The sequence below is a fragment of the Marmota monax genome, unplaced genomic scaffold (assembly GCF_021218885.2).
Source record: "Marmota monax isolate L192 unplaced genomic scaffold, Marmota_monax_Labrador192_F-V1.1 WCK01_AAM20220418_F8-fsc00008, whole genome shotgun sequence".
Lineage (NCBI taxonomy): Eukaryota > Metazoa > Chordata > Mammalia > Rodentia > Sciuridae > Marmota > Marmota monax.
The window spans coordinates 18,903,936-19,192,293 of NW_026694432.1; the positions used below are offsets into that span (position 1 = coordinate 18,903,936).

Here is a 288,358-nt window from a genome sequence, read left to right on the forward strand (position 1 = left end):
AGTGTCAACAAGTATTAAGACCCATTTTCAGAGTTCTCTTAGTACAGATGTTTTTAAACAAACTACCTCTCCAAAATTAAACTTGTGTGTGTGTGTGTGTGTGTGTGTGTGTTGGGGATCAAACCCAGGGTTCAGATATGCCAGCAAGTGCTCTCCTCTTGAGCCACATTCCCAACCCCTGAATTGGGACATATTAAGAGCTAAAAAATCTTTAAGGCACAGAAGCCCTTCAAATCTAGGTGAAAAAACAAGAATGAATTAAGTGTTGTATGGTTATAAGTCACTCCAAAGACTTGGGTTCACTGGAATTTCATTTTTTTAGGACACGAATCCATGTGGAATACTGTCTAAATAAAACATACTTTGGTTTTGTTTTGCCCCCAGAGATGCTCTACCACTGAGTTATATCCCCAGTCCTATTTATTCATTCATTTATTTAAGTACTGGGGATTGAACTCAGGGCACTTTACCCCTCAGCTACATCTCTAGCCCTTTCAAGAAATGTCTCCATAAGTCTCTAAGACTGACTCAAACTTGAACTTGTGACCCTCCTCCTCAGAATCCCAAGTTACTGCAATTACAGGCATGCACCACCAAGCAATAACCCATATTTCAGATTAAACACTTATATCCTTGGATACTGGGTGCTACCACCTCCCCTACTATCACTGGCCAGAGTTTTGTGGAGTTAGTAGTGCCTGGCACCTAATAAACACAGTTATCTGTTGAATGAATGATTTACCAGTGGCTCTATCTTCTCTGGAAAGTATCCAGAAATAAAGCATTATGAATATTGACCCACCTTGCTTTGCAGGGGTCATGGTTATACAGCCCTAGGTACAAAGCAAACCTGAACTATTTCCTCTCAACACAAACTTTCTAAATTAGTTGCTATCTTGCCTCTTAGAACTCTTTATACTCTAAATCTTTCACAACATATAGCAGATTCAAATAATACTAAATGGTACTAAAAGTGATGCTCAACAGGATCTCACGTTTATTGAGAAGTGATTAATGGTAAAAAGAAAGGCAATGCCCTTTCCTCATTGGCTGAACAAGAAACTGAAGAAACATTCACTACACGTTTTACAATATTTTTCTCTTCCAAAATGCATTTCTGAAAACGAGTTTTTACCACTGTTCTTAGCTTTGAAATCAAATTAATCCTGACTTAATCAGTATAATGTACAAGAACAGAACATTTCTTAGGACTCCTAGTACTTTACTTTGAGTAACAAAGGGTCAGAGAAAATGAACCACCCTTAAAGACACAACCTTGGGTAACACTGTTAAATTTCTCCTAGACAAAAATTCTTCATAAAAAATGTTCTTCCAGTTCGGAAGGGAAAAATCAAATTCCCACTTTCTGGGGTGGACACCCAACCTTTGCAACTCAAGTGTTCTCCAAGTGCAAATGTCAAAATGGGAGGAGGAAAGGGTTTAAAAATTAGAGAAAACTGTATGCACTTACGGACTTAAAAATCCGAAAAACATAGTAAAAGACAAAAAAACCAAAGCATTATGCTCTGAAATCACAACCGAAGCCAAAATAAAAGGGACATTTTTCACCTAAACTACCTAGAGGAATTTTTTGTTTACTTTTTTTCTGTTTTTTTCTTTTTTTTTTTTTTCATTTTCCAGTTAAGTCCTATGTCTTTTGTGAAATTCCAATACTTAAACTGCAAGTCTGCAATCGTCTCTGAAGTCAATGAAATTAAGAAAAAAGTCCTAATTCTCTTGAAGGTCAATTTTCCTCTTAGGATATGCAGATGCAACCGTTGCTGCAGTCTGTTCAGAACTGCTTTCTATTTTCCACGACCTTGACGTTCCTATGAAAAAAAGAATGAAATGATTAGTTAAAACTTATCTGAACATACTAAAGTTTAAGTTATTTATGCTAAATAGAATATTTCCACAAATAAACTGGCTTTTATTTCTTTTCTGTACAAAGAATTGAACCCAGGGCACTTAAACCACTGAGCCACATCCCCAACCCTTTTTGAGACAGGGTCTCCCTAAGTTGCCTAGGCTGTCCTTGAATTTGTGATCCTCCTGCCTCAGCCTCCAGAGATGCTGGGATTACAGAGGCATGTGTTACCACATCCAGCAAACTGACTTATATTTCTTCGATTTTAAACAGCTAGCAACACCCAAGCATCCCAATTAATAAAAATTACTTTTGACTTTTAAAGTCCATTTTTAAAAAATTCTTTTGTTGTTGTTGGACACAATACCTTTATTTTACTTATTTATTTTTAAGTGGTGCTGAGGATTGAACCCAGGGCCTCCAAATGCTAGGCGAGCGCTCTACCACTGAGCCAAAACCCCAGCCCGTTAAAGTCCTATTTTATGACTAAACAGATTCACTTTATTATTATACTTATTTTAGGCTAATTATTAGCCTAACTTCATTCTAATGTAACTTCATCCTAATGGAAGTAACTTCAAACATACATCAGTGGTCTGAAAAGGGAAGCACAAAAATGACACACAAAATTCTATGCGTACTAGAGTCAGATCAACCTACATGGAAATCCTACACTAATCCCAGGGACCTGAACATATTCATGGACTACGAATTTCTTTTCTATAATATAAAGATAAATACCTCATAGGGTTGTGAAACATTGATGAACAGACTATAGAAAGATCTAACTCCATGGTAGGACAAGAAAACCACCCACATTCCCCCAGGGAGAGCTTAAATAAATTCACTTAGGGATGGATTATTTGAGTTTTCCTTGAAAAAAACTAAAGGCTTATTTTATTACTCAGTCTTTATGAGTCCTTCATAAATTTAATCTAAAAGCCATCTATTGTACACATGAAATCATAATACACTTTTTAAAAAATGAATGGGGCTGGGATTGTAGTTCAGTGGTAGAGCACTTGCCTAGCATGTGTGAGGCACTGGGTTAAAAAATAAAGGAATTGTGTCCATCTACAACAATAGCAACAACAAAAATGAATGGGGAAAAAAAGCCCAAAAGTGGAAAATAGGAGTTCACAGACCTTAATTTATACATTTGCTCCCATTTACCCACAGGTAACTATGATTTGACTGTCAGTTGCTATTCTTTTTTGGTAGAAATCATACTATCACTTAAGTTTCCAAGATCTAGGCACTGTACATATATATTACAGCAATCTTCATAATGACCCTACTTGGACTGTTATTTTTCCTGTTTATTTTTAGCGTGTGCAGGAGCAATGCTAGGGAATAAACCCAGGAGTACCTTACCGCTGAGCTATATCCCCAGTCCTTTCCTTTTTTTGTTGTTTTGGTACTAGGAATTTAACCCAGGAGTAATCAACCACTAAACCACAACGCCAGCTGTTTTTTACGTTTTATTTTGAGGCAGGATCTCACTAAATTGCTTAGGGCCTCGCTAAGTCATTAAGGCTGGCCTTGAATTTGCAATCCTCCATCCTTAGTTTCCTGAGTTGCCGGGTGGTGTGTAGAGGCCAACAAACTTAACACTTTTACCTTTTTTTTTTTTTTTTTTTTTGGGGGGGGGGGGGCACGGTTGTAGATGGACGCAATACCTTAGTGGTGCTGAGGATCAAACCCAGTGCTTCACATATGCTAGGCAAGCGCTCTACCACTGAGCCACAACTGCAGCCCACTTTTCATTTTTTGAGAGAGGAAGGGTCTTGCTAAAATTGATGGGGCTGATTTCAATCTTGTAATCTTCCTGCCTCACTCTTCCAAACCCTTGGGATAATAGGCCTGTGCCACCACACCCTGCTTATTTTTTATTTCAGAGACAAGAAAATCTAAAACTCAAAGAAATTACTTGCCCAAGGATAAAAAGGAACCAAAATCCATAACCAGGACTACAAGGCTACCAAATCCATGATCTTTCTACATTGTTATTACAAATATTTACACAAAAATTAACAAAGAATGAGTCTGTAATGAACTGACTACTACTCTTATTCTATGAATGTTAAAAGGGGGGAAAAGCAAATTGCTTATTCAGAAAAATATGTTTTTGTGATGTCCCACACTTCACATATCCAGATTTCAGAGAAACCAAGATCAGGGATATTATTTTTAAAAGAAATTGCTTTGAAAATATTAATAATTCACTCATATACTCCAGTCTGTGGGAATCAATTATCATTCAAGTAAGAAAATTAATTCAGGGGCTAGGGATGTGGCTCAAGCGGTAGCGCGCTCGCCTGGCATGCGTGTGGCCCGGGTTCGATCCTCAGTACCACATACAAACAAAGATGTTGTGTCCGCCAAATACTAAAAAATAAATATTAAAATTCTCTCTCTCTCTCCCCCTCTCTCTAAAAAAGAAAATTAATTCAGTCCAACCTAAAAGAATTGAAAAGTTTTGATGTTCCTGGGCAGGAGTATTCATTTTTTCCCCCTTTCCTTCCCATATATTCCCCAAGTTTCAATAAAGGATATATTATTTATAATAGGAAAATCTGTTATAAAACAATCTTTGGAATTGGTCAAACTTTCAACAGCACTTTACTTAAAACAATCAAATTCATCTACCTAGTTTCATCTTTCATAAACTACAAAGACCTACCACTTACCTAGCCTCTTCTATTACTGCCAACATCTATACACCTTAGGCTTCAAGTATGTTTCTTCATTAAGTCACATCATTATATTTTATTTTGGGGGACTGGGAATTGAACCCCAGGTACTCTTAACCACTGAGCCACATCCCCAGCCCTTTTTATTTTTTGAGACAGGGTCTCACTAAGCTTAGCTTAGGGCCTTACTAAATTGCTGAGGCTGGCTTTGAACTTGCAATCCTCCTGCCTCAGCCTCCTGGGTTTACTGGCATGTGCCATCACATCCAGCTCATTCCTATTGCTTTTTAAAAATGTGGTGATAATGGCCCCATAATGGTTATGGCTCAGCGGTAGAACGCTCACCTAGCATGTGCAACATCCTGGGTTCAATCCTCAGAACCACAAAAAATAAAAATAAAGCTATTGTGTCCAACTACAACTAAAAAATAAATATTAAAAAAAAACGTGGTGATACTGCAGATTGACCCCAAGGCCTTGAACATGATAGGAAAGTGCCCTAGCCTTGAATTTGTGATTCTCCTGCCTCAGCTTCCAGAGTAGCTGAGATTGCAGGCATTGAACATCTGACAATTCCTCAATTCTTACTGCTTTTATTTTCTTTAAGCAAAGACTGTCTTGCTTCTCTCCTTATGTTCTTCAAGGTAAAGTTTCAATCTCTTTTCCCTTTTTTTGAGACTTCTTTAAACACTGCAGCTTTCAACATCCTCCTAAATCTGCACCCCCAACTGAAACTGAAATTGCACTGCCATGTTTCATGGGAGGTAGCAACAACTACATCAAAAGCTCCCAGGAAGGGGCCAAGGGTTTAGTTCAGTGGTACCACTTGCCTACCATGTATAAAGTCATAAATTCAATCCTTGGCACCACAAAAAAGCCTCCTAGAAAGCAAAAACCTGGTCTACAAGAAAACCTCACTAACTACTTTTAAGTTTAGCAGAAGATTTAACTGTTAAATAAAATTGTGCCTTGTGCTAGGGGTGTGGCTCAGTGGTAAAACATTTGCCTGGCATGCATGAGGCCCTGGGTTTGATCCCTAGAATAATGAAAAACAAAATTCAGAGCAGTAACTCAGTGGGCAGAGCACTTACCTATAGCATGTAAGGCCGAGTTCAATTCTCAGCACTGCCCCCCCTACACACACACACCTTGAAGTTGTGCCTTTTTTAAATTTTTTTATTTTTTATTGGGTCTTTCTTCTTTATTCTTTTTGGTACCTTTATTTTTTTTTAATGTGGTGCTGAGGTTTGAACTCAGTGCCTCACACATGCAAGGCAAGCACTCTACCACTGAGCCACAACCCCAGTCCCGAAATTGTGCCTTCTTAATTCAATCTCAAAAATACAGATTAAATTTGCCCCAAATTTTAATGCTAAATTAGAAAACATAAAACTTTATAATACTGTCTTACCAAGTCCTAAGAAATACATTAAGTTCACCAGTATGCTTTTAATAACAGCATTTAAAATACTTAGTCTCAAGACAGGCTTATTGGCACATGTCTATAATCCCAAACTACTCTGGAGGCTGAGGAAAGAGGATCACAAATTTGAGATCACACTAGGCAACTTAGAAAGACCATCTCAAAATAAAAAATAAAAGGGGCTGGGAATGTAGCTCAGTGATAGTCCCCTAGGTTCAATCCCCAGTACTGCAAAAATATAAAAAGCAAAGTAATTAACATTCATCTCCTTGAAGAATGTAAGGATAGTTAAACATTCACATCAAATCATCTTGAAAAGTAAATGAATTTAGAATCAGTAAAATAATATCTTGTGAAAAGTTTACAGTTAAGAATGAAATAAGATTTTTTTTATTTTTTTTTTTAATATTTATTTTTTAGTTTTCGGTGGATATAACATCTTTGTTTGTATGTGGTGCTGAGGATCGAACCAGGGCCACACGCATGCCAGGCGAGCGCGCTACTGCTTGAGCCACATCCCCAGCCCCAAGATTTTTTTAAATATTGTTTTTATTTTTAAGAAAAGCAGATTGAGGGGCTGGGATTGTAACTCAGCTGTACAATACTTGACTAGCATGTGCAAGGCACCACATAAAAATAAATAAAATATAAATATTGTGTTCATCTACAACTAAAAAAACAATATTAAAAAAAAGCAAACTGAAAAGAGCAAGAATCAATAGGATCCTATTCGAGGGGCCTTCCACTGGCTAAATCTATAATGTAAGTAAACACTTATCACAGTATTATCTGAATCAGTCAAGAATTATCAATAAATGCTAAAACAAAAGGGTGAAACTTTAAGGAGATACATTTATACAGTCTCAAAATATTTTCCCATCTATTAAAGGAAAAAATAGTAAAAACTACAGTGGAGAGTTCTATGGATGATACACAAATGATCAAAGTTAACATTAACAATAATGACATAAACAGACATTTTGTACTTCTTAACTGATCTAAGGACAACGTCTCTTGAAGTCACTGAAGACTAAAAGACTGAAGAGACATGAAATAAAATGATTCTAAACTAAAATGTATATTACAAAAAAAAAAAAAAAAAAAAACGGGCTGGGATTGTGGCTCAGAGGTAGAGACCTTGCCCAACACACATGAGGCACTGGGTTCAATCCTCAGCACCACATAAAAATAAAGTTATTATGTCCACCTATTCCTAAAAATGTTATTAAAAAAAAAAAAAAAGCCGGGAGTGGTGGCGCACGTCTGTGATCCCAGTGGCTCAGTAGGCTGAGACAGGAAGATTCAAGGCCAGGTTCAGCAACACTGAGGCACTAAGCAACTCAGTGATACCCTGTCTCTAAATAAAAATAGAAAATAGGGCTGGGGATGTGGCTCAGTGGTTGAGTACTCCCAAGTTCAATTTCTGGTACAAAAAAAAAAAAACCTCAATAAAACTGGAAGCCATATGCCTTAGCGAATTAGCATTCCAGTGAATTAGCAATCCAGCTACTCAGGAAGCAGAGGCAGAAGGGTTGCTTGAGACCATGAGCTCCAAGCAAGACCAGCTCAAAAGAACAAAACATGCACAAACACAACACCACAACTGGAAAAAGTGCTAAGAAGCCAGTCATGAGTGTGCACGCCTGTAATCCCAGCAATTTAGGAGGCTGAGACAGGAGGATCACCAGTTCAAAGCCAGCCCCTGCAACTTAGGGAGGCCCTAAGCAACCTCATATGGTTGTCCATTTTTTTTTCCCCTAATTTTTTCTAGTTGTAGATGAGCACAATACCTTTATTTTGTTGCTTATTTTTATATGGTGCCAGGGATGGAATCCAGTGCCTCACTCATGCTAGGCAAGGGGCCTAGTTGTCCTTTTCATGGAGAGAACATATCATACACAAAATAAAAATATCATACAACGTATCATCATTAGTCACTATGCAGAAGAGCTGTGTTAAACTTATTCCTCCAGTCTATCTGTAAGTATGTATCCTTTGATCAATTTCTCTATCCAATTTTTTGGGGGATTACTGGAGACTGAATCTAGGGGTGCTTTACCACTGAACTATGTCCCCAGCCAGTTTTTTTTTTTTTTTTTTTTTTTTGATAGAGTCTCTCCAACTCTCCTAAGCCTCAAACTTTAAATTCTCCTGCCTCAGCTTCCTGTATTGCTGGGATTACAGGCATGTGCCACCATGCCCGCCCCAATCTTTAAATAAAGATAAATTTAAAGACATTGTAGAGCGCTTGCCTAACTTAATGTGTGGCCCTAGGTTCAATCCCCAGTATCCCTAAGAGGGAGGGGCGTTTAAACAAGGAAAATACATTTCTAACTCTCAACCTCTGTGCCTATGGCTTAAATAACAAGTAATGCCTACTCCTCAAACTACTCACTCCACCTCAGCCCCTTCTTATTTTAAGCCTGATCATAGGGCTGGGGATATGGTTCAATGGTGCCTGCTTAGCATACACAAGGCCTTAGGTTTAATCTTCAGCATTCCCCTGCCTTCCTACCCCAAGAAAAACAAACTTGGTCTCTAGAGAAAATACCGTAAAAACCACAAAGTGGTAATGTTACTTCAAATTTATACATATAAAAAGGTGATGCCCTTCATTCTAAGTGCATACCTTCCAAGCCCTTCAGTGGATCCCTGAAATGATAGTACTGAGCCCTGTATATAATGTATTTTTCCCTACACATACAAACCTATGAGAAAGTTTAATTTCTAAATTAGGCACAGTAATAGGCATGAAAATAACTAAAAATAATCATAATAATTCAATATAACAGAAGCTATGTGAATGTGTTCTCTCTAGGATTTTCCTTTTAATGCTTTAAGAACACAGTTGATAACTAATTAGACAAATTAAAAAATAAAGTAAAAAAAAAAAAAGAGCACAGGTAAATGAACTGCAGAAAGCAGATAAGTCACAGATAAGGGAGGAACACAAGAACCTCTTAGAAATCTGAAAGCTGCCCCCCTCCACCACCAAAGTACTAGGGACTGAACCCAGGGGCACTCTATCATTGAGTTCCATCACAAGCTCTTTTTTCGGAGAGACAGGGTCTTGCTAAATTGCTTAGGGTGGCCTCAAATTTACAATCCTCCTGCAGTCTCCACAATAGCTAGAATTACAGGAATTCACCAGTGCCTGACTGAAACTTGAAAGGTTTTAATGTCAATGTATTAAGTTTATATATTTGGTTTTCCTCTATTTAGTCTAATATCCTTTCTTATTTCTCCTACAATCCCTCTTCCTCCACTTTTTCCCTTTGCAGTGCTGGAACCCAGGGCATTGAGCATGCTAGGCAAGCACTCTACCAGTAAATTATACCCCCACTCTTCCTTCCATTTTTAAATGGACAGTAAAACTGAAGCATATTAATTTATTTCATTTTCTTTTGGGGAGTACTGGGGATTGAACCCAGGATTTCCCACATGTGAGGTAGTGGGAAAAGTGCTCTGCCAATGAATTACAGCTCTAATCCTATTTACCTGCCGATCTATTTATCTATTGGTACTAGGGATTGAACCCAGGGACGCTTAGCCACTGAGGCACATCCCCAGTCTTTTTTATTTTATGGCTGGGTTTAAGTTCCTTAGGGTCTCACTACACTGTTGAGGCTGGCCTTGAAATTGCAACCCTCCTGCCTCAGCCTCCCAAATCACTGGGATTACAAGCACATGTCACTGCACCCAGCTCCCTATTCCTTTTTAAAAATACTTTTGGTTACAAGGTCTATTCTTTCATCCCCTCCTCAGTTTTTCTAGGTGCAGACCAGACGTTCTGTTGGACTTAAGTTCTTGAAACTGAAGCAGAAGCAACAGGATGATGTATACACATTAATTAATAACGTTCCCTACCATCTAATTCTTTTCCAAGATTGTTCATTCGTAGCTCAAATCCAATATACATTTCACTGAAAGGGAAATAAAGGCTGAAAATATTCAGTACCTGAATAAACCTGGCAAGTAATTTCTAAAATGAGAATAAAGGACAAGTTAGGATTTTGTTTTGTTTTGTTTTAGTATAACTAAAAACTAAAATTTGAAAACACTTATTTCCAAACCAAATGAAATTGTCTGCTAGGCTCTCCACTAAGAGCTGCATTTGAACTGAAACTAATTTCACAACAAAATAATTTCTCAAAACAGTTTGGAAATACTGACTTTGACTTGTACTATGACTGTATTAGACAATTGTTTTTAATGGTATGTCAAACCCCAACCCACCCCCAGCCCAAGGATACTCTGTAGTTGATAGGTAAATTTACAAAAATGAAGCAATCATTAGAATATACTTTCCACATACGTGAAAATGTTTTTCACTTCAACTCCACTTCTGAATTTTTTCAATCTCACCATCCACAATAATTTCATTAATTACTTCTCAGCTGAACATCGTGAACTTTGCCACATACTTTCTCTGTGCACTCTCCAGTCCTAATATTCCCAGTAGCACTATTAATATCATGTAAAAGTTATTAAAGAAACTGATGACTGGGCTGGGGCTCAGAGGTAGAGTACTCGCCTACCATGTGTGAAGCACTGAGTTCGATCCTCAGCACCACATCAAAATAAAGATATTGCATCCACCTATAACTTAAAAAAAAAAAGAAACTGATGATTAATCCAAAGATGTAGAGGGGCATGTGTATGCCCAAATCCTTCATAAAAAGACCTATGTGCAAATACATCTACATTTAACCCTCCTAACAATCCAATCCTACCCACTCCACACTTTTTTTTTTTTTTTTGGTGGCAGGGGTGGTGGTGGTACTGAGGATTGAACCCGGGGCACTTAATCACTGAGATACATCCCTAGTACCCCTCCCCCTTTGGAGATAATGTCTAAATTGCCAAGGCTGACCTCGAATTTTACAATCCTCCTGTTTCATTGTCCAAATCACTGGTATTACATGTGTACCACAATACCCAGGCTATAATCTTTTTTAAAAGGACCCATCATACATAATATACTTAAAGGGTCCTCTCGCCACATTCCAAAATCGACCACCTTCTTAAAGCCCCCCCCGACCTTTTTTTTTTTTTTTTCAGTACGGGAGATTGAACTCAGGGGCACTCAACCACTGAGCTATACACATTCCCAGCCCTATTTTGTATTTTACTTAGAGAGAGGGTCTCACTGAGTACCTCGATTTCGCTGAGGCTGGCTTTGAACTCACAATCCTCTTGCCTTAGCCTCTCAAACCACTGGGATTACAGGCATGCATCACAAGGCCCACCAGGCCCAGCTAAAAGCCTTTTTCCCCCCTTTTTTCTTTTTAAAAGTACTGGGAATTGAACCCAGGGGGGCTAAGTTGCTTTAGGCCTCACTAAATGGCTGAAGCTTGCCTTAAATTTAAGATTCTTCTTGCCTCAGCCTCCAAAATTCTTGAGATTACAGGTGTGCACCACCATGCCCAGCTTAAAAATCAGCTGTTAATATAACAGTTTGAGCAATTTCAGAATGGCTAGTGACTGCTAAATCTTCTAGTTTAAAATCATCTGACAACTCTAAAAATAATTAACATGTTTAGCTGAATATTCTAGCACATACCTGTAATCCCAGCTATTCAGGAGGTTAGGGCAGGAAGTCTGAAAGTTCTAGACCAGGAAGTCTGAAAGTTCTAGACCAGCCTGAACAACTTAGTGAGACACTGCTTCAAAATAATAAATAAAAAGGGTCAAGGATATAGCTCTGTGGTAGAGAACCAAACGAGTTCAATCCCCAATACTGCAGGAAAAAAAAAAAAAAAAGATCCTCCTGCCTCAGCCTTCTGAGGAGCAAGGACTGTAGGTGACCAGCTTTAATAATAATTGCTAATCCTATAAGAAATATGCAGGATGCTTACTAGGTAAAATGTAAAATAGTAATTTATTAACTCTTAATGTAAGGCCTGTTTTGTTTTCTTTCCATGTCAGGAATGGAATGAAGACCTCAGACACACTAGGGAAGTGCTCTACTAGTGAGTTATACCCCCAGCCTGGTATCAATATATTTTTTTCTTTTTTTTTTTTAATATTTATTTTTTAGTTTTAGGTGGACACAATATTTTTTTTTTTTGAGAGAGAGAGAGAGAGAGAATTTTTTTTTCATATTTATTTTTTAGTTTTCGGCAGACACAACATCTTTGTTTGTATGTGGTGCTGAGGATCGAACCCAGGCCGCACGCATGCCAGGCAAGGGTGCTACCGCTTGAGCCACATCCCCAGCCCCAATATATTTTTTTCAAACTTTACATACAGCTCAAAAGTTATCTTGAATCTCTAATATTTTTTGAAGTTAGTACTCCAAAGCTCTCCTCCAGGTCCATCCTGCTCCCTTCCTCATCCCTTTCTGGGGTCCACTGACCCCCAAACAAATTAACTTTTGCCATATATCACTTTGAATTACCCAAGAACTTGTCTGGACGTCAATGCTAGCTATGCCATTAAAGGGAAGTAACCTTGCAGCTTGTGTACAAAATTGAATAAACTTTCCAATTCGATTTTACAGCCTCTCAATGTACATTATCCAGACCATTTGAATTCTTGACGCCTGTAATTAACCACAACCTTTACAACTTTCAGCAAATGGTCATGAAAGTTATAAACAATAGATCCAATTTGCTCCATTTGGATTCTTGTGATGGGAGATTAAAGTGCTTCAATAAAGGTTCAAGTTTCAATTAATTATGTTCTCATATGACCACAAAGATCAGACTGGCTTTAGGTACAGAAGATAAGAACCACTGTTTTGTTTGTTTTCTTTTTTTAACCCTATCCTTTGTGATACTAGGGACTGAACCCAAAAGACACTACCACCAGGCTGTATCACCAGTCCTTTATTATTTATTTAGAGACAGGGTCTCACTAAATTGCTCATATTGGCATCAAACTCGTCATCCTCCAGCTTTAGCCTCCCAAGTAGCTGGGATTACAGGCAAATATGGCCACCATGCCTGGGTCCATTAGCTATTTTAAGTGGTAAATGTAAAGGAGCATGACAAAAGAGCAAACAGCTTTGGAGCAAAAAATTTCAACCCTACTTGCTAGGAAAGAATCATGAGAAAGTTATTCTTTTTTTAATCTTAGTTTCCTAATTAGACAATTTTTTTCTTTCTTTTTTTTTGATGACATCGCAATTGAACACATACTCCAGAGCATGCTGGGCAAACATTCTACCACTGAACTATAATTTGACCTGTTTTACAGGATAATTACAAGAAAATGAAGATATACGAAAAGGGCCTTTATACTGATACCCAACAAATATCTAAATAAGGGTAAATACTTCAAGTGTAAAGAGGGAAAAGGCAAGGTAAATACTACATAAAGTATTATATATTAAAAAGACTATATCATAATCAACTGTTTAGGTAAAGATGAGATTTAAAAAAATACCAAAACAATGAGTGGTTTATCAGAAGTGTTGTGCCTTTTTTACTTTTTATAATTGGCAATATTTTATAATGACAAATAAAATTTACAATTAATATAATCTTTATATAATAAAAGTTCTAAGGGGCCAAGTGCAGTGGTGCACATCCAAAATCTCAGCTACTCTGGAGGCTGACAGGATTATAAATTATTGAAGATCTGCCTCAATAACAGTGAAAACCTGTCTCAAACTTAAGAATTAAAAGGGCTCTGAATGTAGCTCATTGATAGGGCATCCCCAGCACTCCAAAACAAAAGTTCTATCTGCTATCCACACCTTACCAAAAAAATTCACATAGGGTCAAAATGTTGCATTAGCATATTTTTCCTGAATAACAGGGCTAAAATCTGCATTTGCAGATGGCCCACTACTATCTCTTCAAGAAGCACCCATAATTATCTTAAATACAGCTGGCACCAGTATCAATGGAGGATTGGTTGCAGAACTCTCCACATGTAACAAAATCCAAGGATGCTCAAGTCCTTTATAGAAAATGGTGCAGTATTTGTAAACAACCTATGCAATCCTCTCATATGGTCAAGTATTATGGTGCATGCCTAGTAATCCCAGGGACTAGGAAGGCTGAGGCATGAGGAGTTCAAGGAAAACTTTAGCAAATTAGCAAGTTCCTATCTCAAAATTAAAAATAAAAACGGGGCTAGTTCAAAGCCAGCCTTGGCAATTTAATAAAGCCCTAAGCAATTTAGGGAAACCCTGTCTCAAGTTAAAAATAAAAAGGGCTAGAGATAAGGCTCAGGGGGTCAAGTGCCCCCACGTTCAACCCCTGGTACCAAAAAATAAAATAAAATGGTGCTGGGGATGTGGCTCAGTAGTTAAGCACCTCTGGGTTAAATCCCCTCCAACAACAACAAAAAAACTCACATATGGTGCCCCTGACCACAAGGCCTGGCACATGCTAGGCAAGCACTACCATTACCCAAGCCCCCCTCCATAATACTTATTGTTTAAGAAAATGACAAAAAAAAAAAAAAAAAAAATCTAGTACGTATTTAGTACAGAAGATTTCCTTCACCCCATCTCCATTACTGGGGACTGAAACAAAGGTGAACTCCATCCCTAGGGTGTTGTTTTTTTTTTGAGATAGGGTCTTGCTAAGTTGTCAGAGCTAGCTTTGAACTTGTAATCCTCCTGCTTCAGCCTCCCAAGTAACTGGAATTGCAGGTGTGTGCTGGTGGACCCAGCTCCCATACATCTCTGATCCAGAGTTGGTCAAAATTACTGAAGCAGAATCCTCGGATACAGCAAGCCTGTAAGTGTAAGTGCAAATGAGTTGGAAAGATGAGCAACTGCCTGTATTTTCCTTCATCTTTCCACTCTTTCCCTACCCATTCTTCCAGACCCAATTCAATTAAGTCTTCCATAAAAAATTCCTAATGATTGTAGCCCTAACTGGTCTTGCTATTCTCTTCTGCTCTCAGTCTCATATTATAAATTAGCACTTTAATATACATGGTTTCATTTGGTATGTCATGATTCCTTGCTATCTTCTATAACTAACTCTACTTGAATCAGTTCAACTAGCAACTATTTATTTAACAAGAATGAAAAACATTAGAGTGCTATTTGAACTAGTTTTGCTTGCACTGGAATTGTGTCCAGTAGGTGGTGGCGGTATACAAATTTAAACCGCTACCTACTTCAAACGAGAAAGCCGGAAAAGATTATCTGAGCTGCCACACTCAACCTTTCTCCTTGCTCATTTACAAACTTACAGAATTCAATAGTGAATTTACAAAAGCAGAAAAGAGATCACCTTTGTTTGCCCTAATTCAGGAACAGAACTTTTTCTTCTATATGTGAAATTTTTCAAGAGCTACAAGAAAGTAAATTTATCTCACTGTCCCTTACACTACAGCATTCATTCAAACTGCTGAAGCCTTTCTCTTCTTCTCTTCTAGCAGTAAATCTTCACCCCTAACACATCCTTGCCCCAACTAAACATCACAACATACCTTGAAGAGATGCTGAACTTGCAGAATCCTCACTTGATTTCAAAACAAACTCCCCACCTCTCAGATCAACTTCCAGGCACCATTCCTCCCACCCCAAACTTCATGTCATCTAGTGTTTTTTTAAACTATGCTTCATGGAGGAGATGATTCAAGAATCAAGCTGTGCATGTAAAATTCGTCCTTGTAAGTACTGTTGGGGTGGGAGAAATCCATTACTAATCCAAGACTAGAAAGTTTTAAAACTGATATGAAAATAGGCCAGGCATGGTGAACAACACTTATAATCTCAATTGGGGAGGCTGAAGCAAAAGGACCTCAAGTTCAAGCAACTTAATGAGACCCTGTATCAAAATTTTAAAAAGGGCTGGGATATATATAGCTCAGTGAGTTCAAAACCCAGTACAACAAAAACAACGCAGTACCAAAAAAAAAAAAAAAAAAAGCAAAACAAAAACTGCTAACAGGAATAAAGTTACTTTTGACAAAAGTAGAATGTTTCATATCTAAGTGGTTCTTAGTTCAATGTATTCTGAGTACAGGTTAAATTATTCTAGCATTGCCAATTAGCCCTTGCCCTACAAATGTTAAGTTTAGAAAAATAGTTCTTTCTGGATCAATCTTTAGCCTTTTCAAGCTTATAATTCAGTGGTAGAACACTTGCCTAGCATTCTAAAGGTCCTGGGTTTGATCCCCAGCATTGGAAAACAAAGCAAAGGAATATATATCAGTTGTACCTGAAACATTGTTACATAGACCAAATTATGCAAATTGTCCATACTAGTGAAACAAAAAGTAGTCTTACTTCTCTCATTAAGGTTTCAAACAGATAGGTGGAAAGATCCAGCACATAGGGAAGAGTTGGAAGGATACACAAACAACAAATGCTACTGAATGAAGTGTAGAGATCAAACCTTCACATCCCTAACAGGAAAACAATCTTACCTTGGCATCTGTAACCTCTGTGTAGTCTTCTGAATACGCTGAGTATACCTCCATGTTCTTTTTTAAGTTCAGACTACTCCCTCTCATTTCTTTCATTTGTTTCCTCTTTAACCTATCCTTTGAATTTTATTTCTGGGGAGTCTCTCTATCACCTCATGGTGACTCTGGAACCATTCTATATATTTAAAACACCAACTCTGCTTTCTTCCTTCTTTTTTTCTTTCTTTTCCTTCTAGTGCTGAAGTTCAAACCTAGAGCCTCCAAAATGACAGGCAAGCATTCTACCACTGAGCCACATCCCAGCCCTAACAGCTCTGCTTTCTGAATTTGTGCGACTTTATATCTACATGAACTATTCAGTATTGTTACTCATCATTTTCAATATCAGTTTTCTTTTTTTAGAGAAAGAGAGAGAATTTAATATTTATTTTTTAGTTTTTCAGCAGACACAAGATCTTTGTTTGTATGTGGTGCTGAGGATTGAACCCGGGCCGCACACATGCCAGGTGAGCATGCTACCGCTTGAGCCACATCCCCAGCCCCCATTATCAATATTCTTGAATCATCATGGAATAAAATGTTCTATGCCTTTTCCTACACAGCCAAAAACTCCCAAATTCCCATCAGCAGATCTCTCTCTTCCAAGCTCCAGATCCCCATCCTTAACATATATATCGTTACTGTTCCTGTCCCACAGGCAACCAATACTTCTTTCAAGAAGTCAATACAAAGGCTGGGAATGGTGGCACAGCCAATAATCCCAGCAACAGGTAGCTAAGAAAAGAATTCCCAAGTTTGAGGCCAGCCTCAGCAACTTAGTAAGACCCTGTCCGAAAATAAAAAATGCAATGATTCAATCCCAGGTACCAGTAATAAAAACAAGTAAACAAACAAGGCTGGAATGTAGGTCAGTAATAAAGCATTTGTCTAGCATGTGCAAGGCCCTGGGTTCAATCCCTACTGGGGGTGGGGGGTGCCACAATATTTCCAAATCCTAACCCTAAACTGCTGCTTCTCCCATATTTAAAAAAAAAAAAAAAAAAAACTAGTCAGGAAATATGTCTAATCACATTCTTCAAATCTTCTCATTCCCATTATCTTGCTTCAGGTTTTTGCCTTTTTTCCTCACAGAACATTATTAATGTGTCTTAGTTACTCTGAACCACCTATTTACCTCTCTTCATTTTATGTATTATAGTAAGTTTCAACAAGCTGCTAACTTGAATTTCAACTTCCTTATCTATAAGTAAGTGATACTGCCTCCAAGGGGTGGAGGATTAAACAAAAACAATGAAAGTGCCTAGCAGGATGCCAAAGTCAATGTACAAGAAGTATTTCAATCTTCCCAGCTTCCAAACTGTCACTCCCTAATTAACTACCTCCTTTACAATCCAATTAAAACAAAAGCATATGAAAAAAATCCAAACCTTTCATATACTGGGCCTAAGAAACCTCTCCCATTTTAAATTTTAACACTTATCATTCTACGTTAATATTAAACTTATCATTCCAAACATATCACAAGTATTTATAAGACTATCTATAAGGTATTTATAAGACTATTTTTTTTTCTTTTTTGGGTACTGATGGAACCCAGAGGTACTCTACCACTGAGCAACATTCCAAGCCACCCCCACCCCCGTTTTTCTTTTGGTACCAGAGATTGAACTCAGAAGCACTGAACCACTGAACTACACATATCCCCAGCCCTATTTTGTATTTTATTTAGAGACAGGGTCTCACTGAGTTGCTTAGCACCTTGCTTTTGCTGAGGCTGGCTTTGAAGTCACAATCCTCCTGCTTCAGCCTCCCCAGCTGCTGGGATTACACCGTGTGCACCACCACACTCGGCTCTTAATTCAATCTTTTGAGTACCTTCTATTAAAATGGAAAATGATTTCCCAAATGCTGTAAGAGTAGTTCCTCAAATTACTATTATTATATATATATTTTTAGTACCAGGGATTAAATCTGGGACGCTTAACCACAGTGCCACATCCCCAGCCATTTTTTTTAAATATATTTTTCTTAGTTATAATTTGACAAAATACCTTTTTATTTTATTTACTATTATGTGGTGCTGAGGATCAAACCTGGCACCTCACATGGGCTAGGCTGAGGATCAAACCCAGCACCTACATGGGCTAGGTGAGGTTTCTACCACTGAGCCACAACCCCAGCCACCACACACCCCCCCCTTTTTTTTTTTAACACTTTAGGGCCTCGCTAATCTGCTGCTGTGTCTGACTTTAAACTCTCAATCCTCCTGTCTCAGCCTCCAAAGCCACTGTGATTACAGATACACTTACACCTGACCATTACTTTTTTTTTTTTTTTAAGAAGACAGGCCTTCTCAGGTATTGTGTCACACACACCCCTATAATCCCAGAAGACTGAGATAGGAAGATCACAAATTCAAAGCCAGCCTCAGCAATTTAGCAAGACCCTATCTCAAAATTGAGGGGGGAGGGGCAAGAAGACCATGGATATAACTCTAGCTCAGTAGTAAAGCACTTGCCTAGCAAATTTTTGTTCAGAAAAAATGTAATAATTACAGACTTAAATAATCTGCATTAACATTTTCTCCATCCTGCACTCCACCTTTTTTTTTTTGGGGGGGGGGGGGCGGAATGTGCAGTACTGGGGATTGAACTCAAGGCCTCATAGGTAAGCACTTTACAACTGAGTTACATCCCGATATTCCCAGTCCTTTTCATTTTATTTGAGACAGGGTCTTGCAAAGCTACCCAAACTGGTCTCCAACTTGCCCTTCTCCTGCCTAAGCCTGCCTTTACTGGGATCACCCCCCACCTTGGTGAATATTTTTTCCTTTCTAATGCAATGATACTTAATTTTATGTAATTTAACTGTGAACTGAATATTACAAACTTATAATGTAATTTAACATACAGAAATGTATTAAATTCCTTTCAATACAATGTACTTAATTATAACTTATTTACTTATGACTATACTTTGAACCAGCTCCTAAGTTTTTTTTTTTTAAAGAGAGAGAGAGAGAGAGAGAGAGAGAATTTTTTTTTAATATTTATTTTTTTTTAGTTTTCGGCGGACACAACATCTTTGTATGTGGTGCTGAGGATCGAACCCGGGCCGCCCGCATGCCAGGTGAGCGCGCTACCACTTGAGCCACATCCCCAGCCCTCCTAAAATTCTTGAAAGCTAAACAGCTAGCTTGCAACCATCCAATTCTAAAACATCACTGAAAACTTAGTCTAGCTAGCTATGAGATATTAAATAAATAACTTCTGATTCTCCTTCATCAGAAATCAGAGAATGATAGTATTAGATTAAAAAAAAAACTAAATTTCTGGTTCCGGTTTACTTAGTGTCAGGAATTAAATCAAGTGCCTTGTGCCATGTACTCTACCAGAACTACACCCCTAGTCCCAAAATAACTTTTGTGTGCACAATGTGCCCAGCACTGTGCTACTACCTGAGTGCTTTTTACTCTTATTATTACTTATTCTGCATGACCTCCTCTGTAAATCTTAACTTCCCCCCAAATTTATCACTCTCCTCCACAAAGTCAAAAATCTCTTCATTCTCCTATTACAGCTCTTATGTCATATTTTATCCATTTCATTGGTCTTAATATTTGCCTGCTCCTAAGGCAAAGAGGATGCCTTGTTTATCTCTTCTATCCTAGCAATTAATACAAACACTTGTGGAAAGATGGATACAAAGGGCATGGTTCTACAAGATTCAAATTCAACATCATCTATTGTCTTGTAGTCTTTATTTAAGGAGGCTGCAGAGAAAACCATTTTATCCATCAAAAAAGAAAGATGATGAGGAAATCAAAGAATTTCCTCAACCCTTTTATCAGGGACACAAGTTTATCTACAAACCAGCAGCAGAGCCTCAGAATTTTACAAAAAATGCTCAGTTTACCATTCTAATTAAAACAGAAGCCCCCATAAGTATGTATAATTGCTACATATCATTTAAAAACAAAAATACAGAGCTGGGGTATGGTTCAGTGGTAGGACTCATGCTCATGTTTTTTTTTTTTTTTTTTTTTTTTTTTTTAAGAGAGAGTGAGAGAGAGGTAGAGAGAGAGAATTTCAACATTTATTTTTTAGTATTTGGCGGACACAACATCTTTGTTTGTATGTGGTGCTGAGAATCGAACCCGGGCCGCACGCATGCCAGGTGAGCGTGCTACTGCTTGAGCCACATCCCCAGCCCTCATGCTCATGTTTGATCCCTAACAGTGTAAAAAACAAAAACACCAAATGAACAAACTATAAACACATGAAAAGAACAGGATGCCTACTCAAGTTCTCAAGAGGCAATTTAAAACAGTGCTGGGATGTAATTCAGCGGTAAAGCATTCCTGGGTTAAATCCCCAAGCGCACAAATTAATTAATTAATTAATAAAACAGTGGCGGGGCTAGGAGTGGTGGCACACACCTGCAATCCTAGAATAGTTGGGAGGCTGAGGCAGGAGGATTGCAAGCTCGAGGTCAGCCTAAGCACTTAGTGAGGCCCTGTTTCAATAAATAAATAAAGGCTAAGGCTGTAGCTTAGTGGAAGAATGCCACTGGGTTCATTCCCCAGTGTTTGCAGAGAAAAAGTTTCTAGTAGAGACTAAAAAAGTTTCAATAGTTATGCTACAGAGGGGATTCATACATGAGGCAGTCCAGATCAGAAACCAAGAATGAACAAAGCTTAGCTGACTCAAGATGACAGGAAATTCATTAAGAGGAAAGGACAGTATTAAAAAGATATTTTTAATCTTATTTTTTTTATACCAGAGCCTAAAAACCCTGGAGCACTTAACCACTGAGCTGTGTCCCCAGGCTTTTTTTTTTTTTTTTTTTGGTATCAGAGATTAAACTCAGGGGGCACTCAACCACTAAGCCACATCCCCAGCCCCTTTTAATATTTTATGAGAGAGTCTCACTGAGTTATTTATTGCCTCATCATTGCTGAGGCTGGCTTTGAACTCCTAATCCTCCTGTCACAGCTTCCTGAGCCACTGGGATTACAGTTATGCGCCAATAGCACCCCACTGTCCCCAGGCCTTTTTGAGACAGTGTCTGAGTCCCTAAGGACCTTGCTAAATTGCTGAGGATGGCTTCAAACTTGTTATCTTCCTGCCTCAGATTTCGAGGCCTCTGGGATTACAGGCATGCGCCACCACACCAAGCTAAACAGGTCTTTTAAGAAGTTATCATTTCCACTGGGTGCAATGGCACATGCCTGTAATCCCAGTGGCTGGGAGGCTGAGGCAGGACGATCGCTTTCAAAGTCAGCCTTATCAAAAGTGAGGCACTAAGCAACTCAGTGAAATCCTGTCTCTAAATAAAATACAAAATAGGGCTGGGGATATGGCTCAGTAGTCAAGTACCCACACCCACCCCAAAAAAGTTATTGGTTCCTTTCTATAATTTCTGACCTAAGTAGGTATATTAAATATAGTAAAGAAATAAGGGCCTGAGGGTTTAGTTCAAAGTTAGAGTGCTTGCCTACCATGTGTGAGGGCCCAGGGTTCAATCCCCAGCAGAACATGATGAAAGAAAAGATCAGTTGATGCCCAGTGAATTCAACTACAGATTTGGCATGTGCGTAATTTTTTAAGGCGTTCACTATACAATTATTAATTAAAAAATGGTCATCTAAATTGCACTAAAGACTTGCTTATTAGAAAAATTTAAAGAGTAGGGTGTGGTGACCCACATACCTTAGGAGTTTGAGCTCAGTCAGTCTCCAGTGCTAGGGTGTAGCTCAGTGGTAAGAGTACGTGCCTAGTATGCAGGGGGCCCTGGGTTCAATCCCCAATATTGCAAAAACAAATATCTATCCTATTCCCATCATATCTTTTTTAACCAAAAACCCGGCCCTTCATAAGACATATTATTATGAGAAACAGACATTTATAAAACAATGTGGTAAGAAGTGTGTTGTGTATTCACTGAAGTTATTATTATATATTTATATATTCATGTTGGTTCACCTCTACTTCTACAAGCTTTCCTTGCCTTCCTTCCTTTAAAGGTTACATCTAGAAATTCCTCCATCCTGACTCAAATTATACTTTACTCCTGTCCTTCCCCCTCTAGCTTTTTCGTTAATTTTTTTAAAAAAATATTGTTTTAGTTGGTAGTTGGACCCAATATCTTTATTTTATTTTTATGTGGTGCTGAGGATCGAACCCAGCACCCCACACGTGCTAGGTTAGCGCTCTACTGCTGAGCCACAACCCCAGCCCCATAGTTTTTTAAAAACCAACTTTGTACCTATCGACAGATTTCAGTATCAAACTAGCTGCACGAATATTTCATTCACCATCTTTTTTTCCTAATCTGACCTCCAAACTTTCCTTTGGTATACCCATTCCACAATGCCACTATTAAACTTGTTCTTAAACTATAAACTATTTTCTGTTCCAAGTATCATCTGTACACTGTTACAGATTTGGGTTGTTCCGCACCCATATTCACTCTTTACAAAATACCTGTAGCTATCAATAGTTGACACATTCTGAGGCCACTTCTAAGATTGTTCTATGACTAATTTACCTATACTCCATTCTGGGTTAGGCAACCAACCTCCTTCAAGCTTCCATACTGGCACTTCAGGTAAAATCTTAAAAAAAAAAAAAAACAACTTTATATTTTGTACTATTATCCACCACTAATAACATAAGGTTCCCTGACAATACATTCTTCATTTCTCTGCAGTATCTAGGTCCCAGCAAAGATGTTCAAAGAAAAGTTAAATAGCTCCATCTTGCGTTTTATTAGACTGTTTAAGAATTAAATATATTTGAAATCACTCCCAAGTCACCATTTTTAGGTCTTGAAAATAGGAATAATTCTAGGTCTTAAGGAAATTCTTCCATTTCCACTTAATAAAACATGACATTTTAAATACTATAAACTTCAAGCTGTTGCTGTCATAACCAAATTGCTTTTTCAGTCATTCAAAAAATAACTTATATACCTAAGTCTAACGTTATGCTAGGAGGCTTTAACAGAAGTAGTCTCTACTACCTCCCTCTACTAGAGTACTTCCCTTATTCTTAACCTGTAGAGGGCTAGAAATATAAAACGTAAATTAAATCAACTTCTGATGTTTCTAAAAAGCCATCACTAATGGACAGAATAAGTCTCTCTTGCTGGCAGACTATCCCAAAGTTAGTCAAAAGAGCAGAGTGCGGTGGTCCACACCTATAATCCCAGTGGCTTGGGAGACTAAGGCAGGAGGATTACAAGTTCAAAGACAGCCTCAGCAACTTAGCGAGACCCTGTCTCTAATAAAATATTTTTAAAAAAGGTCCAGGGATGTGGCTCAGTAGTTAAGCACCTCTGGGTTCAATCTCCAGTACCCAAAAAAAAAAAAAAAAAAGAAGAAAAAAAGAATAGTCAAAAGAGAAGGTTTTGTACCAGAGATTTAAGCCAGGGGTGCTTAATCACTGAGTGACATAACCAGCCCTTTTTATTTTAAGACAGGGTCTTAACTTAGAGGTTTGCTAAATTGCTGATTGGTCTCCAAATTGTAATCCTCCTCTCTCAGCCTCCCAAATCACTGCATGACACGCAAAACATTCTTACTATTGTCTTCTGGATAATAGCTTCCCACCAATTTCCTCAACAACAACAACAAATTTGGTAAGAACAAAAAGACCCATATACCAATATATGACAGCCAAGACCTCCAAAAAGCATACACCCTTGGACCTAGCCTAAAAAAAAAATAATTTTAACACAGAAAGATACTCACTGTATTATTTTATCTGGAAAAGGTTATAAAGAAAAGCCCTGCACAGTGTATACCTGCAACTCCGGAAGTTGAGACAGGAGGATCAGGAGTTGAAAGCCAGCCTCAGCAATTTAGCAAGGCTCTGAACAACTTAGTGAGACCACGTATCAAAACAAAAAAAGAGCTGGTGATGCGGCTAAGGGGTTAAGTGCACCAAGGTTCAACCCCTCGTACCAAAAAAAAGTTATAAAAATTACAAAATATGAATTACTGGCATTCAACTATAGGGACCGGTAAATTACAGCAAATCTATGACAGGACACTATGAGGTCATCAAAAGTGATGTCACAAAATCATATTTAACAATTAAGAGAGGCTAGCGTTGCTTAAAGTATGAGGCACTGGGTTTATTCTCAGCACAGCATATAAATAAGAGAACAAAGGTCCATCAATAACGTAAGAAAAAAAATTAGGAAAATGTTCTTTAAAAATACAGAAAGCAGGTTACAAAACAGTTTCTGTGGTATACAATACCAAATAAATAACTATCAAAAATGTCACTGAAATTCACTGGAAATATCAAGCCAGACAGATCCAATGCTTGAAGCCTCTATACCACTGAATTAGATTATATGACAAAATAAGTCAGTAATAATAGATTAAAATGGCTGTGGTTCTGACTGCTTCAGTTTGTTTTGGCAAAACACCAGTCCAATCATAGAATTAGTCCAGCCTAAGCAATTCAATCACAGAATTTTAGACAACTGTGACATCATCATCAGGATCAAGTTTAATTTCTTCACTACTTATGGTTGAGCTACTGTTCCTATTTGTCATGAATACCTTTTTTGCACACTTGTAAATAATACAAAGGTGTACATACAAACACCCTATCTATGAGTTTAATGCCTCATTAAGCTAAGTTCCATTCTTATGAAATTTGTTCTTAGAAGCCTAATTAAAGAATCTAAGAACAGCTATGTAAGAATGTTAAGGATACTAGTAACCAATAAGAGAAGTAAGGCAATACTGAATGAAATGGTAACTGGGCTTAGAAGCAATCATAAGCACCTTCCTGAAACCCCAGCAGCTCTTCTTACAGAAAGTAAACTAAAACATAATCTGACATGAGTATAAAAAATTTAATTTTTTGTTTGGTGGTTTATTTACCAGCCCAAGAGCAATTGAGATATTCAATGATCAACAGTCTTTATTAAATGTTTTTGAAGAACTATTAATAACAGACCCATAAAAAAAACACCCCCAACACACCCCAAAAGTTCTTTTTTCCCCCTTGAACCCAGGCAGGGCACATGCTAAGGCAAACACTACCCCTGAACTACATCCCCAGGTCTAAGAATTAGTTATCTTTTAATAAAGACCTTAAACTTTTATTATTACAACTCTTCCAGAAAAACATAAAAAAGCTGGTCAATTCTAACACATGTCTACTTTTGGGGGGAGGGGGAGTGGGAGGTAAATGAAGATTGGATTCAGGAGTACTCTACTACTGAGTTTCATTCCCAGCACTTATTTTTTGAGTCAGGGCCTCACCAAGTTGCCCAGGCTAGCTTTGAACTTAGGATCCTCCTGCTTCAGCCTCCCAAACAGATGGGAACACAGGCATGTAACACTGAACTTGGTTGGCCCCATGCCTGTTTACAAAGTTCAATTATCATTCACTGAATCACTCTAGAGAATTTAATCCAAACACATCCTTATATCAACTAAGTAGACCTGACATATAGTCGATGTTTTACACCAAGAAACTGGAAATAATGTAATTTCAAGTTGAAAACAGAACTGAAATGCCTAAATACCATGATAGAATCCTATAAAAAGTTATAGCTTCAGAAGAGAAACCTGAAAGGCTCTTTTAAATATGACACCACTTATTGAATCAGGTTCCAACTTTGTTTGCAGCTCTGAAAATGACAGTTAAATAAAGTAAAATGATATTAAAAAATATATATATATCAACTAAGTAGCAAGGTCCAGGTACTCAGAAAGCTGAGGCAACCGCAAGTTTGAGGCCAGCCTGGGCAACTTAGCTGAACCATTTCAAGATAAAAAAGTGCTGGGGATGCATCTCAGTGTAGGGTTCCCCCCCAAGTTCAATCTCCAGTACCACAAAGTTAAAAAAAAATATATGGATTGGGGTTGCAGTTCAGTTGTAGAGTACTTGTGGTCCCTAAATCCAATTCCTAGTGCTGCAAAATTTTTAAATAAGAGTCAACATTAATTAACAGTACCCAAGTTTGTTTTTGGTGCCCCCCCAAACTTCATTTTGAAACCCAGGTTTCCCCTTTGGGTCATAACACACAGAACTTACCTTTAACATCTATACTATGCATTCCTTTAAAAACAAATAAATAACACTTTCCTCTTTGCCTTCCTGCTTTTAATAAGAGGTAGGACAAACCAAGCACAGTGGCACACTCCTGCATCCAGCGACTTGGGAGGCTGAGGCAGGAGTAATCATAAGTTTGAGGCCAGCCTAAGCAACTCAAGGAGACCCTGTCTCAAAATAGAAAATAAAGAGAGCTAGGGATGTAACTCAGTGGTAAAGCACCCCTGGGTTTAATCCAAAGAAGAAAAAAAAAAAAAAAATAGTAAGACAGAACTCTGCCAACAAGAAGTAAAGATTCCTAATATGAAATGGTATAATTTTCTTTTTTTTTTTTAAATTTAATTTTTTTTTTTTTTAAGTTTTAAGTGGATACAATCTCTTTATTTTTTTTAATGTGGTGTTGAGGATCAAACCCAGTGCCTCATGCATACTAGGTGTGCACTCTACCACTGAGCCACATCCCAAGCCCCTGAAATGGTATAATTTTCAAGTGGTTAAACCAAGCATCTAAAAGGCTCTCATAGATGTTCATAATAATCTGCTATGCCACTACATGATACCTATGAAAATCATGACCTTCTATCTTCTTATCCTGTAGAAACAGGAGCCTGAGAAGATATCTTTAAAATCCTTCAGAATCAGTAAACTATCATTTTCTACAAGATTATATTTTTTTATGAGCTTTATAGTTATACATAGCAGATTTATCCTAACAAACCCATACTCGCATGGAATTCAATTTCAGTTCATGATTCCCACCTTACATTAACTTCTAAACTATTAAAACTTTGGGGTAAGAGCCAGGCACAGTAGTGCACACCTATAATCCCAGCAATTCAGGAGGCTAAAGCAGAATCTTCCAAGTTCAAGGGCAGCCTCAGCAACTCAACAAGATACTTTTTAATACTTATAGTGAGACCCTGTCTCAAAATAAAAAACCACTTTGGGGTAAGAGAGGACTTCAAAGGACTATCAGACAATGTTTTTGCTATCAACTTTTCAATAACCTGGCACTCCATTACCAATGCTTTTAGTGTCATAACAAGTGTATCTCCATTTCTTATTCATCTGTTTATACTAGAAAGCAAGATGGCAACTATCCTTACTTTAGTTGAAAATTATGCACCTCCAAATAATATCTACCAAAGAGCCCTTCACCCATTGCTCAAGGGAATTATAATCTTGAGGCATGAGGCCTCAGATCCTATACCTTATACAAGATCCGTATGAATTCATACAAATTTAAGGAAAATACTTTTACATGAGCTTAGTAAATTTTTTTTTTTAATATCTAAAGTTAACCAACCCAGGACTCTAGAAGAAAAATGTTCTCTTTTGTCCATAATCTTTTCATCTATTTTCTTCCATTTAAGAGTATCTATGTGGGGGCTGGGATTGTGGCTTAGTGGTAGAGCACTGAGCCTAGCATGTGCTAGGCCCTGGGTTCGATCCTCGGCACCACATAAAAATAAATAAATAAAATAAAGATACTGTTTCCAACTACAACTAAAAAATACATATTAAAAAAAAAAAGTAATCTATGTCGGTCATGGTGGCTCACAACTATAATCCTAGGGACTAGTGAGTCTGAGGCAGGAGGATCACAAATTCAAGGACAGCCTCAGCAATTTAGTGAGATACTGTCTCAAAAATAAATGAGAAATGGCTGGGGATACGGCTCAGTGGTTAAGTGCCCCTGGGTTCAATCCCTGATTACCACCTCCTCCCCATGCAAAAAGGCTAAGTACTAGATAATATCCAATCTGCCCAACCAGTATTTTTTTGTTTAATCATGGTCCCAAAAGTTTACATGTACTCAGTAATACCCATAAAACAAGCATTACCAACTCTCTCAAATAAACACTTCAGTTTGGATTCATTCTCTATTCTGCCCAAGATTCCCACGTTACAGAGGAATCAGTAAAAAGTGATTCTTGAGATACAAAAAAAAGTCAGAAACAGGAGATGAGATTTTTCTGAATATCTATTTACCAAGTTTTATATAACAAAAAGTAGTTTCTATGGCTGCAGATGTGGCTCAGTGGTTGAGTACTTGCCTAGCACACGAAGCCCTGGGTTTGATCCCCAGCACTCTGGAGAGCAGAGATTACACTGAAGATCACAAAGAACAGAACAAGAAAGTTCTGAAAAACACTGCCAACAGTCACAGGAAAGCCAAAAGATTTCAGGGGTTGGTAACACACCAATTCTTAAAAATAACCACAAAACCCCACCAAGCCAAAAAATAATTCCAATGGAGAACTTCCATATTTTTCTCTCCCATATTACAACCTTAATCTTTCTACTTTAATTTCCATCATTCTATCATTTCAATTATTCCCTTTGCATTTCACCTTTCTGCATCAAACAAGTACAATTTCTTGGCAGTTTAAGTCCATATTTGTCTCCCATGAATGTTCTCACCTTCCTTCACACTAAGATTCAAATATTAAGACCAATTATACTTCCATAAAGCCTTGAACTGTTAAGTGATGTTATTTACAGAGCTTTTATTAGCATTCACTATAATACCTCTCCCGTTCTCTCTAGTCCCTCCTCCTTCCTTAAAAATCTTAAGAATGGTAAGCTGGTTACCTTTTTAACACTTTCTTCTTCCTCTTGGCGTTTCTCATAGTGTGAGAAGTCATCGAAAATGGAAGTGGTGTGCTTGTAGCTGGCTATGATTTTCAACACCTGCTTTGCCTTTTCCAGAGGCACTTCCTGAGTGTCTCTAGAGTTGGTCACTGGTTTATTCTCGTTGTTCTCTAGACGAATGTGTCGCAGTTGACTATTGGGAACGTCCTTCACAAAAATCCATCTGACATCAAAACGACCCTTCCATTTGTCCTGGGACCACACGCCTGCACATGTGTTGTAGTCCACAGCAGATTTCATTTCTGCAACGCCACAGAAGTGTCCACTGCCGTTGACACTGAAAAGTAAGTAAACGGGGCCTTTCCCGTTCATGGAACGATAAGCAGCATCCAGTCTCTTGTTACCATGCTCTGTGCTGCACCAGATATTATACTTAATGGAACGGTGGATATCGTCCTCAGAGTAGCTTTTAATGATGAAAACCCGGCCATGTTTCAGATTCCAGTCAAAATCCTTGGGGTTATAATTATTAATGGACCGCAGCTTCTCCAACACTGGGTGAGGTTCGGAAGGAGTAGATCCAGAGCCAGTCTGAGACTGTCCTACTCCATTACCATCCACCCCATTATGACCAAACCCTGTGCCACGGTTCCGAGGTGCTACCCAGCGGGTTGGCTGAGCTGCCTGTTGCTGGACTGAGATTTGGGCAGGCTGTGGTGGAGGTGGAGGCAATGGCTGTGTCTGTTGCCCTACTGATGCCTGAGCCACTGGTGGGCTATTGTTAGCCTGCTGACCTACAGGCTGGGGAGACCCCTGGGTTGGCTGACCTATATTCTGAACCAAAGCCTGTGAGGGGGCTTTTGCCACAGGACCCTTGTTATCCCAAGTTCCAATATCCATGTTATGCTTTATTGGGGGTGGTGGAAGACTTGACCCTGCAATACCATTCTTGGTCTTCAGCTTGGGTTGTTGTTTTGCAGGCTTGCTAGCAATATCAGCCCAAGATGCTGGTTTTGGAGGAGCAATGGTAGCCGGAGGCAAACTATTGGAAGCCACGATGTTACTAGTAATTGACCCACTACCAACAGCAGAACCTACAACTTTTGGAACACTGCTTGCAACTTCTGTGCTACCCAGCTTCAGAGCTGCCATCCCTTGGTCTATAGTATTCATGCCAGGAGCCTTATTGAGGGTCTCATTGGCAAAAGCTGACTGTCCATCAATCATGGCTCCACCTAAGGAGCTAGGTGCATAAGCATAATTGCTACTATATCCAGAGCTCTGAGTAGACTGTCCCTGAGAACTGTTATTTCCCCATGCTGAGAAGTCGATCCCACTAGGAAAAAAATTAAAACCATGCTGACCAAGAAATGGAGTGCTACCTAGGGCTCCTGGCTGCCCAAACATTGCATCTGGTAGGAAGTGGGGCTCTCCGTTGCTCAGCTGTCCATAAGAAGTTAGATAGGGCATGGCTGTGTCACCCCCCGTAGACCAAGCAGCTTCACCCAAAGAATAGGAGAAGCCAATGGAGGGGCTGTAGTAACTGGGTAAGTAGGAGTCTGACATAGCAGTATATGCATTATTCTGTGGAAGAAAGAAAGAGGCAAATCAATCAAAAAAATAACAGAACATTTTCTCCCCCATTAATCAAGTATTTCAGCCAAATCTACCATTAAAAAACAGGAGAACAGCACATTCAATAATCTCTTTCTGTAAACTCACTGGTGTCCTTGTATTCTAAGGAATTTTGGTACGTTAAGTGAAATGTTTAAGCATTATGATTAAGCTGATATGTAAAATAAATATGAACCTTAACTTTAATACATTCAGGAAAAAAACACCTAGTTCATCAAAAGTATGTCTTGCTCTATGTTAAGCGTTGGACTGAAACTTTTATTAAAATCAATTATCAATTTAGAAAGAGAAAAAAAACTATCAGAGGGAGGGAGGAGAAGAACCACTGAGGAGTAAAATAAAACAAATTATATTCCATGCATATATGATTATGTCAAAACAAACTCCTCTATTCCGTATAACTATAATGCATTAACAAGACAATTAAAAAATAATAATTATCTTTGGATTTAAGGAGTGGGACTTTTGGAAAAGCAGGAGTATTTATGTTTCCTACCAAAACCAGATTAATAGGTCCATGTGCAGGGGGTGGGGGGACTGGGAATTTTAAGATCTAACACAAGCATCAATCATAAAATTTTGTGCTATCCTCTTGGAAAACCATCTAGGAATGTCAAAAAATGCCACTATTATTATAACCTGGAAAGAAAATGTTCAGTGGCTTCCAGAGGACTTAAAATGAGAAAACTTTTATTTCACCTATAAAATCAAAGATCTGTAACTTGAGATGCACAATTTTCTATTAGAAATAGGAAAAGTAAAATTAAAGACACCATACATCCACACTCCTTTAAAAAAAAAAAGTAGTCAAAATATGAATTCATGTACAATTAATCTTCATATTAGGATATAAATTTTATTACAAAACCCTCAATCACTAGATCTTTAGTTTGTGCCTAACAGAATTTTTAAATAAATCTTAAGAGCTTACAGAACACCCCTTAAGTGAAAAGCCAGAAGTATGTATACCTTGACATAGATAAAAATCACCTAACTCCAATAGTTCTGATAATTTAAGGATTCATTAACTAGTCAATTGAATCTTATAAATTAAGAGTCTAAGATAAACGTATCTACCTAAGCTTGTATTACCAAGGTCAATAATACTCTTTAGCCATAAAAAACGCATCTCTTCAATATTAAAAATTTTCAGGGCTAGGGTTGTGGCTCAGTGGCAGAGCACTTGCATCGCACATGAGACACGGGGTCTGATCCTCAGCACCACATAAAAATAAACAAAATAGGGGCTGGGGATGTGGCTCAAGTAGTAGCCATTCGCCTAGCACGCATGAGACCCTGGGTTCGATTCTCAGCACCACATAAAAATATTGCGTCCACCTAAAACTAAAAAAATAAATATTTAAATAAATAAATAAATAAATAAAATAAAGATACTGTGTCCATGTATAACTAATGTTTTTTAAAAAATTCAACTAATGGGATATGATAAAATGGCTGCATTTTCCTTGGCCAATTAAATTTGTCATTAAAGACAAAGTTAAAACTTTCCACACATTTCCTCTCAAATTTAAAAATTCTCCAAGACAGTGTTAAAATTTTAACACAGACTCAAATCCATTACGTATAAGAAACTTAGTACTCAGGAGGCTGAGGCAAGAGAATTCCAAGTTCAAGGCCCACCTAGGCAATTTAGCAAGACTGTCTCAAAATAAAAAATAAAAGGGGCAGGACATAAAAAATAAATAAAGTTGTAAATGAATTAACATGTGTGAAGCCCTGGGTTTCAGCCCCATGCCAAAAGAAGTACACAAAATTATTCTTGATAAACTACCAAAAAAAAAAAATCTTTCTTCATCTACTTATTCAACATTTCTTCCCCCCCCCCTTTTTTAAAAAATGGGCATTTAAGCTTTGACTTTAAGAAAACTTAAATGTGCTTAATATCAGAGATTATGCCAAACTATAGCTGAATGCCTACACCTGAATTGGCAGGTTCCTATGTGCCCCTGAGCTCAAAAAATCTGAATTATGCAATGTTTTACAAGAATTACCTCAAATTATGTTTCTAAATGTTCCCACTCTCCCTGTTATAATGATTATATAAGTAAACTACTTCAATATCAGGAATCTATTAGTTCATTCCTCTACTTCCTTCCCTATTTTTCCTGATTAACTGGATGCCTTTTCTGAAATTTTTTCCAATCACTTAGGTGGTTTTATTTTGTTGCAACACTAGGGATCAAACCCAAGGTCTCATGCATGCCAGCCACTGAACCAGTTTCCTAGCCCTACTTAGGTGACTTCTATACTTCCAATGCAAAAAATCTTCGAGGAAATCTAAAAGCTTTATGTATGTAACTATCAGGTCCAAATATGGCTCCGCACTAACACGTCAAATTATTGAACACTACCAACTGCATTTCATACAGCATATGTTCAGAATTTATACAAATGTTCCATGAACTTCTTGATCTTTTACAATCTTAGAAGAGATCTTGACTTTTCTCCTTTTGATCTATTAATCTGAAGTTATATTAGCTAAAATTTTCTGAGTCCCTCTGGGACCTGAAATAGTAATACAAAAGAACTATTGAATCAAACAAGTTTCTACATGCACAGGTCATATTAACAGTATGTGAATAGACATGCAACTAATCTTCGCATTACAAGGCTTTACACTGCAAAAACTTAAATCATTTTTGGGGAATGGGGGTTGTGGTGGTACAGAGGATAATATAGGCATAATTCTATTTTTTATTTTTTTCGTAGTTGTAGATGGACAGCATGCCTTTATTTTACTTGTTTATTATGTGGTGTTAAGGATCGAACTTGAGCCTCACAAATGCTAAACAAGTGCTCTGCCACTGAGCTACAGCCCCAGCCCCAGGCACAACTCTTGCACAAGCCCTCTACAACTGAGCTAGCTCTTTACTCAATCATTCTTAGTCTGACGTTAGTTTATGCTAAGCAGCACTTTATTTCATAAATCCTACAGCTCCCTTCAGTGAGAAATGAAAGGTACACAAAGTCTGTCTCTGTAGATGTTAAGTATATCTCAAAATACCAAGTATCTGCAAATGCAGCTCAGTGGTAGAGCACTCGCTGAGCATATGCAAGGCCCTGAGTTCCTCAGTACCCCATGCCCACCCCAAAAAAATAAGTATTAAAATCCAAAATAGTTCTGATAAACTAAGAGCCCATTAACTAGAACTATAGAGAAAGAAAGCAGCCAGCTCTAAATGAAGTTGAGGTGATTTTGTTAGAATTATTCCCATGGGTAGAGGCAGTAGGTACCCAAGTTCAAGGCCAGCCTCAGAAACTTGGTGAGACCCTGTCTCAAAATAAAAAGGCCAGAGAATGTACCTCAGTAGAAAAGGGCCCCTGGGTTCAATTCCTAGTACCAAAAAAAAAAAAAAAAAAATTCTAACACCATTATTAACCCAATTTTCCTAAAACAGTTTTCTGGAATTTTTCCAGAAAATTTAGCACTGACAAGTAGTCTCATGCTTTGCACTGGAAGACCAATTACTCTAACAGGTATTGCAGTTAGTATACAGTAAAATGTTACCAAAGTACTACAGTCTCAGTACATTGTCTGCTGACAATACAGAGCTAGGAAACTTACAGACTAACATTTGTAACAACTGTTTTATAACACTAATAAGTATTAAGAAAGTGACTCTCCCCTCAAAATGATTGACAGGACAGAGAAAGACCAACATTATGCTACACCCTTTGATCAAATATGTAAATGGTCAATTACTCACGGGCCTTGCCTGTGGACTCAAGTAAGGTTCAAAATCATCATCATTTAATCCATCCTTTTGATGTACAGATCCATTTTGTACTAAAGAAAAAAACTGCAAATTAACAAGTGTAGCAATTCTACAATCTCCCTCCCAAGTCAGTCAAATATATCCTAGCCAGAGAAAAACATAACTAGTTCAGAGAGCAAATAAGTTTGAACTTCAAAAGGATAAATATGAGAGGGCCCAGGCAAGATTCCTGAGTGAAAACGCCTCCCTCCACCCAGCACAAGTTGATCTAAAAAGGTCATTTTATTGGCTCTTCTAGATTACAATTCCTTCCCGCTTCCCCTCCCCCATCACGTGTGAGTTACTTCCAGAAAGTGATCCACGAGGATGAAAAACAAAGGCCTTCTAAGATCTACAGGAAACTAAGGACCTGGGGCATTTCAAAACCAAATCCACCCCCACCCTGAATGAATTACTCCTTGTTAGCGAAAAAGCTGTTCGCCAGCTGCAAGAACCCTCGGAAAGGGTCAAAACACTTAAGCGGGAGGCACCTGTGAACTAAGCGGCTTCCGAGAGGTCCCCTCCCTGGGGCGCTGTCCCGAGACCCCGCCCCCACCGCGGCGTCCCCCTCCCAGCCCGGGGCCACCGGCGGAGCGGGGCTTACCTTTGTTTCCTTGACCTTTGGGTCTCTGCGGACGAAGGGGACCGTCGCGGAGCAGCAAGTTGTCCGGGAAAAAAAACGGAAAGGGAAAGACAAATGAAAGCAGGGCCCGAGAAGGGAATAAAGAAGCAGGCCTGAGGGGAGGCGTCAGGAATGGTGGTGAGGGGGAGGCTGAAAGCGGGAGGCGGGGAAAAGCGCTAGGCCGGCGCGGCCGCGGGAGAAAAAGCGGGGGACGCGCCAGCTGCGACGCGAGGGAGCCAGGGCTTCAAGGAAGGGGAAGGAAACGAGGAAGGAAAACCAGGCCCGATGAGGGGAGGGAGCGCGGCGCGGCCGGTGGGTTCCGTGGCCCGGGGAGAAGCGGGAAGAGCGGACCAGGCGCGAGACGCTGGGCGCGGCCGGCCCGAGAGGCCCGAAACCCAGTCCGCGAGAAGCGCCGGCGCGGCTGGGCCAGACCGGGGGCGGCGGGCCCGGGCCTAGTCGGGCTCCGTCTCGCCTCACACAATGGCCGAGGCATGCGGGCTGGGCCTGTACCTGCTCCAAGAGGCTGCTGGCCGACATGGCTCTCGGATCCTCACGGGTGGCGAAGGCAGCGGACTCTCCTCAGGGCGGCAGCAGCGGCGGATGAGCCCTGGCGGCGGGAGCAGGCGGCGCGGCGGCGGCTTTTGTCCCTGACACTCGGGAGCCTCGGCGGACGCAGCGGAGACACAGCGCGCGGCTCGGGCTCCGGCTCCGACTCGGCGACGCTCTAGCCCGAGAACTCAACGCCCGTCTCTATGCTTTTACGCGCGCGCCCGCCCCTCACAGCCGGAATAAGGGCGCCGAGCGGCGGAGGCGGGCGGCGCGCGCGGCGCGAGCGCTGACTCTCACATTCACTCACCCACGCGGAAGGGCCCGGCGCGAAGCACCCCGGGAAGGAAGAGTCTGGGCCGCAGCGCCCTCTGGTGGACTGGAGGAGCGGAAGCGGCCTCCCCACCCCCACCACCTCGGGACTGGGCCTAGGAGGATGCGGGCAACCCGGGTAGCGCCACGAGGTTTTGACTAACACCTGAAGAGAGGACCTTTAGCTTGAGGAAACCCACAATGGCCGGTTTCTCAATAAAAGGGCGGCAGTTGAAGCCCTCGAGACCTTAAATAAACCCGCTTCCCAACTACAAATGAAACCCCGCCCCCATTTTGGAGGGAACCTGAGAGCCCTCCTCATTGAACGCGCCCCCCCCCGCCGCCGCCGCCCCAGGGAAACTTAATGGAACCTGGCTTGGAGGGACATCAAGCACCCATCTCTCTCAGGAATATGTCATCCCCTGTTAGACTGCAAAAAAAGTACCCAAGAGAGCGATACAGCCCCCCCCACACACACACACACACAAAAAAACAACCCTGCTCCCTCACCCCCCCACAAAATAGAGTAGTCACATCTTGGCATTAGGGGATTCCCTTTTCAGAGAAATCGCTGACCCCCAAAATGTGTTAAGTTTATTTCCAGGAAAAAATACACCTCACACATCACATTTTATAAGTACTTCGAATAAGTCCAGAGAACCTATAAATCCATGGACCTTGAGAAGGAACTCAAAGCCAGGCGAGGTGGTGCACGCCTGTAATCCCAACGGACTCAGCGGCTCGGGAGGTGGAGGCAAGAGGATCGCGAGTTCAAAGCCAACTTCAGCAATTTAGCGAGGCCCTAAGCAACTCGGAAAGACCTTGTCTCTAAATGAAATATTTAAAAGGGCTGGGGATGTGGCTCAGTGGTTAAGCACCCCTGAGTTCAATTCCCAGTTCCCCAGTACCAAAAAAAAAAGAACATTCCCCCGGGTGGAGTGGGCACCGCCTGTGAATCCCAGCAACTCAACTGGCTAAGGCAGGAGGGTCCCAAGTTCGAGGCCAGCTTCAACACTTCAAGCCCAAGAAAATTTATTGAAGGGCTGGAGCGCCCCGGTGCACACCTCTCCCCCCCCCCCCCTTTCAAAGCAAAGAACGCCTTTGACCTGGGGCAGGAAGAAAATTAACACCATGCGAACCCTGCTATGGACCACACTTTGTCAGTAAAGGCTCTCAGAAACACATTAAAGCCTTTCAACAACAAAATAGCTATCAGTCTCTCCATTTTACAACTGGGAAAACAGATTAATCTGCCCAAGGTTACAAAGCTATTTAATAGACAGTGCATTTGATAAAGAAATCTTGTAATCAGGACCCAGAATCCAGAGGAGATTCGAAGAATCTAAGAAGAATTGGCAGAAGCATTTTTAGTCAACTCATGCAGGGATAGTTGATACTAGGAAGACTCAATACCTGCTTTTGTTACTGTAAATAGTAGTAAACATATAAGTAATGCACTATTAGTTGTCAACCTAACATAATTCTCTCGCTCAATACGGAAGACTGGTGGACTAAGGAATAAAATAAATGGCATCTTGGATTTTACATTATTATTTTGCTCAAAGTGCTCAATGCATTTTCCTTCCCACAATCACACTTATGGTTGGAATGATGAGGTCAAGCACTAAAGGAGGAAGACTTTTAGTGGAGATGGTAAAATGTCAAGTCTCCAAGGTTAGATCCCACCAAGGGAATAAAATGAACCTACTAAGACTTTTTATTAAAGATAATCAGCCAGTTAACCCCATGGCCCAGATTTATATATGAACTGTGTAAGCTGTTGCCTACACTTACCCTTGGAAGCAACATGGGGTTGTAAAAAGAGGATTAGACTGGGAGTCATATACTACATAGGAAGAGTCTAAACACTGGCTTCCCCATCAGATGTTCAACATTAGGAAAATTACTAAACCCTTCTCAGACTCTCACAATTAAAAAAAAAAAAGAGTTAATAATACCTACCTAACAGGTTTGTTGCAAAGATAAATTTTTTTAAAAAGGCAACTCTTCATATTTTTCCTATGATCTCATTAAGAGAGAGAAGTAAAAACTCCTTACTTCCAATAACATCTTCATGATACAAGAAATTTTGATTAGTTCCTTAGGGATTGCCTTTTCTCCAGTAGTCCCCAGTTAAAATGCAAATATCCTTGGGGAAAGGGCAATCTCTAAACCTGAATTCGTTTACCACATTGGCTTTAACAGGCTCCTGTAGAAACAGAATACACAAGACTGATACATTTAATGATTAGGAAGAAGGAAGGGAAGTATGGAATGTGTGATATCATGTTATGGCTAGGAAAATATAATACTGTACTGGGAATTGGTTTATTTTCTAGTTTTGGCTCTGCCACTGGGTGGATGAAGCATTCCATATCTTTTATCCCCCCCTTGGTTCTAGGGATTGAATAAGTGTGCAAACACTAAGCATACTGCAAACATTGCTATGGAAACACTGAGCCCCAGCAACTTTGGAGGCTGAGGCAGGAGGATCACAGGTTCAAAGCCAGCCTCAGCAATATAGCGAGGCCCTAAACAATTTAGCAAGACCCTGTCTCAAAATAAAAAATAAAAAGGGCTGGGGTGTAGCCCAGAAGCTAAGCACCCTTGGTGTAACAGGGGTTCACTTGATGCTTTGATAATATCCCTTGTGACTATGCGATTTACATGTTTTTTTTTCTTTTTCCCCAATTTTCTTTTCTCTAGCCTTCTCCTTCCTGATCTCCTCCTTGATCTTCTCTCATATTCTTTTCCCTAAACTTCTCCTCCTTGATCTTCTCCTTCCTGATCTCTCCCCAATCTCATTTTCTCTGAATCACCTCTATAAAATCCCCGTTCCTGCTGAGGAGCAGAATCACAGCCTTTGGGACAGGAATCCCTTGTGTACCTCCTTTGCTAGCAAAGCAATAAACCTTCCTTTTCCTTTTTCTCAAAACTGTGTCCTTCTTATTGGATTGGCATCAGGGATAAGGACCAAGCCTTCAGCAACACTGGGTTCAATATTAGTACCAAAAATATATATAAATTTAAAAAAATAAGAATTTCTGTTGGTTCTCTGTACTCCACACCATATACAAACCAAGCCACCCTTGTATATTTCTCAAGTTCAACTGCCACATCTCCCCCATTCTATGTCCCACTGAACTTGTTGCCAAATATGCATTTTTTTCTAGAGCCTATGAGTTTGTACATGCAGTTCTTTTATTTATTTATGCATTGACTTACCCATTTTGGTGCTAGAGATGGAACCCAGGGTCCCACGTATGATAGGCAGGGCTCTACCATTAAGATATACCCCCAGGCACCCCCAGCCTCTTCATACCATACACTGTTCTTTCTGCCTGGAGTGACCTTGTCATCTTTCCTACCCATCTGCTACCGGTCCTTCAATATCATGATGGACGAAGCCCATTTCTTCCTCCAAGCAAAAAGAAGATGCTCTGTTCTATTGAACCCACAAGTACTCTACCACTGAGCTACATGGAGCTTGAGGTGTACATTGGCATATGTGAGGAGGCTCTGGGTTCCATCTTCTGCACCATCAAAAAGTGAAAACAAAGCATCTCTGTTCAGAATGAATATGTTAGTTTCTTCATTGTAAAATGAAGCCAATAATACCATCTATCACATAGGATAGCTGTGAGGATCAAACATATGTTGAGATTAAAAAAAAAATTTTTAAACAACAACAAACACGTTGGGCCTGGGAGAATAGACCAGTGGCAGAACACTTGGCTAGCATGTGTGAAGTTCTGAGTTCCAACCGTGGCACAGCACAAAAAAAAAAAAAAAAGAAAGAAAGAAAGGTGTTACAGTTTAAATATGAGGTGTCTCCCAAGAGCTCATGTGTGAGGCAATGCAAAAAAAAAAAAAGTTTAGAGGTGAAATGATTGGGTTTTGAGAGCCTTAACCTAATCAATGCATAAATCCACTTGAATGAATTAACTGATGGTGACTGTAGGCAGGTAGGACATGCCTTTAGGATTTATATTTTGTCCCTGGTAAGCGAAAGCTCTCTCTCTGCTTCCTGATTGACATGTTCTGAGCTGCTTTCCACCATGATGTTCTGCCTCGCCTCAGGCCCAGGGCAAGGGAGTTGGCAATGGAGTTGGGTCCTCTGAAACTATGAGCCCCAAATAAACTTTTCCTTCTCTACATTGTTCTTATCAGGTCTTTTGGTCACAGCAGAGAAAAAGCTCACTAAGAAAAAGCATGTGTAAAGTGCTTAGAACAATTCGTGGTACATAGTCACCTTCAATGAATACTGTCTATAATTATTATTATTTGTTTACTTTTTGCAGTGCTGGGGATCAGAACCCAGGGGCTCATGTATCCCAGGTAAGCACTCTATCATTGAACCCCATCTCTAGCCCTTAATATAATTATTCATGCATCAAATATTTATCAGGCTTCCACTACATGTCTGGCACTGTTCCAGTTGTGGAAACTACATATTTAGACAAGAAAGTTTCTTGCTCAAGGAGCTTCTATTCTAGAGGGGAGAAAATAAATGTGTCAGATAAGTAAAATAAAGAAAAAGAAAGGAGAGTAGAAGAATATAGGAAGCATAGCACAGGGGGAAATTGCCATTTTTTTAATAGGGTGTGTAGTTAGGAAAGTCCTCCCTGATAAGGTGGCATGTGAACAGAGGCTAGAAGGAAGTGAGGAAATAAGTTTTGTAGTTATCTGGGGGAAGGATATTCTAAGCAGCTGGGTGGGGTGTGGTGGTGCATGCCAATAATCTCAGCACCTTGGGAGGCTGAGGCAGGAGGCTTGTAAATTCAGAGCTGGCCTCAGCATTTTAGTGGTGAGGCTGTCTCAAAACTAAAAAACACAAAAGGGGCTGAGGATGTTGCTCAGTGGTTAAGCCCACCCAAGGGATTTAAATCTCTGGTACCAAAAAAAAAAAAAAAAAAAAAAGACAACAACAAACACAACTATTTAAGTCAGTCAGTCAATCTGGGATTGTCATAGGGAGTTTGTGGGGTTGATGAAGAAGCCATACTGAAGATATGCCTCAGTTCCAGTCAAGAGTTATTATAAGGAAATGTGAACCAACTTTTGTAAGAAAACTACTGATGTTGTTGGGTTTGTTTTGGTTTAATAAAAACTGTATCTTGGGGCTGGGGTTGTGGCTCAATGTTAGAGCACCTAGCATGTGTAAGGCACTGGGTTCTATTCTCAGCACCGCATATAAATAAGTATAAATAAGTAAAATAAAGGCCCATTAATGACTAAAAAATATTTTAAAAGAAAAACTGTATCTTGTCTTTTTTTCATATGAACCATCCTAATGTTTGAAACTCGACATATATATGTACCTGATGTACTAGGGATTTGAACCCAGGGATGTTCTGCCACCACTGAACTATATCTCCAACCCTTTTTATTTTCATTAAGATACACTCTCCCTAAATTGCCCAGGATGGCCTTGAACTTGCAATTCTCCTGCCTCAGCCTGTAACAGGGGTTCACTTGATGCTTTGACTATATCCCTGTGGCTTTGTTCTTTTTCTCAATCTTTTTTCCCTAAATATTCTCCTCTCTGATTTTCTTTTGCCTAAACTTCTTCCTGATCTCTCCTCTCTAATCTCATTTTCTTTGAATCACCTCTATAAAAGCCCCCTGTTCCTGCTGATGAGCAGAATCATACAGCCTTTGGGACAGGAATCCCCTGCATTTCTCCTTTGCTAGCAAAGCAATAAACCTTCTTTTTCCTTTTTCTCAAAACAGTTTCCTGATTATTGGATTGACATCCAGACAAGGACTGAGCTTTTGGCAATAAGCCTGCTGAGTTGCTGGGATTATAGGTATATGCCTCCATGACCGACTGCATATTTATATTTCTCAAAAGACACGTATAAAAAGGTTGGGGCTGGGGATATAGTCAGTAACAGAACATTTTCCCAGCATACTTAAGGCCTGGGTTCCATTCCCAGCACTGAGGGGGGAAAAAAAAAAAGTTCACAGAGGAATGATTTATAATCATTCCAAGGTGGAAGTTACCCAAGTGCTCATTATTGGTCAAATGCTTCAGTTCTGGCATAGCTAGTTTCTATAGAGCAATGAGAAAAAACTAACAACTTCATATAATATTATGGATGAGTGGCATAAACACAATGTTGAGTGAAAAATCCACTAACAAAAAGGTTCAAAAAGAAGCAAAAATAAACTGTGTTAGAGAACTGGAGAATAGTTACCCTTGCAGGGTGAGGTGTTGGTAATGTTTGCTTTCCTCGATCTGCATGCTGGTTTCATGGGTGTGTCAATAAAATTGTCAAATTTATCAAGTTATACATCTATGATTTCCCATATGCAAATTCAATAAAACAGAAATGTGAATTGAAATAAATTTGCAGGCTGAAACATTGCTGTGAGTCTCCGGTTTGCTCTATAGTTTATAGACTTTGTTAGAGAAAACAAGTTAGAGAGAGAGAGAGAAAAAAAAAAAGCAAATAAATATATCTACATTTTGAAATGCAAGTAAACCCTTCTAGAGAAGCCCATGGGGAACCTGTGTTTGTGAGTCCTCACCAAGCCTCACATTTTCTCTTCTTTCTTTTTTCCTGTGGTGCTGGGGATGGAACCTAGGGCTTACCATATACTAGGCAAACATCTCTATCACGGGGCTATATCCTCACTCACCATACTTTTTTTTTTTTTTTTTGAGGTACTGAGGATTTAAGCCAGGGGCACTTTACCACTGAGCTACATCTCCAGCCCTTTTTATTTTGAGACAGAGTCTCACTAAATTGCTCAGGCTGCCCTTGAACTTTCAATCCTCTTGCCTCATCCTCTGGAGTGGCTGGGATTACAGACATGTGCCAACATGCCCAGTCCCACATTTACTCTATTGTAAACCAAACCGACTATTTATTCATGTTCTCAAACTACAAAGATAGATCCATATATACCAAATTCCAAGACATGACTACCAGTAGTGGTACAGAAATGGAAACCAGAGATAACATGAGGAAAGCCCAGAGCAATTTCACAATGCAGAATGCAGGGTGTGGGTTCTGTTATGTTGAAAGGCTCAGAAGACATAATACAAACTTCAGGTACTACCTAGGCAAGGTGATAGAGGCCTGTAGTCTTACTGCCTAGGAAGCATGATGCAGGAGGATCACAAGTTGGAGGGTAGCCTCAGCAACTTAATGAAACCCTGTCTTAAAATTATAATAATAATAATTAAAAAAAAGACCAGTAATTTGGCTCAGTGATAGAATGCCCCTGAATTCAATCCCTACTCCCAAAACCCTCCAGAAAAAAGTTGAAAATTGCAGGGTAAATTGGTGCACACCTGTAATCCAAACAACACTCAGGAGGCTGAGGCAGGAGGATTGCAAGTTCAAGCAACTTAGAGCCTGTCAAAAATAAGAATGGCTGAGAATGTAGTTCAATGGTAAAGCATCCTGGTTTAACTCCAGTATTGGGGAAAAAAAAAGAGTTGAAAGTTACTGCACTGACCTGGCAGAAAGGCAGAATTAATGAAACAGAAAAAGACAAGGATGAAGGAGTGTATACAGAGGGGATTAAAAATAAAGTAAGTCAAATTGCATAACTAAGGGCAAAGGTGTTCCAGTCTTGAGAAGGAAACCTGGAAAGAACTCAAATGGTACTAAAATAGAAATTCAAGGGACAGAGTCTAAATCTGGCAGAACCAATTCCTTGGGGTCCCTGACAACCATGGATCTTATGAAAGTACATTATAGACTACCCAATAATTTCCCATGGAGAGACTGGGGATGTAGCTCAACGTTGGAGCACTTGGTTAGCTTGTGCAAACCCTTGGGTTTAATTCCCAGCACTACCAAAAAAAAAAAAAAAAAAAAAAAAATTCCAGGGAGGGATCATCCTAAGTGAAAGGGATCTGTCCTACCTCCAGGGAAGTGATCAGTTGTATTACGAAAGTTGTCTGAAATGCAGGAGCTAGGCTGGTGTCCCTTTTTTGACTGAGAGAACTATTTCCTAAGTAGTATTGTCCAAGGTGAATCATAACCTTATGTCTATTTTCAGGATTCAACCTTTTTTTTTCCTTTCTAACTCTTGAGAGTTTTAAAACCTGGGTCAGTTAGAACTCAGTCAACTAGTAATTCCATATTTCATGCTTTAATCTTGCTATGGTTATAACTCTGTACTCACCACCATATACTCACCTCTACTGCCTTTTGACACAGGGTAAATGGCCACCATTAAAGAATATCAAAGCCACCTTAACTGTTAATTTCTAACACTGAATTTACACTGACCCTCCTTTCCTAATATGAACATAGGTGTGTAAAAAATGCACTCTGAAGTGATTGTGAATCTTCAATATTCATGTATATGGTCCATTTTTACTTCAGAATCACTACTTTGGGGGGCAGGTTAGATATGGAAATTAAGAAGGATATGGGAATAAGGCACGGACCAAACAGGGACATGGCCAAGACAAGACAGTTGTACAGTTGACTCAGGCCTTTGGAGAAACCACATGGCAGGGTCTGGAGCATTTCCCCTTTACCAGCTAGACTCCAGTCCTACACCAGATTCAGCCCTGGTTTCATTTGATGGAAACCTGGAGAAGCCCAGGTACACTCATTTTTCTCCAGTGAGGCACTCTCAGGAGATTGCCCATCCACTGACTCTGCCTGCCTCTGCAGGCAGAAGCAGCAAGAGATTAAAGATTTTTTCTCTTTTATGAACCCCGCCGTGAGTTAGGAGCTTGACCCTTTGCTTTCTTATCTCCAGGCCAACAACCCTGTAGCTGCACTCACCTCCATGTTTCAGAATCTCATTGGAGGTGGCTTCTCACCTTTTTGTTTCTTTGGCACAATCCTGAAATCTATAGACCAATTCTCAGAATAATGTTTTTCAATGCATAAAATAAGATACATAGGATTACAAAAGAAACCAAATATATTGGAAGATTGACAACAACTCCAGAGGTTTGGAGAAGTAACTCCTTGAATGTAGGCACTGTCTTCATCTTTGCACTTCTGGTGCCTAGCACAAAGCCTGGCACATAAGTGGTATTCATAAATGTTTATTTAATGAATGAATAGAAAGATAGATGGCTCCTATCAAATCAGCCTGAGGAGATTCATTGCAGCTGCTTGTGCACGTATCAGGGGCTTGCTGATGTCTCACCCCAGTTAAAATCACCTAGACCAGGGAGTCAGGGAACTCACACAGAGCAATGGCTACTACAGCAGCTAATAATGACAGGTCATTGGAAGACCAGCAAAACAGTAAAGCTCATGTATTTCACCAGCTGGAATATTCAGAAAGTCAACAGGTTGTGTCTTCAGGAGATCTCTTGACATTGGAAGCATGATGTTCATGCTACCTTATACACTACCAACAGCTCTGATGGGGAAAAGAAAGAAACTTGAGCTAGCTCACCAAAATCTTTAGGTTCCTCTGCTATTCTGAATTGGTCCTCTCATTTCTGGGAAAGAGAAAAGTATCCCTAAAGATCACAATAGGGATGAGATGTGCCTTTCTAGATTCAAGTAGTAGCTTCAGTCTTTAGACAGAGATTTTGTTTATGTACCAGGAGAAAAACTAAAGAAGCAGATAACAGAAGCCACTTCCCTCACTAAAGATATGTAAAAGGCCAAAGATTTTTTTCTAAACTGAATGCTAAGTCTACTAAATATTTTGAAAAGAAAAATCAAACCCTAATTTTAAAGCTGAAACCACTACTTGTACAGAGTTCAGAAGTCTCACTCTTACAACTTTTAAGATTGACCCTCCCCAGTTAGAGGGCTTCTCTGGCTATATGCAGCCATCCAAGGGATGGCAGAACACAATTTTCACTGGCTTTGATACAGTTTCCAACATCTGTTGGGAAAAAACACACCTTCAGAGAAAAGCCTTCTTTAAAAAAAAAGAAGAAAGAAAAAAGGAAAGAAACTACAGGTCAAAGATTTGCTTTTAATTAAAAAAAAAAAAATCCTCCCATTCCTAAAGTGTGTGCTTTTTTTTTTTTTTTTTTTTTACCTATTTTTTCATTAAAGTTGCCTGTAGTTTCCCTATATTATCCTGGTGCAGTAAACAATGAAGTCAAAGAAACAACAAAAAAACAGGGTCTACTCTTATCCCAAACACTGAAGAGGACCGGTCAAAGAGAAGGAATCATAGCACAAAAAAAAAAAAAAAAATTGCCAGCTCTAAATATACAAACAACATTTAGGAAAACAAAAACAAAACACGACATTACTACTGACATTCCTGGTACATTTCCTATAATATAATGTCACAGATAATGTTTCTTTCCCAGGGAGTCCAGCTCACTCAAGAGGAGACATTTAGTTGGTGCCTCAGGAAAGGCTGGGGGTGTTACCAGTTTTCCCTGCCAAGCCTAAGGCTTTTTATGAGCTCAGTATCTCACAGAAACATCTGTGGTATAAATGAATCTAAAAGGAGATGAAGGCAGGCAGGCACCTGTCACTGATCTCCAAATCAGCCAAAAAGCTGAAGAGCGTGGGATCCAGAAGACAGATGCCATTAAGAATTGAGGGTAGAGGGGAGAACAAGAGGAAGCACCAGATGAGTGACTGCTTTTGGTTCCAAAGCCAAGGAGGAGGAGGGGGAAAGGCCCCATCAAAGATGGAAGCTGGTCTGAATGAGGAACTCCCCCTGTTCCTGGAGTCATGCAATAAAAATGATGGCCTTGGAGTCCCACCCACAGGCAGCCACACTCTAAAGACCAGAGCAATTTACACCACATCACACAGTTTGCAAATGAAAGAACTGATCCTAGGTTAGGAGGGTAAGTGCTTCTACAAAGTGGGGGGCAAGGAAGCTATCACCCTGAACTTTAAAGCACAGCTGTAGTGTCCCTTGATTTCTATTTCAGCAAAGCCACAGGCCACTGTTATCACTTACTCTGTGAAAATGTACACTTCCACTTATTACTGGCCTCTTTTCAAATGGTACCCCTAGTAACAACCCTCAGAGATCTTAAGTGATATCAGTTGCACCTTTGTAGGTAAGTTAATTCCCTTGCCCCACCCTTGTGAAAGCATTTCCCTTTTTAAGCTGCAGCTAGCATGCTACCTTCCCCTCCAAGCAGAGTTCAACTTCTTTTTGTTTCAGAGTTTTGCACTGCCCTCTGAGAATCCTTTCCAAGATACAAATTAAAAAAAGCATACTTCTGCATCCACATGTGAATGGGTTGCCTTCCAGTGTCAGATCTGTGTTCCAGAGTTTGGTCAATCATCTTTACAAGAATAAAACCACATGCGTACACAGATAGACTAGTCTGGAAAGGGTTTCTGGTTATTTTGATGCCTCCCCTAAAAAAATAACTTTCATGGAGTAAGATGATTAAGACATTGAATGACCTACTCTCAACTGTGGAAGGGCAGTTTGTTTTGTCCATTTTTCAATGAGAGAGTGGGAGGAATCCAACATTTTCAGTTATAACAATGAAATTTTGTTCTAAAAAAAAAAAAAAAAAAGGAAGGATCCTATGTGGAAATGAGTGGGACAATGATAAAAATAAACAAATAATTAAAATTCCAAACCAAAACATATCTCCTGGCCCCGAGATCCCCAGTCAATCCTCTAAGACCACAATCTCCACATTGTGGACTTGGTGCTGGTGTTCTTCCATCTCAGCCACTACTTTCTCCTCAGTCCTCAACTCTGTCTCCAAGATGACTGCTTTGCCCTCAGTGTCTTCAGCTTCAGGGTCTGGGGCTGGGTCAATTTCAATGATGGTCTGCCCATCCTCTGCGGTGCTTTCAACTGCCTGGAGTGCTGAGGTCAGGCCAGACTCCATGGCTACCAGCTCCACAGGGCTCACCATGGTGGTCATGTTGCCCAGGGTGCTTCCATCCTGCATGGTAGTAGAGCTTAGCAGTGCCAAGCTAGATGAAGGGTGGATGGTCACTGTTTCTGGTGAGCTGCTCTTGGCAGAGGAGACCACTGTGGCGTATCGGAAGAGCTGAGGGCCAGAAGGCAGTGTGTGGACAGTCACAGGACTGGAGCCCTGGCTGAGGGTGGCCACTGGAATATTGCCCATGGAAAATGACTGACCCACTGGGGTGATGGTGATGGGTGAGATGACTGTGAATTGAGGTTGCTGCACAGGAGGAGAAGGGCTCAGGACGGTGGTGGAGGCTGGCCGCTGGAGCCGAGGCCTTTTTGGAGGCTTAGGAGTGCTCACAGGCATCAGTACCACATTTTGAACTGTCTGGGATTTCAGCCTATGATCCTGGGCTTGCTTCTTTTGCTCTTCCAACTGGCGTTCCAAGTCTATGGTTAAAAAACAAAAACAAAAAACTGTGTGGTGGGAAATATAATCTTCGGAACATTAAACTGGGAATCAAGAGACATGGAATCCTGCCCTGGTTTATCCACTATGTAGCCTCAGAGAAGAGACTCCACTGTTTTCAAAATGACTAGAATGGATGATTTTAAAACCCCTCCAGTAATTACATTTCTTTGTGTAATTATAGGCAGGGTAACAGTTCAGAATTTTTTCAAGCTGTGATCCTACTTTCAATTCTAAAAGCTCCTCCAGCATTTTGTCAGCTATCACCAAAATGCAAACCAAAGAAGTCTCCAGCTGGTCTTTTTTTTCTCTTTTCCTTTTCACAAGTACAAGTTTTAAATCCAAGGCTTTAGCTGGGCATAGTAATGTACACCTGTGATCCCAACAATTTGGAAGGCTAAGACAGGAAGATTGCCAAATTTGAGGCCAGCCTGGGTAATTTAGTAAGACCATATCTCAAAATTTAAAAACAAAAATGACTGGGGATGTAGCTCAAGCTTAAAGCAGCCCTGGGTTCAATGCCCAGTGCCAATAAGATAAACCCAAGGGCTCAAGCATGCTAAGCACATGCTCTAAAACTGACCTATTTCTCCAGTCTTTTTTATTGATATGTACTAATTGTACATATTTATAGGGTCCTGGTGGTATTTCAATACATGTATATAATATGCAATGATCAGATTAAATAATTGGCATATCTATCACTTCAGAGAGATATCATTTCTTTGTGTTCAAAATATTCAAAATCCTCTCTTCAATTGGGCATGGTGGGTCACGCCTGTAATCCCAGCTGCTCAGGAGGTTGAGGCAGGAGGATTGCAAGTTTAAAGCCAACTCAGCAACTTAGTAAAGTGCTAAGCAACTTAGTGAGAACCTGTCTCTAAATAAAAATAAAGGGTTGGGGACATAGCTCAGTGGTTAAGTGCCCCCATATTCAATCCTTGGTACCTCCTGCCCCCCAAAAAATTCGTCTCTTCACTATTTTGAAATTTCAATTAATGGATTTCAACCATAATGATCCTCTGTGCCAAAGAACATTAGAAGTTATTTTCCTATCCAAGTGCACCCCTGCACCCATTAACCATGTTTTCTCCAACCCTCCTTCCCTCACACCCTTCCCAGACTCTGGCAACCACTATTCTATTCTCTACTTCTCTAAGATCATCCAGTTAGTGTTCTGGCTTAAATATTCCTGCCTAGGTCTATAGATGAAATAAGAAGTATCTGCACAATACATTTGGAATCATTCTAAAAACACAATGGCTCTCAAACTGTCCTTCAAATCAAGATTACCTTGATGGAAAACTACTTTGACTGGAAAACTCCTTTGCTGGTGACCCAAATTGCCAGTCTACCATGAACCCAGAGATGTCTCAAGTGAGTTACAGAATAACTCTCTAAGAATTATAGAACTGAAAGAATTCTTATGGTGCTGGGTATTGAACCCAGGGCCTTGTGCAAGCACTCTACCAACTGAGCTATATCCCCAGTCTGAAAGAAGTCTTAACGGTTCTATCCTCCTATCTCAGCCTCCCAAATTGCTGGGATTACAGGTGTGCACTACCATGCCCAGCAAAAGCCCACATTTCTAACAAAAACCATTCCGCTGCTGGGCATGGTGGCACACCCCTGTAAACATGGCAGCTTGGGAGGCTAAGGCAAGAGGATTGTGAGTTTAAAGCCAGTCTAAGCAACAGTGAGGTGCTAAGCAACTCAGTGAGATCCTGTCTCTAAATAAAAAAATACAAAAAAAGGGCTGGGATGTGGCTCAGTGATTGAGTGCCCCTGAGTTCAATTCCTGGTACCCAAAAAAATAAAAACCCATTCTGCTGATAGATTAAAGTTTCAAGGTAAGAGAAAGTGCCAGGCTAGTAGTAAAATGACAAGAGATCTATCTACTCTAGGCTTTTCTGTCAGATCATTTATCCTCTCAATTATCTATACAGAGTCAAGAGGGAGAATGATCATCCTAGCATTCTCAGGGGGACCAAAACTCAGTGAACTGAAGTTAAAATACAAACTAGATCTGGGTGTGGCAGCACACACTTGTAATCCCAGCAATTTTGGAGATGGAGGCAGGAGAACTGCAAGTTTGAGAACAGCCTGGGCAACTTAGTGAAAAAGGACTAGGAATGTGACTCAGTGGTAAAGGACCTCTGAGTTCTATCCCCAGTACCAAATAACAACAATGACAAATATATAAACTAGATGTAAAAAAATAAGCTTGAAACAATGTTTTGTTTTTTAATTTTTTTGTAGTTGTAGATGGACAGAATGCCTTTATTTTATTTGTTTATTTTCATGTGGTGCTGAGGATTGAACCCAGTGCCTCACGCATACCAGGCAAGTGCTCTGCCACTGAGCTATAGCCCCAGCTCCATTAAGACAATGTTTTTAAAACAACAGTATTTTAACATGTCAATGTTAAAATATTTTAAGCCCCAGTACCATAAAACAAAAACAAGATCTAATTTGAAAATGATCACAAAGTCTTGATTGTAAAAAGAGTTAAATTACCTAGGTGCTTGTAATTTCTGACTACCATAAATAATGGTGAAGGTGCAAAATTTATATCTACCAAAAGAAGCAGTATCAATAATGTAAAAATGAGCTTGCTTCAATAGCACATATACTAAAATTGGAATGATATAGAGATTAGCGATTAGCATGGCCCCTGCATAAGACCACACGCAACTTTGTAAAGCATTCCATATTTTTATGAAGTTTTATTTTTATGAATGCAGTTTATTCTAAAAAAAAATAATAATGTAAAATGACGAAGATTTGGGCTGGGTTGAGGCTCAGTGGTTGAACTCTTGCCTCACCTGTGTAAGGCACTGTATTCGATTCTCAGCACCACATAAAAAAATAAATTAATACTTTTGTGGTAGTTCAGCAGTAGTCTTATTTCTGGGAAAGCTTACAAACCATACAAAGTTGGAAGCATAACTTAAATGGTGGTAAGACTCAAATGAGAAAAAGTAAAGAAAAAAAGAGAGGGGCGGGGGAGAGAGAGAAAGACAAAACAAAAAACAAACCTGTGGGAACAGCCAGGAGAGTGTAGAGGAACCATGAGAATGCCAACAATACTTAAACTCCCTTTTTTAAAAAAGGGATTTTTTTTTGGCTTAAAATATTTTACTCTAAATGAATTTATGTCAGCGGTCAATAAAAGAATGTCACTAATACACTGTGGACACCTTTTGCAATGTAAATTCATGCCCCCTCTTTTTTTTTTACATGGTGAACTTCAACCTAGCAATTATTAAAATGAAGGAAGGATCCTTCAGTTAATCTAAAATTTTGTTTTATAAAATGTCACAGATCCATTCATATTTTTGTCTTGTTCTTCCAATTGCTATATACAACTTTCAGAGCTCTTGTATTTGGAAGGCTAGAAGAGCCCAGACTTTGAAAATAGTGTCTTGGTTTCACTATTTTTGTTTCCTCTCTCTTTTTTTTTTAAACTAAAGCTATATAAAGCTTATGGATTAAGCAGAATAAATTTCTAAATATATAAATAAATAAATAAATAAATAGAGTTGTGGCTCAGCAGTGGCGCGCTCGCCTAGCACATGTAAGGCCCTGGATTTGATCTTTAGTACCACATAAAAATAAATAAATAAAATAAAAATATGTGTCCAACTACAACTAAAAAAATAAATATTTAAAAAAACCCAAGGGCTGGGATGGTGGCTCAGCGGTAGAGTGCTCCCCTAGCATGGACAGGACCCGGGTTCGATCCTCAGCACCACATAAAAAAATAAAGGCATTGTGTTGTGTCCATTTACACCTAAAAATAAATATTAAAAAAATAAATAAATAAAATAAAATAAAAAACCCCAAAGATATTGTGTCCATCTACAACTAGAAAAATGTTTCAAAAAATGACAAAGATTAATTTGTGTCTTCTGTCACCAACATTATTTGATTAATGAAGCAATCTAGCAGACATCTTACTCCTCCAAAAGATACAGAAGGATCATGGTGTTGGCTTCCCTCTTTTTTCCTTTGTTTTAATCCACCTTTCCTCAGGTGGATTGTTTGTTTTTCAAAAAGCAAAAAGCAAAATCTGATATATAAAATTAAAAAAAAAAAAAAGTCAGTCTCAACAAACATTAACAAGGAAATGGCAAGATTCAAGGACATTGGTATATGTACTAAGGAGAGAAATACACACCTGTCAGAGTATAGAGAAATTGCTCTTCTCCTTGCTCTACTTGGTTCCTTCTGTTGTCCAAAACCTTCTTAACTGTGTCCATTAGGCCAAAGGTATGTGCCACATTGTTGAGAACAGCAGCATCTATTTAAAACAAAATACATGCCTATAGAGTAAAAAACAAATGTTCTACCAGCTTCCTGTTGTGCTATTGATAAATATGAAACAATCCAGACATTATGAAATTTTCCTCATTGCATTTTAATAATTTCTATACAAAGATTTATCACATGTATAAATGCTTTTTTATTTAATTGTTACACCTATGTCTTTCCATATAAAGAAAGAAAGAAATCAGAAAAAAATATCCTCTGTCTGGTTATAAGTTTTTACTTTCAGTATAGAAAACACCGTGGCTTGCCAGGCATGATGGCACATGCCTATAATCCCAGCAGCTTGGGAAGCCGAGGCAGGAGGATTGCAAATTCAAACCCAGCCTTAGCAACTTAGACCCTATCTCAAAATAAAATACAAAAAAAGGTCTGGAGATACAGCTCAGTGGCTAAGTGCCCTGTGGTTCAATCCAAAGAAAGAAAAGAGAAGAGAAAACAAAAGAAAAGAAAAAAAAAAAAGAAAGAAAATGTTGTGGCTAGACTAGATAAGACTTAAATTTGTTTATTTTGTTTTTTTTGGTTCTGGGGATCGAACCCAGGGCCTTGCGCATGCAAGGCAAGCAGTCTACCAACTGAACTATATCCCCAGCCCCCAAGACCTAAGTTTGAAAACTAGTTTTGCTAGTTTTATGGTTGTTCTTTTGGTACTGGGAATTGAACCTAGGGCCTCACCCCTGCTAAGCACTGACTCTAGTTTTGCTACTATCTATGTGACCTACGGTAGGTCATTTCACTCCCTCAGTTTTCCCATCTGAAACAAATAGAACTGATAATACTTATTCTGTAAATACTTACTCTGTAAAATAGATATGAGGATTAGAAATATATTTTAAGTGTCACATGTGAGGACTGGTATGCAATATTATTATTATTATTATTTTTTTCGATACTAGGGATTGAACCCAGGGGCACTCAACCACTGAGTCACATTTCCAGCATTTTTGCAGGGGTGCTGGGGATCAAACCCAGGGCCTTGTGTCTGCAAGGCAAACACTCTACCAATTGAGCTATATCCTCAGCTCCCCAGCCGCTTTTTTAATATTTTATTTTGAGCCGGTCTCGCTAAGTTGCTGAGGCTGGCCTTGAACCTGTGATCCTCCTGCTTCAGCTCCCCAAGCCACTGGGATTACAGGCATGCACCACTATCTCTGGCAGGTATGCAATATTATTTTTTAAATATTTATTTATTTTTAGTTGTAGTTGGACACAATACCTTTATTTTATTTATTTATTTTTATGCGGTGCTAAGGATCAAACCCAGGGCCTCACATGTGTTAGGTGAGCACTCTACCACTGAGCCACAACCCCAGCCCCCAATATTATTATTAATAGTATTACTTCTGGGGCTGGGGATATGGTTCTGTGGTAGAGTGCTTGCCTGGCATGCTTGAGGCCCTGGGTTCATTCCCCAGAACTACCACCACCACCCCCCCACACACACACACAAAGTATTATCTCTATTCCCTTTTAGAAAAGTTTTCTTTTCTTTGAAAGGGGAAATTGAACCCATGGGTATTTTACCACTGAGATACATCACCAGTCCTTTTTGAGACAGGATCTCCCTAAGATGCTGAGGCTAGTATCAAACTTGCAATCCCCCTGTCTTAGCCTTCTGAGTCACTGTGCCTACATGTTCCATAAAAGTTCTTGAAAATTTTGTCAGTAGCTGGGTGTGGTGGCACATGCTTGCAATCCTAGCTACTTGGGAGGTTGGGGAAGGAGGACTATAAGTCCAAGGCCAGTCCAGGCAACTTATCGAGACTCTCTCAAAACAAAAAAGTAAAATGGGCTGGAAACATAGCTTATACATGTGGCCCTGGGTTCAATCCCTAATACTGCAGGGAGTAAAAAGAGTTGTTAGGCTGGGTGTGATGGTACACCTATAATCCCAGGGGCTCAGGAGGCTGAGGCAGGAGGACCACAAGTTCAAACCGGCCTCAGCAATTTAGTCAGGTCCCAAAGCAACTCAGCAAGATTCTGTGTCTGAATAAAATATAAAAAAAAATGGCTGGGGAAGTGGCTCAGTGATTAAGCAGCACTGGGTTCAATCCCTGGTACCAAAATTTTAAAAATAAATAAATAAATAAATATAAATTTAAAAATAGATCAAAATAAATACATAAAAAATATTTTATTTTATTTTTTTCAATGCTGGGGATGAACTCTGGGCCTTGCACATGCTAGGCTAGTTCTCTACCACTAAACCACATCCCCAGCCCCCCAAATTTTAAAATTTTGACAGTGTCTCCCCTAAGTTGCCAAGGTTGGCCTGGAACTTGTGATCCTCCTGCTTCAGTTTCCTGAGTTGCTAGGATTACAGTTGTGTACCACCATGCCTGGCTTCATTTCTTTTTTTAAATCCCACTGGAATTTTATTGAGATTGCACTGAATCCATAGAATTCCTCTATTCTTTTTTCTCCTCTTTTTATTTTCTGGTGCTGGGGATTGGACCCAGGACCTTGTGCATGCTAGGCAAATACTCCACCACTGAGATATAGCCCCAGTCCTCAGCTTTATTTTTTTTTAATATTTATTTTTTAGTTGTAGTTGGACACAATGGCTTTATTTTTTTTATTTATATGTGGTGCCAAAGATCGAACCCAGGACCTTGCACATGCTAGGCGAGTGCTCTATTGCTGAGCCACAACCCCAGCCCCTCAGCTTCATTTTTTTGCTTGGACTAATCTTTTAAACTCTCCCAGTTCATCTTCTTATTTCCACTTATGACCCATAAACTCTCCAGAGAGCAACCAGAGTGATCTTTTAAAAATATAAATCCTACTACTCATACTCTGACTACTTCTATTGAAGCTAAAGGATCACAAGTTGGAACTTAGTGAAACCTAGTTTAAAAAGAATTGGGGATGTAGCTCAGTGGTAAAGTACCTTTTGTTCAATACCCAGTACCAAAACTAATCATCATCATCATCTAAAACCAGATAGATTTTTCTAATTTTCAGACTTACACACCTTACACACACACACACGTATATACACACATTGCTTCTCAGCCTTTTGGCTAAGATCAAGCATACATACACACACACATTCATATATATACAATAGAGAGAGAGCGCGTGAGTTAGAGAGTGAATATGGGGCAGGGGTATGGAGAAAGTGCTTCTTTCTGGCACTATTTATAAAGGAAAAACTACATGTAGAAAAAACAGCCAGACCTGAGTTTAAAACCCAGTTATGAACTTTAAACAAGTGACTTAATTTTTATGAGCCTTATTTTCCTTTATCTGTAAAATGGAGATAATGATATTTGTACTTCAGAGTTGCTGTGAGACTAAAAGGACCTGCCCACAGTTGTTGAGTATTTGATAAATGACCACTGTTGTTAGGATCAGTGCACTCACCTGTGACCTGGAAGGGAGTCTGGATGAGCCGCTGCTGAACTCCCCTTAGGAGCTCCTCTATTTCCTTCTGTATGTTGCAGACAACCTCTTCCATCAGGCCTACATCAGCTATTCCTTTCCAAAACATCAATGTGTCCTCTGGCACAAGAGGATAAGATAGAGGGTAAACAAAGAAAGCTACCTAGGCACATCTCTACAATATTTAATTCAAAATTATTTCAATTCAAAAGGATTTCTTGTTGGGTTGTTACTGGAAAAAGGGAAAGAACTTTGGGACATTAGCTGCCTTCCTGAGTTGTTACTTAATTATTTGGCCCCTTCAGTCACTTAGGAGCTTGCCTCAATTTGTCATACCCTTATTTTGTTATGGCTCTGTCTATAAAAACAGATAATTAAATAAATTAAAAAATTAAAAAACAAAAAAGAAAAAGATATTTTCTTCTAATAGATAGCAAGCGAAATATTAAACATTAAATATTTATTATTAAGTATTAATTACATTCAAATTTAATTTTAAGTTGGATAATATTTAATATTATTAAGTTAAAATAATAAAGATATTAAACTAAATATTAATTAAAAGATATACTCTCCCTTATTGGATAGATATCACTATAAGCTCCCCGGGGGGCCTGGGGTTGTGGGCTCAGTGGTAGAGCGCTTGCCTAGCACGTGTGAGGCACTGGGTTCAATTCTCAGCACCACATAAAATAAAGGTATTGAGTTCATCTACAACTAAAAACATATTTAAAAAAAAAAAAGTTCCCTGAGGGAGGTTGCCATGTCTTTTCATTTATGCACCTAGAATCTTGCAACATAATTACCAATTAAATGTTTATTAGATGAATTAATAAATGAAGAATGATATTAAGCCTCTCTGATCCCCTCTAAGTAAATCATTAATCCCCATCCTCTGCACCACCCACTATCTAATTTTGCCTTCAGACATCCTTTTTTTTTTGTATCGGAGATTGAACCAGGGGCACTTAACCATTGAGCAATATCCCCAGCCCCACCCCACCCCATTTTTAAATTTTATTTTATTTGGAGAAAGGGTCTCACTGAGTTACTTAGGGCCTCGATAAATTGCTGAGGCTGGCTTTGAACTTGCAATCCTCCTGCCTCAAACTGCTGGGATTACAGGCATGTGCCACTGATTCCTCTGGACATCCTGAAGTTTGAAGAAATGTGCCAAAGTTGGGGGCAATTTGATAGGAGGGAAAATATAGAACACAGAGTCAAACAGCTGATTTCAGCTCTGACACCTATTGGTTGTGTGGCTCATCTTAGGCAAGCTGCTGAACCTTTCCAAATCTTCATGTGTAAAATGTGACTCTGAAGGGCAACTTCATGGATTAAAATAAGATGTTTAACTATGGTTAGTATTATTCATATTAAAAAGCCTTCTTTGTCCATAATCATAGTGATGGTAAGGGTCATAAAAACCTACAGGATACTAGCATGGTGGTGCATGCCTATAATCCTAACAACTTGGGAGGCTGAGGCAGGATGATCACAAGTTCAAGACCAGCCTCAGTAATTTAGCGAGGCCCTAAGCAATTGAGTGAGATATAGTCTCAAAATAAAAAATAAAAGGTGCTGGAGTGTAGCTCAGTGATTAAGCTCCCTTGGGTTTAATTCCCAGTAGCAAAAAAATAAAATAAAATAAAAAACAAACAAACAAAAACCCCATACAAGAATTGGAAAAGTACCTGAAATTTCCTCAGAGTCTTTTTTCACACCCTCCTCTGTGGCCATGGTGACAGCAGCAGTGAGAGCCGAGTTCCATTCCAGTCCTGCCTCTTCCATGCTCTCTTCTGAGATGGCAATCTGTGTGATGCTACCTAAAAGAAGTCCATTACATGTGAGGCCAGTGAATTTTATGCAAAAGCTATAGCTACCTTCTATCTTATACAGACACACAGCCCATGTTATTTTAACATGCTCGCTTTGTCAGGTGAGGTGGTATATGCTGAATCAGGAGCCTGAGGCAGGGGGATAGCAGGTTCAAAGCCAATCTCAGCAACTTAGCAAGAACCTAAGCAACTGAGCGAGGCCCTGTCTCAAAATAAAACATAAGGCCGGGCGCAGTGGCACACACCTATAAACCCAGTGGCTTGGGAGGCTAAGGCAAGAGGATCACAAGTTCCTCAACACAATTGCCTCATCATCACAATTGCCTCAACAATTTAGCAAGGCGCTAAGCAACTCAGTGAGATCCTGTCTCTAAATAAAATACACAATTAGGGCTGGGGATGTGGCTCAGTGGTCTAGTGCCCCCGAGTTCAATCACCAGTACAAAAAAAAAAAAAAAGGGCTGGGGATGTGGCTTATTGGTTAAACACCCAAGGGTTCAATCCCTGGTATTAAATAAACAAACAAACAAACAAACATGCTCACTTCTTGCCTGCAGGTCCATGCTTTAAGAACTAGACTCCTAGCTGAGCATAGTGGTGTACGCCTGTAATCCCAGCAGCTGGGGAAGCTGAGGCAGCCTCAGCAAAAAAGTGGGGCACTGGGCTGGGGTTGTGGCTCAGAGGTAGAGCATTCGCCTAGCATGCGTGAGGCACTGGGTTCGATCCTCAGCACCACATAAAAATAAAATGAAGATATTGTGTCTACCTAAAACTAAAGTAAATAAATAAATATTAAAAAAAAAAAAAGTGAGGCACTAAGCAATCCAGTGAGACCCTGTCTCTACATAAAATAACAAAATTTGGCTAGAGATGTGGTTCAGTAGCCAAATGCCCCCAAGTTCAACTCCCAGTACTAAAAAAAAAAAAAAAAAAAGAACTAGACTCTTAAGCAAGCTAGGATGATTATTGGATTTTCTAAATAAAACCTGCCCTGCAAAAGAAAGGCTTTTTTACTCTGAATACAAAGGGAAAGATTGCTAGGAATGTAGCTCAATTGCAGAGCACTTGCCTAGCACTAGCAGGTGTGAAGCCCTAGGTTCATTCCCCAGCACAGAAAAAGAAAAGAAAAAAGAATGGGGTAGGAGGGAAAGATAGGCAGATAACTTACAAAATCATGAAAGGAAGCTGGGAACAGTGGTGCACACCTGTAATCACAGTGGCTCAGGAGAATTATAAATTCAAATCCAGCCTCAGCAACTTAGTGAGGCCCTAAGTAACTTAGCAAGACCCTACCTCTAAACAAAATATAAAAAAGGGCTGGGGATGTGGTTCAGTGGTTAAGTGCCCCTGGGTTCAATCCCCGGTATCAAAATAATAATAATAATAGTAATAAAATGAAAAAATAAAATCACAAAAGGGCAATCTGCTTTTGAAAGAGACTGAATATAAGCATGATCACCAGGCTACCCACTTAATTGGATGAGGAGAACCTTAAATTATGTAAAAGTAGGAAGCTTTGCCTACAAACACATTTGATACTAAGCATTTAGAATATCTAAGTTTATTATTGCTTACCTATATCAGCCTGTGAAAAAGAGGCAAGAGAAATGGAGACTCAAGAAATCAGGTAAGAGATCCACCGGGTGCAGTGGTACATGCCTGTAATTTTAGTGACTTGGGAAGTTAAAGCAAGATTGCCAAATTTGAGGCCATCCTCTGCAATTAAGTGAGGCCCTAAGAATTTAAGAGAGATTCTGTCTCAAAAAATAAAAAGGGCTAAGGAATCTAACTCAGTGGTAAAATATCCCTGGGTTCAACTTCCAGTACCAATAAAAAAATAAAGAGAGAGAGAGAGAGAGAGAGAGAGAGAGAGAGATCCATGAACAACAGATTGATAGAGAAGAACAAAATACCAGCTATAAATTGCTTTAAAACAAAGAGAACGGAGAAAAATCAAATTAATCTAGCAAGCAATATAGACAAGTGTGGACTATACACACTGGAGGATATCAAAAATCAAACAAAAGAATAATGTTAATATGGATAAAGAAGTAAAGGAGTTTGGGCCAAATAAAAGGAAAACATTTCAAAGCATTTTTTGCTTTTCAAGTGAGTCACGTGTGCAAAAATACAAACTGCTAGATATTTTATATTTTTTTGAAGGGAATTTAGGTTCCAAGAGATTTGTCTTCTACTTTCCCAGTGTTTACTCATAGAATATTAGGGCTGGCCAAAACTAAAAGTAAAGAGATCATTTTTCTTTTTTTTTTTTAAATACATAAAAGGAATGGTAAATGTGAACCAACCCAAATATATATATATATATATATATATAATTTTTTTTTTTTTTAAGAGAGAGAGAGAATTTTTTTAGTTTTTAGTTTTCGGTGGACACAACATCTTTGTTTGTATGTGGTGCTGAGGATCGAACCCTGGCCGCACACATGCCAGGCGAGCACGCTACCGCTTGAGCCACATCCCAGCCCAAGAGATCATTTTTCAAAAACAGTACTTCCCTAACCTTTTAGATCCTTGAGCATTCTTGTGATTATTATCAGGCATATCTATAAGTTTATGATAGTAGTTGAGACAGATTTTATTCAACTATGGCTAAGTCTCCAGTTGGGCTGATTAAATCCTTTTGAATAATCTTTCCCATAAAGTTATATCTTTGCTGGATGGCGAGGAGCCTTAAGTCCAAATTCGAAAAGACTGAAGTGTGTGCCCATCCCATTCATCTGTGAGGAAGCCTCATGTTGGTAATCTGGAGCCCACCCAGGCAGAGCTCTCTGAGACTTATGGCAGGCTCTTCATAGTCCAGCCCAGTCAATGACACACTGATAAATCTCAGTTCAACAGTTGAAAACTATTCATCATTCTAATCTACCCTGCTGTCTTCACCTCTAATAGTGCAAAGGATTTTCAGAACAGTCTAATTTCATCCTTGATATGCCCAGAGTCACCAAAGTGAAACCACTGCATAAGTGTTAACTATTGAACCATCTTTCTAATGCTTACCATGCATTCTAAGAAGAAACAAGGAAGAAGATCTGGCCAATAAGAATTATTTAGAGGGAAAAAAAGAGATCTGTTTCCAAGACATAGAATCCCATCCAAGATTACCATACCTTAGCACAAAGCATATCAATGCTCACAAGAATTGAAATTAAGAAACACAAAGGAGAAAAGAGGGGGAAAGTACTGCTGAAAAACACAGCGGGTTTTCAGGTGGTTTCCTACCCCCTACCATCGGCCGAAGTGGGTGTCTGCACCACACTTGTCTGCTGTCCTGGCACTGGAGCTCTTGCACTGCTAATCAGAAGATCAAATTTGGTGCTTCTGCAGGTATTGGAGCAAACTTTATCATGTTGGTAAAAATCAATCTGTCCAGAGTCCATCATTTTCCTGTGGAAAGAGAAATAAGTACCAGTTTAGCCTGCACTTCATTTAAAAGAGAAAAACTGGCCAGGTATGGTGGCGCATGCCTTTAATCCCAGCAGCTCAGAGGGATAAGGCAGGAGGATCATGAGTTCAAAGCCAGCCTCAGCAATGGCGAGGCACTAAGCAACTCAGGGAGACCCTGTCTGTGGCTCTGTGGCTCTGTAGCTCTGTGGCTGTGGGGCTCAGTGGCTGTGGGGCTCAGTGGCTCTGGGGCTCTGGGGCTCAGTGGTCAAGGGCCCCAAGTGCCCCTGAGTTTAATCCCCAGTATCAAAAAAACAAAAACAAAACAAAAACCTGGGCCTTAGGGACAAATAGAGACAACACTGCTTAGCCCACTAAGTAAATTAACAAAACCTAACAGTATTAGAAATCATTAGGTTGCAAAAATTCTAATTGGGACTACAAATTTTTCATTGAGCCTGCCCATATTTATCAGCACCTTTCTTCTGAGTTTACTCATTTTGAATACTCTCTTCTATGTGCTATAATCACTAAGCTCAGGTATATACTAAGAATGTCACTGAAACCAAATCTGAAAAGGGAAAATACTATTTCAAATCTCAGCACAACTGAGAAATGCCTCAGGGATATCTGAATTTTTGGATGAGATTCTGACGTATTAGTAATCCTAGACTAGAAAAATGTGTTACTACTTTTAGAGATATAAAGTTTCGGTAAACTTCTTTCATTAAAAAAAGGGAAAAAGAACTGCGGGGAGTGGCACAATCCTGTAATCCAAGTGGCTTGGGAGGCTGAGGCAGGAGGATGGGGAGTTCAAAGCCTGTCTTAGCAATGGTGAGGTGCTAAGTGACTCAATGAGACTCTGTCTCTAAATAAAACACAAAATAGGGCTGGGGATATGGCTCAGTGGTCAAGTGCCCTTGAGTTTAATACCCAGTACCAAAAAGAAAAAAATAGGGGCTGGAGATGTAGCTCAGTGGTAGAATGCTTGCCTACTACGTGTGAAGCCCTGGGTTTGGTCCTCAGCACTGTGAAAAAAAAAATAAATCAAATTAAAAAAAAATTGACAACAACTCTCCTAGAAATAAATAAAGAGTAAAGTTGATTATGCTAAACACTCTCTGGAGAATGTCCTTATAACTGTATCCACAGACATTGTTATTATAGGCCATGAGCAAAAACCATAGGGTATTTTAATTTTAGTAAACTCTATGGTAGAATGTCACTTGGCTTTCTCTTTTTCTTCTTCTTCTTCTTCTTTTTTTTTTTTTTTTTTTGTGTGTGTGGGGTGGGGGTTACTCGGGATTAAATCCAGGGGGGATTTACCACTGAGCTATATCCCCAGACCTTTTTTTTATTGGGTACCAGGGATTGAGCTCAGGGGCACTCAGCCACTGAGCCACATCCCCAGCCCTATTTTGTATTTAGAAACAGGGTCTCACTGAGTTGCACAGTGCCTCGCTTTTTGGCTGAGGCTGGCTTTGAACTTGCGATCAAAGTTGGCCTCCTGAACCGCTGGAATTACAGGCTCTTTCAACATTTTTTTATTGGTATATTATAGTTTTACATAAAGGCAGAATTTATTGTTACATATTCATACATGCACACAATATAAAAATATAATTTGGCCAATATCACTTCCTGGTACTTCACTCCTTCCTCCCCTTCTTTCATCCTCTGAATCCTTTCCTTACTGATCTCTTTGATTTTTTTAAAAATATTTTTATTTTTTAGTTGTAGTTGGACACAATACCTTTATTTATTTATTTATTTACTTTTATGTGGTGCTAAAGATCGAACCCAGGGCCTCACCATGTGCTAGGCACACGCTTTACTGCTGAGCCACAACCCCAGCCCTCTTTGATTTTTTTTTTTTTTAGTTGTAGATGGACACAAAATCTTTATTTATTTATTTTTATGTGGTGCCAAGGATCAAACCCAGTGCCTCACATGTGCTAGGCAAGCGCTCTGCCACTGAGCTACAGCCCCAGCCCTCTCTTTGATTTCTTGAGAACCCTGCCTTCCACCTTTTTCCTCTTTAGCCTCCACACGAGAGAAAACATATGACCCTTGACCTTCTGAGTTTGGCTTATGCCTGGAATTAACTTTTTTTTTTTAATATTTATTTTTTAGTTGTAGTTGGACACAATAGCTTCATTTTATTTATTTATTTTTGTGTGGTGCTAAGGATCGAACCCAGGGCCTCAGACATGCTAGGTGAGTACTCTACTGCTGAGCCACAACTCCAGCTCCCTGGAATTAATTTTTAAAAAATGATTATGTATTTCTGAATATAAAAATAATATATGAAGAACATATATGAGCTGGGAGTGTAGCTCTGAAATAGAGCAGTTGCCTAGCATGCACATAGCCCTGGGTTTAATCCCCAGCAACACAAAGGAAAAAAAATTAATATTTTCCATGGAAAATATAGAAAACTATAAAGAAAATGACTTGCCTTTTTTTAAAAAAATACTACACAGGAAGATTGCAAGTTCGAAGCCAGCTTCAGTAATTTAGTAAGGCTCCAAGCAACTTAGTAAGATCCTGTCTCAAAAATAATAAGTAGGGCTGGGGATGTGGCTCAAGCGGTAGCGCGCTCGCCTGTCATGCGTGCGGCCCGGGTTCGATCCTCAGCACCACATACAAACAAAGATGTTGTGTCCACCGAGAACTAAAAAAATAAATAAATATTTAAAAAAAAAAAAAAAAAAAAAAAAAATAATAAGTAATCCAAGAGGATCAGGAGACTGAGGCAGGAGGATCATGAGTTCAAAGCCAGACTCAGCAAAAGGGAGGCACTAAGCAACTCTGTGAGTCTCTAAATAAAATACAAAGTAGGGCTGGGGATATGGCTCAGTGGCTGAGTGCCCCTGAGTTCAATCCCCAATACCAAAAAATAAATAAATAAATAAAATTAAATAAAAGGGGGAGGGATGTGGCTCAGTGATAATGTACCCCTGGGTTAAATTCATAAACAGACAATGTCAACATTTTTAGCGTATTTTCTTCTTTTCTTTTGGTTGGTCCTGGGAATTGAACCCAGGGGTACTTTATGACTGAGCTACATCATAGGTCCTTTTTATTTATTTGGAGACAGGGATTTGCTAACTTGCTGAGGCTGGCCTTGAGCTGGTAATTCTCCTGCCTCAGGCTCCTGAGTTGGTGAGATAACAGGCATATGCCATAGTACCTGGCCAATATCACTCCCCAGTATTTCCACATATTTTCTGCCACTAAGTTTTACTTATTTGTATGTAAATATGTGGGGGTATTATTATTATTATTATTTGCTTTTGTTTTTGCAGTGCTGGGGATTGAATCCAAGCCCTTGTGCATGCCAGGCAAGCACTCTACCACTTAACTCCACAGCTCAGTGTATTTTTTTTTTTTAATAACACCTTTATTGATTGATTGATTGATTGATTGATTTTTAATGTGGTGCTGGATATTGAATACAGTGCCTCACACATGCTAGGCAAGCGCTCTACCACTGAGCAACAGCCTCAGCCCCTGTGTATGTGTTTTAACATTGATAAGTCACATATTTAATCTTTTCTCTTTTTTTTTGGGGGGGGAGGGGTACTGGAGATTGAACTCAGGGGCACTTGACCACTGAGCCACATCCCCAGCCCTATTTTTTTTAAATATTTATTTTTTAGTTGTATTTGGACACAATACCTTTATTTTATTTATTTTTATGTGATATTGAGGATAGAACCCAGGGCTTTGCACATTCGAGGTGAGTGCTCTAGTGCTGATCCACAACTCCAGCACCCCCAGCCCTATTTTTGTATTTTATTTAGAGAAAGGGTCTCACTGAGTTGCTTAGCAATTCACTTTTGCTGAGACTGACTTTGAACTCAAAATCCACCTGTCTTAGCCTCCTGAGCTGCTGGGATTAGAGGCGTACACCACCGTGCCTGGCAATTTTCCCTATCCTTAATTAAAAAAAAGTATTTGCAATGCTGGGTATAGAACCTAGGACCTCATGTATGCTAGGCAAGTGCTCTACCACTGGGCTACACCCCATATCCTATTTAGTCAGTTTTATATTTGTCTTTTTCACATTACTTCATAAGCATTTTTCCATGTGAAACTCTTCAAATATATTTTAATGACTGAAAAACAATCCATAATATACACTCATACAGATTTCTGACAAGTCATAATTTACTTTAGAAGTCCCTTGACTATATATTAAAGCAGACTATAATTTTTACCATAAAAATGTTACAATAAAAACATTTATGCTTAAATCTCTACAAAGATTACAGATTTTCCTTAGGATAGATTTCTCTAAAAATAATTAAAAAGACAAAGGATAAGATATTTTCAAGGCTCTTGATACATGTTCTATAGATAACTTGTAATTCTTGACATTTAAAATTTTTTTATCAGCAGATTAATGTTCCAGGAATACCAACTAATGCTAATATTCAAGAGGGAAAAACTACAATGGTAAACTTTTTACAAAAAAAGGGGTGAGAGTGCAGAATATTACACATTCTGATGTTTATTTCTGGGGTACAGCGATGGTGAGGATTGCATTTGTTGTGTGTAACTGTTAATGCTCAAGCACCCTTCTACTTCACCATATTATCCCAGAATTTGTCGAACAGCCTACACTGCTGCATGGTTGTTTCACTTGCTCTTTGACTTCTCTGTTTGGTGGATTCAAACAGGACTGTCATCTACTCAGAGCTTCTCTGCCAAGAGAGTATCTGATCTATCCAACTTTTTTTTTCTTTTTTTGGTAACACTGAGGATTGAACTCAGGGACACTCTACCACTGAAATACATTCCCACCCCTTTTTATTTTATTTTGAGATAGGGTCTCACTAAGTTGCCCAGGCTGGCCTCAAACTTGTGATCCTTCTGCCTCAGCCTCCTAAAACTCTAGGATTACAGGTGTATGCCACTATGCCTGACTCTCTCAGAGATTTTAAGAACAAGTTGGGGGCTGAGAGAGTAGGTCAGTGATAGAGGGCTTGCCTGGCAAGCATGAGGATCTGGTTTGAGCCCAGCACTTCAAAAAAAAAAAAAAAAGAAGAAGAAAAGAAAAAGGATTAAGAACAACTTGATAGCCAGGCACAGTTGCAGGCCTATAATCCCAATAGTCTGGGAGGCTGATACAGGAGGATTGATAGTTAAAAGCTTGTCTCAGCAACTTGGTGAGGCTTTAAGCAACTCAGCAAGATCCTGTCTCTAAATAAAACTTAAAAAAGGGCTGGAGATGTAACTCAGTGGTTAAGTGCTCCTGGGTTCAACAGCAAAAAAAAAAAAAAAAAAAAAGAACAACTTGATGAGCTGGACATGGTATCCAATGCCTGTAATCCCAGTGACTCAGGAGGCTGAGGCAGAAGTATCACAAGTTCAAGGCCAGTGTTATCAATTTAGTGAGGCCCTAAGCAATTTAGCAAGACCCTGTCTCAAGGGCTGGGGATGTGGCTCAAGCGGTAAAGTGCTTGCCTGGCATGCGCGGGGCGCTGGGTTCGATCCTTAACACCACATAAAAATAAAATAAAAAGATGTGTGTCCACTGAAAACTAAAAAATTAAAAAAAAAAAAAAGACCCTGTCTCAAAATAAAAAATAAGAAGGTGTTGGGAGTGAGTTGTAGCTCAGTGGTAGAACCCTTGCCTAACACATGTGGGTTCTATTCTCAGCACTGCATATAAATAAATAAAATAAAGGTCCAACAACAACTAAAAAAATATTAAAAAGAAGGCCTGAAAATGTAGTTCAGTAGTAAAGTGCCCCTGAGTTCAATCCTCAGCACCCCCAAAAACACAACAAATTGACAAAGAACAAATAATGCATGGAATGTTCAAGCCAATCCTTCAGACAGAATACAAACCTCAAAGTAAAGAGAAAAAGACCTACCACAATTAAGTGCCCCAAAGTTTGTTGAAAGGTGTGTGCTAGACCTTACCTAAGCATGATTCCACCCAGACGAATGGCTCTCTTCCAGTCCTTCAGAGTGGACTTGCCAGCCAGATGAACAAAATGCTTGGGGCTGATCAACTGATCATTGAACTAAAGTTAAAAAAAAAAAAAGTCCAAAGCAGTTCAATGTCAACTTAGGTAAGTCAAGAGGGAAAAGAATGAAATGATAACTCTATTTGCTACGTACAAAACAATGCCCAGATAGAAAATGAATTGATTAGTATCTACTATCAACTTATACTTTGAATTCAGAAGTTTGTTCTAGTGTTGGAAAGGCTGAGGAAATTAACTGAAATAATCTATCCAGCCTAAAGGTCAAGATTCAGGATGGTGGAAAGAACAAGTGTGGTAGAAAACAACAGCACTGCAGAGCCTTGAAATTCTGTAATCCTAATTAATCTAGGATGATGCCATTGTGATACTGATGTAGCCACCAATCAAGAGCATAATGTGAACAGAATTGTTCATTCTGTCTTTATTGGTGGCAGACAGAATGAACAATTCTGTTCACATTATGCTCTTGTAAAGATTATTTTTATAAATAATAATTTTGAATAAACTCTTCCACAATACATACTAGTACAAGGCATTTACATATATTATCTGATTTAATCTAGCAGTTTTGCATTATAGATATTGATATGTGTAAAAATACATATATACGTGTGTGTATATATACATACATACACACACACACACACACATATGATTATTTCGATTTTAGGATGAGGCTCTGAAATATTAAAAAACTTGGTCAAAGGCTGGGGTTGTGGCTCAGAGGTAGAGCACTTGCCTATTATGTGTGAGGTACTAGGTTCGATTCTCAGCACTACATACAAATAAATGAATAAAATAAAGGTCAATCAATAATTAAAAAAAAAACTTGGTCAAGGTCATCCAGTTAGTCATTCATTGAACAAATATTTATTGATTATCTATTATACATCATGGACCATTCAAGCTAGGCATATAGCTTAGTGGTAGTTGTATGCTTATCATGCATAAGGCCCTAGGTTTGATCCCCAGATCCAAAAAGGAAGAAAAAAAAAAAAGGAACATTTTAAAGGTTGGATTTATAGTAGTGAACAAAACAGGTAAGTCTTCTACTCTCATAGGACTTATATTCCAATAGGACTTAAATACAGGTCAACCCTTATTTTTTCTACTGTGAAATGATAGAACAACAGCTATAAAATCAAAAACACTGATTAGGAGCTGGGAGTGTAGCTTAGTGGTAGAGCTTGCCTAGCATGTTCAAGGCCATGGGTTGCATCCTCAAAACTGCAGAAAAAGTAAAAAAAAAAAAAAAAAAAAAAAAAAAGATTTGGTGGAAGAGAGAGAGGAGGCACTGAAATCACAACACCCTTTGAAAAGGAAAAGTCCTGAAACATCTCAGCAAGAAGACAATTACCTTAACACATTTCACATTTATTCCTGGACATACAAACTTCTTCCAGAGGAGAATGGCTTTGCTCTCTCCACAAGTTATGGGGTAAGCAATTTCCATATCCTCATTTGCTTCTATAGTGCTTGCATCTGAAAATGGAAAAAAAGTCAGTTATTTAATAAATTTTTTTTTTTTTTTTAATTTATTTTTTAGTTTTCGGCGGACACAACATCTTTGTTTGTATGTGGTGCTGAGGATCGAACCCGGGCCGCACGCATGGCAGGCGAGCACGCTACCGCTTGAGCCACATCCCCAGCCCTAATAAACAAGTCTTTACCAAATTTTATTTTATTTTATTTTATTGTGGTGCTGGGGATTGAACCCAGGGCCTTGTACATGGCAAGGCAAGCACTTTACTAACTGAGCTGTATCTCCAGTCCTTCACCAAATTTTAAATTCCAAATTACTAGTTTCCTACTTTCCCTAAGGAACTAATACTTCATTCTTGCTAGTATTGTTTAGGAATCCTCCAGAAGAAGTTTGGCATAATAGCTATCTTCTACTATGTGCTAGACACTCTAACATATATGTGTATTGTTTGTTGGTTGGTTTGTTTTGTTTTGCAGCACTAGGGATTAAATACATGGATAATCTATCACTGAGCTATATCCTCAATCCTTTTATTTAAATTTTTAAATAGGGTCACACTAAGTTGCTTGCTGAGATGCTGAAGCTGGCCTCTAACTTGTGATCCTCTTGCCTCAGCCTCCCAAACTGCTGGGACTATAGGCATGTGCCACAATACCCTGTATTTGCTTTACATGCTTAGTATTATTTAGCTCTTATAAAATCATGTGAAGCAGTAATTATTTGCTATGTTTTTCATATAAGTTTATGGGCCTCAGAAAAATCAGTGACTTTCTAAGGACACACAGCTAAAAAGTGACAAAGTAGTACTAGACAGTGGCTCTTTGTAATCCTAGTTACTCAGGAGACTGAGACAGGAGAATCACAAATTCAAGGCCAGCCTGGCCAACTTAGTGAGACTCTGCCTCAAAATAAAATAAGAAAGGCTGCTGGAGCCAGGCATGGTGGCTCAAGCCTGTAATCCCAGCACCTCGGGAGGCTGAGGCAGGAGGATCATAAGTTGAAAGCCAGCCTTAGCAAATGCAAGGCACTAAGCAACTCAGTGAGACCCTGTTTCTAAATAAAATACAAAATAAGGCTGGGACATGGATCAGTGGTCAAGTGCCCTTGAGTTCAATCCCGAATACCAAAAAAAAATAAAAAGGCTTGCAGCATAGATGAGTAGTAGAGGTAGAACACTTGTCTAACATGTGCAAGGCCCTGGCTTTAATCCCTGATACCACCAAAAAAAAAAGTGAGAAAATAGGATTCAAACTTAAGTTTGCTTAATTTCAAAATTTCTTTCCAGTTTCTTTCTCCTGACAGCCTTTGAGTCAACACCTCATCAATCCTTATCCGCAATTTCTCTAACGACATGTATCAACTTGAGACTCTGTTCCTTTGTGCGAATTTTTTTTTTTGGATGGTAGTAGGAAATGAACCAGGGCCTGGGGTTTGCTAGACAAGCGTCTATCTTTGTGGGATTTTTATAGATGAATAATCTTTCATTTACCCTAGCATACTGATATTAAATAATCATCTGCCAGCCCTGACATCTTAGTCAGTAGGTCTTAGTCTCTAAATATGCTTCCATCAAATTGATGGCTCCAGTATTGGTAGGCACACTAGGTGTAAGGAAAACATAAGGCATGGTAGGCAAGGTATCTCAGGCTGGCAATGTAGCTTAATGAGTATCTGCCTAGCACAGGTGAAGCTATCTCTGGGTTTGACCCCCAACACACACACACACACACACACACACAAAGGCAAAACAGCTCAACCAAGGAAGCAAAGGTCAAAAGTACTAGAAAAACAAAGACTTACCAATTCCTTCTTCAATTTTGTGTATTGTGTGAGTTTCTACTGCTACAACTGCCGTGTTGTTCTCCGACCCAGCTTCATAAATCCTGTTGTAAAAGTGTCCATCGATAAACAAACTACATAAATCATGAAAAAATTAATATTCACAGCATGGGGTTAAGAAATTTGTTTTTACTCTATCTCAAAAGGAATAAAATAAATATACTTAACAATTCTATGTTAGTACTTTGACTAGTTTCCCATTGTATTTAAACTTCAAGCTGCGCAGGAGTGCTTAGCTACTACCATGGAAATAAGTCAGCAACAACTTTCCTCACTTCAAAGGAAAGTAATTCTTGCTAGTATACTCCACTTGCTATTTTATTTCACCAGCCTTTTCCCTGTATCACATCACTGTAAATGCTCATGACATAGTTTTTTTTTTTAATTAAAAAAAATTTTTTTTTAAGTTTTGCTTCAAATACAGGACGAAATCATAGAATTAACCTGAGAAGAATATAAATAATTCAAGACAGGAAGAACCATGTTGACCACAGAAATTGATGTATTTTGTTGAAATCTAGATATTTTAGCTTTTTTTTTTTTAGTAATTTAGCACTGTGTGTGTATTAGGGGTGCTGGGATTGAACCCAGGACTTCACATGTTAGGCAAGTGCTCTACCACTGAGCTACATTCCCATTCCTGCACTTTAGCATCTTTTAAGGCATCATAACCAAATTATTAACATAAACAAAAAAAATGAAAAAAAGTAAGATTAAAAAAAAAAAAAAACTATGCCCAGGCTGCGATTGTGGCTCAGCAATAGAGCATTCACCTAGCACGTGTGAGGCCTTAGGTTCGATTCTCAGCACCACATAAAAATAAAATAAAGATACTGTGTCCAACTATAACAACAATAACAAAATAAATATTAAAAAAAAAAAAACTATGCCCAAATTAACTACTAGTAACTAGAGGCACCACTTAATGGACGGTTATGTAATACAGACCAACCTAAAATGTCTCCACATTCATGGGCTCAGATAATCTAACATGATTTACCGTCATGTGTTTGCTTAATTTCTATAATAAACCTGATGCATTGATTCTTACACTTTGTTATTTGAAAGCACTGCCTGAGTAATCTTTATTTATTTATTTTTAAAATATTTATTTAGTTGTAGATAGACATAATATCTCTATTTTATTTATTTATTTTTATGTGGTGCTAAGGATTCCCAGTGCCTCATGCATAAGCCATGTGCTTTACTACTGAGCTACAACCCCAGCCCTGCCTGAGCAATCTTTACAAAGATGACTATCCAACTCCATGGTGACACCTATAGTACAGACTTCCCTTTTGAATTTCAAACCAGGAAACAGATAACTGCTAAGTAAATACATACATTTGGATCTCCCACAGGATTTTGTTGAATTTATTATGTCTAAAATAACTTCCAAGCTGGGCATGGTGGCACATGCCTATAATCCCAGAAACTCGGGAGGTTGAGGCAGGAGGATCTAAAGTTTGTGGCCAGCCTCAGCAACTTAATGAGGCCACAAGCAACTTAGGGAAACCCTATCTCAAAACGAAAAATAAAAAAGGCTAGGGATGTAGTTCAATGGTAGAATATCCCTGAGTTAAATCCCCAGTATCAAAAAAGAAAAGAAAAGAAAACAAACAAAAGCAATTCTCTGCACTATTAAAACAAAGCCTCAGCCAGGTGCAATGGCGCATGACTGTAATCCCAGTGGCTTGGGAGGCTGAGACAGGAGGATTGGGAGTTCAAGCCAGCCTCAGCAAGGGCAAGGCACAAAGCAACTCAGTGAGACCCTGCTTCTAAATAAAAAATACAAAATAGGGCTGGGGATGTGGCTCAGTGGTCACGTGCCCCTGAGTTCAATCCCCAGCGCCAAAAATAAATAAATAAATAAATAAATAAAAATAAAGTCTCAAATCCTTGGTATGAGGAAGAAAAGAAAACAAAGAGAAAAAGAAAAAGAACTTTACTTTTTTAAGTTAGAAAACTCTTAAACACTCATCTCAATATGAGATGGGTATGCAGATCAGACATAGACCATTTGCCTAGCATGTTTGAGGCCCTAGTCTTGATCCCCAACACTGAAAAAATAAATAAAAACAAACAAATAAATAGGCCAGATGCAGTGGCCCAAGCCTATAATCTCAACAACTTGGAAGGCTGAGGCAGGAGGAACACAAGTTGAAGGCCAGCCTCAGCAATTTATGAGACCCTCAACAACTTAGTGAGGTCCTATCTCAAAAACTAAGGAGTACCCTATTGTTCTGATAGAATTAATACATCTTCTTTGACTTTAAACTTTTAAAAATGTTTATTTATTTGCTTTTATTTATTTGCTTGTTTGTTTATGGTGCTAGGGATTACACCTAGGGTCCTGCACATGCTAGGCAAGTGCTCTTCCACTGAGCTACCCACTCAGTCTATGACCCTAAACTTCCTATTAGAAAGAGATACAGCATGAAAGGAAAAACAGGGCTGCTCCTCCTCAAATTGAACTATCCTACCACATTTGGACTGAATTTCTTCTACAGAAAAAATTAAAGTCAGTCAGTACATTGAATAAATTTATGGAATATTAAAACTCTGATTACCTGGGGCATGGTAGCTCATGCCTATAATCCCAGGGACTCAGGAGATGGAGGCAGGAAGATCAAAAGTTCAAGGTCAGCCTGGGGAACTTAGTGAAACCCTCAGCAATTTAGTGAGATCCAGTCTCAAAATAAAAAGGACTGGGAATGTAGTTTAGTGGTAAAGCACTTCTAGATTTAATCCCTAGTTCCACAAAAAAAACAAAACTCTAATCACACAATGTTAAAACTCGATAATCAATCCAAAGTGAACTGGAAATTCAAAAATGGTGATAAAATCCTGGTACCTTAACTTCCCCTGGAAACTTTTTGAGTATGTTATAAAAGAGATTTTAGTTGAAAAAGTTAACTACCACTAGGTGGTGGCGCCCACTTGTGATCCCAGCAGCTAGGGAGGCTTAGGCAGGAGGAAGGAGAGTTCAAAGCCAGCCTCGAAATTTAGGGAGGCACTAAGCAACTCAGTGAGATCCTGTCTCTAAATAAAACACAAAATAGGGCTGGGGATGTGGCCCAGTGGTAAAGTGCCCCTGACTTCAATCTCCAGTACCAAAAAAATTAAATTAAATTTAAAAAGTGTATATACTTTAAAGCCAACCTACTGTTAATATGAAAGTATCATCTTATACAATGTGTCAGGTTCTATGCATATATGGAGACTGCTACGAAATAGTCTACTTTTGCTAATTAATGCATTTCTGCAAATATGTATACAATGAATACCTGAAAAAGTTTAAAATGTCATATATTTAAAATCTAAATAGAGGGCTGGGGCTGTAGCTCAGTGGAGGAGCACTTGCCTAGCATGTATGAAGCACTGGGTTCGATCCTCAGCACCATATAAAAATAATAAAGTAAATGTATTGTGTCCATCTACAACTAATATATATACATATATATACATAAATATATGTGTATACATATATACATATTTTTTAAAAAGCTAAATTAACATAAGGGGAGTTCTATATATTGAAATCTAAAAATAATTATATAAAATCTGTTATTATTTTGTCTTTACACATAATCTTCACCAATATATTCTCAGAGTCTTATACACATTCTTGAGTATTTCTTTCCTTCCTACATAAACCCATGGCCAATCAGGTTAAGTGTGATTGTGGCTTAACACTGGCTCCTGATGCTATCCATCTTTATCTCATGTCATATGAGTTCTTTACATCTCACTACTGGTATCAATATTTTTAAACCACCCCCCACCTTTTTTTTTTGCCGTACTAGGGATTAAACTCCATGGGTGCTCTACAACTCAGTCCTTTTTGGGGAGGGGTTACTGGGGATTGAACTGAGGGGTATTTGACCACTGAGTCACATCCCCAGTCCTATTTTGTATTTTATTTAGAGACAGGGTCTCACTGAGTTGCTTAGCGCCTCACTTTTGCTGGGGCTGGCTTTGAAATCTTGATCCTCCTGCCTCAGCCTCCCGAGCCACTGGGATTACAGGTGTGTAGCATGGCACCCAGCCCTTGATCATTTTTATTTTTTATTTTGAGACAGGTCTCACTAAGTTGCTGAGGTCAGTCTTGAACGTACAATCCTCCTGCCTCAGACTCCTGAGTTGCTAGGATTAGAGGCATGCACTACTGCCCAGCTCCCCTTTCATTTCTTAAAAATAAGATTAAAATGCAATAAAATATTCAAATAATTAGAAAACACAAGTAGAGAAATCAACTGAATATCATCAGTTGTAGGCATGTCAAAATGTAGTATCTCAAAATGTTTACTCGCTAGTCCATATACTAAGCTCAATGTAAACAGTGGCTTAAGGAGTAAATATATGTTGTACAAAGATGACTATATCTAAAACCAGTAAGGTGAAAAAATAAATAATGAAAAAAAGAAACAACAAAAAAATGCCAAGAAAAAAGATGCCCAGGGGCTGGGGATATAGCTCAGTTGGTAGAGTGCTTGTCTTGCATGCACAAGGTCCTGGGTTCAATTCCCAGCACCAGTACCAAAAAAAAAAAAAAAAAAAAGCCCATATCTAGAAACACGGAATTTCCAAAAAAGGCAATATCATTAGGAAAATAAAAAGTAGAATTCAACTAAATTAAAAAAAAAAAATGAGCCAGGCACCATGGTGCATTGCCTATAATCCCCGCAATTTAGGAGGCGCTAAGGCAGGAGGATCACAAGTTCCAAGCCAGCCTGGGCAATTTAGCAAAAGCCTCTCAAAATAAAAACATGAAAATGGTAGGGGATGCAGTTCAATGGTATAGTGCTTGCCTATCATAAGCAAGGCCCTATGTTTAATTCCCAGTACCAAAAAAAAAGAAAAGAAAAAGGAAAAACTAAGACTAATAGTATAGATTTTTTTTTTTTTCTGTCTCTAATAAGGATAGGACAAGTGACTACTGGAACACTTTCTAAGAAAGATAGAAGAAATGAGGACTGCATGAGACAATAAAGCTGCCAAGAAGTGGGTACGGTGGTGCAAGTCTGTAATTGAGGCAGGAGAATCACAAATTAAAGGCCGGCCTAGGTAACTCAGCAAGACCCTGTGGCAAAATTAAAAATAGAAAGGACTGGGGGTGTAGCTTATGGGTAAAGCACCCCTGGGTTCAATACCCAGTACTGCCAAAGTAAAAAAAAAAAAAAAAAAAAGAATCCTTATTTTTTTAAGATACATTCAAATATCTAGATTTACTTAAAAAAAAATAAAAAAGCCGGACACAGTGGCACATGCCTATAATCCCAGCTCAGGAAGCTGAGGCAGGAGGATCATGAGTTCAAAGCCACCCCCAGCAACTTAGAAAGACCCCCCATCTCTAAATAAAATATAAAAAAGGGATAGGAATGTGGCTCACTGGGTACAGTCCCTTGTACCAAAAAAAAAAAAGTGGGATGATAAAGACATGAAATAGTCAACCATGTATTGATGAAGCTGGGGGGTTCGTTATAATGTTTTCTTTATTTGTATATATATTTGAACTTTTTTTGTTGTGCAGTACCAGGGATTAAACCCAAGAGCACTCTACCACTGAGCTATAACCCTATCCCTTTTTATCTGTTTTATTTTGGGATAGTCATGCTAAATTGCCCAGGCTGGCCTTGAACTTGACCTCTTTCTACCTCAGCCTCCTTCATCACTGGGATCACAAAGGTATACCAATGAACCTATACATTTGAAATTTGAAATATTTAAGACAAGGTACATTACTTAGATTAGAACAGGATTGGCAGAAACCTGTATGATGCAGAAGGGGCAATTAAAAAAAAAAAAAGATTAGGACTGGATTATTTGCCCAGGAACACTGCTAATCCCATGAAGGATCTTCTATACATTCTCCAAGACAGAAGAATTACCCCTCCTTCTCTGTGCAGTACTAATTCTTATTTTCCTTTAAGACCTCTTTTGAGGTGGGCACGATGGCACACGCCTATAATCCCACCAGGTTGGGAGGCTGAGACAGGAGGATCACAAATTCAAAGCCAACCTCAGCAACAGCAAGGTGCTAAGCAACTCAGTGAGACCCTGTCTCTAAATAACATACACAATAGGGCTGGGGATGTGGCTCAGTCATCGAGTGCCCTTGAGTTCAATCCCCAGTACCAAAAAAAAAAAGTTGTGTAGACATAGTGCAAAGCGCAGTGGCACATGCCTGTAATCCAGTGACTCGGAAGGCTGAGGCAGGAGGATCTCAAATTTAAGGCATCCTAGTAAGACCCTGTCTGGGGGCAGGGTGGGAGTGCTTGGAATAAATATAGCTCAGTGATAGAGCACTTGCCTAGTATGCATGAGGCCCTAGGTTCAATTCCTAGTACAAAAAAAAAAACTATTACTATATAAGATGAGGGATCCCTATAACTTATCCTTATAAATCTCTCAGCAGAGAGGAAAGAGGGATACAAGGAAATAGATAACTCTTATAATAATATTAAAATGACAAATATAGGGACTAGGGAAATAGCTCAGTCAAATGCAAGGTACTAGGTTCAATATCCAGCAGCAACAACAAAAGACAAATATAGGGCCCAGGAATATAGATCAGCGGGTAGAGTGCTTGCCTTGCATGTAGGTTCAATCCCTAGCACACACACACAAAAAAACACAATACATATCACTATGAAAACTCAGCCAGCTGACTGATGTTGAATGTTCCATTGGGCTAAACAACCATAAAGTTACAATTTTCCCACCCTTTAAACCTCCCCAAAATTTTCAGAATATCAAATTTCTAGCCACTTACCCTTGTTGCACAGGTTGTAACTGCAAGATCACTTGAGTCTTAGTGTCTTCAGGGTTCTCCCCTTCATTTCCTTCAGTGGGTACCACAACCACATCTCCCACTGGGACACTCACTTCTGCATTAGCCATCTTTCACATGAAGTCTGATAGCTGGGGCTTCTATTAGGAAACAAGAAGCACAAATTACTTCATCTGGTTTGAAAGATGGCAACCATAGGAGAGAAATGTCAAAATAATGACTACCAATTCCAAGAGCACCCTGGAGATCATTGTCCTCTGGAAAGGATGGGAATTATAGGAGGGAGCTGACAGGACTCTGATCTTTCCAGAAATGCCTCAGCACTAGCTATTGTAGATTTCCTTCCTTCCTTCCTCACACCCTTTTTTCTTCCTTCCTTTCCCTTTTTTCCTTCCCTCCCATCATTCCATCCTTTTGGTGCCGAGGACCAAATCCAGGACCTCATGAATGACAGGCCAAGTTCTCTACCACTGAGTTACATTCCCAGCCCTGTATGGTTTTTTTTCTTTTCTTTATATTTTTTAGTTGTAGGTAGACACAATACCTTTATTTTTTTTAATATATTTTTTAGTTGTAGGTGACACAATTCCTTTATTTTACTTTTATGTGGTGCTGAGGACTGAACCCAGTGCCTCACGTGTGCTAGGCAAGCACTCTGCCTCTGAGCCACAACCCCAGCCCCCTTTATTTTTATGTGGTGCTGAGGATGGAACCCAGTGCCTCTCACATGCTAGGAAAGCACTCTGCCTCTGAGCCACAACCCCAGCCCTTCTTTCTTTCTTTCATACTGGTGATTGAATCCAAAGGGCACTGAGCTACATTCCCAGTCCTTTTTTGTTTTTACTTTTTATTTTGAGACAAGGTCTTGCTAAGTTGCTGAGGTTCTCACTAAGTTGTTAAACTTTTATTCTCCTGCCTCAAGTCTACCAAATCAATGAATGGAATTATAGATGTGTTCCACCATACTCCGCTTGCAGGTTTTCTTAATATGTGTTATTCACTGATTGATGTGCTACAACCAGCTCTACCAGCACCTGAGAACCAACTATGTGTTTCTCGTCTCAACTCTGAGTAGTGACATCTCAAGTTGGCAGTAGTTTGAGATCAGCAATGTTGGGAATACAAACACCACAGAAGCTCACAAGCACTACAATTCAAGGTTTTTGGTTTTTATTCTGAAGAGCTGGTTTATTGCATACTAGTTCCATCTTAAACAGTAAGCTCCTGGAAAGTAGGTGTCCTATCTATTCTCTGTGCGACTAGCCATTACACCTCATCAAGTTCTCCATCTTTTGAAAATACTTTGTACCTGCTGACTGACTGAACTGAGTTGTATGGGAAGGGGAAGATGACTTGCGTTGAGTACTTGTATAATAAATGTTGAATTTCAATATATAATCTCTATAAACTTAAAAAAAAAGTTAACTTCTCTAAGAACTTCTGTTTTTTTGTTGTTGTTTTAATTTTTTTTAATGTTTTTTTTTAAACTTGTTTATAGACATTTATTTATTTATTTATATGTGGTGCTGAGAATCAAACCCAGTACCTCACACATGCCAGGCAAGTGTGCTACCGCTGAGCCCCAGCCCTTGTTTTGTTTTGAGCGGGGGCAGGTAACCAGGGATTGAACTCAAGGGCACTCAACTACTGAACCACATTCCCAGTTCTATTTTGTATTTTATTTAGAGACAGGATCTGAGTTGCTTAGTGCCTTGCTTTTGCTGAGGATGGCTTTGAACTCGCGATACTCCTGCCTCAGCCTCACTAGTCTCTGGGATTACAGGCATACACCAACACACCCACCTTCTGGAACTTCTAGAAAATCTATCTACCTATCCATCTAACCATCTATCTGTCTATCTACTTACCTATCTATCTAACTATTGTGGTGCTGGGGTTTGAACCCAGGTCCTTGTGCATGGAAGGCAAGCACTCTACCAACTGATCTATATCCCCAGCCCCTAGGAACTTCTTAATACCTCTTTGCCTCAAAAAGAATGGAGCTGATCTCAGCTGATATCACCCTTACAGAGCTACTGAAGAAACCAACATGCAGCATCATGTGCTCTTTAATTCTAAAATAACTCAAAGTACTGTTCCATTCTTAACAAAAACACAGACACCTGGACATTCTGCAGTTGTTAGTCTTCACAATTGAAAAGAGAGATTCACTTACAAGAACACAAGTAAGAGCTGTGTATTTACTTAAACATATGGCTATGTGAAAATGACCAGGACAGCCAGGCACAGGGGCTCATTCCTATAATCTCAGAGGCTCAGGAGGCTGAGGTAGGAGGACTGCAAGTTCAAACCTAGCCTCAGCAATTTAGCAAGGTGCTAAGCAACTCAGTGAGACCTGTCTCTAATAAAATACAAAATAGGGCTAGGGATGTGGCTCAGTGGTCGAGTGCCTAGTAACTCATCCCCCATCAAAAAAAGTTTACTTCATTGATCTCAAAATACTTCTCCAGTTTTATTTGGGTCTATCACACCCCTAGAACTTCAGCTTCACCCATACCAACCACTTACAATACTCTGAATATATTAATGCATTTTCACATTTCTGTGTCCTTGTTATGCTTTAAGCCCTTTGTCCCTCATTTCCTTTTCTATTCAAGGCCCAAATCAAAGCCTATCCTCCATGAATTAATTGTCAAACCATTTTTCTTTTCTGTATTCCCCTACCATCTGGTTTGTACACACTGTACCACTCACTGTCTTATCACCCCCACCTTTATTTATTTATTTGTTTGTTTGTTTTGCAGTACTGGAGATTGAACCCCAGAGCTCATGCATGCTAGCTAGGCAAATGTTTTACCACTGAAGTATGTGCCCAGCCCTTTCTTCTTAATTTTGAGAGTCTTGCTAAATTGCCCTGCTCATCTTAGGCAATGATATATGATGGGTCAATCAATTTCACTTGTATATGACCTAGTTAAAATTCCTCATTTTTTTTTTTCATGAATTCTATATTCCTGTATTCAACAGCCTCTACAATATTTTATAGGCACATTAAACTGAACTGATACTCTTTCTCAAACCTGCTTTTGTATTTTCTGCCTTGGTATGTGGTGCTTCCCTTCACCCATTTTCATAAGCCAGAAAATAAGAAGTTATTTTTGACTCCTCTCTTTCTTCTCTAAATCCAATCAGCCACCAAATCCTATCCATTCTACCTCCCTCTTTTAATCATCCTCCCATTCTCCATCTGTGCTGCCACCACCATATCTGGGGCACCACACTCTTGTTACCTGGGTTTTTCCAGCTGCTTCTTCTCTCTATCCTAATTTCTATCTTGGTCTCCTCCAATTCATTCTCCACACAGCAGTCAAAGTAATCCTACTAAAGGCCAGAGGCCACTTTCCCACTTAAAAATCCTTCAGTGTATTCCTGTTGCTGTTAGAATAAAGCACAACACCTTATTTGGCTTACAAAATTCTCTAAATTTGTCCTCTGCCCACCTTGCTAACATTTCTCATAGTTCTCAGAGTAGGTTCCTAAGATCAAATTTTTCCAGTTTGTCAGTTATGCCTTTTTCTTTTTCTTCATCTGAAGCTTCCCACTTATTTCCTCTACCTAGAATTCCCTTTTCTTTCCTTTTGGCTAGTCCCTGCTAGCATTTTTGTGACTTATTTAAAATACCATTTTCTTGGGGAGGTCTTCTGTGACCTCCTTGTCTAGGTTTAAACTTCTGTTCCTGCCAGGCATGGTGACACAAACCTGTAATCTTCGTGGCCTGGGAGGCTGAGACAAGAGGATCACAGGTTCAAAGCCAGCCTCAGCAACTTAGTGAGGTTGTAAGCAAACTAGTGAGACCCTGTTTCAAAATAAAAAGGCTGGGATGTGGCTCAGTGGTTAAGTGCTCTAGGGTACAATCCCTGGTACCAAAAAAAAAAAAAAAAAAAACACACACACACACACACACACAAAAAAACGGGCTGGGGATATATCTCAGTTGGTAGAGTGCTTGCCTTATATGAACAAGGCCCTGGGTTCAATCCCCAACACCATAAAAAAAATTTTAAAAAAAAGCAAAAAACCTTGTTCTTGCTCCCTCATCACCTCACTTTGTCAGCTTCTCCCCATCAAATTGTACCTCATAGGAAAGGACTGCTTTTCTTTGCTTCTCTTTTATTCTCTTTCTTTTCCTTTTCTTTTTTGGGGGCTGGGGTGTAGCTTAATGCTAGAGCACTTGTCTAGCACATACAAAGCCCTGTGTCAAATCCTCAGTCACACACACACACACACACACAGAGTCAGTCTGTTTCTTCTTTCTACTACTGAGTTACATCCCCCAGCTCTGTATTTTTATTTTGAGAAAGGGTATAGCTAAGTTGCTGAGGCTGGCTCGACCTTGCAATTCTCCTGTTTCAGACTCTCAAATCGCTAGGATTGAAGGCTCGCGCCACCTCACCAAATGTTTTGTTTGTTCCTTCCTTTTTCTTCTCTTGAGATGGGGCCTCACGTTCTATGTTGCTCAGGCTGGTCTCAAATTCCTCCTGAGTAGCTGGGACTACAGGTGTACACTGCTGTACCCAGCTAAATATTCCTTTTACTTATTCAGTGGCTCCCCTAGGCCCATCACAATACCCAAGACACAGAAGAGTAATAAATGGTTTCCAAATGTTAAACCTACAGAAGTGCAAACCTGAGCCTTTCTAAAGAAACCCAACACATAGCAAGTATACATTTTTTGTTCAATGAATGACATCTTACCCTAAAAGACTTCTAGAATTTTCTAGAAGTCTTAAGGGGATAGAAATTTGCTTAGGCAGCTAGGCTAAGTTGAATAGCTTATGGCCCATCATTATGACCAGTTCAACAAATATTTACTGAGTCTATTCCATATCATGCACAGATTTTAGCTCCCTGATATAAAAGGAGCAATACTTGCTCTTCAGGGACAAGAAAAGGAAAAGAGGTGTATGACACTGTTATATCTTAGAGGAAGAAAGGAATTTATGAGATATTATAGCACACAATCTGAACTTCTGAAAATTTACAATTCAAAACTAGAAGAAGGGGCTGGGGTTGTGGCTCAGTAGTAGAGCACTTGCCTAGCATGGTGAGGCACTAAGTTCCATCCCCAGTATCACATTAAAAATAAATAAAAACCAATCAAATAAACAAACAAACAAAACAAAAAACTAGGAAGATAAAAGCAAGAATCAAAAACTAGTTTAGCTGGATGTCTGCAACAGAACTAAACTAATTAATTCTTAAGTCTAGAAAAGGTTAAAAAGGGCTATGATGAGGCATACTGATCCTAGAATAACTGAACTTATAGATATTTTCAAAACTTGAGTCACAAAAATGTAGAACAAACTAAAACAACAGCAGGTAACATTTATAGGCCATTCATTAACTGTCAAACACTGTCATGTTATTATTATATATTTAGTTTAAATTATCTTCTCTGATAAAATCTTAGGTTAAAGAAGCAGCCAGAATATTCTTTTTGCATTATAAGGTGTAAAAGGGCTCAGGAGTAAAATATGAGTTCTTAATTGAGGAAAGTTTATTAGATCAAGACCTTAAGCTGGACCCAGTGGCTGAGAAGAGGATCATGAGTTTGAGGCCAGACTTGGTAATTTAGCAAGACTCTGTTTCAACAAAAAGAGAATTTTGTAGAAGGGACTCAATCTTAGGGTAAAAGGTTGAAATCAGAAGCATCAATTTACCTAAGCTATTATTTAAATGTAAGTGTATTTTTAGAGAAATAATTCCCATAAGCTTGCTACATGCTAAATACTAGTGGGTTTTTAAAAATCAAGTGGTAGATGGACACAAGACCTTTATTTTATTTATTTTTATGTGGTGCTTAGGATCAAACCCAGTGCCTCACACATGACAGGCAAGCGCTCTACCACTGAGCCACAACCCCAGCTCAATACTGGTGTTTTTAAAAATTAAAATTAAAATATATATGAAACTTAAATCCTGGAGATGGTCTTATAACTCAGTGGTTCAGTGCTTGCCTAATCTGTGCCAGGTCTTGAGTTTGATACCCAACACCACACACACAAAAATAAATAAAAAATAAATTCCAGGGCCGGGGATATAGCTCAGTTGATAGAGTGTTTGTGTTGTTATGACCAAAACCCTGGGTTCAATCCCCAACACCACAAAATAAATAAACATAAAAATAAAAATAAATTCCAGGTGAAATTTATCACTAGAAAAAGGTATTTAAAACTTTAAAAAATATGGGGCTAGGGATGTGGCTCAAGCGGTAGCGCGCTCGCCTGGCATGCATGCAGCCAGGGATCGATCCTCAGCACCACATACAAACAAAGATGTTGTGTCGGCCGAAAACTAAAAAATAAATATTAAAATTCTCTCTCTCTTAAAAAAAAAAAAAACTTTAAAAAAATAAATAAAATTAATACTTTAGGTAAATTGATGGGTTACAGAAGCAGAGCTAGAAGGAATCTTCTAATTTCAACCTTCTACCTGAAGGTTGAGTCCCCTCACAACATTCTGAATAAGTAGTTAACTAAGTTCTTGATTAATACCTTCCTCAACAGAACTCACATTTTACTCTACTTTTGACCCCTCTACATCCTGGAACCCAAAAGGAATGTTCTGATTCCTTCTCTAAACTTTCTGAGACTTTACCAGAGAAGATAATTATAGTCATCTACATGTTTTCAGTGTCAGTCAGACTTGGGTCTGATTCAACATACAATTCATACAGACCCGTTTTTTTCTTTCTTTTTTTTTTTTCAGTATGCAGTACTAGGGATTGGACCCAAGGGCACCAACAAGATACAATCTCAGCCCTTTTTTTGAGACAGTCTCACTAAATTGCAGAGGCTGTCCTTGAACTTGCATGAACTACTATGCCAGGTCATACATTCTTTTTTTTTAAATTTTTTTTTTAGTTGCAAATGGACACAATACCTTTACTTTTATTTATTTGTATGTGGTGCTGAGAATCGAACCCAGTGCCTCACATGGGCTAGGCGAGCCCTCTATCGCTAAGCCACAACCCCAGCTCCAGTTATACATTCTTTAGAGAAGCAAGTTTGGGATAAATATCTCTCATTACTCTAAATACCATATTTCTAGTGAGTAAACTGAAACCAGCCTACAGACTATACTGATTAAATGCAAAGTCTTCTCTTTGAGGTAAAGGTAAATGGAAAAGTATCTCTTGTTTACAGCAACAAAAACTTATAGCAAGATGAGTGTGTTGATCCTTTGTGTATTTCATGGAAAGGGCCTTAGAGTATTCCTTGTGAAAATATACACTTTCATTCTAGGGACGTGTATAGAAAACAAACATGAAATTTCCAGATTTCAGGGGTTGGGGGTGTAACTCAGGGGTAGAGTGCAGGCCTAGCATATGTGAGGCCTTGGGTTTCATTTCCAGTACCAAAAAAAAAAAAAGTATATTTCTTGGCAAGGATGGAGAAAAGGTAGTTATTTTCAAAGACAAAAAAGACACTTTGTAAGTAAGCACATGACTGCATATACTGTCACAAAATTTACTCTGGATTAAATTTATTTTAAATTAAATTTATTTTGTTACTGGGGATTGAACCTAGGGGTATGCTACCACTGAGCAATACCCCCAGTAGTTCTTACTTTTTCATACAGGGTCTTGCTAAGTTGCTGAGAGGCCTCGAACTTACAGTCCTCCTGCCTCAGCCTCCTGAGTAGCTAGGATTGTAGGTGGGTGCCACCACAACAGGCTACTGAATTAAATTCATTTTTGTGTGTCCTGAAAACCAATGTCTAAAATATGGCATGATGTAATGGTTAAAATAAGCACAAATGTTGTTGCATCATTGTAGAAAGATTGGAATTGGTGGTTGAAAAATAATAATACTCTGAAAATTTCTAACCCCAGAATATAATTTATTCCACACTTTATTGCAACTTTTAGACCATACAGTGTACTCTAAAGAAATGTCCAAGTTGAGCCAGGCTCAGTGGCATACATCTGTACCCACTGACTCAGGAGGCGGAGGCTGAGGCAGGAGACACAAATTTAAGGCTAGCCAGGGTAATTTAGGAGACCTTGTCTCAAAATAAAAAATAAAAGGGCTGGGGCATACTCAGGGCTGGGTTCAGTCCGCAGTACCACACACCAAAAATAAATAAATAAGAAGAAAATTTTAAAAGAGATTTCTAAATTGAAACTTTATTATTACTTAAGGAGGAAATCCTTTAATCCCCGCCCCCCTTCATTCTTTATTCCTTTTCCAGCCTGTAATAGATGATTTAGAGTGCAGAGTGCTACCAGATGTAATGAAGCCAACAGGCATATCACACAGAACTGTTATGAGGGAATTATCCAGAGTAAATTAAGTTCTGGATATGTCATAGATTGGAGACCATAGGTATTTAGGGAAGCAATGGAGTAAGAGTTCTTTGGCAAGTCATTCCACTACAGTCCAGGGGTTAGGGCTCAAACTAAACCAATGAAGTTGAGAAGTTAGCCATTCAATGCATTTGCTGAGGTAAAATATAAGTCATCATTTAAACCAGTAAACAGTAAATATACATAATTGGGATAAGGCTAACAGACTAATAAATACAGTCTAACCACTTAATTAAAAAGTCCCATAGGCTGGCACAGGAGCACATGCTTGTAATCACAGCAACTCAGGAGGTTGAGGCAGAAGGATCCCAAGTTCGAGGGCAGCCTCAGCAATTTAGCAAGACCCTGTGTAAAAATAAAAGGAGCACGCCTGTATCCCAGCAACTCCAGAGGCTGAGACAGGAGAATCTTGAGTTCCAAGCCAGCCTCAGGAAGGGCGAGGCACTAAGCAACTCAGTAAAACCCTGTTTTTAAATAAAATACAAAAAAAGCCTGGGGATGTGGCTCAGCAGTTGAGTACCCCTGAGCTCAATCCCTGGTACCCCCCAAAAAATAAAAAAATAAAATAAAAAAGGGCTGGGGAGGTATCCCTGGTTTCAACCAGTACATAAAGAAAGAATTCCACAAATGCACTTTGGTAATTACTAGCAGAGGCGAGGAGAGGAGGACAGGAAGAAAACTCAATTTCTTGGTTCTCCTAAAGACACCATTGGAAGCCTGCTCTGTGTTTGCTATTTCTCTTATTCTGAGATAATTCGGGGCTTCTCCTGCTTCTTGGACTACCAAGCCTTCTTCAGATCCCTAGTTCAAGTCTGGTGGATCCCTCTCCCAAGTCCTTCACATAGCCTCCTCTGCCCTCATCTATCTGGCACCTCAAGTAGATGACACTTGGTCAATTCCCAGGTCATTTCAGAAAGCAGGGGTACCCTCAGTTTTTCCTCAATTATCTTCTCCCCAGCCCTCAAACCATACATTTCCCTCTTTCCTGACAGAAGACCACCCTATTCTCTGCCTGTGCATCCGGAGACACTCCATTCCGACCCTCAGAGATGGACCCCCCTCGTTCCTACTTCAGCAGGTTTCAGGTGTCTTCCCACCGACTCTATCTGTGGGCCTGCTCTCTCCCTTGTCTCTTGCCCTTGGAAAAGGACCTGCCTCCTGTCCCTTTGGCTGCATCGCCGAGGCCTCAAACGCGCCCCTCGGATGAAGTTTGGGCCCTCCTTTCCTCAGCAGGACCCCTTCTCGGCTCTCGCTGCCACCGACGCTCCGAGGGTCTCCCGCGAGCGGCATCGGGGCTTCCCTCCCCTCTGCCTCCTCCCGGGCGGGCGCCAGGCCCCTCCCAGCTACTCATCGAAGGGCCGGAGCTCACGGACCCCGCCCGTGGAGGTACCCCGGGCACCCCCGACCCCTCGCCCGGGTCCCGGGCGCCCGGACGTCTCGGTCTGGAGTAGCTCTGGCCCTCCAGGCCCCTCGGCCGAGGACTTCCGGGCCCCTCGGTCCGGGGGCGCGGGACCCCCCACCCCGTGTCGGGCTCGCCGGCCCCGCCGGCCTGGTCCCCGGGACCCGAGCACACGCAGCGCGGCCGGCCGCGCTGGGGGTGGCCCGGCTGCTCGGGCGGACCCAGCGGCAGCGTCCCCCCACCCCCCCGCGGCGCCGCGACGTCCGCTCGCTCCCCGGCGGCGGCGGCGGCACGCACAGGGCGTGGGGAGGCGCCCGCGGAGGCAGCAGCCCCCCGCCCCCTGCGCGCCCGCCCGCCCTCGCCGGCCGCCGCGCGGCCCCCGCGCCAGCCCCCCCGCCCCCACCCCACCCCGCGCCCGCGCGCCCACCCCTCCCCCTCCTCACCGTCTCCGTCGGGCGGGCGGGCGGCGAGCGGCCAGGGCGGGCGGGCGACGGAGCATGCGCAGAGGCCGCCACGGCTGCTACCGCCACCGCCGCCGCCAGGCCGGGCTTCAACACTTCCGGCCGCCGCCGCCGGCGAGCTGGCGCCTTAAAGGGGACGCGTCCCTATTTGCCAGCCCCGCCGAGGATAAACCTCGGCCCTGGGATATGGGCTTTTCGTGAGCAGGGGGTCTTCAGCCCTTGAAAGGCAGTATTGGAAAGGTCGCTAGTGACCCCAGGAACTCTTCTCCCCCCACACACTTTGTAAGGCCTAAGTTAAAGAATAACCTCATCCACAATCAGGGACCAGCCAGGTTTCTCTACTCCTCTGGAGGACTCTATCCCGTTTACCTACCCAAATCCTATTTGATGCAGTATATAGCTTATCAGATCTTCAAGTTATCATCCAATTATCAATTTGAATCAAAAGATCCGGTGGAGGAGGGGAGAAGCATGCCTGTAATCCCCGTGACTCGAGGCTGAGACAGGAAAAGTGCAAGTTCCAGGCCATCCTGGGTAGTTTAAGACCCAAAATGAAAAGGGCTGGGATGTACCTCAGTGGCAGGGCACTTGCTCAGTGTGCGCGAGGTCTTGGGTTCAATCCCCAGCACGGCGCGGGGCGGGAATCTGGCTGAGCAAGCCCCTTACGTGTGACTCAGGCTTGTGCGCTAGGGCTTTCCTACTTGTGAGGTTCTGGTTTCAACTCCTGACTTATCTGTTGGAACTTTAACGACTCCGGAGGAGTGACTTGGCAGCTCTAAACCTGTTTTCCAAAAGGCATAATGTGTATGTAACAAATAAATGATACATCAGAAGTGCTTAGGAAAGTTTCTGGGATCAGTAATAATAACTAACAAGTATTAAAACCCCATGACCAGGCTTTGGGGGAGATGCCTTTGTTTAGTATAAGCCTCACAAAAACTGTGTTAAATAGATGAAGTTCTTTTCACTACCATTTAACAGATTAAAACGAAAGAAAAGAAAACATGAGAAGCTAAATGGGATAGCCAGGATGTAAACTTCTTTCATCAGAGTACAGGGTTATAACTACGAAGGTGGTTGCTATTATGAGTAGGAAATCTTCGTGGTGCTTTCTTGTAATCCTAGCAATTTGGGAGGTTGATGCAAGATGATCACAAATTCAAGGTCAGCTCCTCAGTGTTTAAGCAAAACCCTGTCTCAAAACAAAAATAGAGGAGGTGGCTCAGTGGTAAAGTGCCCCTGAGTTCAATTAATTAAAATTAATTAATTAATTAATAATATGTGCAAAGACAAAGAAATGAGAAATGAAGCTGAAGAGGGAAGCAATAGGGATTGAACCTAGAGTTTCCAACATAGTAAGCACACACACTGCCACAGAGCTACATCTCCAGCCCCTTGATTATTTATTTTTATTGTTGACAGGGTATTTCATTGTGTTGCCTATGCTGTCCAGGCTGGCCTCAAACTTGCCATCCTCCTGCCTCAGCCTTCCAAGTAACTAGAATTACAGGCATCTGCCACCATGCCTGGCTCATGGAATTTTGAAATCCTTTCCACCTGCACAGCCAACACCCAGCTCCAGCCCACAGAACTTTAGAAATTTTCTAGTGGTTAGCACCCCACCCACCCCATCCCCAAATGTTATTGTCCTAGGGCAAGTAATCTGTGAAGGAGATAAAAAGTCAAATTATGTTTCCTCCCAGTTAAAAACCCCTCAGGGCCTTATCACTTGCTGTTCCCTCTTCAAGGAGAGTTCCTCCCTCAGGTCTTCAGAGCTGGTTCTCATCTTTCATTCCTCTCATGCCTTCCCTGGTTCCCAGCACAGGTCAGGTCCCACCCAAATAGTTCTCTATTATTGCCATCTCTGGTTCCATCAGGACCTACTATTTCAGGGCAAAGACAGCATCTGAGAGAATTCCTTCCCCAGGTCCTAGTTATTTTCTCTCACATTTCCCTGCTTACCTATATAACAACCTTCACAATTTCTTCCCCCCCCCTTTTTTTTTTGTTTGTTTGTTTGTTTGTTTGTGGTGTTGAGGATTGAACCCAGGACTTTGAACATGCTAGGCAAGGGCTCTACCATTGAGCCACATCCCCAGATCTCCCAGGTTTTATTTTGTTTGTTTTTTTCAAATGGGGTCTTGCTATATTATCCAGGGTAGTTTACAGCTCCTGGCCTCAAGCTATTTTCCCACCTGAGCCTCCTGAATAGCTGGAATTACAGGCCTGTGACATGGCACCTGGCTAATCCTCACAATTTCAAATCCCCTAGATTATATATTTATCTATTGTACATCAATCTCTATCACCTATCCACACAATGTTTGAAACAGAGTTCATTGCATGCAGAAAAATTAAGAAAGAAAATATGAGACCTCAGGTGTAGTGGTGCATGCCTAATTCCAGCTACATGGGAAACTGTGGCAGGAGGATCACAAGTTCTAGGCCAGCCTAGGCAACTTAGTAAGACCCTGTCTCAAAATTCAATGTACACTGGGCACGGTGGCACACGCCTGTAATCCCAAGTCTCAGGAGGCTGAGGCAGGAGAATCTCAAGTTCAAAGCCAGCCTCAGCAACTTAGCAAGGCCCTAAGCAACTCAGTAAGATCCTGTCTCTAAATAAAATTTAACAAGGGCTGGGGATGTGACTCAGTGATTAAGTGCCCCTGGGTTCAATCCCTGGTACCAAAAACGTAAGTAAATGAATATTAAAAGGAGTGGGGATGTAACTCGGTGACATGATGTCCCTGGTTCAATCCCCAGTACTGAAAAAAGAAAAAGGGGGAAAATTATATTGTCTGGATGGGGTGCTGGAGGTGTAGAGTTCATGCTTAGCATGCATGGATTAAGTTCAATCCTCAGCAACAAAACAAACAAACAAACAAACCAAACAAACTGCAAAGAGGAAAGACCAGGAAAAGGAATCTGTGGGAAGACTGCTATGATCATCCAGGCAAGAAAGAGCAAGGGCCTTATGCAACACAAGGTGAGAAAGCACATCAGCAGTAAAATATCTTAAGCTAGAGTGGCAATGACAGAGGGTCCTTCATATTTGGTGCAGACATGGTTCCAAAGTTCTCCACAAGCATGATTTGGAGCTTATTACAAATCCAAACGTGGCAGTGTCAAAATGACACTGATGATTTTGCCTGCTTTGCAATAATACCCCTTGGAGATGTTACTGTCTCATGGTATTCAGCTTCCTTTTCTCTGCAGGCTTTAAAACCTGAGAAGAGTCTGGTGTGGAGGTGTACACCTACAATCCTTCCGACTCAGGAGGCTGAGGCAGGAGGTTCTCAAATTCAAAGATAGCCTCAGCAACTTAGCAGGGCCCTAAGAAACTTAGCAAGACCCTGTCTTAAAAGAAAAAAAATAAATAAACAAAACATGGGTGGTTGGGCGTGTGGCTCAGTGTTTAAGCACCCTTGGGTTCAATCCCTGGGGAAGGAAGGAAGGGAGGAAGGGAAGAAAGGAGGGTAGGAAGGGAAAAGAGGGACGGTAGGATGGGAAGGGAGGGAAGGGAGGGAGGAAGGGAGAAAGAAAAGGAAGGAGGGATGGAGAGGGGGAGGGAGGAAAGAAAGTCTAAGAAGGGGCTGGGGATGTGGCTCAAGCGGTAACGCGCTCGCCTGGCATGCATGGGGCGCTGGGTTTGATCCTCAGCACCACATAAAAATAAAATAAAGATGTTGTGTCCACCAAAATCTAAAAAATAAATATTAAAAAAAAGAAAGCCTAAGAAGAACATATCAGCAATGAGCCCATGTGCTTCAGACTTTGTTCAAAATTAGAACCATAGGCATTAGTAACAGACCAGATTTGAGGGGCAGAGGTGAGAAAGGGTCAAGAAAGACCCTAAATGAAGGAACGAAGCACAAAGAGTTGGTTTGGCGAGTTGGGGATTGAGGAAAGGTAGAAATGTGAGTCACTTCAGACTGTGGAGCCTGGGGTGCTGTTGAGACATCCAGATGAAGGTGTCCAGAGGAATTGGATTGACTGGTCTCAGGCAAGAGGCCAAGGCTGGAATTTGGGACCTGTTGTGTAGATGAGACAACCAACCTCAAGAGTGGATGAGGTCACTGAGGAGGGTGTGCAGAGAGGGTGAGGACCAGAGGCTCAAACCTAGGCAGCACCAAGACTTAGGGAACCTGCAGGACACACCCAAAAGTTGTATCCCTAGACAGAGAGGAGACAGGAAGCCCACTGGGCAGCCAGGGAGTTTCCAGAAGGAGATAACACCAATATTAGAAACTGCAGAGTGCCCTGGCAAGGAAAAGGAGTAGCCATTGGATTTGACAAATGAGAGGTCATTGCTGATCCTTCAGAGGCAGGGTCCCCTGGGGCTGAGGATATAGCTTAGTTGGTAGAGTGTATGCCTTGCATGCACTAAGGCCCTGGGTTCAATCCCCAGCACCAAAAAACAAACCAAACAGAAGTGGGGTCCCCTCTGAGGTTGAAGAGGATGCCAGAGTATAAAGGATCACGTAGGAAATAGAAAAAGTGCAGAGTGAGTGGCTATAACTCTTTAATTTTTTTTTTTTTTTTTTTTTTTTTGCTACAGTTGGGATGGTAGTGCAAGTGCAAGACTATAATCCCAGTGACACAGGAGGGTGAGGCAGGAGGATCACAAGTTCCGGGCCAGCCTTAGCAACTTAGTGAGACCCTGCATCAAAATAAAAAAGGGCTGGGGATGTGGCTCAGTGGTAAATTGCCCCTAAGTTAAATCCCCAGCACCAAGAAAATTGCAAAATACATGAAAGGATGCTATTTCATTTTAATCTTTTTTCCGTGATTTTTTTTTTGTATCGGGGATTGGACTCAGGGGCGTTCAACCACTAAGCCACTTTTGGTTTGTTTTTGGTGCTGGGGATTGAACCCAGGGCCTTGTGCATGCAAGGCAAGCACTCTGCCAACTGAGCTATATCCCCAGCCCTTTGTGTGTGTGTGTTTATTATTTAGAGACAGGGTCTCACTGAGTTACTTAGTGCTTACCTATTGCTGAGGCTGGCTTTGAACTTGTGATCCTTCTGTCTCAGCCTCCTGAGTCACTGGGATCAGAGACATGTGCCACCAGGGCTGGCCCCATTTTCCATGCAATTATTCCTTTTACCTTGATGAATTATCATAAAGACACAATTTCACATTACACTTTTTTTTCCCCTCACTAAACGCTGTTCTCTAAACATTGAACTTTCTTCTCCTTCTCTTTTTTGTTTCTTCCTTTTTCTGTTCTTTTCTTTTTTTCCCCTAGTGTTGGGGATAAAATCCAGAAGCTCAAAACTCAGGGCCTCAAGCATGCTGGGCAAGTGCCATACCACTGAGATACTCCCAGCCCTCTTCTTTTTCAATATGAAAGATGCTTGGATACTTGGGCCACCAGTCTGCTTCCTGTCCTTCAGCATTCTAGGGATAGGTCTGATCAAAGACTAATTTTGTTTAGGAGATGATTCTGTTCATTTGGGTGAATATAAAAGCCAAACAGTGGAAATACCTGTGGGGGAAGTCATCAGTGTTAGAAGAGCTCTGTGTGGGATATTGAAAGACACCCAGTTTCCTTTAGAGAGCCTGTGGGTGTAAGCTGAACATGGTCCCCCAGTGGCTGCAAGCCAGTGTGTCAACAGCAAAGAGACTGAGGGGGGTAATGTCCAGGCTTGCTGAGAGCTTGCTAGCCTCCATATACTGCCCTAAAGGCTTAGATGTCCAACCTCACAGGTCCTGTTATTAATCTGTCTTGGAGAAGTTAGGCTACATTCCCATGTTTGCACATCTAGGTAGTGGCTAGATGGGAGCTGAGCATGCCCTCCAGAGCCCATGCTCCTAATTACTCCTCAATTGGAAGTGCCTGTCCCTAGCAGTACGTAGAATCGTTTGGGAATATTGTAAAAAATACTCATATCAGGGCCCACCCTAGATGAACTCAGGTAAGATTTCTGTGGATGGGGCACAGTCGTGAAGTAAGTTATTTATTTATTTATTTTTGAGACAGGTCTCACTGTTGTCTAGGCTGGCCTTGAACTCTTGGATTCAATCTTCCTGCCTCAGCCTCCCAGATAGTTGGGACTACAGGTATGGACTACCATGCCTAGCTTATGATTTTTTTTTTTTTTTCAGTACCAGGGATGGAACCCAGGAGCACTTACGACTAAGTTGCTGAGGGTGGCCACAAATTTGTGATGCTCTTGCCTCAGCCTCCCAAGTCACTGGGGTTATAGGCAAGAGCCACCACTTTTTTTTTTGGTGGTGGTACCGGTGTAGGAACACAGGTCCTTGCATAAATTAGGTAAGTACTCTACCACTGAGCTACATTCCTATTGCCCTTCTGAGACAGGGTCTTGCTAAGTTGCCCAAACTGGCCTTATACTTGTGATCGTGGTGCCTCAGCTTCCTGAGAAGCTGGGAGTATAGGTTTGTGCTACCACACCTGGTACAGCTTATGAATATTTTTAAAATGCCCTAAGATGACTGCCATGGCCAACTAAGTTGAGAACCACAGCTCTTAAGTATGTTAATTACATGCCAAGTAATAATGAGAGCAGCAGCAATAATAATAGCCAATCCTGAGCACCAGGCCCTATTTTAAATGTTATGTGTGTGTGTGTGTATGTGTGTGTATATATATATATATTTATCCCCAGAAAGTAGGTACTAGTAGTGTCCCCACTTCACAGTCAGAAAAACTGAGTTTGCACAGTTGCTAAGTAGTAGTAAAGCCAAAATTTGGGCTCCTTGCTATAGTTCATGCTATGGCCTGACCATTCAATTTCCTGAGATCAGCTGCTCAGAGAGTTAGGAGTAAAATTAGCCAACATCACTTGAGTCATTTCTCTATGCTGGTACAATGCTAGGAAATTTCCCAGAGGTGGAATTCCAAACAGGGAATTTCCCTTCTAGGTGATTTCGAGATTGGAAATCAGCAGAGCTGCCATTCTTGCTGAGTCTATCTGGTGTCCAACTTTGGTTCTAGGTCAGCTTTTCCTCTTCTGTGGTGTTAACTCCTTCTTGCCCAGGCCAGAGGTTAAAACTCCAGCATGTCCAGGTTGGGGCCTGTGGGAGACCAATCTTGCACGTGACTGGGTCACACTCTCTGGCTGGGTGCTGAGGCTCTCAGTCACAGAAATGTGGCAGAGCTTTCCCTACCCTTCTTGGGTTTGAGGGTCAGTGTCTGGTGCATGGGTGTGTCTTGCTACAGCCCCATGGGTGAAGCTATGCTCACCTGTTCCTTAGTAATATAATCCCTTGCCCTGTTTAGGATAGAATCTTCCATGGAAGTGCCTTGCATGTGTCCCCTTCTCTTACTGTGCCCTTGGGTGTGGCCTACCCAGGTGTCAGTCAACCTTCTGACAGTGGACGTCATGAAGATACTCAGCCCCCTGAATCCTGACCCCTTGCCTCATTTGAATAGCTTCTCCTCAATAAAAGGGGTCAGTGCGTGCTCTCACTCTCTCTCTTCCTGAGGACCCTTAAGGTCAGAGGAACCCTCTCAGCGACCCCAAAGAAAAAGGTATTTGTGTCTCTTGTGTGGTTATTTTGCGCAGCCCAGTTAGCCCAGTTCAACTGGAGTTACCCCTGAGCCTTTTAGTCGTGAGAACAGAAATCTGGCAGGGGCCTTGAGTGGGATCTGTGGCAATTCTGTTGGAGTTGGGGACCAGCCAAAGTTTGGGTCATCTGGAGAGGAAGCAGCTCCTTTGCTGAATTGCTGTGTCTTTCCCATTTCTGTGCCCGTTGTGGCCAGAGTATCTTTGGAAGAGGAGGTGGAAATCTTGGATGTTATTTGGTATCTCTGAATTTATAAATGTTGATGTCCAGTTAAGACAAACAGAACAGGGGCTGGAGTTTGGCTCAGTGGTGGAGTGCTAGCCTAGCATGCATGAGGCACTGGGTTTGATCATCAGCACCACATAAAAATTAAAGATATGGTGTTCACCTAAAACTAAAAAAACAGAACAAAAAAAAAAAAAAAAAAAAAAAAACAGAACAAACATCAAGAGTCAGCTGGTGCATTGGCCTATCCCTGTAATCTCAGAGACCCTTTAGACTGAGGCAGGAGGATCATAAATTCAAGGCCAGACTCAGCAATTTAAGCAAGGCTCTAAACAACTTAGCAAGACCCTGTCTCAAAATTAAAAATTAAAAAAGATCTCAGAGTATAGTTCAGTGATAGAGTATCCCTGGGTTCAATCCTTAATACTGCAAAAAAAAAAAAAAAAAAAAAAAGTCATCGGGGTTCTCCATTACTCATCTACAAAGAGAAATGACCTGGTGTGCCCAGGTGGCAGCTTCTCTTCCCAGGTATTCACCTCTGGCCTGGAACAGTTTCCAACTGCCTGAGCTGCTGCTGACTCTCCCAACTCAACATTCCCACAGCATAATTCATCTTTCTCTTTCCCATTCTCCTTGGATGGCCCCCCAAAACCTGCTTTTCCTCCCATGTCCCCTACGTCAGAGAATAGTGCTTCCATCTCAATTACTTCTCACGGACCCCCATAATACCTCTTTTCTGAACCCCACTTAGTCTGGACCTTCCTTACCTGCCTTGGTTTCAGCCAGAGCCTCAGAATTGGTCGCCCTACTTCCTGTTCTGCGGCCTTGAATCTTCAGTGTTTAACCTTCCGCTAGCCTCCTGTCCCCTTAGAATAAAATCTGAACTCATCAGTCTACATGTCCCTACCTGACCCGGCATTGGGATATTCTCTTGACTGTGTCCCTCTGCTGTGTCCCAATTGCCTCCTCAATGTTCCTTCAACATGTGGATTCTGTGGTCCTTGCTGGAACTGTCCCCCAGGCCTGGCATACTCTTCCTCCAGACTCCAGCTGCCTCCTCCTGTCTCCCAGAACCTCCCTGTTCTCACAGTCTCAAGTTTTGCCCAGTTTCTTTCTGCATCTCTTGTAAGGCCCTCACCCATTCCTTAGCTGGCTCATTCCTGTCTGAACCAGTTCCCCCACCACCACAATGTATATTCTAAAATGGAATATCCATTAGAGCAAGGACAAAGTCATATTAGTCACAGGATAACACCTAGATCCTAGAACATTGCCTGGTACACAGAGAACACTAAAAAAAAAAAAAAAATGTTTATTTAGGACTTCCTGCGCTTTTGTGTCTGTCTCTCCACCCCCCCACAGTTTACCCTTCCCTAATGCATCATCCACATTCCCAGAAGCCAGAAACCACTAACAGATGGGGAGTGAATCAGAAAAGAAGGCAGAGGGATAAAGGGAGGAAGTTTTGGCAGTTGGTGAAAAAAAACAAAACAAAACAAAAAAACAAAAAACCCAGGTGGATCACCTCCTTCCCCATCCCAGCCCCAGCCCTACCCTGACACCCAGTCCACTACCAGGACCCAAAGCAAAAAGCCAATTTCTGGTTTGGGAGTCCTGGAGTACAAGACTCAAGTCCTGCTGGCCCTGTGACCTTGAACTAGTCTCTGCTTCTGCCTGTTTTCTTTCTTTCTTGTACTGGGGATTGACCTCAAGATCCTTTATCATTTAGCTACATTGCCAGCCCTTTCTATTTTTTGAGACAGGGTCTTGTTGAGTTGCATAAGGCCTTGCTAAGTTAAAGCTGCCCTCAAACTTGTGATCTTCCTGCTCAGCCTCCCAAATTGCTGGGATTACAGCCACCACACGTGGCTTTCAGCTTGCTTACTTTCTTTCTTTTTTCCCCCTAGTATCAGAGAATGAACCTAGAGGTACTTAATCACTGAACCACATCTCTAGCCCTTTTTATTTTCTTATTTTGAGACAGGTCTCACTAAGTTTCTTAGGACCTCACTAAATTGCTGAGGCTGGCTTTAAACTTGCAATCCTCCTCTCAGCCTTCTGAGCTCTTGGATTACAGGCATGCGCCACCGAACCCAGCCATTTAGCCATTTTTATTTATGTATTTTGCAGTGCTCAGGATCCAATCCAGGATCTTCCACATGTGGGGAAAGCACCTCGTGTATGCTAAGCAAGTACTCTACCAGTAAGATACAACCCAGCCCCTATTAGCAAATTATTATTGTTTTTTAACCTATGTATGTATATAGTAGTACTGGAAATGGAACTCTGGAGCAAATTCCACCACAGCCCTTTTCATTTTTTTTTTTAGTCATTTAAAAATATAAAATTCAAAGAAGATAAAAACAGAAAAAAAATTATATGTGTGTGTGTGTGTGTGTGTGTGTGTGTGTGTATATATATATATATATATATATATATATTTTTTTTTTTTTTTTTTTCCCCATTCAGTGGCATTAAGGACATTCATATTGTTGTGCAAAAATTATCCATCTCCATCTCCGGAACTTTTGCATCATCCCAAACAGAAATTCTGTGTATCCATTGAAGGTAGCTTCCACTCCACCTCCTCTCTCCTTTTCCCTAGAAACCATTATTATTTCTTTGAATTTGACTTTTCTAGTTACCTCATGTAAGTGGTATCATATACACTTGCCCTTCTGCGTCTGACTTGTCTCATTAAACAAGTCTTCAAGGTTCATCCAAGTTGTACCAAGTTATAAGGTGTCCGTGCTTTTATTACTTCCAGGGAAGCACTTCTACCACTAAGCTTCATCGAAAAGCCCCTTCCTGTCTCCCCCTCCTCTTTTCCCTCCCGCTTCCCCCTCCCCTCCCTTGACGGAAGGGAACTATATATACACTTCCCTCCCCTCCCTATATTCTCCTTTTTGGACAAGGTCTCAATAAATTGGTTAGGGAACTTCCTAAATTGAATGAACTCAGGATCCTCCAGCTTCAGCCTTCCGAATCCCTGGGATTAAAGGCCAGCCTTGTTTTGTTTTTTTAAAATAGTACTTCGCTAAAATGTTGAGACTACTCTCAAGTTTGGAATCCTCTCACAGGAGTCTCAGGAGTTGCGCAAAAATTATGCACCTCCGGAACTCGCCAATACGCCTGACCCAAGTACTTATTTTTAATTGCTGAAATCTTTTTTTTTTTTTTTTTTTTTTTAAATCTTTTTTTTTTTTTTTTTTTAAGAGAGACAGAGAACTTTTAATATTTACTTTTTAGTTTTCGGCGGACACAACATCTTTGTTTGTATGTGGTACTGAGGATCGAACCCGAGCCGCACGCATGCCAGGCGAGCGCGCCTACCGCTTGAGCCACATCCCCAGCCCTAATTGCTGAAATCTTGTCTAGCCAAGTGATGAGGATGACTTTGAACTCTCCGGCTTGAACGCCTAAGAGCACTCCCAAAGCACAATAACCGCAGGGACAAGAACAGGACTCTACTAAAATACTGGAACTGACTTCAACATCTACATCTATTCTTGGTTATCCTTACGCTAATTTCCTTAATTTTTTACCGTACTGCATATCCCAGACAGACTAAAACACAAAAAACTTGCCCCCACTCTCTTTCGTTGGCACAGCAGACTCAAGGGCGCCGGGACCAACGATCACCAGCTGCCCAAATACCAAAAAATTATGCTTCCGAAATCTCTTGATGTCGATTCCGCACGAAGAGCAATCGAGTTGCCCTACGTGTGCCACTCACGACAGAAGCCCTTTTTGCTTTAGAATGGTTAAACCAGAGAGCCGATGTCTTTCGATTCATCTTTTGGTAAAGGTGAAAAAAACAAGAGCGCAAATAACTTCCAATTCTACACTCCCAAAGCTAAGGAGGAAGTTCCAAAATCTTTTGAGGTGGAGGGAAATGTTCACATACAGAATCAATACTGTCCTTTCGATTTTTATTTAGAAGGAAAGGCAAGGACTTGAGTTAATATGCAAATATGAGCAGTGCTTGCTGGGAAGGTTTTGGAGGACAACCTTTCAGAAGCGAACCTGAGCTGCTGCAGGAGCAAGCGGGTTAGCGGTACCAGCAGCAATGCGCAGTGGAGTTCCTCCCTGTGGTTTTTTGCTTCTCACCTGAAGGGTCTCCCGTAGGAGGAGACGAATATCGGTGGTTATGGTTACCTAATGGGAACATACGAATCCCGACTTATCAAAATAGCAAACACGCAAACTTGGGTCACTAGTAGCCATTCACCCTAGATCTGCTTCTGCGGGAGTGCAGAGGAGGCATCACATGACTTAAGAGGGGAAAACTGGGAGCACTCTAAACTCCCAGGTGCCATCAAGTGATAAGCATAATGTCACAGTGTGCTCATATGATGGAAAGCTATTCGATGGAGTGAATTAGACATCAAAATAAGTTTGTTTTTTTTTTTTTTTTTTTTTTGGTTTTGGTTTTCTTTTTTGGTACCGAGGATTGAACTCAGAGGCACTCGACCACTGAGCCACATCCCCTGCCCCAGTTTGTATTTTATTTAGAGACAGGGTCTCACTGAGTTGCTTAGCACCTCGTTTTTGCTGAGTTTGGCTTTGAACTTGTGATCCTCCTGCTCAGTCTCCCCGGCCGCTGGGATTACAGGCACACCGGTTCCAAGCGGTAAGTTTTAATAAGGTAGAACGTGATACCGTTAATACAAAAAAATGAAGCAATATTGTACATGGAATGACTTAAGTAGATCAATGGCTAATTTTTTTAAAGTATGTAAAAATGATGTTGAAAGAGCACACAGGTTCACTAGCCCAAGCGACCCAGAAGGCTGACAGGATTTCAAGTTTGAGGTCAGCCTCAGCAACTGAGAACCTGTCTCAAAATAAAAAGGGTTGGGGATACAGCTCAGTGGTAAAGCAACCCTCCCCAGTACCAAAATATAATAAAGAGCACCCCCAGTGCAAAATCCAGTCCTAATATATTTTCTACAGCTGTATTTATATGTACAAATTTTTAAAAAAGATATGGAAGAACATAGACTGTTAGACATTTTTTTTCTTTTTTGTGGTGCTGGGGATTGAACCCAAGGCCTTGTGCAATTGAGGCAAGCATTCTACCAACTAGGTATATCCCCAGCCCTAGATATTTTACTTTTTAAAATCTATTTTAGGGGCTGGGCTATAGCTCAGTGGTAGAGCACTTGCCTAGCATGTGTGAGGCACTGGGTTCAATCCTTAGAACCACATAAAAATAAGTAAATAAAATAAAAGTATTATGTCTATCTACAATTAAAAAAATTTTTTAAAAAATCTATTTTAATAATGTATGGAGATTTCTATTCCTTAGAGTAGAAATTACAAGAGGCAACACAGAAATAGTTCTTACATTGTAATAGGAAGGAGAAGTATAGAAACTGGTGGGAAGTATACAGATGGGTGCTGTCGATTATTGGGGGTTCCTCCTATAATCTACCAGTGTTATTTTACTTTTTGGTACTGGGGATTGAACCAAAGGTTGCTTTACCACTAACTACATCTCCCTTCTTTATTATTTGAGACAGGGTCTTGGTAAGTTGCTTAGGGCCTCACTAAGTTACTGAGACTGGCCACAAACTTGCCATCCTCCTGCTTCAGCCTGCTGAATTGCTGGTATTACAAGTGTTCACCACTGCACCTGGCTACATTACTTTTTAAATGCAAATCATCACTGGGGTGTGGTGGTACACGCCTGTAATTCTAGAGGGGGGTGCTTGAGAAAGGAAGATTGTGATTCAAAGCCAGCCTCCTCAATTTGGCCAGCCCTAGGCAATTTAGCAAGACCTTGTCTCAAAACAAACAAATAAATAATAATAATAATAAAATTACAAATTCCCACTATAGTATACAGTCTGGCCTGAAATGAATTCCTGCTTACCTATTCAACCTCACTGTTTCTCCCTGTCACCTACTAAGATTTGGTCCTTGACTAAGTTATTTCCTAACCTAGAGCTTTCACTCAAGTTCCTTCATCACTAAGATAGATAAGCCTAACTTATTGTGGTTCTTTTTTACCCTTTCGTGCATTTGGCCTAGATTGTGAACTCTCCAAGGACAAGGATGTCTGTCTTAGCCACTAGTATGTATCCAGCAAAACGTTTGGCACCCAATAAGACAATAAACATTTGTTGAATGGATGCATATACATTCAAGTAAGGTATTAAAAAGACAAACAGGAGTTCGACAACAAAAGCTGACATGCCAAGAGAACAGTGGCAGGAAAATAAGGCTAGGGAAGACAGCAGGTTGGCACCTAATGGTGATGAGGCCTTGAATCTGAGAATCTGGTTCTAGTATCAGGGTAGAGGGTGGTTTGGGAACATTGTGGGGTCAAGGATGGGAAGATATAAAGACAGGGCAAGTTGCTGCACCCATTTTTTTCCCCAATTCCTGCTGGCAGCTACTGTTTCAAGCTCTGGGCTGTCACAGACCTTTATACATTGTTTGTAAGTTGTTTTCCATTTTACCGAGGATCCCGCAAATGCTGAAACCGGGTCTTGCTTACACGTCTAGAGACTAGGGCAAAAAAGAAGGAGGAAAAAAAAAAAGCAATAATTGCCACCAAGCATTTGCTGGATGAAATAACTCAAAAAGACCAGAGCTTAATGATTACAGGCCAGACTCAGGTTTGGGGTGAGAGTTCTCTATTCTAGGCTCTATACTTAACCTGGATAAATTTTTCACAAGTTTCCTTGAAAAGATTAAATGACACATCGGAAGTAAGGGATTACTGGACAGTACGCGCTCAATTGTTATTAAATGTTATTAGCTACAAATTCACAACCGGTTTCTCCCGTCATCGGGCTTTTGTGCTGCCAACTCCCCTGTTTCGGCCAAACAGGATACCATGGGGTACTGCAGTCCCAGGTGATATTCCCGTCCAGATATCACGACAAAAGCACCGACCAAAAATGGCGACTTCAAAATCATCCGAGGGCGTCATTTACCGGTCATGCTAGCGAAAGATAAGAGTCGGAAAGAAACTGCTAGGGCAGGATTCGAAACGCCGAGGTAGAAAACACAAAGTCGCCCACACCACCAGTCAGTCACAATCTGGAGAAGGGACAACCCGAAGAGGTGAGCTGCAACCCAGTACAGCAACCACGTGTCGGAGGGCGGTCTGCGTCTGCGCAAGTGAGGCGCGCGCCCGCCAGCCGGAAGAGCCGCGCGTTTCCGGGTTGGAGGCGGGTAGCGGTGCCGGAAGTACTCGGGGAGGGCCGCGCAGTCGGACCGGCTGCTGAGACGAAAGCTTCACTGGGGCAGTCTCCGCATATCATGGGGAGATAGACGCTGCTGCCTGTGAGTCTTGGGCCCTGGCAGTTGAGGAAGAAGAGTGGGAGGAGGGAGTCAGGACCCAGACCCACAGTGGGTCAGCGTTTGAAGAACCAGGTTGTGGAGAAGACTGGGCTGTGAGCAATCAGGCTCTTGGGATGGGACTTGTGGGGATCTGGCTCGGAGAAGACGCGGCTGTGGGGACCCGGGCTCCGAAGGAGACTTAGGGAACCGGGACGAATGTGAGTTCTCCGGCACATGAGGGAACGCGGTCTGAGAGGGTCAGGATTATGAGGTCCGGTACTTTTAGGAGGAGAGGGTCGGAACGAAACCGGGCGTGAAGACACGGCACCAGAGAGGTAAAAGTGGAGTAGTGAGGACTTGGGCTCCTAAGAGGCAGACGCGGGACAGCGAAGACCCCGGCTCCTAAGGATTTAGAAACAGGGCAGCGAAGACTTAGGTTCCTGAAGGGCAGAAGCAGGCGGAGAAGACTTTAGTTTGGGAGGGAACAGAAGCGTGCAGTGAAGATTAGGGCTTCTATGGGGACGGGATCGGGGCTTAGAGAGTCCCGAGTTCCTGAGGAAACGGGGCGGTGAGAACGCGGCTCCTAAAATACGGAAAATCTAAGGGGTCGGGACTGTGAGATCAGCCTCCACTGTAAGGGGAAAGGGAAAGGATTTGGAAAAGATATAGCGATCAGTTTTGTTTTTTTTTTTTTTTTCCCCTCTTAGTCTCTATGCCCAGAGTGATAAAAGATGTATTCAGGGGAAGACGACTCCTTCGCGCTTGCCTACTTGGTTTTTGGCAGGCAGGTTTTTCTTGTGTCAGATACTTAACCTAGGAAGTTCACATGCAAGAATCTTCGTTTTTTCTTCTCATTCTTGCGAATTGGATGTGAAGTTGGAAGCAGTTTGAACTCAGATATATACTTGCTAAGTGCTTTGAATCCCATTCCAATCAACCACAACTGAGCATAGATCTCCAAAGCCCAAATTTCAGAGATGGAAGGGCCCGAAAAGATCATCCATCTATTTAAAATTCCTGTTTTACATGTAAGGAGAAGAAGGACCAAAAGGGGTTTAGGATCACAGTGAGTCAAGAAGTGGTTGGATCATAAATTTGGTACAGTATCCTACTGTGTAGCATATAAGATGCTTGGTTAACATTCCTTGAATAAATGCTTCTGGAATCTTTACCTTCAAACTTAATAAGGAAATTATTTTAGAGTCTAATACTTTGAGTCTCATTACTATATTAACATAGATGATAGTGAATGTCACCAGTAAAGAAACCTTTAAGTGAAGCCAAATATAATTTTTTAAAATACACTAGAAAGTCGCAAATAGCAGGTGTGGTGGTGCACACCTGTAATCCCAGACACTCTGGAGACTGAGGCAAGAGGATTGCAAGTTCGGGCCAGCCTCTGCAGTTTAGTGAGACACTATCTCAAAATGAAAAGGGCTGGAAGGCTGGGGTTGGGGCTCAGGGGTAGAACACTGGCCTAACAAGTGCAAGGCCCTGGGCCTGGGTTAGATCCTCAGCACCACATAATAAACAAACAAATAAATAAATAAATGGTATTGTGTCTAAATACAATTAAAAAATAAATATTTTTAAAAAAAAGGGGGCTGGGGATATGGCTCAAGCGGTAGCGCGCTGGCCTGGTATGCGTGCAGCCCGGGTTCGATCCTCAGCACCACATACAAAGATGTTGTGTCCTCCGAGAACTAAAAAATAAAAAATAATAACAATAATAAATAAAAGATTTATATATTAAAAAAAAAAAAAAAGGGCTGGAGTATGTAGCTCAGTGGTAGAGTACCCTGGGTTCAATCTCTAGTACCCATCCCCCAAAAAAGTTGCAAATAAGTTGTATCCTATATTTTTGACACAAGTATTTCTATGGATGGCTGTTTTTAGATAAGGATGGAGAGACTTGGACCAGACACTTCAGACACTTCTTCACTAGTATTTTTTATTGAAAGCTACTGAGGTTAACTAGGCACAATTTAAGCACTTTTTTTCCTTCCCGCCCCTGCCTCCTTTCTGTGTACTGGGGATCCAACCCTGGGCTTTATGCATGTTAAACAAGCGCTCCACACTAAACTACACCCCTAATCTTATTTGTTTATTTATATAAGAGTCTTGCTAAGTTAACCAGACTGGTCTTGAATTTGTGATCCTCCTGCCTCAGTCTCCTGAGAGGGATTACAGGCATTCACTACCGGGCCTGGTTTAAGTACTTTGAAGTATTGTGTGGCTTAATAATTATAACAGCCCCAGGAGTTAGGTATTTTAGGTTCATTGTACAGATAAAGAAATAGGTTTAGAGAGGTTAAGTACTTTCCCTGAAATCAAGTGACCTAGCCCAGTCATTTGTGTCTCCAAAACTTTTTTTTTTCTACTTTTCTAAGTAGATTCCCTCTCCATGTCTGTCTTGTCCATCAGCAAAATATAAGTAATAGTTATACAAAGCATGTCATTGAATGAAAGCACTCCCTTCTTTATAAGATTTCTCTTAATGTCAAAGACAATAACTTGTTAGTATATTTAATGTGGTATTTGAGGAGAACTAAATTTCTATGTTTTCACAGAGCATAATTCAAGATAGACAAGAAGAAACATTTATAGTTTTCCTTACAATAGAGCCCAGCAGAGTTAGGTATATTTAATTTTAAATTTAGGAGGCCAAAGCCAGGTGTAGTGATGCATGCCTGTAATCCCAGCTGCTCGAGAGACTGAGGCAAGAGGGTCACAAGTTCAAAGCTGGCCTCAACAACCTAGTGAGACTGTCTCAAAATAAAAAATAAAAAGGCCTGGGGATGTTGCTCAGTGGTTAAGTACCCCTGGGTTCAATTCCCAGTACAAAAAATTAAGAGGTCAAGCAAGTGCAACTTGGTCCTGCCTGGGACATTTAGCAACACCCTGTCTCAAAATTTAAAAGGGTGGACATATACTTTAGTGGTAAAGCACTTGCCTAGCATGGCAGTCCTCAGAACCACAAAAGAAAATAAAAATTGGATTAACTTGTCAATTAATTGTTAACATAAACTGTATGGTTGGGGCAATTGGGCTAATTTGTTGGAAACTGCTGTTTTTCTCCCATGGCTTACCCTATACTATTTGCAAGTACCTATATACAAATAGTTAGAATTTATACACAGCAAATTATGAGAGAAAGCATGCTTGTGTCACAATTTCATTGATGATTTAGTGATAATTTATTCCTGAGTTATCATCTTTATCTACATTTGCAAAATATACTCAGTTTTACTCATTTGTAGCTGTAGCATTGGGGTGTTTAGCCCCCTCCCCACACCCTTGGCACTGGGAATTGAACCCAGGGGTGCTTTACCGTGGAGTATATCCTTAGTCCTTTTTATTTCTTATTTTGAGACAGGATTTTGCAATGCCCAAAATACCAGTACCATAAATTAATAAATATCTTTAAAAAATAAAATCTTCCTGGTCTGGCTCCTAATTATAAGTGCAAAAACTCTAGTCAAAGATGGTGCCTACTTCTCTTATTTTTACTGGAGATTGAAATTAGGGCTTCACCCATCTCTGAGCTAGATTCCTCAGCTGTGCCCACTGTTTTTTTTTTTTTAAATTTTGAGACAGGGTCCTTGTGGATCCTCCTGTCTCATCTTCCCAGGTAATTGGGATTACAGGTATGTACCACCACATCTGGTTGACACTTACTCCTCTTGACTTTGGTTTTTCACAATTTTCCATCTACTGTTCCATTTATTTGTTTTTATTTTTTGTTGTATTGGGGATTTAACCTAGGGCCACACATGTGCTAGACAAACATGCTACCACTAAACTACATCCCCAGCCCTTTTAAATTTTCGTTTGAAACATGGTCTCATCAAAGCTGCCCTTGAACTTGGGATCCTCCTGGCTTAGTCTCCTGAGTAGCTGGCATTGCCAGCATGTGCTAACTTGATTTATCTATCTAATTAATTAATTAATTAATTTTGGTGGTGCTCAAGATTGAACCCAGGACCTTGCACATGCTAGGCAAGCACTTCGCCAACTAAACTACATGCCCAGCCCCTTATTTATTCTTTAAAATGAGGGTCTTATAATGGCATCCAAGATGACCTTGAACTCTTGGGCTCAAGAGATCCTCTTGCCTCAGCCTGCCACATAGCTGTGATTAGCTGAGCATGGTGGTGCATGCCTGTGCTCCTAGTGACTTTGGAAGCTGAGGCAGGAAGATCACAGGTCTGAGACTAGTCTGGGCAAAAGACTGTCTCAAAATTAAAAATAATTAATTTCCGGAAAGGATCCCAAACTCAAGGCCAACATCAGCAATTTAGTGAGGCCCTGAGGGCTGCTGGGGATGTAGCTCAGTAGTAGAGGGCCACTGGCTTCAATCCCTAGTACTGCCCCCCCCCCCAAAAAAAAAAAAGACTCATAAACAGATTAGGTAACTGCTTAAGTACATATAGGTAAGGGGCAGCATTTGTACTTGACCTCAGAGATTCTCACCAGAGTCTATATCCTTTCCCACTGCACTGTATTGCCTTTCTCTTAAGTCAAAGACACCTACATGGGCTCACACTAGCCAAAACAAGCATTAGCTTCAGACAGGAAAAAATTCCTTGTTTCTTTTGCTTTCAAGTCTCATAGATAACAAATCATTGATTCTTTTTGGTTGATTTAGGCTGGGAAATATGAGCTGTTTTAGATAGAATTGGAAGCCAAGGAGAGAAATAGGTAGGTAAAAAATCCAGTCATGTACTACAGTCATTTTGTTTAAATAAATAAATTCCTGCCAGGCACTGTGATATGAGCCTGTAATCCCAGCAGTTCTGGAGGCTGAAGCAGGAGGATCATGAGTTCAAAGCCAGCCTCAACAACTTATTGAGGCCTCAAGCAACTTAGACCCTGTCTCAAAATGAAAAATAGAAAGACTGGGGATGTGGCTCAGTGGTTAAGTGCCTCTGGGTTCAATCCCTGGCACCATAAATAAATAAGTAAATCCTAAACATTTTAAAGGTAAACAAGTTGCAAAAACAATATGGTATTCTATTCCTCCCTCCCTCCCCCCCCCTCTCTTTTTTGGTTCTTTATATTGAACCTAGGGCACTTTACCTCCAAGTTACATCCCCAGCAGCCCTCAGGGCCTCAGTAAATTACTGATATTGACCTTGAATTTGGTCAATATCCTGCCTTAATTTCCCAAGTAACTGGGATTACAGGCTTGCACCCACCATATCTGGCTTCCCAGCCCTGAATATTTTCATTTGTAGCCCACTGAGGAATGGAATTTCTGAAGTTACATGTGAATCTCATAGCACTTAAAATTCACATAGCAGGTACCAAAAGGGGTTAGCTATTGTAATTATTTTCTCAAATATCCCACAGTTAATGCTTCTGTTTTTACCTCTTTTGGGGGGAGATAACAGGGACAATCCCTGTTTAACAACTGAGCCACATTGCCTCAGCCTTTTTATTTTTGGGGGAAAGGATCTTTTTTTTTTTTTTTTTGTCTAGCCTGAGCACACCAGACTGGAGTAACCCCACACCCCTATTTTAATGTGTATGTTCAGGAGCAGAGAGGAGGGAGGTCAGGGAAAGGATCTTGCTAAGTTGCTGAATGCCTCGCTGAATTACTAAAGGTGACCTCAAACTTGGAGTCCTTCTTCAGCCTCCCGAGTTGCTGGGTTTACAGATGTGTGCTTCCACACCTGGCTACCTATTTTTTTGGCATTTTGAGGAAGCAAGAGTTAGAAATTTGAGTAGCTGAAAAGCAATTGTTGTATATTACATAATGGCATTCAAGTTATTTACAGTCAATTCATTCCATTGGGCTTCATCAGTGTCTTCCACAATTGGGGTTGATGAAAATTATCCGTAAACAGGTAATTTGGACATGGAGTCATTGACCATACTAATCAGGTTGCGATGTTTGATTTTTAAAAAATATTTATTTATTAGTTTTAGGTGGACACAATATCTTTATTTCACATTTATGTGGTGCTGAGGATCGAACCCAGTGCCTCGTGCATGCTAGGCGAACACTCTACCACTGAGCCACAACCCCAGCCCAACGATGTTTGATTTTTAAAATTTATTTTCAAATTTACATACAAATAAAATTCTTTTGGAGTACAGTCACAACTGGGAATAAGACATACATATTGTCATATAAGTACATTAACATTGAAGATTCAGAATATTTCCACCTGTCCCCAAATTTAATCATTTTCTCCATTTGTAGTCAAACCTTACCCCACACCAGACCCCTTGGCAACCACATCTCTGTTCTCCATCCCTATAACTTTGCCTTTTTCAGAGTATCATATAAATTTATCAATTAGCCTTTCAGGTCTTGCCTTTTTCACTTGGAGAGTCATCCATTTGTTGCATGTATCAGTATTTTTTTTAAATTATTTTTTAGTTGTAGTTGGACACAATACCTTTATTTTATTTATTTTTATGTGGTGCTGAGTAACGAACCCAGGGCCTTGCAGGTGCTAGGCAAGCGCTCTACTGCTGAGCCACAACCCCAGCCCTATATCATATATAGAAGTTGCCAAACTATTTTTTCAGAAGAGTGCATCATTTTTACATTCATACCAGCAGTGTATGAGGGTTTCAGTTGCTTTGTATCCTCTCCAGCACTTGTATGTGTATGTAATTTTAGCTATTCTAAAAGGTATATCCCATTGTTTTAATTTGCATTTTCCTAATGGTTAATGATATTGAGCATCTTTTCACAGGTTTATTTGCCATCTGTTTATCTTTGGATCTATTCAGATCCTTTGCCTATTTTGTTGTGCAGCTTTTATTGCCCTTTTTTTCCGTGATGCTGGGGAATCAACCTAGAGCCTCAAACATGTTAAGCAACCACTGTCCTGCTTAGTTAGATCCTCAGCCCCCTTTTTATTTATTTGTTTATTTTTGGTACTGGGGATTGAATATAGGGATGACTACTAAAATACATCCCCAACCCAGCCCTTTTTGTTGTTGTTGTGCTGGGGATTGAACCCAGGGCCTTGTGCATGCGATCGAAGTACTCTACCAACTGAGCTATATCCCCAGCCCTAGCCCAGACCTTTTATTTTATTTAAAAAAATTTTTTTTTTAGTTGTCAATGGACTTTTATTTATTTATTTACTTATATGTGGTGCTGAGAATCAAACCCAGTACCTCACACATACTAGGCAAGTGCTTTACCTTGAGCTTCAACTCCAGCCTGAGCCCAGCCCTTTTTATTTATTTACTTTATTTTGAGATGGTCTTACTGAGTTGCTTTTATCCTCACTAAGTTGCTGAGGCTGGCTTTGAATTTGTGATCCTCCTGCCTCAGCCTCCCAAGCCACTGGTATTACAGGCTGTGCCACCTTGCCTGGCTTCCCAGCTCCTTTTTTAAAAGTTGGGTTGTTAGTTTTCTTCCTTTTCTTTTCTTTTTCTTTCTTTTTTTTTCAGTACTGGGGATTGAACCCAGGGCCTTGAGCATGCTAGGCAAGTACTCTACCATTGCTCTAAACTCCCAGCCCCTATGTGGAATTTTAATAAATGATACTAAAGTATTCTTAGTATTCTGTACCTATTACTCCACTGAATGGTGTATCTTGGAGATGATTTTATGATTGTCCTTGTTTGTTTTTTTTAACAGCTTTATTTATATATAATTCACATATCGTACAGTTCACCAATTGAAAAGTGTACAATTTAGGGCTTTTTTGGTACATTCAGTGGTGTACAAATGTTGTCATGATCTAATTCTGGATTATTTTTATCTTCCCCAAAAGAAACCCCTATGCCCAGTAGCAGTCATTTCCTATTACTCTCCCATACCTCCTAGCCATAGGTAGCCACTAGTCTACTTTACTTCACTATAGATTTGCCTGTTTTTGACATTTCTTGTAAATGGAATTGCATAATATATGGTCTTTTTTAATATTTATTTTTTAGTTGTCATTGGACACAATACCTTTATTTATTTATTTATTTGTGGTGCTGAGGATCGAACTCAGGGCTTTGAACGTGCTAGGTGAGCACTCTGTCGCTGAGCCACACCACAGCCCATATGGTCTTTTTAAAATGGTTTCTTGGGGCTGGGGATGTGACTCAAGCGGTAGCGCGCTCGCCTGGCATGCGTGCGGCCTGGATTCGATCCTCAGCCCACATACAAACAAAGATGTTGTGTCTGCTGGAAACTAAAAAAAAAAAAAAAGTTTCTTTCATGTAGCATTATACTTTCATTTGCCTTATTCTCCATCCTTAGGTCCCCCTAGTACTGAGGTGCTCTATCACTGAGCTACACCCTGAACCCTTTTTAAATTTAATTTTTAAAAATATTTATTCTTAAGTTTTAGGTGGACACAATATCTTTATTTTACATTTATATGGTGCTGAGGATCGAACCCAGCGCCTCCTGCATGCTAGGCAAGCGCTCCACCACTGAGCCACAACCCCAGCCCATTTTTTTGGTTTTTGTTTATTTTTTGTTTGGTTTGGTTTGGTAATGGGGATTGAACCCAGGTCTTGGTGCATGCTAGGTAAGTGCTCCACCATAGAGCAACATGCCCAGCCTTTCCTTTATTTTTAAAAAAATTTTATTTTTTGAGACAGGATCTGACTAAATCACCAGGGCTGGCCTTGAACTTGTGATATTTCCACCTCAGCCTCCCAGGTAGCTGTGATTACAGGTATACACCATATCTGACTATCTCATTCTTCCATTATGTAGTTATACCCTAATTTATTTAACTATATCACTTTTTTTTTTTTTTTTTTTGGTGGGATTGAATCCAGGGCCATGTGCATGCAAAGCAAGCACTCCACCATCTGAGTTATATCCCCAACCTTAACTATATCTATCACTTTGATAGATATTTTTTTTCTTTAAAAAAATTTTTGTTTGTTTGTTTATTTTTATGTGGTGCTGAGGTTTGAACCCAGTGCCTCACACATGCTAGGCAAGCGCTCTACCACTGAGCCATAACTCCAGCCCTGATAGATATTTCTTATATGTACTGTATAGTAAGTATAGTACTATTCTATTCATATACAAGTTCAATGTAATATAAATTATTAAAAATGGATCTGTGGAGTCAAAACAATATGGGGCTGGATATATAACTCAGTGGTAGATGTGTGCTTGGCATTTTCCTTCCTTCTGTCTTTGGAAATAGGGATTGAACTCAAGGGCACTTAACCACTGAGCTGTAGCCCAGCCCTTTATTTTTATTTTTTATTTTTTAGTTGTTGATAGATCTTTATTTTATTTATTGATATGAGGTGCTGAGACTCGAACCCAGTGCCTCGCATATGCCAGGCAAGTGCACAACCGCTAAGCCAAGACACAGCCCAGCCCCAGACCTTTTTAATTTTCATTTTGAGACTGGGTTTTACTAAATTGCTTAGAACATCTGTAAGTTGCTGATGAGGCTGGCTTTGAACTTGCAGTCCTCCTGCCTCAGCCTCCCAAGCTTCTGGGATTATAGGCATGCACCACCATGCCTGGTTTGCTTAGCATTTTGGAAGCCCTTAGAATAAAAAAATAACTGGTATATACTTTTCCAGTTTTCCTAGATTTTGCCTTGTAGCCCTTTATAGAGACCTCTAAATTTAACCAATGCACAGTTAGTTGCTTTTATTTAGAGTAAACCAGAAGAACATGTACAAACGTTGCTTTCTCATATTAGAAAGTTAGATAGTATGTTGGGGAGGAACTCAGCAATAAGGACAGGAGTAGAATAGACACACATTCAGGTTGCTAAGCTTTCCCAGATCCTGAAAGCTGTTACATGGTTCCTGCAGGTTCAGATCACACAATTTTGCTGCTGCTTCTTTTTTTTTTTTTTTTTAATTTTGATACTGGGGATTGAACTAGAGGTACTTTATCAGTGAGCTACATCCCTGTACCTTTATTTTTTTGTTATGAGACAGGATCTCGCTAAGTTGTTGAGGCTGGCCTCAAACTTGCAATCTTCTGCGTTGCAAGAATTACAGGCACGTATCACTGTGCCCATATTAATTTTTCAGTTTTTTTTCCTCTCTCTCTTTCTCTCTCTCTTTTTTAACATTTATTTTTTAGTTTTAGGTGGACACAATATCTTTTTTTTTTTTTTTATCTTTATGTGGTGCTGAGGATCGAACCCAGTGCCTCATGCATGCTAGGCGAGCACTCTACCACTGAGCCACAACCCCAGCCCTCTCTTTCTCTCTTTAATGGTCCTAGAGATTGAACCCAGTGGCTAAACATGTGCTCTGCCACTGAGCTACAGTCCCAGCTAGCTGCATCATTTATTCAATTATATATATATATATATATATATGTACATATATGTATATACACACCCTCACACATATGTATATATATACATATTCCCCCTCCCCACTGAGACAAAGTCTTGCTATGTTGTCCAGGCGGGTTTTGAACTCCAGACAAGTGATTCTTCCACCTCAGCTTCTAGAATGCTGGGACTACAGGTGTGTCCTACCGTGCCTGTCACCATCATTAATTTTTGTTTTTATTTTACTGTATTGGGGATTAAACTCGGGTACTCTACCACTATGCTACATCCCTCGCCTTTTTATTATTTATTATTTATTATTTGTTTAATGGCATTAGAGATTAAACCCAGGGCCTCCTACATGCTAGACAAGCATGCTGCCAACTGAGATACATCCCTGGCCCCTGTTTTATTTTATTTAGTACTGGGAAGTTGAACCCAGGGGTGCTTTACTACTAATTTCCTCTCCAGCCCTTTTTCAAATTTTCTGTTTTGAGACAGGGTCTATCTAAGTTGCTCAGACTGGCCTTGAATTTGCAATTTTCCTGCCACAGCCTCCTGAGTCCCAGATTACAGGCATGTACTCTCATTAGTTTTCAAAATATTCATTATTAATTAATTTTTAAAGTTGTTTTTGAAGGAGAGGGGGATTTTTTTCTTGCCACATAATAGGGACAAGGAGATAGTTTGCCTGGATCCTGATTGCTGAAGATGTACCAGGTCATGCTACAGTAGTGCTTCTGTGGCAAGGGTGGTGCTTGATGCTAGTTGTTCATTTACAGGTAGCTTTTGAAAATGGCTGCCTCTCATTTCACCGGGCTCACAGCTGTTGCTGATGTAATTAAAGATCTAGACACTCAGATAGCTGTAAGTAAGCTCCTTGAGGCCACTATGGGCAGAACTTGATGAATGTGCTTCTGATCCTGATGACACCAAAGCTGATGTCCACAGAGTCAACGCTATGGCTCTAAGATTTAGGAATTTTGGCTGCTTCGGGCTAGGATTTCTGCATGTACTTAGCATTGCTAACATTGAGAAAATTTGCTTTTTATGATAAAGAAGAATTTACTTTGAAAAGTTCTAAAAATTGTGTTTATTTGACATAGCCCTGAATGGGCTCAAGCATGTTTTGAAATGCCAAAAAAAAACTAATCTGTTTTCTTGAACTTGGTGACTAAGTTTTAAAAAGTATGTGATTGTGACATGACTTGTTTGAATTTAACATTATTTGATACTTAAATAATAATGCATGTAGTACTTCATCAAGTATTTTATTTGTTCAAAGTCCTCAAATGTCTTGCTTAATCTAATGTGTTTTTATATAAGATTCCTCATTTCACTTACTTTCTTCCTTATTTCAATTTTGTGGACTATTTCATTTAGCTTTTGGAGAAGAGATGGTTTCTAAATATCAGGTGAGAGCAATGAACATTCTTCATTTTCTCCATTTTAATGTGTAGGTATCAAATGGTCACCATCCCAGATATACTGAAGAGTCCTCAAAGCTTGACAGATTTCACATAATTTTACTTTCAAAACTTATTCTTTATTATAGGTGTTTCTAGCACTAATTCTCATGTTTTTCTTCTTCAGTTGATTGGCCTTGGTCCTCACAGCTCCAAAAAGAAACAGGATCTTGATAAGCTCTATGAGCTGAAGTCCAAAGCTCGGCAGATTATGAACCAGTTTGGCCCCTCAGCACTAATCAACCTCTCCAATTTCTCATCCATAAAACCGGAACCAGCCAGTACCCCTCCACAAGGCTCCATGGCTAATAGCACTACAGTGGTAAAAATTCCAGGCACTCCTGGGACAGGAGGTCGTCTTAGCCCTGAAAACAATCAGGTATCATCCCCTTACTTTTTCCTTTCTATAGTCACCTCTTTTTATTATTTGAACTAGGAATTCTTTGAGAAATGGCCATCTCAGGAGCTGCCTCTTCTTAGTTGAAAAAGAAGGTCTGTTCCTGCCTTTGGAATTCTAACATTCTTTTTTTTTTTTTTTTTAATAGTTGTAGATGGACAGAATGCCTTTTTGTTTTTATTGTTTATTTTTATGTGGTGCTAAGGATCGAACCCAGTGCCTCACACATGCTAGGCAGGTGCTCTGCCACTGAGCTACAGCTTCAGCCCCTCTAAGATTCTTTATCAAATTATCATGTTCAAGATCCTTTTTTACTGCCTCTTATATATGCTTGTGTGTATGCATGTGTACATACATACATACTCATGCATATACTAACATGACACCTTGCATATGACAGATGTTTTATATGTGTTAGTTATATAGTTGTTAAATAAAATAATAAATGTGTTTTTTACTTCTAAAATAAAAGTATTCTGTCTCCAGTCTTCCTTTTAGTTCATCCAACTGCTTCCTTTGTTAATTTCTGCAGTGATTTCAAAATCTGTTTCCCTTTCTAGCTGTGATCCTGATTCTACTATCTAGAGCCACAAGAAATAAGTATAATGCCTTGGCTTGGATCTTATAGGCTGAGCAGAATGGATGAGGAGACATTTCAAGGGAATGGGTGGAGGGACTAGTAAGGTAAATGGGGGAGAGTTAGGTAGACAATAAGGAGATAAACATGTGTTTTTGGTACTGGGGATTGAACCCAAGGTGTTTTACCACTGAGCACTTATCCCCAGTCCTTTTATTTTTTTTCATTTTGAGACAAAGTCTCTCTTAAGTTGTAAGGGCCTTGCTTAGTTGCTAAGACTGGCTTCAACTTGGGATCCTCCTGGGTCAGCCTCCTGAGTTGCTTGGATTATAGGCATGTCCCTGTTGGAGTGGTGGCTCAGTGGTAGAATGCTTGCCTAGCATGCGTGAGGCACTGTGTTCGATCCTCGGCACCATATAAAAAATAAACTAATGGGGCTGGGGATGTGGCTCAAGCGGTAGCGCGCTCGCCTGGCATGCGTGCGGCCCAGGTTCGATCCTCAGCACCACATACAAACAAAGATGTGGTGTCCACCAATAACTAAAAAAAAAGATAAATAAATAAATATTTTAAAAAAAAAATAAAAATAAAAATAAAAAATAAACTAATGTATCCACCTAAAACAAAAAAAAAAACCAAAACAAAAAACTAAAGATACAGGCATGTCCCACCATGCCTGGTGCAACAAATATGTTTTTTAAGTATATGGTCTGTTGGAAAGAGCAAGAAATAAAACTATAAAGTAGGACTACAGCAGAACATAGTAGGCCTTTTAGGTAATAGACAATCTTTGCAGATATTTAATATTTAATAGAGAGTAACATTAACATAATAGAAGTAGTATACCTTAGGAAGGATTAACTTGGCAGTAAGGAAATAAAGGGGTAGGAAAGAGGGATAAAGTGGAAAGAAGATCAATTCTAAGACTTGAAATAAATTAAGACGTGATAAAGACTTGAATTAGGGGCTGGGGTTATGGCTCAGCGGTAGAGCACTCACCTCGCGTGTGAGAGGCCCTGGGTTTGATTTTCAGCACCACATAAATAAATAAAATTAGAGATATTGTGTTCAATTACAACTAAAAAATAAATATTAAAAAAAGACTTGGGGCTGGGGATGTGGCTCAAGCGCTAACGTGCTCGCCTGGCATGCACAGGGCGTTGGGTTCGATCCTCAGCACCACATAAAATAAAATAAAGGTGTCCACTGAAAACTGAAAAATAAATATTAAAAAAAGTCTTTAAAAAAAAAGACTTGAATTAAGTAATAATGGTAAAATGGAGAAGAATGGATAAATCTGAGACAACATTAACCAGTATTTATGTATTGTTGCTGCTTCTATTATTATTATTATTACTACAGTGCTGGGGATTAAACCCACGGGCCTCACACATGCTAGTCATACATTGTACCACTGAGAGACATCCCCAGCTTCCACCTTGATCACTTTTTAATGGTGTATATATGTAATATAACACTATTTATGAAAAAGGGATGGTAGCTATACATATTTAATATATTTAGTTATAGATAATACAAGTTCTCTCCCCTCATAGAATTTTTAACCTGTTAAGTCAGATTACAGGCAAATTTATAAATATACATAAGATAGAAGGGTACACAGAGGATAGAAAAGACTACAAGTGGTTGTGCTTACCCGTGTTGTCTAGGAAAGGCATCAGAAAAGAGTCTCATTGAACTGGTGCAGTGGCTCATTCCAGTAATTCCAGTGACTCAGGAAGCTTGAGTCAGGAGGATGGAAAGCAAGGCCAGCCTTGGAAACTTGATGAGCTCCTGTCTCAAAATAAAAAATTGAAAAGAGCTGGATGTGTAGCTAAGTGGTAAAGTGCTTCTGGGTTTGATCCCACTACCAAAAAGAGAAAAAATAGAGTGCCGTGAGCTGAGCATATAGGAAAAAGGGAGGAAGAGCATGTCTAAAGGTAATGGTATAAGGGGTGCAATTTGTGGTGTTCAGAGAACTAGAAATTGCTTTAATATAGAGAGAGGTGAGGCATAATGGGAAAAGAAAAAGAGTTAAGGTTGAAATAAACTGCCTGACAATTGGATGCTGACCTCTTTTCCAAACTACTCTTTCTGTCTTTCCCTGGACTACCTCTGTCTTGGAAGTGTAGTTTGGTAGCAGTGCCACCAGTGGGCCATACTGAACTCATTGGAAAGGAAACTAAACCCAACAAACTGACAGCCTTTCTTCAGTATGGGATTACAAGTTATTTTGCTTCCTTACTCACTGAAGAATCTCCTCACAATTAACTTTAGGTATTGACCAAGAAGAAATTACAGGACTTAGTAAGAGAAGTGGATCCAAATGAGCAGTTGGATGAAGATGTGGAGGAGGTAAGGTGGGTTTGGGTTCTCCAGAGACTGTGCCCCTGAGGGCTGATATGACATAGTGATTAGAGAAACTTTAGGGTCAGATGAATCTGAATTTGAATCTTGGCTCCGCCTCTTACCAGCTGTGCAGTTATGGACAAGTTGCTTAAGCTTTTTGAGACTCAGCCCTGCTGGGAGGAGTGACACATGCTTATAATTCCAGTGATTCAGGAGGCTGAGGCAGGAGGATCACAAGTCCAAGGCCAGTCTCAGCAATTTAGCAAGACCCTGTCTCAAAAATGAAAAGGAATAGGGATGTAGCTCAGTGGTAAAGCACCACTGGGTTCAAGCTCTAGTATCAAAAAGAGAATTGAGACTCAGGGACTCCTCTTATGTTGATTGAGTGTGACAGTATTTACTTACAGGGTTATTGTTAATATCTTGCCCGGGCTTGGTGGCACACACATATAATCCCAGCGGCACAGGAAGCTGAGACAGGAGGATTTCAAGTTCAAAGCCAGCCTCAGCAAAAGCGAGGCACTAAGCAACTCAGTGAGACCCTGTTTCTAAATAAAATATGAAATAGGGCTGGGGATGTGGATCAATGGTTGAGCGCCCCTGAGTTCAGTTCCTGGTACCCGCCCCTTCCCCTCCCAAAAAAAAAAAAAAAAAAAAAAAGAAATCTTAGGCTATTTTTATTGATTGATTGATTGATTGATTGATTGTGGTGCTGGGGATTGAACTCAGGGCCTTGTGCATGCAAGGCAAGCACTCTACCAATTGAGCATTTTGATTCCAACTAGGATTTTATTTTTCTCCTGTTCTTTTTTTTGCAGGGAAGGTGTAGGTGCTGGGGATTGAACTCAGGGCCTTCCATATGCTAGGCAAGCACTCTACCACTGAACTCTACCTCCAACCTGTATTTTCACATAATGTGCCTTAGTATATACCTTCTTTCATGCACTGTGTAATATGCTGGGTTCTTAGAGCCTTCTTTTTTGTTTGTTTATTTGTTTTTTGGTGCTAGGGATTGAACCCAGGGCCTTGTGCATGTGCATGTGAGGCAAGCACTCTATCAACTGAGCTATATCCCCAGCCCCCTTAGAGCCTTCTTTTTTATTTTTTTTGTACTGGGGATTAGACCCAGAGCACATTAGCACTGAATTATATTCCCAGCCCTTTTTTTTTTTTTTTGGTTGTTGTTGTTGTGGTTTTTTGGGGGGTATCAGGGATTGAACTCAGGGGCACTCAATCACTGAGCCAAATCCCCAGCCCTATTTTGTATTTTATTTAGAGACAGGGTCTCACTGAGTTGCTTAGTGTCTGGCCTTTGCTGAGGCTAGCTTTGAATTCGTGATCCTCCTGCCTCAGCCTTCTGAGCTGCTGAGATTACAGGCATATGCCACCAGTCCTGGAGATTGAACCCAGGGGCACTTGACCACTGAGCCATATCCCCAGCCCTATTTTATATTTTATTTAGAGGGTCACTGAGTTGCTTAGTGCCTCGCTAAATTGCTGAGTCTGGCTTTGAACTGGTGATCTTCCAGCCCCAGCCTCCCAAGCCACTGGGATTACAGGTGTGCACCACTGCACCTGGCCTTATTTATTATTTTGAGACAAGATTTTGCTAATATGCTATGGCTGGACTTGAACTTGTGATCTTCCTACCTTAACCTCCTGAATTGCTGGAATTACAGGTGTACGCCATCATACGCAGCTTTCTTGGAGGCTTCTTTTATTTCTATTTATTTATTTCTTGATTCTGGAATGAAATTCCATTGTTGTTTTTATTTTTTTAAGCAGAGGCATAATATTTGCCCTGTGTGTGTGTGTGTGTGTGTGTGTGTGTGTGTGTGATGTAACAGCTTTATAGCTATATGTTTTGTTTGTTTGCTTGTTTGTTTGGTGGTTCTGGGAATAGAACCCAGGGCTCTTGCATGTTAAAAAATAATTCTACCACTGGGCTACATCCAGTCCTTGTAATGGCTTTATTGAGAAATAATCACATGGGCTGGGGTTGTGGCTCAGCGGTAGAGTGCTTGCCTGGCACATGCGAGGCACTGGGTTTGATCCTCAGCACCACATAAAAATAAGCAAATAAAATAAAGGTATTGTGCCCAACTATAACACATATATATATGAGATATAATTACATACTGAGGCTGGCTTTGAACTCAATATCCTCCTGTGTCAGCCTCCCAAGCTGCTGGGATTACAGGTGTGTGCCACCATGCCTGGCAATTTTAGAATATTTTCATCACCCCAAAAAAGATCCCATACCCATTAGTGCTCATTCCCCATAAGCAACAATTGATCTTTTCTACCTCCATGAATTTGCTTATTCTGAATATTGCAAATACATGGAAACATGATATTTGGTCTTTTATAATTTTTTTTTCATTTACTTTAATGTTTTCAAAATTTATGTGATAGCAGTACTTCGATCCCTGTTATTCCACACATATTGGTACATCCATATTATTATGGCTCAGTAATATTTCAATGTATGTCTATATCACATTCACAAAAGATCGGCCTCTGCAATTTGTAAGACCCTGTCTCAAAAAAAAAAAAGAAAAAGTAGCTGGGGATTTAGCTCAGTGGTAAAGTGTCCCTAGGTTCAATCCCCAGTACTAAAAAAAAAAAAAAAAAAAAAAAAAAACCTACATGAAATAAATGAAAAATTTATGTCTATATCAATGCCTATATCATTTTGTTAATATAGACATACAATGAAATATTATTGTATAAATATTATTCAATAGTTAATGAATTTTGGATTACTTCTACTTTTTGGCTGCTATGAATAATGTTGCTGTGTACCTTCTTTTTTTAGTTGTAGATAGACACAACAATATATTTATTCTTTTTATGTGGTGCTGAGGATCCAACCCAAGACCTCACACATGCTAGGCAAGTGCTCTACAACTGAGCCACAACCTCAGCCCCTGTGTACATTTTTGTACAAGTTTTTCCCCCCTTTTTTTAAAAAAAAATATATGTACAAGTTTTTGTGTAGATACATGTTTTCATTTCTCTTGAAAATAGCAGTAAAATAATTGGATCATGTGGTAACTCTGTGTTTAACCTTCCAGAGACTGCCACTTATTTTCCAAGTAGTACGTAATTCTACATTCCCATCGCCAGGGTAGGAAGATTACAGTTTCTTATACTACTGTTGATAATTTCCTATTTTTTTTATCTTTCTTCTGAAATAATAAGTGGTTGGATTGATCCTCTTTGGGCTTTTTTTTTTCTTCTAATTTTTCATCCCTTTATAGTTGTACTTCTACTTGCTAAGGTTTTCCTTAGATTATGTTCTAAACCTTTTAACCTCACCAAGTTACTGAGGCTGACCATGAATTTGCGATCTTCTTAGCTTCCTGAGTTGCCCGGCTTCATGTAGATTTTTTTTTTTTTTGGTACGGGAATTGAACGCTGGGGCACTTAACCACTGAGCCACATCTCCAGCCCTTTTTAATATTTTATTTAGAGACAGGGTCTTGCTGAGTTGCCTAGGTTCTCACTGACTTGCTTAGGGCCTCTCTAAGTTGCTTCATGTAGATTTTGTGTGTGTGTGTGTGTATGTGTGTGTGTGTGTTAATGGTTGATGGGCCATTATTTATTTGTTTGTTGATATACAGTACTGAGAATTAAACCCAGTACCTCACACATGCTAGGCACCACTGAGCACCCCAGCCCCTTCGTGTAAATTTTTATCTTCAGACTTCTGATTTTGCTTCCCCCATGGTCTAGGAATAATTAACAGTGAAGTAAAGTAAAAAGATCTTAGAATTTGGACTCAGAATAATGAAGTGAAATTCTGTTTCCACTGCTTTCTAGTTACATAGCCATAAGCAAGTTGGTTCTCCTGAGTCTTAACATTTTCATCTATCTTCATTTTGTCCTAACTTTTTTTTTTAATATTTATTTTTCAGTTTTCGGTGGACACAACATCTTTATTTTATTTTATTTTATTTTATTTTATGTGGTGCTGAGGATCGAACCCAGTGCCCTGTGCATGCCAGGCGAGCGCGTTACCGCTTGAGCCACATCCCCAGCCCTTGTCCTAACTTTTGATCTGGGTAATGTTTCTGTTGTCCTCCTCATTTCTTATCCCCACCTTAGCCCATATGCTGATTCCAGGCCTACTAATAGAAAGTCTATTGAAATATGTAATTCAGACTAGACACATTGGCTCATATCTGTAATCCCAGCAACTTGGGAGGCAGAGGCAGGAAGATCATAAGTTCAAGGCTACCCTTAGCACTTAGTGAGACCCTGTCTCAAAATAAAAAAGGATTGGGGATATTATTCAGTGGTAATGTGCCCCAAATTCAACTTCTAGTACCAAAAGCAAAAAAAGAAAAAGAAATATATACACATACACAAACACACACACACACACACACACGCACACATATTACGTATTTATTTATTCATTTATTTATTAGTTGTAATTGGACACAATACCTTTATTTTACTTATTTATTTTTATGGGGTACTGAGAATTGAACCCAGCACCTCATACATGCTAGGTGAACAATCTACCGCTGAGCCACAATCCCGGCCCCCATATTACGTATTATATAGGCAGATGGCTGGGGTTGTGGCTCAGTGGTAGAGCGCGAGGAACTGGGTTCAATTCTCAGCACCACATATAAATAACTGAATAAAATAAAAGTCCATCAACATCTAAAAATAATATTAGCCGGACACGTTGGCGCATGCCTGTAATCCCAGTAGCTTGGGAGGCTGAGACAGGAGGATCTAGAGTTCGAAGCCAGCCTCAGCAACAGCAAGGTGCTATTCAACTCAGTGAGACCCTGTCTCTAAATAAAATAGAAAATCGGGCTGGGAATGTGGCTCAGTGGATGAATATTCCTGAATTCAATCCCCAGTACCCCTCCCAACAACAACAAAAAATTTGGGGCTGGGGATGTGGCTCAAGTGGTAGCACGCTCGCCTGGGCATGCATGCAGCCCCGGTTTGATCCTCAGCACCACATACAAAGAAAGATGTTGTGTCCGCCAAAAACTAAAAAATAAAGATTAAAAAAATTCTCTCTCTCTCTCTCTCTCTCTCTCTCTCTCTCTCTCTCTCTAAAATAAAATAAAAAAATAAAACAAAAGCAACATCTTTAAAAAAAAATTTTTTTTTAAATGCAGGCAGAAAACTATTGTCTCAGCAACAGGAGCCTATCCTGCCAATATCACCATTACTGTCACTCACTTTGCCTTCTCCAGATGCTGCTGCAGATTGCTGATGATTTTATTGAGAGTGTGGTGACAGCAGCCTGCCAGCTTGCCCGGCATCGTAAGTCCAGCACTCTGGAGGTGAAAGATGTCCAGCTGCATCTAGGTATGTGGTCTTATTTCTCTCTGAAGTATCCACATAACTATACCTTCAGGACTGTCAGGGAAAGCGTAGTCAGAGAAACCTTTGTGCCAAGACCAGACTTTTGGGTCCTGGGACTTATATATTCATTTAATAGTAGCACTAAATAGAAAAAAGAAATCTATCCATAGGAAGGGGGTAGACATTTGATCTGAAACCAGATTTTGCCACTTCTAGCTAAATCATTTTATCATTCCTACTTGATTTCTCTTAGATAACCCCTTTTCCTTATTTGTAAAGTAGGGATCCTAATATCTTCTTTACAGGATGATTGTGAAATTATAGATTATATATATGAAGTATCTGGTATAGGATCTGGCACAAAATAAGTGCTTAGCAATTATAGTTGCCATTATATCTCTGCTATTCAAATAAACTTTACCTAAGGCTAGCATCAACAACTCAGCAAGTCCCTATCTCAAAATAAAAATAAAAAAAGGACTGAGGATATAGCTTATTAAGAAAGCATCCAGCTTCAATCTTTAGTACCAAAAAAAGACAAGTCAAAAAAAGAATATCCTTGCGGCTGCGTGCACTGGTGCATGCCTGTAATCTCAGTGGCTCAGGAGGGTGAGGTAGGAGGATCACGAGTTCAAAGCTAGCCTCAACAAAGCAAGGGGCTAAGTAACTCAGTGAGACCCTGTCTCTAAATAAAACACAAAATAGGGCTGGGGATGTGGCTCAGTGGTCAAGTGCCCCTGAGTTCAATCCCTGATACCCTTGCCCCCCCCCCCCCAAAAAAAAGAAACTATTGCTTGGCCTGGCACAGTGGAGCATGCATATCATCCCAGTGGCTCAGGAGGCTGAAGCAGGAGGATCACAAGTTCAAAGCCAGCTTAAGCAACTTAGGGAGGCCCTAAGCAATTCAGTGAGACCCTGTCTCAAAATAAAAAAGGTTGGGGATGTAGCTCAGTGGTAGAGTGCCCCTGGGTTCAATTCCCAGGACCACAGGGAAAAAAAAAAAGCTCTTGAAGGAGCCAGGTGTGATTTCCCATTTGTATTCCATAGAATAGCCTAATAGGGTTAGTGTTAGTATAGTTGATGCCAAGAGTTATCCTCCCTGATACTGGGAGGGGCATATTGAACTCCTGATGCTGCCTTCCTGGTGCCCTTAACTCTGTTGCTTCTTCTTTTCAGAACGCCAGTGGAACATGTGGATCCCAGGATTTGGTTCTGAAGAAATACGGCCCTACAAAAAAGCTTGCACCACAGAAGCTCATAAACAGGTGAGGAGCCGGGCATGGTGTCGGGCTACCTTCTAGGGGTCTCACTTCCCCCACAAAGCAGGTTTCATTCTTTGGACCAAAGGTCAGAGAGGCCCAGAGGCAGCAACAGTCAGATATTTCCTTAGCGCTGTGCTATTCCTATATGGAATCTCAATTTTTTCTCTCAACTCTGATGGGCTTCACTTCAAGCTTTTTTTTTTTTTTTTCCTCTTGGTACTGGGGAGTGAATAATCTAGGGCCACTCTACATCCCCAGCCCTTTCTTATTTTGAGACAGGATTTCACTAAGTTGGAGAGACTAGATTCGAATTTGTACTCTTCCTGTCTTAGTCTTCCAAGTAGCTGGGGTTACAGGCAGGTACCACTGTGCCTGGTTCAAGCTCACCCCCTCCAAATCTCCTTAATGAAATCTTCCTTTTCTTGCTGGTTTGAACATGCCCTTGAATAAAGAAAGGTCAGAGGAAGCAGAAGTATCCTATGCTCATGCTAAGATGGAGTATTCAGGCTGCTCTGCCAAGCATTCTGGCCCACATCCCCAGCTTAACCTTTGTTCTCTACCCCTCTTAACAAGGAACCTAGATGTTGGTGTAAGAATTAGTCGGGTCAGTCCAGTAGCAGTATTGGCCTCCAATACAGCCTCCTTTGAAAGGCTGTTATCCTTTCTGCTTTAACTGGCTACTCTGATTTGAAAAATGAGATGTTTAATGCATTCTGCTGTCATATATAACATGTTAGAATTTAAAAAAAAAAAAAGAAAGAAAGAAATGAAGAGTGAGATGTTTCCAAGTTTGATAGGCACTGGGCAGTCCTGGGTGAATGTCCCTTGCTTTTTCATCATTGGGGTCTCTGGAGTAGTTGTTTACAGAGTTCATGGAGGGAGCCCTCCCAGGAAGCCACCAATAGCCTGAATCAAAGGTCCATACATCAAAGGTCTGAAGGGAGTTCTCCAGATGGTCTCTCTGGCTCTAGATCTCTGTTTAGTTTAAAAATGACATAATAAAGGGGTAACGTCTTGGTCAAAAAGAGTGAGCAAAAGCAAGTTAATAAAAATGGAAACCCATGATCTGACTGGGTCCACAGTGGGTTGTGGTAGAAGTTGTTAGTCTTCAGTTGCCCTTCACTGCACATCATCACGGGTGAAATTTTGACTCTCTTTGTGTGGCAACAGGTTTGAAACTGAGGCCCTTTTCCTATTTTCTCCATCATTAGAGAAAGAAGACATTGGGGTGAGGGAATCCTAGAAAATATGTTTTGCTGACCTATCCCTTATGTCCCCAAAAGGCAAGAGCTGTCTCTTCTACTTTTAACCTTTTTGCCATCCTGATACCCCGAGCAGTTTGAGTCTTTTGGTGGGTAAATGGACCTGCTGGCCTATCTCAGTCCCTGTACTCTGCTGTCTGGTTAAAAGAAGGCTGCTGAGCTTCTCTGTGACTGCAAGTCCCCAAGGGCTCTAGCCTATACTGTAGACCATACTGCCTACTAACTGCATATACATATTCCTAAAGCTCCTGACTCTAATCTGTATAATTGCTTATTTCTCTCTCCTTTCAGAGAATGGCATTGATCCGGAAAACAACCAAGAAATAACACACGGAAAGGTCAGGGAATGGACAACAATGTATTTGGAGATACTTGAGCTGAGATTTCAGCCATCTCATCCTTGGAATTTTTTTTTTTAAATGCTTTACAGAGAAGCATATATTTTTTATTAACAGTGCAGCAATATCTATAATGACTGAGAGGATCTGCCAAAAGAATAAAGCCTCCTACCCTTACTTCCGGTCCCTTTTCCCTGACATCTCAAAGAGGAGCAGTGTATCTTCCAGAGAAGATTTTATTTGTGGTTTATTATATAAGTGATTGAATATGGGACAAAGCATTATGGTCTTGTTGGGTGAGACAGTATTAGCAGGATTTGTAGAGAGTTTTGTTTCCTCCTCCCTTCCCCCTTTCCCTGTACTTTGTAATGTCAGTGTTTATATGAATATGAATTTGATTTGCTTTTCCAGAATAAAGAAGTTATTAATCGAAAGCCACAAGGTTGTGTGGCTTACAAACCTTTGAAATGCCAGAGGAAGTCAGGGGGAAGAGCAGGACTGGACCAGGCTCTTAACAGCAGAGGGCAGCACTGGTGTCAGTTTCTGCATTGGAGAAATGCTCAGGGATTTTCCATTGTTTTACTCTAAGGGAGGATAGATGCCATCAGTAGTGGTTTGAATCCACTTTCTCTGCCATCAGGCATGATGAATTCTAGCAAGCCATACAATGAATAGGCATCCTGGTTTTGGCAGTGTGAATGTGCTTAAGAGCCCTTTTTGACCTGTTCTGGAACTTCTAGAGAATTATGTTCACTTGTGCCATGAGAAAGGATGGCAATAGCCTTGGGAAAATCCTGTCTGTCCTTAATTACTGGTATCCAATCTTGGGATTTTCACCATGTTGTAGAGGAAACTAGGCTCCTTCCAGACCTCAGAGTCATGTCCTCCAATGGCATCATCCTGTCCTGTGTGCCCAGTATTGCCCTTGTGGATTGTGAGAGTTCTTTGGGCTTCAGGGAAAGTGGCCATTCTGCCCAGGGTCCACCACCTTGCCCTGCTTTGGTCTTCTGTCTAGGAAACTCAACCTAAGATGGGACCCTACTCTTTACTCCTCGACACTCTGAGTTTGACCCCAGAACCCCTCTCTTCACAGCTCCTAGGTCTTTTGGGTGAGCAACTCAAAGTCCCTGCTGATATTTCTATTGCTCTTGGCGGAGGTCAAGGGGGCAGCCAGCTTTCCATCCTCCTCCAGCATTACCTGACTCTAAGCTACCAGGTTACTCTTGAGGCCAGCCACCAGGATGATGTTAAAGGGTCTTAACTTTCTCCTGAAGCTACTGGGCGGGCGACACTCTCAAAGGATGTTCTGTTGGTAATATCAAACAGCAAGAGGCCTCCAGCAAAAGTTCTGACAATAGGAGCAGCTCACTGACCTCAGCACCCAAGAAGAATCCAGCTTTAGTTTTTTAAGTCCTGTGTTGAGGACAGAAGGGGACAAGGGAATTGGGGGAGTTTAATTTGAAAGAACTGAGGTAGTCAAAAGACCTCTTTTCCTAAGTCAGCTGTGTTACAGATGAGTGGCTTCCTCTACCTCAATCTCATTGTCCTATCTGCACATCGAGGAGTTTTTTCATTCATTCAGCAAGTTTTTTTCCCTATATTTTTATTGGTGCATTATAATTTTACATAATAGTGGGATTCACTGATATGTATTTGTACATGCACATGATATAACAGTATAATTTGGTCAGTATCATTCCCCAATATTTTCCCTTTCCCTCCCCGTCTCCCTCCACCTGGCCACTTTCTCAGAAAGTGTTTATAAGCTGTGCTCATGCCTGACCTAGACAGGAGGCTACAATGATGAATAAAATACCCAGTGAACATTCCTGCCATTGGAGACAGACAAAAGCAGCAAAAGAAAGGTCTACAGGACTGGGGGAGGGGGCTGAGCAATTGGAGAGAAATATTTGAGCTGAGATTTGAGGGATCCAGGTGAAAGGGCTGGAATCTCTTCCAGGGAAATATATAAGCCCTGAGGCAGTGTAGTGAGGTAGGTTGAGCCCAGTCATGCAGTGCCTTGGAGGCCCCAGCAGGATGATATTTATACCCATGTCATAGAAGTGCATCCTTGCTGGCTGCACATGCCTCAATGGTTCAGGAGGCTGAGGCAGGAAGATCACAGGTTCAAAGCCAGCCTCAGCAACTTAGTGAGACCCTGTCTCAAAATAAAGAGGGCTGGGGATATGGTTCAGTGGTTAAATGCCCCTGGGTTCAATTCCTGGTACCAAATAAATAAAAGTATCAACGTGGCTAAAGCTCAATTTGCAAGATTTGGAGAGAGTAGCTAAAGATGAGCAGAAAGGGAGCCTTAGGGTGGACAGCCCTCAGGCTTGGTAGTGTCACTTTGTCATTAGAGAGTCAACAGAGAGATGCCTTTGGGGGTAAAGCAAAGAATATGCATTCAAGGGAGAATGCAGGCCATTGCCAAGTGAGAGATGCCTTTTGGGGGTTCTAGTCTTCTTTTAAAGGAAATTTGGCGAGGGATGGGTATAGAAAGGTATGTAGGAATGATAGCAGTCTGGTGGTTGGTCAGTTTCTAGATTTTAGGCTGATGTGGTCTTTGTTATATGTGATCGAGAGGTTCCTCGAAATCTCTTTGTTAGATCTATGTATTGGGGGCTTACTTGACAGCGTACAGACAATGTACAGATTTATCAGGAATCTGGGGAATAACAAGTCTGCAAGAGATTGGAAGTGACAGGCCTGGAAAAGCATGCAGAACTTCTGAATTAAAATCTTATTTCCTTGTCCTTCCTTTATGTCTCCTTTCTACCTATTTTTAAATTTCTTCTATCTTACCTCAGCTTCATTCCGGCTTCTCACATGTGTACCTGAAGCCCTCAGTTCAGTACCCATGCTTTAGGCTATGTGTGTGTGGCAGGGAATGGGAGAGTAGTGTGGGAGGCTCAGCAGGCCAACTCTGGACTTCCCACTCCTCTTTAGACTGAGCAACATCTTTCTTAACTGTTGGGCTCCCACAAAGATCCCATCAGACAAGAGGATTCTGATGCTTAAAACTTGCTTTTAACAGGAAGTTTGGCTGGTTGCCTTGGCACACACCTGTAATCCCAGTGGCTCAGGAGGCTGAGGCAGGAGGATCACAAATTCAAAAGCCAGCTTTAGCAAGTTAGTAAGGCCCTAAGCAACATAGCAAGACCCCATCTCAGAATGAAAAATAAAAAGGATTGGGGATATAGCTCAATGATAAAATGCCCCTGGACTCAATCCCCCGTACCAAAATGAAAAACAGTGCTAGGCAGTGGAAAGCCAGGTAAGTTTTAGCTAAGGACTGATTTTGCTGTTTGCATGGTAAACAGCTATTGGTGTGGAAAGTGGAATTGGAAGCAGGCAGGAGGGGGCCAGCCAGGAAGTTGCTGCAGTTGTTTGGACTAATGGTCAAGTAATAAGGCTTAAGGGGTCCTCCTGAGGAAGAATTAGTTCAAGGGTTGTTTTTGTTGTTTTGTTTTTGTTGTAATTGACACAATACCTTTATTTATTTTTATGTGGTGCTAAGGAGCAAACCCAATGCCTCCCACATGCTAGGCAAGCGCTCTGGCACTAAGCTGTAACCCCAGCCCAGTCAAAGGGTTTTAAGGCAGGATAAGGGCTGGCTACAACAAGGATGGGATGAGTTCTGAGACAGAAGGAGCCACCTGGGACCAGGAAGCCATCCTGGTACCTGCATGGGATGAAACTGGGAGGAGGAGGGTAGATCTGTACTAAAGGTCTTAAAATTACCTGGAGTTAGGAAAGTCCCTCAGAGGCCTTCCAATGTGGCCCCATATTTTATAAGTAAGATCACTGAGATATGGAGCAGTCAGTGGGCAGGCTAGGACTCAGACCTGTGGTGGTGGCTTAAAAGACTACAGAGGTCACAGCCCCCATATGCTAGGCTATCTCCTTCTCTGCTGGTCTGAGTCACAGCCCCAGACCTGTAGGAACAGAGGTTGAACAAGGAAAAGCTTGCCTTTCCTAACACTAGGTCTTCCAGCACAGCTGGGGTAAAGTGTCCCAGCCAGGAGCTCAAGGCAGGTTCTCCTATACCTGTCAACACAGACAGCACCTGCTCTGTGCCAGGGCTGGATCCCAGGAAGAAAATCATAAATTGGGGGGCATAATAAAATGAGATTGGCCAGGGGCTGGGGTTGTAGCTCAGTGGTAGAGCACTTGTCTAGCATGTGCCAGGCCCAGGGTTACAACCCTAACATTGCCAAAAACCAAAAATAATAAAACAATCTGGCTTCCATAGTGCATGCCTTTAATCCCAGTGACTTGGGAGACTGAGGCAGGAGAATCCCAAGTCTGAGGCCAGTCTGGGCAATTTAGGGAGACTGTGTCTCAAAAAGTGCTGGGAGGGGCTAGGGATATAGTTCAGTTGGTAGAATGCTTGCCTAATATGCACAAGTTCCTGGTTCAATAAAAAAAGTGCTGAGAATGTAAAGCACCCCTGGGTTCAGCCCCCAGAACTGCAGAACAACCTGAAAACAAGACTGGTGGGCTGGGGTTGTGGTTCCGTGGTAGAGCGCTTGCCTAGCATGCATGAGGCACTGGATTTGATCCCCAGCACCACATATAAATAAATAAAGGTATCGTGTCCATCTACAACTAAAAATATTTAAAAAAAAAAAATGAAAAACAAGACTGGCCATACCCACTGATAGTTGTTGAAGCTGAGGTATAGGTAGAAGGAAGTCTTTATTTTATACTCTGGACTATCTTTAATCTTTTATTTATTTTATTTTATTTAAAAAAATATTTAGGGCTGGGGATGTGGCTCAAGCGGTAGCGCGCTCGCCTGGCATGCGTGAGGCCCGGGTTCGATCCTCAGCACCACATACAAACAAAGATGCTGTGTCTGCCGAAAAACTAAAAATAAATAAATAAATATTTAAAAAAAAAAAAATAAATAAATAAAAAAATAAAAAAATATTTATTTAGTTATAGATTAACACACAGTAGCTTTATTTTTATCTGGTGCTGAGGATCAAACCCAGTGCCTCACACATGCAAGGCAAGCACTTTACCACGGAGCTATAGCCCCAGCTCAATCTTTATTTTTTTAAAAAATTGAAAAGCCCAGGGCTGGGGATGTGGCTCAAGCGGTAGCATGCTTGCCTGGCATGCGCGCAGCGCTGGGTTCGATCCTCAGCACCACATACAAATAAAGATGTTGTGTCTGCCGAAAACTAAAAAATATTTTAAAAATTCTCTCTCTTAAAAAAAAAAAAAAATTGAAAAGCCCAGTATTACCCTGCCCAAGGCAGCCTCTCCAAGAGAATTAAAAAAAAACAGCCCTGCCCTTGAAGAGTGACAGTCTAGCAGGGGAATGAGATACAGACATAGGAGACTGAGACAGGAAGATGGCAAATTTGAGCCCAGTCTCAGCAACTTAGATCCTGTCTCAAAAAATAAAAAGGGCTATGTATGTAGCTCAGCGGCAAAGCCCCCAGGTCAACCCCCCCAAAAAAGGAAGCAGCGCTTGGTCAGAGAGGGCTGTAGTTATTTTTCTTTTCCTCTGTTCCCATCTCTTGGCTCAGCTCCTCCTCCTGCTTAAAAAAAAATAAGATCTGACTCTGGGGATTTAAAAATCAGATCTGGTTACTCACCCCAAAAAACAAACATAAAAGGTAATGGCAAAAAGCATGAAAGGAGGGCTGGGATGTGGCTCAAGCGATAGCGCGCTCGCCTGGCATGTGTGCGGCCCGGGTTCGATCCTCAGCACCACATACAAACAAGGATGTTGTGTCTGTCAAAAAAATAAATATTAAAAAAAAAAAAAAAAAAAGCATGAAAGGAACTTTAATCAGTATAACTACATCAAAAAGACAAGAGTATACAGGACTTAGCCCTGTCAGAGACTTTGAGGTTTTATAGGGGAATAAAGACAAGGTGTGTATATGGGGTTGCATAGTCAGAGGCTTGTCACAGCTGCCAAAGCAGGTGATCTTGATTAGGTGTGATCTATCCATCATTATCTCAGGATGGGTCAGGTGGCCCTCAGATAAGAAAGTTGCCTTTGTCTAAGTATGGGAGGTAGCTTCCACTCATCACAAGATGTTTATTGAATCAGGCCTTGTTCCTACAATCCAAGATGACTCAGAACAAAGAGGATGGATGTAAGATGGAGACGGAGATGCAAAATCTTTAATCCTGCTTTTAGCTACCTGTCTGACACTTATAGGCAAAAGTGAAGAGTCTTAAAGTTTTTTGTTTTGTTTTGTTGGCACTGGGGAATTGAACTCAGGACACTCAATCACTGACCCTTTTTTGTATTTTATTTAGAGACAGGGTCTTACTGAGTTGTTTAGTGTCTTGATTTTGCTGAGGCTGGCTTTGAACTCTCTATCCTCTTGCCTCAGTCTCCCAAACCACTGGGATCAGAGGTGCGCCATTGTGCCCAGCTTAACTTTTTGTTACATCTTCACAGCACTTACAACTGGAAATCGTTTAGTTCATTATTTGTATTTTTTTTCTCTCTCTTCCACTAGAATGCCAGCCCCAAAGGGCTTTTCGGTTTTGGCCACTGCTATATCTCCAGGGATTCTGACAGAGTAGATGCTTGTTCAGAAAAATTTTGATGAAGGAATGAAAATATGCCCTAAAACAAATACTTTCCCTTTCTTGGCCCCATATGTGAAATGGGGATAATTGTACAGACCTTAGAAGGTTACTATAAGGATAAGTGAGGTTATTTTAATTATTTGTTTATTCAGCGGTACTGGGGGTAAAATCCAGGGACACTATTCTATCACTGAGCGAACACCCCTGCACCCTACCTTTTTTTTTTTTTTTTTTAGACAGAGTTTCATTAAATTACTGAGGCTGGCCTCAAACTTGCTGCTTCAGCGCCCCCCACCCCCCACCCCCCACCCCAGTAGTAGGGATTACAAACCTGTACCATTGTTCCAGCCTAGTGAGGTTCTTTTTAAAAAAGGGAGGGCCACATTCCCAGAGAGGTCAACCCTAGACCAGCCTCCATGGGAGGAAGCTAAGAAACAACCTAACTGAAAACCTCCCAAGAGGGCTGGGGCTATGGCTCTGGCTCAGTGGTAGAGCATTTGCCTCAAATGTGTGAGGCACTCAGTTCAATTTTCTCAGCACCGCATATAAATGAATAAAATAAAGGTCCATCAACAACTAAAAAATATATATAAAAAAAAAACTCCCAAGAACTCAAGGAAGGAAGGATTATCAGTCACGTGTTACTGAGGAGGAAACCGAGGCTGAGGTGAGGTAATTGGCCCAACTCACAAAATGAGTTAAGTGGTTATGGTCTTTTTACTGTGGCAATTGTCCATGCTCTGCTCATGCCCACTGGCACAGTGACATACTCTCTATGCCTGCTGAGATCTGCCCAACATAAGCACCATTCCTTCCATGAAGTCCACAATAGTCTCACCTAGCAAATTAAATTCTTCAGAAGGCAGACATTTATTATGGGGCATTCTTCAAGTCCCTACCTGGTTGGGGAAGGAAGGGAAGGAGGGAGAACTTGGCTGTGATATTGTCACAATAAGGTTCTCAATGAAGTCTTTAGATAGAGAGGGATGAATCTGGGTTTGATCTTCAGAGTTGGGAAGAGAGGGCAAGGCCTTTATCCTCCCACCCATAGGTGGAAATTGGATATGGACTGCCCTTTAGGGGTGGACAGTTCCCAGAGAGTATTTCAAATCATGTCTGTCACCTCGAAGTATTCCCAGCAGCAGGAGTAGGGTGGTAGGTGGGAGCATAGATCCCTCTGCCCTTGGTGGCTCATTGTAGTGTCCACTGTGTGCTCAGCATGCTTGCTACACATTCATGTTCAGCCCTGCCTCCCACACTCATTTAGACCCTGGGCTTGTGGGAACACTGGGCAGCAACCCTAGATTGAGGCCACATCTGATTCCATGCCCAAACTCTTTCTGGCCTGAGGACCTAAGGAGGCTCTAAAAGCCAGTCTTGTACTGGAATTCCCCACACTCATTGCCAGAGCAGCAGCGTCCAGACGCTAAGCCCAGGAATGCTTCCAGAAACAGCCTAAGCCAAGAAAGATACTGGAGGGGATGACAGCTTTTGTCATTCAGTTCTCAGAATGGCAGACTCTGAGTGAGCACACCTATAATTTCTTTCATGGTCATCTCTTATAAGCCTTATTGACAGATGAGGAAACTGAGACTTAAGGAAAGGACATTGCATAATTGGTTTAACCTTAATCTAGAAAGGGGTTGAGCTAAACCCCCAAAATACAGGAGGCATGACCTTGTTAAGATTCTGTTGAAGCCAGGCATGGTGGCGAACCGCCGTGATCCCAGTGGCTTGGGAGGCTAAGGCAAGAGGATCAGATTGCGAGTTCAAAGCCAGCCTCAGCAAAAGCAAGCCACTGAACAATTCAGTGAGACCCTGTCTCCAAATAAAATACAAAATAGGGCTGGAAATGTGGCTCAGAGGCCATACACCCCTGTGTTCAATCCTTGGTAACAACAACAACAACAAAAAAGATTCCATTGAAATTAACCCTCCTCATTTGCCCTCCAAAGATACTAACACTCTGTCCCACCAGGGAATCTGAAGTCTGCTCTACTTTAACACCTTCTTTCCCAAGTCAACACTGGCATGAGCCTGGGTGCTGTTTCCTGCTAGAGGACCTAGGGATTTGGGCCCTGTGAATGAGCCGGACACCCCCCCAGTCCTCCTCCAGTTTGATGTCCCCCTGCTGCAGGGCTTGCTGGATAGCAGTGGTAAGGACATCAAAGGCCAGAGCCACACTGCAGTTGTTTTTGACTGAAGTTTCCACAAAGGCCATACCCAGGGAGGCAGCCAGCTCCTCTGCCTCTTGGGTAGAGACACAACGAGTGCTTTGCAGGTCACTCTTGTGGCCAACCAGCAGGAAGATCACCTTGTTGGGCCCCTGAGTGGACATGACCTCCTGGTGCCAGTCTGGGATGTGTTCAAAGGACTTCCTGTTTGTCACATCAAAGACCAGCAGAACTCCCACCACATTCCTGTAGAAGGACCTGGTGATGCACCTGGGGAGGGGGAACGGTAAGTTAGGAGAGCTTGAGGACACCAAGATATCCCCAGAGATTGGACCTTCTCCCTAGGACCCACAGAATGTCTCACACCCCACTCTAGCTCATTCACAGCCCTGTGCTTCTTGACAGGTCAGCGTCTGTCTCTCTCCCAACACTCGGACACTCCCCAGTCTGGAAGCAAGTCTGAGTTACAAATCCTGGAGGAGCCTTGGTGATTCCCTGTTCTCCATTCTCTGCCGGACAAATTCCTACTCATCCTTCAGGGCCAACATAAATTCTCATATTCTCTCTCTTTTTATTTTCTGCAGTTCTGAGGATTGAACTCAGGGCCTCTCGCGTGTTATGCGATTGCTCTACCACTAAGCTATGTTCCCAGGACTTTTTATTTTGAGACAGGGTCCTGCTACACTGCCAAAGCTACAAACTTGCAATCCTCCTGCCTTGGCTTCCCCAGTAACTACGATTACAGGTCTGTGCCATCAGGCCAGGCGCCAGTCTCTCTTCCTTTGACATTCCCCTGACACCTCCCCCTTTGGCCTATGGGAATTTTGGCAACCAGGTCATACATCGAGTTGAAAGCTGGGGTGCAAATCCCCGAAAAACTGAATGTTCCTCTAGCACTGGGGGCTGGGGATGTGGCTCAGAGGTAAAGTGCTTACCTAACGACGCTGTGGGACTTGGCCCACACGCGGTATTTGTAAAATGAAGTATAGAGGGAGGAGGGGTCTGGCCAGAGCGATCTGCAGAGACCCAGGGAGGGATGAAGTCGGGGATCTGCATGGCCAGGGGCCCCTTCCCCCCTCCCCCCAAACCAGAGGCCCCTCCGTGTTGCGCCTCCCTGCCCACCGCCCCAGCGGCCGCACCTGAAGCGCTCCTGTCCCGCGGTGTCCCACAGCTGCAGCTTGACCCTCGGCCCGTCAGTCAGCTGCAGCGCGCGGCTGTAGAACTCGACGCCCACGGTGGGCTCCGGCTCGGACTCGGTCTCCAGCCCAGGCGCCCCCGCCACGTAACGTCGCAGCAGCGACGTCTTGCCCACCGCTGCCTCTCCAAGCAGCGCGATCCGAAACTGGTAGCGGCAATCCCAGGTCTCCATAGCCAAATACCGAAACGCGGTCCTCGGGGCTATTTGTCTGGCCCCGCCCCTGCCCGCCGGGTCCTCCTCCTTCAGCCGATCGCTGCTTCCCGCCCTGAGCGAAGGGTCACCAGCAGACAGAGGATGGGGGGGACCATGGGACATTTTCAACACAGAGAAGATCAGACCCCAAGGAGTTGGGATGAAGGAAGTCATTTCTTCTGTAAAAAGTTTTCCCTTCTGCAGCTGGGGTTGTGGCTCAGCGGTAGAGCGCTCGCCTAGCAGGTGCGAGGTTCTGGGTTCCACCCTCAGCACCACATAAAAATAAATAAATAAAGGCATAAAAATAAATAAATAAAGGTATTGTGTCCAACTGCAACTAAAAAATAAAAACAATTTTAAAAAAGAATTAAAAATTTTTTCACTTCTGTAAAATAGGGCTAATAATCCCTACTCCACTGGATAGAGAGATTAAGCTGGATAGTGGGGAGGAGGAATACGGAAAGCTTGGCCAAGCAAGCATTGGCCTGAGAGATCAAGGGTGCTGGAACATCCATTCATTGATCCACTCACTGGAGTGGTGTCTCTCTCCAGCCCCCTGCCCTGCTGGTTCTGGACCGAGGACATCACTGTGGTGCCCCTTTCCTGGAGCCCTATTAGACCTGCCTGGGGCATCCAGCTCAAGGTTCAGGTTCAATGTTAAACAGTTCCCCTCCTTCTACCATGCAGGTCAGTGCTGGAGAGCAGGCTCCCGGAGGGAATTTGAACAAACTCTGCCTGAAAGCAAAAGTAACCGAAACAGGGAAAGACCTTGACGAATCAATGGTGCTTTTTATTATCAAGTAGCTGAGGGACACATTTTCAGGGGAGAAAATGGCAACTGGTTATGAGAGGGGGTCTGATTTTTTTTTTTTAATAGGGTTTAAGTGAGACTTGACTCACAGCAGAGTTCCTAGGTTGGGCAGTCAGGGGGAACAGTTGTCCAAGTTCAAAACCTTTGTTGCTGGGAAATGGTGAAAGTCCAAAGCCCATTGTTTTCCTTCTGTCCCTGAACCCATTGTCCTTCTTTCTCCCTGGGGGTTGTTTTCTTTTTTCCTGGGGATTGCTGTCTTCCATATCCTTCACTGCCATCTGCAACTCTAGTGGTACAGCTGGTCCGATGACATTTATGAAGCCAGATGATCATTTCTTTGTGCTTTATGTAGTAACCCTTTGTATATGGGGATGGAAAGTGGGGATTGTACCCAGGGGCCCTCCACCACTAAGATACATCCCCAGCCTTTCTTTTTGATACATGGTTTCTCTAAATTGGTAGAGGCTGACCTTGACCTTAGGATCCTTCTGCCTCAGCCTCTGCAGCAGCTGGGATTACAGGCTTGTACCAGTGTGAGGAGTTTTACCAGTTTGTTTTTGCAAATTGGTGGTTTGAGGAACTATTGAAATCATCATGTCATTATAGTTTTTCTTTGCACAACCTGTGAATAGGTGGCACTATTCTGCTCATTGTTACAGAGGAAGAAAAAAACAGACTCAGAGAAGTTAAATATCTAATTTAGGCTCACTCAGCAAGGAAGACAGACTAGCTGCCAAGTTTACTCAAGACCAAAGCTTTGTTTACTCTTTCTGTTTCTAACTGGAGAGTTTGGGGATCTGAGAAAAGCCAGGTTTTTCCTGACTGATTCTAAACATCTCAGTGGGAAGCCATTTTATCAGTTTTCCAAGTAATTCTGGCCAGAGCAGCTGGGCAAAGGCAGAGCTGTAGGAAATTGACCTTGGAAATGCTGCTTGAACCCAGCCTCCCCGAAGCCTTTCTGGTCAGCTCATGTGACAGTGCACTCACTGTCAGCATCTTGAACTTCCTCCCTCTCCCAGACCCTCCAGCTGTGGGTTGGGGTCATGTGTCTGCCTATGATTGCACGGGCCAGCAGAATCTAGACATCAGCTAGTCTGCCCTAGAATCACTGTGTGACCCAAGAGACAAGCTATTTCCCTTCTCTGAACCCTGTTTTCTTTCTGCTAAGCAAGGCAAATCATGGACCCACCTTATAGGGTGGTTCTGGAGGCACCTTGTGTTGCAATAGCAAAAGTTCTGCACATTCTCATCAGATAGATCTGGGTTGTAGTTCTGTCCTGGAGAAGAGACATTTCCAGAGAAGAATCCAAGGAATTCCCAGAGGGGAGGGGAAATTTGACTCAGGACCAGCAGGGTTCTTGGGATATGTGAAGGAAAAGAATTTCAGCTCAAGTCAGACAAAAGCATAAACAGAGGTTTATTTAGGAAGTAGACAGGCTTTCAAGGGAGAATGCGGGTTATCCGGAGCGAGAAGACCCTCCTTAGGTTGAGATGAGTTGAATATTTATAGAAGCACTGTAGTTAGACTTTGGATTGGAGGTGGAGCTGCACAATTTTTGGCGTGTTTTCCCTGGGTTTGGGCATTTTCCTCATTTTACAAGGGCATTGACCAAGGGCGGCATGTCACTCAAAATTTATAACTGTGTTTTCTGCATCTCATGGCTTGAATGCATTTCCTTTAAGACTCATTATTTCCGCTGGGGCTCAGTGTTAGAGTATTTGCCTAGCATGTGTGAGGCTCTGGGTTTGATTCTCAGCACTGCATATAAATAAACAATAAAATAAAGAAAAATTTGTTTTAAAAAAGACTCACTATATCTCTCTTTTTATCCTAAATCCCTATCTCATTCAGCCTAGACTTTGGTCCCTTAATCTTAAGGGTTGGTGAGGGGTGAAGATCCTTCAGTGACTGCTTCAGGCTGGCAAGGGGCAATGACCCTGCCTAGTCAGGAAGCTAAAGTATCACCTGGGTGTGGTGGTGCATGCCTGAAATCCCAGAGGCTCCAGAGATTGAGGCAAGAGGATCGCAAGTTCAAAGCCAGCCTCAGCAAAATTGAGGTGCTAAGCAACTCAGTGAGACCCTGTCTCTAAATAAAATACAAAATAGGGCTGGGGATGTGGCTCTGTTGCTGAATACCCCTGAGTTCAATCCCCAGTAACCCCCCAAAATACACACACAAAAATAAAACAAAGAATACAATCAATAATAAATGCTGAAGAGGATATGGAGAAAAAAGGAACATTTTTATACTGTTGGTAGGATTGTAAATTAGTACAGCACTATGGAAATAAGTATGGAGGTTCCTCAAAAGACTAGGCATGGGCTGGGTACTGTAGTGCATGCCTGTAATCCTAGTGACTCTGGAGACTGAGGATGGAGGATGGTAAGTTCCATCCAGCCTCAGCAGTTTAGGGAGGCCCTTGGCAACTTAATGAGACCCTGTCTAAAAATAAAGAGCTGGGGATGTCAGTCATCACTGACTTACCTCCCTTCCACCATACAGAAAAATGAACTCAAAGTAGATTTTTTTTTCTTTTTTGGGGTGGTGTTGCAGGGGGTGGGGTTTGCAGAGAATTGAACCCAGGACCTCATTCATGCTAAGTACACAAACCATCACTGAGCTACACCCCCAGCCCCCCAAACTAAAAACCTTTGCTATTAACACCCTGGCTGGTGTGTTGAGACCATATGGAAGGGGTAGGGGCCAATGGTTGAATCTGAGAGACTAGTTGGGAAATTACTGCTACCACTCAGGTGAGCAGCTGAGTGACAGTGGTAGCATCTGTGGAGGCAGTAAGAAACGGTCAGATTCTTGATGCATTTTTAAGGCACAGCACATAGGATTTGCTGACGAATTGAACATGGAATATTACAAAAAGACTGGAGTAGAGGGTCTCTTCAAGGACATGCCAAAACGGGGAAGAGCAGCTGTTGTGTTCTAAGAAGACTATTAGACCTCTAGGTGATGTCAAGGAAGATTCAGAGGGTTAAGTTTGGAGCTTGGGAGAGAAGTGGAGCTGGAAATGCACATTTGAAAGTCATGAGTTTCAAATCCAATCAGAATCTGTTTTCTCCAAAAAATGAGAATACTAGTAGAACCTACTGTTTTTTTTTTTTCTTTTTCTTTTGAACTAAGCTCTTCTTCGGTTGCAGAGGTAGGTCTCCAGCTCCCCAGATAGCTGAAACTACAGGCGCAGGACCGCGCCCTGCTAACCTAGTTATTAAGGTGTACGTCAGGTAAAAAATTACCAGATTAAGTTGTTTGGCAACTACTATTGGTATTAAAAATACCAATATTTTTATGTTGACGCTTACTCATTTATTCCATGGGTAAAATATAGCACAAAAACATACTGTAGTGACTGTGTGATCTCTGGGCTTGACTTATCACTCACTAGAGAGCCATTCCTCAATTTCCTTTAGAAAATGAGCAGAACTATGATACCTACACACAGAGTTGTTACGAAAACTAGATGAGATAACCGAGCTCAGTGTTAACAGAAAGCACTCAGCAAAGTTATATGTTAGCGGATGAGACAAGCCTTAAACAATGCATTAATGTGAGTCTTCAATCGCCTCCTTTGAGAAGCACTCCCAAGACCTCCACTCCCAAACCTCACTGCTCCCTTGCGGAAACCCTTTCAGTTGCTACTCCAGGTATCCCAAGGCGCGCCGAGTCAAGCCCTTTCACAGCTCAGCGGGATAATCGAAGGTCTCTCCAGAGACTGAATTTGGAGGGCAAGACCAGTAAGCTTCAGTTGTAAGCCCAGGGCCCTGGACTGGATGTGGGCAATCCGAGGATCCGGAATCGAGCTGAAGTAACCACTCCGGCCCGGCAGAAACCACACACTGCCAGCCACGCGCGTGGGGCTGCGCCTGGGCGCGCGGACTACAGATCCCAGCAGCCCCGCGCGGCGCTCAGGAAGCGCAGGCGCAGTCGCAGACTGGGCATATATAAGCCCGCTGCCGGCGCCCGTGCGTCCTTTCTCCTGTCTCTCTTGCTGGTGATGTCTGGGCCTGGAACCACGAGGCCGGTGCCCTTAGCCGTCTTAGCTCGCTTCCATGGGCCCGCACTCGTTCGGGCTGCCTCTAGAGACTGCGGGATGTAGAGTGCCTGGCCGGGCGTCTTGGCCTGGGCTGCAGGCCACGACGGCCGCCTGCGTAGTGAGACGGGTCGGCACCCGCGGGGCGGTGTCCTCTTCCCGTCTTTGCTGGCGCAGCCGTAAGCTGGCGCCTGACCCGTGGATGAGGCAAGCGGGCGGCCGGGTGCTGTAAACGAGTTGGGTATGTAATTAGGCACTTGGGGTTGAAGTCTTGGGCCTCAGATCACCTAATTTAGGTAATAACACCAATCGGTGAGCCTGAGAACTGCTGCGTGACCTTGGACAATTGACTTTAACTATTAGGAGAATTCTAGAAGGTATCTTGGTGTGAATGTAAGGACAAGATTTTCAGGAGGAGGGTTTTGGAGTCGTTCAGACGCTCTTTTTCCTGCCCCCCCCCCCCGTGGCCCTTCCCCCCCTCTGTGGTGCTTGGGATTGAACCCACATGCTAGGCAAGCACTCTGCCACCGAGCGGCATCTCCAACCCTTTAAAATGATTCTTTGAGATTGATATAATACATACAAAAGACTGGTACACAGTACAGCCCTTAGGGCCTACAGGATGACTAGTGTCCTTTGGTAGCCAATGATGCACAGGATTTAGGTGAATTAGGAAGGATAAGTGTGGTTTGGCTTTGAGGTTCTGTGGTCTCCATTGCCCCCTGGCCCTTATCGAAGCTGCAGCTGCTTCCACATAGCTGCTGTGGTCAAAAAGGAGCCCAGAGCAGCAGTTTTCCTTGACGGTCGCCGTTCTGTTTGCTGTAACTGATCTGCAACATTTTGGGAAAAGACAACTTCATTGTTCTTGATATTTCTTAGGGTTAGCTGGAGACCTTTATTAATATTGAACGTAGAGTTATCAGGGTGAGGTGTTTTGAAAAATAACTAGTTGAGCCCAGGAACCAGAATGAAAGGGCATTTGGGAGTGTGTGGGATCCTGTCCTGGAAAGATCAGTGGCACAGAGAATGGCAGTGGTTTGGTCTCTGTCCTGAAAAGCTAAGTCATCAGTATCAGGATTAAAAGCCAGGCAGACCTTTATGATTGGATGAAGGAAATGCTAAGATCAATCAGGACAGTTGTGCTGTCTTTCATCTTAGCCATGCCAGATCAAGATGCTATGAAGATGGTGGCGAGTGAGGGTCATGGTGATGAAATGCGACAACTTCAGGACTTGGTAAGTTACTTTTGGAGCTACGTGGGGAGCTCCCTGGTGGTACAGTACAGCATGTTTCCAAGGGCTGTGGCTGGTTGTGGCCATGGGATCTCCAACTGCATGCAAGAACAACTGGAGAGACTTTGACAGCTCAGGTCAGCACAATACCTGCAGCTGCCACTCACCTTTCCTATAAAGTCATCAGGACCTGGGTTGGAAGCCTGCTACACCAGGTCCAGGTGTGTTCCATCAACTTCCATGTAGGCAGTTGTACTGGATCAACTGATTTAGAGCCTTCACAATAAGCTTTGATTCTGCAGGTTGCCCCCAGGTGTGATATTGAAGAGTGAAAAGACCAGCTTGTTTCTGGAGTTGTGCTTTAGATTAAGGTAAAGTTACCATGGTAAAGTTACATTTTGACCCTCTGGTTCCCTTTCCCATCGGATCTGAATACTGGTCTTGGTGGTCGTAAAAGGAGGAAAAGTAATACTGAAGCTGGCCTTAATGGTGTTCTAGTCTGTTTTCTAACACATGGGCTAATTTCAAACAGGAGTGAATGGAGTGAATGGAGGATAAGAGGATGGATGAGTGTGAATGGAGGATAAGAGGATGAGTGTGATGCTGTGTGCATTTGATTAGGAATTGCTGGATAATGTTGTATTTGAGGGGTGTTTTCTTCTCTCTTGATAGAGGGTGTCTTTTTTTTAAAGGTCTTTGTAACCAGAAAGTTGTCTTCATCTGTGATAATTGGCTACAGAGTTGGGTGAGTTATTTACTACCTGAAGTTTATCACACCTTCCTTCTAGCTTCAGGCAGTGCTATACTATTGCAAACCCTGTCCTTAAGCAGTGTAACAGATATTACTTAAAAAGTGTTTAAAAAAATGTTACTGTTGTCTGTATGGAAATTTTAGCATTTAAAAACCATTTAATTGTCAGTGTGATGCTGAGGATCTAACCCAGGGCCTCACATGCCCTACAAGTGCTCTACCACTGAGCCCCAGCCCCTCAAGTTATCTGTAAATTTGCCATAAGCACAGCTACTGGAAGCAGCAGAGGGAACAGCTTTGCTCCTTGGGTAAGAAGGACTGAGCTGCAAATACCCTGTAGTGACTGGAGCTTACGCCATAATTTTTTGTGTGACCTCATCTCTACCCCTGGGAGAGTGGGAGGTAGACTAATGGTTAGAAAGGAGTAGTTAAGATATTTTTAGGGTCACTCACTGGTCCAGGATGAAACCTAATCTGAGTGGACATCTATGGATGAGAAATGCGGATATGGGACTGAGACCAGCTCTTAGGAAAGTGCCTGGGTGGGAATTACCCAGGGCTGTGGTAACACATGGGCTTATGCTTCCTTTTCAGGAAAACACCATGGGAAAGAAGATGCAGACAAAAATGTGACCAGTTATTAAAGAAGAAAACGGTAGCTTTGTAAGCAGATTTTTTTCTTTGTAAATGCTGTGATATGTAGCTATTGGTAAGCAATAAAGCGCTTTGGAAATGTTTGTCCCTCAGGTTGCTGCTTATTCCTCACTTATATCCCATATATGCAACTGAATTATAATCCAATCCCTTCATAAAAGATTGATCCATTTTTTGACTGTTTTAATTTGCATTTTTTTTCTTTTGCTGGGCCTGAGACTGTTTGTTTAGATCCTTTTTGCCTAAAGCAGCAACTGTACACACCACCCCAGTTCCTCTGGTATAAAATTAATTGGAAGAGATGGAGATTTTATAAACCATAGACCTTTCTTTCAGAAGTGTCTGGTATTGGATATACTTGATAAAGGATGGGTATGAGTCTGGCATGGATTCTGGCTCACACCAAGTCACTTTAATCATATTACCTCTTGTGAACCACCATATAGAATACCTACTTAGTTTAGGCAATTAAGGCCAAGAAATGGGAAGGGGGGCTTGGGACACATGACACTGTAATGACTGAACCCAGGGGCACTGAGCAACATCTCCAGCTCTATTTTATTTAGAGATAGCACCTCACTGAGTTGTTTAGCTGTGGCTGAGGCTGGCTTGGAAATTATGATTCTTAGTCTCTCAGGCCACTGGGATTACACTGTATCTGGCTCCCTGTATTAGATTCTCTTAATCTTCTGGCCTCAGTTGATGGGATCACAGGTGTGCACCACCATACTAAGCTAGTTGATGGGATATAGGTGAGTGCCACCATGCCCAATTAGTAATGTCTTTGAACATACTTTGCTCAGGCACTTTGCCATTGAGCTATATCCCCTGCACTTTGAGACAAGTACAAACTTGATGAGGCTGGTCTTCCAACTTTTAATCCTGCCTCAGAATCCAGAGTTGTGGGAATTACAGGTGTTTGCTCCACGCCCAGCTTTATTTTTTAGGGCTAGGGTTGTAGCTCAGTGGTAGAGTGCTTGCCTTGCATGTGTGAGGCTCTATCACCCCAGTGCCCCCACCCTCTTAATTTTTTAGTATAGCAATTTTGCTTAGACTGGTTTTTAATTTACAATCCTGCCTTGGCTCTAGAGAAGCTGGGATCACTTCTACCAATAAGTTCCTCTTCAGTGAGTCACCTTTCCTAGCTTACCTGGTAGCCTTGAATATTGCTGACACAGCAGAAACTCCACAAATTCTGACCCAAGGAATTTAGATGCCTGAGAATGGCTTATAAACCAGGGTTTAGTAAATGAATCTCATGATCCACTTGTTGACCCCAAACTGCCCTTTGTCCAGGAGTTTGAGTGTAAACATACTACTTGGGCAAATGACTAGTTCAACAAAATATTTGAGCCTTGTTGAACAGTTGGTCTCTTGGTTTTCACACTCATAGTTCACTACCAAGTAAGAGGCAGCAGAGTTGCAGAAGTAGTAATAATCTTAGTAAAGTCATTAAAATCTTACAAATCATTTCCAAAAGCAAATGTTTTCACTTTTTTTAAGTCAGTCCATCCTGACTTGTCCGTTGTCCTGGTTACATCATGGCAGGGATCTCTGAAGACACTGTGTCCAGGGGCTGCCAGTGGCAGTCCATCAGTGCATCGTACAGCTCCTCACTCTGTTCCATGAACTCCTTGTTGGCCTCAGTCACATCCAGCTGTGGCATGGGGTCTGGGGGGAAAAGCAAGGATGGGGTCAGGGCAGACTAAGGCACAACTACAAGGGATCTGGACCCAGTTTCCTACTCCTAGGCCTCTTGGAGGGGCAAGATCGCCAGGATGAAAATGATAATGTTCTTAAGAGAATATAATACCTATAATGGGGTTTGTTTTTTCTTGCATATTCATTAAAAGCTACAACTAGGGGCTGGGGTTGTGGCTCAGAGGTAGAGCGCTTACCTAGCATGCATGGGGCACGGGGTTCGAACCTCAGCACCAAATAAAGTAAAATAAAGAAAGACATTGTGTCCAACTGAAAAATAAACATTTTAAAAAAATAAATGCAAATACTTAAAAAAAGATACACCTATATCTAGTAATCATGCCCTGGATTTTCTGGTCTGGTCCTCATTTCAAATTTGGGCTTGAAAAATCTGGTCAAAATCACTAATTTTGGGTTGGGGTTGTGCCTCAACCCAAAAATAAATATTAAAAATAAATAAATATTTTTAAAAATCACTGAGTTGGCCAGGCGCAGTGGTGCATGCCTGTAATCCCAGTGGCTAGGGAGGCTGAGAGGCAGGAGGATTGCGCGTTCAAAGCCAGGCTCAGCCAACAGTGAGGTATTAAGCAACTCAGTGAGACCCTGTTTCTAAAATAGGGTTGGGGAGGGCTGGGATTGTGGCTCAGTGGTAGAGCGCCTACCTAGCATGTATGAGGATCAGCAACACATAATAAATAAATGAAATAAAGGTATTGTGTCCAACTACAACTGAAAAAAAGGGGGGGGCCTGGAGATGTGGCTCAGTGGTAGAATTCAATCCCCAGTACCCACCTCAAAACAACAACAGCATTTAGTTGGGCCAAGGGTATAGCTCAGTAGTTAAGTGCTTGTCTCACAATGTGCAAAAGCCTGGGGTCTGATCCCCAGCACCACATACACAGTTGCTGTGTCCAAAGTGCCATCTCAAAGAACTGACAAATGTCTGATAAAAGAATTATGGTCTAAGGGCTGGGGCATTAGCTTAGTGGCAGAGTGCTTGCCTTGTACATATGAGGCACTGGGTTCGATCCTCAGGACCACATAAAAATAAACAAAGATATGCTGTCCATCTACAACAACAACAACAAAAAAAAATTAAAAAAAAAAAGAATTATGGTCAAGATGCATCTATAATCCCCATTACTTGGAAAGCTGAAGCAGCAGGATTGCAGGTTTGAGGCCAGCCAACCTCAGCAATTTAGGGAGTACCTGCACCCTGCCAAAAAAGGGCTGAGGATGTACCTCAGTGGTAGAGTACCCTTGAGTTTGATTCCCAATACTGTGGGGGAAAAAAGACTGTCAATAAAGTGAAAAAATAACCTATGAAATGGGAGAAAATATTTGCAAGTCATACATGTGACAAGAGAATACTATCCAGAATAAGATATAAAGACTCTAACTCTAGTAACTCAACAATAAAGACAAACCAATTAAAAAATGGGCAAAGGCTAAGTAGACATTTTTCCAAAGATAAACAAATGACCAATAAAAGCATATGAAAAGATGATCAACACTATTAGTAATCAGCAAATCAAAACCACAATGATGGGCTGGGGTTGTGGTTCAGTGGTAGAGCACTCGCCTTGTAGGTGCGAGGCCCTGGGTTCAATCCTCAGCACCACATAAAAATAAATAAATAAAATCAATGTATAAAAAAAAAATCTTAAAAAAAAAAAAAAAACACACAATGAGATACCCTGCAAACCCAGGCACTTAGAATGAAAAAGACCAAGTGCCAATGAGGATGTGGGGAAATTGGAATGTCAAACATGTTGGAAGGAATATAAAACGGGGCAGGTAATATGGAAGTTTGGCAAAATAACTGGTTAAACAGTTCACCAAATAATCTACTCCTAGATATGTACCTAAAAGAAATGAAAACTTGGCTGGAGTTGTAGCTCAGTGGTAGAGCACTTGCCTTGCAAGTGTGAGGAACTGGGTTCCATCCTAATACCACATAAAAACAAATACAGGCATTGAATCCATATACAACTAAAAATAAGTAAATAAATGAAAACTTGTCTTTATTCACACCGAAGCTCATCCATGAATATTTATAATAGCACTACTCATAACAGCCCAAGGTGAAAACAACCCAAATGACTATCAATTGATGAATGGCTAAACAAAATGCATGGAATATTATTTGGTCCCCAAAGAAATGAAGTACTGAAAGATTACAATGCAAATGACCCTTGAAAACACTATGCTAAGTGAAAGATGCTATTCAAAAGGGATCATATATTACATATGATTCTATTTATTTAAAACTCCTAGAAGCTTGATGTGGTGGTGCATACCTCTAATCCCAGCTATTCTCAAGGTTGAGGCAGGAGGACTGTAAATCCAAGGCTAGCCTCAGCAATTTAGGCCCTAACAAATTTAGCAAAATCCTGTCTCAAAAAAAGATAAATAATAAAAAGGGTTGGGATGTGGCTCAGTGGTATAGCACTTCTAGGTTCAACCCCTAGTAACCCCGCCCCAAAGAAAGTCCAGACAAAAAGTATACGAGTGGTTTTCAGGGGCTGGAAGAGGGGTATACAGAGTGACTGCTAATGGTTGCAGGGTTTCTTTTAGGGATGAGAAAATGTTCTGGAACCAGTAGTAGTGGATGCACAACTTTGTGACTATTTGAAAAACTACCGAATTGTGTGGACATTTTCCAAGGGATCTGCACTCACACCTCTGGCTTCACGCTTTGCCATTATCATGTATGTGTCTGGCTTTCTCAGAAGAATGTAAAGTCCTCCAGAGCAGACTTTACCTTGCATTCCTCAGAATCTAGCTCAAGCACAATGCCAACCATAAAGCAATCACATGATAACCCTTGACAGAGGAATGAATGAATAAACTCTTTCTTACCTTCCAATGCATCATCTCCAACTTCTTCATATGTCTGTCAAGAGACCAGAAAGGGAAGAGATGAACATGATGAAATCCTAGCCTGTGGGCATAGTGGCTTGTTTTTAATAAAAATTGGGTCACTTTAGCTTTCCCACTTTTTGTGAAAGCTAAGCCCTGTTACTAATCCCATCCTGGAGATTGACCCATTTCTAGAGGAGAAAAGTAACCCAAGAGTGGCTGCTTTACCAAATCAGTTACCTGCATGGTGCTCTGGGTGTAGCCATATTGGGGGTAACTGTAGCTGTAGCTGCCTGTGTTCTGGTCATAGCCCCACTGGGCATAGTAGTTCTGGTACTGTTGGTAATACTGGTTATAGCTGTAACTATACATCTGGCTATATTCCACTGGCTTTACACGGCTCCTTAAATGAAGAAATAAAAACAAATATAAGCAGACATTTATGTAACATTTCCTATGTGACCAGGGACTGTTCTAAATGCTTTATGCAGATTAACTCATTTAATCCTCACAATAACCCTGTGCAATTAGTATAAGTTATTCCTACTTTCAGATTAGGAACTGAGTATAGAGATTAAATAATTGGCCCATAGTCACACAGCTAGTAAGAGATTCAAATTCAGGCAGTCTGTCTCCAGAACCCATGTATTTAAGATAGTTTCTAATGGTTAGGTTTGTCTCCCTTATCAAAGTCAAGACCAATTTTTCTCTCCCTTCTCAAGATCTTGGGAGGTTATTATTATTATTATTATTTTTTCTGCCAGCTACAAAAGTCAGGTAACATGGCTAGAGAATCTGGATTTAGGATGATCTAAGAAGTATTTCAAACTACAGAGTTTTTTTTTTTAATTTTAAGACAGGGTCTCATTAGTTGTTTAGGGCCTCATTAAGTTGTTGAGGTTGGCTCTGAGCTGGAGATCCTCTTGCCTCAATCTCCTGAGCCACTGGGATTATAGGTATGTGCCACCACATTTCCCATGAAACACCAAAACAAAACAAACAGTATTCCAGTAGTCTTATCACTATGGTTCATTAGGGTGATCTTTTTTTTTTTTTTTGGTGTGTGTATGCGTGTGTGTGCTGGGGATCAAATTCAAGGCTTTGCATATGCTAAGCATGAGCTCTACAGTGAGCTACATCCACAGATACTGTGCCATCTATTTAAGTAGTTACTCTGGTTTTGTAATAATCATTGTTCATCTATGGTCACCTAATTTAAGTCTTGCACGGCCCTAAAATAGAGCTGTTATTTATTATTCCCATTATATAGATGAGGATATCAAATCTCTAAAAAGCTGAGTGATTTCTGAAGGCTATGCTTCAGTCTGGAGCCACATTTAACTCTTTAAGAGTTACACTTCTAATGTTACACCATTACAAACAGCACCTGCTCTGACAAGCTCACAACAACTTGTCTTCTACATCTTGCATTTATCAATCAGGGCTGAAGCCCAGTGTTGGTGTAAAGCTTTTTCCTTCTCAGTGCATAGTAGCCATAGTTGCTACTAACCAAAGTCAGAATGCCAAGACCACAAAGAATCTATTGCCTGCAGTGACATATAAACCATATGTGAACAGGCACATGAAAGAGGTCTGGGTTCTTACCAGTGATCCTAGGGTTCTTACCAGTGATCCTAGATGAGAAGAATCACAACAACATAACTCAAGCTCAGTATGTGGCAGTGTTTCCATTCATTGTTCTCTGAAGGGCTCCAGAGTGTCTTTTGCTTTTTTTTTTTTTAATTTTAAATTGTATATGGACTGTTTTTATGTGGTGCTAGGATCGAGCCCAGTGCCTCACACTTGGGAGGCAAGTTCACTACCACTGAGCTACAACTCCAGCCCCAGAGTGTCTTATAAGTGCCAACAAACATGAAGGAGACAGAAGCTAACCACATCATGCCACTGGTTGGTTTGTAAGGAGATTCATAAGGGTTCCATATAATGGATGTCCTCATTTTCTCTCTATAGTCAAGCTAGATGGGTAACCAAGCCATAAGCAGAAGCTGAATACTATACAAATAAATCCCTATTATAGGAACTACAAATGCTATTCCTTGCGAGTTCAATGTCTGCTTGGTCAGCAGGACTTAGCCAGAGGTGTCAGGTGGACTCCACGTCTGACTGCTTGAGACCTAGCCTGAAGCAATTCCCCTCTAGAGACATGGTTCAATGAAGTATACTGGCAGACTCCTGCTCCCTGCCCAGCATTAGGTTGGACACTCCTGCTATTCATCTCTGATTCACCTTTCATGATTTCAAGGATATCTGCCACTCTTCTGACTTGTTAAGGAAATTGAAGGTACAGTCTCCCTAGCCTGGATCTGATTTTGTCTTCATCAGACAATTAAGACATTTCTGTTCTGTTTCTTTACATACAGCTGTTATAGTCAAATTCTCAAAAAAAACTCTGGTCACCCTCATTCCCAGGGTTTTAGGGCACCTCCCCTTAGGCAGGTACCAATCACTGACAACAATATCAAACAAGTAATAGATAGAACAGATTAAAACCTCTTTGTTTCCCCTGTTTATAGCTATATCTCCAAAGTCTAGGACTGGACCTATGTAGTTGCAGGGACTCGGTAAATACTGACTGAACAAATGATAAGATATCAAACTGGTATACATCAGAAGAATTCCTGGACAGAATGTACCATGAAAAAATATTCAAAGTCTGGTGTAGAGGTGTATGCCTGTAATCCCAGCTACTTGGGAGGCTGGGCAACTTAGTGAGACCCTGTTGAAGAAAACAAACAAAAAAAGGGGATGTAACTCAGTGGTAAAGCGCTTATCTACCATGTCCAAGACCCTGGGTTCAATTACCAGTCCTGGGAGGTGAGGGGAAACATATCCTGAAGTTTAATTATTTATTTATATTTGTAGTGATAGGGATGGAACTCAGGGTCTCCTACCTGCAGGACAAGCACTCTACCACTGAGCTATATCCCCAACTCTATCCTGCATTTTATTTTAAAACATTATTGTTGGGGCTGGGGATGTGGCTCAAGCGGTAGCGCGCTCGCCCGGCATGCGTGCAGCCCGGGTTCGATCCTCAGCACCACATACAAACAGGGATGTTGTGTCCGTCGAAAATAAATATTAAAAATTCTCTCTTTAAAAAAAAAAAAAAAACTGCTTTATAGGATCATTATAAAGATCAAGCCATTTCCTTCTTAAAAAAAAAAAAAAAATTATTGTTGGGGCTGGGATTGTGGATCAGTGGTAGAACGCTCACCTAGCACAGGCGGGACCCAGGTTCAATTCTCAGCACCACATAAAAAGAAAAATAAAGGCATTGTGTTGTGTCCATCTACAAAAAAAGATATTCTCTCTCTCTCTTTCTTAAACAAAACAAAACAAACAAACAAACAAACAAAATCATTGTCTGGGGTTATTCAATACAGAGTGTGCTTAGCAATATGGGGTTCTAGGTTCAATACCCAGCACAGCTCACCACATAAATATATGATGATGATTTTACAACCATATGAAAAAGTGTATGTACTAAGTAAACTGGAAAACAAACCCAATGAACACTTTTTTTTTTCACCATTATACCTGCATCGCTCTTATAATTTAAAAAATGAAGGGTTGAGCTAGATGTAGTAGCACATACCTGTAATCCCAGCTACTCAGGAGAATAACAAGTTTAAGGTCAGTCTGTGTAATTTAGTGATATCCTTTCTCAAAATAAAAAAATAAAGGGGCTGGGTATGTGGCTCAGTAGTGGGATGCTTACCTAGCATGTGTGAGGCTCTGGGTCACAGCACCGCCAAAAAAGGAAAAAAAAGAAAATCTATGCTATGTAAACTGAGTCTTGTAAAAATCATATAAAGAAGTTTTATAGTTATTTAAAAAATTTTTTTTGTGGTACAATATCTTTATTTCGTTTATTTATTTATTTTTATGTGGTGTTGAGCTCAGCCACAACTCTATCCCGTAGCCCTCTTTTTTTGGTACTGGGGATTAAATCTGGGGTGCTTAGCGACTAGGCCACATTCCCAGCTCTTTTTATTTTGAGGGAGGGTCTTGCTAAGTTTTTCAGGACCTCGCTAAGCTGCTGAGGCTGGCTTTGAACTTGTGATCCTTCTGCCTCAGCCTCCTGAATTGCTGGGATTACAGGTGTGTACCACCGCCTTTATTTTTCATTTTGAGACAGGGTTTCATTAAGTAGCCCAGACTGATCCTGACAGACTTCTGATCTTCCTGTCTGAGGTTCCCAGGTCACTGGTATTACAGGAATGCACTACCACACCTGGCTGAAATTATAATAATTTTGGAGTAATGTAATTAAGAGGAAATTTTTCTCTTTTAAAGATTTTGCTAGCTGGTGTGGTGGCACATGCCTTTAATTCCAGCTATTTGGGAGGCCAAGATAGGAAGACCATAAGACACTTAGTAAGACCCTGACTCAAAAAAAAAAAAAAAAGGGGGGGGGTTAGGGATATAACTACATAGAGTACCCTGGGGAAATCACTCAGGTTGGGGCTGGGGCTGTAGCTCAGTGGTAGAACGCCTGCCTTGCACATGTGAGGCCCTGGGTTTGATCCTCAGCACCACATAAAAATAAATAAATAAAGATATTGTGTCCATCTACAACAACAACAAAAAAATCACTCAGGTTGATCTTCATTTAATGTATTATTATTTTTTTGGGGGGTTGAGGTACCAGGGATTGAATCCAGAGGTGCTTTACTACTGAGCCACATTCCCCAGCCCCTTTTTAAAAATATTTTACTTAGAGACAGGGTCTCATTGAGTAACTTAAGGCCTCGCTGAGTTGCTGAGGCTGCCTTTGAACTTGCGATCCTCCTATGTCAGCCTTCCAAACAAATGGGATTACAGGCATGTGCCACCATACCTGGTATCATTCAATGTATTAAACATAGTTAAAACACAAAGAATTCCCAAATCACTTTAAAAAAACAGTTATTCCCAGCAGTTTTGGAGACTGAGGCAAAAAAAATCTCAAGTTAGTTAAAGCCAGCCTCAGGGGCTGGGGTTGTAGCTCAGAGGTAGAGTGCTCACCTAGCATGTGCGGGGCCCTGGGTTGGATCCTCAGCACAACATAAAAATAAATAAATAAAATAAAGGTATTGTGTCCAACTACAATTGAAAAATAAATATTTTAAAAAATAAATAAATAAAGCCAGCCTCAGCAACTTAGCAAGGCCTTAGGCAACTCAGTTCAATCCCTACCAAAAAAATAAAAAATAAAATAATAATAACACACAGTTATTGTAGGATGTTTAGCAGCAATCCTAGCTGCTACACACTAGATGCCATTCTAATTGAGGTAACCAAAGTATCTGTATATGTTGCCAATATCCCTTTAGGGGTAAAACTGCCCCCAGTTGAGAATCGTTACCTTGGTTAAATAGTGAAAGATGCTCATCAGAGAAAGGCTGTCTTACATCTGCTCAAGCAATCTCCTTGAGCTGGGCAGTGGTGCAAGCCTGTAATCCCAATCTCTCGGGAGGCTGATGCAGGAGGATTACGAGTTCCAAGCAAACCTCAGCAAAAAGCAAGGCACTAAACAACTCAGTGAGAGACCCTGTCTCTAAATAAAATACACAATAGGGCTGGGGATGTGGCTCAGTGAGTGAGTGTCCCTGAGTTCAATCCCTAGTACCAACAAACAAATAAAAAAACTTCTGGGACTTGTTAGGAAAGGATTTTCTACCTAGAAAAGGCAGAAAAGGTTTTCTACCTACCATGACAAATCTAATAGTGACATATATAAAATTCTATAAGGGGTTTAGAATTCATTCTTAGCCATATCCACAGCAAGGGACATTCATAGGAGGTTTGCAGGTTTCATTAACATAAATATAGCTCACACTGGAAGCAACTTTTTTCCTTCTGCTCAATTCTTATAAATTCTCAATAGCAGCACCACTGATCGAAGAAAAGGAACATTGGACAAGTATAGCCAGCTTTTACAGTATTGCTACCAGAAACATCTGAATATATCTGCTTCCCCCAGTTATACCTGTCTTCAACCTCTGAAGGGTTGAGGTTATAGTAGTTCATCTCTAATACCCAGCACCCACCTGCCCAAAGGCAGATGTTTGGTAATCATGACTTAAAGTCAGCCTTCTTGCAGCCTCCAGCCCAAGTGGGAGTCCCATACCTGACTGTCGGCAAACAGATAAGGAATGTGGGAGGGATGAGTCTAGGGCCCTCAGCCCTCCCTACCGGACTCACGCTTTAGGAATTGCCACACTCAGCCGCACAGGTTTTGACCCCAGTCCTACTGCTCCCTGGCACTCCGTCAGGGCTCGTTTCTGTTCCAGTTCATCTGTGAATTTCACAAAACCATAACCCCTGCAGGGGAAAAAAACCCAATACACTCTTTAGGTCACAAATGTGATGAAGTTTTAAGAACGGAGGCATAGAAAAGAGGGAAGAGTTAGAGGTAGGCATGATTGAGGAAAAGAATTCATCAATCTGGGAAAGGACAAGTCCCAGTAGTGGAGGTATCCACAGAATAGTGCCAGATTCAAGCACTGGACAACCTTGAAATCTGCAGGAATTCCTACTTTCAGTTGACCATTGTTTTTTGTTTTTTTTTTTAATATTTATTTTTTTAGTTTTTGGCGGACACAACATCTTTGTTTGTATGTGTTACTGAGAATCGAACCTGGGCCGCACGCATGCCAGGCAAGCGCACTACCGCTTGAACCACATCCCCAGCCCATCAGTTGACCATCCTTAATACCTTCACCTGTGGGACTCCTTCCCAGATAAGAGCATCCTTCCTAATCTACTGGAAAATAATAAATTATTATCACTATAATTATAGTAGTAGCAGTAATAATAACAGTTGAGGAAGTCCACTCCACAAATATTTCCAGAGTCTTTGTATGTTTGGTATTGTGTGGATGCAGCAGTCACAGAGACTTGGTTTCTGCTCTCCTGAGCTCATGTTCTTGTTGGGGAATGAACTAGAGATAGGTAACATTTATTGATCACTAATTATTTCCCAGGCACTGTATTGAGTATTTTTCCTAAGTAATCTCATCAATCTGTCCAACAATCACATAAGATAGTATCCACCATTTTACTGAAGAGGTAGCCAAAGTTATACATAGTAGAAGCATAATTCAAATCCACATGTGTCAGACTTCCAAAGCCTGTGCTTGTAAGTACTATGCTAATCAACAATAAGCCTGTTTGGGCTGGAGTGTGGCTCAGTGGTAGACTGCTTGCCTCATATATGCAGCACTGCCATTAAAAAAAAAAAAAAAAAAAAAAAAAAAAACCTTTCTTGAAGTTTTCCCCTTTCTATTCATTTTTTACATTTTAAAATTAATTAATTATTTTTTTTGGGGGGTGGTTTCTAGAGATTTAACCCAGGGGTGCTTTACCACTGAATCATACCCCCAGTCCTTTTTATTTTTTATTTAGAACCAGATTTGCTGAGTTGCTTAGAGCCTCTCACAGTTGCTAAGGCTGGCTTTTAACTTGTGATCCTCCTGCCTCAGTCTCCTTCATTGCCAGGATTATAGGCATGTAACACTGCACCTGGCTGTTTTTCACTTTCTGAAGTGAAAACTTCTAACTACACTGAAAGGCTCAGTAAAAATAATAAATACAACAGCAAACATCTACAGAGCATTTCCTATATGACTTACTTATATCCCTTATTAGTTATCCTTATAACAATTCTATAAGAGATACTATTAGCCCCACTTTACAGACAAGAAAATAGGGGCAGAGAGGCTTGCTTTTACTTCATAGTCCCTTGCCAGTATTGGCGCTAGGATTCAAACCAATTTGGCTCCAGAGCCTCTGCTCTGAAGCAACATGCTAACACTTGCCCCAGAGGAGAATTTCAAAACAGAATCAGTTACAGATAAAGCCTTACTTAGACACGCCTGTCTGGTCCAAAACCACCTTGCCTCCCCGACAGGAGGGGTATACTTTGACGAAGAATTCATACAGCATGCCATCATCCACATCTGGGGTTAGGTCCCCCACAAAGAGGGAGTACTCAGGGCTAAGGAGAGAACAAGAATCAGTGATAAAGAGTAAAAGCCCTCCTTTGCAGAGCTCTTTTGGCACATTCCTGATAAACTTCTTCAGGGCCTCTTAGGAAACACATCTGATGGGTGGACTTAACAATGTCCCCACCCACGTTCCCCAGGACTGGGGAACAAACCCAGGGTCTCATGCATTCTAGGCTTACCCAGGTTCTAATCTTTTTCATTACAGTTCTGGCAGAAGAATTAGGGAAACAGCCCCCTGCCTTGAATTTCTCGATTACTACACAGGCCTGTCTAGTTTCAAGTTTTCAAGTACTATATACATATAGATGGAGGAATAGGTCAGAGGTACATCTCTGAAAAACTCAAAAGAGAAACTTTTTCGAAAGAAACTGGACATTCTGTGTGCATTCCACATTTTAAAATCAAATGTTAAGGAATAGAAGCCAGGGGGTAGTGGTACATACTTGTAATCCAAGCTACTGTGGGGGTGGGGATTGAGGGTCACTCTATGGTGCACACCTGTAATCTCTATGGCTTGGGAGGCTGAGGCAGGAGGATCACAAGTTCAAAGACAGCCTCAGCAAAAGCGAGGTGTTAAACAACTCGGTGAGACCCTATCTCTAAATAAAATACAAAAATAGGGCTGGGGATGTGGCTCAGTGGTTGAGTGCCCCCCTGAGTTCAATCCCCGGTACCCACACCCCCATAAAAAAAGTACAAAGAAAATAAAATCACCAATAACCCAGCCATTCAAAAGCAATCACTATGAGTGCTCTGATAAATACTTTTCTTTTTTCTATGGCTTCTTTTTTTTTTTTTTTTGTACTGGGGATTAAAACCAAGGGTCCTTTACTACTGAGCTATATCCCCAGTACTCTTTTTTTTTTCCCCCTGCATATTGGTGATTGAACCCAAGGGTGCTTAACCACTGAGCCACATCCCCATTCTTTTTATTTTGACACAGGGTATATAGGCTAAGTTGCTGGGACTGCCTTTGAACTTGTGATCCTCCTTTGTGAGATTACAGGAATTTGCGACTGTGACTGTCTCCAGCCCATTTTATTTTGAGATAGGGCCTTGATAAATTGCTTCGGGATCATAAATTGCTGAGGCTGGCCTCAAACTTGCAATCTTCCTGCTTCAGCCTCCTGAGTTGCTGGGTTTATAGGCACGTACCACCACACCGAGCCTATCCTGTTTTGTTTCTACCCCATTTAGTTTTGACATATCACCAACAACTAAGTGCAATGATATGCACTTACATCCCAAGGAACTCAGAAAGCTGAGACAGGAGATTACATGAGCCCAGAAGTTTGAGGCCAGCCTGGAAAACATGGTGAGACTCTATCTCTAAAAACAAAACAAAAATTACCAAAAACTGTGCTGGTCACGGTGGTGCACACCTGTAATCCCAGTGGCTCGGGAGGCTAAGGAAGGAGGATTGTGAATTCAAAGCCAGCCTCAGCAATGGCAAGGTGCTTAGCAACTCAGTAGACCCTGTCTCTAAATAAAATACAAAACAGGGCTGGGATATGACTCAGTGGTCAAGTGCCCCTGGTTCAATCCCCAGTACCAAGAAAACAACAACAATAGCAACAACAACAACAAAACTGCATGTATTGACAACCTCTTGATAAATCAATATTCCGCAACATGACTTTGTTTGTTTTGGTAATGGAGATTGAACCCAGGGGCACTTAATCACTTAGCCCCATCCTCAGCCCCTTTTAATATACATACATATACATATATACATATATGTATGTATATATAAATACCTTATTTATTTTTATGTGGTGCTGAGGGTTGAACCCAGTGCCTCACATGTGCTAGGCAAGTGCTCTACCACTGAGCTACAACCCCAGCCCCTCTTTTTAATTTTTTTTTTGAGAATTTTAATATTTATTTTTTAGTTTTTGGCAGACACAACACAACATCTTTGTTTGTATGTGGTGCTGAGGATCGAACCCAGGCTGCACGCATGCCAGGCAAGTGCGCTACCGCTTGAGCCACATCCCCAGCCCAGCCACATCCCCAGCCCCTCTTTTAATATTTTATTTAGGGACAAGGCCTTTCTAAGTTGCTGAGGCTGGCTTTGAACCTGTGATCCTCCTGCCTCAGCCTCCCAAACTGCTGGGATTATAGGTACGCACCATTGTACCCAGCTCAATGAACACTTTCAAGGCTACTCTTTGCACACACTCTTGGATAAACTGTGAAAAGCAGGAATACAGGATCAATGGGTACAAAGCTTTTTAAAGCTTTTAATACATTGTTTTAAAACTTTCAAATAGCAACCTGAAATGCCAATCAATTTATGTTGCTATCACAGGTGTATTCTTACTGAATAAACCTCAATAATGTGGACAGTAACAAAGTAGAAGACTGGGGAGGGACCAGATACAGAAAAACCCCCTGCCTCCTGGATCAAACCCAGGGCCTTCAGCATGTTAGGCAAGTGTTCTACCACTGCAGGGAAAAGACATGGCTGTGACAAGATGCACCCTAGGAAGGTCTACCAATGGGAAGTGGAAGTGTGTCTTCCCTCAGGAGCGGGCAAAGTGCAGGCAGCCAAATTTGGTTCCCCATCCTCCTTCTGGCAATCATTGGCACATTGCCACATCTCACCCCTGTGGTAGGCCTTGAAGCTACATTGGGATTGCTCTGTACTTACCTATTATCTGGTTGTTTCCCATAAGTGGCATAGTTCAGTTTAAAACGTTTTGCCTAGAAATTTAAAAACAAGCAAACTAAAACAAAAGAAAGGTGTTTCAACAGTCAAACAATATTTGAAAAAAACTTAAATAAGTTACCTTGGCCAAAACATCTCCCCCTCTCTAAGCCTCAGCCTTTTCTCCTGTATAAAATGAGGGGGGTTGCACGGATGACCGTTAAGGGCACTGCCAGCTCCATGGTTCTATGAGCCCAGGTGTGGCAGCTGGTGCAGCAGCTGTAAGCTAAGTAACTGTGGGAAGAGCAGAATGCAACTCTCTTGAAATGGGTTCCTGCTGCTGCCAGCCTATTCTAGTTTCTCAGGCAAAAGACCTAGAGTTTCAAGTCTTCTGTCATAGGAGGCAGTGATGCAGAGTGGAAAGGGCAAAGGTTTTGGAAGCAACCAATCTTCAGTCTGAATCCTGGCTCTGCACTCACTACCTGTGTTCCCCTGGGTATGTTATTTACTTCCCTGAGCTTCAGTTTCCTCTTATGTCAAAGATAACAATGCCTGCTACACAGGGTTGTTGTGGGATTAAATAAAACGAGGTAAGTATACAGTAGGGCTTCAATAGATGGTGGTAATCAATGACAATGAAAATGGCAATATTATCATTATCTAAATGTCCTTACAGGTGTCGCTCCTGGAAGGGGTTTCCCATTAATTTTATGCAAACACTTCTCAGCTGTGGCCAAATCTGCAAATTCTACAAAGCAGTAGCCAGCTGGGATCCTGGAAAGAAAGCAGAGAGAGAGAATGGTTAACTCATTTTATTACACTGTCCAGAAGTGGAACACCTATAAAAACTTAAATATTAGGGGCTGGAATATAGCTCAGTTGGTAGAGTGCTTGCCTTGCATGCATAAGGCCCTGAGTTCAATCCCCAGCACCACCAAAAAACAAAACAAAAACACCTTATTTTTTATATATATTAAATAAATAGTTGTTTAATAATCAGAATACAATGATTAACAATATAATAACACATAATAATCTCTATGTTATGAATTCTGACGTATTTTAATGCATGTAGGTCAATTTCATTGAAATAGTCACAGAATTGAAAACTTCGGACTTAATGGGTTCAAAATATCCATGAGTCTTAGCCTGAAGGAAAAGAGAAATGATTTTCTAATCAGAACTCAAGTATTTTGTTTTTTTTTTTTAAAGAGAGAGAGAGAGAGAGAGAGAGAGAGAGAATTATTTATTTTTTAGTTTTTGGCAGACCCAACATCTTTATTTATTTATTTATTTTTTGTATGTGGTGCTGAGGATCGAACCCAGGCCGTATGCACGCCAGGCGAGCACGATACCGCTTAAGCCACATCTCCAGACCTCAAGTTTTTTGTTTTGTTTTTTTTCTGGGTATCGGGGATTAAACTCAGGGGCACTCAACCACTGAGCCACATCTCCAGCCCTATTTTGTATTTAATTTAGAGATAGGGTCTCACTGAGTTGCTTACAGCCTCACTTTTTACTGAAGCTGGTTTTGAAATCGAGATCCTCCTGCTTCAGCCTCCCCAGCTGCTAGGATTATAGACATGCGCCACTGCGCCTGGCAGAACCCAGTTTCTGTTGTTCGCAATATTCCAGTTAGGAAATAACTTACAAACCTAAATATAAGGACTGCTAATCTGGAGAGTCCCAGACTCACTGGGTAAAGATTTATTTATATACTATATCATTGGTAAAGTACTCTTGCCAAAAATATTTAATGTAATTCAATCAAGCTTTAGATTTAACATCTAGTTTGCAAAAAATATTAAAGATAGAACTGGTAAATTACTACATAAGTAAATGAATCCAAAATGTAGAACATGATATGAGAAAACTACCCTTACTTCCTTAAAAAGTTAATGTTAACCCGGCGGCCTGGGAAGCTGAGTCAGGAGGAGCATGAGTTCATAGCCAGCTTTAGCAACTGTGAGGCGCTTAGCAACTTAGTGAGACCCTGACTGACTTTAAATAAAAAATAGGGCTGGGGATGTAGGTTGAGTGTCTCTGAATTCAATTCCCAGTACTTAAACAAACAACAAAAAAAGTAATGTTAAAGGGCCAGATGCAGTGGTACATGCCTGTAATCCCAGTGACTAGTAATTCTCAGGAAGGAGAATCAGAAGTTCAAGGCCAGCCTCAGCAATTTAGCTAGATCCTGTCTTGGAATATGGAATAAAAAGTGCTGGGGATGTAGCTCAATGGTAAAGTGTCACAAAACAAAACAAAAACACGAAAAAAACAGTAAAATTAAAGAGTGTTTGGCCAGGCACAGTATACCTGTAATCCCACTGGCTCAGGAGCCTGAAGCAGGAGGATGGAGAGTTTCATAGCCAGTCTCAGCAATTTTTCGAGGCTCTAAGCAACTCAGGGAGACCCTGTCTCTAAATAAAAAATTAAAAAGGAGTTGGGGCTAGGGCTCAGTGGAAGAGTGCTTGTCTCACATGTTTGAGTCACTGGGTTCGATTCTCAGCACAGCATATAAATAAATGAATAAAAGGTCCAGGGCTGGGGTTGTGGCTCAGTAGAGTGCTTGCCTAGCATGTGCAAGGCTCTGGGTTGGATTCTCAGCACCACATAAAAGTAAATAAATTAAATAAAGGTATTGTGTCCAACTACAACTAAAAAAATATTTAAAAAAGGATAATTAAAAATAAATAAATAAAAAGGTCCATCATGGAGCAGGGTACAGAGGCGCATGCCTGTAATCCCAGCGGCTCAGAAGCTGAGGCAGGAGGATGGGAAGTTCAAAGTCAGCCTCAGCAACTGTGAGGCCCTAAGCAACTCAGTAAGACCCTGTTTCTAAATAAAATACAAACTAGGGCTGGGGATGTGGCTTAGTGGTCAAGTGCCCCTAAATTCAATCCTGGTACCCCTAAAAAAGGTCGATCACCAACTGAAAAAAAAATAGTAAAAACATTAAACAAAATTTAAAAATGAGTCATGTATAACTAACTAGAACAAATTTTAAAAAATAAGAAAAAAAAAGAAAAACAGCTGGGGATGTGGCTCAGGAATGGTTAAGTGCCCATGGGTTTAATCCCTGGCACAAAAAAGAAAGAGTGCTTGCCTGGCTGGCACGGTGGTGTATCCTGTAATTTCAGCGCTCGGGGAGACTGAGAGAGGAGTTGAGAGTTCAAAGCCAGCCTCAGCAACAACAAAACGCTAAGCAATTCAGTGAGACCCTATCTCTAAGAAAATACAAAAATTGGGCTGGGGATGTGGTTCAGTGGTTGAGTGCCCCTGAGTTCAATTCCTGGTACCCACACCCCCCCCCAAAAAAAAAAGTACAAAGAAAATAAAATCACCAATAACCCAGCCATTCAAAGGCAATCACTGAGTGCTCTGATACATACTTTTCTTTTTTCATGGATACCTGGGCTATTTTCAGTTTTTGGCTGTTGTCACATAGCTCCTCTGAACATTCTTTTTCAAGGTCTTTTTTTGGGGGGTGGGTTGAACTCAGGGGCACTCCACCACTGAGCCATATCCCTAGCTCTATTTTGTATTTTATTTAGAGACAGGGTCTCAATGAGTTGTTTAGCACATTGCTGAGGCTGGCTTTGAACTCCAGATCCTCCTGCCTCAGACTCCCAAGCTGCTGGGATTACAGGTGTGCACCACTGCACCCAGCTCAAGGTTTTTTTTTTTTTTTTTTTTAATTGTTGGTAGACTTTTATTTTATTTATTTATATGTGGTGCTGAGAAACAAACCCAGTGCCTCACATATTCCAGGCAAGTGAACTACTGCTGAGTCCCAGCCTAGCCCCAAGGTCTATTTTTTTTGTAATAAAAATATACATGTCATCCTTTCTCTTGGGGAAATAAGTAGGCCAGGACTTGCCAGGTCTTAGGGGAAGATCTCTCTCTCTCTCTCTCTTTTTTTTTTTTTTTTTGCACTAAGGATTTAACAATTTAACCCAGGGGCACTTAACCACTGAGCCACATCCCCAGCCCTTTAAATTTTCATCTTAGAGCCTCACTATGTTGCTGAGGGCCTTGTTAAATTGCTACGGCTGGCCTTGAATTTCCCCTCTGCCTTTGAATTCTTGGATTTAAGGCCTGTGCTACTGCAGCAGCACTATGCTTTATTGCATATTGTTTTTACTTGGGTGTTACATTTTTACCTTATTTTTTCTGGTCTTCATTTTTAAAATTTACATTTATTTATTATACAGTATTTTTCTAAGCCATTTCAAAGCCTTTGTCAAGTGAGGCAGGATATAAATAAAATGTGTCCACAGGTACCACCATAAGTAACAGTTTAGCAATTACTGGTAAGAAAAGATAGTTTCAAATCTTGTGGCAAACAAAAGCTAAAATGTGAGGATCTATGAAAATTTTTTAAAAAGCAGAAAGTGTTACAGAATGAACTTTCATACCAGTAGCTGATTATCTGGGGTTTTCTGTTTATAAAATCAGGAACAGAAATGTTCAGGCCAGCATGATCTCCCAGTCAGAAAATGTGTCCTTGGGTAATGTTTTTGTTTTGTAGTACTGGGGATTGAACCCAGGAACTTTCTACCTCTGAGGTATATCCCCAATCCTTTTATTTTGAGACAGGGTCTTGCTGAATTGCAGAGGCCCTTGAATTTCTGATCCTCCTGCCTCAGCCTCCCCAGTTACTGGGATCATAGGCATGTGCCACTGTAGCTTGTGGTAACAAATTTTTTTGGTTTCCTTTTTGGCCGTGCTGGAGAATGAACCCAGGGCCTTGTGCATAGGAGGCAGGCACTCTATCAACTGAGCTATAGCCCCAGCCCTATAGTAGTATCTTTATAAATTATATATATGAGTGTGTGTGTGTGTGTATACATGGGTGGGTTTTTTTTTTTTGGGGGGGGGGGACGGGGTTTGAACCCAGAAATGCTTTACCACTAAGCCACATCCCCAGCCCTTTTTATTTTTGAGACAGGGCCTTGCTAAGTTGCTGAAGCTGGGTTTGAACTTGTGAACCTCTTGCTTTAGCCTCTAAAGTCACTGGGATTACTGTGCTTGGCTAAATGTATATTTTTAATGACTAGCATAAGAATTAAGAGACAACTGGTAAGGTGGCACATGCTTGTGATCCCAGGTATTCAGGAGGCTGTAGCAGGAAGATTGCAAGTTCAAAGCCAATCTCATCAATTTAGCAAGATCCTGTATCAAAATATAAGAAAAAAGAGCTGGGGATGTATCTCAGTGCTTGTCTAGCATGTATGAGACCCTGAGTTCAATTCTCAGTATAATAAAAACAACAAAAAGAGAGAGAGAGAGTAAAAGAAAAAAGGGGGAAAAAAAGAGTTAAGGGACACTCAAGAGTTTTGAGGACAGACTTGTATTTGAGCCCTACTTTGTCATTTAATAGCTACATTAGGGGCTGGGAGTGTAGCTCAGTGGTAGAGAGCTTGCCTAACATACCAGAGGCCCTGGGTTCCACCCCCAGTACTACATGCACAAATAAAAAAAGCTATGTCACTTTAACACAATTAATGATCTTCTTTTATAAAAGTACTCAGCTCAGAGGTATTTGTGATTTTAAACAGATAATGAATGAAAGTCTTTATTATGTAGCAAGTCATAATCCATCCATACTTACTGAGCTTATACCATAAGCCAGACATTGTTCTAAATGCGAAATATCAATTAACTAATTTAGTCCTCACCTATGAGGTAAATTCTAATATTACTCTCATATTTCACACTCAATTTCATTACCTTGTGAATGAGACATGGGAAACAAATACTTATTCAAGGTCACATGGCAGAAATAGTTTTCAAACCCAGTCTGGCATCAGCATCCTGTTCTTAAACAATATGTTATACTTCCACTCAATATGCCCCCAAATGTTAGTTTTTATAACATTGTAAACTACTATCAGAGGTGGTGACGAGCCCTTTCTGTGATGTCTACATTCCCCTGAATGACAGTTGCAAAACTAGGAAGATGAAGAGAGAAGTACCCAGTAAGGCGGTTTCGGATAATTTTGACGCTCATCACGGTCTCCCCCATGGTGGCAAAGGCTCTAGAAATGAAGTTCTCATCCATGTAGGGTTCCAGCTACATAAAAACAAGAGCGACGCTGCTCAGGCCCGGGTCCAGCTGCCCATCCCGAGGCACAGGGCCCCTACCTGCAAGCCGCAGGCTGATGCAGGGCACGGGGCCCTCCTCTGCAGGTCTCAACTCTTGACTCCTTCACTTCAAACTGCCCGAGGAGTCAGGAGCCCCATCACTGCACGCCTAGAACCAAGCTTCAACCCTTGGGTCCCGCTCCTTCTGTTCCCCCAAAGAACCTCCCTTTCCCTCCCAGGTACCCAGGAGGGGCCCCAGGACGGCTTCCCCCCTCCCCCAGGACTTAGCCCCTTCACTCTGACGCTGGAACCGGTTCGGTGTCATCAAAGGGAACCCTCCTCCCGTTCACTTCCACCATGTCAGGAACCCCTCCCCCTATATCCTCCTCCCTCGGGACACCGAGATTCCTCCTTCTCGGAGCCGGGGCGGCCGTCCTCACTCACGTCTCCCATCCACAGGCTGGCCGCCATCCCGCACCCGGGCGGGCACCTCGCGGGCCTCCGGGGCGCGCGCGGGCGCCAATCCGCGCCTCGGGGACCGCCCGGGAGCTCGCGCCTGCTGCGCCTTTCGCGCACGCGCCGCAGCTCCGGCTCGACTCGATGTTCCGTTCCGGGTTTTCCCCGCGACCCCGGCGGAGGCCGAGCTTCCGGACCGCAGCGGACGGAGCTCTGGACAGAGACTGCTGAGGAGGCGGGTGGCCAACTGGCGGCGCCGCCCGCGAGCGATGCGAGTTTGTTTTCGGTTTTGTGTAGTTAAAAAAACAAAAACAAACAAGACCACACACCTGTATAAGTGCATATATAATTTAAAAACTGGGGCTGGGGATGTGGCTCAAGTGGTAGCGCGCTCGCCTGGCATGCGTGCGGCCTGGGTTCGATCCTCAGCACCACATACAAACAAAAGATGTTGTGTCCGCTGAAAACTAAAAAATAAATATTAAAAACAACAACAATTTATTTAAAATAATAATAATAATTTAAAAACTGACCTGTGCTTGTTGTAAAATATTGCAAATATAAGCGTTTGAAAGAGTGAAAGGACCCTCTATGGGAGCCAGGTTTCGTTAAGTTTGGTTCCAAGAAGTGTGATCCTACACAAGCCGCTGCTTGGCTCCAGCCATATCCTCCCTCCAGGGTTCCTAGTCCTTGAAACGTGAGTTTCTGGTTGAAGCTCGAATAGGATTCTTCAGTCACACCCGAATTAGAGGGACAAGACTTAGAGACTAGACTGATTGAGTTGTTGAAAGGACAATTCAATCAGTCTCTAAGTCTTGTCCCTCTGCTTTCTTTTTTTTTTCCTCTAAATTTTACTTTTTTTTTTTTTTTTAATATTTATTTTTTAGTTACCGGCGGACACATCTTTTGTTTGTATGTGGTGCTGAGGTCGAACCCGGGCCGCACACATGCCAGGCGAGCGCGCTACCGCTTGAGCCACATCCCCAGCCCCTAAATTTTACTTTTTAGTTTTAGCTGGACGCAATACCTTGGTTTTATTATTTTTATGTGGTGCTGAGGATTGAACCCAGGGCCTTGCACGTTCTTGGAGAACGCTCTACCACTGAGCCACAACCCCAGCCGTGTCCTGCTTTCTTGAGGCCCACCACCCTACTCTAAAACGCCAGCGACTAATTCCTCCCAGAACAGTGACCTGCTTGGAGAAAGCCCTCAGTAAACATGGTTTAGACGACCAGATAATCTTGATAGTTTGATTTTTAAAATTATTATTATTATTCTAGGGAATAATAATAATAATATATTATTATTATTATTAATATAATAATTAAGCACTTAAGCACTAAGCCACATCCTCAGCCCTTTTTAAAAAAATTTTTTTTGAGTCTCACTAAATTGCTTAAGACCTCACTAAATTGCTAAGACTGGATTTATTTATTTATTTTTTTTTTTTACATACTTTTATTGGTGCATTATGGTTGTAAATAATGATGGGTTGCTGAGGCTGGCTTTGAATTTGAGATCCTCCAGCCTCAGCCTCCTGAGCCGCTGGGATTTCAGGCATTCCTCACTGTGCTCAGCTTGATGGTTTGATTTTCCAGAGCTCCTAGGCTGGAAGTATCCCAGGCCTCAATATCACGCAGGTTGAGAAAAGGAAGCTTCTAGGTGGAAATTGGCATCTCTCACAATGAAGCTCACCCCCTGTGTTTCAGGGACTTTTAAAGTCCTTCCTTACCGGTGTAGGTGTATACATCCCAAGCTTAGGATGTGCCCTCAAGCCAAGAACTCATCAATCTGATGACCTAAGGTCCAACTACTGAGTTTCCAAATATCCAGCCTTATTCTCCTGTCGCTGCAATACAGTGTAGTGCTTAGAAGCTTCAGGTGCATAATTTCTGGCCCACGTCTTGCTTACTTTTGGCAAGTTACTTAGTCTCTGAGCCTTGTGTGTTTAACAACAGTACTTGTCTCAACGTTGTGAGGAAAAAATGAGAATCTGTGAAAGCTATGGGTCCACTGTTTGGCATCCAGCAAATCTTTGAGAACAGCAGTTGAAGATCTTCAAATTATAACTGATATTTATTCTTTTGCACTATTTGCCAGTCACTATGATGTTCTCTTTACTTACTATTTAAAATTTTTATTTTACACATAGACGATTTTTAAATGCATATTTTTAAACTGGGGATTAAACCCAGGCACACTTCACTGCTGAGTTACATCCCCAGCCCTATTATTTATTTAAACTTTGACATAGGTTTTGCTATTTAGCTGAAGGTCTCATTAAATTGCTGAGGCTGGCCTTGAACTTGCACTCTTTTTTCCTCAGCCCCCCAGGTTGCTGGGTTTATTTTTTATAAAGGTAAGAATGTGGGCTGGGGTTGTGGTCAGTGATACAATGCTTGTGTGAGGCATTGGGTTCAATCCTCAGCATCACATAAAAATAAAATAAAGGTATTGTATCCATTTACAACTAAATGTTTTTTAAAAAAGGTTAAGAATATGAAGAGAACTCCGATCTCAAGACCCACAGGCCTTTTGTAGCTATGATGACCACTCTATGAGTGCAAGGAGCAAGCCAGCAAGAGTCTGGCCAGGTTTGGAGTGCGGCCATGCCCCTTCTGCCTGGGAGATGCTCAGGATCCTGTGTGTTTGCCCTGTGACCATGTGTACTGCCTGCCTTGCATCAAGATCTGGCTCATCTCTAGGCAGATGACCTGCCCCTACTGTTTAACTGGCCTGCCAGAGGAGTTCTCTGTGACAGTTTCCCAAGAGCACAGGGTGGCCATTGGGAAACACACCCAATTCCAGCAGATGTGCAATAGTTTCTTCATGGAACTGGTTTCTACTATGTTCTTAAAAAACAATACTTCTCCTCAGAAGAGTGTGATTGATGGGCTTCTGTCTCTACTTGTTGTGCAGAAGCTCATGAGAGATGCTCCCCACCGACACCGGAAACACATCAAGTCTCTTTCGCCATTTGATGATGCCAGGGATAACACTCCTGTCATCTGCTCTGTGGTGCTGAAGCTGCTCCTGAAGTATAGGCTGTGATAAACATCATCAAGCCTCCACTGAGTGACCCGAAAGGATTCCTGCAGCAGCACATCCAGAGAGACTTGGAGCAGTTAACAAAGATGCTGGGGAAGAGTGCTGATGAGACCACCCATGTGGTCCACCTCATGCTGTACTGCCTTTTCAAAAAGCAGCACCCACACCCTGACCAGACTAAGCAAGGGGCAAGGACTGGGCATGACTGCCAAGAGGCCAGGCTCCCCCAGCCCTTGGTGAATGGCATGATAGGAATAGGAGGAGTGCTCTTCTCTCCTTGTTGAGCTGGAGGGGATGCTGTGCTCCTCCACACACTACCCACCTAGCTGTGGCCTGCAGCCCTGACACCAGTGATACTTCACACACAGCATTAACCTGTTCCCTGGGAGCACTTGGCTCCCCAGCAGGTGATGTGTGTCCCACTTCTGCTTTCCCAGAGATGTCATACTTGTACCCGATGTAATATGTTCACATCCACAATTAAATCCAATTAAATCCCCCCCCCCCAAAAAAAAAAGTTTAAGAATATAAACTTTCTGCTGGGTGTAGTGGCACATGCCTATAATCCCAGTGGCTCAGGAGGGTACAGCAGGAGGACTGCAAGTCCAAAGCCAGCCTCAGCAACTTAGGGAGACCTTGTCTCTAAATAAAATATAAAAAGGGCTAGGGATGTGGCTCAGTGGTAGAGTGCCCCTGGGTTCAATCTTCAGTATCAAAAAAAAAAAAAAAAAAGCTTTCTGAGGCAGGACTTTGTCCGTTTTGTTTTCTAATTAATTCCTACATTATCTGGGGCATGATAAGCACTCAGAAATATTTGATGAATTTATGACCTAAGCAAAACACTACCTACCTTGCTCCCAACTTCCACTCCCTTAAAGTGACTATTTCCAAATGTTTTTCCTGAATCTATCTGCATATTTCTAAGTAACATACTATGCTACTGTCTTTTCATTTGTAGTTTGGTCCCTGTACACAATTCTCCATCTTCTAATTTTTGTTAAAGCACTATTAACATTTACATTATGACTTTGCAAATATTTCTTGTAGTTGAACAATGTTATACTATGATCACATTTGTTTTGGGGTAACCAATCCAGGTTGGAGAAAGAAAAAGTAAACAAAATTGGAAGTACTTGATGTGTTTGAATACACAAAAGCAGATGATACTTCTGGTATATTGGAACTGAACTAATGGTATTTACACAAGTAAAATAAAAATAAACACCCAGAAAACAAGCAAGACTAGGGTTGTAACTCAGTGGTAGAGTGCTTGCCTTGCATATATGTGTGAAGCCTTGGACTTGATCCTCAACACTGGGGAAAAAAGGCAATAATTACTTAGAGAACAAAAAAAAAGTACAATAATCACAATGGTTTACAGAGAAAGTATCTACTATGTGTCCGGCATGCAAAGCACTTAGAGACCTTAATTCTTGGATACAATATGAGAAAGAGAAAGAGGTTTTGGATTAGGTGGAGGTTGATTTAGAGTCCAGCCCATTCTGCACACATGGTGGCTTCTGGACCTCAAGCAAGTCATTCCAGTCAATACTTTGTGACTGTTTCCTTGAGGGCTAGCAATTCCTACCTTGAAGAGTTGTGAGGATTAAACAAACGATTTCATGTTTTTAGGAATGGGTGAAGTGATATATTCATATAATCTCAGTCACTGAGGTGAGAGGATGGCATGTTCAAAGCCAGCCTCAGACTAAGCAACTAAAAGAGACCCTGTCTCAGGAAAAAAAAAAAAGGGCAGGGGTTGCGTGGTATTTCTCCACCAATTCAGGAGGCTGAGACAGAAGGATTGCAAGTTCAAGGCCAGTCTCAGCAAATTTGGGAGGCCCTAAGTAACTCAGCAAGACCCTATCTCAAAATTTAAGAAAAGCCTGGGGATATAGCTCAGTGGTAAAGTGCTTTGGGGTTCAATCTTCAGTACCTGCCCCCTCAAAAAAAAAAAAAAAAAAGGAAATGGGGGGAATTTGAGAACATTAAGAGATATAAGCGAAACTCAGAAAGGACCCTATGTTTTCTCTCATATGTGAAAGCTAGAGAGGAAAAGATAGAAGAAAGGTATGTGTATGAGGGTGGGGGGAGAATCTCAAAAATTAAAGAGAGATCAAGAGAGGAAATGGACCAGAGGGAAGGAGGAGGGAAGGGAAAGGAGATATACTGGAGAATGATATTGGTCAAATTATATTATATGCACGTAAAAATACATAACAAATCCCACTATGTACAATTCACTAATACAAACAAGGGAAAAAAATAAAAGAATGCGGTATTGAAGCTGGGTGTGGTGGTGCACACCCATAATCCACTTACTCTGAAGGCTGAGGCAGGAAAACTGGCAAGGTCAAGTTCACTCCAGGCAACTTGGTGAGAACCTATTTCAGTGGTTGAGTGCTTGCCTAGTATGTACCCAGCTCATATTCATTTTTTTCTTTTAAAATTTGTTTTTGTAGTTATAGACAGCATGCCTTTGTTTATTTTTATGTGGTGCTGAGGATCGAACCCAGTACCCCACACGTGCAAGGCAAGCGCTCTGCCACTGAGCTATAGCCCCAGCCCTCATATTCATTTTTTTCTAAGAATCATCAATATCCAAAAATCTCGCCAAGGGCAGTGGTGCATGCCTGTAATTCCAGTGACTCAGGAAGCTGAGGCAGGAGGATCACAAGTTTAAGGCCAACCTCAGCAACTGAGCAAGTCCCTCTCAAAAAATAAAAGTATGATAGATTCTAATTGCCCCTGGCAACTGTGATCAATCCCCAGAACCAAAACTCAAAACCCAAACCAAACATCCAAGAATCTGTTTGGTAGTATAACCTTCCTAATATAGACTGTCCATAACAAGCCAGTGTCCATTGTTAACTTTCTGCCATGATAGAAATGTTCTGTTCATAATACCATAGGCGCAAGCCACATGTGATTTATCAAGTACTTGATAATCAATGGTTTGTACAACTGAAAAAACATTATTTTAAATTTTAAAAATTGATTTAAATGTAAATAGGAACACCTATATGGTGACCACTATTATTGAGGAAATCAGTTCTGATTTGGTTGCTCAAATGCTTATGAAAATTTTCTTTAATATACACAAATTATCTTAAGATACTGTACCATGTTTAAATAAATACATCAACTATTGAAAACAATACAGGTAACTCTGTAAGCATTTTGAGATGTACTATACTCAAAAGTCTTCAACATAGGCATTGCTCAGCTAAACCCAGTCCAAAATGCTCCCTTATAGTCATGTAGAATGTCTTCTTTTAACCCAGTAAAAATTTGGTGATTTGTCATATATCAAATGTTGATACCTCTGATCTTCCAGACTTCACAATATTTTAATATATTAGTTAGTAGGGGAGAAAGAACTAAACTTCATAATCATATGTAGAAGCGTTCATGAACACCAACCAGATGAACCACAGTGACTCTAAGGAGACCATGGAAGTCACACAAATAAATTCTCTGGATATCACAGACCTTGTTAGACATTTTTTCTTCAGGTTTATTTCTTAAATGTGGGCACTATGTTGTTTTTTTATCTACATCTAAAGAAGCTAAAATTAAGAGTAAAGGTGTTATATAGTCCAATTTTCCCTACCTTAAATAATGGAAATAAGTTCTTATTACTTTGTTACAGAATTACGACTACTCAGGCAAGGGTTATGGCTCAGTGGTAGAGCACTCACTTAGCACGTGTAAGGCCCTGGGTTGGATTCTCAGCACCACATAAAAATAAATAAATAAAATCAAGGTTAAAAAAAAAAAAGACATTACTCATGGAGAGTGGGAAAAATGTGTATTATTGATCTGTTAGGCTCATATAATATACAGAAAATGTTGAGGGTAAAAGAATAAACATATTTAAGGCAAAATATTCTAAAACAAAGTTCTAAATTGACTGCTATTACTGAATTAATCTCAAGTTAACATGAGATGTGGCTTACTTATGACAAAATAAATAACACTAGTCAAAAAGTAAGAAAAAAGGCTGGAGATGTGGCTCAAGCGGTAGCGCGCTCGCCTGGCATGCGTGTGGCCCGGGTTCGATCCTCAGCATCACATGCAAACAAAGATGTTGTGTCCGCCGAAAACTAAAAAATAAATATTAAAAAAAAAAATTCTCTCTAAAAAACATAGTCTCTCTCCATCCATTATATAACTTCATTTAATTAAAAAAAAAAAAAAAAGAAAAAGAAAAAAAAAAAAAGACTTGGGATTAGAGAATTCAAAGATTTATCCCATTTCTCAGTTCTGCAGCATCATAAAAAACAAAAACCAAACCAAACAAAAAACCCTCCAGTGATTCCTGAAACAAACACCCAAACAACTCTTTTCTTCTTTTTGATAGATTCTAATTGCCCCGGGCAAGCACACGGGAAACCTTGGGAGATCTTGACATCCTTTAAGCTATAACCTTGACACCAAGTTCACAGGCCTGGGCTTATTTTGCCCTTCCCAACAGTACCTGGCACATGGCAGGTAGTCCCTTAAAAGAATAGGGTGTGTATTGAAAACAAGTGACCTGTTTTATAAAACTTTAAATTTATTCAAAGTGTTACAAGATTTCCACTCTCCCCTCCAAAATATTTTATAATTAAAAAAAAAATCAAAAACTATTTTCACAGCCACTGTACAAGTTGCTGCTTCCTTTTCTGAGGACCAGCCTTTGCCCTTCCAACTCCTTCCCCTCTCTTCCTCCCAATATTGCTGTTCATAAAACCTTTCATCTACCCCATGCTTTGCCCAGCCCTGCCCAGCCCAGCCCAGCTTTCATGTCCTTGGTTGCAGGTGCGGCCCAACAAATGGGAGAATCCACAGGCAATGCCTGAGAGACAAGAGTATGCTTTGTGCTTCTGGGAGAATAGCTTTTGGCTTTTTCTTCATCAAGTGGCTCATTCGGACACCTGTTTAGAGCCAAATATTTGGCTTGGGGTTGCACACAGGTCCTGTAGCCTTGTCTTTCCTCCAAATTCCCCCAGACATGGCTCCATGACAACTGGGTATGATGAATGTACCATCTGTTTGCCTGGGGACTGTTAGAAACACAAGACCAGAATGGGGCTTGATAAAGCCCAACTTCTCAAAGTGCAGGTACCACACCTCCAGAGGAAGAAGTTTTGTTTTTTTTTTGTAGGCAAAGTCAGGGCCAGCCAGGACCACAGGAGGGTAGGGAAGTAGAAGGAAAGGTCTGACTACATAGTCTGGGATGAGCAATGTTCCTTCTGACAGACCCTCCCATCTCCCTCCCCTTTCATCCTGCAGGTCCCAGGATGATTCCAGAAAAGAGGAGGAAAGAGAGAAAAGGATTCTGCTCTGCTGATGGAAAAATGGCAGGAGACGACAGTGCTCAGGGCTGGGGAGAGGCCTGCTGGAATCTGTAGTTGTCTCTGCTTCCCTGTTCTATAAGGGAGGGCAGGGGAAGGAGCCAGGCCCTCAGAGGCTTCATCAGCTCTGCTCCTTGTCCTTGACTAACAGGACTGTATGCTGGCCTCCGCTGGACACAGACAACACCATGCGGTTCTCCAGCTGTTTGCCAGTCATCTCCACAGGGCTCCAGGCGTCCTCATCCTGCCCTGTACCCAGCTGATAGTTGGTGCCCATACCCCAGGCAAAAACACGACCTGTAGGGGGAAAGAAATGGAGGCAGCTGTCTCCAGGATTTCTGGCTACACCTTTCCACACTGCAAAACCTGGGACATGAGGGTGAATTCTGGCCTTGACCAACAGCAGCCAGATAAGGTCCAGTCTCTGGGAGTTCAGGGAAGTTGGGAGAAGTCAAGGAGATAATGTAAAGACTTCTCCCTGCTCCCAGGTCCTAAATGACTGGCTCCTTCCTAAATCCCTGCATCCACCCTTCATTCTCAGGACTAATTGTCATTGAGACTGTTATGGAAATTACCCAGCTGGGAATGCCTTCCTGTACTTTCCTTGAAGAATAAAACCTTTGGGGTACAGTGCAAGCCCTCACTTCCTCAGAGGTCTTCCCAGTCTGATCAAGCATTTCTGCTGACTTCGTTTTTCTTTTTTGGGGTATTAGGGATTGAACCCAGGGGCCCTTTACCACAGAGCCACATCCCCAGCCCTTTTTATTTTTTGAGACAAGACCCTGGCTAAATTGCTTAGGGCTACACTAATTTGCTGAGGCTGGCCTCTAACTTGTGATCCTCCTGCCTCAGCCTTTTAGGATTACAGGCGTGCACCACCACACCCGGCTTGCCAGCCAGCCTTCTAGCAGCTCTCCATTACTGTGCCCCCTCACCCCTTTAGGCTTTGGCAGTCACTTGTTGACATCCTCCTCTCCTATGCTGGCCAGGACCCTGACTACTCAGCCTGTTTTCCCCTAAGATTCTTAAGTATAACTCCCTGGGAAGCTGGGACTCTGGGTCTCAATGATATCTCCTCTTTGTTTTTCTCCTCTGCAGAACTAATCACTTCTAGCCAGCAGGTAATGTGGCATGCACATGTGCCTGAAGTTCTTGCACTCAGGAGGCTGAGGTGGGGGATCATTTGGGCCCAGGAGTTTCAGACTACCATGGGCAACACAGTCAGACCCAGTCTCAAATAATCTGTTTACTCATTTATATTTATCAAATCAGAGAGTTTCTGAGGGTCAGGAGCAAAGACCAATTTTTACATCTCAATTCCAGCATGATGGTAGACAGCCTGCTAGAGAGTATAAGAATCACAACCCACAGGCCCCAACCAGACGATGTGTGGGGAGCCCCACTCACCATCCTTGGTCACGGCATACCCCACAGAGGCCCCACAGGCCACTGAGACGACGGTGGGCAGCCTGGAGATGAGGGTGGGTATGCTCTTCTCCTCAGCACCCTCCCCAAGGCCAAGCCGCCCATATTCAGCCCGGCCCAGGCTGTATGCTTTTCCTGTGAGAAGAGGGAGAGAGATAAGCAGTAGCAGAGGACATCCTCTGGACAAAACGGGCAGCAGGCCAGGTGAGTCCTCATATCCTCAGGAGCCTGTCCCCACTCTCAGCATGGTCAGAAGGAAGTATGTAGTGTCCCCATTTTGGGTGAGTCCTAGGAGAATCTCCAAATAGGCCTCCAATGAACTTGTATTTGGAAGCACCAGGACTCTGGAGGACAAGGGTGACCTTTATGGACCCATGTCTGGCCCAAACTGTAGAACAGGCCCTGGTCTGGCTAGGCCTAGTCTGTCTCTAACATAGAGAACTTGGAGGTCCTACCTTCTGAATCCAGACAGACTGTATGGTGCTGGCCACCAGAGAAGCACACCCAGGATTTGGTGGAATTCTTGAAGCATGTCAAGTTCTGAGGTATGAAGCAAGATTCTGTGCCTGGTGTTCCTGCCATCAGGGGTAAAGGTGTTTCAGGAGATGTTTTATCAATCCCATCCCATAGCAAGGCCACCCTCACCAGGATATGAATATTCTCACTTTGCAGACATAACTGTGGCTCTGGGGAATTAAGGAACTCTACAAAGGGTGCACAGTGAATAAGTGACAGAGCCAGGACTGGAACCAGGTCATTGGGCCACCCCTATGCTATGCTGCATTCAGACTCACCAAGTTGATGGTAGTTGGAAAGACCAAAGCCATATATGTGGCCGTCTTGGGAGATGGCAAAAGTGAAATAGGCACCACAGAAGGCATCCTGGAACCTCACATGGCCCGGGGCTCCCCTAGATTTCAGCATCACACACTTGGGGACCAAGAGTCGTTCTGTAGGTAAAGCAGCCAGGGTCAGTGACAGAAGCACATGGCCTTTTTCTTCTCTGATCCTGGGCCTGTTTCTCTTATGTTTTGAAAACCGTTGGGAGGAGGCTAAGCAGGAACTCTAAACCTTATTTTACAGAAGAGGATACTAAAGCCAGTGTAAGTGCTATGCTCAGATTCCCACAGTATTAGAGGTAATGTTTATGTGGAACTTACGATGTGCCAGATATTTTTCTAATTAACTTATCTATCTTCACACAACACAATGAAGTAAGGTTAAAGACAGGTTTAGAAATAAGGAAACTATACGGCGCAGGTCCCATAGCTAGTAGATGACAGAACAGGATTCAAACTCATGGTAGCTGGGCATGGCGGCACTCACCTGTAATCTCAGCAACTCAGGAGGCTGAGGTAAGAGGCCTGCAAGTTCAAGACCAACCTGAGCAACTTACCAAGACCCTAAGCAACTTAGTGAGACCCTGTCTCAAAAATTTTACAAAAAGGGCTCGAGATGTAGCTTAGTGGTAAAGTACAAACAACCCTGGGTTCAATCCCTAGCACCAAAAACAAAAAAATCCCCCCATACCCAGGGTAGCGATCAGTCTCCAAAATTTGAACCCCACCCACCCTTTTTGGTCAATATTGGGGAATGAACCCAGGGCCTTGCACATGATAAGCAGATATGCAGGTGCTCTACCTACCACCAAACTATATACCCAACCCCATTTTTTTTAAAATATTTTTTTTAGTTGTAGATGGACACAATATCTTATTTATTTTTATGTGGTGCTGGGGATTGAACCCAGGGCCTCACGCGTGCGAGGCAAACACTCTTCCACTGAGCTACAACCCCAGCCCCTGGCCCCATTTTTTTTTTTTGTAAATATTTTTTTTAGTTGTAAATGGATCTTTCATTTTATTTATTTATTTATATGCAGTGCTGAAGATTGAACCCAGGGCCTCACACATGCCAGGCAAGTGCTCTACCATTGAGCCACAACTCCAGCCCTCAGCCCCATTTTTAAAAAAAATATTTTCTCTATTTTTAAATGGTGCTGCAGATGGAACCCAGGGCCTTGCACATGCTAGGCAAGTGCTCTACCACTGAGCCACAACGCCAGCCCCCCCCAGCCCTATTTTTTAAAAAAAACTTTGAAATAGGGTCTTGCCAAATTGCCAAGACTGGCTTTGAACTTGTGATCTTCCTGCCTCAGCCTCCAAAGTAGTTAGAAATATAGGTGTGTGCCACCACACCTCACTCAAGTTTGAGTTTTTATTATTTATTTATTTTCGGGGGGGGGGGGGTTGCACTGGAGATTGAACCCAGGGTCTATGTGTATGCAAGGCAAGTACTCTACCAACTGAGCTATATCCCCAACCCAGTTTTTAAAGTGTGAGATCTTAACACTTCAAGTCTATTTGATGCAAGTCTGAAGCTCAAGATTCCCTCCTGCTTTTAGTCACCACAGGGGTTGGTTTGCCAAGTTACCCCACTAGATGTACTGAAACTACTTACCGAGGCCCTGCCGACCACCACGGTTGGAAAATAACTCAGGTACTCGGCCTAGCTGGCCCTGCTCCCCGCAGCCCAAGGTGTAGAGGTCACCATCAGTTGTCAGCATCACCAAGTGGTCATTTCCTGAAGATGAGAGGAAGGGGGAGGATGCATGGCTTATCTGTTAGGACCAAGGCTGATCCAGCCCCAGAAGTAGGTCCTCTAGCTCCTGCCTACAGTGAGTACTCCTAGACCCACCTGAGGCTACCTTTACCACTGGTATGTCCAGCTGCACTTGCAAAGGCACCATGCTCTTCTTCATGGGCTCCAACAACCCAATCACGCCATTATTGTCCTAGAAGGGAAGAAGAGAGCACTTATCAGCTAGTCCTGCCTGCCCTGTAGCAGCCACATTCAGGCTTTTAGGAGGCCACAGAGCTATCTGGTGGAGTGTAGTAAGTAGTAGCAGAAGGGATAAAGAGGCAGACAGGAGCCAGGTCACATCCTGAAATATTTATGAATGAAATCATACATGATCTGGGATTTGCATTATAATAACGAAGGAATAGGTGAGTAGAAATAAATATGTCTGGCTAAAAAGTTGATAACTGTTGAAACTTGGTGTCAAGTAGCTGGGTGTTCAATATATAATTCTAATTACTCTTAAGAAATCCTCTATAAAAATTTTAAAATAACCTCGATGAGGAAACACTCATCGGATTCCTTATTTTTTCATGAGATTTCAAAATAAATACCAAGGTACCAATCTTAATGCTGAAACTGTTTTTTAAACTACACTTCCTTGTCTTGGAAACACTGTGATATGACAATTCCTGCCTCATTCCCCCAAAGCCTCTGGAAAGTAGGGAAGAGGGCTGGGAAGGGAAGAGAGAGGTTCAGGTAGGGGATGACAAGAGCAGTTTCCTATACCAGCTTCAACCCAAAGGCATCTTTGACCCACCCCTTTCTCAGGACATGCACTTCATAACATCAGATTCAAGGAAAGAGCTAGAACTGTGGACAGGCCCAGAAGAAGCCAGAGATTTGGATCTGGGCCCCAGCCCTGCCTTTTTCAACCCAAGTACAATGGTGGAAAGGAGGTTGGATAACTTTTTTGGTACCAGAGACTGAACCCAGGGGTGCTTAGTCACTGAGCAATATAGCCAGCCCTTTTATTTTTTGAGACAGGGTCTTGCTAAGTTGTTTAGGGACTCACTAAATTGCTGAGGCTGGCTCTGAACTTTTAATCTTCCTATCTCAGCCTTCTGAGCCTCTGGGATTATAGGCATGCACCACCACACCTAGCCAGTCTTTTTTGTTTGTTTGTTTGTTGCTGGGGATCAAACCCAGGACCTCATGCTTGCTAGATAAGCTCTCTTCCACTGAGTTATACCCTCACTTCCATGCAGTCTTCTAGACCCAGTCTTACCCGGAATGAACCCCACAGGAAAACACGGCCATCTTCGGTGAGAGCTGCTGTGTGGCTATCTCCTGCTGACACTTGTATCACCTTCTCTTGCAGGTCCACTTTCCCCGGGACCATGTCTGAGCCCTCCACAGATGTGTCCCTTCCCAGGGCACCTTCATCATTGCAGCCGAAGGAGTAGACCTATGCCCAGGAAGCCCCCATTAGTGCAAGATCTGGTCTCAATCCACTCTCATTTAGGCCATTCCTTGCTTGGCTAGCCAGCTCCATCTCCACAGTGAAATGTATATGGCTTAAAGCTCCTGTCCCAACCCTAGCCCATCCCCCGCCCAACCCCAGGCACTGCCCAACCCCCCAGCCTACCTGGCCACTTTTGCTTAGACACACGGTGTGCATGCCCCCAGCCTCAACCTGCACAACATCCTCTGGAATGGGCACCAGGGCAGGCTTCTTCCTCTCCATAACATTCTCACCTAGGCCCAGCTGGCCCACGTCGCCCTGGCCCAGTGTCAGCACCAAGCCTGGTTCTGTGTTGTGGGACCTGTGTGAGACTGAGGGGTGGAGAAGATAGCCCCTGAGTGGGCAGGATGATAGGAGAGAGGGAGGTCATTTCATGGACTCTGGCATCAGGAATCAATCTTGAACCTGGGTTTAAGCCCCTGCTCTGTAATAAGTCATTAGTATGATATTCTTGAGACTAAGTTTCCTCATCATCTCAGAGAGTTTCTGTGAAGATTAAAAGCTGAGCACATTATTAATGTGACAGTAAGGAAATAGAAACAAGGAGACCCCATTCTGTGAAATGAATCTTGGTGAGGAGGGGAAGAGGACCATGAGGACACAAGATAGTTTTCCTGATTAGCCTAGGTTGTCTGTCAGAAGTCACAGTGCTAATAGCTGGGGCTCAGATAATGTCCACCCTTTACTGACTGCTTACTCTACCTTTGACTTGCTCTGCAGATTTTCCATATTTAGGATCCTGTGTTATAGAAAAGGGAAGAGAGCAACCTAGAGGTTCAACAATCTTCCCAGGGTCATAAGGCAATTTAGCAGTCTGCACTAAAACCAAGGGAGACTACATGGATTGGAGCAGACACCAGCCTCTACCCTAACCCTCCTCCATCCCCAGGCTGTGATTTTCAACTTCTGGATATATTTTCAGAGGAAAACTGACCACTCTAACCCTATGGGGCAGCACACTGGCAGTTGAAGAGGAAGAGGCAGGCCACAGAACCATCTGCAGTGAGGTTTGTGCCCACCAGTGGGCGGCACAAGGCCCTCTGCTAGCCAATGGAGGGCTCGGCAGCCCCAGACAGCCAATAGCGTCCAGCCTCTCCTCCAGGCGCGTGGCCATGGCCCCCAGGGCCACGGGGGCTGCGCAGAGAGTGCACTGAGCAGGGAGCCACCTGGGTGGGTTTTCTGGTCAGGAGGGCTCAGCCTGTAGGCACCTTTGCAGGAGCGGGCGCTGGGACCACGGCGGGAGGCAGTGGCCCTCACTGCTTGGTTACGAGAGTCTGCAAAAGACAGACACTGTCTGAGTGTGGGTTCACATACCCTCTTCCCAGACAGGGGGTGGCTTTCTCCTGTTCCTGCCCCACTTTAGGATCTCAGAAAAAAGAAAACCAGGGATTCCTCCCTCAAATGCTGCCAGGACATTGTCTCATTTAATCATTTAATCCTCACAACAACAGCCCAGAGAGATCAGTGCTGTTCTCATCTCCATTTTATGAAGTGGGTAACCCAAGCTCAGTCAAGTTTTAACTTGCCTATGGTTACATATCTAGAAAGTGGCAGGACTTGAACCTACTATGGAAATCAGTGGTCCTAATCAAAATACATCATTGCCTGGAGCAAAATTCTAAGATTGACTGATTGATTGTGTGTGTATGTGTGTACTGAGGATTAACCCAAGGGCACTTTACCACTGAGCTATATCCCCAGTCCTTTTTATTTTTTGAGACAGGATCTTGCTAACTTGCTGAGGGTATAATAAATTGCTTTAGGTTGGCCTTAAACTTGCAATCCTCCTGCCTCAACATCCCAAATCACTGGAATCACAGGCGTGCACCACCACATTGGGCTGTCAGCCCAGTTTTTAATTCCTTGAGGATGAGATTCAATGAGCTATAGGAGACCCTCCAGCTGGGTGTGGGGTCCCTGAACATCCAAGCCTCTCATCTTTCAGGGAGGAAGGAACCCAGTCCCAGGTTCCCTGGGTTCTAAGAGGCCACCCACAAGCAGAAAGAAGAGGCCACAGCCAACTTACCCTTTACTTTCTTGCTTTTGGGGATGGCATCTTCTGGGGCTGACCTTCTCTTAGCTATGCGCTTGGGTGGCATCTTCCTATCCTGAAAAACCCAGCCAAATACTACCTGTTAGACATGGCAAACATTTTCCTGTGCTAATTATGCATTATTTATCAAAACCCCTAAGCAGCTGGGGATGTAGCTTAGTAGTAGAGCACTTCCCTAGCAGGCACAAGGCCCTGCATTCCATCCCCAGTGCCGAAGAACAAGAAGAAAAAAAAAAAGGTGGGGATATAGCTTAGTGGTAGAGTCCCCTTGGTTTCAACACCCAGTACCCCTTCCCCCACACAAAATGAAAGGGTCAACTCAAGGCAGACCATGATACAGGAAGGAGGCTAACACAGCCTGGCCAGGCCTTCTAGACTCAGGGTCTTGCTTGCTAGACTCAGGAACTGAAGAATCTCTTTGTGTGAATGTCCCCAAGAGCGAAAGGAGGAGGGCTTTCATGTAAACCAACATTTGCTGAGTTGCAATTATGCCAGGCACAGAGCTGGCACACTTCACACCAGGAATTCCTCCCCAGACCCCCAATGAGCTTGGCTAAATAGAAGGTACAGAGAGTAGAAGTCAATTGAGAAAGAGGAGGTTGAGAGCAGAGAGAAGACAATGAGGCAGCTGGAGCTTCTTTCTAGGTGGGCTGGTGACAGATCCAGACAATGGGTACAGCTCCCTGCTGTGGTAGAAAGCACACAGGCTTTAGTTTCACAGACCTGAGTTGCCTATGAGCCCCAGAGGCAGGGTTGCGGGGGAGTGGGCCCCTTCTAAAAGGTGAAGCCCTGTGCCTGTTACCTACCAGCATATCCTTAACTGTGCAAATCAGTTCTTTCTACAGATTACCTCCCTTACACTGTTCTGGGTATCTAACCCAGGCCCCTAAGCAAGTTAAGCATGAGTTTTTCTACTGAACTACACGGACAGCCCCTGAGTGTTTTCTTTTTCTGCTTCTTTTTTTCAATCTGGGGACTGAACCCAGGGGTACTATACTATTGAGCTATATCCCCCACTCCTTGTTTTATCTGATCTAAGTTGCTTAGGATCTTGCTATATTACTGATATTGGCCTCAAACTTTCAATCCTTCTGCCTCAGCCTCCTGAGTCACTGGGATTACAGTGTGTGCTACCGCACCCAGCTCTGCAAGTTTTCTTAACCTGAGTCTAGACTGGGAACAAGGATTTGTCTTTTGTCATAATGTTCACATTCCCACTTTCTATGCTCTACCTTCCATCTTCAAGTTTACAGTTAAGGAGAAGAGTGAAACACAGTCACAAATAGTTAAGTCAGATACAGAGTCAGTGTATACTAATGGGTACCTATAATGCTCCAACCTTTTCTAGAGTGCCCTGAGGTAAGAGTTATTACTCCACTATTATAGATAAAGGAGATGAGGCTCAGGGAAAGGTGCCCTAGACCACACAGAGGTAGGATGGAAATCCAGGTCTTCTGACCATTCCCCACCCAGGGCCAGAGCCTCCCCCACCTTAATTTCCTCACTTGCTGACTTAAGTGGGTAGGCACACCAGTATAGACAGTCTAGCAGGATCCTGGTGTTCCTGCTACAATTCCCACCACATCCTGGTTTCAGCAATGGAAAACCAAGCACTCTGGGACCATAGCAGCTGTCTCCTCCCTCCTCCACACCAGGAAGCAGAACTTGCCTGCCAGACTCAGGGGCTGAAGAATCTCTTTGTGTGAAAGGTCCCCAGGAGGAAAGGGAGGAGGGCTCCCATGTCAACAAACATTTGCTGAGTTGTTCTTATGCCAGGCACAGAGCTGGCATATTTCACACCAAGTTTTCCTCTCTGTGGTCCTCTTATATACAGAGCTGTGCTTGGGCCTCCCTGATCCTTTTTCCCTGGGGAAAGGGACCACAGCTTTCACCAGATGTTAGTGCCACTGTTTTATGGAAATTTTAGGACACTAGAAATCCTCATCACATACAACTTACACATTTTAGATATAAGAAACTAAGGTTCAGGGGGATTGGGTGGGTAGCCCAATGGCAACAGATTCCTGTTCTTGTGTTGTCTATAACTGAAACTTAATGATTAACTCTTAATTCATCTTTCCACTCTCATGCCCTTCTTTGGGGAAACATTCCCTGCCTCCTCTACCACAAGCAGTGTTCCTTGGTCCTGTATTCTAAGTAGTCCCACCAAGACTCTGCTGTACCAAAGCTGCTTCAGTCCTCAAATCACCTGTGGTCTTGATCACAACACTCACCCATACATTATGTCTTTGTATGTTCTGTGTACCCTGCCTGGATTCCCTGACCACACCACCTCACTTGGCCTCCACAGTTCAATTAAAACTCAGTCAAGAGTCACCTCACCTGGAAAGCTATCCCTGCCCCTCCTGAGCAGGGCTGGTGGGTCTCTCTTTGGGGTCCTGTAACACTCCATATGTTCCACTAAAGCTAGGGCACACAAGTCACACGTGGTTGAAGTTCAATTAATTTTTCTGATGAATGACTTGCCAGCAGCAGTGCTCTGGGCGCCAGGGGCATACTTTTGTGATCACACAGGACCATAACTGTGGACAATCACAAAGTCTCTCCCAGGGATGTAAAGGCCACATGGGCCTTTTCACCACTGTTGTCCAGCACTTCAAGAGAGGCATAGAATGGATGGCCAGCAAATAATTTGTTCACAGACTTAACTGATGCGGAGTTCTGGGCACACCTCTCTAACGCGCCAACAGTTGAGGAGGTGCCTGTTGACGTTGAGGTTCCTGTCCTTGCAGCGGAGCCTCACCACCCCAACCTCGGGCTTCTAAAGCAGACCCTTCCGGGGCCGAGTTCCCCCTGTAGTGCAAACCGCATTCTCCAAACGAACGCCGGACAAAATCACTCTCCCTGTAGCGGAGACGCAGCCCCAGCCCGGCGGCCACCCAGCCGCGAGGCACGCGGGTCGGCGCGTCGGGGGCCCGCGAGGTCTCAGCGGCCACGAGCAGTCTTCCGCACCCGGGCCGTTTGAATCTCCCGCCCGCTCTGGCGCCGCGGCGGAGGGGCTGCGCGGCCCCGGCTCGGGTGAGGCGGGGCCCAGTTAGCCGCCCGCGGGGCCGGAGCACGCGCGCCCACACCGCGTCTCGCTGCCACCCGCTTCGCGTGGGCCGGCATTGCGCGACTCCGACGGGCGCGAGCAAGCAACGACCCAGGTCACCGCGCTCCGCGGGGCCGCCCCACGCGCTTCCCTCCCCCGGGACTCTCCGTACGTCTCCGGGAGACCTACCTTGGTGCGGGTCGGCTACAACGAACTCCAGTGATCACCGGCCGAGCCGCGAACTGCCCCGGAGCATGCGCTCTGCAGGCCTCCGGCCCCGACCCTGGCCAGAAAGGAAAACAAAGAGCCCGGCGGCCCCTGGCGGCCACCCCAGAAAGTGCGAGTGGCTCGCTCCCTGAGTAGGGAGCTTTGACCAGGCTCCCTCACCTGGCCTAGCTATAGGGGTTGTGTATTTCGGAAGCCCCAAATTCGGACAAGTGGATTGACAACCGAGCGACCGGAGTGACTACTTGAATCCAGGTTTGTTTGGGAAAATCTGATGCGTAAGGGTCTGTACGGAGAAAAAAGTGATCTTTTGTCTCTGGGGAGGATGAGAAATCATTTTCAGTAGCCACACAGGGTTATGACAAGAGTTTGCACAGAGCCCTTTGACTCAGCAGTGGCCTTCCAAGTCTGGGAGTACAAGGCATTATGGGAGAAGCAACACTTGCAGTAACAGCCAGGAAAGCTCAGGGATGTTGTTCGAAACTGTCATATAGATGGGGGCAGTGGATGCCCTGTGGGAGTGACTGATGATGGATGGTGGGTCTTGTGTGTCTTTGTAGTAGTACAGCCTCTGTTCTGGGGCAATGGGGAACTAGGGGAGGGATCTGGGCTCCCATTGACATGAACAGTTTTGAGAACAATGTGGAAAAGAAGAGCCAAGGAAGAGGGGAGCAAGAAGAAGGAGGGAGACCAGAAAAAAAGATGGTGTGTGAAATGGGCTTGGGAGTTGAAGATGTGAAGCATCAAGCATAATATTCTTTCTTGGCAACACATCCTTTTTCTTTAGGTTGCAAACAAAGTTCTTCAGGATTTCAGGTGTGCCCTGAGGTGACCTCTCAGGCCACTTTGTGTCTTGGGATTTCTCAGGTCAGAGTATCAGAGTAAAATACTGAAGAAGAGTATTTTCTGTGTTATACATTAACTCCAAAAACTTTTTTGGGGCTACAACATGATCAACATGACTTCTCTCACAGAGCTACACCCTCATCCCCAGATGAACATTTTTTTTTTTCTTTTGGTACCAAGGATTGAACTCAAGGGCACTCGACCACTGAGCCACATCCCAATCCCAGCCCTATTTTGTATTTTGTTTAGAGACAGGGTCTCACTGAGTTGCTTAGGGCCTCACCATTGCTGAGGCTGGCTTTGAACTTGCAAGTCGCCTGTCTCAGCCTCCCAAGCTGGTGGGATTACAGGAGTGCGCCACTGCTCCTGGCCCCAGAGGGACATTTTTGATGAGTATTTTCCAACTGAATTTTTCCTACTATGCAGTGCCCACCCCAAAACACTTCCCTGCCTTCAGAGTCTCTTACCTGTTCAAGTTTACCTCTGCCTCCATCGTGAACTCCTTTTTTGGATGATATACTGTGAAATTTCTCCAAGTTTTTACCCTGGGATCTCTGATCTCTCTGTCTTCTGTCTTCAAGATCTTCTCATTCACTTAGCTTTAATTGTAAAAAGGGTTATTACCTATTTTGTAAAGCCATTTGTTAACTACAGAAACGTCCATGGGCATTGGCTCATTTGTTCCTCAAAAAACTTCATGAGTGGGGCTGGGGTTGTGGCTCGGTGGTAGAGCACTAGCCTAGCGTGTGCAAGGCCCTGGGTTCGATTCTCAGCACCACATAAAAAAATAAAGGTATTGACAACTACAACTAAAAAATAAATATTAAAAAAAAAAAAAAAAAAAAACTTCATGAGTTGGAAAATGAAATTCAAAGAGGTTAAGTAAGTTCCCTAGGGTCATCACAAAACTGGTGGAAGGAGACCTGGCTCTTAAAGATAGGCCATCACATTTTTTGTGATCCTGGGGATCAAACTCAAGGCCTTATGTGAATCAGGCAACCTCTGTACCATTGAGCTACATCCCTAGCCATGGGCTATCACCTTTTAATTGACATGTCAGCCCATTTGGGCTGGTTCTGATGTCTACCCCAAGTTACCACCCTGCATCTCTATCCAGAAGACCCAACATTTTTCTTAGTAAGTTTCTTGGGCTGCTTTAAACTTGCCATCTTCCTATCTCAGCCTCCCAAGTTACTGGGATTATAGGCATGTGTTATGCCCAGCAACTCAATGTCTTTTTTTTTTTTTTTTTGTACCAGGGCTTGAACCCAAGGGCACATTGTGACTGAGCCACATCTCCAGTTCCTCTTTTAAATTTTATTTAGAGACAGGTTCTCTTCAAGTTGCTGAGGCTGGCTTTGAATTTGTGATCCTCCTGCCTCAGCCTCTCAAGCCACTGAGACTACAGGCATGTTCCACTGTGCCCCACACAATTCAGTACTTTCCCATGGATTTAGACTCCCTCCCCCAACTTCCAATCAATATTAGGGTTCTCTGAAAAGTATAGGTTTAAACCTTGTTTTTTCTTTTCTTTCTTTCTTTTTTTTTTTTAATTCTTCCCACTCTGTATTTCCGTTTCTGCTCCTCTTGTCTAAAACTGTCCTGGCCTCTCCTCTAATTCATTGGTGCTGAGGATTGAAGTTTGAACCCAGGGCCTTGGGCATGCAAGGCAAGCACTCTACCAACTGAGCTATATCCCCAGCCCCTCAACAAGTACTTCTTTAGAGCTATGCTTGGAACACAAGGCTACAAATGCCCTGAGCTGTAAATTTCATATTTCTTTATCACCTGCTACACTACTCTGAAAGTGCCCATTATTCATTTCCACTCTCTCACCTTTATCTGGGCTATTCCCTCTACTAGGGTGCCTTTCTTCCTGCATGCATGCATATATATATTATTATTTTTTGGTACTGGGGATTGAACTCAGGGGTACTCAACCACTGAGCCACATCTGCAGCCCTATTTTTGTATTTTTGTTTAGAGACAGGGTTTCACTAAGTTGGTAAGCATCTCACCATTGCTGAGGCTGGCTTTGAACTCTGGATCCTCCTGCCTCAGCCTCCAGAGCTGCTGGGATTACAGGCGTGTACCACTGTGCTTGGCTCTGACTACCTGAATTCTTGATACAAGTATGTGTATATACACACCCGCATATATACATTTGGCCATATTGGAGATTAAACCCAGTAAGTATATATGTATGTACATATGTATATAAGCACACACATATGTATACTTACGTATATACATATAATTTTATTTATTGGTGGTACTGGGGATTGAACCCTGGGGTGTTCTAGCACTGAGTTACATCCTAAGCCTTTTTTCTTCTTTTAAATTGAGATAGGTCTCAGTAGATTGCCCAGGGTGGACTCAAACTTGCAGTCTTCTTGTCAGCTTCCAGAGCAGCTGGGATTACATGCATGTGGCGCCACTCCAGCCTGAATTCTTCATTCATATATATAATATATATGTATTTATTTTAATGTTTCATAGTTCATTTTACTATTTTTCTTTCCACATTTTTAAATTATTTTTTAATTGTAGTTGGACACAGTACCTTTATTTCACTTATTTATTTTTATATGGTGCTAAGGATCGAACCCAGTGCCTCAAGCATGCCAGGCAAGCGCGCTACCACTTGAGCCACATCCCCAGCCCTCTTTCCACATTTTTTATTGGTACATAATGAGATTTCTTGTTACTTTTTTTTTTTTGTACCAGGGATTGAACCCAGGGTCACTTAACCATTGAGCCACATCCCCAGCCCTTTAATTTTTTTTTATTTTTTGAGTGAGAGAATTTTAAATATATATACATTTATTTTTTTTAGTTTCCGGCAGACACAACATCTTTGTTTGTATGTGGTGCTGAGGATTGTACCCGGGCCACAAGCATGCCAGAGGAGCACGCTACCGCTTGAGCCACATCCCCAGCCCCTAAAAAAATTTTTTGAGACAGTCTCACTAAGTTGCTTAGGGCCTAGCTAAATTGTTGAGGCTGCCTTTGAATTTGTGATCCTCCTGCCTTAGTCTCCTACACCACTGGGATTACAGGTTTACTCCATTGTGTCTAGCAACAGAATTTTTCATCTTTTAAGGCCCAATTCAGTCATACTTCCATTAAGACTTATTGGGCCCACATAACTATCTCTGAATCAAACATCAGCTTTAATTTCTTTCACACCCTATCACTATTTTATTGAATGTGAACCATAAAAAAAACTATCCAGGGACTGGGGATGTGGCTCAAGTGGTAGCGCGCTCGCCTGGCTTGCAGGGGGCTCTGGGTTCTATCCTCAGTACCACATAAAAATAATATAAAGATGTTGTGTCCAAAGAAAAATAAAAAATAAAAAACATTAAAAACTTCAAAAAAAAAAAAAAAAAAAACTATCCATTAATTGAACCTGACCCAGAAGTGCAGAGATGATAAGAGTGATGGAATTCAAAGTTATTATGGGTTGGGGATGTAGTTCTGTGGTGGAGCACTTGCCCAGGTTATACAAGATCCTGGTTTCAAGCTGGGCATGGTGGTGTACACCTGTAATTCCAGAAGCTTGGGAAGTTGAGGCAGGAGTTCAAAACCAGCCTTGTTGGTCTGGGGATGTGGCTCAAGCGGTAGCGCGCTCGCCTGGCATGCGTGCGGCCCAGGTTCGATCCTCAGCACCACAAAGATGTTGTGTCCGCCCCAAACTGCAAAACCCCAAAATACCCCCCCCTCAATGTCACTAGGTACCAGGGATTGAACCCAGAGGTGTTTTACCACTGACCTGCATCCCACCCCTTTGTATATTTTGAGACAGGGTCTTAAGTTGTTTAGTGCCTTACCCATTGCTGAGGCTGGCCTCAAACTTGTTATCCTGCTGTTTCTCAAGCCACTGGAATTACAGGTGTTATAGCATATTAAAAACGTTGAAATGTGGGGCTGGCATGGTAGCGCATGTCTGTAATCCCAGCAACTCAGAAGATGGAGGGAAGAGGATCTCAAATTCAAGGCCAGTCTCACCTTTACAACAGTGGGGCTTAAAGAACATGGATGTCGGGCTAGGGATATGGCTCAAGCGGTAGCGCGCTCGCTTGGCATGCGTGCGGCCTGGGTACGATCCTCAGCACCACATACAAAGATGTTGTGTCCGCCGAAAACTAACTGCACCACTGAATTATGTGAAATTATCTTAATTAAGGGGGGCGGGGTAAATCACTTCTGCTATGGTAGTTCCATAACCATGTGTAACTAGCACCTACCCTCAAAGCTCTTCCCTGTGAACTCCGGGATGGCTGACAGAAACACAATTCACACAACCAAACCTGTTCCCAGTGACCTTAAATCTTACCTTCTAGATGGTTTCCCTCTGGTCCATCTGTTAGGGACTTAATCTTCCCACACTGCTGGCAACCAGTGCAGAGACTTGACCAGGCTTCCATTGTGACTTAACTTTCTAACATGATGAAGCAGGCCAACAATTTCAAGCTCTCAGGAAGGAGCATAGAGCAAGTACACTAGCTGTACACATGGACAAACCTGGGACTTGCTCTTGTGACCTTATACTACTTTTGAGTTAACCCCAGTGAAATCTAACTTAGTTAACCAGCACCATTTAATTTGGCTGAAGCCCAACAATGCTACATGAAAAAGAACCACAGAAACATGCAGTCACACTTATTTCAATTCACAAGTTTTTTTTTTATTTCAATTCACATTAACTTGCCTCAGATGTTAGATATACTACAAACAGTATAAAACGGAAATCATAATGAATTTTGCTCAAGACATATCAACATGTTCTTCTGCAGTGCATTTGTTAGAAAACATGACTGATCTTGTTTGGAATTTGGAAAATGCCAAATATTCTTAGTCACCATGACAAATTTTAACTTCACAGGCCCTCTAGAGACCCCGTGCTTTCTTAAATTCCTTAATTTCCAGGAGTACTTGGTGAACTGGGTAGCCTATGTCAGCAGTCAAGGTTTAAATCTGGGATAACAGAATTTGCATTCCTAGACAATTGTTGAGATGATTTTCAAACTCTTAATAATAATGACCATTCTTACGTCTGATTAAAGGATCCCAAATCCAGTTATCAGCTGAAGTTGAATATTGCTCTTCTTCTCCTGAATGAAAATAAACTCAAGATTAGAATCCTGAAGATCTTACTCTAATAAAAAATTTTAGTATGCTAGATATTGTTTCCTGCATGGTTTGTCTCCTCAGTCATAGTCCACAGACTCTGAGAAGTCGTAGGAATATGCAGGTGCAGACACAAAGCCCAGCTTCATCTCCAACGTTGTGGAAAGAGACTGTACATCACGGGGCAGAGCCCTATGCTCCCCTATGCCACCTGGACAGAGCCCGGGGAGAGTGACCTCCCGGGTTATCCACGTTGGAATGCTTGAGTACTGTGGAGTTTGCCAACAGTCCTAAATATCATTGATCCTCAAAACATCCTTATGTGCTTCAATTTTTCTCACCTCTGACCATACCTGTAGATAGATTGAAACTGCTTTTAGTGAATCCCAAACTAGTCTTTGAACTCCATTTTAAGTCTTTTCACTTTTAAATAGAACCCTCTCCTCAAACACATAAAATGTGATACCTTAGCAATCTTCACAAACATGAGCATACATTGTTAAAAAAATCCATCGGCTACTTACCCAAGCAAGAAGTATTTGGAATCATCAATCTGCAAAATAAAGCATTCACTTATCAATACAATAAAAGGTTAAAGCAGATCTACCATAAACAGGAGACTAATCAAAATACTTTGTTTCCTGCATGGTTTGTCTCCTCAGTCATAGTCCACAGACTCTGAGAAGTCGTAGGAATATGCAGGTGCAGACACAAAGCCCAGCTTCATCTCCAACGTTGTGGAAAGGGACTGTACATCATGGGGCAGAGCCCTATGCTCCCCTATGCCACCTGGACAGAGCCCGGGGAGAGTGACCTCCCGGGAGTATCCACGTTGGACTGTCACTGTAATTAATTTAACTTACAAAACACTGTACCAATTATTAGTTTCTAGTTGATAGCGGCACTGGGTTCAATCCCCAGCCCCACAAAGGAAAAAAAAAAAACAGTAAGTCATCTCATAATTAAGCGATCAAACACTTAATATCTCTAAACTGCCCCAATAACAAAAACAAATTGTAGCGCTATAAGAAGCCTGCATACTTCGAAACCAGGGCCTTGCATGCTAGGCGAGCGCTCTACCGCTGAGCCACAACCTTAGCCCTGAATACATTTTTTCCTTTTATGCCTTTAGTTCTCTTTTTAAAAATATGGTGCTGGGGATCGAATCCTGTGCCTCACGCATCCTAGGTAAGCGCTCCACCGTGGAGCCACAACCCCAGCCTGAAATTTGGAAAATTTTTAAAACGCGGATATGGAACGAAACGTTTATGTGCAGTTCTTTTCCGGATCATGTACCAGGCAGCAATTAACGCTGTGCCTTAGTCATCTCCGACACCCGGATAGCAGTCCTTAAAAGCTTCTGGGGCTGCGCGGCCCACATCCTTCTCAGCCCCATCGCATGCCTAAATGTAGTTTGAGTGGATGCCGCTAAAGGTAATCCCTCTAAACAACAAGATCCTCAGGGAATGTTGAACGCCTACCCAAAGTAACAGATCAGGCCGAGGAACCACGCGGGTAAAAGCACTTACCAAACACAAACAGCGTTGAACGGTGGCGTCGCTCCAAAAGACCGACTACGCCAAAGCATCTGTATTTATACCCAGGAGAGACCGGAAGTCGAGGTAGGCATATTGCGCCTGCGCAACGACTAGCATATAGAGCATTGGAAATTCGCTAAGGCTGCTGGGATCTACTGAGGTTAAACTACAGTCCTACCGGGATTTTAGGCTTCTCGCGATACTAGAGCCCTCGCGCGGGATTTTGCTGGGTAATGTAAGTTATAGAAACAAGTTTGTGCGTGTGTAGCTGGAAACTTTCATAACAAATAGAAAGTTTACTTCTCGAAAGTTTACTTCAGTTGGTTCGTTCTGTCTGTAGAGAAACTGGCACATAAACGAATAGGAACAATTATGCAAAATAGGAAAAGAAAAACACAAGAAGTCTCAAGGAATTGGATCTGTCCTTTCGCATGTGAAAGAAACATTTGATTTATACTGGAAAGAATTGCTTCTATATGAATTGGCTAAAATTAAATACTTCCTATGCACAACAGTGGGTATGTAATTAATGATAGTGAACTGAAAAACTCGTTAAAATGGAGGTTGAAGGTGTATTTCAGTGGTAGGGTAAGGGCTTGGATTTGATTCCTATTATGAGGTGGGTTGGGGGACAAAAACCCAAAGAAACAAACAACAACAAAAAAAACCCCATCTGGGGCTGGGGATGTGGCTCAAGCGGTAGCGCGCTCGCCTGGCGTGCGCGGGAGGCTGGGTTCGATCCTCAACACCACATAAAAATAAAATAAAGATATTGTGTCCACCTAAAACTAAAAAAACAAAACAAAAAAATCTGATTAATATGGTAAATTTTTTATGCATATACCACACACAAACAAAACCCTACTAATATAAAGGTGTAGACAAGTAGAGAATCCTGAAGATACATATTTACAGGGATGAGGGTGTACATCAGTGGTAGAGTGCTTTTTATGCATGAGGTCCTGGGTTTGATATCCAGCACCGCAAAAAAAAAAAAAAATGATAGAATTTTGTGTATTGTTAGATAAGTTGACAGCCATCACATCCAAGTATATTGACTAAAAAAGGTTGATGGTATTTCTTCTTTTGCTCTGAGTGCTATACATTTATTATTTTGCTATCATAACAATTCTAAAACATTAGTATGATTACCCAGATTTTAAGATGAGAGACAGGGTCAGGCATGGTAGGGCAAGCCTGTAATCCCAGTGAGCTAGACTGAGGTAGGAGGATCGCAAATTCAAGGACAGCTTCAGCAATTTAGTAAGGCCCTAAGCAATTTAATAAGACCCTGTCTCAAAATTTAAAAAAAGAACTGGAGTCATAGTTCAGCGGTAAATTGCTCCTGGGTGCAATGCTCCCTACCCCCCCCCCCCAAAAAAAAAAAGTGAGTTTCACCTTTAATTGTTCTTGATGAGAATGTAAAAATTATTTTTAATTCTCAGACATTGAATATCTATCTGTAATATTTTGTGTGACAGGTGAAAAGTAAGCATAAAACACTTCCTGCATACAAAAACTCAGTGGTTGAGCTGAGTGCAGTGGCACACACCTGTAATCCCAGCTGCTCTGGAGGCTGAGGCAGGAGGATATGGAGTTCAAAAGCCAGCCTCAGCAACAGCGAGGTGCTAAGCAACTGAGTGAGACCCTGTCTCTAAATAAAATACAAAAAAAAAAAAGGGCTGGGGATGTGGCTCAGTGGTTGAGTGCACCTGAGTTCAATCCCCAGTACCCCCTAAACAAAACAAAAGCACAGTAATTCATGCTAGAAAAAGAATTTATATGATTGAATTGTGAATTAAAATGCTACATTTTATCATGGAGTAATATTTACTTGAAAAATGGCTGACATCTTTTCCAACTACATATCTGCACTAGACTGCCTTTTCTTCCTCACTTAAACCAAAACAACATTCACAATAGGAGATCATGCATTTCTACATGAATTTTAACCAAAAAGGCAGCTGAAGCTGGTATACACCAGTAATCCCAGCTACTCAGAAGTCTGGAAAGTTTGAGTCCAGCCTTAGCAATGTAGCAAGAACTTGTCTCAAAATAAAAACAAAAAGGGCTCCTGATGTAGGTTAGTGGATTCAATCCTTAGTACAGAGGTTGGAGTTGGAGGATTGGGGGAATGTGGTCAGGGAAGAAAATGACAGGACATAGAAAGCATGATCAGAGGACAAACAAGTCAGTGTTTGACTCAGAAGCCAAGACTTGGATGTGGCTCAAGCCCTCAAATACTGCAGAGTAGACAGTAGATGAACTGAAAATAAGCTTCAGAACGTAACAGGTGACTGAGAAATCACTAGACCTTATAGAAAGGCATTCTAGTTCAGATTCTGTTTAGATTTTAATGAGTTGAACAAACATGACTTTAGATAGGGAAAGTAGTGTGTATAGACCAGAGGTCATAAATTGATGCTAAGAAACCTGTTCAGTTGATTTCTCTGTCACTTTTATTTCTTCTTTTTATGTTACAGGGGATTCAACTCAGTGGCTCTCTACCACTGAGCCCTCTAACCTCCAGCCCTATAAATTGAAACAGGGTCTAAGTGGCAGAGGCTGGCCTTAAATTTAAGAACCACCTACCTCAGCCTCCTGAGTGGGTAGAATTACAAACATGTACCTTCATACTGAATTCATCACTTTTTTTCCCCCTACTTGTCAATAATTGAGCTCAACTGCTTGTACTACATAGAAACTTAAGTTTAATGTTAGAGCAGATTATGTGAAGGGAGTGCAGGAAAAGCAGAAGATAGGGTAATAATTTAAAAAGTTTCAAAGGGTATGGGGTTGTGGCTCAGTGGTAGAGTGCTTGCTTAGCATGTATGAGGTACTGGGTTCGAGTTTCAGCACTGCATGTAAATAAATAAAAATAAAGGTCCATCAACTAGAAAAAATATTTTTTTAAAAAGTATGTGGACAGGGGCTGGGATTATGGCTCAGTGGTAGATTGCTCACCTAGCACGCGCAGGGCCCTGGGTTCTATCCTCAACACCACATAAAACTAAATGTTTGGAATAAAGGTATTGTGTCCAACTACAACCAAAGAAATATATATATATATATATATATATATATATATATATATATATATATATATATTTAAAAAGTATGTGGACAGGGGCTGGGTCTGCGGCTCAGCGGTAGAGCACTTGCCTGGCACGTGCAGGGTGCTGGGTTCAACCCTCAGCACCACATAAAAATGAATAAATAAAATAAAGGTATTGTGTTCAACTAAAAAATTTTAAAAAAAGTATGGAGACAATTCCTTAAAAAAAAAAGGAGTTTCAAGGGATTATTTTTTTGAGGGGGGTGGAGAGGATAGGAAGAAGATAAACATTAAATAAAGGGGTGTGTCCTAAGAAACAGATACAGGGAAATTTTGTTGGTTCCTGTCAGAACACTGCTTTGGGGGGCAGCATTTGGAGGAAGAAATAAGCAATATCCTCACAAGGCAATAGATGGCGCAAGAGGTCCAGGTTGTTGGTGGTTCCTGCTTTTCCCTTCATGCTTCCTGGATCTGGAATTGAATTAGAATCCTGAAGCAGTGTTTTAGGCTGTTTTGTCTTTAGGGATACACTGAAGACAAAAAGTTCTTTTATTTTTAGTACTGGAATTGAACCCAGGGTGATTTACGACTGAGCTACATTTCCAGTCTTTTTTTGTTTGTTTGTTTTTTGAGACAGGGTCTTGCAAAGCTACTGAGGTTGGACTTGACTTGCCATTCTCCTGCCACAGTTTTCTGAGTTGCTGGGATACACACATGTGCCACAGTGTCCAGCTATGCTTTCCTTTGTTGTACAGTCTTTTACAAGATTCCCTGTCCATTCAGTATCCACTAGACCTGCCCTTTCTGATTATGGTTTTCCAAAAACCCCCTCTTCTGGAGTAGTCATCTAAATCCGCAAAAACCCAAAATTCATTCTCTTTTTCTGTGACTACTGGGCAATGTACTCTTTCCAAGTAGTCTTTCAGGATGTGAAGGCGATCTGGCTGCGACATTGATCACCAGGGTTGATTTGGCTTATCTGGATGGCTAGGTGGATGTTCCATTCCACCCTCACAGCTCCATGTGTGCTGGGTGAAGGACGACTTTCCCTGATAGAGAAGGATGGTTTTTAGGTCAAGGGTAGCTGTGCTTCCCTGCTAGAACCTCCAGACAAGATCTCAAGGTCCAAATAGTCTTTTGGAGGGAGTTTAACCTCAAACATGCAGTGGCAATTCGAGGTCTCTCTTGATGGTGAATAAAAGGAAAATCTGGGAGCAGTTCTGTTTCTTTACTCCTTGATAAAGGATAATGTGCTAAACAAGGCTAGACTCTGAAGTGAGGAGTACAAAGTGAGTCATTGCTGAGGCCACCTGTATTAAACTGGGCTGTTTGCCAAGAGTACAGGAAGAACCAGTTGTCCTCTTGTGATGTCAGCTGGAGGTCCAATTATATGTGGCCCACATTTAGTAAATCCTTATGAAGGCAATCAGTTGGAATACAAGTGCTTGTCTTCAAAAATGATTACATAATTGCTTTGACCTCAGGAAGCAACTTCATCTTAGTTTTTCTTTTGGTACTAGGGATTGAACCCAGGGGCGCTTAACCAGTGAGTCAAATCCCCAGCCCTTTTTATTTTTTACATAGGGTCTTCGTAAGTTGTTAAGACTACCCTTGAACTTCTGATCCTCAAGCCTTAGCCTCCGAAATGGCTGGGATTACAGGCATGTACCATAGCATAGCTCTTGGCCATCTTTTCTTCACTGGTAAAATGAATATATCACTTACTAACTGGCTAGGGGTGGGCTACACAGGACAGATGCCTAGTGCAATGCTGTCACAATTGGCTGTTTTTTTGGATTTGTGCAGACACAAACATGACTGACTCTCACCTCTGGCTACATTTGACATCCTTATGGTTATTTCTTCCCCATCACCTACTTCTCACATAGGGTAATTAGCAATATTTTGGGTTTGCCAGGTGCGGTGGCACATGCCTGTAATCCCAGTGGCTCTAGAGGCTGAGGCAGGAGGATGAGTTTGAAGCCAACCTCAGCAATTTATAGAGGCCTTAAGTAACATAGGGAGACCTGGTCTCTAAATAAAAAAGGGCTGGAAATGTGTCTCAGTGGCTTAAGTGCCCCTAGGTTCAATCTCCAGTACTGAAAAAAAAAAAAATTTTTTTTTTTTTTTTTTTGGCTTTGTTTACCTGTTATTTTTGTGGTGCTGGGGATTGAATTCAGGGCAAACACATGCTAGGTAAGTGCTCTACCACTAAGCTATAATCCCAGCCTCTTGGATATAATTTTTAAGCAGGCTTTCATCTTTTGGAATAGAGCATAAAAAATAAATAACACATTCCAGAAGGCTTGGCATTTTAAACTTCTAACATATTTTAATAATTAATGTTGATGGTAAGACTGATATACAATGCAATTATTTATTTTACATGGAGATTCTGTACATCAGGGCAGCATCTTGAAGTACAACATACAGCTTTTATTTCTTCTTTTACATTATGATTGTGAACTTCACATTTACACAGAAAGGGAACACAAATCCATTTTTATTTACATAAAAACTAAATAAACAATTGAACACATTTTACACCCAAAGTATCTTGTTTCTAAAGAACACAAATGAGATGAAAGATCAATCAGAATCCTTGGATGGCACATAGAAGGCAGACAAGTAGCTCAGGAGTCAAATTTGTCTTAAGCTTGGCACATTAAGGGAAAGAAAGGCAGTCAAAGAAGGGTTTGAAAATGTCATTTCAAGTCAGAGAATGCAGGCACATGCCAAGCAGTTCCCAACCAACAAGACAGGACGGTTAAGAGTCAAGTTAGCAGTTTATCTGTGACCACCATATACCCAGACCTCTAACAGACTTAGTACAATTCTCATGATTTTACCTCAATTACTCCAAATGTTAATGAACTTCAAAGAGATGTAGATCTAGTATTGTTCCATAGCCTTTATAAAACCTTTGACAGTAATTGAGAACTCCAACTCCCACCCCAATCCCTACACAGAGAGAAAATACTACCTTGTAAATTCACTTTGACTTTTTTGTATTGACCTGATGGTCTCATTCTTCAGCAAATCTGATGTGAACATGAAAGAAGAAAAATCTACTCAAAAATTACATACAGAAAATGATAGATGCTGGGCATGGTATCACACACCTGTAATCCCAGTGACTCAGGAGCTTGAGACAGGAGGACTGCAGTTAATGTGGTCCTCAACAACTTTGTGAGACCCTGTCTCAAAATATAAAAAAGTGGGGCTAGGGGTATAGCTTAGTTGATAGAGTGCTTGCCTCGCATGCACAAGGCCCTGGGTTCAATCCCCAGCACCACAAAAAATAAATAAAAAATAAAAAAGGGCTGGGCATGTAGCTCAGCGGTAAAGCACTCTTGGGTTCAATCTCTAGTACACCAAAACAAAGAAACAAACGAAAAATCAAGAACAAATGACAAGAGATCAGAAAGAAACCTATAAAACAGCTACAATTTCCTAAACATTACAGTGAAGAAAAAAGTCCACATTCATCAGTTAAATAAAAACTGTCTCTTTCTTCCACTTACAGTGTGAATAGGAATAAAGAGGGAGATACTAAGTGGGATGAGGCTCAGTGGTAGAGCGCTTGCTTAGCATACAACATGAGGTCCTGGATTCAATCCCCAGTACCGCAAAAAAAAAAAAAAAAAAAGTACAGCTCAGTGGTAGAGTGCATGCCAGTCATTTGCAAGGCCCTGGTTTCAATCACCAGCACTGCAAATAAAATAAACTTGCATATGATTTCAGTGTGGTTACTGAGACTAAACTAGCCCAGTCCATTTAAATGAAATGTCCATTTAATTTAAATGAAAAAGAACCAGGCCCAGGGGTGCATACCTGTAATCCCAGCAATAGGAGGATCCCAAGTTCAAAACAAGCTTCAGCAATTTAGCAAGGGCATAAGCAACTTAGTGAAACCCTGTCTCACAATAAAAAAAAATAAAAATAAAAAGAGCTAGGGATGTAGCTCAGGGGTAAAGCACCTCTGGGTTCAATCCCGAATCCCCCCCGTCACCACCACCAAAAAAAGAGAAGGAAATAGGATAACCAAACTTTTTATTTTAAGAAATTATACTAACATATATTACAATTACAAAATGGGGTGGGACTAAGCCATTTCCTAGGCACCAAAAACGCTGGCTACAGCGTGGAAAAGGAACAGTGAGTGAAGCTGCCAGAGAATGCCAGGAGAATAGTGTTAGAGTGAAGAGGGAATGTGCAGCAAGGAGAGGGCAAAAGGCACTTAGAGAAGGGCAGTGAGCCATAACATGCCCCTCCTTTGTGGTTCTCCAAAGACATTTTCCCATGTAGCACCCCACATCCCTTAGGATCTTGCTGTGATTCTGGTTGGAAGTATGGGGGCTGAAACCAAACAAGTGCTCACCCAGCATGTCTACAACTCTGCTTTACTACTTGTTGAAGTGATTTACAGTATTTGGTACGATAAAAGTACAACAGCCTATAAAATTTAAACCACCAGTCAGCATTCTGCCAAGTTGGCATTAATGTTAAGGCCTTTTCTTGTTTTTATATACAAAAAAATATACACGCTTTCTCATTTGACCAACTTGCATTCTGGTTGCAGCTCAGACTTTAATGAACAGGAAAAACATAAGTCCCCATTACTTCTTTAAAATCATTTAAAAATAAAAATTAGGATGACAAGTGCCAAAAAGGAGGAACATGTCAGATCCTGAGCTTCCCCTCAGACGCGTGTGCCTGAAGAGAACTATATTGCTGTGTTACAAGAGGTACAGTGCAATGCTATCAATTGACATCCCAGTGTGGTATGAAGGCATCCTTTGGAAGTGGGGACCCCTTTTTCCAGAAGGCTGGGGCCTCTAGAAAATTTTCCCACAACCAATTATTTTTGAAGGCTGGAATTTAGTGCCTATACAAGTGGGTCTCACAATTAGGGCAGGGCAGGTAAGGCTAATGGTGCAAACTGTGCCTTAGCACAGGCAGTAATTTTGGGGCAAGGGTGTGGAAAAGTCAATAAAACTCAGAACCTGCCAGTGGCTCAGAAATTTGGTGGCTGGTGAGGGAAAACCCCTCAAGAATGTTGCTATATTAAAAAGTTCAAAAGTACTGATGAAGTGTTGGCTTTTCCCCCAGGGGCAGCACATGAGAATCCATTCCAGTGGAAGGCTACATTCATAGGAGTGCTGTTCACTCCAAAACCAGATCCCAGAGGATGCAATTCTGGCTATGCGGGGGAAGTGCTAAAGTTCCCTCCATAATGTCACTCTGGAAACAAGCAGCAAAGCAGTCCTGGTTTTTGGAGAAGTTGTTTAGTTCCTTTCTCAAACTTCAGCATTATGGACGATGGTAGCTAAAACAGATGATCAAAAGAAAGGTTACCAAATAATGTAGATAACTTTTCTTATATCAGTAGTAATGAAATATCATATTCTTTTTTATTTTTATTTTTTTGGTGCTGAGGATTGAACCCAGGGCCTTGGGCTTGCGAGACAAACCCTCTTACCAACTGAACTATACCCCAGCCCCTGAAATGTTACATTCTAATTAAAAAAAAAAAAATGTTTCTTAGCTGGGTGTGGTGGTGCATGCTTATAATGCAACTGGGGAGGCTGAGGCAGGAGGAGCCCAAGTTCAAGACTACCCTCAGCAACTAAGCAAGGCTCTAAGCAATTAGCAAGACTCCATCTCAAAATTAAAAATAGAAAGGGCTGGGATGTAGCTCAGTGGTAAAGACCCCTAGGTTCAATAGCCAGTAACCACCCCCCCAAAGTCTTTTTTCCACTTTTTTTAAAATGATTTTTTCTTTCTTTCTTTTTTTATTAATTTTATTATTATTATTTTTAAATATACGACAGCAGTGGAATGCATTACAATTCTTATTACACATATAGAGCATAATTTTTCATATCTCTGTTTGTATATAAAGTATGTTGATACCCAATTCAAGTCTTCATACATGTACTTTGGATGGTAGCTAAAATAGATGCTCAAAAGAAAGGTTACCAAATAATGTAGATAACTTTTCTTATCAGTAGTAATGAAATATCATATTCTTTTTTATTTTTTTGGTGCTGGGGATTGAACCCAGGGCCTTGGGCTTGTGAGACAAACCCTCTTACCAACTGAGCTATACCCCAGCCCCTGAAATGTTATATTCTTTTTAAATGTTTCTTAGCTGGGTGTGATGGTGCATGCTTATAATGCAGGAGGAGCCCAAGTTCAAGACCACCCTCAGCAACTAAGCAAGGCTCTAAGCAATTAGCAAGACCCCATCTCAAAATTAAAAATAGAAAGGGCTGAGATGTAGCTCAGTGGTAAAGACCCCTACGTTCAACAGCCAATAACCACCCCGCCCCCCCAAAAAAGTCTTTTTTCCACTTTTTTTAAAATGATTTTTTTCTTTCTTTTTTTATTGATTTCATTATTATTTTTAAATATACGACAGCAGTGGAATGCATTACAATTCTTATTACACATATAGAGCACAATTTTTCGTATCTCTGTTTGTATATAAAGTATGTTGACACCCAATTCAAGTCTTCATACATGTACTTTGTATAATGATGTCCATCATATTCCACCATGCTTGCTAATCCCCTGCCCCCTCCCTTTCCCTCTCACCCCTCTCCCCCCCCCCTTTTTTTCCACTCTTAATTCCCCTCAGTTGCATGTGACATGCGACACCCCTGCTCCCTCCACCCCCCCAGTACTGGATTAAGCCACATCCCTGGCCCTTTTTTTGTTATTTTATTTAGAGAGAGGGCCTTATAGAATTGCTTAGGGCCTTGCTAAGTTGCTGAGGCTGGCTTTGAACTCGTGATCCTCTTGCCTCAGCCTCCTGATGTTAGAATTCTCTCTCTTTTTTTTTTTGTGGTGCAGGGGATAGTGCTGGGTGTTGTGCATACTAGGCAAGCGCTCTAGCCCTGATCTACATCCTTAGTCTAGAGTTCTCCAACCTAAACAGCTCTGGTATGTTTGTTTGTTGGGGTAAATTTTACTTAGCTTATAGTTTTTTGGTCTTTTGGCTCTTACCGTGTGAAATGTTTGCTCTCTTCATGAACCTCCATCTCTGAGCTTTTAAATTCATTTAATTCTTTTCTAATAGCAGCCTGTAGGGTAGAAATAAAAAAGATTTTAGCATTTTCTGTCTGCTGTAGTACAGCACTATGATTTGCCATCTACTCCCTATTGTGCTTAACTTTGAGAGTCACTGAGTCCCTGACAGGCAACACAGAGGGAAGAAAATAAATCCAGGTCCACACATTAAGCCAAGCTCTGAACCTAACATACATCACATTAAGCCAAGCTCTGAACCTAACATACATCATTTTCTGACACAATTCATCTCACAATAAACCTAAAATGACAAGATAAATCCAAATATTGAAAACCCTGAAGAGAGATTTTAGTTTTATATTTTTCACAGCATGTAAAAATGCCTTTCCTACTGTAGAAGTTAATATGTGTGCCAGATGCAGTGGTGCAAGCCTGTAATACCAGCTACTTAGAAGGCCGAGGCAGGAAGACTAAAAGATCCAGATCAACCTGGGCAACTAAGAGATAACCTTGCGATAAATGTGTGTAATTACTGAACTATACCACTCCAAATCCATTCAACAAATGTGTTTTAATGCATCAGGCTCTGGATTCAATCACACACACACACACACACACACACACACAAATAAATAAAACAAAATTTAAAACATTTTGTTTCCTTCTAGTTTTTTTCACTTTGTGATACAGCAGGGATTTCCTCCTCTTCTATCAATGCTGGTGGTGGAGTCATTAGTATAAGATTTTGGTTGTATACCCTGTGATTTTATATCTTGATTTGAAGTTTAATATTATATCAAAACTAGAAGCTTTATGGTTCCTTATTTTATTTAGTACCTGGCATCCTTCAAGTAAAGAAAAAAGAGAGCATGCTCTCAAATATGAAAGAAAATATGTTACATGTTTTACAGTTACCTTGTCAGCAGGAGTCAGCTTGGTCCAAGGTTTGTCAGCTCGCCGGTCATAATCTTGAGCATCTGTTACTTCCACGTATTCATTAAACCTCAGAATCTTCCTGGCAAGTAGTTCAGCCACAGTTGGCCTTTGACTGAGCTGAAAGAAATGGAATCTTTTAGTTCTCTATGCCAGGAATTAGCAATCACTTATGCATTCAAATTGCCTCTAAACTTTGTTTAATACTGGAATCACCTGGGGAGCTTTCACCATTATTAATTCTTGGGTATCATCCCCAGAATTTTTTCTTTTTAAGTAATTTCATTGCACGGCTAAGATTGAGAAACACTGCTAGAATCTGTGCTTCTCAAACATCAACATACATACAAATCCCCCCAGGGATCTGGTTAAAATGTAGATTCTAGGCTGAAAGTACAGTTCAGTGGTAAAGCTTAGCATACTTGAGGCCGTGACTTCAATCCCCAATACCAAAAACATTTTAGAATAAATAAATAAATAAATAAAATGGAGTCTCTTATTAATTGAGTCTTGGGTAGAGCCTGACATTAAGCATCTCTTAGAAAACCCCAGGTGATAATAATGATGCTGGTCCACAGATCACATTTTTGTTTTTTTGGTATGGGGGTTGAACCCAAGGGCACTCAACCACTGAGCCACATCCCTAGTCTTTTTTATCTGTTTATTTATTTATTTAGTTGCAGATGGACACAATATCTTTATTTATGTATTTTTAGGTGGTGTAGGGGATTGAACCCAGTGCCCCAAGCATGCTAGGCAAGCGCTCTACCAATAAGCCACTACCCCAGCCTCCTAGCCTTTTTTATATTTATTTAGAGGCAGGTTCTCGCTGATTTGCTTAAGTCCTCACTAAGTTGCTGTGGCTGGCTTTGAACTTGTGATCCTCCTGCCTCAGCCTCCCAAGCCGCTGGGATTGTAGGTGTGTGCCACCGTGCCACACTCCATGGACCACATTTTGAGTAGCAAGGCTCTTGTGCATTTCATTTCAGCATCAACAATACACAAAGTAGAGGATTCCTTAACAAACTGATTTAAGATTGCAGGTAACCTGCTCAATCTGAAGATGGCCTCTAATTATCAAAGATAATTCCTCCATTCCAGGAGAAAGGATGAAATAGGATAATTCCAGAAATGAATATCTAGATCCCTTGCTCTTCTGGGGATTCTTACAAATTTTAAGTAGTATTTGCCAGGCATGGTGGTGCATGCCTGTTATAACAGCACCTTGGAAGTCTGAGGCAACTTTGTGAGTGAGACCCATCTTAAAATTAAAAAAAAAAAAAAAAAGTTCTGGGGAATGTGACTTAGTGGTTAATCCCTGGTACCCCAAACAAAGTTCCAGGCCACCTTGGACAATTTAGCAAGTCCTATCTCAAAATAAAATATAAAAATGGCTGGAGATGTAGCTCAGTGGTTGCGCACCCCAGGGTTCAATCTCTAGTACCACAAAAAACAAACAACAACAACAAAAAATTAGTTTGCTTTGTAAAACTGAATGCTACACTCTCCTCCTGTTATTGTCTCTACACAGCAACAAGTTTTAAGGGGTTGGGGGGTATGTACCTCAGTGTTAGAGCACTTTCGTAGCAGGTGCAACGCCCTGGGTTTTATTACCAGCATCACAAACCAAAATTCCCACACATATACAACAACAACAAAACACAAAACAAAACTGCACCACTTTTTATAGAGTATACATCAAAATCCCAAGTCCAAAAAGGTAAAAATTATCAAACTCCTCCTTGTAAAGGTCTGTTTTAAACATTAAAAATCAAAGAAAAATTATGTATTATTTTCTACATATATAGCAAATTCATTATTTCCACAAATAAGTCATTCAAATCCAAGACAAAGTCAATAGGCAGATTGAAATCAACCACACAGGAAGCTGTACCTTTCTAGTGAGCCGACGTTTAATCTCTCGTTTCTCTGCCTGACGATCAGCTTCATTTTTAGCTACATTCGACAGTCAGAAACAAAGAATGAATATTACTTCAAAATGGCAATTTGCTTATCAAACATTTTGGTAATTATACCACAGATCTATCTATCTCACTCTTTCTTTCTTGTGGTACCGAAAACCAAACCCAGAGTCTCACAAATGCTAGATAAGTGCTCTACTACTAAGCTACATCCCTAGCACTTTTCATTTTCAGATAGGGATTATAGGTGCTACCCTCTTATTTTAGCCTCCCTAGAAGTTGGGATTATAGGTGTGTGCCCCTGCACCCAACTAACCAAGACAATTTTTTTTTCTTTTATTTTGGTACCAAGGAATCCAGGGGCATTAAACCAGTGAGCCATATTCACAACCCCTTTTTACTTTTTAAATTTTGAGACAGGGCCTTGCTAAGTTGCTTAGGGCCTCAGTAAATTGCTAAGGCTGGCTTTGAACTTGCAATACTCCTGCTCAAGCTTAATCCCTGGAGAGAGGGAGGGAGAGGGGATGGGTGGGGGGGCGGGGAGAGAGAGAGAAGAGAAGAGAAGGGAAGAGAGAGAAGAGAGAAAGAGAGAAAAGTCTCTACTTTTTTTTGATCATGCTGGAATTCAAACCCAGGGCTCTGAGTTTGCTAGGCAAGCATTCTACTACTGAGCTACATCCTCAGCCCTAGTCTTCACATTTTTTAACAGTTTTATATCTACCTAAAATATTCTCCATTATTCTATGGTTTGCAAAGCCAGAATATTTACTATGCACCTAAAAAAAATGTAATTTTTTTTTTTTTAGGTGTAGATGGACACAACACAATGCCTTTATTTTTATGTGGTGCTGAGGATTGAACCTGGGTCCAGCCCATGCTAGGCAAGTGCTCTACAGCTGAGCCACAATCCCAGCCCAATTTGTATTTTTGTAGTTGTAGATGCCAGCATGCCTTTATTTTATTTGTTTATTTTTATGTGGTGCTAAGGATTGAACCCAGGGCCTCACATGTGCTAGGCAATTGCTCGGCTACTCAGCTATAGCCCCAGCCCACTAAGAGCCATTTAAAAAAAAATTTTCATATTTTTGCTCAAGAGTAACTGCTAAGAATGGACAAAAGAGATCACACCAAGTTTCAGATAATATGTTTATAAAGCCTCCCACACTTTATTTATCTATCTATCTATCTATCTATTTGTAGGTGGACACAACACCTCCATTTTATTTATTTTTATGTGGTGCTGAAGATCGAACCCAGGGCCTTGAATGTGCTAGGCGAGCACTCACTGAGCCACAACCCCAGCCCAGCCTCCCACACTTTAAATTCACTAAGTGACTAAATTGTGTATACCTAAAAAGTATTATGAGAATGATCAGACTGAGCATCCCAACAAGCAATCCTAGGGAAGCCTGAACTGCTTCAAGGCTTCAGTAATGAGATTTTTCTAAACTTTGGAAAGACAAATCACATCTGTATTAAATTAGAATGCTATTTCAGGAAGTTAATTATATACATAGACAACAAATTAAATACATGGTCTTACTTAGGGGCTATGGAGGTAAAGACAGTCTTAATGACTGAAAGCAGCAGGAAAATTGCAATTCTAGGGACTTGCATCAGATTCCAAGCCCTCTGATTCTACTAGCACAAGAACGTCTCATTCACATGCACAGTTACTACAGTAGTTCCTTCCATGAAGACAGAGAAAAGTTGGGTCACATCTCTTATACACTGTCAAATGCCCAAAGCAATTTGAGGAAAATGTAAAAACATTAAAGCAAAAATTTTTAGAGTATGATAATATACTAAACAATGCCATGTAGCTTTTTCCAAAGGAAGCTTGGGGGAACTCTGTTCCCACAGGGGAAAAATATTTTTCCCAGACTGAAACACTGTCTTCTTGGCCCTTTTAGCAAATACTTCTTTTATCTTTTATGTACATTAAAATAATAGACATATAAAAGAATATCTGCATAATTTTATTTCCATAGCTGGACTTACGTTGCAGTATATTTCGTTGTTCTAGTTCTTCTGGTGTTGGTCTTTGACTCAGTCTCCTAAAAGGGAGATAAATGGGAATACTTATTGTCTCACTTAAAGCTCTTCTTTACAATGATTTTCTGGCCATAGTTTATATTAGCCCCTAAGCAAGTTAAAAAAAAAAAAAATCAATAAATTTTCAAATGGATATATTTCATTTTCTTATCCGATTATTTATGAAACAATTTCCACATTGAAAGTACTAAGTCGGGCCCATGGCACATGCAGTGGCTCGGGCCGCTGAGACCAGATCACAAGTTCAAAACCAGCCTCAGCAAGTCAATAAGGCCCTAAGAAATCAGCAAGACCCCGACTAGGGATGTGGCTCAGTAGTTAAACACCCTTGAGTTCAATCCCTGGTACAAAAAAATAAAAAATGAAATAATAAAAATTAAAAAAAGAAAGTACTAATATAGAGCTAGAGATGTAGCTTAGTGGATAGCACTTGCCTGGTATAGGTGAGGCCCTGGGTTCAATCCCTAGCATTAAAGGGGGGGGGGGAAGAAAAGACAAACTTGAAAGTATTAATATTACAGATATCATATGACTTTTTGGGGGGGAGGGGGTAGTGCTGGGGATTGAACCCAATGCCTCACACATGCCAGGCCTGTGCTGAGCCACAACCTCAGCCTGGTAATCTTTATTATATAATATATATGTGCATGTGTATGTGTATTTGTTGTTGTTTGTTTTATTGAGATGGGATCTCATAATGTTGTCCTGGGCTCAAGTAAACCTTCTGCTTTAGCCTCTCAAGTAGCTGTACTATAAGCATGAATCACTATGACCAGCTGCTGTTTGTATTTTTAAGCAGTGGTTTAGGAGACACAGAAATTTAAGATGGTCTCCTCCTAGGTAATATTCTGTCATTATATGATTTTATTATATTTTTAGTTATGCTGGGGATTGAACTCAGGGTCTTCTGTATCCATCCCCAGCTCTCGTTAATTCTATGATTTTAATTTGTCTTCTCTGTGAAGTATTTGATAAGGTTTTTCATAGTTCTGATGATGTTACTAACCAATGACAACTTGTCATTTCTTTTTCTTTTAAATATTTTTTAGTTGTTGATAGACCTTTATTTATTTATATGCAGTGCCTCACACAAGCCAGGCGAGTGTGCTACCACAGAGCCACAGTCCCCACCCATTTCTGTCATTTCTGAATTCAGAAAGCTATTCATTTTTTAACTTTAATCTCAATATTTATCAGACAGCATTTCAGCTACTTGTTTTTTTTTTGTACCAGGGATTGAACCAGGGGCTCTTAACCAATAAATCACATCCCCAGTCCTTTTTATTTTGAGCCTTCCTAAATTGCTGAGATTGGCTTTGAACTTGAAATCCTGCCTCAACCTCTGGAGCTGCTGGGATTACAGGCATGCACCATCATGTCTGGCTCTACCTGCTAATTATTCAACTCTCCTAGACCCATTCTCTACACAATTTATATTATATATATATAAATAAAATCATTTTTTAGTACTGAGGATTAAACCCAGGGGCACTTAACCACTGAGCCATATCCCTAACCCCTTTTCTTTTTTATTTTGAGACAGGCTCTTACTAAGTTGCTTAGGGCCTCAGTAAATTGCTGAAGCTGGCTTTGAACTTGCAATCCTCCTACCTCAGCCTCCCAAAGTGCTGGGATTACAGCTGTGTGCCACGATGCCCAGCTTTTATGTTTAATTTTTAAAGAAACTGCCAAACTATTTTTCTGAAGTACTTCTACTACTTTACATTCCTACGACTAGTAGGTAAGAATTCAGTTGCTCCTTATTCTCCATAATTCTTGGTATTGCCAGTCTTTTATTGAATTGTTTAATTTTAGCAATCCTAGTGGATTTGTAGTGGTATCTCATTTTTTGTTTTTTAATTTAAATTGTTATTTTACAGTAGTATTCTCTTATCCATGCTTTTGCTTTTCAGGAATTCAGTTACCCAAGGTCAACCATGGTCCAAAAATAAATAAACATAGTTATATTTAGAAATAAACAATCAATAAATTTTAAATTGCACGCACTTTTAAAATCTTGAACTGTCCCACTCTCTCCCACCTGGAACATGAATCATGCTCTTTGTCGTGGGTATTATTCATCCATTAGTCACTTCTTAGCCATCTGGGTTATGAGACTGACTGTCATGGTGTCATGGTGCTTGTGTTAAATGAAGTAACCCTTTTTTACTTAATAATAATTATAAATATAAGAGAAGTGATGCTGGTAAGAGTGTTTAATATGTGATCCAACCCCTTAACAGAGTGGTTGCTGGTTATATTGGGGATTAAACCCCAGGAGTGCTCTAACACTGAGCTACATCCCCAGCCCTTTTTAATTTTTTTTTTCTATTTTGAGACGTGATCTCACTAAGTTGCTCATACTGGCCTGTCTCCAGAGTCAATGGGATTATAAGGATGTATTACCATCCCCATGGGGCCTCCTAAGAGACTTAAAATTATAAACACAATGTTGTTCAGTAGTTCTTTAGAGATTATTCATCATCCATAAATAAAACTTTATATTGACTAGTAACCAGCTATTTTATACACTTCCACTGAGCACCTGGCAACACTATTCTGCTCTCTGCTTCTATGACCGTTTTATTTTTTCTTCTATGACAATTTTAAATTCCGCAAAGAAGTGGGGTCATAGAACATTTCTCCTTCTGTGACTGGTTTTTTTGTCTTGCAGTGCTGGGCCTGATGCATGCTAGGCAAACCCTCTACACTGAGCCATACTTCTAACCCTATGATTGGCTTATTTTGCTGAGCATAATGTTCTCAGGGTTTATCCACGTATATCCAATGTTGTTTTCTTTCTAAGGCTGAAGAATGTTCCACTGTGTACACTATATTTTCTTACTCCATTCTCCCCCATCAGTGAACATTTAAGTTTTCTCCATATTTCAGCTATTAAGAATACTGCTACCAATAAATAAATAAACAAACAAATAAATAAGAATACTGCCACAATGAACATGGATTGCAATGCTGATTTCTCTCCAAGATCATGATTCTAATTTTTTCAAATAAATACCCAGAATATGGATTGCTGGATAATATGGAAGTTCAATTTTTAACCTTTTTTTTTGGTTGCTGGGGACTGATTCCAGGGCTTTGCATAAACTAGGCTATTTTTAATTTTTTGAGAAAACTCCATACTGTTTTCCACATGGGATGCATGAATTTGCATTCCGATCAACAGTTTATAAGGGTTCTAATTTCTCCATATCCTTGCCAACACTCGTCTTTTGTTTCTTAGAGAATAGCCAGCCTAACAGGTGAGAGGTGATCTCTCTTGTGGTTTTGATTTGCAATTCTGATGAATAGTGATGTTGAACATTTTTTCATATACCTGTTTGCCATTTGTATGTCTTATTCAGATTATGTGGTTTTAACTTGCATTTCCTTAATGAGTAATAATGTTGAGCCTCTTTTCATATGCTTATTTGCCTTCTATATATCTTCTTTGGTGATGTGTCTGTTAAAATCTTATGCCATTTTTTTTTCCAGTGTTGGGGATTGAACCCAGGACTTCAGGCATGCTGACCTGGACCTTTTTTATTGTCTTCTTATTCAGTTTTGAAAATCTTCATATTATAGATAAGAGACATTCATAAAATACATGATATGAAAAATCCTTTCCTGAACTCAGGGCATTTAACCACTGAGCCACATCTCCATCCCTATTTTGTATTTTATGTAGAGACAGGGTCTCACTGAGTTGCTTAGCACCTCACTTTTGCTGAGGCTGGCTTTAAATCTGCAATTCTCCTGCATTGCTATGATTACAAGTATGTGCTTTCACACCAAGCTTCTCTGAGTTTTTTTGTTTGTTTGTACCAGGGATATTTAACCACTGAGTCACACCCCCAGCCCTATTTTGTATTTTATTAAGAGACAGGGTCTCGGGGCTGGGGATATGGCTCAAGTGGTAGCGTGCTTGCCTGGCATGCATGCGGCCCGGATTCGATCCTCAGAACCACATACAAACAAAGATGTTGTGTCTGCCGAAAACTAAAAAAATAAATATTAACTCTCAATGTTAAAAAAAAAAAAAAAAAAAAGAGAGAGACAGGGTCTCAATGAGTTGCTTAGCATCTTGTTTTTCTTGAGGCTGGCTTTGAACTTGATCCTCCTGCCTCAGTCTGCTGGGATTATAGGCATACTCCACCATACCTGGCTTTTTAAAATATTTTTCATTGTAAATAGACACAATACTTTTATTTTTATAATGGTGCTGAGGACTGAACCCAGTGCCTGAGGACTGAACCCATGCTAGACAAGTGCTCTACCACTAAGAAACAACCCCAGTTCTATTTCTATGAACTTCTGATTAGTTATTAGTAAAAATCAAGGGATGAACTAATAAGAAATTAGTTATTTGTCACTCCTACAAAAGTTGAAGGGACATGGTATCTGGGCAGTTACCTCTTTTCTGTGGCTAGTTAGGTTAACAAGGTCCTACTGTTTAACTTATGCTATTCCAAGTGAAACAGCTTTCCATGAAAGCAGGCCCAGTCTAAAACTGGATAACAATAACAATGCCATCCTTTATATGGACAGATGAAGGCACACTAGAGATGACTTTACCAGGACTTTGCCAGATGACTTTACTATTTAGAAGGAAGGACTATATCTGTGACTGTGTATATTGACTAATTTAAGTTTTCTGACAAAAACTGAGGAGAAGCACCGGGCATGGTGGCGTACACCTGTAATCCCAGCAGCTCAGGAGGCTGAGGCAGGAGAACTGCAAGTTCAAAGGCAGCCTCAGCAACCACGAGGCACTAAGCAACTCAGTGAAACCCCAAATTCAATCCCTGGTATCCCCCTCCCCGCCAAAAATTGGAATAAAGATGCCAGCACTATAATCCAAATGATTAGTACTAGGTAGAGTAGTTAGTTCTTAAAGTGATCCCACAACCAGCCGATGACTAGACCCCATCACAAAGCAAACACCTCCAGACATTGAGCTCAAAAACTTGTTTTTTAATTTCAAGCCTACAGGTGATTCAAACCTAAAAGATGAATGCTAAAGTAGAAAACAACTGACTTAATCAGAGTCACACACACACAAAAAAAGAAAAAAATTAATGTCTAATAATAGGGTTATGGTTCAATTAATTATACTATATTGATTCAATGGACTCATATGGTGACTATTAGTAATAATTACAAAGACTATATGGAAATAGGGAAAATCTTTATAATAAAAAAGTAATAGAAGTGCCATGTAAAATATGCACACAAAAACACTAGCAAAGAGAAAGGAATGTAACTCAGTTGCAAAATGCTTGCCTAACGTGTGTGAGACCCTGATTCAATCCCTAGCACCACAAAACAAACAAAAATCACTGGGAAAGAATACAAAATATTGTAATTATTTATAGCCCCAATGGTCCAAATCCAACCTGAGATCTGCTTGTTTAGAGCCTGAACTTAAACAAACCACCACCACCACCATCATCATATCACCATCATTATCATTACTGATGCTGGGAGAGAACTCAGGGCCTTAAGCATGCTTAAGTAAGTGCTCTGCCACTGAGCTATTATCTGCCCCCCAGCCCCATTCTATTTATTTGTTTATTTTTTGGTACTAGGATTGAACCTGGGGCTATTTTACCACTGAGCTATAGCCCCAATGTTTTATTTTGAGACTGGGTCTCACTAAGCTGTTGAGGATCTCACAAAGTAGTTGAGGCTGACATTGAATTTGTGATACTCTGGCCTCAGCATCCCGAATTGCTGAAATTATAGGAATGATAGAAGGAAGACAACAATAAATAAATTAGAATAGCAGAAAATGAATAACCAGAATCTCATCATAAGGAAAAAATAAGACAAATTCAAATTTAGGGCACTCTAAAATACACAAATGAAATGGCTTAGGAATTGTTTCAGATTAAAGGACACCAAAAAGATATGACACCTAAATATAACACAATATGGTAGATTAGATAAATGCTATTAAAGCTATTAGTAGCCATGCATGGTGGCACATACCTATAATCCCAGTGGCTTCAGAGGCTGAGGCAAGAGGATTGCAAGTTCAAAGCCAGCCTCAGCAAAAGTGAGGGGCTAAGCAACTCAGTGAAACCCTGACTCTACATAAAATACAAAATAGGGCTGGGGATGTGGCTCAGTGGTGGAGTGCCCCTGAGTTCAATCCCTGGTACTGCCCCCCCACCCCCCCAAAAAGGTATTATTAGGATGATTAATGATGTACTATGAATGTATTGGTATTAAATTTTTTGAATTTAATAAGTATTCTGTGGATATATAAGACAATGTCCTTCTTCATAGGAAATAACATGCCAAAGTAAAGCATTCTGTTGTCTGCAATTTATTCTCAAATGGCTCAGGGGAAAAAAAAGAATGTTATGTGTATAAAGCAAGAGTGAGCACAATAATCAATAAGGCAAATATGGAAATGTTAACACTTCTAGGTGAAGGGCATACAACAACATTTTTGTAATTTGAATTTCTTTTTTCTTCAAAATAAAATGAATGAATAAGTACAGATATTAAATTGCTGTACCTTAAATGTAAAGGGCCAAGTCTACCATCCTTTCCCTATGAAGAATTTCTGGTACTACACCCAGAAGCCCATCTATCCAAATCACTTTCAGATTGGTGATTTGTGTTATGGACACTGTCAGAGAAAGAAAAGCTTTCTATTTCCCTTCTCTCTAATCACCCTTAATTTCTTTTGCTTAGGGCCTTATTTAGTTCCTGAGGCTGGTCTCAAACTTGCAATCCTCCTGCCTTAGCCTCCCAAGTCACTAGGATTACAGGTGTGTGCCACCACACCCAGCCTAATCACCCTTAATTTCAACAGCAGTCAGACTGGCCATTATGCTTAAAAAAATACATCTCAGAGAATGATTTCAGGATCCAAAAAAACATCTATTGGAAGACCAAGGGCCAAACTTGTCTCTAGATGAGGCACATACAGTATAATCAAGATGTTTAAGGTAGAAGAGAATACAATTTTATTAATGGATATCCTTAGCTAATTATTTTATGGAGAGAGTCCACCTTCTTATCCTCTCTCTACAGGGAGAAACATCTGTGCCAGGCAAACACCCATCTATTTGTCTGAACTCGAGTTTTGCATATGCAGGAAGCGGGTATGCATTTTGTTTTTGGTTCTAGTTGACTTAAAAAACACACTAACATTTGGAACATGTGAAATAGAAATGATGAAAAATGTGCGTGTGATTAATTAGGTTTGCATTTCATGGTTCAGCAGCTAAATAAAAAATGGAAAAAGAGTTGCTATTCTGGGAACCACTCAGACTTCTCTTAACAACTTTGGCAAAACCATATATGTTATCTCATAGTTAGTGCTATCTGGTTCCTTAAAATTTCCAAATTCTTAGAGGCTATCCAACTGTGTCTAATATGTAGATTTTGTCTTTTCCTTTTTTGTTAATATTTTAGTTATAGTTGGATACAATACCTTTATTTTATTTATTTATGTTTATGTGGTGCACATGCTAGGCAAGCACTCTACCACTGAGCCATAACCCCAGCCCTCTTTTTTATTTTTATAATTTTTTTTTTTTTTAGAGCTGGGGTTGTAGCTCAGTGGTAGAGCCCTTGCCTCCTAGCACCGCATAAAAATAAACAAACAAAAATAAGATATTATGTCCATCTACAACTAAAAAAAATTTTTTTTGAAAGGAGGCAGTTACTTGGAACATGTGAAATAGAAATTATGTAACTCCCATTTAATAATATGTATTTTTAAAATTTATATCAAAGGGGCTGGGGTTGTAGCTCGGTGGTGGAGTGCTTGCTTCACATGCATGAGCCCCTAGTTCGACCCTCAGCACCACTTAAAAATAAATAAATAAAAATAAAGATATTGTATCCATCTACAACTAAAAAAAAATTTAAAAAAATTATATCGAAGGCTGGGTGTGGTGGTGCACATCTGTAATCCCAGTGGCTCAGGAGGTTAAGGCAGGAAGATTATAAATTCAAACCTAGCCTCAGCAACTCAGCGAGGCCCTAAGCAACTCAGTGAGACCCTGTCTTTAAATAAAATATAAAAATGGCTGGGGATATGGGTCAGTGGTTAAGAGCCCTTTGATTCAATCCTCAATACAAAAAACAAAAATCCAACTAGTTTAGGCAAAGGCCTACCGGATCAGTGTGTTCCCAATCTGGTGCCGTATTTCATTCCATTCTTCCTTGCTTTTACGAGGCCAAGAATTCAAGTTCAACTCTGGTTCACTGGATCTATGGTTCAACTTCATTGCCAGTGTATCCTTCCTCTTTACTTTGTTGGCCAGAGCACCTATAAATGAGGAGATAAAAAAGTGTAGAAGTTGGGCTGGGGATGTGGCTCAAGCGGTAGCGCGCTCGCCTGGCATGCGTGCGGCCCAGGTTCGATCCTCGGCACCACATGCAAACAAAGATGTTGTGTCCGCCGAAAAACTAAAAAATAAATATTAGGATTCTCTCTCTCTCACTTTCTCTTTTAAAAAAAAAAAGCATTTTCATTCACATAAGTTGCTTTTCTTTAAAAAAAAAAAAAGTGTAGAAGCTTGAAACAAAGGTTCAATGTGGGGCTGTGGCTATGGCAGACCACTTGCCTAGTATGTGAGAGGCACTGGATTCGATCCTCAGCAGCACATAAAAATAAATAAAATGCTGTTGATCTTCAACTACCCCAAAAAAAAAAAAAGAGGCTCAACATCATGGGGATCTGGGGAGGAGTCTGAATCAATGTAACTCCCAACTTCTTACTTGGCCTCAAATGATCCAGGGAAAACACAGAGGAGAGGAAAAGTGAAGACATGCAAAAATCTTTTCAGCCAGATGGATCTAGATGGCAAAAGATACCTTGTCTCTTTTATTAGCACTATTTTTCTCCTTAATAAAAACTGCCAGAGGGGCTGGGGTTGTGGCTGTGGCTCAGGTAGAGCGCTTGCCTAGCATGTATGAGGCCCTGGATTCGATCCTCAGCACCACATAAAAATAAATAAAATATTGTGTCCAACTACAACTAAAAATGAATAAACAAACAAACAAATAAATAAAAACTGCTAGAGGAGAGGAAATCTAAGCATAGGACAGTCATTTCAATTAAAATCTCAGTGTCTTTCACACTAACACCATCCTACAATTTTTTCCCCCCAGTCCTGAAGACTGAACCTAGGACCTTGTGCATGCTAGCCAAATACTCCACCACTGAGCCATATCCCCAACCCTTTTCATTTCAAGACAAGATTTCACTAGGTTGCCCCAGCTGGCCTCGAATTTGGGATCCTTCTGCTTCAGTCTCCCACATAGCTGGAATTATAAGCATGTATCACCATGTTCAATTTTTCTTTTTTTTGAAATGAGGCTTTGCTACATTGCTCAGGCTGATCTCAAACTCTTGGGCTCAAGCAGTCTTCCCACCTCAACTTCCCAGGTAGAGGAAAACAGGTATATGCCGATGTGTCTAGCTAATTCATTTATTTATACGCTGTGCTGAGAATCGAACCCAGTGTTTCACACATGTTAGGCAAGTGTTCTACCACTGAGCCTAACTCCAGCCCCCTAGTCTGTTTTTAAAGCTGCTTTGCTAATTTTAGAAATCAGGTTTCCATATTTCACAATGATTTATAGGCATGAACACATTTTAAAATTTTTCTTTGCCCAATGACAGTAAGTTCAGTTTACTGAAGAAAACTATCTCTTCAACTGAACCCCAGGTGCCAGTTTTTCTCTATCTGGTATTTTTTATTAGTATTATCAAGTTAAATAGGCTTCTTATTGATTGATTGATTGGTGCTGAAAACTGAACCCAGGGCCTGGAGCATGCTTGCTTGTTCCCTATCACCATTCCCTAGCTCCTCCCTGGGTGAATAGTTATGGTTTTAAAATAAAAAATAAAATCAAACTAAAGCTCAAATGGCTCAATCTACTTGGCTCCCTCTCAGGCACTCTATTTTTTTTTAATATTAATTTTTTAGTTCTAGGTGGACACAATATCTTTATTTTTTTTTTTTTTATGTGGTGCTGAGAATCGAATCCAGTGCCTCACGCATGCTAGGCAAGTGCGCTACCACTTAAGCCACATCCCCAGCCCACTCTTTTGTTTTTTAGTGCTGAGGGCTTAACCCAGGAGTGCTTTACCACTGAGCTTCATCCCCAGTTTGTTTGTTTGTTTTGCTGAGGCTCAATCCTCCTGTCTCCTGAATCATTGGTTTTATAGGTATGTGTTACTATGCCTGGCTGGTAGGGCTTTTTTTTTTTTTTTTTTTTTTGGTGATTGAATCCCGTGTCTTACACATGATAGGCCAGTGCTCTAATTTACCAGGGGTTGAAACCAGGGGTGCTTAACCACCGAGCAGCATCCCCACCCCTTTATATTTTTTATTTTGCAACAGGGTCTCACTAAGTTGCTGAGGCTGGTTTTGAACATGCGATTCCCCTGAGCTGCTGGGATTATAGGTGTATGCTACTGCATCCAGCCCCAGACCTTTTTTTGTTTGGTACTGCGGATTGAACCCAGGGGTGCTCACCCACTGAGCCACATTCCCAGTCCTTCTTTATATTTAGAGACACAGTCTCGCTAAGTTGCTCAGGACCTTGCTAAGTTGCTGGCTTTGAACTCAATGGTCCTCCTGCCTCAGCGTCCCTAGATGCTGAGATTATAGGCGTGCACCACTGCACCCAGTAGCCCTAGACCCTTTAAAATTTTTTTTTTTTTTTTGAGACAGGCTCTCACTAAATTTCTGAGTCTGATCTTGAACTTGTGATCCTCCAGCTTCATTCTACTAAGTAGGAGGGTTATAGGTGTGCGTCCAGTTCATGATTAATTGTAACTGAGGAATGACAGCAAGGATGAGTCCTTTACAGTGGCTTCCAATAATAGCTAATCAGATTATTTGACAGAAAAGATACTTGTTTCCATTCATCTTATTTGCAAATAGCTTTATCCATAAAATAATTTTCTTGGGCTGGGGTTGTGGCTCCGTGGTACAGTGCTTACCTAGCATGTGTGAGGCACTGGGTTTGATTCTCAGCACCACATATAAATAAATAAAATAAAATTCCATTGACAACTAAAAAAATTAAAAAAAAAAAGAGAATTTTCTCTTTTGCTATTCCTTCCTTTCTTACTCTGATGGCTTTCATCTTCATCCTCTTCATCTCGATATTGAACAGGACCCTCTGAATCTGAGTCACTCTCCTTTTCTTCTTCCTCCTGCAGACACTGTGGTAATTTAGGAATGACTGAGGTAGATGCCACATCTTCAACAAATTCCAAAGGATAGGTTTGCTCCTCCTCTTCTTCATCGTCTGGACTAACAAATTCACATAATTATATTTTCTTTTCAGAAACAAAGATGATACTGGTTTTCAAGATAAAGAACTGAAATATCTATGGGAAAATCCATTAATGAAATAACGTATAAATCCCTCCTTTAGCTTTAACAACGATGCTAAGAAACTTTTAAACACCTATAATCTAAAGGACTCTGGGTTCAAATCCCAGCTCTACCACTTATTAGATATTGGCGCTTTCTAGAATTTGTTTAAATTTATTCTCACAGGCCTACAGAGAAGATATCATTCCCACTTATAGATAACTAAGAAACAGAAAGATCAAGTAACTTACACTTCAACACACTAGGAGTGGTAGAGCTGGGATTTGAATCCAGAGTTATCTCACTATATAAGGCAAGGCTCTTAAGTACCATGTAATATACTTCACCTTTGTATCTCATAAAAGTAGTGATTTTAATTTTCCTATATATAAACATATAATTTTTATGTCATCATGGAAATCTCTATGAAAAAAAAAGTTACAGAAATCACGGGGTAAAAAAAAGACCTTTTGGCAGAATACTCTTTGTACCTTAAATTTATTCAAATTTTCTTTTTTAAGTAATTTTGTATGGTTTTTTTTTGTGTGTGGTGCTAAGGATTGCACCCAGGGCCTTGCACGTGCAAGGCAAGCACTGTACCAACCGAGCTATATCTCCTCTTTTTAAAGTAATTTTTTCCAAGCAGGGCTAAGAGTAAAGAAGGAAAAACAAGAAGAAAGCTTTAAAGGCACTCACACTTTCAGCATTTCAATAGTGATGGGAAGTGATCTGGTCCGACCCAAGGTACTGCTGTCCTCAGAAAAGTTGTCACTGTTCTCAAAGAGCAATGAATGAGCTCTGTGAGAACCCTCTAAAGGAGTCATGGGAAGGGGACTGGTCAGGGCCTGTTGAATTCGAATATGTAGGGGGAGTGGGGGCAGCCTACAGGGTACATGGGGCTCCCCAAAGCTTTGGTCCAATATCCTCTTGGGGACTTCCTTTTTCTGATCTTCCTGCTGGGGATCCTCCTGGGCAAGATCTAAGGAAGGTGGAATCTCAACTTCTGGCACAAGTTGAAAAGTCTTAGGAGGGAATGGTGGAGACCGTGGGGGCTCTGGAGGTGTATGAGTAGGCAGCGGGGGAGATGGAGAAGGAGGTGGGATCATCAGCATTGGTTCAGAGCCCACAGAGCATGTATTCATCTCTTTTTGATCGCTTGGTGTTTTTGTGTTGATGCCAGCAGCCAACTCCGAGGTGGATACCAAGGTTGACAGAATGCCTCTCTTAGGTGGTAAGGGTGGGGATGGTTTTGATAATAATGTACCACTGTTTATTGCTTGGGACAGTTCAGCTGGAAAAGAGAAAGCAACACTTCAATTTAACATCGCTTTACAAAGCTTTGAGGGGCCAGCCCAGGTCTAAAATTAGAGCTGAGCTCAGTCTTAAATCTTTCAAGCAAATTATATAATTTGATGGCTTTGTCATTCCCTATATATCTTATTCTGAAACAAAATCTGTGTTTATTTAGGTAGAGGGCCTAATGAATATAGATATAGTAAAACTCGGCTAAGTATCTCATTTTGTTGCCATGATATGACAACTTTATAACTTGATGTTGGTATACAGTTAATATGAATAGAGACAAAAAAGGCCAATCAAAAGCTCTTTAGTACAAGAGTACTTAATTAAGAAATTTCAATATTCAATATTAATATTTGTTTAAAAAACACAATAATGATTCTTCAACTCTGTATTATGAAATTATCAATAAAGACATCTTGAATTTTTTTTTTTTTTTGAGACAGGGTTTGGTTTCATTAAGTTGCTGAGGGCACTGATAACTTGCTGAGGCATACCTCAAACTTGTGATTCTACTGTGTGGGCCTTTGGAGTCGCTGGAATTATAGGTATGCGACACATGCTCAGATGACATCTTGAATTTTTATAGCAAATGCAAAGCTCTTTAAAGAAATGTGCTTTTCTATCTTTAATGTCATATTCTCCTTGTATCACTTGAGATGATACCTGAGGTCACAGATGTTGGGTAACTACAAGCTGGCATGGACTTAGCTAGTATCCAGTCTGTGGTTACTAGACTCCTATTGTCTCTGATCTTTATTTGTGTTAGCACTTCTTGTTGTCCCTTGTCTCCCATGTTCACTTCCCCTTACACAGTGGAATCCTTGATGGGAGGGGAACCCTTATATCCACCAGCATATCCACAGGGCTGTGCACAGAGTTTGGTTCAAGTGGGTCTTCAGTATGTTTATTATATGAGATGCCCTTACTCTGTATCATGATAGTATATATCCCTATGTATCCTCCCAAAGCCCACAATGACTCAGGCACTGATCCAGCCCACTGACTCCCTTGGGAGGGCTCCATGTAACAAGTGGATCATCACATAAAAAACAAATTAACCTTGCAAAATAATTAAAGAATAACTCTCTTTTATCATCAATCTCTAATCATATCTATTGTTTCTCAAATGGTTTCATAAGTTTTCCTGAAATAAAATTTTACTGTCCTAAATCTCATTCCACTGGGGACATTCAAAGTAAAAGGCTAGTTAAAATTCTATTTTTTTGTTTGTTTATTTGATGCTACTGTGAACTGGACCCAGGGGTGCTCTACAACTGAGCTACATCCCTAGGCCTTTTTTATTTTTTATTTTGAGGTAGGGTCTCATTAATTAAGCTAGCCTCAAACTTGTAATACTCCAGCCTAGTCTATTGAGTAGCTGGGATTATAGGTTTGTGCCACCATGTCCAGCTAGCAATCTGTTTTAATAAGACTTGTAGGTGATCCTGTTGAGAGCATAAGTCTAGACAATGGTTTGAGAACACCAATGTAGAGAAGAGGTCTGGATTTGAGAGTTGAGTTTTTGTCTCTCACTAACTACAACCGTGGTGAGTTACAAAGTCTTCCTGTTCTAATTGCCCTATCTCTAGAACAGATAAAATCAGTTTACTATGGTACAAAGTGGTTTTGAAAATAGTATGAGAAAGCTCTTCAAGTTCCTCAAAGATAAGTCAATGTGGCATTACCCATCTGAGTAATGATACAATAATAATCTTCATCCTGTTTTTATCTGGCCACTCCAACCTGTCATACTCATAATATATCCAAACCTGCCTTTCAGGATTACAGTCACTCCACCCAACTTGGTAATATTAGACAGTCAATGAGCATACTTTTTATTCATCAATTCACTCAGTAACTTTAAGCAGAAATAAGCCTATTATCATTTTTCCTGAAAAACTGTATTTGCATTAGGTCTGAAGCACTTATGTTACTCCTTCCTTTCTTGAAAGTTCACTAAAGATATACATTTATGTAAAGAAAATAGACCTAAATAATACTGTAGATAAATGCAAAAATTTACTAACCCCATAAAAATTTACTGATTACCTTCCCTGCTTTCTTGACTTATTTTAACATAAGAGTAGCATTTTTTATTTTGGTACTGGTGATTAAACTGGCACTTGACCACTGAACCACATCTCCAGCCCTTTTTTGTATTTCATTTAGACATAGGTTCTCACTGAGTTGCTTAGCACTTTGCTTTTGCTGAGGTGGGGTTTGGACTTGTGATCCTCCTGCCTCAGCCTCCTGGGCCGCTGGGATTATAGGTTTGCGCCACCGCACCCAGCAAGAGTGGCATTCTTAACTTTCCCAAGATAAAACATGATTTTATCACAACAATGTAAATAATACCTTTTGCAGTTCCCATGAAGATACTCTGCCAGGCGCTGAATCACAAGTTACATAGGCATCTACAAAATCATTGTTTTTATCTACTGGACTTGCTCTTCCACTGAGTAAGCTACATCCCCAGCCCTTTTTAATTTTACTTTGAGCCAAGGTTTTGCTAAGTTGCCAAGGATGGTCTCAAACATGCAATGCCTGGTCCCAGTGTTTTGTTTTTTTTGTGTGTGTGCGTGCGTGGTGGTGGTAATGGGGATTGAACCCAGGGACAATCTACCACTGAGCTACATCCCTAACCCTTTTTCTTTTGGAGACAGGCTGTCACTAAGTTGCCCGGGCTGGCCTCAAACTTGCAATCCCTTCTGCCTCAGTCCCCAAGTTGCTTACAGGTGTGTGACCATGCCTATCAGATCCCAAGTTTTTAACTGACAAGTATGCCTTGCTTCTTGTAAGCTGTGGAATTATCCTAACTTTTTTCACTAAGTGCTACAGATAATTTAATGCAGGTTAAACCTGTTATGATCTTCACATATATGGTCCTTCAACTACATATATTGCTTTAAAATACTATTATAGGAAATAGATATTAGTCTTTCCATATATGAACTTAATTTTTTTTAAGGGCTGAAGATGGAACCCAGTGCAAGTACAACACCACTGAGCCATAACCCCAGCCCTGAACTCAGTTTTAGTGATATTTTCATCTGCCTCATTTTAAGAACTTTTCCCTATGCTGAAGACATTCACGATAATATACAAGGTAATAAACACTTTTGGTATGGATCAATATTATACCAACTATCCAATAAAATAACCATCAAAAACCAAACCAAAAATATGAAAGGCCTGAAGACTTACTTACCAATAACAGGGTTGCTATTTCTGTGAGCTGGTTTAGGGGGAGGGATAGGGGGCTGCTTGGCAGGGACCATATGAGAAAGGCTTGGGGTAGCAGTAGTGTTAGTGCTGGTAGGAGCAGCAGGCAGAGTCCTGGGTGCTGGGGAAAGGGTGACAAAGGAATTAACAGTCTTTGCTAGGTTTGTGGCAGCAGTGGTGGCAGCAGGTGCTATGTTGGTAGAAGAGGCGGAGGAGATGGACCTTGCCATGCTGCCAGAAGAAGTGACATCCTTTGCTGACCCTTCACTTGCTTCATGAGATGAGGACAATGGCCTTTTAGGGGGAAGTAAAGGCTGTTTTGGTACATTCTCAGATACAGACTCTGCTTCAGAATTAGACTGGCTTCCAATTGAGCCTGTATAATAAAAGATGTGATTACAGGGAGAAAATAACAAGAGAAAAACTGAAGAGGCAAATATATCTATGAATTTACAGTCAGCTTCATCAATTCTTCCATTTATAGATCTGTTTACAGACTATAGTTCTCTGTTTTCTACAACACTTTTCCCCTCATACTGAAAATTGAAGCCAGGGGTGCTCTAGCACTGAGTTACATATCCAGCTCTTTTTGAATTTTTTTTACTTTGGACAGGGGCTGGGTAAGTTGCCCTGGCTGGTCTTGAATTCACAACATTCCAGCATAAGCCTCCCAAATAGCTGGGATTATAGGTATGTGCCACCGTGCCCAGTAACCCTCAACACTAAGTTAGTCTCAGTGAGAGGCTCATTATGATAGGGACTCTTTACACAAAGGACCAGACTACGAGAGGAGGCACAAAAAAATTCCTTCAGTAGAAGAAGAGAAGCACGTAGCTTGAAAAAGTCCCATTGAAATCTAATATATAAAATCTTTTCTCTCCTTAAGAATCACACATTTGGGGCTGGGGTTGTAGCTCAGTGGCGGAGCGCTTGCCTAGTACATGTGAGGCACTAGGTTCGAGCCTCAGCACCACATAAAAACAAACAGGGTTGGGGCTGGAGAATTGCAACTTAGAGGCCAGCCCCTGCAACTATTGAGACTCTTATCTCAAAATTTATAAAAGGGCTGGGGATGTAGCTCAGTGATACAGTGCCCCTTGGTTCAAACCCCAGTACCATAAAAAAGAGAGAGAGAAAAAAAGAGAGTGTTACAAATTTAGGAATTTTGTGAAGAATTGGGGGTAGAGGGTTCCAATAAATGTTGTAAGTAGTTAACAAATTCATAAAGAAGAACATAATTCTCTCTGAATTTTAGTTCTTTTTTTTTTTTACTGGGAATTGAACTCAGGGCCACTTGACCACTGAGACACATCTCCAGCCCTTTTTTGTATTTCATTTAGAGACAGGGTCACACTGAGTTGTGTCACAGTGAGTTGTGTCACACTGAGTTGAGGCTGCACCTCACGATCCTCCTAACTCAGCCTCCCGAGCTACTGGGATTACAGGCGTGCGCTACCACACCCAGCTTCGTTCTTATTTTCTCACAAATTTGTGTTAAAAGAGAATGATCCATGGCTCATAAATGAAAAATCCGGTATCTTACCCAGTCGTTTCTTTGGGTCCTCTTCTGGAAAAAGACTGTTAACACTTGCTGTTCTTACTGGTTCTTCCTCTACTAGGACTGGACTAGATGATCTGGCACTCCCTATGGGGGTGGTATGGCCATTCTTTAATACAGCATGACTTAACTTTCCTGGATCCTCACCACCTGCAAGGAGGAAAGAGCCAAGTGGCAAAAGTGGCATGGTCAGACTGTGAGAACAGCTGGTGGTTTCTACCTTCTCTTATCTTCTTGTGTCCCTCTTCCTGTTTTAGCATATTATGTAGACCTAGATTACCTGTATCCTTCTAGTAATACTGGAAGTGATTTCTTTATAATAAATATCTTTTTGCCTATTATATGTGAAGTACCTTTCTATATGAATAAATGTAAGTGATTACAGTGCTGTCAAGAGCTATATTATGTGAAGGGCTATTGGGGTGGGAATGGGTTTGGGAAAGCTTGACAGAAAACAGTGTCTAACCCGAGACTCTGAAAGAGGAGAAGTCTACCACACTGATGAAAGACAGTCTATCTAGGAGGAAGGAAATGTATAAAGGTTAGAAATTATTGGACATATTTGAAGGACTGGTAAGTGATATTTCTGTATATAAGAAATGGTTATGGGTAGGACTGGATGGCCAACATAAGCAAGGCTACGAAGGATAACAAACTAATACTAGGAGATTAAACTGTCATTTTTCAGGCAGGCCCTATAAGAGGTGGGGGTTTAGAATGAACGTGGAAGAGTCTAAAGCAAATAAGTAATAAGCGAAAATGTGCTTCTAAAGATAAAGGTAGCTGGATACAGTGACCCATGCCTGTAGTCCTTGGAACTTGGGGGTGCTGAAGCAGGAGGATCACAAATTTGAGGCTAGATTGAGCAACTTAGTAAGACCCTGTCTCAAAATAAAAAATAAAAAGGACTGGGGTTGTAGCTAAATGGCAGAGTGAGCTGAGTTCTAACTCCAGTACTACAAAATAAAAAAGGGAGAGAGCAAGATAACTACTATAGTAAGTTATTGCATATGTAAAAAGAAGAGAAATAAAATACTACCTATATATGATACTATAGTTTTACATTGCTTCATAAGAAAGCTCTGACATTATTAAACTAGCAATGAGTGTTGAAATATGACAGAAAATTAGGGCAGAAACATGGGCATGGAGACAAGCTTGATCAAGAAAAGGAAGTAACAACTACTGTGGCAGTTGGCAAAAAGTTGAAGTATACAGAGACAAGGAATGCTTGCCCAAGGATCCTTCGCCAACCACTCAAGAGTTAAAAGACACTTAAAAGGAAGAGTGAATTTGTTTAAAAACTCCCACTCCACCACAAATACAGCAATCACAAAATGAAGAAAGAAAATTCAAATACCTAGTTAGACCCAATCAAAGATGGAAGTGCAGAGATAGGCATATGCTATTAATTTGAAACTCACCCTGCTCAGGGTCTTCCAACAGTACCCCTCTTTTAACCAGCTCTTCTCTTGGTTTTCGCATAGATATTTTTCGCTCTAAAACTAACATTGAATTGGAAAACGGCACTCAGAAATGTGGCAGTTGGAAAGTCAACATTACTCTTATTCTTAATCTACAGGTAAAAGAATAAAGTGGTTCAAATTTCTACTTTTTAAAAATTATATATTTTTATGTTTTTGTGGTACTTGGAATTTAATTGAGATGTACTCTAACACTGAGCTATGGCCCCAGGCTTTTTAATTTTTATACTCAGGATCTTGCTAAGTTGCTGAGGCTGGTCTTGAATTTATAAACCCTTTGCCTCGGCTTTCTGAGTAGCTTGGATTACAGGTATATGCTACTGATAATGCACCTGGCTAAATTTCTTCTATTTTTAAGAAAGAAAAGCACAGGGAAACTAACTTCAGTTTTTAAAACTTATTTCTGGGGCTGGGTCCTCTTGGAAAAAGACTGTTAACACTTGCTGTTCTTACTGGGGGTGTGTAACTCAGTGGTAGAGCACTTGCCTAGCACATGCCAGGCCCAGGGTTCAATCCTTAGCAATGCCAAAAACCAAACCAAACCAAATCCAACAATGAAACCACATTAATTTCTTTCACATCCTGTCCTACTGGGAAAGTATCATTTCCAAAAGGAAGTACTCTTACATAATTGTAGCTTAAATGAATTATAATAGTAAGGCATTTATGGATGCACTTTGTGTTGAAGGGAAGTAGGCAAAGTAAAAAAGCAGTAGCACCTTAGAACTCTATTACCACTCAATAGATTCTAATCCCATCAAAATATAAACCTGGAAATAAGAATATAAGGCTTAGTGAGTGGCCATGAGCTGTTTAAATTCTAAAAGATTTAAATCTTGCTTTCAATTAGGGCACTACAGGACCTTGGGAAGAGATAAAAAAAAAAGTTGGGTATTTGTAAAATAGGGAACTCTTTAACTCAGAACATAAATCTTAATATCTCACCTTCTGATGTCTCTTTAAATTTATCACTACTTTTTTTTTTCCTCCATTTCCAGGGCTTGAAGATTTTGCCGAAGCCAGAGAACTTGCTTTTTCTTTTGGTGGGAGGTGTTGTGTCTCCAGCTTCCACACTGTCCATGACCATGCCTGGGTCTGCAGTGGGCTGGCCTGCTTCTTCTGTTACATGAAGAAGAGAGAGAGAAGGAAGAGAATAGCCAATTGATTATTTCAGCATCTCTCTAAAATGTTCCTTCCCTCTCTTCCTGTGGTAACTGGAAAGGATTGGAGCAAAAATAAACAATCATGCAGTCAGACTCCTGACATCACATGGACACCAAACATCAAAATACATATAAGATAAATTACTAAAGGAATCAAACTAAACTGACATCTTTTTAGGGTAAAAATTCAGCAAAATAATCAGAACCAGGTCAAAATCTTTTAAAGGCACACACACACAAAATGTGGATGTCTTCCCAGTATGTATGACACATCATGTCACCGAGCAGGAAACTCCTTGGTTAGTGAGTAATTATTTTGTTAAACACTGTCCTCTCTATGTCCTTTTTAGTGTATAAGGTAACCCATCAAGTGTTAACACCTTACTTGTGTATGTTTAGCAGGCTTTTTTTCTTTACAAAAGACTCAAGGTAGTTTTGGAGAATTGGAAGGTGCTTGAGATGAGAGAAGGGTATACTAGAAAGGGTGTTTTAAAATGGAAGGAAATTTTTCAAAGAGTAGAGTGAGATTCCAGTCTGCCTATCATGGTATCACTTTAGGGACTGTCCTGTTGTTAAGGAGCTAACATGAAACGCTTTATGAAGATATATGTGCAGGATCAAAATGAAAGGCCGTGAGTCCCTCTTAAAATAAAACATGCAAGATTTAGAAATAGTTAGCTTTATGGTAGAAAAAGAAGCAGCCAAGGCAGGGCCATGAACTTTTTTTTTTTTTTAAAGCAGGAAGGCAACAAAAAAAGCAGGAAAACAACACAATACAACTTTGCACTCCACCTACTGTCCCAAGTTTCTCTGGAGAATTCTAGAGGGGGAAAAAAATCATGTGGAATAAGGGTCCTGGAATCAAAGTGGAACTATTTTATAAAAATGCATCAAGAAACACATGATGTATTTCCTATATAGTGAAGGGAAATAACACCTTTTAGGGAAGGTGAGGTGTAACACATATACTATAAAAATTATCTTCTTTTAACAATGAAGATTTTTTTCGTAAGAGGAAATATACAACAGGTAAGTATTAATGCTTTTTTAGAAATAGTTGCCAAATTTGATCTTTTTTCAGTTGATAAATAGAAGTCTAGGGAAAATGATAAAGGTCAGATTTACACAATTATCGGTAACTGCAGTGATGACTGCTCATGCATTAGTGTGCTGTCAGAAGACTTCCAGATTCTGATTACTAAAGTGCAACAGAAGGACATGACACAGGACAGTAACTCTTTTCTTCCTAGATGCATGATTTATTCAAGGTTAACACAGGTCTTAATTGCATTAATTTTTTACACAAAATGCACTAGAATCTGATGGTAACACTGGACCATATTTTAAAAAGGTAGAGTGAGCTGAGTTCCATCCCCAGAAATATTAGGAGAATTTCTGATATTTCCCCTCAGTGGTACCTTGGAACAGACCCCAAGAGTGGAAGTAGGGTGAACACTTGGTATTGCTTTTGAGAGTTGGTATTTTAGTCAAATATTATGGCCCATGCCTGTAATCCCAGTGGCTCGGGAGGCTGAGACAGGAGGATCACGAGTTCAAAGCTAGCCTCAGCAAAAGTAAGGTACTAAGCAATTCAGTGAGACCCTGTCTCTAGAGCTGGGGATGTGGCTAAGTGACCAAATGCCCCTGAGTTCAATCCCCAGTACCCCTCCATCAAAAAAAAAGTTGGTATTTTAATTAAGACAGTATTTTGTCAAATATGAAATGTCAATGAGAACTGAAGACATTTCAAGGCATTCATAATTTTTTTTTAAGTACTGGGATTGAATCAAAGAGTGCTTTACTACTACATTCCTCTCCCTTTTTATTTTTAATTTTGATGAAGTTTCACCAAGTAGCTGAGGATGGCTTTGATCCTCTGGCCTCAGTCACCCAAGTTGCTACAATTACAGGTGTGTACCACTGTGCCCAGAGAACACAGTGGTGCACACCTGTAATCATATTTTTCTCATAAATTTAAAATGAGAAAAAGGGCTGGGGATGTGGCTCAGTGGGGGAGTGCCAGCCTAGCAGGCATAACCCTTGGCTTGATCCCCAGTGCCACAAACAAAAATGCAGAATGAAATCATGAAATCCTTTTAAATCTATTTATGTCTTTCAGCATAAACTGGAAACAAATTTAGTTTGTATTAAAAAGTCCATTGTAGAGTCAGTCAGGCACAGTGGCACATTGCCAGTAATTCCGGTGATTTGGGAGGTTAAGGTACAGGAATTTCAAGTTTGAGCCAGCCTTGACAATTTAGCTAGATCCCATTTTAGTAAACAAAAATTAGCCAGGCATGACGGCACATGCCTCTAATCCCAGCAGCTAGGGAGGCTGAGGCAGGAGGATCATGAGTTCAAATCCAGCCTCAGCAAAAGCTAGGCACTGAGCAACTCAGAGAGACCCTGTCTCTAAGTAAAATATAAAAGTACAAAATAGGGCTAGGTATGTGGCTTAGTGGTTAAGCACCTTTGAGCTCAAAAATCCCCGGTACCAAAAAAAAAAAAAAAAGAGCTGGGAGATGTTGCTCAGTAGTAGAGTACCTGTGTTTCTTTTCTTTCTTTTTTTTGGTGGTGCTGGGGGTTGAACCCAGGGCCTTGTACATGCAAGGCAAGCACTCTACCAACTAAGCTGTATCCTCAGCACTGTGTTCAATTCTTAGTACCACAATAAATAAACAAAAGAAAAAGCAAATGTCCAATGTATCTGAGGATGAGTTTAGTCACATCTATCACTAAGAATAGCTCTCCTTTTTTCCCGCCCCTGGTTACTGAACTCAGGGGTACTCAACCACTGAGCCACATCCACACCTCTATTTTGTATTTTATTTAGAGACAGGGTCTCACTGAGTTGCTTAGAGCCTCGTTTTTGCTGAGGCTGGCTCTGAACTTGAGATCCTCCTGTCTCAGCCTCCTGAGCTGCTGGGATTACAGGCCTGTACCATGTCGCCAGGCAACAATAACTCACCTCTTTATGTAAAAAGGAAGTCATTGAACACATTACTGAATACAAACAAACAAAAAAAAAAAAAAAAAAAAAAAAAAAAAAAAAAAACAGTTTTTTCTTTGCTTTTGTATACAAATGTGCTTAATTTTCATGTTTATAAAACTCTTGTCTCATGCAGTGGGGTTCAACCACACCTAGTCTTTCCACAGTTATTATCCCCAACTCATTCTATTCATATTTTTATATTCTTCCTCCCTCCATACTCTCTCCACAACAAACAGAAAATTGTTTCAGTGACTCCCATATCTATCCAAATATTTGGAATCAGCCCAACTACCTTGTCAACACAGAGAATCTCCAGGAGTTAGGACCTAGGAATCTGTTTTTAAAAATCTCACCAGGGGCTAGGGACATAGTTTAATGGTAGAGCACTTGCCTAGTATACACCAGGTTCTGGGTCTCATCTCCAATATAAGCAGGTAGGGGAATCTTACAGGTGATTTTTATTTTTTATTTTTTAAAAATATTTATTTATTTATTTTTCGGCGGACACAACATCTTTGTTTGTATGTGGTGCTGAGGATCGAACCCCGGCCGCAGGCACACCAGGCGAGCGCGCTACCGCTTGAGCCACATCCCCAGCCCTTACAGGTGATTTTTTATAAAATTTTTTTAGGTATTGGGGATTGAACCTAGGGGTATTCTACCACTGAGCTCCATCCCCAGCCCTTTTATTTTTTTTTTATTCTGAAACAGGGTCTTGATAAATTGCTTAAGGCCTTGCTAAATTACTGAACTTGTGATACTCCTGCCTCAACCTCCCAAGTTACTGGGATTACAGACAGGCTTGTGCCACTGCAACTAGCTCCCGCAGGCTCTCGCATCCCCCGCCCCTCTACATATATATTTTGGAGACAGGTTCTAAAAATTGTTAAAGGCTTTGCTAAGTTGCAGGGGTGGTCTTGAACTTGTGATTCCCTTGCTTCCTGAATCACTGGGATTATAGGAGTGTACCACTGAACCTGGTATCTCCAAGTGATACTTATGGTAAACCAGGTTTGTTAATCCAATCCTAGATTATTATTAGGAAATCTCATACATGTTAAAAGATACAAAAGGAGACATCATGCTTCTTTGTTGAAGAAAAACAAATGTGAAAATTATGACATACTATAGAGTTTCCTACTCAGCAAAGTATTCCTACAGAGGAATTTGTGAGGTCTTTCTGGTGTTTCTAGTCTCAAGACAGTTCAAATGAACAAAAAAATTATTTTTCCAGATTTATATTATGTTCCATGTGTACTAATGAAGAAGTGTACTGTGCAGTTGTTGGGTGTAGTGTTCTAAATATACCAATTAGGTCAAGTGAGTTAATTGTATTAGACAAATCATTACTATTCTTTCTGATTTGCTGTCTTCTTGGTTCTATCAGTTACTGGGATATGAAATTGTTTCTTTTGTGGGGGGCGTATTGAACCTAGGGGCCCTTAACCCTAAGCCACATCCTCAGCCCTTGTTATTTTCTTTCTTACTATGCTAACATTTCTTAATATGAAAGTAGATTTCCCTTCCTTCCTCCCTTCTTTCCTACCATGTGTGTGTGTGTGTGTGTGAGAGAGAGAGAGAGAGTGTGTGTGAGACTGGGAATTGATCCCAGAGCCTCACACATTTTATGTAAGTGCTCTCTACCTCTGAGCTATACTCCCAGCCTTTTTAAATTTTTAAAAAAAATAATTTTATGGTTATTGTTTCATCTTTTCATTTTTAATTCGGTGATGGGAACTGAACCCACGGCCTCATGCATGCTAGGCAGGTGTTTTACCACTGAGCTATGTCCCCAAGCCCCAGTGTAATTTATTTTATTTTTTTTTTGTATTGAGGACTTAAACTCAGGAGCACTTGACCATTGAGCCATATCCCCAGCCCTATTTTGTATTTTATTTAGAGTCTCACTGAGTTGCTTAGTGCCTCACTAAATTGATTAGGCTGGCTTTCAACTCCAGATCCTCCTGTCTCAGCCTCCCGAGTCACTGGGATTATAGGCATGTGCCACTGTGCCCAGCTCCTCTGTTTAATGTTTTATGAGACGGGGTCTCACTAAATTGTCAAGACTGACCTTGAATTTGTGATCCTCCTTTCTCAGCCTCTTAAGTGGCTGGGATACAGACATATGCCACCAGGCCTAGTACTTTCTATACTTTAAAGCTGATATTAGGTGTATACAAATTAAGATTTACTATGTTTTCCTGCTGAACAGAGCCTTTTTTATCAATACAAAATCCGTTCTATTGTTCTAGAAACATTTTGCCTTTCGTTTTTTTTTGTCTACTTTGATAACAGAAGTGTTGAGTCCATTATATGGTCATGCAGTCAGTGGTACAAGGCTTCCCAAACATGTAAATGGTCCTGGATTTGATCCCCAGCACCACAATAAGTAGATAGATAGCTGGTAGTGTGGTACCACCTCTAATACCAGTGACTCAGAAGGCTGGGGTAGGAGGTTAAGTTAGTGGCCAGTATCAGCAATTTAGCAAGGTTCTACTTCAAAATACAAAATAAAAAGAGTTGGGGATGTAACTCACCCCTGGGTTCAATCCCCAGTACTAAAGTAAATAAATAAAATAAAAATCACAGAATTAGAATTTGGCTTGGCCAGGTGTGGTGGTACATACCTGTAATCCCAGCAATTTGGGAGTCAAAGGCAGGAGGACTGCCAGTTCGAAATCAGTTTCAGCAATTTGTTTCAGCAATTTAGCCCTAAGCAACTTAGTGAGTTCTTATCTCAAAGTAGAAAATTAAGGGGCTGGGATCATAGCTCAGTGGTAGAGTGCTTGCCTACCACATGCAAGGCACTGGGTCCATTCTCAGCACCACATATAAATAAAAGAAAATAAAGGTCCACTGACAACTAAAAAAAAGAAAGAAAGAAAATAACAAGGGCTGAGGATGTGGCTTAGGGTTAAGGGCCCCTAGGTTCAATACACCCCCCACAAAAGAAACAATTTCATATTCCAGTGTTTTCTTACTAAAGTCCTTTTTAAAACTAATTTGTATCCAGTTATAACTACTTCAAATTTCATAAGGTATTTTATAAATTCTGAGTTCACTTCCTTTGGGAGGAATTAAATTTGGACTTAAATTATATGTAGCAATGATTTAGATTGTTGTTGTATATTACTTTTACATTAGATAACTGATTCTTTTTGTTATTTATAAATCATATTCTGTATTTAGAATCTTTCTTCACTAATTGCTATGCACAATATTTCTTCAGATCTTGCTTCAAGTTGAGACAGATTCTTCATGCTACTGATAAGGCAAGTGGGAGAGAGATAGTTAGTACTCCAAAGTCAAACTAGTAAACATTTCTTGTGGAGTCTACTTTAGGAGTGGCTCTGGAAACACAACTTTTAGCTTTTCTAGATCAATACTTATAACTGTTTAAAATAAAATGTCACCCACTCTTTGCTTAGATATTTGCTGAAAGAAATAAATCTTAATTCGTAAAGGATGAAAGATATAAGAAAAACTTATAAAAGAAGATGTTGATTATAATTATTACTAGTGAAAAGGGTACATTATCTGCTTATCCTTTCCCAAATCCATTATGATAACACCAGAGGGGAATCACAAGAACTTGATTTCACCAAATGTCTTATATATGAAGGGTGGGATCTTCAAGAATTAAAGTTAGGCCCTAATCAACTAAGCAAGACCCTGTCTCAAAATAAAATATAAAAAGGGCTAGGGATGTGGCTTAGTTGTTAAGCACTCCTGGGTTCAACTCCGGTATCAAAAAAAAAAAAAAAAAGTTGGGGAGGCAGGCAGCTAAAACCAAAAACTATGTTTCTGCGGCATTTAATAATCCTAGTGTAAAAATGAAATAAATATAAATTTATATGTTATATATATATGTATATATATATATACATAATCTAAACTATGATAAAATATGCTAAAAAGAAAACCAGAAGAAACTAAAATCAAAACATTAACAGAAACAACTGGGTACAGTGGCACATGCCCGTGATACTAGCTACGCAGGAGGCTGAGGCAGGAGGATCCCAAATTCAAAGTAGATTGGGCAATTGAGCAAAACTCTATCTCAAAATAACATAATAAAAAAAATTATTTCCCACACAAAATTCTAAAAGTCTGAACTATTAAGGGAGTTAAATCAGCCAAGGGTATCAGATTACTTTGGTGTTTGGAATACTGACATATATAAAAGACAGTAGATTGCTAGTCTACAATCCAAACAATCAATGGCTGATTAGATCTAATTAAGATGTTAATCAGAGAGAAGGGAAATTGCAAGGTAATGGAAGGAGACCCTCAGGGTTATACAGTGGAGGGGGTAGAGAGAGAGGAGGGGAGGGGAGGGGAGAGGTGGGGAGGGGGGAGGGTGGATGATGGGAAAGGCAGCAGAGCACAACAGACACTAGTATGGCAATTTGTAAATCAATGGATGTGTAACTGATGTGAATCTGCAATCTGTGTATGGGGTGAAGGTGGGAGTTCATAACCCACTTGAATCAAAGTGTGGAATATGATATGTCAAGAAATTTGTAATGTTTTGAACAACCCACAATAAAAAATTTAAAAAAAAAAAAAAAGAAAAAAAAAAGATGTTAATCTCTGTAGCATTGTTAGATATATTAAAACTGCTATATTGGCTTAACCTTCTTACTATGAATCTTTGTTTGACAGGAAGAGAATTCAATTGCATCACTTGGAAAATTAAAGAGAGTGGCTAGGATTGTCGTTCATCGGTGAAGCGCTTGCTTAGCAAATTGAAGCATTGGGTTAGATTCTCAGCACCAAAATATAAACAAATAAAATAAAGGTCCATGGACAACTAAACAAAATGTTAAAAAAAAGAAAACTAAAGAAGGAAACTTATACACGAACACATTACACAACAAAAGTCTACTCGGGTACCGTAAAATTACCACTGTATTTTTGCAATGATAAAATTTGTTCTATTCATGTAAATAATGGGCCAAGAATGGTGAACTTCTCTGATTTTATGACCGCTTTCCTCCCATTTCCAATAGGACAAAAGAAATACAGGTTTGGAGTTACACTTACATATCTTACTTGTTTACTCAAACAAGTTATGGGATTTTAAATCGCCTTATGGCGATTCTTTCTACAAGCAACAAAAAAAGGTGTTTTTTTCCTTTTGTCCCAGAAAATAGAGTACACAATGTTAGTTATAGTTTTATGATTGTGTGTTCCAAAGAAAACAACTTTTCTTTTGAGTCCTGTAACTGTAGGCCACTAGGAAAGCATGTTACACAGTCGAGAATCTTGGAGGGAGCAAGGGTTGGGAGAGGAAAATATTTACTCAAATTACACTGGGAGATTCAGTAGTAGTAGTTCCTGAAACCAGGCCCGGATATTTAAACTACTTAGTTTCCTTCTTTCCTTCCTCTCTTCCCCCCTCTTTCCTGCTGTAGCTCTACCACTGAGCTACATCCCCAGCCCTATATTGTATTTTATTTAGAAATAGGGTCTCACTGAGTTGCTTAGGGCCTTGCCACTGCTGAGGCTGGCTTTAAACTTGTGATCCTCCTGCCTCAGCCTCCTGAACCACTAGGATTACAGGCCTGTGCCAGAGTGCTTGGTCCCAGCCCTTTTTCTATATTTTATTTAGAGACAGGATCTTGCTGAGTTGCTTAGGGCCTAGCTAAATCACTGAAGCTGGCTTTGAACTCGAGATCCTTCTGCTTCAGCCTCCCAAGCCACTGGGATTACAGGCATGCACCACCACTCCTGGCTTTATTTTAAGACAGGGTCTCACTGAGTTGTTTAGGGTCTTGCCGTTGCTGAGGCTGGCTTTGAACTTGTGATCCTCCTGCCTCAACATCCTGAATGGCTGGTATTACAGGTGAGAGCACTGTGTCCAGCTGTCCTTTTAATTTTTTAAAAATATATTTTTTTCAATTGTAGTTGGATACAATACCTTTATTTTACTTATTTTTATGTGGTGCTGAGGATCGAACCCAACGCCTTGCGTGTGTTAGGCGAGCATTCTACTGCTGAGCCACAACCACAGCCCCTGTCCTTTTAATTTTTTGAGACATGGTCTACCTAAATTGCCCAGGCTGGAATCAAAATTATAATCTTCCTGCCTTAGCCTCCCAAATCACTACTATTACAGGTATGTGCCACTGTGCTTGGGTACAATCAATTCTTAAGTTTGATTAAGAATCAAATCAGCCAGGTTTGGCCCAGGCAACTGAAGTCCACAGAAAACTTAAGTTTTCACTAGATTTGGTAATAAAGTGACAAATTATTGGATCTGGACAAATTCTACAGCTATTTAGGTACCTTATCAGATTCCATTTTTTAATTACTTTTAATTTTGATCAACATATACTAGGGTATACATATTAAAAGGGTTCAGTGTGATATATTGCTAGGTATTTTTATAGGATGCACTGATCAAATCCCACCTCCCTTTATTTATTCCCTTCAATGTGAAACAGAATGTAATTTTTGTGGTGCTAGGGATGAAATCCAGGGCCTCATATGTGCAAAGCAGGTGATCTACAACTGAAGTAAATCTCCAACTCTCATTTAATAAGATGTTTAGACTTAAAGTATACAAAGTTCTCTCATTTTCTCCATAAAAATATTATCAGTTATTTGTCCAGAATTTTAAAATATATAGTTCTGTTCAACAATATACACACTTTAGTATTAAGAAGTGCCAAATACACTAGGTACAATGGCACATGCCTATAATCACAGCAGCTTGGGGGGCAGAGGCAGGAGGATAGTGAGTTCAAAGCCAGGCTCAGCAAAAGTGAGGTGCTAAGCAACTCAGTGAGATCCTGTCTCTAAATAAAATAAAATACAAAATAGAGCTGGGGATATGGCTCAGTGGTCAAGAGCCCCTGAGTTCAATCCTGGGTACTGTGCCCCCACCCCGCCCTGCAAAAAGAGCCAAATATCTTTATAATCTAAGGATTTTTATCTGTTTAATATACTTTATGCCACCTACCTAGAAATAGATCTTGCTACAAAAAGCATTTTCAGAACTTTGTGAACGGAGAACATTAATTTATGGTACTTAACACTACTGTACTTACTCATTTTTGCTAAAAGGATTATTACTGGATTTACAGAATTGCTTCAAAACACTGCAATGAAATTACAGAACCTAAATCTGTCACTAATGAACAAAGAAGGCTTTATCTAGAGGAGGCCCATAATTCTCCTGGAAATCTTGCATAGCTCTTACCCTTGCAGATTACGAAGAGGGCAAAGCACTCAAGAGAAGACAGGGAAAAGGACTCTCTCTGTATTTGTAAGTACGATTAGTTCTGAGATTCCACCTCTGGAAAAATAAAGCTTGCTACCATGACTGCATCAAGAAGTGATGCTGGGTGGGGGTGCAGCTCAGTGGTGAAGCACTTCCCTGGCATGCTTGAGGCTCTGGGTCAATGCCCAGCACCACAGAAATTTTTTTTAAATGTGATCATGTGATCTGCTTTAATCTAAGCAACTTGATGTGCATACTTTTTTGATAAAAATTACAGGCAGAGGATAGTCTTTACAATAAAGGGCCAAAGTATTAGCTGTTTTCTTATGAGGTGTGGGGTGGAACACCCTTAAAATTGCCAGAGTTTACCTGCAAGTAGAAAAAAGAAACACATGGCCATGATGATAGGATACACAGAAAATCTACTGGGCAGACAGAGGGGCTATAAATTTTGGTTGTTATTCCAAATTCAACAGCAGCACATTTCCTTCCTTTCTCTTCTCTTTCTTTTTCTGTGGTACTGAGGATTGAACCCAGGGGAGACCTACCACTGAACTATACCCCCAGCCTACTTTTAATTAATTTTTAAAAAGTATTTCTTTCTTTTTTTAGTTGTAGTTGGACACAATACCTTTATTTTATTTATTTATATGTGGTGCTGAGGATTGAACCCAGGGCCTCGTACGCGCTCTACCACTAAGCCACAACCCCAGCTCTTAATTTATTAATTAATTAAGGTACCGGGGATTGAACCCAGGGCCACACTGAGCCACATCCCCAGGACCCCCCACCTTTTTTTTTTTTTCATATTTTGAGACAGGGTCTCACTAAGTTGCCCGGGCTGGCCTCAAACTGTGAACCTTCTGCCTCAGGAGCTGCAAGGATTACAGGAGTGTGCTACCTGTAAGAATAATTTTTTTCCTATGAACTCCTAAGTTTAATTGCTCATCTCTTTGAATGAACACCACAGCATAAATTCCTACTTTCTATTCAAATGCTCAATTATTCTATCAGTTGTTTAAAGATTTTAAAGTAAAAACATTCTGAATGGCTACTAATATCTCTTAAATTTGCAGTTAAGTCCTCAGGAAAAGGTTATTTGTTTGAAAATAGATTCTTCTTGATTAACAGCTCTGGGCTTTCATCATAAGCCAAGGAAATTCACTAACTTAAAAAAAGGAGAATGCTTTAATAACTCTTTTAAAACGTACAACTCTTTCAGATTTTTTTTTTCTTTTTAGTCATAGTTGGACACAATACCTTTATTTTATTTATTTATTTTAATGTGGTACTGAGGATCAAACCCAGCACCTCACTTGTCCTAGTCGAGCGCTCTACGGCTGAGCCACAACTCCACCCCAGATTTCTTTATATATTATAAATTTGTCAACTAAAAAGCAAACTTCTTTTTTTGTGTGTGGCACTGGGGATTTAAACCCAAGGCTTCATATTTGCTAGACAAACACCCTATCACCAAGCTTCATCCCCAGCCCACAAGCAAACTTCTTGGGAGCACAGACATGAATTACATCTATACAAAATCCTTTATATAATTTATAGTGACTTGAAAATAAATAGAAACTCATTCAAGATGGGTGTGCACACTGTAATCCCAGCTACTCGGAGTCTGAGGCAGGAGGATTACATGTTTGAGGCTACTCTGGGCAACTTAGCAAGACCCCATTCCAAGAGTTGGAAATGCAGGTCAGTGGTAACCCTGAGTTCAATCCTCAGTACCAGAAAACAATTTAATATATTCAAATTCATGTATTTGTATCGCTTGCCCAACCTAGTACCATTAACTTCAAAACTCAAGACTAAGTACTCTATTATAGACCCAGAACATCAAACAAAAAATTTAAGTTTTAATTTATTTTGTTTATCATTTCAAAAAACCTGGTATGACTTTCTAAACAGTTGACCTTTAAAAATTACTTTAAAAATAAACAAATAAAAAAGTCATGCTGTCCATCTGTAACTACAAAAAAAAAAAATGGAATACACCACAAATTGCAAATAATATTATAATAGAGTCAGTGCATTAAAATTGCTTATTGACGCCTACTAATTATTTAGATATAGGAAACAATTGAAAATTAAATCCAGAGAGAATACAAAAATCATAGTTGGGTTCCTAAGTGATTTTATTTCTTCCTTAGAGATCTTTTTATCAGGGCTGTTGGTAGGCAAAAAAAATTGATCAATTTGATCTTTAATCTACTCATGAAATCTTTCATATAGCATATTAAGATTAGATGGGGGGAGGGGAGGGGAGGGGGGATAGTAGAGGATAGGAAAGGCAGCAGAACACAACAGACTAGTATGGCAATATGTAAATCAATGGATGTGTAACTGATGTGATTCTGCAATCTGTATATGGGGTAAAAATGGGAGTTCATAACCCACTTGAATCAAAGTGTGAAATATGATATATCAAGAACTATGTAATGTTTTGAACAACCAACAATAAAAAATTTAAAAAAAAAAAGATTAGATGGGGGGGTCCTTATCACTTTTTATTTTATTTATTGTAATTGGTTATATATGATAGCAGAATGCAATTCAAATCATATTACACATATAGAGCACAATTTTTCATGTATCTGATTGTAAATGCTTTTTCACTTTTGTCTCATAGATAAGTGTCTAACATTATTAGAGTACTTAGAACTATTTTTTTTTTTAATATTTATTTATTTATTTTTTAGTTTTCGGCGGACACAACATCTTTGTTTGTATGTGGTGCTGAGGATCGAACTCGGGCCGCACGCATGCCAGGCGAGCGCGCTACCGATTGAGCCACATCCCCAGCCCTTAGAACTATTCTTTGACCACCCAAGAAGTTAATGGTTCAAAAGCAAGTTATTTACAAAATTATTTATCAAACAGAGGAGACTATATTGTTTTTGCTTTTTGAAATATTTCTTTTAGTTGTAGATGAACACAATACTGAGCCACAACCCCAGTCCCTCATCTCTTATGTTTTTAATTTCATTTCTTAAATCGGGAAGTGGTCCCAGAGGGTTTTTACATTTTTCTCTACATCTTTTTCTAAAGTGAGCTATTGAATTGATAAAGACCCAGTTCTGGTGATCAAAGTAAAGTGAATAAAATCCTGACCTTAGTATCAAAAATCTCTTGCTGAATAACTTACTTTGTGATCCATGTGACTCAGTTTGAGTACTACATGAAAAATAGTTTTATAGATATTTAATTGGGAAGTTCACAAGATATTATCTAATTTAGGAACTAAATATCACATCAAATTATGATAGATAGGGAATGTTACCTGTGTTCTTACACTTTTATATTTCCCTTTAGTTACAAAATATATTTCTCAGAGGAAAAAAAAGCATCATAGGACTGAACATGTTTTCTGATGCTTCATAAATCAAAATGAAGATCTAAATCTTTTTCTTGAATAATATAGTGTCCAGAAACAATTTATAGGCTTTCTCTTGCCTTCCTTATATTTAGAAATTCCTTAGTGAATATTCACTTAAAACTTTTCCCTCAGTTTATGATCATCATCTTATACATAAACCCCTACAAAGTTAGAAAAATGAACTTATAGTGACAATAGACAACCTTTTCAGCTTTGAAACTCTGAGCTACACCTGCAATGATCAACTTGGTCTCTAGCTATCCCCAAAAAGCCTGTGACTTACTTAGAAAATGTGTAACCAAGTCTAAAAAATTAACTCTATTTTTTAAAATGGTTCTGTCACACATTAACAATTGGGTGTGTATTACAAAATTTTTTACTTGTAAAATACCTCTGAATTCTAAATAAGAGTTCTGGTAGCATTTATCTTCTATATAGGCAAGAAATTAACAAGTAACTTTCTAGCAATATAATATAAAAAACTCCAATGAGATCAAGTAAAACAAAACTGTGAGTGGCAAATTAATTTAACTGAATGAAAATACTGTTTCCATTCATTCTTCACAAACTTATAAATGCTCCAAAGTTATGAACATCAAAATTCTTGCATTCAAATTCCTATGAAATATTGAACTTCATCTGTAAATCTGTCTGCCTCTGTCAAGATTTTCTGTTTTTTTGCCTTCTATTACTCACCAACTGCATCTGGATTTACCGGTCTGGAGACATCAGCTTGCCCCATGATTATACTGTTTGATGTATCTCACGACAACAAACTGTCCCGGACAAAAGTAAACTTCTTTTAAAAAGATAAATCCACAAAAGGAGACAAGCTGAAATCCTTTTCTCAGTGTCACTTGCCAAAAGTCAGGAAGTGGCATGAGGTCAATTAATCTGCTGGAGTTTCTGTTCCCTGTATTCCAGCCTGGGCACTTGTGGTTCTTACAAATATGTCTTCATGCTGGCTCTCCTCACACAGGAATGCCTGTCATTCCAGAGTGCACACTCTGAGCCGAAGTGCGGAAGGGGAGGAGACTGCCAACCACATTCAAGCTGCTGATCTACAAAGCCCAAAAGCCCACACCTCCTTTTCCTGATTTTGAATTTGGTTAGAACTCTCCAGGCTCAGAGCCATAGAAGAAAGTAAGCCTGCTCAAGAATACACAAAACATTTTTATAAATTTAATCACAAAAAAACCCATAAAGGTGATTATGAGTAAGTAGCAGGCTAATGGGAGTCCATTAGGTATACGTTTACTTTAAAAACATCTGATTGTTCTGGTAACTTCACTGCATTATGTACAAACAGAATGTTATCCCCCTTTCCCCATGAAATGTATATTTGCTTATCTTCCTTTCCTGGTATACACTTCCTAAATTCCTTGCAATCTCCAAAGTAGTAGTGATTTGTGTGTGTGTGTGTGTGTGTGTGTATTCTAATAACTGACTGACTGGCTGGCAGCCCTAGGGAGCTTCAGGAAGGGGGGCTAGTCATCAGAAAGACTAAGGCTAGATTAGAGAGTTAGGACTTTCAGTCCCACTTCCCCAAACTCCCAGGAGGTGAGAGGGACTGAAGGTTGAATTGACTACCAATGACAAGTGAGTTAATCAATCATGCCTATGTAATGAAACTTCAATGAACCCCAAAAGGACAAGATTCCAAGGAGCTTTTGAGAGCTGAACACACGGAGGTTCCTGGAGAGTAGCCCAGAGAAGGCATGGAGGCTCAGCACCCCTTGTCTCTACACTTTATCCTATCCATCTCTTCATTCTGGTATTATTGGTATCCTTCGTAATATCCTTTGTAATAAACAAGAAAATTGTAAATGTTTCCCCTGAGCTCTGTAGGTTGCCCTAAGAAAATAATGGTACCCTAGGAGGGTGATTTTAGGAACTCTGACTCATATCTGGTTGGTCAGAAGTTCAGGTAAAACAATGTAGGGCCTGTGACTGGCTCCTGAATAGGGGGATGGTCTTGGGGACTAAGCCCTTAACTTACGGAATGTGAAGCTCTCTCCAGGTAGACAGTGTCAAAACTGAATTGAATTAGAGGACACCTACCTGGTTGTTGCTATAGCATTGCCTGCTTGGCAGGCAGGGAGCCACCCCTCCTCCACATGCTATAGAGTAGGAGAAACCGAGTTTGGATTTTTTTCCCCCTAAATTCTCAGACCTCCAAATTCATATGTTGAAATCCCAATTCCCAAATGATGGTGAAAGAGAGGTGGAGTCTTTGGAAAATAATTAGGTCATGGTAGTGGAGTCCTCATGAATGGGATTAATGCGTTATAGAAAAGTTCACAGAGAGATTTCTAGCTCTTTTCTTCAAGTGGAGGATAAAACAAAAAGACAGATGGCTGTCAGGAAGTCAGGAAGAGGGTCATCACATCATCCTCAAGGTGCCTTGATCTTGGATCTGGATGAAAAAGCTACATATAATACAATCCTAATTTTCAGCCATAAACCGTGGATTATATATACTGATAGTGGTCAGAAAAACATTATGACCCTTAAAATGGGAGAGTAAAAGAAAAAATGCTCTGAAAGAATGATCCAACCTAAGATTGTCCAACACTTTGGAACTCAGGTACTTATATTTATTAGCCTAAAAGCAGACCATGAGCAACAGAAGTTCCCATTATGTAAACAGGCACGCAAAGGGTGGAAAATGCATTGGAATCCAGGAGGTGCTCTATCATCAGCACAGAACCAATATAAGCACATGAGCTTTGAAGTCAGACTAAAATTTTAATTCCAGTTTTTCTATCACTTATATCTGTTAACATTAGGAAAGTTCCCTCACCTTTCTGAGCCTCAGTTTTTCTTTTCTGTTTCTCCCTCTCCCCCTCCCGCCCCTCTCATTTGCTGAGGACTGAACTCAGAGCCTCACACATGTATGCTTTCTACTACTGAGCTACATAAGCAGCCCTTGAGCCTTGAGTTTTCTAACTTATGCAAAGAGCACAGCAATAGTTTCTAGTATAAAGCAGTTGTGAAGATTCAAGGACACAAACATATATAAAGAGCTATGAAATGTGCCTGGTTCTTAGAAAATGCTCAGTAAATACAAGCAATAATTACCACAGTTGTTATAGTAAAAAGGCAAATCAATAAAGGAGAGGCAAGTTCAGGAGGAGCCAGATAATACAAGGCAAAACCTCAGTCATTACAAGGAGATTAGTCAGAAACAGAAGAAGATGGCATTTATGGTGAAGAGTGCCAGTAATGGAGGACAGAAGAAATGTGGAGCTCATTCCAAACAACCTCAGAGTTACTGTGAAACACTTTTTTTTTTTTTTGGTGGGGGTTGGCATGTTCACAATGGTTTTCAAGAATTTACTGCTTTGCAAGTAGTGACAAAGAAGACAAATTTGTCATATGAATGTTGACAAAAGACCTCATATATTATCACTACCATTAGGCTTAAGATTTGCAGCAGAAAGCATTTTTACTTTATATGAAATATCCTGAAACAGACAAACGCAGGGCTATTGGAATCATTGGATGGTTGTGCCACTCTTGCCAAATGATACAGATTTCTTTCTGTGGCAAGCTCACTAGATGCAAATATTTGGTATAGAACTCTCATTCTATACCAAATATTGTAACTGTTCCCTGTCTTACTTCCACATCTAGAATACAGCATGGCTTACCAATGGAAGAAAGCAGGGGTGCTGGAGTAACATCTAACTATGTAAAGATTCGGTTTTCCTATTTACTGATTAAGTGACTCTATGACTTAACTTACACAAGCCTTAGTTTACACATCTGTTAAATGGAAAACTTGCTAATAGAGTTGTTGTCAGGACTAAATTAAGAGAAGACTCTGGTGACTGAAGGTGTTTCATATATTTTGGCTCCCCCCACCTTTCCATTTAAATTTTTTGTTGTTGTTTTTGCTTTTTTGGGGGGTGCCAGGGATTGAACCCAGGGACACCCAACCCTGAGCCACATCCCCAGTCCTTTGTTTTATTTTGAGGCAAGGTCCTGCTAAGTTGCATAGTCTTGCTAAATTGTGAAGGCTGGCCTCAAACTTGTGATCTTCCTGCCTCAGCCTCCAGAGTTACTGGAATTACAGGTATATGATACCACACCCAGCACCTTACCTGTTTTCTGGCAACTAATTTCCTTTGTGTTCATTAGGAGAAAAACATGTTTTAATCATTTTGTAAGTTCATTAAACCAGACCCTATTATTACTATGAATAAGCAATGATGGTCTCAATAAACATAAAATTTTAGAACTAGAATAAATATTCCTTAAGAAAAAAACACACACACACACTTCCTGCCCTATTTTTGGTACCAGGGATTGAATTCAGGGGCACTCGACCACTGAGCCATATCCCCAACCCTATTTTGTATTTTATTTAGAGACAGGGTGTCTCACTAAGTTGCTAAGTGCCTTGCTCTTGCTGAGGTTGGCTTTGAACTCATGATCCTCCTGCCTCAGCCTCCTGCACCACTGGAATTACAGGTGTGTGTTATTGAGCCTGGCTATTTTCTGACTTTTTATTGCTGATAATATTTAGTTCTCATCTTCAGAAAACAATCTATCACAAATCTTTGGATCAAGATTCCCCCAAACTGGGGCTGGGGTTGTGGCTTAGCAGTAGAGCGCTTGCCTACCATGGGTGAGGCCCTGGGTTCGATCCTAAGCACCACATAAAAGATTCCCCAAAAGTGAATTGGTATTATGACAAACCTCACAAAGTAAGCAACCAATTGTCACAACAGCATTATTTCTATTAATGATATGGGTCCAAAATATTACTGAGTCTTCTAAATGACCTCCAACCCCATCATCAACTTTATTGTAATGTGTATCTTCATCCATTTGGATGATTCCTGAAAAACTCTCACTTTCCACTACATGAAGATGCTCTAGGAAAGTGCCTGTGGACCCACACTGGGCCCTGAGCCCACCCACCCCCACCCCTGATATGGCGTCCATCCCTCAGCTCACCATGGCACCAAATGCCATAATTCTTTGGGCAAACTGAGGAGCTTCTGGTTATGCTTTTATGATGTAGCAGTATTTCTTAAGGCCCTCAAGAATGGCAGTCATGAAATAATGTGTATGTTAACAAACCTAATATGATGGATCTGTTTATAGGAGAAATTAAAATTGTGCCATCAGAATTTCTTTCAGGTCCACAGAATGAAAAGATTTTAAAGAAATGGGAACTATACAGATTCTGCATTTTTGATCACAGTAAGTTCTTACAGATCCATAGGGATCAAGAGAGACTTCCAAAACTCAAGAAGAAGTTATAGAAAAAGGCTGCAGTCCTGGTTCAGTAGTAGTGCGCTTGCCTAGCATGTGTGAGGCACTGGGTTTGATCCTTGGAACCATATAAAATTTAAAAACTAAAAAAAAAAATAGAGGTACTGTGTCCATAAAAAAAATTACAGTAAACAAGAAAATTTTATTATGGATAGGGAAAACTGCTTTTTCTATAATCAATCTTTCAGTTAAGAAAGGTCAAAGGGTTTTTCTATGGTTAGATTAAGGATCTGCAGAGTGTCTTAGGGTACAGAAAAATGAGAAAGGCCTCAGTGAAAGTAAGAATTAGCTGAATGGAGATGAGAGGATGTGGAGGGAAAAAAAAACTGAGCTAAAAGATTCACAGGTTATTATGGAAAAGAAAAGAAATGACATGAATAGAATCTTTTTTTTTTTTTTTTAGTAACGGGGCCTGCTTTCTTCTTCTTTTTTTTTTTTTAATTGTTTTTTTAGTTGTTGTTGGACCTTTATTTTATCCATTTATTTATATGTGGTGCTGAGAATTGAACCCAGTGCACCCCACATATGAGGCAAGTGCTCTACCACTGAGCCATAACCCCAGCCCCTGGCACTGATAGAACTTTAAACTATCATGTAACATCAGGCAGTTGACTGAAATTACTGTCAAGGTCCCTTCTGGTTAAACCAATGATTTAACCAATTAAACGTTCTTTTTCAAAAGAATGGTTATGAAAAATGTTTTATTATAGCCATAGTGTACTTTCTAACTCATCTAACTTGGTGCTTGCCAAATAATGAAAAATAAATGTTAAATGAATTGAATTATTTTTTTTTAAATTTTTTTCTTAGTTGTAGTTGGACACAATACCTTTATTTTATTTATTTTTTTTTTAATGTGGTACCAAAGATCAAACCCAGCGCCTCGCATGTATGAGGCAAGCCCTCTACTGCTGAGCCATAACCCCAGCCCCGAATTGAATTATTATTACTGGGAAACTCATTTCTTCATTTTACACATATTTGTTAAGTACCTCTAAAGTGTCAGGTACTAGTTGTGGCTCAGTGGTGGAGTACTCACCTAGCATGCACGAGGCACTGGGTTCAATCCTCAGCACCACATAAATGTAAAATAAAGATATTGTGTCCACCTAAAACTTAAAAATAAATAAATATTTTTAAAAAAAAATCCTTGACCTCTTTCTAATATATTAGATGGTATTAAGTTCTATAAAGGAAAAAAAAAAAGGGAGGAAACTGAGATAGGGCAGACTAAAAGGGAGATAGGATGTTAAGTTATAAACTGGGCAAACAGATGTGCCTCATTAGAAAGATGACATAAACACAAAGTTCTGAAGTAAACAACACATTCCTCAATTTCCTGTCATCTTCCTAATCTTTCAGTTCTAAGGGCAGCAAAATTTTGGTTCTAAGGGAAGCAATGATTTCAAGAATACTAAAAATAAAATTTTAATTATATTATAGTGTTATCTTAATCACTGGGAGAGAAGTATTGGTTATCAAATGTGCTGCTCAGGGCTGGGATTGTAGCTCAGTGGCAGAGCACCTGCCTCACACATGTGAGGCACAAGGTTCAATCCTCAGCACCAGATAAAAATAAATAAACAAAGATATTGTGTCCATATATGACTAAAAAGTTTTTTTAAAAAAGTGCTACTCAGTTCTCAAACACCTGTGCCTGTTCAATATTGTGGTCATTAGCCAAATACGATTATATTACCTAAAATGAAACACAATTTACAATTATTTTCTCATTTGGACTAGCCACACACCTAGTGCTCAATAGCTATACATGGCTACTACACTGAAGAGTATAGATACAGAACATTTCTGTCATTACAGAAAGTTCTATTGGACATGTGAAACTAAAAGACTTTTAAAACATGCTCAGAAGTCTTTCAGTAATAACAAGAGTATCTCAAAGACCTAACTTCACGTATCATTAGACTGCAGAGTCTACTTTCCATGCAACAACACTACTGACAATATACTTTGAAGGAATACTGACGGTTAAAAAAAAAACAAAAAAAACTTTTCCAACCTGGAAAATTTAGCATGACCCTGTCTCAAAGTAAATAAAAAGGGGTGGAGATGTAGCACATTGGTGTCTAGCATTCCTGAGACCTGGATTCCATCTTAAATATCACATAACATACACACAAATAATTTATTCCAATATTTTTTATTCAGAAATTTTATATTCTTAATTTACTACAACTTCCTCTAATAACATTCTGTTAAAGTTTCTAAATACTAATGACAATTTAAAATCTAAGAAGGGCTGGAGCTGTGGCTCAGTGGTAGCGCACTTGCCCAGCATGCATGAGGCACTGGGTTCGATTCTCAACACCACATACAAATAAATAAAAACAAGGTCCATAAACAACTAAAAAATATCAACCAATCAATCAATAAAGTCTAAGGAACCAAGCAAGGATGCTTTTATTTCACCTACTGAGAATTATATCCATTTGTTATACTGAAAATTAATAACTACCATCTTACTGGCCACCCATTTAGTAACATTCTTTCTATTCCAAATATTAACTTTTTCATAAGCAGAATGCGGAATTTTTGTAGTTACAATAAAAGAGATTAAGGTGACTTAAAGAATGTAATGCTTTATAACGATACATGATATCTATAAAAACTAAATCTTGAGTAATCTCTATTAAGGAACCAAGAGGTATCAATGATGTGTAGAAACTAACCAGTCAGAAATCAAGGAGTTCCCACTGCAAATATGTTGAATGTTTCCTAGTAAAGTGGCATTCATTGTTGGTGACTCAAAGAGATGACTATTAAATCTTCCTTCTCTTTCGTAACTCTTTCTGGCTCTCAAATTCACTTAAGAAAAGAAGGAAATGTAGATATTATCAACACTCAGTCATGTATCCAGTGAGAATACAATAAATGCGTGGTGATAGTTACAACATCTATTAAAAGTTATTCAGAAATTTCTAACAAGAAATTTCCTGAAACAACATTTTTTTCCAGTGTACATATTAAAGAATATAGCCTTCATTCTCTACTAAATAAGAAGTCTGAGTCATGAACACCTGGTGACACGCTCATGAGTCAACAGTAATTCCTACAAAAGAAGTAAGGATGACTACATAAATGGTATTTCTATCAAACTTCCTCCAGTCAGTAATTCAAATGCACTATTGTTGTTTTCACATATCTTTTTACATCAATCCCTTTCCTCAAAATCCTCAATTTTTCACAACTACAGGAAGTAGGTGTGGCAGTGAGGGGGATGTATATAATTTTTAAAATTAAAGAGAAAGTTATGTTTTTGATTTTACATACCTTCATCTTCATTTGTAAATCTTACTTTAAAAACAGAGTAAACACATGAATGCTTTAGGAAAACAATGTAGTCAGGTCAGAGGAAAACATGCACAACTTTTGCCTTTGTTGACCTATCTATGCTAAAACAACTAGCCTAAACCCACTTTGACCTTTCTGAAAAGCTTTACTAGGGCTGGCAAATCTATTTAATAATGTAGACATGTTCCAAGATATAAATTTGGGTGGTTTTTATCTCAGCCAGCAAATCTAAACACTATACCTTATTCTCTTTGTTCCATGGCATAGGAACCAAGAGCCCTCAGAATACTACCTATTCTAAAATCCAAGAAGCTGACAGCCAGTTTGTTGTGTTGATTTGTAGGAATGAGAAGAAAAAAAGCAAAAAGGTGACAGGATAAAATAATTGTCTTGGAATTTATTCACTTGGGATAAAAAAAAGTCTTCTGTCTTTAAACAATTCATAAATCTGGGTCTGACAGACTGTGTTTATAGAACACAGCCTTAAAGTTCGACATTCTCCAGTGTGTATTTGGGGCAGTCTTCACATCTTTATTCAATTTGATATATTTCTAATTATTTTTAACACCGGAGTCACAGTTGTGTGTGTGTATAAATATATATGTGCATATACACACATATGTGTATATACATATATATACACACACACACACACACATTTGTGTGTGTGGTGCCAGGGATTGGAACTAGAGCCTTACAAGCATGCTAGGCAAATACAAGTACTCTAACACTGAACTACACCACCAGACAGGAACATAAATTTAAGCATTCTCCATAGCTTAGAAAAATCCTTCAACATGCGACCCAGTGCCTATTCTCACCACTCTTCCCTCATTTGCCCTAATTTTTAGTCCTACTGAATCTTAAACCCTGACATGTATGATCTCCCAGGACTCCCTACCTAGGCATTTACTGTTATTCTCAGTCTTTCCCTTCCTAAAGCTAACTCTAGCTTCTTCACAATTCAGTTCATCTTCCTTCCTCAAGACGTCTTCCTCTGTTTTACACCTAAGACCAAGTTGAGCACACTTCTTAGGTGCACTGAAGTCACTTGTAATTATCTATTTACTCATCCATGTCTCCTATTCCATTATGTGTTCTTTGAAAGTAGTCTGAACAAGTAACATAGTACCCAGCATGTTATAGACTTTCAATAAATATTTGAAAAAAACAAGTGACAGAAGAATATGACCTTTAACTCCTCTTAGAGAAAGGTTTGCCTATAGGTGTCTTTCAGTTTATAGTGTATTTATGTTGCAAAATGTGCCAGGACTATCAGTAGTGAATAAACCACTGATCAGTTTTGTGTAATAAAATCACTGATTAGTTTTGTGTAATAAAATCACTGATCAGTTTTGTGACAAAAAGGAAAAAGACAACCATTACAGAGATTATCTTGCTACCCATGGGTTATGGATTTTTTATAAATTTACTTCCACAGTTTTTTGAAGTAATTCCACTTCTTTTTGTCTCCCTTCTCCTCCTCCTTCCAATACATATATAGTAGTAGATAGACACAACACCTTTATTATTTATTTATTTTTATGTGGTGCTGAGGATCAAACACAGGGTTTCACAAGTGCTAGGCAAGCACTCTACCACTGACCCAAAACCCCAGCCCCCAGAAACACATATTCTAAAGTATAGTTGCTTTTAGAATTATATAAAACTGATTTAAATAATAGCTCTGCTTTTCTAGTTCCTAAGAGAAACACTTATAAGAACTAAACTGCAGCACTACCACTTTTTAATCATTCAAAGCTGATTTCTGGCCTCTGTTTCTTCTATTCTTGATTCTTATTTCCTGTTTTTTGATCATGTTGCTAAATGGTACAAACTTTATCAGAAAAATTCAAATAAAAAATAACACTAAATTCAAATTCAGTTACTCTGTTACATATGAACAACTCTAACAAAAGATTTGGTGAAAAGAAAGCTAAGATTTAAAACAGGTAAGGTGGCACACAACTATAATCCCAGCAACTCAGGACACTGAGGCAGGAGATTCACAAGTTTGAGGCTAGTTTCAGCAACTTGGTGATGCTGTAAGCAACTTAGTGAGACTCTGTCTCAAAATAAAAAAAATAAAAAAAAAAAGAGCTGAGGATGTGGTTCAGTGGTAAAGCACCCCTGGGTTCAATTCCCAGTACAAAAGGAAGAAAGGAAGGTAAAACTTAGAAAAATAAATTAATTCAACTTTCTATGCATGCCTATTCTCTATGAATAATAATAGTTAATATTAATTACATAGACATAATACCAGGAACTATTCTAAATGTTTTACATATATTATCTAATTCTTAACAAACCTATGAAAAAGTTACCATTTATTATCCCCATTTTATTTTTATTTATTTATTTTAAAGAGAGAGAGAGAGAGAGAGAGTTTTTTTTTTTTTTTTTTTTTTGCAGGGTACTTCTGCATTTTAATTTTGGTACCAATCTTGGGTTAAATTTTTTTTTTTTTATTTTTAATTTTTTATTGTGGGTTGTTCAAAACATTACAAATTTCTTGACATATCATATTCCACACTTTGATTCAAGTGGGTTATGAACTCCCACCTTCACCCCATACACAGCTTGCAGAATCACATCGGTTACACATCCATTGATTTACAAATTGCCATACTAGTGTCTGTTGTGCTCCGCTGCCTTTCCCATCCTCCACCCTCCCCCCTCCCCTCCTCTCTCTCTACCTCCTCCACTGTATAACCCTGAGGGTCTCCTTCCATTACCATGCAATTTCCCTTCACTCTCCCTTTCCCTCCCACCTCTCATCCCTGTTAAATGTTAATCTTCTTCTCCTGCTCTTCATCCCTACTCTGTTCTTAGTTACTCTCCTTATATCAAAGAAGACATTTGGCATTTATTTTTTAGGGATTGGCTAGCTTCACTTAGCATAATCTGCTCTAATGCCATCCATTTCCCTGTAAATTCTATGATTTTGTCATTTTTTAATGCAGAGTAATACTCCATTGTGTATAGATGCCACATTTTTTTTATCCATTCGTCTATTGAAGGGCATCTAGGTTGGTTCCACAGTCTTGCTATTGTGAACTGTGCTGCTATGAACATCGATGTAGCAGTGTCCCTGTAGCATGCTCTTTTTAGGTCTTTAGGGAATAGACCAAGAAGGGGAATAGCTGGGTCAAATGGTGGCTCCATTCCCAGCTTTCCAAGAAATCTCCATACTGCTTTCCAAATTGGCTGCACCAATCTGCAGTCCCACCAGCAATGTACAAGTGTACCCTTTTCCCCACATCCTCGCCAGCACTTGTTGTTGTTTGACTTCTTAATGGCTGCCAATCTTACTGGAGTGAGATGGTATCTTAGGGTGGTTTTGATTTGCATTTCTCTGACAGCTAGAGATGTTGAGCATTTTTTCATGTACTTGTTGATTGACTGTATGTCCTCCTCTGAGAAGTGTCTGTTCAGGTCCTTGGCCCATTTGTTGATTGGGTTGTTTGTTCTCTTATTGTCTAATTTTTTGAGTTCTTTGTATACTCTGGATATTAGGGCTCTATCTGAAGTGTGAGGAGTAAAGATTTGTTCCCAGGGTGTAGGCTCCCTATTTACCTCTCTTATTGTTTCTTTTGCTGAGAAAAAACTTTTTAGTTTGATTAAGTCCCATTTGTTGATTCTAGTTATTAACTTTTGTGCTATGGGTGTCCTATTGAGGAATTTGGAGCCCGACCCCACCGACTGTAGATCGTAGCCAACTTTTTCTTCTATCAGACGGCGCGTCTCTGATTTGATATCAAGCTCCTTGATCCATTTTGAATTCACTTTTGTGCATGGCGAGAGAAAGGGATTCAGTTTCATTTTGTTGCATATGGATTTCCAGTTTTCCCAGCACCATTTGTTGAAGATGCTATCCTTCCTCCATTGCATGTTTTTAGCCCCTTTATCAAATATAAGAAAGTTGTAGTTTTGTGGATTGGTTTCTGTGTCCTCTATTCTGTACCATTGGTCCACCCGCCTGTTTTGGTACCAGTACCATGCTGTTTTTGTTACTATTGCTCTGTAGTATAGTTTGAAGTCTGGTATCGCTATACCGCCTGATTCACACTTCCTGCTTAGCATTGTTTTTGCTATTCTGGGTCTTTTATTTTTCCATATGAATTTCATGATTGCTTTCTCTATTTGTACAAGAAATGCCGTTGGGATTTTGATTGGCATTGCATTAAACCTATAGAGAACTTTGGGTAATATCGCCATTTTGATGATGTTAGTTCTGCCTATCCATGAACAGGGTATATTTTTCCATCTTCTAAGATCTTCTTCTATTTCTCTCTTTAGGGTTCTGTAGTTTTCATTGTATAAGTCTTTCACCTCTTTTGTTAGGTTGATTCCCAAGTATTTTATTTTTTTTGAAGATATTTTGAATGGAGTGGTTGTCCTCATTTCCATTTCAGAGGATTTTTCACTGATATACAGGAATGCCTTTGATTTATGCGTGTTGATTTTATAACCTGCCACTTTGCTGAATTCATTTATTAGCTCTAATAGTTTCTTTGTAGAGCCTTTTGGGTCTGCTAGGTATAGAATCATATCATCTGCAAATAGTGATAATTTAAGTTCTTCTTTTCCTATTTTTATGCCTTTAATTTCTTTCATCTGTCTAATTGCTCTGGCCAATGTTTCGAGAACTATGTTGAAGAGAAGTGGAGAGAGAGGGCATCCCTGTCTTGTTCCAGATTTTAGAGGGAATGCCTTCAGTTTTTCTCCATTCAGAATAATGCTAGCCTGAGGCTTAGCATAGATTGCTTTTACAATATTGAGGTATGTTCCTGTTATCCCTAGTTTTTCTAGAGTTTTGAACATAAAGGGATGCTGTACTTTGTCGAATGCTTTTTCCACATCTATCGAGATGATCATATGGTTCTTATTTTTAAGTCTATTGATGTGGTGAATAACATTTATTGATTTCCGTATATTGAACCAGCCTTGCATCCCAGGGATGAATCCTACTTGATCATGGTGTACAATTTTTTTGATATGTTTTTGTATCCGAGTGGCCAGAATTTTATTGAGGATTTTTGCATCTAGGTTCATTAGAGATATTGGTCTGTAGTTTTCTTTCTTTGAAGTGTCTTTGTCTGGTTTAGGTATCAGGGTGATGTTGGCCTCATAGAATGAATTTGGAAGTTCTCCCTCCTTTTCTATTTCCTGAAGTAGCTTGAAAAGTATTGGTATTAGTTCTTCTTTAAAGGTTTTGTAAAATTCTGCTGTATACCCATCCGGACCTGGGCTTTTCTTAGTTGGTAGTCTTTTTATGGTTTCTTCTATTTCCTCAATTGATATTGGTCTGTTTAGGTTTTCTATATCCTCCTGACTCAATCTGGGCAGATCATATGACTTAAGAAATTTATCTATGCCTTCACTATCTTCTAATTTGTTGGAGTATAAGGATTCAAAATAGTTTTTGATTATCTTCTGTATTTCTGAAGTGTCTGTTGTGATATTGCCTTTTTCATCCCCTATGCTAGTAATTTGAGTTCTCTCTCTTCTTCTCTTCGCTAGCATGGCTAAGGGTCTGTCGATTTTGTTTATTTTTTCAAAGAACCATCTTTTAGTTTTGTCAATATTTTCAATTGTTTCTTTTGTTTCAATTTCATTAATTTCAGCTCTGATTTTAATTATTTCTTGCCTTCTACTTCTTTTGCTGTTGTTTTGCTCTTCTTTTTCAAGGATTTTGAGGTGAAGTATGAGACCATTTATTTGTTGGTTTTTTCTTTTTTTAAGGAATGAACTCCACACAATGAATTTTCCTCTTAGAACTGCTTTCAATGTGTCCCACAGTTTCCGATATGTTGTGTCTGTGTTTTCATTAATCTCTAAGAATTTTTTAATTTCCTCCTTGATGTCTTCTATAACCCATTGATCATTCAGTAACCTATTGTTCATTCTCCAAGTGATGTATGCTTTTTCCTTCCTTGTTTTATCGTTGATTTTCAGTTTCATTCCATTATGATCAGATAAGATGCATGGTATTATCTCTACTCCTTTATATTGTCTAAGAGTTGCCCTGTGACATAATATATGATCTATTTTAGAGAAGGATCCATGTGCTGCTGAGAAAAAAGTGTAACTGCTTGATATTGGGTGGTATACTCTATATATGTCAATTAGGTCTAGGTTATTAATAGTGTTATTGAGTTCTATAGTTTCCTTATTCAACTTTTGTTTGGAAGATCTGTCCAGTGGCGAGAGAGGTGTGTTGAAGTCTCCCATGATTATGGTATGGTGGTCTATTAGACTCTTGAACTTGAGAAGAGTTTGTTTGACAAACATAGCTGCACCATTGTTTGGGGCATAAATATTTATGATTGTTATGTCTTGTTGGTGTATGGTTCCCTTAAGCAGTATGTAGTGTCCCTCTTTATCTCTTTTGATTAACTTTGGCTTGAAATCTATTTTATTTGATATGAGTATGGACACTCCTGCTTGTTTCCGAAGTCCATATGAGTGATATGATTTTTCCCAACCTTTCACCTTCAGCCTATGTATGTCTTTTCCTATCAAATGTGTCTCCTGTAGGCAGCATATTGTTGGGTCTTGTTTTGTGATCCATTCTACTAGCCTGTGTCTCTTAATTGGTGAGTTTAAGCCATTAACATTTAGGGTTATTATTGAGATATGGGTTGTTCTTCCAGCCATATTTGTTTATTTCTGTTACTAAACATGGTTTGTTTTCCTCTTTGATTATTTCCCCCCCCCTTTACTGTCCTACCTCCCACTGTTGGTTTTCATTGTTATTTTCCATTTCCTCTTCCTGTAATGCTTTGGCGAGGATGTTTTGAAGAGATGGTTTTCTAGCTGCGAATTCTTTAAACTTTTGTTTATCGTGGAAGGTTTTAATTTCATCCTCCATCCTGAAGCTTAATTTCGCTGGATACACAATTCTTGGTTGGAACCCATTTTCTTTCAGTGTTTGAAATATGTTATTCCAGGATCTTCTAGCTTTCAGAGTCTGTGTTGAAAGATCAGCTGTTATCCTGATTGGCTTACCCCTAAATGTAATCTGCTTCCTTTCTCTTGTAGCTTTTAAAATTCTCTCCTTATTCTGTATGTTGGGCATCTTCATTATAATGTGTCTAGGTGTGGATCTCTTATGATTTTGCACATTCGGCGTCCTGTAGGCTTCTAGGATTTGGGATTCTGTCTCATTCTTCAAGTCTGGGAAGTTTTCTTGTATTATTTCATTGAATAGACTTCTCATTCCTTTGGTTTGGAGCTCTGTACCTTCCTGTATCCCAATGACTCTTAAGTTTGGTCTCTTAATGTTATCCCATATTTCTTGGATGTTCTGCTCATGGTTTCTTAACAGTCTTGCTGAGCTGTCTATGTTCTTTTCCAGTTGAAATACTTTGTCTTCATTGTCTGATGTTCTATCTTCTAAGTGTTCTACTCTGCTGGTAGTATTCTCCATTGAGTTTTTAAGTTGGTTTATTGCTTCCTGCATTTCTAGGATTTCTGTTTGTTTGTTTTTTATAACCTCTATCTCCCTGTATAGTTGATCCTTTGCTTCCTGGATTTGTTTGCATAATTCGTTGTCGAAGTGATCTTTCATTGTCTGATTTTGCTGTTTAATGTCTTCCTTGATACTCCAGATCATCTGAAGCATGTATATCCTGAATTCTTTATCTGACATTCCATCTGCTGCAGCTGTTACCTCTTCTAAAGTTGCGTTGACCTGCATTGCTTGTGGTCCTTTCTTTCCTTGTCTTTTCATACTGCTTGCGTATCTTTCCTGCAGGTGCGGGCGGCGGCTCTGCTCTCTCCTTATTCCAATTGGGGTGTCGTGGCTACCACGCCGGCAGGTCACTGGGCCTGTTCTGGGAGCTGGCGGCAGCTCTGTTCTGCCCCTACTCCGATTGGGGTGACGAGTGTACCATGCCGGCAGGCCACCGGGCCTGATCCGCCAGTCGGTTGCAGGTTTGCCTACCCTGCAGGCGCGGGAGGCGGCTCTACTCTGCCCCTACTCCAAATGGGGTGACGTGTCTGTCGTACCGGCAGGCCACTGGGCCTGTCCCGCTGGTCATTCGCAGATCTGCCCGCCTTTCGGGCACGGGTGGAGTCTCTGCTCTGCCCCTACTCCAATTGGGGTGTCGTGACTACCCCGCCTGCAGGACGCTGGGCCTTTCCTGGCACGGGCGGCGACTCTGCTCTGCCACTACTCCAATTAGGGTGGTGTTTGTACCACGCCGGCAGGCTCCTGGGCCTGATCCGCCGGTCTGTTGTAGGTCTGCCTACCTTGGAGGCGCGGGCGGCGGATCTGCCCTGCCCCTCCTACCACGCCTGCGGACCCCTGGGCCTGATCTGCAGGTTGATCACTGGTCTGCTCACCCTGCGGGCACGGGTGGCGGTTCCGCTCCGCCCCCACTCCAATTGGGGTCACGTGACCACCACACCGGCAGGGCCTGATCCGGGCGTGGCAGAAGGATCTGCTCTGCCCCTACTCCAGTTGGGGTGACGTGTGTACCACACTGGCAGGCCACTGGGCCTGACCCACCAGGCTGTCACAGGTCTGTTTACCTTGCCAGCGCGAACGGCGGCTCTGCCCTGCCCCTCCTACCACGCCCATGTACCACTGGGTCGCGGGTCTGCCCACCTTGCGGGTGCGGGTGGCGGCTCCGCTCCGCCCCCTCTCCAATTGGGGTCACGCGGTCACCACGCTGGTGAGCCGCTGGGCCTGCTCCGGGCGCTGGCGGCGGCCCGGCTCCTCCCCTCTGGCTCGACGACAAATTGAGGAGACTCGGGTGACTGTGCCTCACCCCCCCCTACCAGGAGACCAACTGCTTATGTCACCACTGGTATTGATGAAGTTCTCTCCTCCGCCGCTTTCTGCTGACATCAGATCTCTGCCATGTTGGTATCCTATGCGAATGGCAGCATTTCGTTCCCCTTGCCAGGCAACCAAAGCAACGGGTGAGTCCTGACCGGCCCTCAGCAGGACCCGGACCGAGAAGCAGTTTCCGCGGGCTCCTAGCCCCGGGCCAGGGAAGTTCCGGGAGCCGGAACTCGGCCGCTCCGTGCTCTGTGTAAGCTCCTATAAGTGTAAGCTCCAAGAAGCAGTCCCCGCGGGCTCAGTTCCGGGAGCCGGAATTCGGCTGCTTAGTGCTTGGTGTATGCTCTGATAGGCGCAGGGTCCAAGAAGCAGCCTCCGCGGGCTCCGCAGCCCTGGGCCAGGGCGGTTCCGGGACGGTTCCGGGAGCCGGAACTCGGCCGCCCCGCGCTCGGTGTTCGCTCCGATAGGATCAGGTTCTAAGAAGCACCCAGGCGCTGAACCCTAGCAATCTGTCTGCAAGCCGCAGGCGAATTGCAGCCTGAAATTACCTGATCTATGGCTGAATGAGCTGTGGTCAGTCAAAAACAGGGAAGGTGACGTCAGTATACCAACATGGTGGCTTCTGGCCTCCTCTGTGGTCTGACCGGTGTGGAGAACCGAGATGGACCGCTTCCTTCCCCCGTCTCAAACCCAGAATTCCGAGAGAGAGAATTTTAATATTTATTTATTTTTTTAGTTTTCGGCAGACACAACATCTTTGTTTGTATGTGGTGCTGAGGATCGAACCCAGGCCGCACGCATGCCAGGCAAGCGTGCTACCGCTTGAGCCACATCCCCAGCCCCGCATTTTATAATAGGGAAACTGAGTCACATAGGGGATAATTTGTCCAAGTTAATAAGTAACAAAGCTAAGTACTATTCATACCTAAGTAATTTCTATCCAAGTCTCTACTCTTTTGCTACACTATAAACCTAAATACATAACAAAAATTCTAGCTCCAGTGTTTCTGCACAGGTTTATTTATATCACCTTTCACCCATGTTTATGCTTCTTGAGGCATTACTATTAGCAATATACATTTATATTTCATGACAATATGTTACCTATATTCTCTAAGGTAGTTAAGAAACCTCTAGTTTTTCCTATTTCCCTATGTCCACCAAATTCTCTTAGATGCAAAACAAAAACAATTAAAAAAAAAAAAAAAACTCTCTCTAAAGAAATCACGGAATCAGGCGCAGTGGCACACACTTATAATCCCAGAAACTCAGAGTTGAAGCAGGAAGTTGGCAAAGGCTCAGCAACTTTGTGAGACCCTATCTCAAAATAAAAATTAAAAAGAAATGGGGATGTAGCTCAGTAGTAAAGTACCCTTGAGTTCAATCTCCAGTAGAGAAAAAAGAAACTGCCACAATGTTGTTCAAAAAACACAGATAGGGCCAGGGTTATGGCTCAGTGGTAGAGAGCTTGCTTGCCTAGCATGTGTGAGGCACTGGGTTGGATCACCAACACCACATAAAAAATAAATAAATAAACAAATAATGTGTCCATCTACAACTAAAAAAATATTTTAAAAAGACACAGATAGGAAAAATGTGCTGTACAATCAAGTTTTGTTTTAATAATGTCCTTAAGTATAAAACATGCTTAATAACATGGTACTAAAATCTAATATAAGTATTTTCATTTGTATAAAAACACTTCATTTTGCTTCAATTAATAGTTCCTAACTCTTCTTTGAAAGCTGAAACTGTATCTTTTTCCCCCACATTTTTTATTGGTGCAATATAGTTGTACATGCTGATAGAATTTGTCGTTACATGTTCACACATATAAAACTGTATCTTATTCATTTTCATTCTTCCTTCATGGCAGCTAGGGCAGTAAGCCAACAAAAATTTACTGAATGAATTAAGTAAGACAATTGTCCATCAATTCACCATTACCTTTTAGTTGGGGTCAGGATACCAATTAGCCTTCATTGTAAGCTATATTAAGCCATCTACTATGAATTCATTATTAGAGTATAATCAGAACGAACTAAATAAGCACACACCTTTAGTACTGTATTAAGCCAAATTCCTCATCCTAAAAAGAATGTCCTTTCAGCTTCAGTGTGTAGCTCAATGATACAGTACATGCTTAGCATATGTGAAGCCCTAGATTTAATCCCCAGCAATACAAATATAAAAACAAACGCCAAGAATGTCCTTTCTTTGGTTCCATTTTTTTCTCTTATGATTGATTGATTGTACTGGGAATTGACTCTAGGAGTACTCTACCACTGAGCCTCATCCTTAGCCCTGTTTTTTTTTTAACTTTATTTAATTTTTTTATTTGGTGCTGAGAATCAAACCCAGTGCCTCACACTTGCTAGGCAAGCATTCTACCACTGAGCCATAACCCCCACCCCACTGTTTTTATTTTTTAATGAATTAATTTAACTGGCTTATTTATTTTTGTAGTGCTGGGGATAGAACCCAGAGATAGCACATGCTAGGCAAGCACTCCTCCTGCTCAAGCTGTAGTCCTAGTCCTTTTTATTTTTTATTTTGACATAGGATCTTTCTAAATTGCTGGGGTTGGCCTTGAACTTGCAATTCTCTTGTCCCAGCCTGCATAGGACTGCACCATCACACCTAGCCCAATTTTTTCTTTTGCTGACAAACCTCAAAGCCAGTCTAAGAAGCCATTCAGTGTTGTTTTGACTGTAGTAATAATCACACTGTAGAACTGGTAATAAAATTCACAGCTGGTTCTACAGCACTTAACTGCTGAGGATATAAGTTTAGTGGCACAGCACTTGCACTTGTTTAGCATGCATAAGCCCCTGGGTTTGATCTCCAGCACCAAAAAAAAAAAAAAAAAAAAAAAGAAAGAAGAAGCAAATTCAGTGTGGCAAATGGCATCACAAACCAATAAACAAGGACAATTTGTTATCTCTTAATTTTTCCCAACTTATATTTAACCACTTTATCAAATGTCAAAAGCAATCATAAATTCACTTCAATTATTAAATATAAAAAGTAGATTTAGAATTTAATAAATGGCACCGCTGATCATTTCTCTCATATTTGTATTTATTTATAACAAATTTATAGTTTTATCATATAAGTTATGTGCTTCTTATAAACATCACTCCTAGGTATTCTATAATTTTGGTTGTTATTTTTGTATAATTTTGATTGTTAAGTAAATAATTTTTAATTCTATAGTTCTTCTATGTATAACTTATATGCTTGTAGACATTAAACAAAATTTATTTATTAATTATTTATTATAAAAAATTTTTTTAGTTGTTGATTGACCTTTATTTATTTACTTATATGTGGTGCTGAGAATCGAACCCAGTGCCTCACACATCCTAGGCAAGCACTCTACCAACTGAGCCACAACCCCAGCCATAAACACATTTTAAAGATTCATTTGAACATTTTATATTTAGTTTGCCATTTTATTGAATATTTTTCAAATGATTGTCTTTTATTATTTTTCTGAAGAGACAATAATATCTGTCAACAATTACATTTTGTTTTGTCTGTTACTAGAAACCTACCCTCTACTGAGTGTTGGCCTTACTGCACTGTCTGGAACTTCCAAAATAATATTGAATAAGGGTAACAGTGAAGAAAAAAAAAAAAAAGGGTAACAGTGGACATTTCTTCAGTATTTCCTTAGTAAATACAGTGATGTCTAGTAATTTCAGAGAAATATTCTTGATCATATTAAAATATGTAAGCAACATAACAGAAAAAATGAATTAGATAAATACATTAATATCATGAGTTGTCACTGAAGGGTAGTGGTCAAGAAAATATAACTCTACATCATGTATAACCAAACGAATAAGAAGTTATACTCCATTTATGTATGATGTGTCAAAGTGCATTCTACTGTCATGTATAACTACTTAGAACAAATAAAAATGAAGAGCTGCAAATATGACTCAGTGGTACAGTGCTTGCCAAGCATGTGGGGGGCACTGCGATCAAACTCCAGCAGCAGGTGCAAAAATGTTATCAATAGTTACCAATAGGGCTGGGGTTGTAGTTCAGTGGCAGAATGCTTGCCTAGCATGTGGGAGGTCCTGGGTTTGATCCCCAGCACCACATAGAAAAATAAATAAAATAAATGTAAATAAATAAATAAATGAAAATATTGTGTCCATCTACAACTAAAAAAATATTTACAAAAATAGTTACCACTGGGTAGAAATATCAAGTGTGATTTAAAAGTTTCTTTCTTTCTTTTTTAAAAAATATTTTTAGGGGCTGGAGTTGTGGCTCAATGGTAGAGCACTCGCCTAGTGTGAGCAAGGCCCTGGGTTCGATCCTCAGCACCACGTAAAAATAAAAATAAAGGTACTGTTTCCAACTTCAACTAAATAAATAAAATATTTTTAAAAATATTTTTAGTTGTGGATGGACACAATATCTTTATTTTTATTTTTATGTGGTACTGAGGATCAAACCCAGTGCCTTCCACATGTGAGGTGAGCACTCTACTACTGAGCTACAACCCCAGCCCCAAAAGTTTCTTTTCTTTTAATGCCATGTTTTTAATTTTTTTCTGGAGTAAGTTTGTATGGCTTCTTTCATCAGAAAAAAATAATGATACATTGGATTTAATCTTTAGGTGGGACAGTACAAATTTATACCATCTTTGTTAGTTTTTGGTTATCAAGATTGTGCTAACTTTATAAAATGAATGATGTAATTTTCTTTTTTCCTGCTATACCATGGTTGATATAGCTTTAACATTATCTGTTCCTTCATTATGATTGAAATTGTCCACAAAACCAACAAGGCTTAGAAACATTTGAATATTATTTTACATTGGATTTTTACTTCTTGAGTCACTTCAATAAATTATATTTCCTAGAAAATTCTTTTTTTATTTTTTGTATTAGGGATTGAACTCAGGGGCACTCCACCACTGAGTCACATCCCCAGCCGTATTTTGTATTTTATTTAGAGACTGAGTTGCTTAGTGCCACACTTTCTCAGCCTCCAAAGCCTCTGGAATTACAGGTGTGCACCACCATGCTGGGCTCTTAGAAATTATTCACTTTGTCAGGAGTTCAAAAGTAAAAAATTAAGTGAACAAAGGAGAACCTTTGGGCTGGGGATGTGGCTCAAGTGGTAGCACGCTCGCCTGGCATGCGTGCTGCCCGGGTTCGATCCTCAGTACCACATGCAAACGAAGATGTTGTGTGCGCCGAAAACTAAAAAATAAATAAATATTAAAATTCTCTCTCGCGCTCTCTTAAAAAAAAAAAAAAAAAAGCTTAGAGACTTCCAGAAAGAACATTATTAAAAAAAAAAAAAAAAAGGAGAACCTTTTCAATTTCATAATAAAACAAAAAAAGGACCACTGACCTGAATGTAAAACCTAAAACTATACACATCTTAAAGAAAACCGTAAAGGAGAATTTAGGAACTGTAAACCATAAAAGAAAAAAAAAATGATTAAAAAGATGCCAAACTTCTGCTAGTAAGAAAATAAAAGGCAAGTCAAAGGTTGGGAGGAAACATTTGCATAACATAAAGCACTGCTCACACAGACTGTATGACATGTTGGTAAGGGTTCAATATGCAGAAATAAATTCAGATGGAAACCAACCTACACATTTAGTCACCCTATCACATCTGCTATGATTTTCTAGGAGTATGTAGAGTCAGAAGTGATAATAATTGGTAAGAGGATACAGAAGATAGCCCAGAATGTCATCATTTCTACCCTTTCAAGTTTCCATTACTAGCCCAGAATGTCATCATTTCTACCCTTTCAAGTTTCCATTACTACTACAAAGGATCATCATCATCTATTGATAGAAAAAATAACCACATGACATCTGAGCAACTTAGGGAGACCCTGTCTCAAAGTAAAATAAACAAAAAGGGTTAGGGATATAGCTCAATGGTAAAGCACCCCAGGGTTCAACCCCCATTCAAAAACAAACAACAGTAAATTAAATTTCTAATCAAAACTACGGGAAAAACTGAAACTAGCATCATTTTTTTTTCTTTTACTAGCATCATTTCTGGCTTCATTTAATTTCAGAGGAATTTATCTCCTACACCCAAAGGATCTTAGAACTAATTAAGTTTATATTTTGTCTTTCATTCTTAAAGAGGGAGGGAAAGACTTATTCACATAGTTTGAGCTTCAAGTGGTAACAGCTTAACATCACAAAAAATTTTCCATAAACTTTGAAGTGAGGTGCATTAGCCTTGAGCATGGCTCCTTTTTTTTTTTAATTTAAATTTTAAATTTTCCCCGCATTTTTCATTGATACATTATAGTTGTACGTGAACATGGCTCCTTTACCAGCTCTTGAGAAGCTAGGAAAAATAGAACTCTGTAATCTAATAATTACTTATAAATTCAGATAGAGAGTAATCTGCTTAGGAAATGATAAATTTATTACTTCATATTTCCTAAATGATACAATTCTTATAAGGAAATCAAAATATTACCTTATAAGCCTATTCCCAGAATATTGTGCATATGAATACAGCTTTTGCAATTAGCTTTAAATTCAAAATGCACACTACTAATCTATCTCATTATTTAATTATTTCATCAAATACATACCGCCAAAATATTTGTCAACAAATTGGGTCTCTATCTGCACAGGGAGGATACGTAAGAACTTAATGAAATTCCTCAGATGATGTAAAATATTTTGGGAAGGCAATTAGCATATAGACCCTTCCCCAATCCAAAAATCTTTAGAAGTAACTCATAATTCAACACTTTAAAAATATATATATATACATATATTGTTTAGTTGTCAATGGATCTTTATTTTTTTATATGTGGTGCTGAGAATCGAACCCAGTGCCTCCCACATGCTAGGCAAACGTTCTAGCAATGAGCCACAGCTCCAGCCCCACAATTCAACACTTTTTAACATATTCTATATCAGGGTTTCAGTCCCTTTATCTCTGAGATGCTGTGGGGGAGACTGGCTGTTAACCCATGAATAGTTGAGAAGGGAGAAAGAAAGTAGAAGCAGGAATTAGCTGTTCAACTACTGAATCACATCCCCAGACTGTCTTTTTTTTTTTTTAAACCCCTTCTTCTTTTCTTTCTTTTTTTTTTTTATTTTTTTGAGACAGGGTCTTGCTAAGTTGCTTATAGCCTCAATAAGTTGCTGAGGCTGGCTTTGCACTTGCAATTCTTCTGCCTTCACCTCCCCAGTCCCTGATTACAGATGTGCTCCACAGCACCCAGTTTACTTTTGTCCTTTAGCTGGCAGTTTACATCAATACAGGTTAACAAGTAACACTTTCATTTTGTTATTTCTAGTTCCCTTCAAAAGGAAATAGAAGATAGAGGACCTAAAATGCTGAGAATCAAAGTAAAAACTGCTGTATTACTCTAACATTACCTTCCCCACTCCATAACCTTGGATGTCTGTTCCACAGAACAGAAATGGCAGAAATGTGGAGGTCTATTTTCTGGAAGGGATAAAACAAATGGTCTCTGGATTGGCAGACACAAAGGCAGTTGATGGTGGGAACACAGTACTAAAAACAAGGCAATTAAGTGTGCATATGCATAATTAATGCTGAACATAGAAATCTCTTTACCCAATCTTCTTTAGCCCTCACCATACCAAACAGTGTTGGAAAGACTGCCTCTTAGACTCTGATATCAATATGAGAATGTTCTAAAAGGTCAAGAAGTTCACCGTATAATGAGGCCTACAAGGAACCAACCTACACATTTAAAGTTTCTAATTGGCTATTTAGTCCTCCACTCTAAATCATGAGCAGACAGCTAATTGTTACTAAACATCAGAGAAAAATCCAACATAAAAGAGAACAAGACAAAGACAAACTTAAAAATAAAGAGAGAGAAAAAAGAAAGAAAGTTATTAGAAACTTAATTAAATTAGTTAAATGAAAAAGAAAATCTGTTGAAACAATGAAAAATACTATGTAAAGAAACATTAAGGGGGCTGGGTTGTGGCTCAGCAGTAAAGCATCCACCTAGCATGTTCGAGGCCCTGGGTTCGATCCTCAGCACCACATAAAAATAAATAAAATAAAGGTAATATGTTAAACTACAACTAAAAAATAAATATTAAAATAAAGAAAGAAAGAAATATTCAGGCAGCCTGTAATCCCAGCAGCTCAGGAGGCTGAGGCAGAAGGATCGCGAGTTCAAAGCCAACCTCAGCAACGGCGAGGCACTAAGCAACTCAGTGAGACCTTGTCTCTAAATAAAATACAAAATAGGGCTGGGGATGTGGCTTGGTGGCTGAGTTCAATCCTCAGTAGTCCCCCCCCAAAAAAGAAGAAACATTCAGGGCTGAGACTGTAGTTCAGTGGTAGACGCTTGCCACACATGTGTGAGGCACTGGGTTTGATCCTCGGCGCCACATAAAAACGAAGAGAGATGGAGAAAGGGAGGGAGAGAGAGAAAGAAATATATTGTGTCCATCTACAACTAAAAAAAAAAAAGGAATTAAGACCTCCTAGAGGCTGAGAATGTAACTCAGTGTGGTACAGTGCTTGCCTGCCATGAGTGAGGCCCTGGGTTAGATCCCCAGCACCACCAAAACAAAAAAATAAAAATAAAAATAAAAAAAGACAAAGATTTCCTGCATATTAAAGATATAATAGTAAGGAATGACAACAACAAAAAATATCCAAAAACCTAGTAGAAGATAAAGTTGAATAAATCTAGGAAGTATAGCTAAAAGAAAAAGATGAACTTTAGAGAGCTATTCTAGGACATCCAACATCAAGAAGCTACTAGAAAAGTCAGATGTGGTGGCATGCACCTGTAGTACCAGCACCATGGGGGCTTAAGCAGGAAGATCACTTGAGATGAGGAGTTTGAGACCAGCCTGAGCAATATAATGAGACCCTATCTCTCCCATCTCTCCCTCCAAAAAGGAAATTGTTAGCATCAAGAAAGGAACACGTGAAACTCAGGAAACAATAGTTAACAGAGGAAAGGGGCAGAGTTGCCAGAGGAAGAAAGAAGGGATATCCTAGAATGATAGCTGTGTGCCATATACAGAGGATTACCTGTCCAGATTAGAGAAATACGATGGACTCAAGAAAAATACTGAAGGCTGTTGTCAACAAGATCTCTGCTGCCACTTACCCTATTAAGAAAAGGGGGGTCTCTATGTTGCTCAGGCTGGCCTCAAAATCCTGGGCTCAAGGGATCCCTCTGTCTCAGTCTCCTGAGTAGCTGGGACTTAATAGGAGCATGCCATCATGCCTGGCTTCATTTAACCTCTTTTAAAAGCTAAGAATAAGTTGGGTGCAATGGTGCACGCCTATAATCCCCAAAACCCAGGAGGCTGAGGCAGGAGGACAGGTTCAGGTCAGCTGGGGTAATTCAGTAAGATCTGTCTCAAAATGAAAGGCTAGGGGTGTAACTCAGTGGTAGAGCACTTGCCAACATGTTTGAGGCCCTGGCTTTGGTCCCCAGTATTGTAAAAGAAAAACAAAACAAAAAGAAAAAAAACCTGGTGAGTTTACATCTCGTTTTAACTAAAGGCTGATAAATTTCTTCTCAACATATCTGGCTGAGTAAAGAGTCATTCCACCCGATAAAAACTGGGTTGTGGGCTGGGGATGTGGCTCAAGCGGTAGCGCGCTTGCCTGGCATGCATGCGGCCCCGGTTCAATCCTCAGCACCACATACAAACAAAGATGTTGGTCCGCCGAGAACTAAAAAATAAATATTAAAATTCTAAAAAAAAAAAAACTGGGTTGTTTTTGTTTTTTGGTATGGTACTGGGGATTTAAATCAGGGGTGCTCTACCACCGAGCCACAACTCCAGTTCTTTTTATTTTATTTTGGGACAGGATCTTGCTAAGCTGCCAAAGCTGGCCTCAAACCTGCAATCCTCTTGCTTCCAAGTCATTGGGATTACAGGTGTATGTGCCACCATGCCCAGCACAGAAGTGTTCTTTAACTCCTGAAAGTTGTAGGTAGGTTGTGGTCAATTTAGGAGAAATCATGGAAGTGCTGCTCCCTTTGACTGTATTTCTGCCAAATGTCTAAGACCTGGCTCACAATCAAAGTTTGAACAATACAATTTCCAAGACTAAGTCTTGATTTTGCCCATAATTTTCATAGAAAGAACTCTATGAATCAGAAAACTGAGAAAAGTATGGCTTACTGATCCAGGGAAATCCCTAAGATCTTTCAGAAGTTTAAGAGGTAAAATCAAATATGTAAGAATACCAAAATCTTGTCAGACATGGTAGGACATGCCTAAAATCCCAACCAAGGAAGGAGGATTCCAAGTTTGAAGCCAACCTGCACAATTTGGCAACTGTCTCTCAAATTGTTAAAATTTACACTGATATGTTCCTTAATGACAGTGATATGTTCTAAGAAATGTACCATCAAGCAATTTCCTCATTGTATGAATATCACAGGGTGAACTACACAAACTAAGACAAATGCAACATTACTAGGCGATATAATCTTCTGGGACTACCACCATATGTTTGCTCTGTCATTGACTGAGATGTCCTTATGCTGTGTGTAACTATATTTACCTTTTCCAGTATGTTGACACTTGCACTGATGATGCAAAAACCAGGGTAGGAGCACCAAAATGCAGCAGGAGTCACTATATTTTTCCCCTCTATTCAATTACAGTTAAAACTACAGCTAATCTTAAGAATGTCCTTGATGAAGCCACAAAAAGTGTTAATTTTTTTTCTTTGTTTGTTTGTTTGTTTTGTGGGGGGTACCAGGGATTGAACTCAGAGGCACTCAACTACTGAACCATATCCCCAACCCTATTTTGTATTTTATTTAGAGTAAGAGTCTCACTGAGTTGCTTAGCACCTCGCTGTTACTGAGGCTGGGTGTGAATTTGTGATCCTCCTGTCTCAGCCTCCCTAGGCGCTGGGATCACAGGCATGCGCCACTATGCCCTGCAAAAGTGTTAGATTTAATAAATCTCAACCTTTCTATACATGTCTTATTATTATGTGTGATGAAATAAGGAGTATGTATAAAGCACACTTGTATACTTGTGCATGCTGGTTATCTCTAAGAAGGTACTTGTGTGATCAAGTTGCAAACTGAATTAGTCAGTTTTCTTCATGAAATACCATTTTTACTTGAAAGAATAAATGACAAACTGTTATTCACATAGACATTGCACATTTTTTCAAAGTAAGCCTGTCACTAACAAAGAAAACTGACCTTATTTGTTCCCAGTGATACATGTAATTCAAACTTTCAAATAAAAACCTGAATGTTGGAAATTTTACATCCAGAGTGAGTTTACCTTCCCAATATTCAAAGACTTTTTTGATGAGAACAACAGTGGTATTAACAAATGTGATTTTTAAATATTTTTGAATGAAATAAATAAGCGCGTGTTTATGTCTGTCCCACTGGAATTTGACAGGTAAAATTTTTTTACTATTTTTATTTTCAGAATATTACAAATATTTCTTTCTTTATATGTTTACATAATCTTTAGCTATCCTGATTGTAACAAAATTCTCACTCCATCTTATAGAGACTTGGACTTCTTAAAAATAAACTCATTTTACATTCAGAATTCGATTCTTTATCAAATAGCATCAAGTATACCAAATTCTTACCATAGGTAAGTTTTATAAACAACTAAAAAAAATATCAGTTTAACATTTAAAAGGAAGAGTAAAGACAGAGAAGGAGTAGGGTTGTTAAAACTATTGAGTCATTTCTATTTTCCTATAAAATCCACATCAGGAATGGAAATGTTAATTTAAAAATTCTTAAATAGGTGCAAGAGGGAAAATCTTTCCATTAGCATAATACCCAAATTTTTGCCTATATTAGCAAACAATCAAAAGCACATATCAGGTTGAGAGGTATAGCTCAGTGATACAGTGCTTGTTTAGTATACCCAAGGCCCTGGGTTCAATTCCCAGTCCCCCCAAAAAACAATAAAAGTACATTTCACTTTATATTTCAATTGATGACTCAGCCAACCATAACTTCCATAGCACCTCTCACTTTAATACTCTCAATAAATGTAAGTTACATGGGGCTGGGGATGTGGCTCAAGCGGTAGCGCGCTCGCCTGGCATGCGTGCGGCCCGGGTTCGATCCTCAGCACCACATACAAACAAAGATGTTGTGTCCTCCGAAAACTAAAAAATAAATATTAAAATTCTCTCTCTCTCTCTCTCTCTCCCCCCTCTCTTAAAAATAAATAAATAAATAAATAAATGTAAGTTACATTTAATTTCAGTTGAATTAAAATAGCCTAATATTTAACTAATTAAATCATATTAAAAATTAGGTTATACAGGGGCTGTGGTTGTGACTTAGAGGTAGAGAGCTTGCCTAGCACCTGTGAGGCTCTTGGTTTGATCCTCAGCACCACATAAAAATAAATAAAATAAAGGTATTGTGTCCAAATACAACTAAAAAATAATTTTTTAAAAAATTATGGGCTGGGGATGTGGCTCGCCTGGCATGCTTGCGGCCCGGGTTCGATCCTCAGCACCACATACAAACAGAGATGTTGTGTCTGCCGAAAACTAAAAAATAAAAAATAAAAAAATAAAAAAAAAATTAGGTTACACAGATTGAGTATCCTTCAAAATGCTTGGGATCATGCAGTAACTTGGAAGGCTAAGGCAAATGATGGCAAGTTCGAGGCCAGCCTCTACAACTTAGCATTACCCTGTCTCACAATAAAATATTTAAAAAAAAAAAAATTAAAAGGACTGGGGAAATGTAGCTTAGTGGCAAAGTGCTCAAAGGTTCAACCCTGGAATTGAATCAAAAACAAAATCAAGGGGGCTGGGGGTATGGCTCAATGGTAGAGTGCTTGCAATAGCATGTGTGAGGCATTGGGTTTGATCCTCAGCACCACCTAAAATAAATAAACAAATAAATAAAAGTATTGTGTTCATTTACAGCTAAAAACATAATTTTAAAAAAATGCTTTGAATCCAAAGCATTTTGGCTTTCATTTTTTTTTTCAGATTTTGGGATATTTGCATATACAGAATGATATCTTATGTTAAGATATAAGTCTAAACATGAAATTCATTTGTTTCTTATACACAGAGCCACAGGGTAATTTAAAAAAAAATTTTTTAGTTGTAGATAGACTATTTATTTATTTGTTTGTTTGTTTTTGTGTGGTGCTGAGGATTGAACCCAGTGTGCCTCACCATGCAAGGCAAGTATTCTACCACTGAGCCATAGCCACAGCCCACTAAAGGGTCATTTTTTACAGTATTTTTAGTATGTTTGCATTTTGACTATAATCCATCTTATGAGGTCAGGTGGAAATTTCCACTTGTATTATCATGTTGGTGTTTAAAAGATTTCAGACTTTGGAGCATTTTGGATTTCAGATTAAGGATATTTAACATGTACTTATAGGGTAAGGCAAGAAGGTCAGTAAAAAAGAAAAAAAAAATCTTTAGCATTTTCATGCAACACTCCAGTTCTTTAGAATCTGTCACTAGACTACTAAAATAAACTCAATTTATTATTCTTCATAAATAATCCTCTCAGGAATTAATTTGGTATTAAACTACAAATTTGTTAACAAAATACTGACTGCCCTCTAGTGTTCAAACTAAAGATCTCATTGATGAACTTGATATTACTAAAAAGTCAACAATCCATCCTAAAGCAGTCATCTAGGGTCATGAATATCAGAGAAATTCTGCTCTTTGCAAGGTTTTCAACAGAAGTCTTCTCAAACCTAGTTAAAAACTATTTAATCTGGGCTGGGGATGTGGCTCAAGTGGTAGCACGCTAGCCTGGCATGCGTGTGGCCCGGGTTCGATCCTCAGCACCACATACAAACAAAGATGTTGTGTCCGCCGAAAACTGAAAAATAAATATTAAAATTCTCTCTCTCTCTCTTTTAAAAAACAAAACTATTTAATCTGAGCTATCTGATTACTAGTATCGGTAGTCCAAAAATCTTACCTTACTCATCAGTGATAATGGGGCAAGAGAAGAACATAAACTTACTATCATTTTAAGAATACATCCTCAAATTGCACTGGCACAAAAAAGGACTTTTTTTTCCATGTGATGATGAGTGAGAAAATGCTTGTATCATATACTTCCTCAAAGCATGCAAGGTTAAACTAAACTGATTCCTTTTTTTTTTTTTGGCTGATGCATATTTATAAATGTAAAGTACTTCCAAACTAGTCTTCCTCGGTTATAATATGATTTAAAAAATCTGATATTCTAGAATGAATTTCTCATTTTGCAATAACAGGAAAACAAGGTTTACATAGTAACTGACTTTTTAGTAGAAAAGGCAGATTTAAACCTTTGTGTAGATAGGCACAGTGGCACATGCCTGTAATCCCAACAGCTTAGGAGGCTGAGGCAGGAGGATCGCAAGTTCAAAGCCAGCTTCAACAAAAGCAAAGCGTTAAGTAACTCATTAAGACCCGTCTCTAAATAAAATACAAAATAGGGCTGGGGATGTGGCTCAGTGGTCAAGTGCCCTTGAGTTCAATCCCCAGTAAACTATCCCCCCCCAAAAAAAAAGGATGGGGATGTGGCTCAGATTAAATTCCCCTGGGTTCACTCCCTGGTACCAAAAACAAACAAACAAAAAAACCTTTGTGTACCTAGATTTAGATTCTCCTACTCACATTGCTATATGAAATACTACATACAGGCAAAACATCTTTGCTATTATCATCACTTTCATATTACCGTTCCTTGACTAAGTAATAATGAAACACTACAAAGTGCACTTGTTTCTGAAGTATTAGCAGAATTAAATTTCCATCCCAAATAAAGTATACATAAGTTAATGTACGATCAAGATAGAAAACTTTGGGCTGGGGTTGTAGCTTGGTGGTAGAGAGCTTGCCTAGCATGTGTGAGGCCCTGAGTTCGATCCTCAGCTTCACATATGAATAAATGAATAAAATAAAGGTTCATTAACAACTAAAAAATATTTTTAAAAAAATAGAAAACTTTGCATTTATTAATGCCATTCTTGTTGGGCTTATTTTTGGAGTTCTTTTTAATTAAAAGTCTCATTTATGTAACCTACATGGATCTATTAATGCTATTTTTTTAAATATTTTTTTTAGTTGTAGTTGGACACAATACCTTTATTTTACTTATTCATTTTTGTGTGGTACTTAGCATTGAACTCAGTGCCTCGCACGTGCTAGGCAAACACTCTACTGCTGAGCAACAACCCCAGCCCCATTAATGTTATTTTTAGATGCATTAATAATTTAAAAATATCTCAGCAGGCTTGGGTTGTAGCTCAGTGGTAGAGCACTTGCCTAGCATATGTGAGGCACTGGGTTCGATTCTCAGTACCACACACAAATAAATAAAATAAAGGTTCATCAACAACTAGAAAAAATATCTAAAAAAGAATTTAAAAAATTAATAGATAAAAATCATACAATCAAAAGCTTGTTGAGTTCCTCAATTATCTTTAAGAGTATAAGTAGATCCTGTGAGAAAAAGTTTTGAGAATCACTATTCTAGAGAGAAGCATACTGAAGCCAGGCAAAACACACACCTATAATCCAGCAACTAAGGAAGCAGAGGACAGCGTGGGCAATTTAGCAAGATCTTGTCTTAAAATAAAAACGGGCTGAGGATATAGCTCAGTGGTAAAGCACCTCTAGGTTCAATCTCTAGTGTTAAAAAAGAAAAAAGAGAGAAGCATACTAAACATGAAAAAATTAATTCATTCTCAAAGCTTTAATGGAAATGAGATCAAGCACAAATATAATTTACTAAGAAAAATGCAGGTGATACTCACCAAATGGGTCTTCCATGCCACTATTAGCCAGTTTAGGAAGGTGGGGTATAGTTTCTAAAATGAGAGAAAGGTAAAACATAAACTGTATCATTGTCATTTATGGTTTTTAAAAAATAAGCCAAATTCAGTAATACTGATTATAGCTTAACACTGGAACATCAGAGAAATGTACAACTTATTAAACAAAAATATTGCTAATTGCAAGATTTAAAGGAGGTTGAGATACAGATAATAGTACAACAGATAAACATTTAAAGCTAAATTTTTATTTTAAAACTGTATCATTCTCAGTTTCCTCATATAAATTCCCTTTCAAATCCCTGACTTGCATTTACAAGAATACAAGGAAAAGGGCAATTTTTTAAATGTAAAACAAAAACACAAACACCTAAAAAAGGACATGAAAGACATCTTTGAAGGAGGGAATTAGTTTTACCTAAAGAATGTGGAAGTTAAAAAAAAAAAAAAAGAATGATAAAAGAAGGTTCAGTAAGTTTAGACCACTAATATGAAAACAAAACAAAAAAAATGTTTTGAAAGAAAAGTTGACTATATATAGATAGACATTCAACCTGCTTCATGTCCAATCGAGACAAGGGCAAATATGCCCAATCCAGCTCCTTATCCTTCCCAAGATTTTGACCCCAAAGGGCATTCCCCAATAAACAATTAGAATACTAAACTCCAGTTGGTACCAGTAATGACTGGAGAAAACATATAACAATCATTATAACCACTATTTGCTTGTTGCCAAAGCATAGGAATAATTTGACATTTGAAAATCCATAAATCCATCAAAGGTCCATTTTTGGGTTTTGGAGTTGAATCACTAGAAGACTAGATGGCAATGAGGACCCATCACTGGTCAAAGATAGAACAGTTTGGTTTTTTTTTTTTTTTTCCTGACCCAGGTGCTGGTCCAATTCTTAAACTGTCACGAGTGGTGAACAGTGGTTGTCTGTCGGTGGAAGAAACCACACTACTTGATTAGATGTATCAGGGTGCTTGAAGATAAGAAGAAAACAGTAACTATAATGACAATGGAACTGAAAGACTATAATTGCTAAACTCAATTAGGAAAAGATAACAAAAGGGTAAGAGTGATTAACACTCTACTGAAAGCTAAAAAAGGAAGCCAGTCATGTGCGTGCCTGCGAGCGTGCCTGGCAGACATCTATAATCCCAGCAACTCCAGAAGCTGAGAGGGCAGAACTCTCTCAAAACAAACAAACAAACAAACAAAAAAAAATGACTAGGGATGTAGCTCAGAGGCAGAGTGTTTGCCTTAGCACATGTGAGGCACTAGGTTTGATCCTTGGCATCACATAAAAATAAACAAAATAAAGGCATTCTGTTCATCTAGAACTACAAAAAAAAATTTTTTAAAGAATGTCAAATATAAAAGACTCAAGGCATACTTATAACTTGCAGAGAGGCTCTTTTCTTTTGCAGCAGGGCAGAAAAGCAGAAGACCAGGCCTAGGAATTAATCATAAGAGAAGCAGGGCTCCAAAGATTAATTCATAGTCAAGAGAGAGATGTTATACCCATGTAAGGGATCTGAATGGGAAAGAATCAGACACTGATACAGAGGATAAAAAGACACTTTAGTTAATGCACTGGTTTCCATGTGGTTTGTCCCTTAAAGGTTCATGTCCTGGAAACTTGATCCCAGGGTGATGTTGCTGAAAAATGGTGTGGAATCTTTAAGAGTAGAACCCAGTAGCAGGTCTTTAAGGCCACTAGGGGAACTGCCCTCCAAAGGGATTAGAGTAGCTCTAGTGGACTCCTTGTTTGGTTGGTTCCCCCCCCAAAAGTAGAAGAAAGGAAGTACTACCCAATTTATTCAAGGGTAGTGTGAGAAAGAAAAATTATAGGCATGAACATAAGTGCAATATTCTACACAAAATAGCAAAATATAACCATATACATATAACAATCATTGTGACCACTATTTGTTTGTTGCCAAAGCATAGGAATGATCTGACATTTGAAAATCCATAAATCCATTAAAGATCCATAAATATAGTAGTATTAACAAATTAAAAGAAAAAATATATTTTAGTAGATGAAATGATCTGTCAAAACTTCAGATAAATTAGAACAGAAATGAATCTGATTTTTTTTTAAATTTTACATTTTTTATTATTTTATTTTTAAATTTGTTCTATTTAGTTATACATACAGTAGAATGTATTTTGACATAATCATATACACATGGAGTATAACTTCCCATTCTTGTGGTTGTACATGATGTGGAGCTACACTGGTCATGTAATCATACATGAACATAGGAAAGTTATGTTCAATTCTTTCTGCCTTTCCCATTCCCATCCCCCCACCCTTCCCCCCATTCCAATCCAGGAAACCTACACCTCCCCACCCCCACCTCTGCCTATTATGGAACAGCATCAGCATATCAGAGAGAAAATTTGGTCTTTCGGTTTTTGGGGGATTTTTTGGTCTTTTTTTTGGAGGGGGGTTGGGGGGTGAGGGTGGGGGGGTTGGCTTATTTCACTTAGCATGATTGCCTCCAGTTCCATCCATTTACCAGCAAATGCCATAATTTCATTCTTCTATATGGCTGAGTAATATTCCATTGTGTATATGTACCACACACCTGAGTTCTTAAGAGCAAGTTGTTATAAAAGCCTGAGCCTGACCCTTGATTTCTTCCTTCCACCTGTGCTCCTGCCATTGTGATGACATCTACCATGAGGTCCTCACCAGAGACAAAACAATGGTGGTACCCTGTCCTTCAATCTCTAGAACTCTGAGCTAAATAAGCCTCTTTTCATTATAAAGATATAGAATTCCTTTGGTATTTTGTTATAGTAACACAAATGGACTACTATAATGCCCTTCCAAAATCTCAAGTGCTCAGATATCCCTTAATCCCAGGAGACCATAAAAGCAGCCCATCCTTCCTATAAGAGCAAATACTCTCCTCTAGCTCAAAAATAATAGAGGCCTTGTCACCTTATCCCCAAAACAATGCCACCTCAGGATCTGTCACTCTTAGCTAACTATCATGCCTCCTATCTAGTAGTCTTTTAATAGAATACCCCAGCCCAGATGCTCTGGTCCTGATAAGGTGAGCAGAGAGCTGCAAAATCTAGCCAGTGTGTACTGGCAGGAGCCTATACGAATAGTCAAGTGACTGAATTCTGGTGCTTGAACATGAGGACCAGAATGTAAGTCTAAATAGGAGACATTATCAACCTTTCTTTTGAGATAAAGGATTTAACATTTTGAAAAAAAATTCCAGGGTAGGTCCTGGAAACTGGAAAAGTGATGGCCCACACTAAGTTAACATTTCATCAGGCAATCCATCAAATTATTCTGTTCTTAGGAAAGAATGAGAAGATGCCATAAGGAACGTGTTAGTGAAGGGGCACCAGCATCATTAAGAAATTTGATAGTTGCTTTCCGCCATAGCAGAAACTGCTACAAAACTAAACTCACAGAGCACAATGGCCATGAAGGAACTCTTGAAACAAAGACCAGGTCATGGTACTTCACTATTAGAAGTCCAGCAAATGTAGTTACCATAATTACCAGCAAAGTCAGAATGGCAAAGACACCAGACCAAAAGATTTATGGAGACAGTTAATAGAATATGATTGTCACTAGAGGCAAAACAGAAGAGCGGTTAATAAGAGCACTATTCTAGGCTGGGAATGCAGCTCAGTAATAAAGCATGGCTTAGCATGTTCAGGGTCCTGAATTCAACCTCCAGCACCCCCACCCCTAAATGCATACTATTACATTTGTAACACGAAAAGAAATCAAAAATAGAAGATCAGGATGCTGAGGGTAGTTGCTCCAATAAAAAAATCAAGATCCCATGCTCAGTGTCTGGACTTGAGCCAGTTTTAGACTCTGAACCCATTGATTGAAAGAGGCCAGTATCCAGGAGAAAGTAACTTGCAACACCCAAGTATAACAATTCCCTGAAAAGCTCTGACCTATATGCTACAGGTTTCAAGGATGATGGTGCTCAAAGGTCCCTATACTTGGAGCGTAATACTCTGTAGGTACTGTTTGAAATTCTTATAATTTTATTTATACATTCTGTAAGTGAAGACTGACGGGAAAATGGTGTATGTGCTAGGGGAGTGGCATAGCAGTTCATGTGATCAAAGATTTTAGCCCCCAACTCCATGCTGTCTGGATCCATCCCTTCCCTTCTTGGGCTGGCAGTGCCACAGTGATTTGGTGGGTGATTATGAAGCCAGAATTAGTCAGGCAGTCAGCATAGATGGGTAAATCAAGTCAGGTAGGATCAAGGAGGCCAATTTTTGAGTGAGTCCAGCAAGTTGGAGACTATCCCCTGAGGGATTAAAATGTTAATTCCTTCACAGCTCTTCCACTCTCATCAAGAACCTCCCCCTGCTCCAACCAGTTGCTAAGGTAACCTGTCCCAGGAATTGCCCCTCCCTACAGGAAGCTGTAAGGTTGTTAATTAATGAGTCCTTGGCTGCTCCATCCTGCCCTAGCCCTTCAGCCCACCTGTTTTCCACCTTTTAGCCATCCTACCAAGCATTTCCTAGGCCTAGTCACCTATACAGGAAGGAGAAAGATAAGAGCAAGAGGGCAGGAGAACAAAGGAATCCTAGGACATATAAAAAGGCAGAACACCTCACTTCTTGGGATACCAGGATACCAGCTATGGCCCCCTTCTCCCTTCTGGGAGATGTCTATGTTACCTCTTTTTAAATAAACTCTGCTTTATATGCTTACCTCAGTGTGCTTCTCTAATGTTTAAACTTCAACATGTAAGGAAGCAAAATTCATCACTGATAACCAGCGGTATCAATTACACAGGAATTTCTTGCCCATTTTCAACCCAAGTGTATTAGGCATGTAAACTATGCAGTTGCTCTGCATATAATCATTTATTCAGGTAAGAGAGTAAAGGAAAACACTCTAATTCTTTGAGGACAAGTTGTCATGGGTTCCTGGAGTCTGGAGTGTCATCATAGGCTCATAAGGACTAGGAAATAAATGAAGTTCTGGCTCAAACCCAGCTCACAGTGTGTCCCCTGGTCTGTGGGCCTTTCAAGCAATCATTTCCCTGGTCCCTGAATGTAAAATTGAGACAGACATAATTGGAAATTTGTGCAACCTTCGTTTTGGGTCCTTGGCCTATGAGCTAAGAGTTAAGCACATTGGGGAGGGCTAAATGGAAGAAAGTCTCTAAAACTGCCCACCCCACCCACCAAGATAACAAATACAAACAAAACAATATCAGGGCAAGGGAGGGGGTAGAAATTAGTTCTACACCCCTAGAGGATGCAGTATTTAACAGGGTTATCCCTATAGAAATCAAACAAATCCTGGAGAAAGGTAGAAACTTACAAAAACTCAGTCTAACAGTAGCTGTGACTTCAAGTGCCATGCCAGATGTGCTTTCTTTGCTAGAACACATTAGCACAGACCCAAGAGCAAGGTAGTCACCAATAACTGGTGGAATAAGTGCTTGTTTTACCCCTATTAGAAAACAGGATAAGAAATAATTTATATTCACACAGGACAGATTATAGCATTATGTCAACCTTGCCAGCCTCTGGCATAGTACAGTCTTAAGACATATAGCTCAGTGAGACTGGTGGCATGTAACTGTAATTCCAGATACTTGGGAGTCTGAGGAAGAAGTATTGCAAGTTCAAGGCCATCTTAGCAACTTAATGAGGCCCTAAGCAAATTAGCAAGACGCTTCCTCAAAAATAAAAAAATAAAATGGGCTGGGTATGTGGCTCAGTATAAAGCACTCCTAGGTTCAATCCCTGGTACCAAATTAACAAACAAACAAATAAATAAATAATTTTAAGGGCTGAAGATGTAATTCAGTGGTAGAGTGCAGTAACATAGAAAGAAAAGAAAAGGTGGGGAGGGGGAGAGGGGGAAGGGGAGGGGGAGAGGAAGAGGGGGAGAGGAAGAGGGGGAGAGGAAGAGGGGGAGAGGAAGAGAGGCAGGGGGAGAGGGAGAGAGGGAGCGGGAGAGAAAGAGAGAGATGGATGGATCATTAGGATTTTTCTGCAGAACATCACTCTGATCTACTCCATTAATAACATCATGCGATCTGGGCTAGAAAAGCAAGAGGTCAAAAAGCACAACAGAGGCCTTGATAAGATACACAATCTCCAGAAGGTGAAGAATAAATGCTACAATCATATCAATACAATGTTAAAAGGCCCAGTAGTCAAAAGCATGGTAAGACATGACATTCAAATAACGGCATCTAGGTAAATTATTCCGTCTTATATTTCCTACCAAGAAGAGGGGAGCACAACTCTTGAGAACACATCTCTGAATTTTATATTGGGTAACCTGAAAAGTTGAAATTTGAGAAAAGTTTTGAGATTAGGGAAAAAAAACAGGAAAGAGGTACTAGGGAAAGAAATTTACCAAATTGTATTGTTAAGTTGTGTGCATATATGAGAATGTAACAACAAATCCCACTACTAGGTATCGGGGTATTACAATAAACCACAGTGGGAGAATCAATACACAGAATCAGTAGCCCAGGAGCTATAAAGAAGGGCCACACTATTTGCAGTGTTAAATGGCATGTCTTCTGTAAAACAACTCATGGTAAGCTACTGGCTCTAGTATACTGGACACAGTATATCCAACCATGGGACATGAGTGATCATCAATCTAGAGTCACTCATCATGACACTAAGTTATAAGACTGTGAGGACCCAACAAGAATCCACCCTAAGATGAAAATGATACATTCAGAATAAAGCACAAGTAGAATTAAAAGGCACAAGCATTACCAGATAGCCCAATAGTCAAATCATCTGCCATTGTTGCACCAGGGCCTCTCCCTCAGCATATACTTTTGGCCATACGAGGGTATACTACAGCCTCACTCAGAGGGTGGAACTTATAAACAGTGGTTTAAAAAACAAAACAAAACTAATGAGCAGAACTGTAGGTAGTATATCTGTCTACTTTGTGTGGAAAAAAAAGTGGCTAAGATTAGCAAATAAGCAAAATTATGGGCAAATGTTCTGAAATGTTAGTCAGGGATATTAAAGGAGAAAGACTGGAAATTGAGGCAAAGAGATATTAAGGAAGGACAAGGAGTGGATCTAAAGTGTGAAGATCTTTGTATCATGTTAGTGTTCATCGGTGAACATTTTCAATGGAAGAGGTACTAAATAACCACGTAAAGAAAATGACTCAACCAATTTACATCCGTCATCATTTGCCATGGCTTCCCTGGTGCTAACAAAATGTACACATGAACAAAGATGGCAATGGTAGCAAGAAAGACACTACACATGAGCTTTACCCCCACTTAATAAGGATGCTCTAACATCCAAGTAACCAGCAACACAAACCCTCAAGATGGTACCATCTTTTAAGGAAACCAATTGACTATTTGATAATAAGTTGATTATACTTGGCCCCTTCTATCATGGAAAGGTGAACAATTGATTCTTTTATTTATTTATTTATTAGTTCTAATCAGTTATACATGACAGTAGAAAGTTTTTCGATTCACTATACACAAACGGAGCAGAATTTTTCACTTCTCTGGTTGTGGAACAATTTATTCTGACAGGAATAGATAATGTTTGCGGTACAAGTTAATATTTCTGCCCTCAGGGTTGCCGTAAACATCAGGAAGGCTTAGGAAATGTTTGATCCACTACCAAGTATTATTCCCATAACACCTTGTCATTATATCAAGGAAATCACCTGGCAGTTAAGTGCAGGACAAGAACCAGGACCCTGGGACCAACTGGTAGTATCACATCATGTGTTTGTTAACCAAGGCAGGTACAGCAGTGCCTCCCTGTAGTTTCAGCATTGGAAAGCTGAGGCAGATGATTGGCTTGAGCTCACAAGTTTGAGATCAGCCTGGGCAACTTTGGGAGACTCCACCTCAAGAAAATAAATAAATAATAATAACACCCAGTTTACAACTAGGCAAGAGATTTGAGTAATTATTCTCCAAAGAAGATATACAAAGAAAGGGCCAACAGGCACACGAAAAGAACCTCACCATCTGGGGCTGGGGATGTGGCTCAAGCGGTGGCGTGCTCGCCTGGCATGCGTGCGGCCCGGGTTCGATCCTCAGCACCACATACAAACAAAGATGTTGTGTCCGCTGAAAACTAAAAAAAATAATAATAATAATAATAAAATAAAATAAAAAAGAACCTCACCATCATTAGCCATCATTAGTCAACAGGGAAAGGCAAATCAAAATCACAATGAGATGATGTTTCAAACCAAGTACAATGTCTATAAATAAGATAGACAATAACATGTGTTGATAACCAAAACCCTCATATACTGCTGGTGGAATGTATAATGGTGAGGCAGGTTTGAAAAAGAATTTCCCAGTTCCTCAAAGGGTTAAACACTAAGTTTACCATATAATCCAGCAATTTCACTCCTACATATGTAGAAAAGAAACAAAAATACACATCTGCATAAAACTTGTATACAAATGCTCAGAGCAACATATTTTATAATAACTAAAAAATTAAAACCACCCAAATGGTTTTAATTTTTAAATTAAAAATTTAAAACCACCCTAATGTCTATGAGCTGATGAATGAATAAACAGAATAAATACAATGGAATATTATTCAGCAATAAAAATAAGTGAAGTACTGCCAGGTTCAGTGGCACATGCCTTTAATCCCAGAGACTTGGAAAGCTAAGGCAGGAGGATCACAAGTTCTAGGCTTAGTGAGATCCTGTCTCAAAACAAAAAATAAAAAGGACATGGGATATTGCTCAGTGATAGAACACCCCTGAGTTCAACCCCCAGCAACACACACGCATGTGCGCACGTGCACGCACGCACACACACACACACACACACACAAAGGCAAGCAAGCAAGGGGGGGCGGTGACAAACACTTTTTTGAAACTCTGAAAATTAACCAAATGCTAGCAACAATCCAAAGACATTTATTTTTTATTTTTTAAAGACACAGAGGTTTAGGGGCTGAGGTATAGCTCAGTGGTAAAGTGCTTGGCTCGCATATGTGAGGCACTGGGTTCAATCCTCAACACCACATAAAAATAAATAATGATATAGTGTGTTCATCTACAACTAAATGAATATTAAAAAAAAAAAAGATATAGAGGTTTATTTAGGAAAGCAAGGAATACATACTCAAGGGCCATCTCCAGAAGGAGAAACTGCTGATATATATATTTTTTTTTAAACACAGCTGATGCTGTCAAGCATGATGGTGCACATCTGTAATCCCAAATTGCAAGTCCAAGACCAGCCTCAAAAAGTTAGCAAGACCCCCGTCTCAAAAATAAAATCTAAAGGACTGGGATGTAGCTCTGGCAAAATGCCTCTGGGTTTAGTTCGAAGTGTCAAAGAGGAGGGGCTAAGAAAAAAAAAACAAAAACAGCTGATTCTAAAATTACCAACAAGGGGCGGGGGAGCAAACAATCTGAGCAAATGTTTCTTTAAGGAAAACATACAAATGACTAATATGCACGTGAAATGATGTTCAACATCACTAGAGAAATACAACTATAACAGTGATATACCACTTCACATGCATTAGGATGGTCATTATTTAAGAGAGAAGATAACAAGTATATAATGATGTGGAGATATTGGAAACTTGGCATATTGCTGATAAGAATGTAAAATGGTGCATCTTTTGAGAAAAACATTATGGTGGCACCTTAAAAAAATTTAAAAAACTGAGAGTGGTGACAGACACCTATAACCCCAGCTACTTGAGAGGCTGAGGCAGGATAATTGCAAATTCAAGGCCAGGCTCAGTAACAATAATGAGACCCTGGGGGCTGGGGTTGTGGCTCAATGGTAGAGCACTTGCCTAGCATGTGTGAAGCACTAGGTTCAATCCCCAGCGTCACATAAAAACAAATAAATAAAATAAAGGTATTGGGTCCATCTACACCTAAAAATAATAATAATAATAATGAGACTGCTTCAAAAAAAAAGGAGAGAGAGAGAGAGAGAACTACCATAGGATCATAGGATCTAACAATACCCAAAAGATGTGAAAGCAAGTACTGAAACAAATAGTTGCACACCAATGTTCATAGCAGTATTACTGATAATAGCCAAAAGGTAGAAACAACCCAAATGTACACTGATGGGCAAATGGATAAACAAAATGTGGTATATGCATACAACAGAATGCTATCAGCCTTAAAAGGGAGTGAAATTCTGATATATATTACTAACATAGATGAACTCTGAAAACATGATAAGTGAAATAGGCCAGACACAAAAGGATGTCAAGTAGTTAAATGCATTGATATAAAAAATAGAACAGGGGCTGGGGATGTGGCTCAAGCGGTAGCGCGCTTGCCTGGCATGCGTGCGGCCCGGGTTCAATCCTCAGCACCACATACAAACAAAGATGTTGTGTCCGCCGAAAACTAAAAAATAAATATTAAAAATTCTCTCTCTCTCTTTAAAAAAAATAAATAAATAAATAAATAATAGAACAGGGCTGGGGTTGCAGCTCAGCGGTGGAGTGCTTGCCTAGCACATGTGGGCACTGGGTTTGATCCTTGGCACCATGTATAAATAAATAAAATAGAGATGTTATATCTACTTACAACTAAAAACAAAAAGTAGAACAAAGGTTGCCAGGGGATAGGGAAGTGAGGATAGGAAGTTATTGTTTAATTAGTATAAAGGTTTTTTGTTGTTTGTACTGAGGACTGAACCCAGTGAGTTTCATCCCACTAAGCCAACCAAGCACAGATTTCCACAGCCACACACAACAAAGAATACAGGCTTTACAGGTTTAGTCCAGGAAAGTCATCAGACAAAGGACAAGAAAAAGAAACCAGAGGAGGAGGGAATCTTACTTCCAGAATTGCCATATTATATTATCTTAAATAGGACACAAGAAAATATATGCTATATTAAGGAGAGGGCAGTCAATAAAACTGTATCTGAAGAATATTTGAAGTTGGACTTAAAAGAGATTTTACAAAAGCTACTATAAATACTTGAAAGAACTAAAAACAGGATGAGGATATCATCGCTCAGGGGTAGTTTGTACCTCAAATGTCCCCCAAAAGCCCAAGTAGTACAGGTTTGATTCCCAGCCCATGGTGATACTGGAAAGTGGTATAGTCTTAGGATGTGGGATCTATTAAGAGGTTTTCTGTTATTGAGGTTATGCCTCAAAGGCAATTATGGGGCTCTCTCTTTCTCTTTCCTTTTCCGTTTGAGGCTGCCACAAGGTGGGCAGCTCGCTCCACCACGTGTTCCTCACTATGAGGTACTGCCTTGCCACACACCCAAAAGGAACTGACCACAGACTGAAATCACCAAAATTTCCTCTTTTTAAGTAAACTATCTCAGGCATTTCATTACAGTAATAGGAAAGGTGATAACACAAACTTCAAAAATCAATCCTCTAGGGCTGAGGTTGTGGCTCAGCAGTAGAGCACTCGCCTAGCATGTGTGAGGCCCTCGGGTTCTATCCTCAGCACCTCATAAAAATAAAGATTTTTTTTAAAAAAATCCTCTAAATTTCTTTATCCCTCCTAGGGAAGCAATAACAGCCCGAATACAAACCATAACTAGTCTTCTCACCCTGTTCTATAGTTTTAAATACCACACACACACACACACACAACTTCCAAACATATATTTCCAGATCAAACCTCTCCTCTAAACTGACATAATCATAGCTTACTCAGTTACCTCTTCTTGAAAAGCTAATAAGTTGTGGAAGCATATTATATTTTAAAAAACAAACTCTTGATTCCCCACCCTTAACTTGTTTCTACCCTAGTCTACCCTATTCAACCAACAGAGTATCAGGTGTAGAGCACTTACAAAAACAGCTGCCATGTGTTAGCTGCTATTTTGTATCATTAGCACTATCATTATCTTTTCAGTAAAATGACAACTTAAAATTTCCTACTGCTCAAGACACAAACCTTAGTGTCATTCTTCCTCCACTCTCTCACATCCACCAGACACGGGTACTAGGGATTGAAGGCAGGGGCACTGTACCCACTGAGCAACATCCCCATCCCTTTTTTAAATTTTATTTTAAAACACAGTCTTGCTAAGCTGATGAGGTTGGTCTTGAACTTGTGATCTTCTTGCCTCAGCCTCACAAGTAGCTGGAATTAAGCCATGCCTATCACTCTTAACTCTTTTTCTCCTACCTATATCTAAATCAAAATCTTACTGTCTCTGATTCCAAAATACACCCATAATTTATCCACTTCTTACCAGTTCAAGTTGTCCATTCTCTCCTGCTAGACTACTGTAACCAACCCTTTCTACTGAGACCCCCCTATAATTCAGATACTTTTTGGAGTGGTCTAGTTAATCCTTTATTTAAAAAAAAAAGCAGATCATATCTCCCTATCACATCTGAAAGTTAACTCCAGATTTCTTACCATGACTATAAGATCCTATGAGACCTGGCCTCTGTCTACTCCACTGACTTCATTTTCTCCATCATTGCTCTTGCTCACTCTACTCCAACCATACTGATACTGATGCAATTTCTCTAACTCAACAAAAATATTCTTGCCCTAGGGCTTTGCAGGTGCTGTTCAGTCAGCTTGAAATGCCCTTTTCCCAGAATTGGCATGATTTTCTCCTTCATTTTGGGTAACAATTCAAATATGACCTCCTCAGTCAAAGGGGTCTTTCCCTGAATAGCCTAATTAAACTATCAACCCCCTTTCCATCACATTCTATCCTTTTACCCTGTTTATCATTACCTGCTGGCACATTATCTAGATCTAGAAATAATCAATTTTTATAGTATCTAGAAAGTATCATAGCAGTGACACTGTTTTTCTCACCCTGTATCCAAGCATTTAGAATGTGCATACACAGTAGGTGCTCAAAAAATACTTAATGAAAGAACACTAACACCAAATATATTACTTTGTCCATGAACAAGAAACTAACAGAAATGGACTGAATGTGCATACATTTGAGCCAAGAGAAAACCAAAAGGATCTCAAAGGAACAGAAGTTTCCAGGCAATATACATATTGAAAAGTGTCCAAAGAAATAAATCATTTCATATTATTAAAATAGTAGAGAAATACTAAACTCAAAATGAATTGCACACAGCAGAAACTTCAATTCATTTCAAAATTATCCATCTTATTAATAGCAAAAATTTTAGCAGTTTATAATTACTGTATTTATATAGGAAATTTTGTTAGTTTTATAGTCAAGAGTTGTGAATTTACATATCCTTTTATGTTTGTAACATTAATATAATGAGAATATTTTAAACCAATACTGGGGATTAACAATAAAAATTTTCCTTTAAGCGGGGCACAGTGATGCATGCCTGTAATCCCAGGAGCTCGGGAGGCTGAGGAAGGAAGATTGAAAGTTCAAAGCCAGCCTCAGCAACAATGAGATGATTAGCAACTCCTGAGAGACCCTGTTTCTAAATATAAAAATAAAACAGGGTTGGGAATGTGGCTCAGTGGTTGAGTGCCCCTGAATTCAAAGCCCAGTACCACCCCCCCAAAATTTTTTTCCTTTAAATAAAGCATTACTTGGATTAAGAAACTGTTTGAGAATGAATCTTATCATAACAGCTCCCTGCTTTATAATTTCTGAGTAAAATAAAGTACAAACTTCATACTTGATTTAAATGTTCCTCTATGATTCAGCCTATTTACCTTCCTGATTTCATTCCCTGTCATTCTTCTCCTTTGCCTATCATGTCATCCAAATCAAACCACGCCCCATGTCTTGCATCCATATTCCTTCTAACCTAAGCTTTTGCACATTGTTCCCTTAAAACCTTAAAACTCTTTTCCCCATCTCTTTATATAGCTAATGCCTTCAGATCTCAAGCTTAGTTAATACATCCTGCAGGATACAGATACCTTTTGTATTAGTCAGGAGTCTTCTACATTTCTTTTTTTTTTTTTTTCCTTTTTCCTCCAGTGTTGAGGATTGAATCCAGGGCCTTGTGCATGCATAAATGCCCAACCCCTAGTCAGAGTTCTTCTGAGAACCAGTAGGATGAATATAAACATACATACATATGTTTCATGAGTATAAAGACAGATTTATTTCAAGGAACTGGCTTATGTGATTGTGGGAGCTGGTAAACCAGAAACCTACAGGACAACATACCCAGCTAGAAATTTTTAGGCAGGAGCTGGTACTGCAATCTTGAGGCAGGGAAGACTTTTCCCTCAGGGAGAGACTTTTAAATTGATTGGACAAGGCCATGATACTATCAAGGATAATCTCCTTTGGTAAAGACTAATGACTAGAAATGTTTTTTTTTTTTTTAAATAATTTTTTAATATTTATTTTTTAGTTTTCGGCAGACACAACATCTTTGTTTGTATGTGGTGCTGAGAATCCAACCCAGGCCACACGCATGCCAGGTGAGCGCGCTACAGCTTGAGCCATATCCTCAGCCCCTAGAAATGTTAACCACATCTACAGAATACCCTGACAGCAACACCTAGATTAGTATTTAACTGAATAACTGGGCACTATATATAGTCTAGCCAAGCTGACACACAGAACAAACCAATTGCCTTTATTATATAAATACATACAATTACTGTACCTATACAGTAATCCCTTAGGGCTATGAATCAATGTCTTTATCCTGGAGGAGCAGAAAAACAGAAGTGGGGCAGACC

The 288,358-nt window shown here is 40.5% G+C and overlaps 7 protein-coding genes, 2 long non-coding RNA genes and 8 other non-coding genes across 46 annotated transcripts in view; 8 read left to right on the top strand and 9 right to left on the bottom strand.

Moving 5' to 3' along the window:
* Positions 1–974: 974 nt before the first annotated feature.
* On the bottom strand, positions 975–35,770 carry Ythdf2 (YTH N6-methyladenosine RNA binding protein F2). Its single transcript, XM_046468754.2, has 6 exons — positions 35,545–35,770; positions 35,017–35,041; positions 34,365–34,444; positions 29,002–30,585; positions 22,874–22,940; positions 975–1,829 (listed from the first exon to the last, which is right to left on the bottom strand). Exons 1-6 carry the CDS (start codon positions 35,569–35,571, stop codon positions 1,729–1,731), a joined length of 1,884 nt encoding a protein of 627 aa, XP_046324710.1. The 5' UTR covers positions 35,572–35,770; the 3' UTR covers positions 975–1,728.
* Positions 35,771–42,745: 6,975 nt separating this feature from the next.
* On the bottom strand, positions 42,746–88,129 carry Gmeb1 (glucocorticoid modulatory element binding protein 1). Of its 4 annotated transcripts, none has more exons than XM_046469420.2 (10): positions 87,992–88,129; positions 77,213–77,370; positions 70,399–70,511; positions 68,473–68,597; positions 67,048–67,151; positions 60,959–61,116; positions 57,568–57,699; positions 55,856–55,993; positions 52,341–52,463; positions 42,746–48,141 (listed from the first exon to the last, which is right to left on the bottom strand). In XM_046469420.2, exons 2-10 carry the CDS (start codon positions 77,338–77,340, stop codon positions 47,441–47,443), a joined length of 1,722 nt encoding a protein of 573 aa, XP_046325376.1. In that variant the 5' UTR covers positions 77,341–77,370; positions 87,992–88,129; the 3' UTR covers positions 42,746–47,440. The 4 variants fall into 4 exon arrangements, with proteins under 4 accessions (XP_046325376.1, XP_046325377.1, XP_046325378.1 ...); XM_046469421.2 differs by lacking the exon at positions 87,992–88,129 and adding an exon at positions 87,793–87,921; XM_046469422.2 differs by lacking the exon at positions 87,992–88,129 and adding an exon at positions 87,402–87,510 and having other exon boundaries at positions 70,399–70,481.
* Positions 50,769–50,878, top strand: LOC124075435 (U6 spliceosomal RNA). The gene has a single exon (XR_006846052.1). It is a non-coding gene; the product is annotated as a U6 spliceosomal RNA (small nuclear RNA).
* Positions 88,130–98,795: 10,666 nt separating the features above from the next.
* Positions 98,796–98,929, bottom strand: LOC124075466 (U11 spliceosomal RNA). Its single transcript, XR_006846077.1, has one exon. It is a non-coding gene; the product is annotated as a U11 spliceosomal RNA (small nuclear RNA).
* Positions 98,930–102,342: 3,413 nt separating this feature from the next.
* On the top strand, positions 102,343–126,133 carry Taf12 (TATA-box binding protein associated factor 12). 6 transcript variants are annotated; one of them, XM_046468608.2, is made up of 7 exons: positions 102,383–102,476; positions 113,491–113,575; positions 114,302–114,553; positions 117,426–117,503; positions 122,648–122,840; positions 124,014–124,102; positions 125,653–126,133. In XM_046468608.2, exons 2-7 carry the CDS (start codon positions 113,504–113,506, stop codon positions 125,686–125,688), a joined length of 720 nt encoding a protein of 239 aa, XP_046324564.1. In that variant the 5' UTR covers positions 102,383–102,476; positions 113,491–113,503; the 3' UTR covers positions 125,689–126,133. The 6 variants fall into 6 exon arrangements, with proteins under 6 accessions (XP_046324566.1, XP_046324564.1, XP_046324565.1 ...); XM_046468609.2 differs by having other exon boundaries at positions 102,393–102,476; positions 122,726–122,840; XM_046468610.2 differs by lacking the exon at positions 113,491–113,575 and having other exon boundaries at positions 102,343–102,476.
* A 6,976-nt stretch (positions 126,134–133,109) lies between these two features.
* On the bottom strand, positions 133,110–135,850 carry Rab42 (RAB42, member RAS oncogene family). Its single transcript, XM_046468613.2, has 2 exons — positions 135,577–135,850; positions 133,110–134,707 (listed from the first exon to the last, which is right to left on the bottom strand). Exons 1-2 carry the CDS (start codon positions 135,804–135,806, stop codon positions 134,284–134,286), a joined length of 654 nt encoding a protein of 217 aa, XP_046324569.1. The 5' UTR covers positions 135,807–135,850; the 3' UTR covers positions 133,110–134,283.
* A 4,760-nt stretch (positions 135,851–140,610) lies between these two features.
* Positions 140,611–143,402, top strand: LOC124109810 (uncharacterized). The gene is made up of 5 exons (XR_006857101.2): positions 140,611–140,923; positions 141,841–141,917; positions 142,217–142,285; positions 142,607–142,659; positions 143,260–143,402. It is a non-coding gene; the product is annotated as an uncharacterized LOC124109810 (long non-coding RNA).
* LOC124075455 (small nucleolar RNA SNORA16B/SNORA16A family) lies at positions 141,404–141,538 on the top strand. The gene has a single exon (XR_006846068.1). It is a non-coding gene; the product is annotated as a small nucleolar RNA SNORA16B/SNORA16A family (small nucleolar RNA).
* LOC124075461 (small nucleolar RNA SNORA44) lies at positions 141,965–142,094 on the top strand. The gene has a single exon (XR_006846072.1). It is a non-coding gene; the product is annotated as a small nucleolar RNA SNORA44 (small nucleolar RNA).
* LOC124075462 (small nucleolar RNA SNORA61) lies at positions 142,316–142,448 on the top strand. Its single transcript, XR_006846073.1, has one exon. It is a non-coding gene; the product is annotated as a small nucleolar RNA SNORA61 (small nucleolar RNA).
* On the top strand, positions 143,117–143,190 carry LOC124075413 (small nucleolar RNA SNORD99). Its single transcript, XR_006846033.1, has one exon. It is a non-coding gene; the product is annotated as a small nucleolar RNA SNORD99 (small nucleolar RNA).
* Positions 143,403–144,739: 1,337 nt separating the features above from the next.
* On the bottom strand, positions 144,740–165,209 carry Trnau1ap (tRNA selenocysteine 1 associated protein 1). 3 transcript variants are annotated; one of them, XM_058571024.1, is made up of 10 exons: positions 165,076–165,209; positions 164,523–164,620; positions 159,219–159,318; positions 158,548–158,600; positions 155,753–155,884; positions 154,090–154,209; positions 148,123–148,285; positions 147,883–147,916; positions 145,218–145,290; positions 144,740–144,990 (listed from the first exon to the last, which is right to left on the bottom strand). In XM_058571024.1, the coding sequence occupies exons 1-10, from the start codon at positions 165,100–165,102 to the stop codon at positions 144,963–144,965; spliced, it is 828 nt and encodes a 275-aa protein (XP_058427007.1). In that variant the 5' UTR covers positions 165,103–165,209; the 3' UTR covers positions 144,740–144,962. The 3 variants fall into 3 exon arrangements, with proteins under 3 accessions (XP_058427007.1, XP_046324570.1, XP_046324571.1); XM_046468614.2 differs by lacking the exon at positions 145,218–145,290 and having other exon boundaries at positions 165,076–165,208; XM_046468615.2 differs by lacking the exons at positions 145,218–145,290; positions 154,090–154,209.
* A 7,464-nt stretch (positions 165,210–172,673) lies between these two features.
* Rcc1 (regulator of chromosome condensation 1) lies at positions 172,674–191,936 on the bottom strand. Of its 16 annotated transcripts, XM_058571018.1 has the most exons (16): positions 191,843–191,932; positions 190,838–190,866; positions 190,238–190,297; positions 189,014–189,063; positions 185,648–185,779; positions 184,299–185,546; positions 181,031–181,112; positions 180,213–180,278; positions 179,128–179,315; positions 178,768–178,947; positions 177,597–177,693; positions 177,360–177,482; positions 175,694–175,849; positions 175,355–175,474; positions 174,882–175,034; positions 172,674–173,771 (listed from the first exon to the last, which is right to left on the bottom strand). In XM_058571018.1, the coding sequence occupies exons 7-16, from the start codon at positions 181,101–181,103 to the stop codon at positions 173,596–173,598; spliced, it is 1,332 nt and encodes a 443-aa protein (XP_058427001.1). In that variant the 5' UTR covers positions 181,104–181,112; positions 184,299–185,546; positions 185,648–185,779; positions 189,014–189,063; positions 190,238–190,297; positions 190,838–190,866; positions 191,843–191,932; the 3' UTR covers positions 172,674–173,595. The 16 variants fall into 16 exon arrangements, with proteins under 16 accessions (XP_058427001.1, XP_058427000.1, XP_058426997.1 ...); XM_058571017.1 differs by lacking the exon at positions 189,014–189,063 and having other exon boundaries at positions 190,238–190,666; positions 191,843–191,936; XM_058571014.1 differs by lacking the exon at positions 189,014–189,063 and having other exon boundaries at positions 184,299–184,392; positions 185,464–185,546; positions 190,238–190,866; positions 191,843–191,934.
* LOC124075445 (small nucleolar RNA SNORA73 family) lies at positions 190,368–190,570 on the bottom strand. The gene has a single exon (XR_006846059.1). It is a non-coding gene; the product is annotated as a small nucleolar RNA SNORA73 family (small nucleolar RNA).
* Positions 190,946–191,149, bottom strand: LOC124075446 (small nucleolar RNA SNORA73 family). Its single transcript, XR_006846060.1, has one exon. It is a non-coding gene; the product is annotated as a small nucleolar RNA SNORA73 family (small nucleolar RNA).
* Positions 191,937–191,982: 46 nt separating the features above from the next.
* Positions 191,983–226,897, top strand: LOC124109735 (uncharacterized). Of its 2 annotated transcripts, XR_006857085.2 has the most exons (4): positions 191,992–192,086; positions 219,957–220,058; positions 225,781–225,875; positions 226,776–226,897. It is a non-coding gene; the product is annotated as an uncharacterized LOC124109735 (long non-coding RNA). The 2 variants fall into 2 exon arrangements; XR_006857084.2 differs by lacking the exon at positions 219,957–220,058 and having other exon boundaries at positions 191,983–192,086.
* Positions 197,213–288,358, bottom strand: part of Phactr4 (phosphatase and actin regulator 4) — a 102,638-nt gene continuing 11,492 nt past the window's right edge. Inside the window, exons 2-15 of one of the 4 annotated variants that reach the window (XM_058571007.1) lie at positions 281,733–281,844; positions 273,711–273,764; positions 226,723–226,896; positions 225,718–225,798; positions 224,279–224,443; positions 222,722–223,111; positions 218,908–219,502; positions 217,964–218,148; positions 214,991–215,144; positions 206,798–206,853; positions 204,769–204,830; positions 202,857–202,994; positions 201,918–201,994; positions 197,213–200,235 (exon numbers count right to left, since the gene is read on the bottom strand). In XM_058571007.1, the coding sequence (XP_058426990.1) occupies positions 200,220–200,235; positions 201,918–201,994; positions 202,857–202,994; positions 204,769–204,830; positions 206,798–206,853; positions 214,991–215,144; positions 217,964–218,148; positions 218,908–219,502; positions 222,722–223,111; positions 224,279–224,443; positions 225,718–225,798; positions 226,723–226,896; positions 273,711–273,726 (2,109 nt within the window). In that variant the 5' untranslated portion in view covers positions 273,727–273,764; positions 281,733–281,844 and the 3' untranslated portion in view covers positions 197,213–200,219. Of the gene's footprint in view, positions 200,236–201,917; positions 201,995–202,856; positions 202,995–204,768; positions 204,831–206,797; positions 206,854–214,990; positions 215,145–217,963; positions 218,149–218,907; positions 219,503–222,721; positions 223,112–224,278; positions 224,444–225,717; positions 225,799–226,722; positions 226,897–241,241; positions 241,665–273,710; positions 273,765–281,732; positions 281,845–288,358 lie in introns of those variants that run through there. The other 3 variants (XM_046468424.2, XM_046468421.2, XM_046468425.2) reach the window with 3 other exon arrangements.

Coding starts and splice junctions, on each gene's coding strand:
- Trnau1ap (XM_046468614.2), bottom strand. CDS start 165,102: ATGGCGGCCAGCCTGTGGATGGGAGAC. Junction 159,319..164,522: donor ATCCGAAACCGCCTTACTGG/GTACTTCTCTCT, acceptor CTTTCTTTCCAG/GATCCCAGCTGGCTACTGCT. Junction 144,991..147,882: donor TGGAGATGATGCATTGGAAG/GTAAGAAAGAGT, acceptor TTTTCCCCCCAG/ACCCCATGCCACAGCTGGAT.
- Rab42 (XM_046468613.2), bottom strand. CDS start 135,806: ATGGAGACCTGGGATTGCCGCTACCAGTTTCGGATCGCGCTGCTTGGA. Junction 134,708..135,576: donor GCGGGACAGGAGCGCTTCAG/GTGCGGCCGCTG, acceptor CCCCCTCCCCAG/GTGCATCACCAGGTCCTTCT.
- Taf12 (XM_046468608.2), top strand. CDS start 113,504: ATGGCTGCCTCTCATTTCACCGGGCTCACAGCTGTTGCTGATGTAATT. Junction 114,554..117,425: donor TTAGCCCTGAAAACAATCAG/GTATCATCCCCT, acceptor AATTAACTTTAG/GTATTGACCAAGAAGAAATT. Junction 124,103..125,652: donor CCACAGAAGCTCATAAACAG/GTGAGGAGCCGG, acceptor CTCTCCTTTCAG/AGAATGGCATTGATCCGGAA.
- Ythdf2 (XM_046468754.2), bottom strand. CDS start 35,571: ATGTCGGCCAGCAGCCTCTTGGAGCAG. Junction 35,042..35,544: donor CCAGCAGCCTCTTGGAGCAG/GTACAGGCCCAG, acceptor CTTCGTCCGCAG/AGACCCAAAGGTCAAGGAAA. Junction 34,445..35,016: donor CAAAGGTCAAGGAAACAAAG/GTAAGCCCCGCT, acceptor TTTTTTCTTTAG/TACAAAATGGATCTGTACAT.
- Gmeb1 (XM_046469420.2), bottom strand. CDS start 77,340: ATGGCTAATGCAGAAGTGAGTGTCCCAGTGGGAGATGTGGTTGTGGTA. Junction 70,512..77,212: donor TTACAACCTGTGCAACAAGG/GTAAGTGGCTAG, acceptor TGATTTATGTAG/TTTGTTTATCGATGGACACT. Junction 61,117..67,047: donor CTGGGTGGAATCATGCTTAG/GTAAGGTCTAGC, acceptor CTCTTTCCACAG/GAAAATGATGGACTCTGGAC.
- Rcc1 (XM_058571017.1), bottom strand. CDS start 181,103: ATGCCACCCAAGCGCATAGCTAAGAGAAGGTCAGCCCCAGAAGATGCC. Junction 180,279..181,030: donor CAAAAGCAAGAAAGTAAAGG/GTAAGTTGGCTG, acceptor TGTCTTTTGCAG/ACTCTCGTAACCAAGCAGTG. Junction 177,483..177,596: donor AGTGGTAAAGGTAGCCTCAG/GTGGGTCTAGGA, acceptor TCTCATCTTCAG/GAAATGACCACTTGGTGATG.